The sequence below is a fragment of the Astyanax mexicanus genome, chromosome 7, assembly GCF_023375975.1.
Source record: "Astyanax mexicanus isolate ESR-SI-001 chromosome 7, AstMex3_surface, whole genome shotgun sequence".
In the NCBI taxonomy this organism is placed as follows: domain Eukaryota; kingdom Metazoa; phylum Chordata; class Actinopteri; order Characiformes; family Acestrorhamphidae; genus Astyanax; species Astyanax mexicanus.
This window is the reverse complement of record NC_064414.1, coordinates 57,185,001-57,410,000: the sequence shown is the minus strand read 5'-3', so window position 1 is coordinate 57,410,000 and position 225,000 is coordinate 57,185,001. Positions and strand designations below refer to the sequence as shown.

At 41.7% G+C, this 225,000-nt stretch overlaps 6 protein-coding genes and 1 long non-coding RNA gene across 9 annotated transcripts; 1 reads left to right on the top strand and 6 right to left on the bottom strand.

Annotated features, from left to right (window-relative positions):
* Positions 1–1,171: 1,171 nt before the first annotated feature.
* On the top strand, positions 1,172–5,333 carry LOC103044399 (zinc finger and SCAN domain-containing protein 2). Of its 2 annotated transcripts, none has more exons than XM_022664342.2 (6): positions 1,172–1,484; positions 2,128–2,231; positions 2,379–2,469; positions 2,660–2,739; positions 3,077–3,149; positions 3,227–5,333. In XM_022664342.2, exons 1-6 carry the CDS (start codon positions 1,271–1,273, stop codon positions 3,898–3,900), a joined length of 1,236 nt encoding a protein of 411 aa, XP_022520063.1. In that variant the 5' UTR covers positions 1,172–1,270; the 3' UTR covers positions 3,901–5,333. The 2 variants fall into 2 exon arrangements, with proteins under 2 accessions (XP_022520063.1, XP_022520062.1); XM_022664341.2 differs by having other exon boundaries at positions 1,173–1,484; positions 2,125–2,231.
* Positions 5,334–16,919: 11,586 nt separating this feature from the next.
* si:dkey-56e3.3 (zinc finger and SCAN domain-containing protein 21) lies at positions 16,920–24,962 on the bottom strand. Of its 2 annotated transcripts, none has more exons than XM_049481618.1 (6): positions 24,648–24,962; positions 24,301–24,404; positions 23,863–24,010; positions 23,173–23,251; positions 19,887–19,978; positions 16,920–18,178 (listed from the first exon to the last, which is right to left on the bottom strand). In XM_049481618.1, exons 1-6 carry the CDS (start codon positions 24,862–24,864, stop codon positions 17,388–17,390), a joined length of 1,431 nt encoding a protein of 476 aa, XP_049337575.1. In that variant the 5' UTR covers positions 24,865–24,962; the 3' UTR covers positions 16,920–17,387. The 2 variants fall into 2 exon arrangements, with proteins under 2 accessions (XP_049337575.1, XP_049337576.1); XM_049481619.1 differs by having other exon boundaries at positions 23,863–24,001.
* A 7,398-nt stretch (positions 24,963–32,360) lies between these two features.
* Positions 32,361–146,150, bottom strand: LOC111196798 (serine-rich adhesin for platelets). Its single transcript, XM_049481703.1, has 27 exons — positions 145,441–146,150; positions 140,359–140,419; positions 137,266–137,420; positions 134,193–134,314; positions 102,113–102,174; positions 99,019–99,119; positions 98,841–98,913; positions 95,713–95,867; positions 94,041–94,162; positions 93,449–93,510; positions 90,355–90,455; positions 90,177–90,249; positions 43,329–43,483; positions 43,101–43,222; positions 42,509–42,570; positions 42,303–42,403; positions 42,125–42,197; positions 40,441–40,595; positions 40,213–40,334; positions 38,177–38,238; positions 37,971–38,071; positions 34,860–34,977; positions 34,517–34,695; positions 34,286–34,407; positions 34,013–34,074; positions 33,712–33,907; positions 32,361–33,589 (listed from the first exon to the last, which is right to left on the bottom strand). The coding sequence occupies exons 1-27, from the start codon at positions 145,700–145,702 to the stop codon at positions 33,494–33,496; spliced, it is 3,075 nt and encodes a 1,024-aa protein (XP_049337660.1). The 5' UTR covers positions 145,703–146,150; the 3' UTR covers positions 32,361–33,493.
* LOC125803009 (uncharacterized) lies at positions 43,953–44,861 on the bottom strand. The gene is made up of 3 exons (XR_007440063.1): positions 44,773–44,861; positions 44,545–44,666; positions 43,953–44,014 (listed from the first exon to the last, which is right to left on the bottom strand). It is a non-coding gene; the product is annotated as an uncharacterized LOC125803009 (long non-coding RNA).
* LOC125803008 (zinc finger protein 853-like) lies at positions 107,449–118,767 on the bottom strand. Its single transcript, XM_049481704.1, has 4 exons — positions 118,661–118,767; positions 117,852–117,898; positions 116,620–116,659; positions 107,449–116,459 (listed from the first exon to the last, which is right to left on the bottom strand). The coding sequence occupies exon 4, from the start codon at positions 110,698–110,700 to the stop codon at positions 109,426–109,428; it is 1,275 nt and encodes a 424-aa protein (XP_049337661.1). The 5' UTR covers positions 110,701–116,459; positions 116,620–116,659; positions 117,852–117,898; positions 118,661–118,767; the 3' UTR covers positions 107,449–109,425.
* Positions 146,151–146,663: 513 nt separating the features above from the next.
* On the bottom strand, positions 146,664–147,979 carry LOC125802887 (mucin-22-like; the record flags this gene model as incomplete). Its single annotated transcript, XM_049480993.1, has 2 exons — positions 146,664–146,718; positions 147,009–147,979. Coding segments are annotated over 2 exons (1,026 nt in total), but the record flags the coding sequence as incomplete, so codon positions are not given.
* A 1,039-nt stretch (positions 147,980–149,018) lies between these two features.
* On the bottom strand, positions 149,019–166,195 carry LOC125802886 (mucin-22-like). The gene is made up of 5 exons (XM_049480992.1): positions 166,175–166,195; positions 165,401–165,405; positions 151,641–153,560; positions 149,364–150,431; positions 149,019–149,073 (listed from the first exon to the last, which is right to left on the bottom strand). The coding sequence occupies exons 1-5, from the start codon at positions 166,193–166,195 to the stop codon at positions 149,019–149,021; spliced, it is 3,069 nt and encodes a 1,022-aa protein (XP_049336949.1).
* Between the last annotated feature and the right edge of the window lie 58,805 nt (positions 166,196–225,000).

Genomic DNA, 225,000 nt, shown 5'->3' with positions numbered 1-225,000 from the left:
TACTCGAAAATTTCTTAATCTATATTTAGCATAATCCGTATATTACATAACCGTAGGTAAACTCCATAGGTGTGCGTGTACCTTGGACCTTGGCTCAAGGCTGTTTTAATGTGAAATCAGTATGTTCTGAACATGTAATCAGTGCTGGATGGAGGGGGGGCAGGATGGAGAAGGGGGGGGCAGGATGGAGAGGGGGGGGCAGGATGGAGGGGGGGCAGGATGGAGAAGGGGGGGCAGGATGGAGGGGAGGGGGCAGGATGGAGGGGAGGGGGCAGGATGGAGGGGGGGCAGGATGGAGAAGGGGGGGCAGGATGGAGGGGAGGGGGCAGGATGGAGGGGGGGCAGGATGGAGGGGGGGCAGGATGGGGAGGGGAGGGGGCAGGATGGAGAAGGGGGGGCAGGATGGAGGGGAGGGGGCAGGATGGAGGGGGGGCAGGATGGAGGGGGGGCAGGATGGAGAAGGGGGGGCAGGATGGAGGGGGGGGCAGGATGGAGAAGGGGGGGCAGGATGGAGAGGGGGGGCAGGATGGAGGGGGGGGCAGGATGGAGAAGGGGGGGCAGGATGGAGAAGGGGGGGCAGGATGGAGAGGGGGGGCAGGATGGAGAAGGGGGGGCAGGATGGAGGGGGGGGGGCAGGATGGAGGGGAGGGGGCAGGATGGAGGGGAGGGGAGGGGGCAGGATGGAGAAGGGGGGGCAGGATGGAGAAGGGGGGGCAGGATGGAGAGGGGGGGCAGGATGGAGAAGGGGGGGCAGGGAAGAGTGGTTTCTCATATAAAAATATTGTGACGATCGTCGCGGGGTGTTTATGTGCGTCAGCCTATATTGTGCCTGTAGGGGTGGGGTTATGCTAATCTGGGGCCAGCAGGGCATTATGGGGGTGTTGTGGGTGTGTTAGGGGTTTACAGGTTTTTGGTTTCTGTAAGCGAGCGGTACTCTGTTCAATAAAAGAGCTTTTGCTGAGATCATGCTGCCTGTTGATTCATCTCCCTGCCGGTCGTTACAATATAATGTTTGTGTAATTTTAGCAAAAATACAGTTAGCTTATATATTTTACTGTGTATAATGTTTTTTTTTTTCATTTTTCTGTTTTTATTTTTTCAATAATAATCAAAATATTAACATTTGATTGAAACATTATTTTTCCATAGAAAAAAAACTCCAGGGGACTTTTATTTTGATGTGCTGAGTCCGAGCCGGCCATGTTTGAGTGTAGAGTGTGATCAGGTCGGAGCTCGCGCTGATTTACTGTGATTATATAAAACAGCAGGAATGTCCGGGATCGATTTCCACTCGCAGATCTCCGCGATCATGCAGGCGCTCGCGGGCGCGGCGGTGGCGGAAATCTGCAAACTGATAGAGGAGAGCGGCGCGGCGCTGCGGCTGGAGATCAAACACAGCCGACAGGAGAACGAGTTCCTGAGAAACAGAGTGAGAGTGATGGAGAGAGCCTTACTGAACACGGAGAGAGAGAGAGACCCCCCAGGTACTCCCCTCTCACACTGTTACACCATTACACAGTTACACTATGCCATCATTACGTCATTACACTGTTACACTATTACATCATTACACTGTTACACTATGAGATAATTACGTCATTACACTGTTACATCATTACACTGTTACACTATGACATAATTACGTCATTACACTGTTACATCATTACACTGTTACCCAATTACAGATCCTTCCATTTCACAAATGCTAATGTTTTGACAAATTATGAGAAATAATAAAGCAATATTGTTCTCTTTTAAAGTGAAAATTTTAGAAACAGATTTAGAAAAGAGATCGGCTGCTTACACTTAGATGTGTACAAAAACACACAAAAGATTTGAAAGGTGTAACGTAACAAAACCTGTTTTGGGACTGTCACATGGCTCTTTTTGTTTTAATACTGTTTTCCAATCAGTTTATTGAAACACTAATTCAAATGAATCGATTCAGATTAATTTCGAGTTTAACATCACTACTGAACATGGAGATTACTCACCTCTCACACTGTTACACTGTTACAACATACTAACAGTTTACCACTGGTCCACTGTAACACTTACACACTGTAGTAGTGTAACAGTGCTAAACTGTTTGGGTTTCTGTAGATATCTGTGTTTTTTTCTCAGTAGGTTTTTCCCAGTTAAAGAGATCAGCAGTTTCCAGCAGAACTGAGCACAACTCTACAGACCAGCACACAGAACTGCCCGGACAAGCAAACAGCATCAAAAACGAGGTAATAAAACACCAACAGAATACAAATATAAGTCTATAGTGTCAGTACTAAACTGCTTCTTAATGGGCTGTATGTGTAGTTTTAGTTAAACTGTGTAAATTTGCTGTATATTCAAATAAAATGAGAATAATCACAGATCATTTGAAGCCTGTAGACCTGGAGAAGGAGCCAGACGTGCTGATCGTGAAAGAAGAAACTGTACAGCCAGCGTTCGGCGGCTCCTCCTGTGCAGTGCAGTGTGAGTTTTTATTCTTATGGATCCGATGCCTAAAATTAATAAATAGAGAAATCAAGTATTTGTTCGCAGAACTAAAAGACCGCATTCTGTTTCGAGATAAATATATGAAAGAGTCAGTCGTGCAGTAAACTATTAGTTTTGTTACCATTTAATTAACATAATAGAGCTTTTGGGTGGTTGTTTTTGACAGTGTCATTCAGAGCTAACCTGTGCCACACGAAGAGAATTTACACTTCTCAGGAACCAAACTCTGGAACTGGCTCTAAAGAGGTGAGAGAAATCCCCAGAGCAAATGAAAAATAATAAGAATAAGGAAGGAAGTAATGCATCCAAAGGTTGAATACCAAACATGTTTTATCAGTGTTGTATAAATGAAGTAAATAAAAACTTTATTTTGTTCTGCTTTTAAAGATAAAACTGTTCCAATCTAAAATCAGAAATCATCCCAGCAGAGAAAAACTGTTTTATCACAATATCAGATATAAAATTATTATGCTGTAAATCTCCTATGGGATTGTTGGTTTTAGTATAGATTGGTAAATGGTGCTCAGTCTTCTCCTATTCTTCTTTAATGTTTTATTCTGGTGTATTTGGTGTTGTTTTACAGGGTAAAATGGTGCTGAGTGTGGAGTCTGCAGTGCAGCAGGTTGCGTTTGTTGCTGTGGATACGACTGAAACCGGTATGATATTCTAAATTTGCGTCAAACACCAGCAGCTTTTAGTTCTTTATTATGTAACATCCTGTTTTGAACCGTAGGTGTTCAGAGCGAGGCCAGCGTCGGCACGGACCTGAAAATGCCGATCGCAGAAGCCGAAACAACAGGAAGCGACTTCGATCAACAACATTTAGAAAACCTGTCGGCTCAGCAGTCGACTTCCACGACTGAGGTGAAGTCCGATTTCCTGGCGGTCGAAGAGGAACCGGACGGACTGGCAGCAGTTCTGCAGGGAGGCTCGGACCAATCGTTCCTGCAGGAAAATGGAGCTTCTGAACAGCAGAACTTGGGTTTTGTTGACTCCTTCACTGGTGTGAGTTTAGACCACGTATCTTGGATTTGTGACCGTCAGGTTCATTCTAACCAAACTCCCAGCGGCCCGTCGGACTGCGCCGTGTGCGGTAAGAGCTTCAGCCACACATGGCAGCTGAAGCACCACGAGCGAGTCCACGCCGAGGAGAGGGTGTACCGCTGCGGACGCTGCGGACGCCAGTTCCCCCAGCTGTGCAGACTGAAGCGCCACGAGAGGGTCCACACCGGCGAAAAGCCCTTCCGCTGCTCCAAGTGCGGCAAACACTTCTCTCAGGCCAACAACCTCAAGGTCCACCAGAGCGTCCACACCGGCGAGCGCCGCTTCAGCTGCGCCCAGTGCGGCAAGAACTTCTCCTTCCTCAGCAACCTCATACGCCATAAAGCCCTGCACTCCGGCAAATAACCCCGCCCCCTCAGCCCATCCTCACTAAACACCACGCGCCACCTTAAAAAAGAACAGCTTTCCTCATAATTAAATACTCAGAGTGCCTGATACACCGGATTACCGAGTTCTGAGAAGATTTTCCATCTAAAACCTTTTTACTATTTTGTAATTGCATATCATTAAAACTGTGGAGGGATACATCCTGCAGGATGTAGTGCAGCAAAAAAAAAGTACCTAAAGAAAAGTAGTTCCAGATGTTCCACTATTTTACCTAAAATGATCTAAATAAACTCTGGTGTAGATCAGCGCTGGGTTTGGACAGTAAATGAAACACTGGCTATATTTGTGTTTAGTCATGTGACCCACTTTTGCCTCCAATCACCATCTCTGTAAAGAAATTAAACATTTCACACCAGAGCCCACACACACATCTCCTACATCTTCTGTTTATGTAACGTTCTTAAAAAGTGGAATTCCTCAAAAACTGTTGTATAGCAGCAGAACTGTAACAGAGTAATAAAATACTTCTTAATTATTAATAAGGAATGTTTTACATTAACTGCGGATATAATTTACTTATTAAATTAGTTGTAACAAAAAGTTAAAGAACGTGTACTGATTTAAAACTGCTATCAAAACTGATTTTTTTTTAAAATATGTAAAGATCAGTAAATCTGTGGGTTTTTGTTTGTTTTTATAAATAAATGTTTTTCTGTGAGGTTTACACTGATATGAGTTCTACAGGAAGTAGAAATAAATTTTCCACACTGACTCAACATCATCCAGTAATCAACCAGCAAATATATCTAATATAAACATTTCCTCTGTGCCGCTAGGAGGCGCTGTAACATCACTGCACATGCTGGGGTTTAATCACTGACTTATAATTGCACATTTTAGACAATTTAGACATTTTAGAAAATTGTTAATTTTCTCTATTTTTACATTTTATCAAAATTCTAAATGTGTGGAAATGAGTTTGTGTATAGAATTTATTTCACATTAAAAGCTAATCTGACTGGTGATGCATGAGAATATCAAGATATAAGAACTGGTCTTTGACAGTCTGACAGCCTCCCTCATATTTAAGTCATTTATTTTTAATTCAGTGTTATGAATGTTGTTCCTGATGATCCATTAATTAATGTTTTTATTTTTAAAATCAACATGATGTTCCATGTGAGTTTTCTGTTGGTATTAGCGTTTAGCACAGTGTTAACTGTCTGGTGTTTTCTGTGTTTTTTGGATCAGTCTAATTACTGGATCAGGTAATGGAGCAGGTGAAAAACAGAAACACCATTCTCTCATTGGTGCAGAAAAAGATTAAGTCCTTTAAGCTCCTCCTTGTGGGAAGTCTGGTTCACTTCTTCAGAAACACAATTTAATGAAACGTTTTACTTTGAGCACATAAATTTATAAAATGTTTTATTATTAAATTTTAACTGTGTGAAGACTCCTCCTCCAACAGTTTATCTAATTTGTGCACTGATCATCCATAACATTAAAACCACCAGTGGCAACATTTCGAAAAATTGGACAATCCATTAAAAAAGGCATTCACATCGATTTTAGACTCAGTTGGTATTATTCAAAATATAACAGGACCTACTCATTACTGTAATCATACTCTGGATTTAGTTTTGACCCTGGGTGTGAGCATAGATAACCTGAAATTGTGGAGGTTTGAGAACGAATATTCTCCTGTAGACTCAGTAGAACTAGACAAACTAACCGAAGGTTTAGAAAATACCTTTCGCTCCACTTTAGATGTTGTAGCACCCCTTAAACACAAAATAGAGAGACAGAAAAAGCTCGCACCGTGGTACAATGATCAAACTCGTACCTTAAAGCAGTTAGTACGAAATTTAGAGCGTAAATATCGATCAACTAAACTGGAAGTGTTTCACTCTGCGTGGAAAGACAGTCTTGTAAAATATAGAAAAGAACTTAATAAAGCCCGCTCAGCGTATCTGGCCTCACAGATCGAGATAAATAAAAATAATCCTAGAGTTCTCTTTAGTGTTATTTCCAAATTAACTAAAAACCAGGCAGGTACTGAACCTCAGATTCCAGCCATTTACACCAGCAACGATTTTATGGACTTCTTCAATAGTAAAATTGAAAACATTCGGGATAAAATTAAACAGATAAATATTACATCCTCTCTGTCATCTGCTCTGGCTGATCTAGAACAAAACCCTGTTACTGAAGTTAGGTTGGAAGTCTTTAACCCACTTCCACAGCTAGAACTAGAGAAAATTATCTCCTCTTCAAACAGCACAACCTGCACACTTGATGCAGTTCCCACAAAATTATTAAAACAGGTACTGCCAGATATAATTAAACCTCTGTTAATGATAGTAAACTCATCGCTCACCCTGGGCCATGTACCCAAAGCCTTTAAAACAGCTGTAATTAAACCTCTGATCAAGAAACCAAATCTTGATCCTAGTGTACTGTCTAACTATAGACCTATTTCAAACTTACCCTTTATTTCTAAGATTTTAGAAAAAGCTGTAGCCCAACAACTTTGCTCTTACCTGCAAAGAAACCAGATCTATGAACAATTTCAATCTGGATTTAGGCCCCATCATATAGATAGACTGAGATCATAGAAAATGGAGGATTGTGTAGAAGATGTAAAATCATGGATGTCACACAACTTCCTCCTATTAAATAGTGATAAAACAGAAGTTCTCCTATTAGGCCCCAAAGCTGCTAGAAATAAATTATCAGACTTAATGCTAAATCTGGCTGACTTCTCCGTCACCCCTGGTTCAGCAGCTAAAAACCTTGGAGTTATTATAGATTCAGATCTAGCATTCGATAAACACATATCTAATGTTACTAGAACAGCTTTTCTACACCTCCGTAATATTGCCAAGCTAAGAAATGCCCTATCACTGCATGACGCAGAAAAATTAGTACATGCCTTTATTCAATAAAACTAGAAAACATACTAAAACTAGAACATTCACTAAAACTAGATGTTACGTTCCCCTCTGATGTAACTAGGGGTAAAGAGGAGTAACATTGGGTGTGTGATGGTGGATGGAAGGGAAAGACCAGGACAACAAGAATTGATTGAACAATGAACATTTTATGCTTTTAAAGGCACAAATAGTATAAAACAGTAACATTTACAGGGATTAAAGTACAAACATACATTAAACTATTAGAATTAGATTGATTTAGAATGGGTAGATATAATCTGTATTAATGTGCTCCCGCCAGGCGAAGGTGGACAAAGGACGGTGCCAAAGAAATGAAAAGAAAATAACAGCTTACCTACCTAGCCAGGTCTAACCTAACCATAAAGGAGAAAAAAACAAGCAGTGGCACTCGCCCCTTACCTAGTGTGTCTAACAGAGATTTACCTACGTGTTGTGTACAGGCGCGCCCAGTCTAACCTGTCCACACATCGCTGAGAACCAAAAGAGAGAGAGAGAGAACTAATTAGGTGGGGAAGCAGACAGGGCGAGAAAACCCAGAGGCTACATATACAAAATAACGCCAAAGCGCTAGAACCTCACAGCCAAACAAACTACAAGCTTCCCCCACACCGACACTCTCACAGGTGAATCCATTTATGTGCCAAGGACCGCCCCCTAGCAACCAGCAGCAATCTCAGTTGGACGGCAGACACGGCCATGCAGCGTTCAACACAACCTGCAGAGAAAATAGGATAGAGAAGAGGGCAAAAGAAAAACACAAAAAAAACATACGTGCCCTACTGACACGTAACACTAGAACATTCACTAAAACTAGAACATTTACTAAAACTAGAACATTCACTAAAACTAGAACATTCACTAAAACTAGAACATTTACTAAAACTAGAACATTTACTAAAACTAGAACATTCACTAAAACTAGAACATTCACTAAAACTAGAACATTTACTAAAACTAGAACATTCACTAAAACTAGAACATTCACTAAAACTAGAACATTTACTAAAACTAGAACATTTACTAAAACTAGAATTCACTAAAACTAGAACATTCACTAAAACTAGAACATTCACTAAAACTAGAAAACTTACTAAAACAAGAACATTTACTAAAACTAGAACATTTACTAAAACTAGAACATTCAATAAAACTAGAACATTTACTGAAACTAGAACATTTACTAAAACTAGAACATTCACTAAAACTAGAACATTCAATAAAACTAGAAAACTTACTAAAACAAGAACATTTACTAAAACTAGAACATTTACTAAAACTAGAACATTTACTAAAACTAGAACATTCACTAAAACTAGAACATTCACTAAAACTAGAACATTCACTAAAACTAGAACATTCACTAAAACTAGAAAACTTACTAAAACAAGAACATTTACTAAAACTAGAACATTCACTAAAACTAGAACATTCACTAAAACTAGAACATTCACTAAAACAAGAACATTTACTAAAACTAGAACATTCACTAAAACTAGAACATTCACTAAAACTAGAACATTCACTAAAACTAGAACATTCACTAAAACTAGAAAACTTACTAAAACAAGAACATTTACTAAAACAAGAACATTTACTAAAACTAGAACATTTACTAAAACAAGAACATTTACTAAAACTAGAACATTCAATAAAACTAGAACATTCACTAAAACTAGAACATTTACTAAAACTAGAACATTTACTAAAACTAGAACATTTACTAAAACTAGAACATTCACTAAAACTAGAACATTTACTAAAACTAGAACATTCACTAAAACTAGAAAACTTACTAAAACAAGAACATTCACTAAAACTAGACATTCAATAAAACTAGAACATTTACTAAAACTAGAATTCACTAAAACTAGAACATTCACTAAAACTAGAACATTCACTAAAACTAGAACATTTACTAAAACTAGAATTCACTAAAACTAGAACATTCACTAAAACTAGAACATTCACTAAAACTAGAAAACTTACTAAAACAAGAACATTTACTAAAACTAGAACATTTACTAAAACTAGAACATTCAATAAAACTAGAACATTTACTGAAACTAGAACATTTACTAAAACTAGAACATTCACTAAAACTAGAACATTTACTAAAACTAGAACATTTACTAAAACTAGAACATTTACTAAAACTAGAACATTCACTAAAACTAGAACATTCACTAAAACTAGAACATTCACTAAAACTAGAACATTCACTAAAACTAGAACATTTACTAAAACTAGAACATTTACTAAAACAAGAACATTTACTAAAACAAGAACATTTACTAAAACTAGAACATTCAATAAAACTAGAACATTCACTAAAACTAGAACATTTACTAAAACTAGAACATTTACTAAAACTAGAACATTTACTAAAACAAGAACATTTACTAAAACAAGAACATTTACTAAAACTAGAACATTTACTAAAACTAGAACATTCACTAAAACAAGAACATTTACTAAAACAAGAACATTTACTAAAACTAGAACATTTACTAAAACAAGAACATTTACTAAAACTAGAACATTCAATAAAACTAGAACATTCACTAAAACTAGAACATTTACTAAAACTAGAACATTTACTAAAACTAGAACATTCACTAAAACTAGAACATTCACTAAAACTAGAACATTTACTAAAACTAGAACATTCACTAAACCTAGAACATTTACTAAAACAAGAACATTCACTAAAACTAGAAAACTTACTAAAACAAGAACATTCACTAAAACTAGACATTCAATAAAACTAGAACATTCAATAAAACTAGAACATTCAATAAAACTAGTGTAGCTGGCTCAGTGGTTTAATACCTGGTGCTAATTGAGATGTTGAAATATTTTTAATTGGGCGCAAGTTATTAAATTAATTTAATTAGATTAATTAATTAATTAATCAAATTAATTAATAACACAAGACATCTCAGGGTGTGGTTTCTACAGGTGACAGAAATTTTCATAACCAAGTTATCCAGAAAACACTGAAATTACAGGTTTTGTAAAATAAAAGTATTTTATTAAATCACACAGATATGAGTAAATAATTCATTAAAGTCATAAATGTAGCCATTAGATATCAAATCATAGTGTAGAATGATAAATGAGAAATAAAACAACAAACACGTTATAATGCTGATATGAAAGGAATAAAGATTAATAGAACTATTAAGTGAATATTTCTAAATAAGGGTCTAAGGCATTTTAAGTCTACGAAACCAGTTCTTATTCCCAACCAAGCAACTCAGAATGAGTCATCTATACTAAATTAAAGACCCGACCCAGACCATGACCAACAGAACACCATCTGCCGAAAGATTAAACCCAGCTCTGCCTTACTCTGAGTTGTTGAAGTGGGCCTTGGTGACGTCCGTCTGGGTTGGTCGTCTGATGCTTCACCCCGAAAAAGGATCACGTGAGCCTGTCTGCAGGATGGTTTGACTTCCTGTGTCAGCACGGAGCCCCATTAGAACCCACGGGAAGATCCCTTCACTCTCAGCTGGCTTGCTGGTGGCCTCCGGACCGCAGGTTTCTGGGTTGGATCTGGCGGATCTCTTTTTCAGCTGTACTTTAGCTAAACTTAGATGGAATAATGCTTGGCTTCGTAGATTGTAAAAAAACCTTAGATATTTTAACTAGGATAGATAATATTAATATACTTGAAGAAGATTAAATGCACTAGTCTAAGAAAACTAAACTAAGATGACTAAACTAACAGTCTATCCTTTCTTCATCTCTGGGCTTCCTAACCTCTGTACTCTAACTTCTCCCTGAACCTCTCCTCCACTTCTCTCTTCAACTGCTTCCCTCAACTCATCTTTTCCAACTGCTTCCCCTCAACTGAACTGAACTGAACTATTAGTCTCTGTGGCCTGTTTGGCCCTTGAGCTACGATTGGCCCTGTGGCCCAAATGTCTGTGTTTTGATTGGTCTAGGAGCAATTTCAAACTTTGGCGGGGAAGATGATCTTATTCACAAAGGGCCATAAACCCCCCCCCCCCCCCCCCCCATGGTCACCATGCTTCAGCTAGTGGTCTATTTTTCTAATAGACCAAACCAAAAGAAAACTCAATTAAACAGTGGATCAAAATACATTCTTCAGCATATCAGTTTGTGAGGATAAATTCAGGAAACAATCTTACAATTGAATCACAATAAATGTAATATATATATTTTGCCCACAAACAGTTTTGTAATACTCAAGATAATCTTAGAAATACATCAATGGATGGTACCCTGTCAGAAAGAGATCAAGAGTCATGTTATTATTTAAACCCAATTAAATCACTTAAAAGATAATACGTGGTTAAACCACTGATAACCAAATAAAGCTAGTTAAACCTTGTTGATTCAAAATTGAATGTGTAGGAAAATTTAATCAGGACACATCCAAACACATATACCATATACCATTATTTAGTAAACATTCTGTAAAACACTTTTTTTTATATAGTCAATATATATGTATTTTAAGCAAAATCTTCTTAGTGAGAAATTCCTCCCCTCTGCTGAGTGTTTAGATAAGGCTGCGGGTCCTTGCCTGTCGGAATTTACGACGGTGGGGGAAGAGAGTTCCTCCAGAATTTGAGCATTTAGGGCTCTTGAGCAAGGCTGAGTGAAGAAATAGTCAGGAAATGTCATTTTGAAATTTAAGGCTGTTAGAAAAAGATTACTCCAAGGCTTCTAGAGTGTTCTGGGGGTGATTGTAAAGTTAGAATATTCCTTTTAGACCATAAGATGGGGGTAGTGTGTGTGTGTGTCCAAGCAATGAAGAAATCCTCTGTTTAATCCACTACACTAGAACATTTACTAAAACTAGAACACTCACTAAAACTAGAAAATTTGAGCATATTAGTCCAGTCCTGTCAGCACTGCACTGCTTCCAGTCAAATTCCACTATAAAATTCTCCTGTTAGTGTGTAAAGCCCTACACGGCTCATCACCTGAGTATTCACGAGACCTCATCTCCTATTATGAACCACCGCGATTACTTAGATCTCAGGGTGCTGGTTTCCTATTAGTTCCTAAAATTCAGAGGAGCTCTGCAGGAGGAAGAGCTTTCTCTTATAAAGCTCCTCAACTCTGGAATAATCTCCCCCAATATGTTCGGGACTCAGACACAGTCTCAATCTTTAAGTCTAGACTGAAAACTTACTTGTTTAGTTTAACTTTTAGTAATTAATATTTAGATAAGGCTGCAGATCCAGGGGTTCATGGACAGAGGGAATTGTGGGTAAACTGAGATGCTGGTGCTGTTGATCGCCCACTGCACACGGTCACTCAGGTTTGTGGAGGGTGGAGTGGGTGGATGCTGGTGGTGTTTGGTCACTCAGGTTTGTGGAGGGTGGAGTGGGTGGATGCTGGTGTTGTTTGGTCACTCAGGTTGGTGGAGGGTGGAGTGGGTGGATGCTGGTGTTGTTTGGTCACTCAGGTTTGTGGAGGGTGGAGTGGGTGGATGCTGGTGTTGTTTGGTCACTCAGGTTTGTGGAGGGTGGAGTGGGTGGATGCTGGTGTTGTTTGGTCACTCAGGTTTGTGGAGGGTGGAGTGGGTGGATGCTGGTGTTGTTTGGTCACTCAGGTTGGTGGAGGGTGGAGTGGGTGGATGCTGGTGTTGTTTGGTCACTCGGGTTTGTGGAGGGTGGAGTGGGTGGATGCTGGTGTTGTTTGGTCACTCGGGTTTGTGAAGGGTGGAGTGGGTGGATGCTGGTGTTGTGGAGGGTGGAGTGGGTGGATGCTGGTGTTGTGGAGGATAAAGTGGGTGGATGCTGGTGTTGTGGAGGGTGGAGTGGGTGGATGATGGTGTCGTGGAGGGTGGAGTGGGTGGATGCTGGTGTTGTTTAGTGACTCAGGTTGGTGGAGGGTGGAGTGGGTGGATGCTGGTGTTGTGGAGGATAAAGTGGGTGGATGCTGGTGTTGTGGAGGGTGGAGTGGGTGGATGATGGTGTTGTGGAGGGTGGAGTGGATGGATGCTGGTGTTGTGGAGGGTGGATGCTGGTGTTGTGGAGGATAAAGTGGGTGGATGCTGGTGTTGTGGAGGGTGGAGTGGGTGGATGATGGTGTTGTGGAGGGTGGAGTGGATGGATGCTGGTGTTGTGGAGGATAAAGTGGGTGGATGCTGGTGTTGTGGAGGGTGGAGTGGGTGGATGATGGTGTTGTGGAGGGTTGAATGGGTGGATGCTGGTGTTGTGGAGGATAAAGTGGGTGGATGCTGGTGTTGTGGAGGGTGGAGTGGGTGGATGCTGGTGTTGTGGAGGGTGGAGTGGGTGGATGCTGGTGTTGTGGAGGGTGGAGTGGGTGGATGCTGGTGTTGTGGAGGGTGGAGTGGGTGGATGATGGTGTTGTGGAGGGTTGAGTGGGTGGATGCTGGTGTTGTGGAGGGTGGAGTGGGTGGATGATGGTGTTGTGGAGGGTTGAGTGGGTGGATGCTGGTGTTGTGGAGGGTGGAGTGGGTGGATGCTGGTGTTGTGGAGGATAAAGTGGGTGGATGCTGGTGTTGTGGAGGGTGGAGTGGGTGGATGCTGGTGTTGTGGAGGGTGGAGTGGGTGGATGCTGGTGTTGTGGAGGGTGGAGTGGGTGGATGCTGGTGTTGTGGAGGGTTGAGTGGGTGGATGCTGGTGTTGTGGAGGGTTGAGTGGGTGGATGCTGGTGTTGTGGAGGGTTGAGTGGGTGGATGCTGGTGTTGTGGAGGGTTGAGTGGGTGGATGCTGGTGTTGTGGAGGGTGGAGTGGGTGGATGCTGGTGTTGTGGAGGGTGGAGTGGGTGGATGCTGGTGTTGTGGAGGGTAGGGCTGAACGATTTTGGAAAATAATCTAATTGCAATTTTTTATCTATAAATTGCGATTGCGATTTAAAATGCGATTTTTTTTTGTCTTCTCAAGTATTTTTCAACAACAGAAGCAATAAATCAATCTGTTTAATAATAAACAATGTCAGATTTATTTAAAGCACAGATAACAATAAAGCAAAAAAATCTATGCTTTTCCTTTTCATCATTTGTTTTTTTTATAGAAAAATAAATAAATAAATAGCTTTTCCTTTTCACCTTTTTTTTTAATTAGGAAAAACAATAGATTGTTAACTTACTTTAACTTACTGCTCTCCAGCTAGTAACATCATGAAAAATTAAAGTGCAAAAAACAAAGAGAATCTGCTTTAACCAACTCGTTATTTTCTGTATTTGAAGATGCAGCACTGGCCGTTGGCATTTTAGCCTTGCAAATACCACACGAGGCTTTGTGATGTTTTTTTAAATGCTGAAAAAGGTTTGTAGTGTTACCTCGCGTCGTAGCAACAGTAGCAAGGCACGTTTAGCACAGTACCTGACGTTGAGCAGCATCTTCTTTTTTAAAGCCAAAGTAATTCTACACAACTGATGTGTTCTGTCGAGCCTGAAGCCATTGTGCAACAAGGGCGTGTTCACACCTGTAGTTCGTTTCTAATGAGTTTGTTTACTTGGGGCGTTTTCTCGCTCTGTTCGGTCTGGTTTCCCACAGGCATAAATGTAAACGCACCAAAATGCGCATCAATAAACCACGTGAGCAGCCCGTGTCCTCTGATTGGTCAAAGCTGTCTGACACGGGAGTACATTAAATATAAAAATACGAAAAAAGTAAATACAGCGAGAAGATTTTGTGTTCCAGCGCAAATATCTGTGCTTTTACACTGAACGCTGAAACACTGCACTTTCAAACACAGTGTTTTATACATAATAAACAGTCACGCGGCTGTGAGCAGTGAATGCAGATTTATACATAATAAACAGATTTATACATAATAAACAGAGCAGTGAATGCAGCGTGTGCATGGACACAGTGTTGATGTTCACAGCTGTGGTAATTATCGTTATCTGGCTAATATATTAGTTTAAACTATGCTTGCTTTATCAGCAGTTTAGCTCAAATAAATGGCTTATATTTAATAGGTGGATCCGATCGAGATTGGATCATGTTCTCACCACAAGTGAACCGCTCCAGAGTTCGTTTGGTACCTAGAGGAGGTTGTCTCGGTCCGGTTCTTTTGATCCGCACCGAGTGCGATTACTGTTTTTACACCTGCTCAATCGAACCGCACTAAAGTTACAAACGGACCAGAGTTCGTTTTAACCGGACCAAATAGTGCTGGTGTGAAAACGCCCTACAGTGCGCTGTGTTGGCTTCACTTCTCCACCTCCCTGCCTTCTGCTCGAGTATGCTCCGCTCGTCCTCGGCTTGGCTCGCTCCCAAGTCACGTGACCAGTCAAATCGCAGCCAGTGCGGTTAGAGAATCGCGTTTTAAAATATCGCGAGATTATCGCAAATGCAATTAATCGTTCAGCCCTAGTGGAGGGTGGAGTGGGTGGATGATGGTGTTGTGGAGGGTGGAGTGGGTGGATGATGGTGTTGTGGAGGGTGGAGTGGGTGGATGATGGTGTTGTGGAAGGTGGAGTGGGTGGATGATGGTGTTGTGGAAGGTGGAGTGGGTGGATGATGGTGTTGTGGAGGGTGGAGTGGGTGGATGATGGTGTTGTGGAGGGTGGAGTGGGTGGATGATGGTGTTGTGGAAGGTGGAGTGGGTGGATGATGGTGTTGTGGAGGGTGGAGTGGGTGGATGATGGTGTTGTGGAGGGTGGAGTGGGTGGATGATGGTGTTGTGGAAGGTGGAGTGGGTGGATGATGGTGTTGTGGAGGGTGGAGTGGGTGGATGATGGTGTTGTGGAGGGTGGAGTGGGTGGATGATGGTGTTGTGGAAGGTGGAGTGGGTGGATGATGGTGTTGTGGAGGGTGGAGTGGGTGGATGATGGTGTTGTGGAGGGTGGAGTGGGTGGATGATGGTGTTGTGGAAGGTGGAGTGGGTGGATGATGGTGTTGTGGAGGGTGGAGTGGGTGGATGATGGTGTTGTGGAGGGTGGAGTGGGTGGATGCTGGTGGTGTGGAGGGTGGAGTGGGTGGATGTTATCTTCTGGTTCTCTCTCTTTAGTTGGGCTGTTTTATTCAGATCTGCTGGAGTCATTAGATAATCACACTGATAATATTTTATATTGTCTGTTTTATATAAATCCAGTATAAATTAATTCCATCTGCCCACCTGTCTGACCCGATACCGATGGATGTTGGACCCTCAGGCTCTCGCGTCTCCTGTCCCCCAGACTGATGGAGTTTCTGAAGTCAGCTCTTCTCCATCCACCACCACAGATCAGCTGCTCATCGACCATCTTACTCTCCACTACAGTTTACACCCAAGCCATTAGTAGCTGTTTGATCAGTGGTAGGATGTTCCCCTTAAATGTGAGTCTTGGTCCTCCCAGTGTTTCTTCCTCCTCCTGCAGCTCTGAGGGAGTTTTTCACTGGGGGTTCTGTATTCTGTATTTTCTATGTTTAATGTTTTATCTGATTCTTTGTCCTGTAATCATGTTTCTGTAAAGCTGCTTTGTGACACCAGTTGTAAAAAGCGCTATACAAATAAATTTGATTTGATTAATACTGGAAAAAGAACAAGAATTATAATAATAAAGGGTCATCACCTGAGTTTAAATAAGCCAATAGGTAAGAGCCTCCTATTGGATAATAATTACTGCATGGGTGATTAATATGTTTTAGCAGCAACAAGTTATTTATCCCCAACTGATGCAGGGAGTAGCTTCTCATCTGTTAAACAGCCCTGTGGAAAGACTGTTCATCTGTTTAAGAAGAGTCAAATTATCATCATGCATCAAACTGAGAAAACATCTAAGGAGAAGCTGAAACAAACTTAAAGTTTGGTGAAATCAAATGGAAGAAAAACAACAAATCTTCAATAAGAGTTGGAGATTGGTAAGCTTGGGATGCTAGCCTAATGATTTAAGGGTAGAAACATACTTGCTGTGTGCTCGCGCGTTCACGTAGACAACCGGCTGCGTTGTGAGCGTGACTGAGAACATACTGGTCTATGTGCTCTCGCGCCGGGTCTCGCTCTGTGAGCGTGAAATGAGCTGGTTCTCATTAAACACGTGGACAGCTGAGTTTCCATATCCGGACTGTAGAACTGGGGGAGGGAACTTGTGCTGATCGTTAGCCGGTGATAATGAGCCCTGTTACCATAACAACAAATTCAATATTAAATATTACCTGTACTCTTTATTTCTCCTTACAAACATCCTAACATCCTCACAACAACAACAACAATGTAAGAACCCTAAATAACACTGCGTTTTCCCCTTCCTCCAACACTGTTTTCAGAACGTACTGAAAAAGTGACGTAAAAAACACTTTTAAAGAGCAAAATATTCAGATTAGCTAATCTCTTCTCATCATCGTCATTTTTATTCCTGAAAGACAAAAGTGGATTCGCATAGTAAATAAAATGGCCATATTAGACCACGTTCATTTCAAACGCTGAACTTCATCCTTATTGGATAATATTTTATGTCCCACATAAGTCAATCGATTACATTTTACAATTCAAACTATTTTGTTTAGTTTATTTTATTAAATAAAACTTAGTACATGATAAAACTGGTTTCTTATTAGTAAATCAGATTCAGGCGGTTCTGCGGCCGGAAGAAGGAGATCCGGACGAACCCGGCTAATGATCCAGAGCGTAGAACTGTCCCGCCGGGCTCTGCCGGGACACACAATGTCTCTGCTGGTGTTTTAATAAGCTGTTCTTGTAGGCGAATATCTGGCCGCAGAGTTCGCAGCTGAAGGGCTTCTCGCGGGTGTGGATCTTCATGTGCGTTTTGAGGTTGGACGACTGGTTGAAGGTTTTGCCGCACTGGCTGCAGCCGTAGGGTTTTTCTCCTGTGTGGACGTTCACGTGCTTCCTCAGGTTGCTCTGGTCCGAGAACTGCTTTCCACAGTGGATGCACCTGAAGGGTTTCTCTCCCAGGTGAATGCTGAAGTGTTTCTTCAGGCTGGCCGACTGACTGAACCTCTTCCCGCAGAGCGTGCAGTAGTACGGCTTCTCGCCGGTGTGAACTCTCTGGTGTAAAACCAGAGCGCTGGTGTTGGGAAAGGCCTTCCCACAGAACTTACACACCAACCTCTCCTTCATCAGCTGAGGAGGAAAGCCTGGTTTGTGGGGAGGAAGGTCGCAGTGGGGGAGCACGAGGTCGACGCCCGGCAGCTCGTTTGCGTCGGGAAGAGCCGAACTGTTCAGGTTGATCTGAGTCCCGAAGCGCAGCGTCTCGCCCGTGGCTCCGTGGATGTAGTACTCGCCGGCGGAGGTCCCGGCGCCGCAGTCCGGGTCGGGGTACGCCAGACTGTGACCGGCTGCCTCGAACTTCCCGCCATCCCAGGAGGCGTGAGCGACGGGATGCAGGTCTGTGCCGGGTCCTGTGCCAGGTCCCGCAGCAGAACCGCTGTCCTGAGGATTCCCTGATCAACAGAGACAAACATTAAACCACGCAAATAACCGATATTTACCGGCTCCCTGCTGATTTTAATAGACGTTTATTATAGGTCGATCTTTTTCTCCATCACACCAAGTTACATAAAAAAAAATACCCTTTAAATTCCATTCAATTTTTTCACTAGACCAGTTCGTTATATCTGCACCCTTATTTACTAGAACATTAAAAACTATTAAAGAAAACGCTCACTCAGGCCAGAGGTTCATTTCAGGAGATTCTACACAACTCAAATAAGAGTAGCTTAACTCAACACATTTTTACATCTGAAATATGCTGCTCTGTAACAATAAAATAAATCAGCCCTGCCAAAAATGATAAAACAGTGAGATGCAAATTCAGACATTTCACTGTATTTGGTTAAAAGTTCACTTTATAAAGTCCAAATAACAAAAAATCAATGTCCTTAATTACATTAGTCAATACAGTAATCCTTTTAATTATATTTCCTGCTATAAAGTTTTTATTATGAAATAAAAAATGGTGGATTATCCTATCAGCCTAATGGCAATGCTAACAGCTAAGTAGCGACTCTAACAGTTTTTCAAGCTGAATTAATGGCTGATGTTTAATAACAGATGGATTCTCTGTGCTGGATTTACAATAATTCTGTAAATAAAGTGGAGCAGAATTTCTCCACAGAGACTCAGTACACTTTACTGTAAACGCTGAATTAAAGAGAAACAGTTATATTAGGGGGTAGAGCTGGGTGATTAATCGATTTTAGCGATTAATTCGAATTTACGGTTAAGGACGATGTGTTTTTATGAAAATCGATTTTCTCTGAGTTTTAGTTTTCACCACCGACGCTCCCCTGTGGGCTCCTGTACCTCACACTACAGGCTTAGCCCCGCCCCTCTCTCTCCCTCCCTCCAGCGCGCAAAAGAAAAGTGCTTCTCCCAGCAGAATGAACTGTCCCTAAACCGTGTACCAGGTTCTGTACGCACTACAGTTTAGGATTTTTTTGCATATTCATCTTATTTTATAGAACACTGGCACTTATTTAAAAGCTCAAGCCCAATGAGAAAAAGTCTTTACTTAATATCATATTAAATTGTACTTGTTTTCTAATTTGTAAGTTTCATCAGAAAAGGGCCCATTTTATTTCTTTCTATTTGTTTTTTCAGGGTGGGTTTATTTATTTATTGATTAAGTTTGAGGGTGGGTTTATTTATTTATTGATTAAGTTTGAGGGTGGGTTTATTTATTTATTGATTAAGTTTGAGGGTGGGTTTATTTATTTATTGATTAAGTTTGAGGGTGGGTTTATTTATTTATTGATTAAGTTTGAGGGTGGGTTTATTTATTGTGTCGGTACCTAAAGTATGTTGGAGAAAGCTTTCGAAAAGTTACTAGTTTTTTTGCTTGTTTCTGGTTGCACTTTAACCACAAAGGGGACATTTAAGTGAAAACTAAATAAATAAAAACTAGTTTTGAAGCATTTCTTTATCATCTTTAATTAGATTTTTAGTAGGGTTTTTTTTTTTTAATCGAAGATTTTTTTGGGGCATATCGCGCAGCTCTGTCAGGGGGAAACAGTTTTATACAGGATCAGGTATGTTTGATTTTTTTTCTCCCTTAATAATAAAAACCTTCATTTAAAAGCTGCAGTTTGTGTTACTTTTGTTATTTTTGAGTAATATTTAAATGAGTTTGATGTGGAATCAGATAATTACCGTGGATCAGCTGCTCATCTCCATTATCTTCTGCTACTCGCTGCTCCAGATTCTCTTCTTTAAGGAAGTCCCGCCCCTCTCGCTCACACTGCAACAGCAGAGCATCATCAAATACAGATCCCATCTGCTGTGTGTGTAGTGTATAGTGTGTGTGTAGTGTTTAGTGTGTGTATAGTGTATAGTGTATAGTGTAGTGTGTGTAGCGTATAGTGTGTGTGTGTGTAGTGTGTGTATAGTGTGTAGTGTGTGTGTATAGTGTGTGTGTGTGTGTGTATAGTGTATAGTGTATGTGTGTATAGTGTATAGTGTATGTGTGTGTATAGTGTGTGTGTGTGTGTAGTGTGTGTATAGTGTGTAGTGTGTGTGTATAGTGTGTGTGTGTGTGTGTATAGTGTATAGTGTATGTGTGTATAGTGTATAGTGTATGTGTGTGTATAGTGTGTGTGTGTGTGTGTAGTGTGTGTATAGTGTGTAGTGTGTGTGTATAGTGTGTGTGTGTGTAGTGTGTGTATAGTGTGTAGTGTGTGTGTGTGTATAGTGTGTGTGTATAGTGTATAGTGTGTGTGTAGTGTGTGTGTGTGTGTAGTGTATAGTGTGTGTGTAGTGTGTGTGTATAGTGTGTGTGTGTATAGTGTATGTGTGTATAGTGTATAGTGTGTGTGTAGTGTGTGTGTGTGTAGTGTATAGTGTGTGTGTAGTGTATAGTGTGTGTGTGTATAGTGTATGTGTGTATAGTGTATAGTGTATGTGTGTGTATAGTGTATGTGTGTATAGTGTATGTGTGTATAGTGTATAGTGTGTGTGTAGTGTGTGTGTGTGTAGTGTATAGTGTGTGTGTATAGTGTGTGTGTGTGTAGTGTGTAGTGTATAGTGTGTAGTGTGTAGTGTATAGTGTGTAGTGTATAGTGTGTGTGTAGTGTATAGTGTGTGTAGTGTATAGTGTGTGTGTATAGTGTGTGTGTATAGTGTGTGTGTGTAGTGTGTGTGTGTGTAGTGTATAGTGTGTGTGTAGTGTATAGTGTGTGTGTGTGTAGTGTATAGTGTGTGTAGTGTATAGTGTGTGTGTAGTGTATAGTGTATAGTGTGTGTGTAGTGTATAGTGTGTGTGTGTAGTGTGAGTGTATAGTGTATGTGTGTATAGTGTGTGTGTATAGTGTGTGTGTGTGTAGTGTATAGTGTATAGTGTGTGTGTAGTGTATAGTGTGTGTGTGTGTATAGTGTAGTGTGTGTGTATAGTGTATAGTGTGTGTGTGTAGTGTGTGTGTATAGTGTATAGTGTGTGTGTAGTGTGAGTGTATAGTGTATAGCGTGTGTGTGTATGTGTGTATAGTGTGTGTGTAGTGTGTGTGTGTATAGTGTGTGTGTAGTGTATAGTGTGTGTGTGTATAGTGTATGTGTGTATAGTGTATAGTGTATGTGTGTGTATAGTGTATGTGTGTATAGTGTATGTGTGTATAGTGTATAGTGTGTGTGTAGTGTGTGTGTGTGTAGTGTATAGTGTGTGTGTATAGTGTGTGTGTGTGTAGTGTGTAGTGTATAGTGTGTAGTGTGTAGTGTATAGTGTGTAGTGTATAGTGTGTGTGTAGTGTATAGTGTGTGTAGTGTATAGTGTGTGTGTATAGTGTGTGTGTGTGTAGTGTATAGTGTGTGTGTAGTGTATAGTGTGTGTGTGTGTAGTGTATAGTGTGTGTAGTGTATAGTGTGTGTGTAGTGTATAGTGTATAGTGTGTGTGTAGTGTATAGTGTGTGTGTGTAGTGTGAGTGTATAGTGTATGTGTGTATAGTGTGTGTATAGTGTGTGTGTGTAGTGTATAGTGTATAGTGTGTGTGTAGTGTATAGTGTGTGTGTGTGTATAGTGTAGTGTGTGTGTATAGTGTATAGTGTGTGTGTGTAGTGTGTGTGTATAGTGTATAGTGTGTGTGTAGTGTGAGTGTATAGTGTATAGCGTGTGTGTGTATGTGTGTATAGTGTGTGTATAGTGTGAGTGTACAGTGTGTATAGTGTGTGTGTAGTGTGAGTGTATAGTGTATGTGTGTATAGTGTGTGTGTAGTGTGTGTGTGTATAGTGTGTGTGTAGTGTATAGTGTGTGTGTAGTGTGTGTGTATAGTGTATAGTGTGTGTATAGTGTGAGTGTACAGTGTGTATAGTGTGTGTGTAGTGTGAGTGTATAGTGTATGTGTGTATAGTGTATAGTGTGTGTGTAGTGTGTGTGTATAGTGTATAGTGTGTGTGTGTATAGTGTATAGTGTGTGTGTAGTGTGTGTGTATAGTGTATAGTGTGTGTGTGTGTGTAGTGTGTGTGTATAGTGTATAGTGTGTGTGTGTGTGTATAGTGTATAGTGTGTGTGTGTATAGTGTGTGTGTATAGTGTATAGTGTGTGTGTGTGTGTGTAGTGTATAGTGTGTGTGTGTATAGTGTGTGTATAGTGTATAGTGTGTGTGTGTGTATAGTGTATAGTGTGTGTGTGTATAGTGTGTGTGTATAGTGTATAGTGTGTGTGTGTGTGTGTAGTGTATAGTGTGTGTGTGTGTTTGTATAGTGTATAGTGTGTGTGTAGTGTGTGTGTATAGTGTATAGTGTGTGTGTGTGTTTGTATAGTGTATAGTGTGTGTGTGTGTGTGTGTAGTGTATAGTGTGTGTGTGTGTGTGTATAGTGTATAGTGTGTGTATAGTGTGTGTGTAGTGTATAGTGTGTGTGTGTGTTTGTATAGTGTATAGTGTGTGTGTAGTGTGTGTGTATAGTGTATAGTGTGTGTATAGTGTGTGTGTAGTGTATAGTGTGTGTGTGTGTTTGTATAGTGTATAGTGTGTGTGTGTGTGTGTGTAGTGTATAGTGTGTGTGTGTGTGTGTATAGTGTATAGTGTGTGTATAGTGTGTGTGTAGTGTATAGTGTGTGTGTGTGTTTGTATAGTGTATAGTGTGTGTGTAGTGTGTGTGTATAGTGTATAGTGTGTGTGTGTGTGTGTATAGTGTATAGTGTGTGTATAGTGTGTGTGTAGTGTATAGTGTGTGTGTGTGTTTGTATAGTGTATAGTGTGTGTGTGTGTGTGTGTAGTGTATAGTGTGTGTGTGTGTGTGTATAGTGTATAGTGTGTGTATAGTGTGTGTGTAGTGTATAGTGTGTGTGTGTGTTTGTATAGTGTATAGTGTGTGTGTAGTGTGTGTGTATAGTGTATAGTGTGTGTGTATAGTGTATAGTGTGTGTGTGTGTGTGTGTAGTGTATAGTGTGTGTGTAGTGTGTGTGTATAGTGTATAGTGTGTGTGTGTGTAGTAAAGTGACCTGCTGCTGCTGTGAGATCCTCTCGCTGTTCTGATCCAGGAAATCCTGTTGGTTCTCAGATCCGCTGAACTGGTTCTGTTCTTCATTTACATAAAAAAAAACAGAACAGAGAAGCTGTTTAACCCTCAGATCCCGAAACCAGCGGTTCTGTTCAGACTCATCAGTAAATGAAGGTTTTGAATATGTTTGAAAACTATTTTATTCAAAGCGATTTTTTATTTTTTACAGCAGTCCTTCCCTGAAATCCGCTGTGATCTTTAGTACAGATCATCTCAGTGGAGAGCATCAAGTCTATTTCTATATACACAGTATATAATTAATCACATTTAATATCTTATTATATCTTTTTATGGGAAACGCTGATACAGTGTAGTCAGTGTTCAGCTTTTATAACAGTGCACATTTTCTGTTCCCTCAAAATAACTCATCTCTCAGAATTGTTGCTCTACATCAAGAGAGTCTAGACTTTAAGAAGATTAAAAACACCCTAAAACTGAATACAGGACGATGACCAAGACCATATAGCAGGACGGGTTTCTCTCAGAGCGTTCCTCCTCAGGGTCCTCCATAGATCATCAGATACATAAAACGAGGGGTGTTACTGTATAAACAGCGGCTGTACAACACTGGTCTTTTTCTTTCTTTAAATAATTTATCATAAAAACAGCACATAGTAAAAAACCAAACCCACGGTTCTCCCTCAGGTTCTGCTGCAGGTCCGGTTCTCTCAGGTTCTGCAGGTCCGGTTCTTTACTGCGGGTGGTGTCCACCCTCTCCTCCTTAATGATGAGCACATCCGGATCTTCATCCTCCACACACTGCAGAACCGACTGAACAGCCTCACACACACACACACACACACACACACACACACACACACACAAACACACACATACATACACATACATACACACACACACACACACACACACACACACAAACACACACACACAAACACACACATACATACACATACATACACATACATACACACACACATACACACACACACACACACACACAAACAAACAGCCACACAGTGTTAAAGATAGACAGTGTAAACCAGTCTATGAAGAATCTGGCTGGTTCTGGCTGATATTAGCCGGATCAGAACCCGGTCAGAACTCACCTCCGGACCGGACGCTGAGATTAAGTTCTCTGGAGCTCTCGGGGTCCCCACACCGTCAGACAAGCGCTGATCCACAGACCTAATCCTTACCCGGACCATCCGGCCTACACACACACACACATACACACACACATACACACACACATACACACACACATACACACACACATACACACACACATACACACACACACACACACACACACAGAGAGATAAATAATGTATGAAAGCTGGTTCTGGAGGATCGTTTGCTGAATGTTGAGTTAATTAATGTGATAATGATGGTTATTAAATGTGATTAATGTGATGTTAATAATTAATATGAGTAATAATAAAGCTGGAGGTACCGGAAGCCCTGTACTCTGTGGTTCTGGTTCTGGAGGATCGTTTGCTGAATGTTTCTCGGATCTCCAGGATCCTGATTTTCCTCCGGAGGCCGCGGTTCTCCTCCTGCAGCTGAGAGAAGCTCCTCTCCAGCAGCGCGCAGATCTCCTCCACCGCCGCGTTCGCGAACACCTCCATTACCCCGGCTACCTGCGCCTGGAACCCCGCCCCCGCCGCCATCGCGCCCCGCCGCTGCCCGGACGCAGGTAAACAGGTAAACAGGTAAACAAGCCGCGCGCTCCGACACTACGGCACAAAGAGCGAACCTGCAAACAGGAAACAACGCTACCCCACTTCCGCCTGAACCCTTTTCAAAATAAAAGTTCCTTTGAAAATTAGGGCAGGTCGCGTACCACATGCGCACACCGCCATCTAGAGGATTTCTAAGTTCATTTCAATCAATCAATCTAACAATCAATCAATCAATCAATCAATCAATCAATCAATCAATCAATCAATCAATCAATCAATCTAACAATCAATCAATCAATCAATCAATCAATCAATCAATCAATCTAACAATCAATCAATCAATCAATCAACCCTTATGTAAACTCGGAACAGCCTAAGAGTCCAAGCATTAAACAGGATTTATGATTTTTTTTGCAGTAATAAAACAGGATATTAAAACAAAACCATAAATGTAATCATGAACAAATAAAGCTGAAACAGCGAGACAACGATTAAGTAAATCTAATTAAATTAAATAAATATAAAACTGTAACCAGGAAAAATAATAATTAGGAGTAAATAAAATAAACACAAACAGAGTGAAAAAGGCTCACATTAAGAACAAAACAGTAAATAATAAAATTATGATAAATAAAATCTAAATCTAAAATAGATTATAAAAGTGCAGCTAAGAACCGAACCACAAACACTTTATACTCTCAGACAGTAGAACACCTGGAGCCCCCCCCCCCCAATACTTTCAGGATACATATATACATATATATAAACATACCATAAACAATAAACAATATGTAGTATTTACATATAGATGTTATTGTGCAGTCATACAGAGATGTAAATAATATTCAATGGTTATTTGTTATAACATTTCTGTATCTGTCTTTAGTTTGTTATTTCTTTATACTCTTGTATTTGCTGCTTTTTTTCCTGCTGTAATGCTGTGATTTTCCTCAATGCAGTTAAAGAATTAATAAACTGCTATTTATGTGCCGTAAATCAGCATCGTCTCTTAGAATCCTGATCCATTTCCCCATTAATCCTTTCAATAGAGACAGACAGACAATATCCTCCAAACCGCGACTCCAAGCTCTGTATTCATCAAAGGACAAACAATCAGAACCCGTAACCAGCTGAGCAAACGGCCGCCGCCTTCCACAAACACACCTGACCATCAGCCTGACTCACTCAGCCGGGCTCAGGTACACAGGTATACTCAGGTACACAGGTTTACTCAGGTACACAGGTTTGCTCAGGTACACAGGTACACATATATTTTCCAGTGTAACTGAATGTATAATTGTATTATTCTGTATGTTTATCATCAGTAAGGCTGAAATATATCAGTGATTCACTGTAGGACTGAAGTTTTACAACAGTAAACTAACTGATCCTCCCTGTAGAATCAGCTGGATATTAAACAGCCAGTAAAGTCTTGTTTACAACTAAACCACAACTAAATCAAAACTAGACCACAATTAAACCCAAACTAAACCGCAACTAAACCCCAACTAAACAACAACAAAAAAAAAAAAACTGGAAATAATCCCTAACTAAACCACTATTAACCTTAATTAAACCCTAAATAATCCCCAACTAAACTCCAATTTATCCCCAACTAAACCCTAAACTAAACCACAAGCAGAGATGGTATAGTTACTTTGAAAGAGTAATCAGATTACTGACTACTCTTTTTAAAAGTTACTTAGTTACCTTACAGATTTCTTGATTTTAAAAGTAATTAATTTTGATTGCGAATTACTATATTAGTTATTGACAACAACAAGAAAGTTAGTTTTATCACCATAACTGTTATTATTGTAATTATTGTTATAAAAGGGGAAATGCACACCTAAATTTATAGATATTTATATTAATAAATATTAAATATTAAATAGGCCAGATATGTTTGAAAAATGAATATTGAATGATAATGTAATATATAATTGATATATGATATAATTTTATCTCATATAAATAATACACAGTGCTTATAATTGATCATTTCTCCTAATAGTAAACCGGTTATCCACAGCTGTTATTGTAGTTCATATTCCTGCAGTTTAATTTTATAATATCAGTAAAGTCAGATCTGCTTCACTTCTGATATTTACCCTGAATATATCAGACTGATATGGATATAAAATTACTTCTAACATTCATAAATCATTCAATAATCTCACCGAAGGATGATGGGTCCCCCTTAATATTAGCTTTGATATTGATAGTGTATGTAATAGTGCATGTGATATACATGTGATAGTGTATGTAATAGTGCATGTGATATACATGTGATAGCGTATGTGATATACATGTGATAGTGCATGTGATATACATGTGATAGTGTATGTGATAGTGTATGTGATAGTGTATGTGATAGTGTATGTGATATACATGTGATAGTGTATGTGATAGTGTATGTGATATACATGTGATAGTGTATGTGATAGTGTATGTGATAGTGTATGTGATAGTGTATGTGATATACATGTGATAGTGTATGTGATAGTGTATGTGATATACATGTGATAGTGTATGTGATAGTGTATGTGATAGTGTATGTGATATACATGTGATAGTGTATGTGATAGTGCATATGATAGTGTATGTGATATACATGTGATAGTGTATGTGATAGTGTATGTGATATACATGTGATAGTGTATGTGATAGTGTATGTGATATACATGTGATAGTGTATGTGATATACATGTGATAGTGCATGTGATAGTGTATGTGATAGTGTATGTGATATACATGTGATAGTGTATGTGATAGTGCATGTGATAGTGTATGTGATAGTGTATGTGATATACATGTGATAGTGTATGTGATAGTGTATGTGATAGTGTATGTGATATACATGTGATAGTGTATGTGATATACATGTGATAGTGTATGTGATATACATGTGATAGTGTATGTGATATACATGTGATAGTGTATGTGATAGTGTATGTGATATACATGTGATAGTGTATGTGATAGTGTATGTGATATACATGTGATAGTGCATGTGATAGTGTATGTGATAGTGTATGTGATATACATGTGATAGTGTATGTGATATACATGTGATAGTGTATGTGATATACATGTGATAGTGTATGTGATAGTGTATGTGATATACATGTGATAGTGTATGTGATAGTGTATGTGATATACATGTGATAGTGCATGTGATAGTGTATGTGATAGTGTATGTGATATACATGTGATAGTGTATGTGATATACATGTGATAGTGTATGTGATAGTGTATGTGATATACATGTGATAGTGTATGTGATATACATGTGATAGTGTATGTGATATACATGTGATAGTGTATGTGATAGTGTATGTGATATACATGTGATAGTGTATGTGATAGTGTATGTGATATACATGTGATAGTGCATGTGATAGTGTATGTGATAGTGTATGTGATATACATGTGATAGTGTATGTGATAGTGCATGTGATAGTGTATGTGATAGTGTATGTGATATACATGTGATAGTGTATGTGATAGTGTATGTGATAGTGTATGTGATATACATGTGATAGTGTATGTGATAGTGCATGTGATAGTGTATGTGATAGTGTATGTGATATACATGTGATAGTGTATGTGATATACATGTGATAGTGTATGTGATATACATGTGATAGCGCATGTGATATACATGTGATAGTGTATGTGATAGTGCATGTGATATACATGTGATAGTGTATGTGATATACATGTGACAGTGTATGTGATAGTGCATGTGATATACATGTGATAGTGTATGTGATATACATGTGATAGTGTATGTGATAGTGTATGTGATATAAATATGATAGTGTATGTGATATAAATATGATAGTGTATGTGATAGTGCATGTGATTTTGTTCAGTGTTTTTGGTGGATTCTCTGTTTTACAGTGTAACGGGTGATGAGACGGGAGGCGGACGTTTAAACGGGTAAGACATGACTTTTAATAAATAACAAATAAACAAATAAACAAACAAGGGAATAACGAATAAATATATGTACATAAACAAACAGGGAAAACAAACAAAGAGCTAAACTAAACAGACAAGTACAAAACAGGGCTAGGGATATATATACAGGGAATAATACGTAAATATATACAAGATACACAAAGGAAACAAACAGGAACCAAACGTGACTAGAATATAAACAAGAGCGAGAAACTACAAAAAAACAAAGAACGAGAACTAGAGCAATAACGTAAACGTGGCGAGACAGACAACAGGGGAAGGTGCAAAGACCGACAGCAAACATAGATTAACAAGTACTATTTATACTAAACATGAAACACAGAACACCTGGGAAGGGGCGGAGTTACAAATTAGACACACGTAATGGAAAAGTACAAGAGAAACACACTAGGAAACGGGGAAGACACCAGAAAACATAGCGAGGGCGTAACAGAAGCCCCTCCCTAAACGCGCAGCTCCCGAGGCGCGTAAAAACGAACCCCGGGGGCCGGCGGCGGGGAGAGGCCGGGAAACACAAGAGACGAGACCTGAGACTTAACATGGGGCAGAACTGGAGACTGAACTGAAGACTGGACAGGAGACTGGACAAAGAAAGGAGACTGAACCGGGGACGTGACTGGAGACTGGACATTGGGCGAGACACGAGACTGGACGGGGAACTGGACAGGGGACGATGACTGGACGTGAGACATGACAGGTGACTGGACAGGACTAGACATGGGAACGGGAACCAAAACATTGACAGGAACAGACACGAAGACGGTGACAGGAACAGGTACACAGAAACCAGACAAGACAGGAACAGGAACATAGACCGACACAGGAACCATAACGGGGAGCGACATGGGGACCAGAAAGACCTGGGGATGCCCAGGACTGGCTAAAGTCATAGGGGTAGTTCGTGGAGCCAGCCTGGGCAAAGTTCTTGGGCTGGGGTCCGGGGGCCTTGGGGCAGACCTGGGCACACGAGGCTTGGGGCAAAACTTAGTCCTGGGCGCCGGGACTGGCATGGGTGTGGTGACGGGCCTCGCTGGCGACGCGACGGCTTGGGCAGCAGAAGCTGGAGGCGCGGCGACTCGGGCAGCAGGAGCTGGTGGCGGTGCGGCGTCTCTGGCAGCAGGAGCTGGCGGTGCGGCGACTCGGGCAGCAGGAGCTGGCGGTGCGGCATCTTGGGCAGCAGGAGCTGACGGCGCGGTGACTTGAGCAGCTGGGGCTGGCGGCGTGGTCGGCGCTGGAGCGGTAGGCACCGCTGGCACAGGGTCATGGACGGTGGGCACTGCTGGCTTCGGCACATGGGCAGTGGACACCGCTGGCACAGGAACATGGACGGTGGGCACTGCTGGCTTTGGCACATGGGCAGTGGACACCGCTGGCACAGGAACATGGACGGTGGGCACCGCTGGCATCGGCACATGGGCGGTGGGCACCGCTGGCACAGGAACATGGACGGTGTCTGGCACCGCTGATATCGTAGCATGGACGGTGGGCACCGCTGGTACAGGAACATAGGCGGTGGGCACCGCTGGCATCGTAGCAGGAGCGGTGGACACCGCTGGCATCGTAGCATGGGCGGTGGGCACCGCTGGCACAGGAACATTGGCGGTGGGCACCGCTGGCATCGTAGCATGGGCAGTGGGCACCGCTGGCACAGGAACATTGGCGGTGGGCACCGCTGGCACAGGAACATTGGCGGTGGCGGGCACCGCTGGCACAGGAACATTGGCGGTGGCGGGCACCGCTGGCACAGGAACATTGGCGGTGGCGGGCACCGCTGGCACAGGAACATTGGCGGTGGCGGGCACCGCTGGCACAGGAACATTGGCGGTGGCGGGCACCGCTGGCACAGGAACATTGGCGGTGGCGGGCACCGCTGGCACAGGAACATTGGCGGTGGCGGGCACCGCTGACACAGGAACACTCACATGAACAGACTTGGACCCTTGGGCTGTAGGTGTCTGTGTGACGACTCGGGCTGCTGAAGACTGCACTGAGACTTGACCTAATTTCACCGCAGCGTATTCAGGTTCCGGGGTGGCAGTGGCAGTACAGTGTAGCGCCGTTGTCATGGGAACCCCGGAGCGAAGATCTGCTGCCGCTACGGGTGACTGGAAGCGCTGCTCGGCGGTCGCCGTGGAAGCTGGGTCTGCAGCCGTAGAAGATGCGAGCACCGAAGCAGCCAGAGAAACTTGACCCGTGGAATCAGGAGATGCTAACTGCGTTAGCCGCGTAGCCGTGGGAATGCCTGGAGCTGCAGCCGCTGGAGATGCTAACTGCGTTAGCCGCGTAGCCGTGGAGAAGCCTCGAGCTGCAGCCGCCGGAGGAGCTAGCTGGTTAGCCTCAGAAGCTAGCTGCGGAGCCGACGAGGTGGAGCGCGCCCTGGGAGGCGGGTGGAGGATAGCCTCCGCAAGCGGCGGCAAGCGGGCTCTCGTCGGAGGGTAGAACTCGTCCTCCGAACTGGACGCGGCTGCGAGGAGGTCCACGTAATCCCAGAAATAGTCCTCACAGTCCACGTTTCTGCCCGCCTTGCCTACCTCGCGGTTCGGAGCGAGGCCGATGGCCCCAACCGTTAGCCCCCCCCCAAGAAAATCCTCCGATTTTTGGGACCTCTTAGAACGCCCAGCCCGAGGCCTTCTCCGGCCTCGAGGCCTCGGATTTTCCTGCGCCGAGGTCCCAAAGGGGGCATGACGGATGGCCAGCCCGGATCCAACCCAAGGGTTTCCCGAATAAACGTCCATGGCGGTCGGTCTTTCTGTAACGGGTGATGAGACGGGAGGCGGACGTTTAAACGGGTAAGACATGACTTTTAATAAATAACAAATAAACAAATAAACAAACAAGGGAATAACGAATAAATATATGTACATAAACAAACAGGGAAAACAAACAAAGAGCTAAACTAAACAGACAAGTACAAAACAGGGCTAGGGATATATATACAGGGAATAATACGTAAATATATACAAGATACACAAAGGAAACAAACAGGAACCAAACGTGACTAGAATATAAACAAGAGCGAGAAACTACAAAAAACCAAAGAACGAGAACTAGAGCAATAACGTAAACGTGGCGAGACAGACAACAGGGGAAGGTGCAAAGACCGACAGCAAACATAGATTAACAAGTACTATTTATACTAAACATGAAACACAGAACACCTGGGAAGGGGCGGAGTTACAAATTAGACACACGTAATGGAAAAGTACAAGAGAAACACACTAGGAAACGGGGAAGACACCAGAAAACATAGCGAGGGCGTAACATACAGCATCAGTTGTAAGAAGTGCTTTATTAATAAACCTGATTGAATCACAACACAAAAACAAGATGGTTGTGAAGCACCATATAAATTATATCCACTACCTTCCTGTGATAAGGTGCCCCTCACAAATATCAAAAAGATATCTAAAAAAAAAAAAAACACCCTATGGGTAGTGTTTGGGTGAATGATCTTGGGCACCAGGTAAACGTAGAAAAAATGTGTGAAGGCAAGGAAATCCTTTGAGTTTGGAATTTATTTTTTCACCAGCAGTGGAGATATTTACAAGCGCGCATTTAAAAATAAATAAATAAATAAACAAATAAACAAACAATCGAAAACAAAAAGCCTCTCATCAGAGGTTTAGCTTAAGCATGACTACAAAGTCATAAAAATCAATATATTCCCACACAAGGTAAAGCTAGGCGTCAGCCACCTTCTAGGGCTAGAGCAAAATACCTTTCCCACCTGAACTCCCCAACATCTGTTTCAGAAAGTTTATATACTCTTAGCCCCTCCCCTGAATCTACCATGTCTGATAACAGGTAAGTTACAATTGGAATATACACACAAAAAAGGATACTCAAAAATAAACATGGGCAAAGGTAAAACCAAACAACTTCTAAATGTTCTAGAAATCCACATTAGAACATCACCTGTACAAACACAATTAATAATGCACATAATATCTTTCTTTTAGGTTCTTAACACCCCTCCTCTTCTACAGAGGATGAACTCGCCCATGTTGTACTGTGTAAAAGTTGAGTGTTTTTTAAAAAAAATATGCAATGGAAAAATGGAAAAACGCTACAAATACTGATAAAATAATAGTTTTAATAATATAAACAGAAGTGTTTTGGGGGTATATTTTATTGACAACAGAAAAATCAGAACATTGAGTATATGTGTAATTATAGTAGCTTGTTATCATATATAAGGTGCACATATTAATAAATAAAAAAGTGTTCTAAATATAACATTAACATACAACATTTCTCTTTTTCAGAAATGAAGTGTGTGGTACAATTCTGATTAAATACTGTATAATAAATTACCATGAAATACTGATTCAGGAAAATAACTTAACTAATAAAATAAATTAGAAATAATGATTGTCTATATTAATCACATTCTATTCTTCTTCCAAAAAAGTGTCCTATATACTCTGTATAAATCCAGCTATACAGACATAATACTTACTATAGTAAATATAGAGATTATAAAAGAGATTAAAGAGATATTCTGCAGGAACACATTTTTAACCATATTTACCATATTACACCGGAGAGTTTAGATTAGACATGTTCAGATAGGTGGAGCTGTGTTCAGTCTGATAACAGGATTAAGAGAGGTGTAATCGGATGTTATTGATTAGAAGAGGCCGTTGCTAACTGTGTACTGAACGTTGTACGACCGTCGTCTTCGCCAGCGTCTTCTAACAGCCCCACAACAACCACTCAGCAAAATCTGCAGAAATACATTCAGAATATTAATAATTCTGTATTTATAATATTTCATATAAAAGAGAAGCATAAGAGCAAGTATCAATTCTATTCTAAATTTTTATTTTACTGCTTTTTTAAACTTACACAGAGTAGAATCCAGCAGGGGACGAGGATGATGGCGATCCCGCAGGGGATGATGATGGCCAGCGCCCATCCTGGGAACGCTCCTGAACCTAAGCCGCTAACTTTCAGTATTTCAGTCAGAAACTTGCTTGGTGTTTTGATGTCTCCCTCCACAAAGACGTATTCTGCATCAGCCTGAATCACTGTATCATTAAGCCTGAAGAGAAAATGAACACATTAAATTTTTATCATTTTACAATACCAGTAAAAATCTCACAGGTTCCATTTGCTGATGGATTGAATTTAAGAAACGATAACTTACGTGAAGTTTGCTCGTTGAAAGACAAATGGAGGAGCGCTTGGGTCATTCAGAATTGTGTTCAGCTAAAAAAAGTATAAAGATATTGTTTTAATTGAGGAAACAGTCGTAAAAGTAAGGTACACTGCAACTTTATATATTCAGGCCCGTGCTGTTTCTCCTCATTAAACTCCTTGCTGAGTTGTAGTGGGAGTTATTGCACAGAGAATCCAACATCATGAGCAGAGCTGTGCCAAGACCAGCGCTCTAACCACTATCAGACTGTTTCACACTCACCAGGCCGTTAATAGTGCTTTGGATCACATCGTATGTTCCACTCTGCAGCTGAATGTCCTTATAGATGCTCACGTTGCTGATTTTAAATCCAAAGCTAATTCTGTAGGAGTTGATGCTCGTTTCTGAAAACAATTGCAGAATTAATTCCAACTGGAATGTTATCTTACAGCTCCTAGACCAGGCTGTAACGTCCTCATATAACATCTGAAAATTAAAAGAAACCCTACTCACTCTGAAAGGTGACGTTCTGGATGCTCACTGGTTCGGCCAGTTTTACGGCTCGGGTTACTCGGTTCAGTCGTACGCTGGAGTTCAGGAGGGAATTGGCAGCGTTAAGGATGTCCGCCTCGTTGGGAAGAATGGTCACGTTTTTGAAGACCAGTCTAATATAAATCAATATGCTGCCCATTCTGAAACATGACAAAAAGTGAGATAAAAGTTTAACACTATATGCAAAAGAGACATTTGGACATTTATGCAATGTCCTACAATTTTCAAACTATAAAGGAATAAGCTAAATTAAAATACAAGATACAAAATATGCTTAAAATCCCAGTCTAATTGATGCACTTACACAGATGGAGCTGATGTGCTCTGTGTAGTTGTAGATGTAGTTGTAGTTGTGCTCTGTGTAGTTGTAGATGTAGTTGTAGTTGTGCTCTGTGTAGTTGGAAGAACCGTTGTTGTTGAAGCTACAAAATAACAGAATTAGAGAAACAGATTATATTAAACCTGATCAAAATCTGAACCAATAGTAAGAGGACAGCTGAAATACAGCATATTGTGTCTTTAATTACCAATCTGTGTCTTGAGCTCATTGAAGAAGCTGATGGGTACTTTGGTGTCTCCATCTTGGAAGAAGTACTCCATGTTGCCTTCAATCTGATTTGTTGAGCTTCTGTTTAGAGAAATTAGGGGATTATAATTGTAATTCTATTTACAGAACAATGACATCTAAAGAATAAATAACGTAGGTCAAAGGTCAGATGTATGGAGAACTTACGTGAAGACTGAGCTCTGGGGTTCAAAAAGATCTGAACCAGGTTGATTTAGCAGTGTGTTCAGCTGGAAACAGAAACAACGATATTTAGGTTTAGTAATTTAAGTAATTTTAGGACTAATTTCATTTACTCAGGTAATGTTGTGAGTTTATTTCCTGTCTGCCCTGAGCAAACTCCACCAGTGGAGACGTCATGTGACAGCAGCAATACTGGGCTGTCGCAATAAATGAACCTTCCTTTCATGTGTCCTGGAGCTCCGCCCACCTTAAACAAACTGATGGACATCATCGTGCAGCCTCATCATGAATAGACCACTGTGTATCTGGATGATGTCCTCATTTATTCAGTGATCTGGAGTGAACATGTCTACCAATTGGACTATAACAGGACTATAAGGGAGGTGGGCTCACTGCCGTCCCTCTGAAGTTCCACATGGGGCTTATGGAGACTCAATATCGTGGTTAGAGCATTGGAGAGGATCTTCTCCACCCCAAGAAAAGAAAGTCATCCCCATCTTGAACTGACCTGTTTCTACCCACAACTCGTACAGAAGTTGTTCTGATTGGAAGAATCCGTTGATTAATGTAGACTCACCGCTGTGTTGATGGAGTTCTGCACTTGGGTGTAGGTGCTGTTCCTGAGGTCAGCGCTCTCTGGCATGCTAATATTACTGAGGCTGAATGTGAAGATGACTGCATAGGAGGAGTCTGAAATTTCTGAGGAACAAATCAAACATCATTTAGTGATCAAATAACAGATTCAATCTGGAATTTCTCATCGACTCTGATCAGAACATTCCCAGTAGCTGAGAGGTAAACGTACTCTGATAGCTGATGTTCAGCACGTTAGTAGAATGGTTGAGGTTTGAGAGTCGAGAGTTGAGCAGAGTTGTGGTAGCATTGAGGACCGAACTCTCACTGGGGACGGTAGAGGAGGAATTGAACACCAGCCTGGCAGAAACCACTGCAGCACCAGATCTGGAGGAACAATAAAACATATTAATGGTTTCTGAAGAATGAAGAATAAACAGATATAAATATCAATATTAGAAATTAAACATACATTGTGGAAGGCGTCGCTGTGGAAGTCACCATCAGACTGGTTGTAGTAATTGGAGAAACCGTTGTTGTTGAAGCTACAAAATAACAGAATTAGAGAAACAGATTATATTAAACCTGTTCAAAATCAGAACCAATAGTAAGAGGACAGCTGAAATACAGCATATTGTGTCTTTAATTACCAATCTGTGTCTTGAGCTCATTGAAGAAGCTGATGGGTACTTTGGTGTCTCCATCTTGGAAGAGGTACTCCATGTTGCCTTCAATCTGATTGGCTGAGCTTCTGTTTAGAAAAATTAGGGGACTATAATTGTAATTCTATTTACAGAACAATGACATCTAAAGAAAAAATAACGTAGGTCAAAGGTCAGATGTTTGGAGAACTTACGTGAAGACTGAGCTCTGGGCTTCAAAAAGATCTGCACCAGGTTGATTTAGCAGTGTGTTCAGCTGGAAACAGAAACAACGATATTAAGGTTTAGTAATTTAAGTAATTTTAGTACTAATTACATTTACTCAGGTAATGTTGTGAGTTTATTTCCTGTCTGCCCTGAGCAAACTCCACCAGTGGAGACGTCATGTGACAGCAGCAATACTGGGTTGTAGCAATGAACGACCCTTCCTTTCATGTGTCCTGGAGCTCCGCCCACCTTTAACAAACTGATGGACATCATCCTGCAGCCTCATCATGAATAGAACACTGCGTATCTAGATGATGTCCTCATTTATTCAGTGATCTGGAGTGAACATGTCTACCAATTGGACTATAACAGGACTATAAGGGAGGTGGGCTCACTGCCGTCCCTCTGAAGTTCCACATGGGGCTTATGGAGACTCAATATCATGGTTAGAGCATTGGAGAGGATCTTCTCCACCCCAAGAAAAGAAAGTCATCACCATCTTGAACTGACCTGTTTCTACCCACAACTCGTACAGAAGTTGTTCTGATTGGAAGAATCCATTGATTAATGTAGACTCACCGCTGTGTTGATGGAGTTCTGCACTTGGGTGTAGGTGCTGTTCCTGAGGTCAGCGCTCTCTGGCATGCTGATATTACTGAGGCTGAATGTGAAGATGACTGCATAGGAGGAGTCTGAAATTTCTGAGGAACAAATCAAACATCATTTAGTGATCAAATAACAGATTCAATCTGGAATTTCTCATCGACTCTGATCAGAACATTCCCAGTAGCTGAGAGGTAAACGTACTCTGATAGCTGATGTTCAGCACGTTAGTAGAATGGTTGAGGTTTGAGAGTCGAGAGTTGAGCAGAGTTGTGGTAGCATTGAGGACCGAACTCTCACTGGGGACGGTAGAGGAGGAATTGAACACCAGTCTGGCATAAACCACTGCAGCACCAGATCTGGAGGAAAAATAAAACATATTAATGGTTTCTGAAGAATGAAGAATAAACAGATATAAATGTCAATATTAGAAACTAAACATACATTGTGGAAGGCGTCGCTGTGGAAGTCACCATCAGACTGTTTGTAGTCGTTGGAGAAACCGTTGTTGTTGAAGCTACAAAATAACAGAATTAGAGAAACAGATTATATTAAACCTGTTCAAAATCAGAACCAATAGTAAGAGGACAGCTGAAATACAGCATATTGTGTCTTTAATTACCAATCTGTGTCTTGAGCTCATTGAAGAAGCTGATGGGTACTTTGGTGTCTCCATCTTGGAAGAGGTACTCCATGTTGCCTTCAATCTGATTTGCTGAGCTTCTGTTTAGAGAAATTAGGGGATTATAATTGTAATTCTATTTACAGAACAATGACCTCTAAAGAAAAAATAACATAGGTCAAAGGTCAGATGTTTGGAGAACTTACGTGAAGACTGAGCTCTGGGATTCAAAAAGATCTGCATCAGGTTGATTTAGCAGAGTGTTCAGCTGGAAACAGAAATAACGATATTAAGGTTTAGTAATTTAAGTAATTTTAGTACTAATTACATTTACTCAGGTAATGTTGTGAGTTTATTTCCTGTCTGCCCTGACCAAACTCCACCAGTGGAGACGTCATGTGGCAGCAGCAATACTGGGTTGTAGCAATGAATGACCCTTCCTTTCATGTGTCCTGGATCTCCGCCCACCTTTAACAAACTAATGGACATCATCCTGCAGCCTCATCATGAATAGAACACTGCGCATCTGGATGATGTCCTCATTTTTTCAGTGATCTGGAGTGAACATGTCTACCAATTGGACTATAACAGGACTATAAGGGAGGTGGGCTCACTGCCGTCCCTCTGAAGTTCCACATGGGGCTTATGGAGACTCAATATCATGGGTATAGCATTGGAGAGGATCTTCTCCACCCCAAGAAAAGAAAGTCATCCCCATCTTGAACTGACCTGTTTCTACCCACAACTCGTACATAAGTTTTTCTGATTGGAAGAATCCGTTGATTGATGTAGACTCACCGCTGTGTTGATGGAGTTCTGCACTTGGGTGTAGGTGCTGTTCCTGAGGTCAGCGCTCTCTGGCATGCTGATATTACTGAGGCTGAATGTGAAGATGACTGCATAGGAGGAGTCTGAAATTTCTGAGGAACAAATCAAACATCATTTAGTGATCAAATAACAGATTCAATCTGGAATTTCTCATCGACTCTGATCAGAATATTCCCAGTAGCTGAGAGGTAAACGTACTCTGATAGCTGATGTTCAGCACGTTAGTAGAATGGTTGAGGTTTGAGAGTCGAGAGTTGAGCAGAGTTGTGGTAGCATTGAGGACCAAACTCTCACTGGGGACGGTAGAGGAGGAATTGAACACCAGCCTGGCAGAAACCACTGCAGCACCAGATCTGGAGGAACAATAAAACATATTAATGGTTTCTGAAGAACGAAAAATAAACAGATATAAATATCAATATTAGAAATTAAACATACATTGTGGAAGGCGTCGCTGTGGAAGTCACCATCAGACTGTTTGTAGTCGTTGGAGAAACCGTTGTTGTTGAAGCTACAAAATAACAGAATTAGAGAAACAGATTATATTAAACCTGATCAAAATCAGAACCAATAGTAAGAGGACAGCTGAAATACAGCATATTGTGTCTTTAATTACCAATCTGTGTCTTGAGCTCATTGAAGAAGCTGATGGGTACTTTGGTGTCTCCATCTTGGAAGAGGTACTCCATGTTGCCTTCAATCTGATTGGCTGAGCTTCTGTTTAGAGAAATTAGGGGACTATAATTGTAATTCTATTTACAGAACAATGACATCTAAAGAAAAAATAGTGTAGGTCAAAGGTCAGATGTTTGGAGAACTTACGTGAAGACTGAGCTCTGGGGTTCAAAAAGATCTGCACCAGGTTGATTTAGCAGTGTGTTCAGCTGGAAACAGAAACAACGATATTAAGGTTTAGTAATTTAAGTAGTTTTAGTACTAATTACATTTACTCAGGTAATGTTGTGAGTTTATTTCCTGTCTGCCCTGAGCAAACTCCACCAGTGGAGACGTCATGTGACAGCAGCAATACTGGGTTGTAGCAATGAATGACCCTTCCTTTCATGTGTCCTGGATCTCCGCCCACCTTTAACAAACTGATGGACATCATCCTGCAACCTCATCATGAATAGAACACTGTGTATCTGGATGATGTCCTCATTTATTCAGTGATCTGGAGTGAACATGTCTACCAATTGGACTATAACAGGACTATAAGGGAGGTGGGCTCACTGCCGTCCCTCTGAAGTTCCACATGGGGCTTATGGAGACTCAATATCGTGATTAGAGCATTGGAGAGGATCTTCTCCACCCCAAGAAAAGAAAGTCATCACCATCTTGAACTGACCTGTTTCTACCCACAACTCGTACAGAAGTTGTTCTGATTGGAAGAATCCGTTGATTAATGTAGACTCACCGCTGTGTTGATGGAGTTCTGCACTTGGGTGTAGGTGCTGTTCCTGAGGTCAGCGCTCTCTGGCATGCTGATTTTACTGAGGCTGAATGTGAAGATGACTGCATAGGAGGTGTCTGAAATTTCTGAGAAACAAATCAAACATCATTTAGTGATCAAATAACAGATTCAATCTGGAATTTCTCATCGACTCTGATCAGAACATTCCCAGTAGCTGAGAGGTAAACGTACTCTGATAGCTGATGTTCAGCACGTTAGTAGAATGGTTGAGGTTTGAGAGTCGAGAGTTGAGCAGAGTTGTGGTAGCATTGAGGACCGAACTCTCACTGGGGACGGTAGAGGAGGAATTGAACACCAGCCTGGCAGAAACCACTGCAGCACCAGATCTGGAGGAACAATAAAACATATTAATGGTTTCTGAAGAATGAAGAATAAACAGATATAAATATCAATATTAGAAATTAAACATACATTGTGGAAGGCGTCGCTGTGGAAGTCACCATCAGACTGTTTGTAGTCGTTGGAGAAACCGTTGTTGTTGAAGCTACAAAATAACAGAATTAGAGAAACAGATTATATTAAACCTGATCAAAATCAGAACCAATAGTAAGAGGACAGCTGAAATACAGCATATTGTGTCTTTAATTACCAATCTGTGTCTTGAGCTCATTGAAGAAGCTGATGGGTACTTTGGTGTCTCCATCTTGGAAGAGGTACTCCATGTTGCCTTCAATCTGATTGGCTGAGCTTCTGTTGAGAAAAATTAGGGGACTATAATTGTAATTCTATTTACAGAACAATGACATCTAAAGAAAAAATAACATAGGTCAAAGGTCAGATGTTTGGAGAACTTACGTGAAGACTGAGCTCTGGGGTTCAAAAAGATCTGCACCAGGTTGATTTAGCAGTGTGTTCAGCTGGAAACAGAAACAACGATATTAAGGTTTAGTAATTTAAGTAATTTTAGTACTAATTACATTTGCTCAGGTAATGTTGTGAGTTTATTTCCTGTCTGCCCTGAGCAAACTCCACCAGTGGAGACGTCATGTGACAGCAGCAATACTGGGTTGTAGCAATGAACGACCCTTCCTTTCATGTGTCCTGGAGCTCCGCCCACCTTTAACAAACTGATGGACATCATCCTGCAGCCTCATCATGAATAGAACACTGCGTATCTAGATGATGTCCTCATTTATTCAGTGATCTGGAGTGAACATGTCTACCAATTGGACTATAACAGGACTATAAGGGAGGTGGGCTCACTGCCGTCCCTCTGAAGTTCCACATGGGGCTTATGGAGACTCAAGATCGTGGTTAGAGCATTGGAGAGGATCTTCTCCACCCCAAGAAAAGAAAGTCATCACCATCTTGAACTGACCTGTTTCTACCCACAACTCGTACAGAAGTTGTTCTGATTGGAAGAATCCGTTGATTAATGTAGACTCACCGCTGTGTTGATGAAGTTCGGCACTTGGGTGTAGGTGATGTTCCTGAGGTCAGCGCTCTCTGGCATGCTGATATTACTGAGGCTGAATGTGAAGATGACTGCATAGGAGGTGTCTGAAATTTCTGAGAAACAAATCAAACATCATTTAGTGATCAAATAACAGATTCAATCTGGAATTTCTCATTGACTCTGATCAGAACATTCCCAGTAGCTGAGAGGTAAACGTACTCTGATAGCTGATGTTCAGCACGTTAGTAGAATGGTTGAGGTTTGAGAGTCGAGAGTTGAGCAGAGTTGTGGTAGCATTGAGGACCGAACTCTCACTGGGGACGTTAGAGGAGGAATTGAACACCAGCCTGGCAGAAACCACTGCAGCACCAGATCTGGAGGAACAATAAAACATATTAATGGTTTCTGAAGAATGAAGAATAAACAGATATAAATGTCAATATTAGAAACTAAACATACATTGTGGAAGGCGTCGCTGTGGAAGTCACCATCAGACTGGTTGTAGTAATTGGAGAAACCGTTGTTGTTGAAGCTACAAAATAACAGAATTAGAGAAACAGATTATATTAAACCTGATCAAAATCAGAACCAATAGTAAGAGGACAGCTGAAATACAGCATATTGTGTCTTTAATTACCAATCTGTGTCTTGAGCTCATTGAAGAAGCTGATGGGTACTTTGGTGTCTCCATCTTGGAAGAGGTACTCCATGTTGCCTTCAATCTGATTGGCTGAGCTTCTGTTGAGAAAAATTAGGGGACTATAATTGTAATTCTATTTACAGAACAATGACATCTAAAGAAAAAATAACATAGGTCAAAGGTCAGATGTTTGGAGAACTTACGTGAAGACTGAGCTCTGGGGTTCAAAAAGATCTGCACCAGGTTGATTTAGCAGTGTGTTCAACTGGAAACAGAAACAATGATATTAAGGTTTAGTAATTTAAGTAAGTTTAGTACTAATTACAGTTACTCAGGTAATGTTGTGAGTTTATTTCCTGTCTGCCCTGAGCAAACTCCACCAGTGGAGACGTCATGTGACAGCAGCAATACTGGGTTGTAGCAATGAACGACCCTTCCTTTCATGTGTCCTGGAGCTCTGCCCACCTTTAACAAACTGATGGACATCATCCTGTGGCCTCATCATGAATAGAACACTGCGTATCTAGATGATGTCCTCATTTATTCAGTGATCTGGAGTGAACATGTCTATCAATTGGACTATAACAGGACTATAAGGGAGGTGGGCTCACTGCCGTCCCTCTGAAGTTCCACATGGGGCTTATGGAGACTCAATATCGTGGTTAGAGCATTGGAGAGGATCTTCTCCACCCCAAGAAAAGAAAGTCATCACCATCTTGAACTGACCTGTTTCTACCCACAACTCGTACAGAAGTTGTTCTGATTGGAAGAATCTGTTGATTAATGTAGACTCACCGCTGTGTTGATGGAGTTCTGCACTTGGGTGTAGGTGCTGTTCCTGAGGTCAGCGCTCTCTGGCATGCTGATATTACTGAAGCTGAATGTGAAGATGACTGCATAGGACGTGTCTGAAATTTCTGAGAAACAAATCAAACATCATTTAGTGATCAAATAACAGATTCAATCTGGAATTTCTCATCGACTCTGATCAGAACATTCCCAGTAGCTGAGAGGTAAACATACTCTGATAGCTGATGTTCAGCACGTTAGTAGAATGGTTGAGGTTTGAGAGTCGAGAGTTGAGCAGAGTTGTGGTAGCATTGAGGACCGAACTCTCACTGGGGACGGTAGAGGAGGAATTGAACACCAGCCTGGCAGAAACCACTGCAGCACCAGATCTGGAGGAACAATAAAACATATTAATGGTTTCTGAAGAATGAAGAATAAACAGATATAAATGTCAATATTAGAACCTAAACATACATTGTGGAAGGCGTCGCTGTGGAAGTCACCATCAGACTGGTTGTAGTAATTGGAGAAACCGTTGTTGTTGAAGCTACAAAATAACAGAATTAGAGAAACAGATTATATTAAACCTGATCAAAATCAGAACCAATAGTAAGAGGACAGCTGAAATACAGCATATTGTGTCTTTAATTACCAATCTGTGTCTTGAGCTCATTGAAGAAGCTGATGGGTACTTTGGTGTCTCCATCTTGGAAGAGGTACTCCATGTTGCCTTCAATCTGATTGGCTGAGCTTCTGTTTAGAGAAATTAGGGGACTATAATTGTAATTCTATTTACAGAACAATGACATCTAAAGAAAAAATAACGTAGGTCAAAGGTCAGATGTTTGGAGAACTTACCTGAAGACTGAGCTCTGGGGTTCAAAAGGATCTGCACCAGGTTGATTTAGCAGTGTGTTCAACTGGAAACAGAAACAACGATATTAAGATTTAGTAATTTAAGTAATTTTAGTACTAATTACATTTACTCAGGTAATGTTGTGAGTTTATTTCCTGTCTGCCCTGAGCAAACTCCACCAGTGGAGACGTCATGTGGCAGCAGCAATACTGGGTTGTAGCAATAAATGAACCTTCCTTTAATGTGTCCTGGAGCTCCGCCCACCTTTAACAAACTGATGGACATCATCGTGCAGCCTCATCATGAATAGAACACTGCGTATCTGGATGATGTCCTCATTTATTCAGTGATCTGGAGTGAACATGTCTACCAATTGGACTATAACAGGACTATAAGGGAGGTGGGCTCACTGCCGTCCCTCTGAAGTTCCACATGGGGCTTATGGAGACTCAAGATCGTGGTTAGAGCATTGGAGAGGATCTTCTCCACCCCAAGAAAAGAAAGTCATCCCCATCTTGAACTGACCTGTTTCTACCCACAACTCGTACAGAAGTTGTTCTGATTGGAAGAATCCGTTGATTAATGTAGACTCACCGCTGTGTTGATGGAGTTCTGCACTTGGGTGTAGGTGCTGTTCCTGAGGTCAGCGCTCTCTGGCATGCTGATATTACTGAGGCTGAATGTGAAGATGACTGCATAGGAGGTGTCTGAAATTTCTGAGAAACAAATCAAACATCATTTCGTGATCAAATAACAGATTCAATCTGGAATTTCTCATCGACTCTGATCAGAATATTCCCAGTAGCTGAGAGGTAAACGTACTCTGATAGCTGATGTTCAGCACGTTAGTAGAATGGTTGAGGTTTGAGAGTCGAGAGTTGAGCAGAGTTGTGGTAGCATTGAGGACCGAACTCTCACTGGGGACGTTAGAGGAGGAATTGAACACCAGCCTGGCAGAAACCACTGCAGCACCAGATCTGGAGGAACAATAAAACATATTAATGGTTTCTGAAGAATGAAGAATAAACAGATATAAATATCAATGTTAGAAATTAAACATACATTGTGGAAGGCGTCGCTGTGGAAGTTGAAACTGTTGTTGAATCTGTAGTTTGTTCAATTGTAGGTGCAGTATTTGCTGCTTCTGTAGTTGTTTTAGCTGTTGTTGTATCTGTAGTTTGTTCAGTTGTAGATGCAGTAGTTGTTGGCTCTGTAGTTGTTGAAACTGTTGTTGAATCTGTAGTTTGTTCAGTTGTAGAGGCAGTAGTTGTTGGCTCTGTAATTGTTGAAATGGTTGATGAATCTGTAGTTTGTTCAGTTGTAGAGGCAGTAGTTGTTGCTTCAGTAGTTGTGGTTGCTGCTTCTGTAGTCGTTTGAGCTGTAGTTGTATCTGTAGTTTGTTCAGCTGTAGTTGCAGTAGTTGTTGCTCCAGTAGTTGTGGATGCTGCTTCTGTAGTTGTTAGAGCTGTAGTTGTATCTGTAGTTTGTTCAGTTGTAGATGCAGTAGTTGTTGCTTCAGTAGTTGTGGTTGCTGCTTCTGTAGTCGTTTGAGCTGTAGTTGTATCTGTAGTTTGTTCAGCTGTAGTTGCAGTAGTTGTTGCTTCAGTAGTTGTGGTTGCTGCTTCTGTAGTCGTTTGAGCTGTAGTTGTATCTGTAGTTTGTTCAGTTGTAGATGCAGTAGTTGGTGTTTCAGTAGTAGTGGTTAATGTTTCTGTTGTTGGTTGAGCTGTAGTTGTATCTGCAGTTTGTTTAGTTGTTGATGCAGTAGTTGTTTCTTCAGTAGTAGTTTCAGCTTCTGTAGTAGTTTGAGCAGTTGTTGTATTTGTAGTTTGTGCAGTTGTAGTTGCAGTAGTTGTTGCTTTAGTAGTTGTCGTTGGAGATTCTGTAGTTGTTTGAGCCGTTGTTGTATCTGTAGTTTGTTCAGTTGTAGATGCAGTAGTTGTTGGCTCTGTAGTTGTTGAAACTGTTGTTGTATCTGTAGTTTGTTCAGTTGTACAGGCAGTAGTTGTTGGCTCTGTAGTTGTTGAAATGGTTGATGAATCTGTAGTTTGTTCAGTTGTAGAGGCAGTAGTTGTTGCTCCAGTAGTTGTGGTTGCTGCTTCTGTAGTTGTTAGAGCTGTAGTTGTATCTGTAGTTTGTTCAGTTGTAGATGGAGTAGTTGTTGGCTCTGTAGTTGTTGAAACTGTTGTTGTATCTGTAGTTTGTTCAGTTGTAGATGCAGTAGTTGTTTGCTCTGTAGTTGTTGAAACTGTTGTTGAATCTGTAGTTTGTTCAGCTGTAGTTGCAGTAGTTGTTGCTTCAGTAGTTGTGGTTGCTGCTTCTGTAGTCGTTTGAGCTGTAGTTGTATCTGTAGTTTGTTCAGTTGTAAATGCAGAAGTTGGTGTTTCAGTAGTAGTGGTTGATGTTTCTGTGGGTGTTTGAGCTGTAGTTGTATCTGTAGTTTGTTTAGTTGTATATGCAGTAGTTGGTGTTTCAGTAGTAGTGGTTAATGTTTCTGTTGTTGTTTGAGCTGTAGTTGTATCTGCAGTTTGTTTAGTTGTAGATGCAGTAGTTGTTGGTTCTGTAGTTGTTGAAATGGTTGAGGAATTTGTAGTTTGTTCAGTTGTAGATGAAGTAGTTTTTGCTTCAGTAGTAGTGGTTGCTGCTTCTGTAGTTGTTTGAGCTGTTGTTGTATCTGAAGTTTGTTCAGTTGTAGATGCAGTAGTTGTTGGCTCTGTAGTTGTTGAAACTGTTGTTGAATCTGTAGTTTGTTCAGTTGTAGAGGCAGTAGTTGTTGGCTCTGTAGTTGTTGAAACTGTTGTTGAATCTGTACTTTGTTCAGTTGTAGATCCAGTAGTTTTTGCTTCAGTAGTAGTGGTTGCTGCTTCTGTAGTTGTTTGAGCTGTTGTTGTATCTGTAGTTTGTTCAGTTGTAGATGCAGTAGTTGTTGGCTCTGTAGTTGTTGAAACTGTTGTTGAATCTGTAGTTTGTTCAGTTGTATAGGCAGTAGTTGTTGGTTCTGTAGTTGTTGAAACTGTTGTTGTTTCTGTAGTTTGTTCAGTTGTAGATGCAGTAGTTTTTGCTTCAGTAGTAGTGGTTGCTGCTTCTGTAGTTGTTTGAGCTGTTGTTGTATCTGTAGTTTGTTCAGTTGTAGATGCAGTAGTTGTTGGCTCTGTAGTTGTTGAAACTATTGTTGAATCTGTAGTGTGTTCAGTTGTAGAGGCAGTAGTTGTTGGTTCTGTAGTTGTTGAAACTGTTGTTGAATCTGTAGTTTGTTCAGTTGTAGATGCAGTAGTTGTTGCTTCAGTAGTAGTGGTTGCTGCTTCTGTAGTTGTTTGAGCTGTTGTTGTATCTGTAGTTTGTTCAGTTGTAGATGCAGTAGTTGTTGGCTCTGTAGTTGTTGAAACTGTTGTTGTATCTGTAGTTTGTTCAGTTGTAGATGCAGTAGTTGTTGGCTCTGTAGTTGTTGAAACTGTTGTTGAATCTGTAGTTTGTTCAGTTGTAGATGCAGTAGTTGTTGAAACTGTTGTTGAATCTGTAGTTTGTTCAGTTGTAGAGGCAGTAGTTGTTGGCTCTGTAGTTGTTGAAACTGTTGTTGAATCTGTAGTTTGTTCAGTTGTAGAGGCAGTAGTTGTTGGCTCTGTAGTTGTTGAAACTGTTGTTGTATCTGTAGTTTGTTCAGTTGTAGAGGCAGTAGTTGTTGGCTCTGTAGTTGTTGAAACTGTTGTTGAATCTGTAGTTTGTTCAGTTGTATAGGCAGTAGTTGTTGGTTCTGTAGTTGTTGAAACTGTTGTTGTTTCTGTAGTTTGTTCAGTTGTAGATGCAGTAGTTTTTGCTTCAGTAGTAGTGGTTGCTGCTTCTGTAGTTGTTTGAGCTGTTGTTGTATCTGCAGTTTGTTTAGTTGTTGATGCAGTAGTTGTTTCTTCAGTAGTAGTTTCAGCTTCTGTAGTAGTTTGAGCAGTTGTTGTATTTGTAGTTTGTGCAGTTGTAGTTGCAGTAGTTGTTGCTTTAGTAGTTGTCGTTGGAGATTCTGTAGTTGTTTGAGCCGTTGTTGTATCTGTAGTTTGTTCAGTTGTAGATGCAGTAGTTGTTGGCTCTGTAGTTGTTGAAACTGTTGTTGTATCTGTAGTTTGTTCAGTTGTACAGGCAGTAGTTGTTGGGTCTGTAGTTGTTGAAATGGTTGATGAATCTGTAGTTTGTTCAGTTGTAGAGGCAGTAGTTGTTGCTCCAGTAGTTATGTTTGCTGCTTCTGTAGTTGTTAGAGCTGTAGTTGTATCTGTAGTTTGTTCAGTTGTAGATGGAGTAGTTGTTGGCTCTGTAGTTGTTGAAACTGTTGTTGTATCTGTAGTTTGTTCAGTTGTAGATGCAGTAGTTGTTTGCTCTGTAGTTGTTGAAACTGTTGTTGAATCTGTAGTTTGTTCAGCTGTAGTTGCAGTAGTTGTTGCTTCAGTAGTTGTGGTTGCTGCTTCTGTAGTCGTTTGAGCTGTAGTTGTATCTGTAGTTTGTTCAGTTGTAAATGCAGAAGTTGGTGTTTCAGTAGTAGTGGTTGATGTTTCTGTGGGTGTTTGAGCTGTAGTTGTATCTGTAGTTTGTTTAGTTGTATATGCAGTAGTTGGTGTTTCAGTAGTAGTGGTTAATGTTTCTGTTGTTGTTTGAGCTGTAGTTGTATCTGCAGTTTGTTTAGTTGTAGATGCAGTAGTTGTTGGTTCTGTAGTTGTTGAAATGGTTGAGGAATTTGTAGTTTGTTCAGTTGTAGATGAAGTAGTTTTTGCTTCAGAAGTAGTGGTTGCTGCTTCTGTAGTTGTTTGAGCTGTTGTTGTATCTGAAGTTTGTTCAGTTGTAGATGCAGTAGTTGTTGGCTCTGTAGTTGTTGAAACTGTTGTTGAATCTGTAGTTTGTTCAGTTGTAGAGGCAGTAGTTGTTGGCTCTGTAGTTGTTGAAACTGTTGTTGAATCTGTACTTTGTTCAGTTGTAGATCCAGTAGTTTTTGCTTCAGTAGTAGTGGTTGCTGCTTCTGTAGTTGTTTGAGCTGTTGTTGTATCTGTAGTTTGTTCAGTTGTAGATGCAGTAGTTGTTGGCTCTGTAGTTGTTGAAACTGTTGTTGAATCTGTAGTTTGTTCAGTTGTATAGGCAGTAGTTGTTGGTTCTGTAGTTGTTGAAACTGTTGTTGTTTCTGTAGTTTGTTCAGTTGTAGATGCAGTAGTTTTTGCTTCAGTAGTAGTGGTTGCTGCTTCTGTAGTTGTTTGAGCTGTTGTTGTATCTGTAGTTTGTTCAGTTGTAGATGCAGTAGTTGTTGGCTCTGTAGTTGTTGAAACTATTGTTGAATCTGTAGTGTGTTCAGTTGTAGAGGCAGTAGTTGTTGGTTCTGTAGTTGTTGAAACTGTTGTTGAATCTGTAGTTTGTTCAGTTGTAGATGCAGTAGTTGTTGCTTCAGTAGTAGTGGTTGCTGCTTCTGTAGTTGTTTGAGCTGTTGTTGTATCTGTAGTTTGTTCAGTTGTAGATGCAGTAGTTGTTGGCTCTGTAGTTGTTGAAACTGTTGTTGTATCTGTAGTTTGTTCAGTTGTAGATGCAGTAGTTGTTGGCTCTGTAGTTGTTGAAACTGTTGTTGAATCTGTAGTTTGTTCAGTTGTAGATGCAGTAGTTGTTGAAACTGTTGTTGAATCTGTAGTTTGTTCAGTTGTAGAGGCAGTAGTTGTTGGCTCTGTAGTTGTTGAAACTGTTGTTGAATCTGTAGTTTGTTCAGTTGTAGAGGCAGTAGTTGTTGGCTCTGTAGTTGTTGAAACTGTTGTTGTATCTGTAGTTTGTTCAGTTGTAGAGGCAGTAGTTGTTGGCTCTGTAGTTGTTGAAACTGTTGTTGAATCTGTAGTTTGTTCAGTTGTATAGGCAGTAGTTGTTGGTTCTGTAGTTGTTGAAACTGTTGTTGTTTCTGTAGTTTGTTCAGTTGTAGATGCAGTAGTTTTTGCTTCAGTAGTAGTGGTTGCTGCTTCTGTAGTTGTTTGAGCTGTTGTTGTATCTGTAGTTTGTTCAGTTGTAGATGCAGTAGTTGTTGCTTCTGTAGTTGTTGAAACTGTTGTTGTATCTGTAGTTTTTGCTTCAGTAGTAGTGGTTGCTGCTTCTGTAGTTGTTAGAGCTGTTGTTGTATCTGTAGTTTGTTCAGTTGTAGATGCAGTAGTTTTTGCTTCAGTAGTAGTGGTTGCTTCTTCTGTAGTTGTTTGAGCTGTTGTTGTATCTGTAGTTTGTTCAGTTGTAGATGCAGTAGTTGTTGGCTCTGTAGTTGTTGAAACTGTTGTTGAATCTGTAGTCTGTTCAGTTGTAGAGGCAGTAGTTGTTGGCTCTGTAGTTGTTGAAACTGTTGTTGAATCTGTAGTTTGTTCAGTTGTAGATGCAGTAGTTTTTGCTTCAGTAATAGTGGTTGCTGCTTCTGTAGTTGTTTGAGCTGTTGTTGTATCTGTAGTTTGTTCAGTTGTAGATGCAGTAGTTGTTGGCTCTGTAGTTGTTGAAACTGTTGTTGAATCTGTAGTTTGTTCAGTTGTAGATGCAGTAGTTGTTGCTTCAGTAGTAGTGGTTGCTGCTTCTGTAGTTGTTAGAGCTGTTGTTGTATCTGTAGTTTGTTCAGTTGTAGATGCAGTAGTTGTTGGCTCTGTAGTTGTTGAAACTGTTGTTGAATCTGTAGTTTGTTCAGTTGTAGAGGCAGTAGTTGTTGGCTCTGTAGTTGTTGAAACTGTTGTTGAATCTGTAGTTTGTTCAGTTGTAGATGCAGTAGTTTTTGCTTCAGTAGTAGTGGTTGCTGCTTCTGTAGTTGTTTGAGCTGTTGTTGTATCTGTAGTTTGTTCAGTTGTAGATGCAGTAGTTGTTGGCTCTGTAGTTGTTGAAACTGTTGTTGAATCTGTAGTTTGTTCAGTTGTATAGGCAGTAGTTGTTGGTTCTGTAGTTGTTGAAACTGTTGTTGTTTCTGTAGTTTGTTCAGTTGTAGATGCAGTAGTTTTTGCTTCAGTAGTAGTGGTTGCTGCTTCTGTAGTTGTTTGAGCTGTTGTTGTATCTGTAGTTTGTTCAGTTGTAGATGCAGTAGTTGTTGGCTCTGTAGTTGTTGAAACTATTGTTGAATCTGTAGTGTGTTCAGTTGTAGAGGCAGTAGTTGTTGGTTCTGTAGTTGTTGAAACTGTTGTTGAATCTGTAGTTTGTTCAGTTGTAGATGCAGTAGTTGTTGCTTCAGTAGTAGTGGTTGCTGCTTCTGTAGTTGTTTGAGCTGTTGTTGTATCTGTAGTTTGTTCAGTTGTAGATGCAGTAGTTGTTGGCTCTGTAGTTGTTGAAACTGTTGTTGTATCTGTAGTTTGTTCAGTTGTAGATGCAGTAGTTGTTGGCTCTGTAGTTGTTGAAACTGTTGTTGAATCTGTAGTTTGTTCAGTTGTAGATGCAGTAGTTGTTGAAACTGTTGTTGAATCTGTAGTTTGTTCAGTTGTAGAGGCAGTAGTTGTTGGCTCTGTAGTTGTTGAAACTGTTGTTGAATCTGTAGTTTGTTCAGTTGTAGATGCAGTAGTTGTTGGCTCTGTAGTTGTTGAAACTGTTGTTGAATCTGTAGTTTGTTCAGTTGTAGATGCAGTAATTGTTGGCTCTGTAGTTGTTGAAACTGTTGTTGAATCTGTAGTTTGTTCAGTTGTAGAGGCAGTAGTTGTTGGCTCTGTAGTTGTTGAAACTGTTGTTGAATCTGTAGTTTGTTCAGTTGTAGATGCAGTAGTTTTTGCTTCAGTAGTAGTGGTTGCTGCTTCTGTAGTTGTTTGAGCTGTTGTTGTATCTGTAGTTTGTTCAGTTGTAGATGCAGTAGTTGTTGCTTCAGTAGTAGTGGTTGCTGCTTTTGTAGTTGTTAGAGCTGTTGTTGTATCCGTAGTTTGTTCAGTTGTAGATGCAGTAGTTTTTGCTTCAGTAGTAGTGGTTGCTGCTTCTGTAGTTGTTTGAGCTGTTGTTGTATCTGTAGTTTGTTCAGTTGTAGATGCAGTAGTTGTTGGCTCTGTAGTTGTTGAAACTGTTGTTGTATCTGTAATTTTTGCTTCAGTAGTAGTGGTTGCTGCTTCTGTAGTTGTTAGAGCTGTTGTTGTATCTGTAGTTTGTTCAGTTGTAGATGCAGTAGTTTTTGCTTCAGTAGTAGTGGTTGCTGCTTCTGTAGTTGTTTGAGCTGTTGTTGTATCTGTAGTTTGTTCAGTTGTAGATGCAGTAGTTGTTGGTTCTGTAGTTGTTGAAACTGTTGATGTATCTGTAGTTTGTTCAGTTGTAGATGCAGTAGTTGTTGGCTCTGTAGTTGTTGAAACTGTTGTTGTATCTGTAGTTTGTTCAGTTGTAGATGCAGTAGTTGTTGGCTCTGTAGTTGTTGAAACTGTTGTTGAATCTGTAGTTTGTTCAGTTGTAGAGGCAGTAGTTGTTGGCTCTGTAGTTGTTGAAACTGTTGTTGAATCTGTAGTTTGTTCAGTTGTAGATGCAGTAGTTTTTGCTTCAGTAGTAGTGGTTGCTGCTTCTGTAGTTGTTTGAGCTGTTGTTGTATCTGTAGTTTGTTCAGTTGTAGATGCAGTAGTTGTTGGCTCTGTAGTTGTTGAAACTGTTGTTGAATCTGTAGTTTGTTCAGTTGTAGAGGCAGTAGTTGTTGGCTCTGTAGTTGTTGAAACTGTTGTTGAATCTGTAGTTTGTTCAGTTGTAGATGCAGTAGTTTTTGCTTCAGTAGTAGTGGTTGCTGCTTCTGTAGTTGTTTGAGCTGTTGTTGTATCTGTAGTTTGTTCAGTTGTAGATGCAGTAGTTGTTGGCTCTGTAGTTGTTGAAACTGTTGTTGAATCTGTAGTTTGTTCAGTTGTAGATGCAGTAGTTGTTGCTTCAGTAGTAGTGGTTGCTGCTTCTGTAGTTGTTTGAGCTGTTGTTGTATCTGTAGTTTGTTCAGTTGTAGATGCAGTAGTTGTTGGCTCTGTAGTTGTTGAAACTGTTGTTGTATCTGTAGTTTGTTCAGTTGTAGAGGCAGTAGTTGTTGGCTCTGTAGTTGTTGAAACTGTTGTTGAATCTGTAGTTTGTTCAGTTGTATAGGCAGTAGTTGTTGGTTCTGTAGTTGTTGAAACTGTTGTTGTATTTGTAGTTTGTTCAGTTGTAGATGCAGTAGTTTTTGCTTCAGTAGTAGTGGTTGCTGCTTCTGTAGTTGTTTGAGCTGTTGTTGTATCTGTAGTTTGTTCAGTTGTAGATGCAGTAGTTGTTGGTTCTGTAGTTGTTGAAACTGTTGTTGTATCTGTAGTTTTTGCTTCAGTAGTAGTGGTTGCTGCTTCTGTAGTTGTTAGAGCTGTTGTTGTATCTGTAGTTTGTTCAGTTGTAGATGCAGTAGTTTTTGCTTCAGTAGTAGTGGTTGCTTCTTCTGTAGTTGTTTGAGCTGTTGTTGTATCTGTAGTTTGTTCAGTTGTAGATGCAGTAGTTGTTGGCTCTGTAGTTGTTGAAAATGTTGTTGAATCTGTAGTTTGTTCAGTTGTAGAGGCAGTAGTTGTTGGCTCTGTAGTTGTTGAAACTGTTGTTGAATCTGTAGTTTGTTCAGTTGTAGATGCAGTAGTTTTTGCTTCAGTAGTAGTGGTTGCTGCTTCTGTAGTTGTTTGAGCTGTTGTTGTATCTGTAGTTTGTTCAGTTGTAGATGCAGTAGTTGTTGGCTCTGTAGTTGTTGAAACTGTTGTTGAATCTGTAGTTTGTTCAGTTGTAGATGCAGTAGTTGTTGCTTCAGTAGTAGTGGTTGCTGCTTCTGTAGTTGTTAGAGCTGTTGTTGTATCTGTAGTTTGTTCAGTTGTAGATGCAGTAGTTGTTGGCTCTGTAGTTGTAGAAACTGTTGTTGAATCTGTAGTTTGTTCAGTTGTAGAGGCAGTAGTTGTTGGCTCTGTAGTTGTTGAAACTGTTGTTGAATCTGTAGTTTGTTCAGTTGTAGAGGCAGTAGTTGTTGGCTCTGTAGTTGTTGAAACTGTTGTTGTATCTGTAGTTTGTTCAGTTGTAGAGGCAGTAGTTGTTGGCTCTGTAGTTGTTGAAACTGTTGTTGAATCTGTAGTTTGTTCAGTTGTATAGGCAGTAGTTGTTGGTTCTGTAGTTGTTGAAACTGTTGTTGTTTCTGTAGTTTGTTCAGTTGTAGATGCAGTAGTTTTTGCTTCAGTAGTAGTGGTTGCTGCTTCTGTAGTTGTTTGAGCTGTTGTTGTATCTGTAGTTTGTTCAGTTGTAGATGCAGTAGTTGTTGGTTCTGTAGTTGTTGAAACTGTTGTTGTATCTGTAGTTTTTGCTTCAGTAGTAGTGGTTGCTGCTTCTGTAGTTGTTAGAGCTGTTGTTGTATCTGTAGTTTGTTCAGTTGTAGATGAAGTAGTTTTTGCTTCAGTAGTAGTGGTTGCTTCTTCTGTAGTTGTTTGAGCTGTTGTTGTATCTGTAGTTTGTTCAGTTGTAGATGCAGTAGTTGTTGGCTCTGTAGTTGTTGAAACTGTTGTTGAATCTGTAGTTTGTTCAGTTGTAGAGGCAGTAGTTGTTGGCTCTGTAGTTGTTGAAACTGTTGTTGAATCTGTAGTTTGTTCAGTTGTAGATGCAGTAGTTTTTGCTTCAGTAGTAGTGGTTGCTGCTTCTGTAGTTGTTTGAGCTGTTGTTGTATCTGTAGTTTGTTCAGTTGTAGATGCAGTAGTTGTTGGCTCTGTAGTTGTTGAAACTGTTGTTGAATCTGTAGTTTGTTCAGTTGTAGATGCAGTAGTTGTTGCTTCAGTAGTAGTGGTTGCTGCTTCTGTAGTTGTTAGAGCTGTTGTTGTATCTGTAGTTTGTTCAGTTGTAGATGCAGTAGTTGTTGGCTCTGTAGTTGTTGAAATTGTTGTTGAATCTGTAGTTTGTTCAGTTGTAGAGGCAGTAGTTGTTGGCTCTGTAGTTGTTGAAACTGTTGTTGAATCTGTAGTTTGTTCAGTTGTAGAGGCAGTAGTTGTTGGCTCTGTAGTTGTTGAAACTGTTGTTGAATCTGTAGTTTGTTCAGTTGTAGATGCAGTAGTTTTTGCTTCAGTAGTAGTGGTTGCTGCTTCTGTAGTTGTTTGAGCTGTTGTTGTATCTGTTGTTTGTTCAGTTGTAGATGCAGTAGTTGTTGGCTCTGTAGTTGTTGAAACTGTTGTTGAATCTGTAGTTTGTTGAGTTGTAGATGCAGTAGTTGTTGCTTCAGTAGTAGTGGTTGCTGCTTCTGTAGTTGTTAGAGCTGTTGTTGTATCTGTAGGTTGTTCAGTTGTAGATGCAGAAGTTTTTGCTTCAGTAGTAGTGGTTGCTGCTTCTGTAGTTGTTTGAGCTGTTGTTGTATCTGTAGTTTGTTCTGTTGTAGATGCAGTAGTTGTTGGCTCTGTAGTTGTTGAAACTGTTGTTGTATCTGTAGTTTTTGCTTCAGTAGTAGTGGTTGCTGCTTCTGTAGTTGTTAGAGCTGTTGTTGTATCTGTAGTTTGTTCAGTTGTAGATGCAGTAGTTTTTGCTTCAGTAGTAGTGGTTGCTGCTTCTGTAGTTGTTTGAGCTGTTGTTGTATCTGTAGTTTGTACAGTTGTAGATGCAGTAGTTGTTGGCTCTGTAGTTGTTGAAACTGTTGTTGAATCTGTAGTTTGTTCAGTTGTAGATGCAGTAGTTGTTGCTTCAGTAGTAGTGGTTGCTGCTTCTGTAGTTGTTAGAGCTGTTGTTGTATCTGTAGTTTGTTCAGTTGTAGATGCAGTAGTTTTTGCTTCAGTAGTAGTGGTTGCTGCTTCTGTAGTTGTTTGAGCTGTTGTTGTATCTGTAGTTTGTTCAGTTGTAGATGCAGTAGTTGTTGGCTTTGTAGTTGTTGAAATTGTTGTTGTATCTGTAGTTTTTGCTTCAGTAGTAGTGGTTGCTGCTTCTGTAGTTGTTAGAGCTGTTGTTGTATCTGTAGTTTGTTCAGTTGTAGATGCAGTAGTTTTTGCTTCAGTAGTAGTGGTTGCTGCTTCTGTAGTTGTTTGAGCTGTTGTTGTATCTGTAGTTTGTTCAGTTGTAGATGCAGTAGTTGTTGGCTCTGTAGTTGTTGAAACTGTTGTTGTATCTGTAATTTTTGCTTCAGTAGTAGTGGTTGCTGCTTCTGTAGTTGTTAGAGCTGTTGTTGTATCTGTAGTTTGTTCAGTTGTAGATGCAGTAGTTTTTGCTTCAGTAGTAGTGGTTGCTGCTTCTGTAGTTGTTTGAGCTGTTGTTGTATCTGTAGTTTGTTCAGTTGTAGATGCAGTAGTTGTTGGTTCTGTAGTTGTTGAAACTGTTGATGTATCTGTAGTTTGTTCAGTTGTAGATGCAGTAGTTGTTGGCTCTGTAGTTGTTGAAACTGTTGTTGTATCTGTAGTTTGTTCAGTTGTAGATGCAGTAGTTGTTGGCTCTGTAGTTGTTGAAACTGTTGTTGAATCTGTAGTTTGTTCAGTTGTAGAGGCAGTAGTTGTTGGCTCTGTAGTTGTTGAAACTGTTGTTGAATCTGTAGTTTGTTCAGTTGTAGATGCAGTAGTTTTTGCTTCAGTAGTAGTGGTTGCTGCTTCTGTAGTTGTTTGAGCTGTTGTTGTATCTGTAGTTTGTTCAGTTGTAGATGCAGTAGTTGTTGGCTCTGTAGTTGTTGAAACTGTTGTTGAATCTGTAGTTTGTTCAGTTGTAGAGGCAGTAGTTGTTGGCTCTGTAGTTGTTGAAACTGTTGTTGAATCTGTAGTTTGTTCAGTTGTAGATGCAGTAGTTTTTGCTTCAGTAGTAGTGGTTGCTGCTCCTGTAGTTGTTTGAGCTGTTGTTGTATCTGTAGTTTGTTCAGTTGTAGATGCAGTAGTTGTTGGCTCTGTAGTTGTTGAAACTGTTGTTGAATCTGTAGTTTGTTCAGTTGTAGATGCAGTAGTTGTTGCTTCAGTAGTAGTGGTTGCTGCTTCTGTAGTTGTTTGAGCTGTTGTTGTATCTGTAGTTTGTTCAGTTGTAGATGCAGTAGTTGTTGGCTCTGTAGTTGTTGAAACTGTTGTTGTATCTGTAGTTTGTTCAGTTGTAGAGGCAGTAGTTGTTGGCTCTGTAGTTGTTGAAACTGTTGTTGAATCTGTAGTTTGTTCAGTTGTATAGGCAGTAGTTGTTGGTTCTGTAGTTGTTGAAACTGTTGTTGTATTTGTAGTTTGTTCAGTTGTAGATGCAGTAGTTTTTGCTTCAGTAGTAGTGGTTGCTGCTTCTGTAGTTGTTTGAGCTGTTGTTGTATCTGTAGTTTGTTCAGTTGTAGATGCAGTAGTTGTTGGTTCTGTAGTTGTTGAAACTGTTGTTGTATCTGTAGTTTTTGCTTCAGTAGTAGTGGTTGCTGCTTCTGTAGTTGTTAGAGCTGTTGTTGTATCTGTAGTTTGTTCAGTTGTAGATGCAGTAGTTTTTGCTTCAGTAGTAGTGGTTGCTTCTTCTGTAGTTGTTTGAGCTGTTGTTGTATCTGTAGTTTGTTCAGTTGTAGATGCAGTAGTTGTTGGCTCTGTAGTTGTTGAAACTGTTGTTGAATCTGTAGTTTGTTCAGTTGTAGAGGCAGTAGTTGTTGGCTCTGTAGTTGTTGAAACTGTTGTTGAATCTGTAGTTTGTTCAGTTGTAGATGCAGTAGTTTTTGCTTCAGTAGTAGTGGTTGCTGCTTCTGTAGTTGTTTGAGCTGTTGTTGTATCTGTAGTTTGTTCAGTTGTAGATGCAGTAGTTGTTGGCTCTGTAGTTGTTGAAACTGTTGTTGAATCTGTAGTTTGTTCAGTTGTAGATGCAGTAGTTGTTGCTTCAGTAGTAGTGGTTGCTGCTTCTGTAGTTGTTAGAGCTGTTGTTGTATCTGTAGTTTGTTCAGTTGTAGATGCAGTAGTTGTTGGCTCTGTAGTTGTAGAAACTGTTGTTGAATCTGTAGTTTGTTCAGTTGTAGAGGCAGTAGTTGTTGGCTCTGTAGTTGTTGAAACTGTTGTTGAATCTGTAGTTTGTTCAGTTGTAGAGGCAGTAGTTGTTGGCTCTGTAGTTGTTGAAACTGTTGTTGTATCTGTAGTTTGTTCAGTTGTAGAGGCAGTAGTTGTTGGCTCTGTAGTTGTTGAAACTGTTGTTGAATCTGTAGTTTGTTCAGTTGTATAGGCAGTAGTTGTTGGTTCTGTAGTTGTTGAAACTGTTGTTGTTTCTGTAGTTTGTTCAGTTGTAGATGCAGTAGTTGTTGCTTCAGTAGTAGTGGTTGCTGCTTCTGTAGTTGTTTGAGCTGTTGTTGTATCTGTAGTTTGTTCAGTTGTAGATGCAGTAGTTGTTGGTTCTGTAGTTGTTGAAACTGTTGTTGTATCTGTAGTTTTTGCTTCAGTAGTAGTGGTTGCTGCTTCTGTAGTTGTTAGAGCTGTTGTTGTATCTGTAGTTTGTTCAGTTGTAGATGAAGTAGTTTTTGCTTCAGTAGTAGTGGTTGCTTCTTCTGTAGTTGTTTGAGCTGTTGTTGTATCTGTAGTTTGTTCAGTTGTAGATGCAGTAGTTGTTGGCTCTGTAGTTGTTGAAACTGTTGTTGAATCTGTAGTTTGTTCAGTTGTAGAGGCAGTAGTTGTTGGCTCTGTAGTTGTTGAAACTGTTGTTGAATCTGTAGTTTGTTCAGTTGTAGATGCAGTAGTTTTTGCTTCAGTAGTAGTGGTTGCTGCTTCTGTAGTTGTTTGAGCTGTTGTTGTATCTGTAGTTTGTTCAGTTGTAGATGCAGTAGTTGTTGGCTCTGTAGTTGTTGAAACTGTTGTTGAATCTGTAGTTTGTTCAGTTGTAGATGCAGTAGTTGTTGCTTCAGTAGTAGTGGTTGCTGCTTCTGTAGTTGTTAGAGCTGTTGTTGTATCTGTAGTTTGTTCAGTTGTAGATGCAGTAGTTGTTGGCTCTGTAGTTGTTGAAATTGTTGTTGAATCTGTAGTTTGTTCAGTTGTAGAGGCAGTAGTTGTTGGCTCTGTAGTTGTTGAAACTGTTGTTGAATCTGTAGTTTGTTCAGTTGTAGAGGCAGTAGTTGTTGGCTCTGTAGTTGTTGAAACTGTTGTTGAATCTGTAGTTTGTTCAGTTGTAGATGCAGTAGTTTTTGCTTCAGTAGTAGTGGTTGCTGCTTCTGTAGTTGTTTGAGCTGTTGTTGTATCTGTTGTTTGTTCAGTTGTAGATGCAGTAGTTGTTGGCTCTGTAGTTGTTGAAACTGTTGTTGAATCTGTAGTTTGTTGAGTTGTAGATGCAGTAGTTGTTGCTTCAGTAGTAGTGGTTGCTGCTTCTGTAGTTGTTAGAGCTGTTGTTGTATCTGTAGGTTGTTCAGTTGTAGATGCAGAAGTTTTTGCTTCAGTAGTAGTGGTTGCTGCTTCTGTAGTTGTTTGAGCTGTTGTTGTATCTGTAGTTTGTTCTGTTGTAGATGCAGTAGTTGTTGGCTCTGTAGTTGTTGAAACTGTTGTTGTATCTGTAGTTTTTGCTTCAGTAGTAGTGATTGCTGCTTCTGTAGTTGTTAGAGCTGTTGTTGTATCTGTAGTTTGTTCAGTTGTAGATGCAGTAGTTTTTGCTTCAGTAGTAGTGGTTGCTGCTTCTGTAGTTGTTTGAGCTGTTGTTGTATCTGTAGTTTGTACAGTTGTAGATGCAGTAGTTGTTGGCTCTGTAGTTGTTGAAACTGTTGTTGAATCTGTAGTTTGTTCAGTTGTAGATGCAGTAGTTGTTGCTTCAGTAGTAGTGGTTGCTGCTTCTGTAGTTGTTAGAGCTGTTGTTGTATCTGTAGTTTGTTCAGTTGTAGATGCAGTAGTTTTTGCTTCAGTAGTAGTGGTTGCTGCTTCTGTAGTTGTTTGAGCTGTTGTTGTATCTGTAGTTTGTTCAGTTGTAGATGCAGTAGTTGTTGGCTCTGTAGTTGTTGAAACTGTTGTTGAATCTGTAGTTTGTTCAGTTGTAGATGCAGTAGTTGTTGCTTCAGTAGTAGTGGTTGCTGCTTCTGTAGTTGTTAGAGCTGTTGTTGTATCTGTAGTTTGTTCAGTTGTAGATGCAGTAGTTGTTGGCTCTGTAGTTGTAGAAACTGTTGTTGAATCTGTAGTTTGTTCAGTTGTAGAGGCAGTAGTTGTTGGCTCTGTAGTTGTTGAAACTGTTGTTGAATCTGTAGTTTGTTCAGTTGTAGAGGCAGTAGTTGTTGGCTCTGTAGTTGTTGAAACTGTTGTTGTATCTGTAGTTTGTTCAGTTGTAGAGGCAGTAGTTGTTGGCTCTGTAGTTGTTGAAACTGTTGTTGAATCTGTAGTTTGTTCAGTTGTATAGGCAGTAGTTGTTGGTTCTGTAGTTGTTGAAACTGTTGTTGTTTCTGTAGTTTGTTCAGTTGTAGATGCAGTAGTTTTTGCTTCAGTAGTAGTGGTTGCTGCTTCTGTAGTTGTTTGAGCTGTTGTTGTATCTGTAGTTTGTTCAGTTGTAGATGCAGTAGTTGTTGGTTCTGTAGTTGTTGAAACTGTTGTTGTATCTGTAGTTTTTGCTTCAGTAGTAGTGGTTGCTGCTTCTGTAGTTGTTAGAGCTGTTGTTGTATCTGTAGTTTGTTCAGTTGTAGATGAAGTAGTTTTTGCTTCAGTAGTAGTGGTTGCTTCTTCTGTAGTTGTTTGAGCTGTTGTTGTATCTGTAGTTTGTTCAGTTGTAGATGCAGTAGTTGTTGGCTCTGTAGTTGTTGAAACTGTTGTTGAATCTGTAGTTTGTTCAGTTGTAGAGGCAGTAGTTGTTGGCTCTGTAGTTGTTGAAACTGTTGTTGAATCTGTAGTTTGTTCAGTTGTAGATGCAGTAGTTTTTGCTTCAGTAGTAGTGGTTGCTGCTTCTGTAGTTGTTTGAGCTGTTGTTGTATCTGTAGTTTGTTCAGTTGTAGATGCAGTAGTTGTTGGCTCTGTAGTTGTTGAAACTGTTGTTGAATCTGTAGTTTGTTCAGTTGTAGATGCAGTAGTTGTTGCTTCAGTAGTAGTGGTTGCTGCTTCTGTAGTTGTTAGAGCTGTTGTTGTATCTGTAGTTTGTTCAGTTGTAGATGCAGTAGTTGTTGGCTCTGTAGTTGTTGAAATTGTTGTTGAATCTGTAGTTTGTTCAGTTGTAGAGGCAGTAGTTGTTGGCTCTGTAGTTGTTGAAACTGTTGTTGAATCTGTAGTTTGTTCAGTTGTAGAGGCAGTAGTTGTTGGCTCTGTAGTTGTTGAAACTGTTGTTGAATCTGTAGTTTGTTCAGTTGTAGATGCAGTAGTTTTTGCTTCAGTAGTAGTGGTTGCTGCTTCTGTAGTTGTTTGAGCTGTTGTTGTATCTGTTGTTTGTTCAGTTGTAGATGCAGTAGTTGTTGGCTCTGTAGTTGTTGAAACTGTTGTTGAATCTGTAGTTTGTTGAGTTGTAGATGCAGTAGTTGTTGCTTCAGTAGTAGTGGTTGCTGCTTCTGTAGTTGTTAGAGCTGTTGTTGTATCTGTAGGTTGTTCAGTTGTAGATGCAGAAGTTTTTGCTTCAGTAGTAGTGGTTGCTGCTTCTGTAGTTGTTTGAGCTGTTGTTGTATCTGTAGTTTGTTCTGTTGTAGATGCAGTAGTTGTTGGCTCTGTAGTTGTTGAAACTGTTGTTGTATCTGTAGTTTTTGCTTCAGTAGTAGTGGTTGCTGCTTCTGTAGTTGTTAGAGCTGTTGTTGTATCTGTAGTTTGTTCAGTTGTAGATGCAGTAGTTTTTGCTTCAGTAGTAGTGGTTGCTGCTTCTGTAGTTGTTTGAGCTGTTGTTGTATCTGTAGTTTGTACAGTTGTAGATGCAGTAGTTGTTGGCTCTGTAGTTGTTGAAACTGTTGTTGAATCTGTAGTTTGTTCAGTTGTAGATGCAGTAGTTGTTGCTTCAGTAGTAGTGGTTGCTGCTTCTGTAGTTGTTAGAGCTGTTGTTGTATCTGTAGTTTGTTCAGTTGTAGATGCAGTAGTTTTTGCTTCAGTAGTAGTGGTTGCTGCTTCTGTAGTTGTTTGAGCTGTTGTTGTATCTGTAGTTTGTTCAGTTGTAGATGCAGTAGTTGTTGGCTTTGTAGTTGTTGAAATTGTTGTTGTATCTGTAGTTTTTGCTTCAGTAGTAGTGGTTGCTGCTTCTGTAGTTGTTAGAGCTGTTGTTGTATCTGTAGTTTGTTCAGTTGTAGATGCAGTAGTTTTTGCTTCAGTAGTAGTGGTTGCTGCTTCTGTAGTTGTTTGAGCTGTTGTTGTATCTGTAGTTTGTTCAGTTGTAGATGCAATAGTTGTTGGCTCTGTAGTTGTTGAAACTGTTGTTGAATCTGTAGTTTGTTCAGTTGTAGATGCAGTAGTTGTTGCTTCAGTAGTAGTGGTTGCTGCTCCTGTAGTTGTTTGAGCTGTTGTTGTATCTGTAGTTTGTTCAGTTGTAGATGCAGTAGTTGTTGGCTCTGTAGTTGTTGAAACTGTTGTTGAATCTGTAGTTTGTTCAGTTGTAGATGCAGTAGTTGTTGCTTCAGTAGTAGTGGTTGCTGCTTCTGTAGTTGTTTGAGCTGTTGTTGTATCTGTAGTTTGTTCAGTTGTAGATGCAGTAGTTGTTGGCTCTGTAGTTGTTGAAACTGTTGTTGTATCTGTAGTTTGTTCAGTTGTAGAGGCAGTAGTTGTTGGCTCTGTAGTTGTTGAAACTGTTGTTGAATCTGTAGTTTGTTCAGTTGTATAGGCAGTAGTTGTTGGTTCTGTAGTTGTTGAAACTGTTGTTGTATTTGTAGTTTGTTCAGTTGTAGATGCAGTAGTTTTTGCTTCAGTAGTAGTGGTTGCTGCTTCTGTAGTTGTTTGAGCTGTTGTTGTATCTGTAGTTTGTTCAGTTGTAGATGCAGTAGTTGTTGGCTTTGTAGTTGTTGAAATTGTTGTTGTATCTGTAGTTTTTGCTTCAGTAGTAGTGGTTGCTTCTTCTGTAGTTGTTAGAGCTGTTGTTGTATCTGTAGTTTGTTCAGTTGTAGATGCAGTAGTTTTTGCTTCAGTAGTAGTGGTTGCTGCTTCTGTAGTTGTTTGAGCTGTTGTTGTATCTGTAGTTTGTTCAGTTGTAGATGCAATAGTTGTTGGCTCTGTAGTTGTTGAAACTGTTGTTGAATCTGTAGTTTGTTCAGTTGTAGATGCAGTAGTTGTTGCTTCAGTAGTAGTGGTTGCTGCTTCTGTAGTTGTTTGAGCTGTTGTTGTATCTGTAGTTTGTTCAGTTGTAGATGCAGTAGTTGTTGGCTCTGTAGTTGTTGAAACTGTTGTTGTATCTGTAGTTTTTGCTTCAGTAGTAGTGGTTGCTTCTTCTGTAGTTGTTAGAGCTGTTGTTGTATCTGTAGTTTGTTCAGTTGTAGATGCAGTAGTTTTTGCTTCAGTAGTAGTGGTTGCTGCTTCTGTAGTTGTTTGAGCTGTTGTTGTATCTGTAGTTTGTTCAGTTGTAGATGCAGTAGTTGTTTGCTCTGTAGTTGTTGAAACTGTTGTTGAATCTGTAGTTTGTTCAGTTGTAGATGCAGTAGTTGTTGCTTCAGTAGTAGTGGTTGCTGCTTCTGTAGTTGTTTGAGCTGTTGTTGTATCTGTAGTTTGTTCAGTTGTAGATGCAGTAGTTGTTGGCTCTGTAGTTGTTGAAACTGTTGTTGTATCTGTAGTTTGTTCAGTTGTAGAGGCAGTAGTTGTTGGCTCTGTAGTTGTTGAAACTGTTGTTGAATCTGTAGTTTGTTCAGTTGTATAGGCAGTAGTTGTTGGTTCTGTAGTTGTTGAAACTGTTGTTGTATCTGTAGTTTGTTCAGTTGTAGATGCAGTAGTTGTTGGCTCTGTAGTTGTTGAAATTGTTGTTGTATCTGTAGTTTGTTCAGTTGTAGATGCAGTAGTTGTTGGCTCTGTAGTTGTTGAAACTGTTGTTGAATCTGTAGTTTGTTCAGTTGTAGAGGCAGTAGTTGTTGGCTCTGTAGTTGTTGAAACTGTTGTTGAATCTGTAGTTTGTTCAGTTGTAGAGGCAGTCGTTGTTGGCTCTGTAGTTGTTGAAACTGTTGTTGAATCTGTAGTTTGTTCAGTTGTAGATGCAGTAGTTTTTGCTTCAGTAGTAGTGGTTGCTGCTTCTGTAGTTGTTTGAGCTGTTGTTGTATCTGTAGTTTGTACAGTTGTAGATGCAGTAGTTGTTGGCTCTGTAGTTGTTGAAACTGTTGTTGAATCTGTAGTTTGTTCAGTTGTAGATGCAGTAGTTGTTGCTTCAGTAGTAGTGGTTGCTGCTTCTGTAGTTGTTAGAGCTGTTGTTGTATCTGTAGTTTGTTCAGTTTTAGATGCAGTAGTTGTTGGCTCTGTAGTTGTTGAAACTGTTGTTGAATCTGTAGTTTGTTCAGTTGTAGATGCTGTAGTTTTTGCTTCAGTAGTAGTGGTTGCTACTTCTGTACTTGTTTGAGCTGTTGTTGAATCTGTAGTTTGTTCAGTTGTAGATGCAGTAGTTGTTGGCTCTGTAGTTGTTGAAACTGTTGTTGAATCTGTAGTTTGTTCAGTTGTAGATGCAGTAGTTGTTGCTTCAGTAGTAGTGGTTGCTGCTTCTGTAGTTGTTAGAGCTGTTGTTGTATCTGTAGTTTGTTCAGTTGTAGACGAAGTAATTTTTGTTTCAGTAGTAGTGGTTGCTGCTTCTGTAGTTGTTTGAGCTGTTGTTGTATCTGTAGTTTGTTCAGTTGTAGATGCAGTAGTTGTTGGCTCTGTAGTTGTTGAAACTGTTGTTGAATCTGTAGTTTGTTCAGTTGTAGATGCAGTAGTTGTTGCTTCAGTAGTAGTGGTTGCTGCTTCTGTAGTTGTTAGAGCTGTTGTTGTATCTGTAGTTTGTTCAGTTTTAGATGCAGTAGTTCTTGGCTCTGTAGTTGTTGAAACTGTTGTTGAATCTGTAGTTTGTTCAGTTATAGATGCAGTAGTTTTTGCTTCAGTAGTAGTGGTTGCTACTTCTGTAGTTGTTTGAGCTGTTGTTGAATCTGTAGTTTGTTCAGTTGTAGATGCAGTAGTTGTTGGCTCTGTAGTTGTTGAAACTGTTGTTGAATCTGTAGTTTGTTCAGTTGTAGATGCAGTAGTTGTTGCTTCAGTAGTAGTGGTTGCTGCTTCTGTAGTTGTTAGAGCTGTTGTTGTATCTGTAGTTTGTTCAGTTTTAGATGCAGTAGTTGTTGGCTCTGTAGTTGTTGAAACTGTTGTTGAATCTGTAGTTTGTTCATTTGTAGATGCAGTAGTTTTTGCTTCAGTAGTAGTGGTTGCTAATTCTGTACTTGTTTGAGCTGTTGTTGAATCTGTAGTTTGTTCAGTTGTAGATGCAGTAGTTGTTGGCTCTGTAGTTGTTGAAACTGTTGTTGAATCTGTAGTTTGTTCAGTTGTAGATGCAGTAGTTGTTGCTTCAGTAGTAGTGGTTGCTGCTTCTGTAGTTGTTAGAGCTGTTGTTGTATCTGTAGTTTGTTCAGTTGTAGACGAAGTAGTTTTTGCTTCAGTAGTAGTGGTTGCTGCTTCTGTAGTTGTTTGAGCTGTTGTTGTATCTGTAGTTTGTTCAGTTGTAGATGCAGTAGTTGTTGGCTCTGTAGTTGTTGAAACTGTTGTTGTATCTGTAGTTGTTGCTTCAGTAGTAGTGGTTGCTGCTTCTGTAGTTGTTAGAGCTGTTGTTGTATCTGTAGTTTGTTCAGTTGTAGATGCAGTAGTTTTTGCTTCAGTAGTAGTGGTTGCTGCTTCTGTAGTTGTTTGAGCTGTTGTTGTATCTGTAGTTTGTTCAGTTGTAGATGCAATAGTTGTTGGCTCTGTAGTTGTTGAAACTGTTGTTGAATCTGTAGTTTGTTCAGTTGTAGATGCAGTAGTTGTTGCTTCAGTAGTAGTGGTTGCTGCTTCTGTAGTTGTTTGAGCTGTTGTTGTATCTGTAGTTTGTTCAGTTGTAGATGCAGTAGTTGTTGGCTCTGTAGTTGTTGAAACTGTTGTTGTATCTGTAGTTTTTGCTTCAGTAGTAGTGGTTGCTGCTTCTGTAGTTGTTAGAGCTGTTGTTGTATCTGTAGTTTGTTCAGTTGTAGATGCAGTAGTTTTTGCTTCAGTAGTAGTGGTTGCTGCTTCTGTAGTTATTTGAGCTGTTGTTGTATCTGTAGTTTGTTCAGTTGTAGATGCAGTAGTTGTTTGCTCTGTAGTTGTTGAAACTGTTGTTGAATCTGTAGTTTGTTCAGTTGTAGATGCAGTAGTTGTTGCTTCAGTAGTAGTGGTTGCTGCTTCTGTAGTTGTTTGAGCTGTTGTTGTATCTGTAGTTTGTTCAGTTGTAGATGCAGTAGTTGTTTGCTCTGTAGTTGTTGAAACTGTTGTTGAATCTGTAGTTTGTTCAGTTGTAGAGGCAGTAGTTGTTGGCTCTGTAGTTGTTGAAACTGTTGTTGAATCTGTAGTTTGTTCAGTTGTAGATGCAGTAGTTTTTGCTTCAGTAGTAGTGGTTGCTGCTTCTGTAGTTGTTTGAGCTGTTGTTGTATCTGTAGTTTGTTCAGTTGTAGATGCAGTAGTTGTTGGCTCTGTAGTTGTTGAAACTGTTGTTGTATATGTAGTTTTTGCTTCAGTAGTAGTGGTTGCTGCTTCTGTAGTTGTTAGATCTGTTGTTGTATCTGTAGTTTGTTCAGTTGTAGATGCAGTAGTTTTTGCTTCAGTAGTAGTGGTTGCTGCTTCTGTAGTTGTTTGAGCTGTTGTTGTATCTGTAGTTTGTTCAGCTGTAGATGCAGTAGTTGTTGGCTCTGTAGTTGTTGAAACTGTTGTTGAATCTGTAGTTTGTTCAGTTGTAGATGCAGTAGTTGTTGCTTCAGTAGTAGTGGTTGCTGCTTCTGTAGTTGTTTGAGCTGTTGTTGTATCTGTAGTTTGTTCAGTTGTAGATGCAGTAGTTGTTGGCTCTGTAGTTGTTGAAACTGTTGTTGTATCTGTAGTTTGTTCAGTTGTAAATGCAGTAGTTGTTGGCTCTGTAGTTGTTGAAACTGTTGTTGAATCTGTAGTTTGTTCAGTTGTAGAGGCAGTAGTTGTTGGCTCTGTAGTTGTTGAAACTGTTTTTGAATTTGTAGTTTGTTCAGTTGTAGAGGCAGTAGTTGTTGGCTCTGCAGTTGTTGAAACTGTTGTTGAATCTGTAGTTTGTTCAGTTGTAGATGCAGTAGTTTTTGCTTCAGTAGTAGTGGTTGCTGCTTCTGTAGTTGTTTGAGCTGTTGTTGTATCTGTAGTTTGTTCAGTTGTAGATGCAGTAGTTGTTGGCTCTGTAGTTGTTGAAACTGTTGTTGAATCTGTAGTTTGTTCAGTTGTAGATGCAGTAGTTGGTGTTTCAGTAGTTGTGGTTTGTGATTCTGTAGTTGATGAAGTGGTAGTTATGTCAGTTGAAGTTGTTGGGTCCGGTTGTGTTGTTACGCTGGTTGTAGTTGTAGTTTCCTCGGTTGTCAGGTTTATTATACTGGTAGTAATTTCTGTGGTAGATGTGTCCATTGTTCTAAAATGAGTAAATTATATTTTGTGATTATTTTGTAATGTTTTCTTTTGTTTTTTGCACTAAAGGTATTTTAATTTCTCAGCATGAATAGTTTTAATCACATATAAAAATATATTTTCATTGTTCTGTATTTTAACAGAGCTGAATTAAGTTTACTTACGTTTGGGCTGCAGTCCCAGTAAACACCCACCACAGACAGACTGGTATTAAATAAAGAACATTATCATTAGAATTCAGTAACTGCTGGGATTTTTCTCTGATATGTTTTTTAATAAAAGTATATGGTATAATTGTATTTACTACAGTCTTGTTTAAGGAACGTTCAAACTAAAAGTATAGTTGATACTGTAAACGAAAATAATATTCCTTATATTATATATTGTATTACATTTGTAGTACACATTCACGTTTTAATTCTGAATTCAATATAAAATAGTAAATATCATTTAAAAAATGGAATATTTAATTTCCAATGTGTTAAATTATTAATTAAATTGAAATTCTGTTAAAGTATGTTTCGTTTTGGGTTTAAATTTACTTATACATTTTTATTTTACTTTTTTAAAATTAAACTTTTATAAAACTCTTTTCAGATATTAAATAATTTAATAAAAATAAGAAAAACTTTAAACTTTCTCTTTTACAAAATATTTTTATTCCTATAGTTCATTTTCACAACCCTGTCAGTTCCCCTAATGTTCTACTGGAGATTAATCATTACTTTAAACACTTTAAACTGAGTTAATTTTATTGTTACATGAAAGTGAATAAATAATTCTCATTTTTAAAAATATTTCAGATGAGTTATTTATTTAATGAGTTATAAGAAGAGTTTGATCTCTTTAATCATTATTTGATTAATATATTTGTTAAATGCATTATTTAAGAACTGAATCTGTTCATTTGTAAACATTTAATATAAAAGCTCCAGTAAAATTTAAAATATAAACACAAAATTACTAATAGCAGCAACAAGAAATAAATATTTAAAAGCACAAATAAATACTCTACTTTAAAATATAGTTCCTGTATTCCTATTTAATAACAAGATTAATAAAAACATTTAGCTGTTCTTTATTTTATTTAATTTCTCTATCTAACATGTATTTATCTTTACAGAAAGAAAAATGAATAAACTGTTATTGTTAAAATATGAAGCTCTTTTTCCTTCCCTCTGCCTTTAGGAACAGGTTTATTATTCACAGGAGAAGATCTGAGCAAAACCCCCCGAACAGGTCCAAAAACATCTGATCTATTATTTCACAATCTGTTATTCTAGAAGTGATTAAATTAAATCAGTTCTAATTATTTCAGCTTTATTTCCACTCTACTGACGGCAGCTTTAGAGAGTTCGAGTCAGAATCAGTAGCAGGTATATTTACTGGTACTTACATATGGTGAGGAAAGTGTGTTTTCTGTCATTTTTCCAGAGAGCAAATCTACAGATCAGAAATCAGGTTTAGTTTCACTGAATGTTCAGAATTTTTTGGTAATTCAGTTAAAAAATGTTTAGTTTAATCAATCAATCAATCAATCAACCTTTATATAAAGTGGGAAAACACTGCTGCTTCCCCTCATTTACAGTGTAGCTCAGCATCATACAGGATATACATTTAAGATTCAGAAATTTAGCAGGATAATTAATAACACATATTTTATCCTAAAAATTCATAAAAAACAATCAAACTATAAAACTTTGAGAGAGATAAAAAGAAAAAGTAATAAAAATGTATGATCATAAAATAATAAGGTAGGTTTAATACAAATTAAGAAGTTATTTATATTAAGTAAAGGTTCAGGCTGATTGGCTCCAGAAAAAATACATAAAATAATTAAACTTAATGTAAATTAATTAAATAATTAGAAGCTTTAGAAATATTGTAGCTTCATCTACAGATTCTTATCTCTGATTTTCTACTGTGAACAGCTTCTGATCTTAATCTGCTTCTTCTGCTGGTCAGTGAAGATCATCTTCATCATTATAATCATCACCATCATCATCATCATCATCACCATCATCATCATCATTATAATTATTATAATCATCATCACCAAATCCATCATCAAATCCAGCAAATAAAGATTAAAGCGTAGAAATGAAGCTTCAGCTCCAATAAAACCTGAAAAAAACACTTTAAATCTAAAGAAATAAAAGAATCATATAAAAAAATGCATTCAAAAATGTAAAGTACTTCTAAAATGACTTTACCTTTTTTTATTCTCCAAAGTCATAACCCTCCGATGTGCAGCGTAATCCCTGCGGTTCTGGTTCTGGTTCTGGTTCTGTGTTCTGAGAGCTGCTGGTTGAGGGATGTTATTTATTAGAGAGGCTGATTGACGTTGTAAGGAGTGGCTGCAGGTTCAGCCTCTCCCTCTTTTACTCATAAACAATAACGGCTACGTCCTCAAGCTGCTGATTATCACCTACTGAATTCCAGCTATTCCATTATTCCTCTCTATACTGGAATATTCAGCTCCACCCGCTCGGATCCGTCAGTCAGAAACAGCCTGGCTTTAAAAGACGTGGGTTTAAATGTTTAACTGGGAATCAGTGTAGAGAAATCAGAATAAATCTGAATTAATTAATCACGTTAATTTATTAATAATAATAATAATAATAATAATACATCCAAAAATCCTGACCATCAATTAATACATTATCATTTTGTTGACTGGACATATTGAAGCTTCTTTATGAAGAGACTGGAACTCTGTACTGGAACTGTGTACTGGGAGTGTGTACTGGGAGTGTGTACTGGGAGTGTGTACTGGGAGTGTGTACTGGAACTGAGTACTGGAACTGAGTACTGGAACTGTGTACTGGGGCTGAGTACTGGGGCTGAGTACTGGAACTGTGTACTGGGAGTGTGTACTGGAACTGAGTACTGGAACTGAGTACTGGAACTGAGTACTGGGGCTGAGTACTGGGGCTGAGTACTGGGGCTGAGTACTGGAACTGTGTACTGGGGCCGAGTACTGGCACAGAGTACTGGAACTGAGTACTGAGAGTGTGTACTGGAACTGAGTACTGGAACTGTGTACTGGGAGTGTGTACTGGAACTGAGTACTGGGACTGTGTACTGGGAGGGGTAGATTGATGGGGGATTTAAGAGGTTATAGAGGTTATATTTATACATTAAACATATAACTGTATGCTTTAATTAAGAATTTGTCAAAAAATGTAATAATAATAATAATAATAATAATAATAATGATAATAATAAATATTTTTTTGTAAATGTAAATACTTTATTCTGTAATTTTTACAATTAAATGTAAAATAATTTAAATAAAATGTTCTATAAAATAATAATTAGAATGTCTTAAAATGAATTAGTATTTGTTAAATTTCTTGATGTTTTGTAAATGTTTAGATGAAGAATATTAGTGTAAATCAGGCGAGTTGTGATTCATTATCCTAAAGTAGCTTCAGATTAAGCGATTAAACTGGATTAAAAGATTTGTTTCTTTTCACTTTGAACACTTTAAAAATAATTATTGTACAATTATTGTTTTAGTTTCCTCAAATTTCTTATTATTAATAGTTTTTAATGAAGTGCTGATGTGATGCTGTAGAGTATCATGGATAGTTTTTATTTTTTATTATCAATAATGCATATTGTTACTGTAATTGATTACTGTAATTTAATACTGTAATGCATTCTTCTTAAAGCTATAAATGTGCTCGTTATTTTCTCCAAGTCTGCAGAATTCTATACGGAAGAGCTTTGTATATAAACCTTTTATATATTACCCACAATAAATCACAATAAAGTAAAATTAAACCCAGTAATTAAAATAACTCAATTACAATTACAGAATTACTGATACAGCCTATTCTCTCTCGCTCTCACTCTTTCTCGTGGTGGAGAGTGGTTGTGATGGATGGTAGTGCATGGGAGATTGTGGAAGTTTGAGTTGGAGACGCCGTTGGAGTCGCAGTTGGAGACGCCGTTGGAGTCGCCGTTGGAGCCACTGTTGGAGACGGCGTTGGAGTCGCCTTTGGAGATGCAGTTGGAGACGCCGTTGGAGTCGCCGTTGGAGACGGCGTTGGATTCGCCTTTGGAGACGGCGTTGGAGACGGCGTTGGACATGCCTTTGGAGACGCCGTTGGAGATGCCGTTGGAGACGCTGTTGGAGACGCAGTTAAAGACGCTGTTGGAGACGCCGTTAAAGATGCGGTTGGAGACGCCTTTGGAGACGCAGTTAAAGACGCTGTTGGAGACGCTGTTGGAGACCTCTGTCCAGGTTCCTCAGCGGTTCCTGACTGGGCTGAAGGAGACGAGATGTTTCGGGGCTGTTGGACCTGAGCTCTTCTCCATGAGGCTGCTGGAGGTCCTGTATAAAACCCCTGCAGAGAAGCTGATCTACAGCGGCGTGTGGTGCAGACAGACAGCTGGAGTTTATAAGAGGAAGCACCGGATTGGCTGATCTGTTCCTGGTGTTTAGAGATGCAGGTACAAAGCATCTCTCTCTCTCATGAGATCATTATAACCTTTTCTCTTTAATGTTTTTGTAATGTGTCATTTCAGAGACTCCACCTTGATTCTTCTGTAAGCCGATATAAAAAGGATTAAAGTTCTGCAGACGTGAAAAAGAAACCCCACCCGAACACGTTCCTCTTGAACAAAACCGGTTCTTCACCATCTGAGAAACAGAAGAACGGGACGAGATCAGATTACAGCAGATTATCATCAGAGTTCTGATTAAACTACAGATCAGATTCAGTTTTTCAGTATTGGAATGTCAGATTGTTCCGGCAGCCTCACCTGTAATAAACACACCTGGAATTAACCGCTGTTTAAAGTCTGATATTATTCAGACACTTTTTTTAATATTGTTAAATTTTATTTAGGGTCAGAAACATTGTGTTGTTGTTGTATAAAAGTAGCACTTTATAAAAAGGTCTACGCTAAGGGTCTAAGGGTTTATAAACGGTATATTAATTAAGGTAAAAATTATTTATAAATCCTTAATGACCAGTTAAAACAAGAAAATATCGATTCCTGTTATAATCCTGAAGATGCAGCAAACTGAAAAGGTCGAGGTAAATATTATAAATGTAAATATAGTAATTTAATATGTGAATATAAACATCATCAAAATGACTGATTAAATCCATAACCTGAGTATCTTTACTTCTAAAATCAAGGAGCGAATTTTACAATAACAACTAGTGAGGAGGAGTTTCTCTTCAGGGTGTAGAGAGAAACCTGTCCAACCAGACATCCTTTCTATTTCACCTCCTCCTCACCTCCTCCTAACTCCACATTCTCCTCCACATCTCCTCCTACCTCCACACTCTCCTGCACATCTCCTCCTAACTCCACACTCTCCTCCACATCTCCTCCTACCTCCACACTCTCCTGCACATCTCCTCCTACCTCCACACTCTCCTGCACATCTCCTCCTAACTCCACACTCTCCTCCACATCTCCTCCTAACTCCACATTCTCCTCCACATCTCCTCCTACCTCCACACTCTCCTGCACATCTCCTCCTAACTCCACACTCTCCTCCTCACCTCCTCTTACCTCCACACTCTCCTCCTCACCTCCTCCTACCTCCACACTCTCCTCCACACCTTCTGCTAACTCCACACTCTCCTCCACATCTCCTCCACACCTCCACTCTCCTCCGTACCTCCTCCTATCTCCACACTCTCCTCCACACCTCCTCCCAACTCCACACTCTCTTCCACATCTCCTCGTAACTCCAGACTCTCCTCCTCACCTCCTCCCAACTCCACACTCCCCTCCACATCTCCACACTCTCTTCAACACTCTCTTCTACACCTCCTTGTCACCTCCTCATTCCTCCACACTCTCTTCCACACCTCCTTCTCACCTCCTCTTATCTCCACACTCAACTCTACACTCTCTTCTTACCTCCACACTCTCTTCTTACCTCCACACACCACAGCTCCTCCTCACCTCCACACCTCCTCCACACCTTCTACCTCCACACACTCCTTCACACCTCCTACTACCTCCACACACTCCTCCTCACCCCTACTTATCTCCTCCTACCTCCTCACTCTCTTCTTACCTCCACACTCTCTTCTTACCTCCACACTCTCTTCCACAGCTCCTCCTAACTCCACACTCTCCTCCTCACCTCCTCCTTACTCCACACTCTCCTCCACATCTCCTCCTACCTCCACACTCTTCTCCTCACCTCCTCCTAAGTCCACACTCTCCTCCAAACCTCCTCCTAACTCCACACTCCACTCCACACCTCCTCCTAACTCCACACTCCCCTCCTCACCTCCTCCCAAATCCACACTCTCCTCCACATATCCTCCTTATTCCACACTCTCCTCTACATCTACTCCTAACTCCACACTCTCCTTCTCACCTCCTCCCAAATCCACACTCTGCTCCACATCTCCTCCTAACTCCACACTCTCCTCCACATCTCCTCCTAACTCCACACTCTCCTCCACATATCCTCCTAACTCCACACTCTCCTTCTCACCTCCTCCGACCTCCACACTCTCCTCCAAACCTGCACCTACCTCCACACTCTCTTCCACACCTCCTTCTACCTCCACACTCCCACCACATCTCCTCCTACCTCCAAAATCTCCTCTACACCTCCCCCACCTCCACACACTCCTCCACACCTCCTCGTACCTCCACACTCTCTTCCACAACTCCACACTCTCTTCCACACTCTCCTCCACACCTCCTCCTACCTCCACACTCTCTTCCACACCTCCTCACCTCCTCCTACCTCCTACCTCCACACGCTTCTCCACATCTCCTCCTACCTCCTCACTCCTCCACACCTCAATCTACCTCCACACTCTCCTCCTACCTCCACACTCTCCTTCACATTCTCCTCCACATCTTCTACTACCTCCACACTCTCCTCCACATCTCTACACTCTCCTCCACACCTCATCCCCACCCCCTCCTACCTCCACACACTCTTCCACACCTCCTTCTTACCTCCTCCTTCCTCCACACTCTCCTCCTCACCTCCTTCTACCCTTCTACCTCCACGCTCTCCACCACACCTCCTTCTCACCTCCTCCTTCATCTCCACACACTCCTCCTCACCCCTTCTCATCTCCTCCTACCTCCTCACCTCCTCCTTCCTCCACACTCTCCTCCACACCTCTGCCAACCTCCACACACTCCTCCTCACCCCTACTCATCTCCTCCTACCTCCTCACCATCTCCTACCTCCACGCTCTCCTCCACACCTCCACTCTCCTCCGTACCTCCTCCTATCTCCACACTCTCCTCCACACCTCCTCCCAACTCCACACTCTCTTCCACATCTCCTCGTAACTCCAGACTCTCCTCCTCACCTCCTCCCAACTCCACACTCCCCTCCACATCTCCACACTCTCTTCAACACTCTCTTCTACACCTCCTCCTCACCCCCTATCTCCACACTCTCTTCCACACCTCCTTGTCACCTCCTCATTCCTCCACACTCTCTTCCACACCTCCTTCTCACCCAATTATCTCCACACTCAACTCTACACTCTCTTCTTACCTCCACACACCACAGCTCCTCCTCACCTCCACACCTCCTCCACACCTTCTACCTCCACACACTCCTTCACACCTCCTACTACCTCCACACACTCCTCCTCACCCCTACTTATCTCCTCCTACCTCCTCACCTCCTCCTACGTCCACGCTCTCCTCCACACCTTCTACTACCTCCACACTCTCTTCCACACCTTCTCCACACCTCCTCACCTCCTGCTACCTCCACACTCTCCTCCATACCTCCTCCTCATCTCCACACTCTCCTCCACACCTTCTACCTCCACACACTGCTCCTCACCCCCTACTCATCTCCTCCTAACTTCTCACCTCTTTTTACCACCACACTCTCTTCCACACCTTCTCCACACCTCGTCCTACCTCCACACCTCCTCCTCACGTCCTCCTTTCTCCACACTCTCCTCCACACCTTCTCCTACCTCCACACCTCCTACTCATCTCCTCCTCACCTCCTCCTACCTCCACACTCTCATCCTACCTCCACACTCTTTTCCACACCTTCTCCACACCTCCTTCTAACTCCACACTCTCTGCCACAACTCCTCCTCACCTCCTCCTACCTCCACACTCTCCTCCTACCTCCACACTCTCTTCCACACCTACTTCTACCTCCACACTCTCCTCCTCACCTCCTCCTACCTCCACACTCTCCTCCACACTCTCATCCTGCCTCCACACTCTCTTCCACACCTCCTCCTCACCTCCTGCTACCTCCACATTCTCCTCCATACCTCCTCCTATCTCCACACTCTCCTCTACACTCTCTTCTTACCTCCACACTCTCTTCCACAGCTCCTCCTCACCTCCACACTCTCTTTCACACCTTCTCCACTCCTCCTCCTACCTACACACCTCCTCCTACCTCCACAACTCCTCCTCACCTCCTCCTACCCTTCTACCTCCACACTCTCCACTGCACCTCCTTCTCACCTCCTTCCTCAACACTCTCCTTCACACCTCCTACTACCTCCACACTCTCCTCTTCACCTCTACTTTTCTTCTCCTACCTACTCACCTACTCCTACCTCCACACTCTCCTCCACACCTTCTCCTACCTCCACACTCTCCTCCATACCTCCTCCTATCTCCACACTCTCCTCTACCTTCTCTTCTTACCTCCACACTCTCTTCCACAGCTCCTCCTCACCTCCACACTCTCCTCCACACCTTCTACCTCCACACACTCCTCCTCACTCCCTATTCATCTCCTCCTAACTCCTCACCTCCTCCTACCTCCACACTCTCTTCCCACACCATCTCCACACCTCATCCTACCTCCACACCTCCTCCTCACCTCCACAACTCCTCCTCACCTCCACACTCTCTTCCACACCTACTCCACACCTTCTCCACAGCTCCTCCTACCTCCACACTCTCCTCCACACCTCCTCCTACCTCCACACTTCCTACTCATCTCCTCCTCACCACCTCCTACCTCCACACTCACATCTTACCTCCACCCTCTCTTCCACACCTTCTCCACACCTCCTTCTAACTCCACACTCTCTGCTACAACTCCTCCTCACCTCCTCCTACCTACACACCTACTACATCCACACCTCCTACTAATCTCCTTCTACCTCCTCCTATCTCCACACTCTCTTCCACACCTCCCTCTACCTCCACACTCTCCTCCTCATCTCCTCCTACCTCCACACTCTCCTCCACACTCTCATCCTGCCTCCACACTCTCTTCTACACCTTCTCCACACCTCCTCCTCACTTCCTGCTACCTCCACACTCTCCTCCATACCTCCTCCTATCTCCACACTCTCCTTTACACTCTCTTCTTACCTCCACACTCTCCTCCACACCTCCTACCTCCACACACTCCTCCTCACACCCTACTCATCTCCTCCTAACTCCTCACCTCCTCCTACCTCCACACTCTCTTTCACACCTTCTCCACACCTCCTCCTACCTACATACCTCTTCCTACCTCCACAACTCCTCCTCACCTCCAGCTACCTCTGCACTCTCCTCCTACCGCCACACTCTCTTCAAAACCTCCTCCTCACCTCCTCCTACCCTTCTACCTCAACGCTCTCCACCACACCTCCTTCTCACCTCCTCCTTCCTCCACACTCTCCTTCACACCTTCTCCTACTTCCACTCTCTTCCACACCTTCTCCACACCTCCTGCTACCTCCACACTCTCCTCCATACTTCCTCCTCACCTCCACACTCTCCTCCACACCTTCTACCTCCACACTCTCCTCCTCACCCCCTACTCATCTCCTCCTAACTCCTCACCTCCTCCTACCTCCACACTCTCTTTCACACCTTCTCCACACCTCCTCCTACCTACACACCTCCTCCTACCTCCACAACTTCTCCTGCTACCTCCGCACTCTACTCCTACGTCCACACTCTCCTCCACACCTCCTCCTACCTCCACAGTCTCTTCCACACCTCCTCCTCACCTCCTACCCTTCTACCTCCATGCTCTCCACCACACCTCCTTCTCACCTCCTCCTTCCTCCACACTCTCCTTCACACTTCCTACTACCTCCACACTCTCCTTCAAACTTCCTACTACCTCCACACACTCCTCCTCACCCCTACTTATCTCCTCCTACCTCCTCACCTCCTCCTACCTCCACACTCTCCTCCACACCTTCTCCTACCTCCACACTCTCTTCCACACCTTCTCCATACCTTCTCACCTCCTGCTATCTCCACACTCTCCTCTACCTTCTCTTCTTACCTCCACACTCTCTTCCACAGCTCCTCCTCACCTCCACACTCTCCTCCACACCTTCTACCTCCACACACTCCTCCTCACCCCCTACTCATCTCCTCCTAACTCCTCACCTCTTTTTACCTCCACACTCTCTTCCACACCTTCTCCACACCTCGTCCTATCTCCACACCTCCTCCTACCTCCACAACTCCTCCTCATCTCCTCCTACCTCTGCACTCTCCTCCTACCTCCACACTCTCCTCCACACCTCCTACTCATCTCCTCCTCACCCCCCTCCTACCTCCACACATTCCTCCACACTCTCATCCTACCTCCACACTCTCTTCCACACCTTCTCCACACCTTCTCCACACCTCCTCATACATCTACACCCTCCTCCACACTCTCATCCTACCTCCACACTCTCTTCCACACCTTCTCCACACCTCCTTCTAACTCCATACTCTCTGCCACAACTCCTCCTCACCTCCTCCTACCTCCACACCTACTACATCAACACCTCCTACTCATCTCCTTCTACCTCCTTCTACCTCCACACTCTCTTCCACACCTCCTTCTACCTCCACACTCTCCTCCATACCTCCTCCTATCTCCACACTCTCCTCTACACTCTCTTCTTTCCTCCACACTCACTTCCACAGCTCCTCCTCAACTCCACACTCTTCTCCACACCTCCTTCCAACTCCAAACTCTCCTCCTCACCTCCTCCTAACTCCACACTCTCTTCCACATCTCCTCGTAACTCCACACTCTCCTCCACACCTCCTCCCAACTCCACACTCTCCTCCACACCTCCACACAATCCTCCTCACCCCCTACTCATCTCCTCCTAACTCCTCACCTCCTCCTACCTCCACACTCTCTTCAACACCTTCTCCACACCTCGTCCTATCTCCACACCTCCTCCTACCTCCACAACTCCTCCTCACCTCCTCCTACCTCCGCACTCTCCTCCTACCTCCACATACTCCTCCACACCTCCTCCTACCTCCACACCTCCTACTCATCTCCTCCTCACCCCCTCCTACCTCCACACTTTCCTCCACACTCTCATCCTACCTCCACACTCTCTTCCACACCTTCTCCACACCTCCTCATACATCTACACCCTCCTCCATACTCTCATCCTACCTCCACACTCTCTTCCACACCTTCTCCACACCTCCTTCTAACTCCACACTCTCTGCCACAACTCCTCCTCACCTCCTCCTACCTCCACACCTACTACATCAACACCTCCTACTCATCTCCTTCTACCTCCACACTCTCTTCCACACCTCCTTCTACCTCCACACTCTCCTCCTCACCTCCTTCTACCTCCACACTCTCCTCCACACTCTCATCCTGCCTCCACACTCTCTTCCACACCTTCTCCACACCTCCTCCTCACCTCCTGCTACCTCCACACTCTCCTCCATACTTCCTCCTGTCTCCACACTCTCCTCTACACTCTCTTCTTACCTTCACACACTCTTCCACAGCTCCTCCTCACCTCCACACTCTCCTCCACACCTTCTACCTCCACACACTCCTCCTCACCTCCTCCTACCTCCACACTCTCCTCCACACCTCCTACTCATCTCCTCCTTACCCCCTCCTACCTCCACACTTTCCTCCACACTCTCATCCTACCTCCACACTCTCTTCCACACCTTCTCCACACCTCCTCATACATCTACACCCTCCTCCACACTCTCATCCTACCTCCACACTCTCTTCCACACTTTCTCCACACCTCCTTCTAACTCCACACTCTCTGCCACAACTCCTCCTCACTTCCTCCTACCTCCACACCTACTACATCAACACCTCCTACTCATCTCCTTCTACCTCCTTCTACCTCCACACTCTCTTCCATACCTCCTCCTATCTCCACACTCTCCTCTACACTCTCTTCTTTCCTCCACACTCACTTCCACAGCTCCTCCTCAACTCCACACTCTCCTCCACACCTCCTTCCAACTCCACACTCTCCTCCTCACCTCCTCCTAACTCCACACTCTCTTCCACATCTCCTCGTAACTCCACACTCTCCTCCACACCTCCTCCCAACTCCACACTCTCCTCCACACCTCCACACAATCCTCCTCACCCCCTACTCATCTCCTCCTAACTCCTCACCTCCTCCTACCTCCACACTCTCTTCAACACCTTCTCCACACCTCGTCCTATCTCCACACCTCCTCCTACCTCCACAACTCCTCCTCACCTCCTCCTACCTCCGAACTCTCCTCCTACCTCCACACCTCCTACTCATCTCCTCCTCACCCCTCCTACCTCCACACTTTCCTCCACACTCTCATCCTACCTCCACACTCTCTTCCACACCTTCTCTACACCTCCTCATACATCTACACCCTCCTCCACACTCTCATCCTACCTCCACACTCTCTTCCACACCTTCTCCACACCTCCTTCTAACTCCACACTCTCTGCCACAACTCCTCCTCACCTCCTCCTACCTCCACACCTACTACATCAACACCTCCTACTCATCTCCTTCTACCTCCTTCTACCTCCACACTCTCTTCCACACCTCCTTCTACCTCCACACTCTCCTCCTCACCTCCTTCTACCTCCACACTCTCCTCCACACTCTCATCCTGCCTCCACACTCTCTTCCACACCTTCTCCACACCTCCTCCTCACCTCCTGCTACCTCCACACTCTCCTCCATACTTCCTCCTGTCTCCACACTCTCCTCTACACTCTCTTCTTACCTCCACACACTCTTCCACAGCTCCTCCTCACCTCCTCCTACCTCCACACTCTCCTCCACACCTCCTACTCATCTCCTCCTTACCCCCTCCTACCTCCACACTTTCCTCCACACTCTCATCCTACCTCCACACTCTCTTCCACACCTTCTCCACACCTCCTCATACATCTACACCCTCCTCCACACTCTCATCCTACCTCCACACTCTCTTCCACACTTTCTCCACACCTCCTTCTAACTCCACACTCTCTGCCACAACTCCTCCTCACTTCCTCCTACCTCCACACCTACTACATCAACACCTCCTACTCATCTCCTTCTACCTCCTTCTACCTCCACACTCTCCTCCATACCTCCTCCTATCTCCACACTCTCCTCTACACTCTCTTCTTTCCTCCACACTCACTTCCACAGCTCCTCCTCAACTCCACACTCTCCTCCACACCACCTTCCAACTCCACACTCTCCTCCTCACCTCCTCCTAACTCCACACTCTCTTCCACATCTCCTCGTAACTCCACACTCTCCTCCACACCTCCTCCCAACTCCACACTCTCCTCCACACCTCCACACAATCCTCCTCACCCCCTACTCATCTCCTTCTAACTCCTCACCTCCTCCTACCTCCACACTCTCTTCAACACCTTCTCCACACCTCGTCCTATATCCACACCTCCTCCTACCTCCACAACTCCTCCTCACCTCCTCCTACCTCCGAACTCTCCTCCTACCTCCACATACTCCTCCACACCTCCTACTCATCTCCTCCTCACCCCTCCTACCTCCACACTTTCCTCTACACTCTCATCCTACCTCCACACTCTCTTCCACACCTTCTCTACACCTCCTCATACATCTACACCCTCCTCCACACTCTCATCCTACCTCCACACTCTCTTCCACACCTTCTCCACACCTCCTTCTAACTCCACACTCTCTGCCACAACTCCTCCTCACCTCCTCCTACCTCCACACCTACTACATCAACACCTCCTACTCATCTCCTTCTACCTCCTTCTACCTCCACACTCTCTTCCACACCTCCTTCTACCTCCACACTCTCCTCCATACCTCCTTCTACCTCCACACTCTCATCCTGCCTCCACACTCTCTTCCACACCTTCTCCACACATCCTCCTCACCTCCTGCTACCTCCACACTCTCCTCCATACTTCCTCCTATCTCCACACTCTCCTCTACACTCTCTTCTTACCGCCACACACTCTTCCACAGCTCCTCCTCACCTCCACACTCTCCTCCACACCTCCTACCTCCACACACTCTACCTCCCTCCTCCACCCCCTACTCATCTCCTCCTAACTCCTCACCTCCTCCTACCTCCACAATCTCTTCCACACCTTCTCCACACCTCCTCCTATCACAACTCCTCCTCACCTCCTGCTACCTCCACACTCTCCTCCACACCTCCTCCTACCTGCATACTCCCGTTTACACCTCCTCCTACCTCCACACCTACTACTCATCTCCTTCTCACCCCCTCCTACCTCCACACTCTCTTCCACACCTTCACAACTCCTCATACCTCCACACTCTCCTCCACACTCTCCTCCTAACTCCACACTCTCTTCCACACCTTCTCCACACCTCCTCCTACCTCCACACCTCCTACTACCTCCACACTCTCCTCCACACCTCCTCCTACCTCTACACTCTCTTCCACACCTTCTCCTACCTTCCCACTCTACTCCACACCTCCTCCTACCTCCACACACTTCTCTACACCTCCTACTCATCTCCTAATCACTCTACTCATACCTCCACACTCTCTTCCACACCTCCTAGCTCCAGACTCTCCACCACACCTCCTCCTATTTCCACACTCTCCTCCACACCTCCTCCTCACCTTCTCCTACCTCCACACTCTCCTCCCTCCACACTCTCCTCCACACCTCCTGCTACCTATGCACTCTCCTCCATACTTCCTCCTACCTCCAAATCTCCTCCATACCTCCACACTCTCCTCCGCACTCTTCTGCACACCTACTTTTATCTCCACACTCTCCTACACACCTGCTCCAAACCTCCTCCACACCTCCACACTCTCCTCGACACCTCCACCTCACCTTCTCCTACCTCCACACTCTCTATCACATTCTCCTCCATACCTCCTCCTACCTCCACACCTCCTACTACCTCCACACACTCCTCCACACCTCCTACTCATCTCCTCCTCACCTCCTCCTACCTCCACACTCTCCTCCACACTCTCCTCCTAATTTCACACTCTCTTCCACACCTTCTCCACACCTCCTCCTACCTCCACACCTCCTACTACCTCCACACTCTCCTCCACACCTTCTCCTACCTCTACACTCTCTTCCACACCTTCTCCTACCTTTCCACTCTACTCCTACCTCCACACACTTCTCTACACCTCCTACTCATCTTCTACCTCCTCCTAACCTCCTCATACCTCCACACTCTCTTCCACACCTCCTAGCTCCAATCTCTCCTCCACACCTCCTTCTACCTCCACACTCTCCTCCACACCTCCTCCTCACCTTCTCCTACCTCCACACTCTCCTCCACACCTCCTGCTACCTATGCACTCTCCTCCATACTTCCACACTCTCCTCCGCACTCTTCTGCACACCTACTTTTACCTCCACACTCTCCTACACACCTGCTCCAAACCTCCACACTCTCCTCCACACCTCCTCCTCACCTTCTCCTACCTCCACACTCTCCTCCACACCTCCTGCTACCTCCACATTCTCCTCCATACCTCCTGCTACCTCCACACCCTCCTCTTACCTCCGCATCTCCTCCATTCCTCCACACTATCCTCCACACTCTCCTACCTCCACACTCTCCTCGACACTTCCTCCTCACCTACTCCTACCTCCACACTTTCTTCCACACCTCCTTCTCCACACTCTCCTCCTACCTCCACACTCTCCTCCACACTCTTCTAACTCCACACTCTCCTCCACACCTCCTGCTACCTATACACTCTCCTCCATACCTCCTCCTACCTCCAAATCTCCTCCATACCTCCACACTCTCCTCCACACTCTCCTCCTAATTTCACACTCTCTTCCACACCTTCTCCACACCTCCTCCTACCTCCACACCTCCTACTACCTCCACACTCTCCTCCACACCTTCTCCTACCTCTACACTCTCTTCCACACCTTCTCCTACCTTTCCACTCTACTCCTACCTCCACACACTTCTCTACACCTCCTACTCATCTTCTACCTCCTCCTAACCTCCTCATACCTCCACACTCTCTTCCACACCTCCTAGCTCCAGACTCTCCTCCACACCTCCTTCTACCTCCACACTCTCCTCCACACCTCCTCCTCACCTTCTCCTACCTCCACACTCTCCTCCACACCTCCTGCTACCTATGCACTCTCCTCCATACTTCCACACTCTCCTCCGCACTCTTCTGCACACCTACTTTTACCTCCACACTCTCCTACACACCTGCTCCAAACCTCCACACTCTCCTCCACACCTCCTCCTCACCTTCTCCTACCTCCACACTCTCCTCCACACCTCCTGCTACCTCCACATTCTCCTCCATACCTCCTGCTACCTCCACACCCTCCTCTTACCTCCGCATCTCCTCCATTCCTCCACACTATCCTCCACACTCTCCTACCTCCACACTCTCCTCGACACTTCCTCCTCACCTACTCCTACCTCCACACTTTCTTCCACACCTCCTTCTCCACACTCTCCTCCTACCTCCACACTCTTCTCCACACTCTTCTAACTCCACACTCTCCTCCACACCTCCTGCTACCTATACACTCTCCTCCATACCTCCTCCTACCTCCAAATCTCCTCCCTACCTCCACACTCTCCTCCACACTCTTCTCCACACCTACTTTTACCTCCACACTGTCCTCCACACGTGCTTCAAACCTCCTCCACACCTCCACACTCTCCTCCACACCCCTTCTACCTCCAAACTGTCTTACATACCTCCTCCTACCTCCACACTCTCTTCCACACCCCGTTCTCACCTCCTCCTTCCTCCACACTCTCCTACCTCCACACTCTTCTGCACACCTACTTCTACCTCCACACTTTCCTCCACACCTCCTTCTCACCTCCTCCTTCCTCCACACTCTCCTACCTCCACACTCTTCTGCACACCTACTTCTACCTCCACACTTTCCTCCACACCTCCTTCTCACCTCCTCCTTCCTCCACACTCTCCTACCTCCACACTCTCCTCCACACCTCCTGCTACCTCCACACTCTCCTCCACACCTGCTCCAAACCTCCTCCACACCTCCACACCTCTACACTCTCCTCTCTACCTCCTTCTCCGTCTACCTCCTACTTACCTACTTGCACAGGTTTCCTCTATAAATGTAATATAACCCAGTTTAAGAAAGCCGTGAACCTCTTGAACCAGCAGTTTCAGTACCAGTCAAAAATTTGGACAGAACGTCTCATTCCGTGAAAAAAAATCACCAGTTCTCTTTCCTTGAAATTTTTTTGGTGGGTTTTATCCACTTCGCACCATAAACACCCCACGACACCTGCTGATCTTCTGCTGATCTTCTGCTGATCTTCTGTCGATGTTCTGACAGTAATTGTCTAAAAGATCACAGTTTGGTTCTAATCAAAGTGTTTTAGATTCTTTTCTGTTTTTTTCTATTTCAACATCAACTTCATGAACTGACTGTTCACTCGCTGCCTAAAACACACAACCCCGCTACCCGAGGCACTGCAACCAAAGCATCAGTTTTATTCACCTCATGTGACAGAATGTTAAACTTATGGCCGATTTTATATTGAATGAGATGCAGATTATCAATTTGACACTGATTCCCCTGAAAAAGAATTACAATTTAAACATTAAACATCATTTAAACATTATTTTTTGAATAATACAGACAGTTATCCTGTAGGTTTCTCAATAATTAAATATTTAATATTTAATCACCATGTCTTTTCATTCTCCTCTATAAATAAGACTTTATTTTTATGTACCGTATTTTTCGGACTATAAGGCGCACCGTATTATAAGGCGCACGATGAGTGAACGGTCTATTTTTAGTGTTAGTCCATACACAAGGCGCACTGGATTATAAGGCGCACTAAATGAAACTTTATTTATATCAGTAACAATAACTCTGAGCAATAAATCCTTCACAATATCTGTGAAAAATAACAACATCTCTGAGCAATAAATCAACAAGCACAGCAAGTACGTATTACTCCGCGACACTCCTGACAACGGTAGCCGCAACGCTCCGACAGACCATAATATTATGTTGAAGCACAGCAAGTACGTATTACTCCGCGACGCTCCTGACAACGGTAGCCGCAACGCTCCGACAGACCATAATATTATGTTGAAGCACAGCAAGTACGTATTACTCCGCGAGGCTCCTGACAACGGTAGCCGCAACGCTCCGACAGACCATAATATTATGTTGAAGCACAGCAAGTACGCATTACTCCGCGAGGCTTCTGACTATAATAGCGTGTTGTGCCGAATTCGGTGAATAAAACGGTTTTAAAACAGAGATAAAGATTGGATAAGTTTCATTTCTGGATGAAGTGATTTCCAGCGCTGTTTGGATATAACTGTGGATTACAGGAGACTGGATTGATGGATTCTCTTTAGTCTGGACGCGTTTTGAAGGTAGGACCTGTGGCTGAGCGCGGGTGTGTGTTCGGGGGGTGGCGGCAGTGACCGGAGGTTACCCCAGGACAAAAGGAGAGCCTTTTATTACTGGAAACATGCGCTCTGACGCAGCTCTAATTCATGAAACATACATCCTACAGTAAAAGCACAGTTCTGGAATCCGGAGAGCCAGACGGTTCGAATGGTGTATGACATGACCGCATTCGATGAAATATGGACGAACGATAAACGCAAATATGAGAGTTATGAATTATTAAAATCATAACCAAGGCATATTTCGCCCTAAATGTTTATTTTCTGAAAGGATATTCCGCTAAATAGGCTAAATAGCTCAAAAGCAGAGATTCTAAGCTTTAAAATGGTATATTGGATGTCTATATTGAACCTGTAACTGTTCATAACTATTCAGAAACACAGCCAGTTATGAAATATTAAATATTTCTGGCCCGCCGGTGGGCCAGCGCGTGTTAAGAGGTTAACTTTACTTAGAAGTGGGCGCTAAAAAGAAACAGTTTGTGCTATTACCCCAGAACGGGTGGAAAGGAAAGTTTACCGGCACCTTGTTCTGGCCACGGAGCTACAGTGGAAACTAGCTACCCTGAGCCACAGCCGAGAGGCAGTACGGCAGTCAAAGGTAACCGCGCGCTAGCCCAAGAGGGGGATCTTTTTCTGGCGTGGGTGAGGAATTCTGCACAACAGAGCGCCGTGTACCACATAAAAATCGAGGTCAGTAAACACAAGCAAAATCCATACACAAGGCGCACTGCATTATAAGGCGCAATGACGATTTTTGGGAAAAAATAAGTATTTTAAGTGCGCCTTATAGCCCGAAAAATAAGATATATGGCTGAAAGGATATTCTGTATTAAAATACATTTTTAATTACTAAAATAATTAACAAAGTGTTGTTGATTAACTTGTCAAAAAAGCTAGAAAATGACAAAACACCACAATTAATGATGAAATAATACTTTTAATAAAATAAAATCCTTATAGAGGATATTAGTTTTGACAGTAGAAAATCGGCAGGTTGGGTAAATGTTACAATGTGGATAAAGTGCACAAATATAATTAATAAATAAATTGAAATCAGACATAACATTTCTCTCCTTTTGAAAATAAATGTTTAATTTAAATATAATAAATTACCATTAAATAATGACACTAAAACATAAATAAATTATAATAAATTATTCTGTCTATATTAATCACATTCTATTCTTCTTCCAAAAAAGTGTCCTATATACTCTGTATAAATCCAGCTATACAGACATAATACTTACTATAGTAAATATAGAGATTATAAAAGAGATTAAAGAGATATTCTGCAGGAACACATTTTTAACCATATTTACCATATTACACCGGAGAGTTTAGATTAGACATGTTCAGATAGGTGGAGCTGTGTTCAGTCTGATAACAGGATTAAGAGAGGTGTAATCGGATGTTATTGATTAGAAGAGGCCGTTGCTAACTGTGTACTGAACGTTGTACGACCGTCGTCTTCGCCAGCGTCTTCTAACAGCCCCACAACAACCACTCAGCAAAATCTGCAGAAATACATTCAGAATATTAAAAATTCTGTATTTATAATATTTCATATAAAAGAGAAGCATAAGAGCAAGTATCAATTCTATTCTAAATTTTTATTTTACTGCTTTTTTAAACTTACACAGAGTAGAATCCAGCAGGGGACGAGGATGATGGCGATCCCGCAGGGGATGATGATGGCCAGCGCCCATCCTGGGAACGCTCCTGAACCTAAGCCGCTAACTTTCAGTATTTCAGTCAGAAACTTGCTTGGTGTTTTGATGTCTCCCTCCACAAAGACGTATTCTGCATCAGCCTGAATCACTGTATCATTAAGCCTGAAGAGAAAATGAACACATTAAATTTTTATCATTTTACAATACCAGTAAAAATCTCACAGGTTCCATTTGCTGATGGATTGAATTTAAGAAACGATAACTTACGTGAAGTTTGCTCGTTGAAAGACAAATGGAGGAGCGCTTGGGTCATTCAGAATTGTGTTCAGCTAAAAAAAGTATAAAGATATTGTTTTAATTGAGGAAACAGTCGTAAAAGTAAGGTACACTGCAACTTTATATATTCAGGCCCGTGCTGTTTCTCCTCATTAAACTCCTTGCTGAGTTGTAGTGGGAGTTATTGCACAGAGAATCCAACATCATGAGCAGAGCTGTGCCAAGACCAGCGCTCTAACCACTATCAGACTGTTTCACACTCACCAGGCCGTTAATAGTGCTTTGGATCACATCGTATGTTCCACTCTGCAGCTGAATGTCCTTATAGATGCTCACGTTGCTGATTTTAAATCCAAAGCTAATTCTGTAGGAGTTGATGCTCGTTTCTGAAAAAAATTGCAGAATTAATTCCAACTGGAATGTTATCTTACAGCTCCTAGACCAGGCTGTAACGTCCTCATATAACATCTGAAAATTAAAAGAAACCCTACTCACTCTGAAAGGTGACGTTCTGGATGCTCACTGGTTCGGCCAGTTTTACGGCTCGGGTTACTCGGTTCAGTCGTACGCTGGAGTTCAGGAGGGAATTGGCAGCGTTAAGGATGTCCGCCTCGGTGGGAAGAATGGTCACGTTTTTGAAGACCAGTCTAATATAAATCAATATGCTGCCCATTCTGAAACATGACAAAAAGTGAGATAAAAGTTTAACACTATATGCAAAAGAGACATTTGGACATTTATGCAATGTCCTACAATTTTCAAACTATAAAGGAATAAGCTAAATTAAAATACAAGATACAAAATATGCTTAAAATCCCAGTCTAATTGATGCACTTACACAGATGGAGCTGATGTGCTCTGTGTAGTTGTAGATGTAGTTGTAGTTGTGCTCTGTGTAGTTGTAGATGTAGTTGTAGATGTGCTCTGTGTAGTTGGAAGAACCGTTGTTGTTGAAGCTACAAAATAACAGAATTAGAGAAACAGATTATATTAAACCTGATCAAAATCTGAACCAATAGTAAGAGGACAGCTGAAATACAGTATATTGTGTTTTTAATTACCAATCTGTGTCTTGAGCTCATTGAAGAAGCTGATGGGTACTTTGGTGTCTCCATCTTGGAAGAGGTACTCCATGTTGCCTTCAATCTGATTGGCTGAGCTTCTGTTTAGAGACATTAAGGGATTATAATTGTAATTCTATTTACAGAACAATGACCTCTAAAGAAAAAATAATGTAGGTCAAAGGTCAGATCTATGGAGAACTTACGTGAAGACTGAGCTCTGGGGTTCAAAAAGATCTGCACCAGGTTGATTTAGCAGTGTGTTCAGCTGGAAACAGAAACAACGATATTAAAGTTTAGTAATTTAAGTAATTTTAGTACTAATTACATTTACTCAGGTAATGTTGTGAGTTTATTTCCTGTCGCCCTGAGCAAACTGCACCAGTGGAGACGTCATGTGACAGCAGCAATACTGGGTTGTAGCAATGAACGACCCTTCCTTTCATGTGTCCTGGAGCTCCGCCCACCTTTAACAAACTGATGGACATCATCCTGCAGCCTCATCATGAATAGAACACTGTGTATCTGGATGATGTCCTCATTTATTCAGTGATCTGGAGTGAACATGTCTACCAATTGGACTATAACAGGACTATAAGGGAGGTGGGCTCACTGCCGTCCCTCTGAAGTTCCACATGGGGCTTATGGAGACTCAATATCGTGGTTAGAGCATTGGAGAGGATCTTCTCCACCCCAAGAAAAGAAAGTCATCCCCATCTTGAACTGACCTGTTTCTACCCACAACTCGTACAGAAGTTGTTCTGATTGGAAGAATCCGTTGATTAATGTAGACTCACCGCTGTGTTGATGGAGTTCTGCACTTGGGTGTAGGTGCTGTTCCTGAGGTCAGCGCTCTCTGGCATGCTGATATTACTGAGGCTGAATGTGAAGATGACTGCATAGGAGGAGTCTGAAATTTCTGAGGAACAAATCAAACATCATTTAGTGATCAAATAACAGATTCAATCTGGAATTTCTCATCGACTCTGATCAGAATATTCCCAGTAGCTGAGAGGTAAACATACTCTGATAGCTGATGTTCAGCACGTTAGTAGAATGGTTGAGGTTTGAGAGTCGAGAGTTGAGCAGAGTTGTGGTAGCATTGAGGACCGAACTCTCACTGGGGACGGTAGAGGAGGAATTGAACACCAGCCTGGCAGAAACCACTGCAGCACCAGATCTGGAGGAACAATAAAACATATTAATGGTTTCTGAAGAATGAAGAATAAACAGATATAAATGTCAATGTTAGAAATTAAACATACATTGTGGAAGGCGTCGCTGTGGAAGTCAACATCAGACTGGTTGTAGTAATTGGAGAAACCGTTGTTGTTGAAGCTACAAAATAACAGAATTAGAGAAACAGATCATATTAAACCTGATCAAAATCAGAACCAATAGTAAGAGGACAGCTGAAATACAGCATATTGTGTCTTTAATTACCAATCTGTGTCTTGAGCTCATTGAAGAAGCTGATGGGTACTTTGGTGTCTCCATCTTGGAAGAAGTACTCCATGTTGCCTTCAATCTGATTTGCTGAGCTTCTGTTTAGAGAAATTAGGGGATTATAATTGTAATTCTATTTACAGAACAATGACATCTAAAGAATAAATAACGTAGGTCAAAGGTCAGATGTTTGGAGAACTTACGTGAAGACTGAGCTCTGGGGTTCAAAAAGATCTGCACCAGGTTGATTTAGCAGTGTGTTCAGCTGGAAACAGAAATAACGATATTTAGGTTTAGTAATTTAAGTAATTTTAGGACTAATTACATTTACTCAGGTAATGTTGTGAGTTTATTTCTTGTCTGCCCTGAGCAAACTCCACCAGTGGAGACGTCATGTGACAGCAGCAATACTGGGCTGTCGCAATAAATGAACCTTCCTTTAATGTGTCCTGGAGCTCCGCCCACCTTTAACAAACTGATGGACATCATCCTGCAGCCTCATCATGAATAGAACACTGTGTATCTGGATGATGTCCTCATTTATTCAGTGATCTGGAGTGAACATGTCTACCAATTGGACTATAACAGGACTATAAGGGAGGTGGGCTCACTGCCGTCCCTCTGAAGTTCCACATGGGGCTTATGGAGACTCAAGATCGTGGTTAGAGCATTGGAGAGGATCTTCTCCACCCCAAGAAAAGAAAGTCATCACCATCTTGAACTGACCGGTTTCTACCCACAACTCGTACAGAAGTTGTTCTGATTGGAAGAATCCGTTGATTAATGTAGACTCACCGCTGTGTTGATGGAGTTCTGCACTTGGGTGTAGGTGCTGTTCCTGAGGTCAGCGCTCTCTGGCATGCTGATATTACTGAGGCTGAATGTGAAGATGACTGCATAGGAGGAGTCTGAAATTTCTGAGGAACAAATCAAACATCATTTAGTGATCAAATAACAGATTCAATCTGGAATTTCTCATCGACTCTGATCAGAACACTCCCAGTAGCTGAGAGGTAAACATACTCTGATAGCCGATGTTCAGCACGTTAGTAGAATGGTTGAGGTTTGAGAGTCGAGAGTTGAGCAGAGTTGTGGTAGCATTGAGGACCGAACTCTCACTGGGGACGGTAGAGGAGGAATTGAACACCAGCCTGGCAGAAACCACTGCAGCACCAGATCTGGAGGAACAATAAAACATATTAATGGTTTCTGAAGAATGAAGAATAAACAGATATAAATATCAATGTTAGAAACTAAACATACATTGTGGAAGGCGTCGCTGTGGAAGTCACCATCAGACTGGTTGTAGTCGTTGGAGAAACCGTTGTTGTTGAAGCTACAAAATAACAGAATTAGAGAAACAGATCATATTAAACCTGATCAAAATCAGAACCAATAGTAAGAGGACAGCTGAAATACAGCATATTGTGTCTTTAATTACCAATCTGTGTCTTGAGCTCATTGAAGAAGCTGATGGGTACTTTGGTGTCTCCATCTTGGAAGAAGTACTCCATGTTGCCTTCAATCTGATTGGCTGAGCTTCTGTTTAGAGAAATTAGGGGATTATAATTGTAATTCTATTTACAGAACAATGACATCTAAAGAATAAATAACGTAGGTCAAAGGTCAGATGTATGGAGAACTTACGTGAAGACTGAGCTCTGGGGTTCAAAAACATCTGCACCAGGTTGATTTAGCAGTGTGTTCAGCTGGAAACAGAAATAACGATATTAAGGTTTAGTAATTTAAGTAATTTTAGGACTAATTACATTTACTCAGGTAATGTTGTGAGTTTATTTCTTGTCTGCCCTGAGCAAACTCCACCAGTGGAGACATCATGTGACAGCAGCAATACTGGGCTGTCGCAATAAATGAACCTTCCTTTAATGTGTCCTGGAGCTCCGCCCACCTTAAACAAACTGATGGACATCATCCTGCAGCCTCATCATGAATAGACCACTGTGTATCTGGATGATGTCCTCATTTATTCAGTGATCTGGAGTGAACATGTCTACCAATTGGACTATAACAGGACTATAAGGGAGGTGGGCTCACTGCCGTCCCTCTGAAGTTCCACATGGGGCTTATGGAGACTCAATATCATGGGTACAGCATTGGAGAGGATCTTCTCCACCCCAAGAAAAGAAAGTCATCCCCATCTTGAACTGACCGGTTTCTACCCACAACTCGTACAGAAGTTGTTCTGATTGGAAGAATCTGTTGATTAATGTAGACTCACCGCTGTGTTGATGGAGTTCTGCACTTGGGTGTAGGTGCTGTTCCTGAGGTCAGCGCTCTCTGGCATGCTGATATTACTGAAGCTGAATGTGAAGATGACTGCATAGGAGGAGTCTGAAATTTCTGAGAAACAAATCAAACATCATTTAGTGATCAAATAACAGATTCAATCTGGAATTTCTCATCGACTCTGATCAGAACACTCCCAGTAGCTGAGAGGTAAACATACTCTGATAGCTGATGTTCAGTACGTTAGTAGAATGGTTGAGGTTTGAGAGTCGAGAGTTGAGCAGAGTTGTGGTAGCATTGAGGACCGAACTCTCACTGGGGACGGTAGAGGAGGAATTGAACACCAGCTTGGCAGAAACCACTGCAGCACCAGATCTGGAGGAACAATAAAACATATTAATGGTTTCTGAAGAATGAAAAATAAACAGATATAAATATCAATGTTAGAAACTAAACATACATTGTGGAAGGCGTCGCTGTGGAAGTCACCATCAGACTGGTTGTAGTCGTTGGAGAAACCGTTGTTGTTGAAGCTACAAAATAACAGAATTAGAGAAACAGATTATATTAAACCTGATCAAAATCTGAACCAATAGTAAGAGGACAGCTGAAATACAGTATATTGTGTTTTTAATTACCAATCTGTGTCTTGAGCTCATTGAAGAAGCTGATGGGTACTTTGGTGTCTCCATCTTGGAAGAGGTACTCCATGTTGCCTTCAATCTGATTGGCTGAGCTTCTGTTTAGAGACATTAGGGGATTATAATTGCAATTCTATTTACAGAACAATGACATCTAAAGATAAAATAACGTAGGTCAAAGGTCAGATCTATGGAGAACTTACGTGAAGACTGAGCTCTGGGGTTCAAAAAGATCTGCACCAGGTTGATTTAGCAGTGTGTTCAGCTGGAAACAGAAACAATGATATTAAGGTTTAGTAATTTAAGTAATTTTAGTACTAATTACATTTACTCAGGTAATGTTGTGAGTTTATTTCCTGTCTGCCCTGAGCAAACTCCACCAGTGGAGACGTCATGTGGCAGCAGCAATACTGGATTGTAGCAATAAATGAACCTTCCTATCATGTGTCCTGGAGCTCCGCCCACCTTTAACAAACTGATGGACATCATCCTGCAGCCTCATCATGAATAGAACACTGTGTATCTGGATGATGTCCTCATTTATTCAGTGATCTGGAGTGAACATGTCTACCAATTGGACTATAACAGGACTATAAGGGAGGTGGGCTCACTGCCGTCCCTCTGAAGTTCCACATGGGGCTTATGGAGACTCAATATCGTGGTTAGAGCGTTGGAGAGGATCTTCTCCACCCCAAGAAAAGAAAGTCATCACCATCTTGAACTGACCTGTTTCTACCCACAACTCGTACATAAGTTTTTCTGATTGGAAGAATCCGTTGATTAATGTAGACTCACCGCTGTGTTGATGGAGTTCTGCACTTGGGTGTAGGTGCTGTTCCTGAGGTCAGCACTCTCTGGCATGCTGATATTACTGAGGCTGAATGTGAAGATGACTGCATAGGAGGAGTCTGAAATTTCTGAGGAACAAATCAAACATCATTTAGTGATCAAATAACAGATTCAATCTGGAATTTCTCATCGACTCTGATCAGAACACTCCCAGTAGCTGAGAGGTAAACATACTCTGATAGCCGATGTTCAGCACGTTAGTAGAATGGTTGAGGTTTGAGAGTCGAGAGTTGAGCAGAGTTGTGGTAGCATTGAGGACCGAACTCTCACTGGGGACGGTAGAGGAGGAATTGAACACCAGCCTGGCAGAAACCACTGCAGCACCAGATCTGGAGGAACAATAAAACATATTAATGGTTTCTGAAGAATGAAGAATAAACAGATATAAATATCAATGTTAGAAACTAAACATACATTGTGGAAGGCGTCGCTGTGGAAGTCACCATCAGACTGGTTGTAGTCGTTGGAGAAACCGTTGTTGTTGAAGCTACAAAATAACAGAATTAGAGAAACAGATCATATTAAACCTGATCAAAATCAGAACCAATAGTAAGAGGACAGCTGAAATACAGCATTTTGTGTCTTTAATTACCAATCTGTGTCTTGAGCTCATTGAAGAAGCTGATGGGTACTTTGGTGTCTCCATCTTGGAAGAAGTACTCCATGTTGCCTTCAATCTGATTGGCTGAGCTTCTGTTTAGAGAAATTAGGGGATTATAATTGTAATTCTATTTACAGAACAATGACATCTAAAGAATAAATAACGTAGGTCAAAGGTCAGATGTATGGAGAACTTACGTGAAGACTGAGCTCTGGGGTTCAAAAACATCTGCACCAGGTTGATTTAGCAGTGTGTTCAGCTGGAAACAGAAATAACGATATTTAGGTTTAGTAATTTAAGTAATTTTAGGACTAATTACATTTACTCAGGTAATGTTGTGAGTTTATTTCTTGTCTGCCCTGAGCAAACTCCACCAGTGGAGACGTCATGTGACGGCAGCAATACTGGGCTGTCGCAATAAATGAACCTTCCTTTAATGTGTCCTGGAGCTCCGCCCACCTTAAACAAACTGATGGACATCATCCTGCAGCCTCATCATGAATAGACCACTGTGTATCTGGATGATGTCCTCATTTATTCAGTGATCTGGAGTGAACATGTCTACCAATTGGACTATAACAGGACTATAAGGGAGGTGGGCTCACTGCCGTCCCTCTGAAGTTCCACATGGGGCTTATGGAGACTCAATATCATGGGTACAGCATTGGAGAGGATCTTCTCCACCCCAAGAAAAGAAAGTCATCCCCATCTTGAACTGACCTGTTTCTACCCACAACTCGTACAGAAGTTGTTCTGATTGGAAGAATCTGTTGATTAATGTAGACTCACCGCTGTGTTGATGGAGTTCTGCACTTGGGTGTAGGTGCTGTTCCTGAGGTCAGCGCTCTCTGGCATGCTGATATTACTGAGGCTGAATGTGAAGATGACTGCATAGGAGGAGTCTGAAATTTCTGAGGAACAAATCAAACATCATTTAGTGATCAAATAACAGATTCAATCTGGAATTTCTCATCGACTCTGATCAGAACACTCCCAGTAGCTGAGAGGTAAACGTACTCTGATAGCTGATGTTCAGCACGTTAGTAGAATGGTTGAGGTTTGAGAGTCGAGAGTTGAGCAGAGTTGTGGTAGCATTGAGGACCGAACTCTCACTGGGGACGGTAGAGGAGGAATTGAACACCAGCTTGGCAGAAACCACTGCAGCACCAGATCTGGAGGAACAATAAAACATATTAATGGTTTCTGAAGAATGAAAAATAAACAGATATAAATATCAATGTTAGAAACTAAACATACATTGTGGAAGGCGTCGCTGTGGAAGTCACCATCAGACTGGTTGTAGTCGTTGGAGAAACCGTTGTTGTTGAAGCTACAAAATAACAGAATTAGAGAAACAGATTATATTAAACCTGATCAAAATCTGAACCAATAGTAAGAGGACAGCTGAAATACAGTATATTGTGTTTTTAATTACCAATCTGTGTCTTGAGCTCATTGAAGAAGCTGATGGGTACTTTGGTGTCTCCATCTTGGAAGAGGTACTCCATGTTGCCTTCAATCTGATTGGCTGAGCTTCTGTTTAGAGACATTAGGGGATTATAATTGCAATTCTATTTACAGAACAATGACATCTAAAGATAAAATAACGTAGGTCAAAGGTCAGATCTATGGAGAACTTACGTGAAGACTGAGCTCTGGGGTTCAAAAAGATCTGCACCAGGTTGATTTAGCAGTGTGTTCAGCTGGAAACAGAAACAATGATATTAAGGTTTAGTAATTTAAGTAATTTTAGTACTAATTACATTTACTCAGGTAATGTTGTGAGTTTATTTCCTGTCTGCCCTGAGCAAACTCCACCAGTGGAGACGTCATGTGGCAGCAGCAATACTGGATTGTAGCAATAAATGAACCTTCCTATCATGTGTCCTGGAGCTCCGCCCACCTTTAACAAACTGATGGACATCATCCTGCAGCCTCATCATGAATAGAACACTGTGTATCTGGATGATGTCCTCATTTATTCAGTGATCTGGAGTGAACATGTCTACCAATTGGACTATAACAGGACTATAAGGGAGGTGGGCTCACTGCCGTCCCTCTGAAGTTCCACATGGGGCTTATGGAGACTCAAGATCGTGGTTAGAGCATTGGAGAGGATCTTCTCCACCCCACGAAAAGAAAGTCATCACCATCTTGAACTGACAGGTTTCTACCCACAACTCGTACAGAAGTTGTTCTGATTGGAAGAATCCGTTGATTAATGTAGACTCACCGCTGTGTTGATGGAGTTCTGCACTTGGGTGTAGGTGCTGTTCCTGAGGTCAGCACTCTCTGGCATGCTGATATTACTGAGGCTGAATGTGAAGATGACTGCATAGGAGGAGTCTGAAATTTCTGAGGAACAAATCAAACATCATTTAGTGATCAAATAACAGATTCAATCTGGAATTTCTCATCGACTCTGATCAGAACACTCCCAGTAGCTGAGAGGTAAACATACTCTGATAGCCGATGTTCAGCACGTTAGTAGAATGGTTGAGGTTTGAGAGTCGAGAGTTGAGCAGAGTTGTGGTAGCATTGAGGACCGAACTCTCACTGGGGACGGTAGAGGAGGAATTGAACACCAGCCTGGCAGAAACCACTGCAGCACCAGATCTGGAGGAACAATAAAACATATTAATGGTTTCTGAAGAATGAAGAATAAACAGATATAAATATCAATGTTAGAAACTAAACATACATTGTGGAAGGCGTCGCTGTGGAAGTCACCATCAGACTGGTTGTAGTCGTTGGAGAAACCGTTGTTGTTGAAGCTACAAAATAACAGAATTAGAGAAACAGATCATATTAAACCTGATCAAAATCAGAACCAATAGTAAGAGGACAGCTGAAATACAGCATATTGTGTCTTTAATTACCAATCTGTGTCTTGAGCTCATTGAAGAAGCTGATGGGTACTTTGGTGTCTCCATCTTGGAAGAAGTACTCCATGTTGCCTTCAATCTGATTGGCTGAGCTTCTGTTTAGAGAAATTAGGGGATTATAATTGTAATTCTATTTACAGAACAATGACATCTAAAGAATAAATAACGTAGGTCAAAGGTCAGATGTATGGAGAACTTACGTGAAGACTGAGCTCTGGGGTTCAAAAACATCTGCACCAGGTTGATTTAGCAGTGTGTTCAGCTGGAAACAGAAATAACGATATTTAGGTTTAGTAATTTAAGTAATTTTAGGACTAATTACATTTACTCAGGTAATGTTGTGAGTTTATTTCTTGTCTGCCCTGAGCAAACTCCACCAGTGGAGACGTCATGTGACGGCAGCAATACTGGGCTGTCGCAATAAATGAACCTTCCTTTAATGTGTCCTGGAGCTCCGCCCACCTTAAACAAACTGATGGACATCATCCTGCAGCCTCATCATGAATAGACCACTGTGTATCTGGATGATGTCCTCATTTATTCAGTGATCTGGAGTGAACATGTCTACCAATTGGACTATAACAGGACTATAAGGGAGGTGGGCTCACTGCCGTCCCTCTGAAGTTCCACATGGGGCTTATGGAGACTCAATATCATGGGTACAGCATTGGAGAGGATCTTCTCCACCCCAAGAAAAGAAAGTCATCCCCATCTTGAACTGACCTGTTTCTACCCACAACTCGTACAGAAGTTGTTCTGATTGGAAGAATCTGTTGATTAATGTAGACTCACCGCTGTGTTGATGGAGTTCTGCACTTGGGTGTAGGTGCTGTTCCTGAGGTCAGCGCTCTCTGGCATGCTGATATTACTGAGGCTGAATGTGAAGATGACTGCATAGGAGGAGTCTGAAATTTCTGAGGAACAAATCAAACATCATTTAGTGATCAAATAACAGATTCAATCTGGAATTTCTCATCGACTCTGATCAGAATATTCCCAGTAGCTGAGAGGTAAACGTACTCTGATAGCTGATGTTCAGCACGTTAGTAGAATGGTTGAGGTTTGAGAGTCGAGAGTTGAGCAGAGTTGTGGTAGCATTGAGGACCGAACTCTCACTGGGGACGGTAGAGGAGGAATTGAACACCAGCCTGGCAGAAACCACTGCAGCACCAGATCTGGAGGAACAATAAAACATATTAATGGTTTCTGAAGAATGAAAAATAAACAGATATAAATATCAATGTTAGAAACTAAACATACATTGTGGAAGGCGTCGCTGTGGAAGTCACCATCAGACTGGTTGTAGTCATTGGAGAAACCGTTGTTGTTGAAGCTACAAAATAACAGAATTAGAGAAACAGATTATATTAAACCTGATCAAAATCAGAACCAATAGTAAGAGGACAGCTGAAATACAGCATATTGTGTTTTTAATTACCAATCTGTGTCTTGAGCTCATTGAAGAAGCTGATGGGTACTTTGGTGTCTCCATCTTGGAAGAGGTACTCCATGTTGCCTTCAATCTGATTGGCTGAGCTTCTGTTTAGAGACATTAGGGGATTATAATTGCAATTCTATTTACAGAACAATGACATCTAAAGATAAAATAACATAGGTCAAAGGTCAGATCTATGGAGAACTTACGTGAAGACTGAGCTCTGGGGTTCAAAAAGATCTGCACCAGGTTGATTTAGCAGTGTGTTCAGCTGGAAACAGAAACAATGATATTAAGGTTTAGTAATTTAAGTAATTTTAGTACTAATTACATTTACTCAGGTAATGTTGTGAGTTTATTTCCTGTCTGCCCTGAGCAAACTCCACCAGTGGAGACGTCATGTGGCAGCAGCAATACTGGATTGTAGCAATAAATGAACCTTCCTATCATGTGTCCTGGAGCTCCGCCCACCTTTAACAAACTGATGGACATCATCCTGCAGCCTCATCATGAATAGAACACTGTGTATCTGGATGATGTCCTCATTTATTCAGTGATCTGGAGTGAACATGTCTACCAATTGGACTATAACAGGACTATAAGGGAGGTGGGCTCACTGCCGTCCCTCTGAAGTTCCACATGGGGCTTATGGAGACTCAAGATCGTGGTTAGAGCATTGGAGAGGATCTTCTCCACCCCAAGAAAAGAAAGTCATCACCATCTTGAACTGACCGGTTTCTACCCACAACTCGTACATAAGTTGTTTTGATTGGAAGAATCTGTTGATTAATGTAGACTCACCGCTGTGTTGATGGAGTTCTGCACTTGGGTGTAGGTGCTGTTCCTGAGGTCAGCGCTCTCTGGCATGCTGATATTACTGAGGCTGAATGTGAAGATGACTGCATAGGAGGAGTCTGAAATTTCTGAGGAACAAATCAAACATCATTTAGTGATCAAATAACAGATTCAATCTGGAATTTCTCATCGACTCTGATCAGAACACTCCCAGTAGCTGAGAGGTAAACATACTCTGATAGCCGATGTTCAGCACGTTAGTAGAATGGTTGAGGTTTGAGAGTCGAGAGTTGAGCAGAGTTGTGGTAGCATTGAGGACCGAACTCTCACTGGGGACGGTAGAGGAGGAATTGAACACCAGCCTGGCAGAAACCACTGCAGCACCAGATCTGGAGGAACAATAAAACATATTAATGGTTTCTGAAGAATGAAAAATAAACAGATATAAATATCAATGTTAGAAACTAAACATACATTGTGGAAGGCGTCGCTGTGGAAGTCACCATCAGACTGGTTGTAGTCATTGGAGAAACCGTTGTTGTTGAAGCTACAAAATAACAGAATTAGAGAAACAGATTATATTAAACCTGATCAAAATCTGAACAAATAGTAAGAGGACAGCTGAAATACAGCATATTGTGTTTTTAATTACCAATCTGTGTCTTGAGCTCATTGAAGAAGCTGATGGGTACTTTGGTGTCTCCATCTTGGAAGAGGTACTCCATGTTGCCTTCAATCTGATTGGCTGAGCTTCTGTTTAGAGACATTAGGGGATTATAATTGCAATTCTATTTACAGAACAATGACATCTAAAGATAAAATAACGTAGGTCAAAGGTCAGATCTATGGAGAACTTACGTGAAGACTGAGCTCTGGGGTTCAAAAAGATCTGCACCAGGTTGATTTAGCAGTGTGTTCAGCTGGAAACAGAAACAATGATATTAAGGTTTAGTAATTTAAGTAATTTTAGTACTAATTACATTTACTCAGGTAATGTTGTGAGTTTATTTCCTGTCTGCCCTGAGCAAACTCCACCAGTGGAGACGTCATGTGGCAGCAGCAATACTGGATTGTAGCAATAAATGAACCTTCCTATCATGTGTCCTGGAGCTCCGCCCACCTTAAACAAACTGATGGACATCATCCTGCAGCCTCATCATGAATAGAACACTGCGTGTCTGGATGATGTCCTCATTTATTCAGTGATCTGGAGTGAACATGTCTACCAATTGGACTATAACAGGACTATAAGGGAGGTGGGCTCACTGCCGTCCCTCTGAAGTTCCACATGGGGCTTATGGAGACTCAATATCGTGGTTAGAGCATTGGAGAGGATCTTCTCCACCCCAAGAAAAGAAAGTCATCACCATCTTGAACTGACCTGTTTCTACCCACAACTCGTACAGAAGTTGTTCTGATTGGAAGAATCCGTTGATTAATGTAGACTCACCGCTGTGTTGATGGAGTTCTGCACTTGGGTGTAGGTGCTGTTCCTGAGGTCAGCACTCTCTGGAATGCTGATATTACTGAGGCTTAATGTGAAGATGACTGCATAGGAGGTGTCTGAAATTTCTGAGGAACAAATCAAACATCATTTAGTGATCAAATAACAGATTCAATCTGGAATTTCTCATCGACTCTGATCAGAACATTCCCAGTAGCTGAGAGTTAAACGTACTCTGATAGCTGATGTTCAGCACGTTAGTAGAATGGTTGAGGTTTGAGAGTCGAGAGTTGAGCAGAGTTGTGGTAGCATTGAGGACCGAACTCTCACTGGGGATGGTAGAGGAGGAATTGAACACCAGCCTGGCAGAAACCACTGCAGCACCAGATCTGGAGGAACAATAAAACATATTAATGGTTTCTGAAGAATGAAGAATAAACAGATATAAATATCAATGTTAGAAATTAAACATACATTGTGGAAGGCGTCGCTGTGGAAGTCACCATCAGACTGTTTGTAGTCGTTGGAGAAACCGTTGTTGTTGAAGCTACAAAATAACAGAATTAGAGAAACAGATTATATTAAACCTGATCAAAATCTGAACCAATAGTAAGAGGACAGCTGAAATACAGCATATTGTGTCTTTAATTACCAATCTGTGTCTTGAGCTCATTGAAGAAGCTGATGGGTACTTTGGTGTCTCCATCTTGGAAGAGGTACTCCATGTTGCCTTCAATCTGATTGGCTGAGCTTCTGTTTAGAGACATTAGGGGATTATAATTGCAATTCTATTTACAGAACAATGACATCTAAAGATAAAATAACTTAGGTCAAAGGTCAGATGTTTGGAGAACTTACGTGAAGACTGAGCTCTGGGATTCAAAAAGATCTGCACCAGGTTGATTTAGCAGTGTGTTCAGCTGGAAACAGAAATAAAGATATTAAGGTTTAGTAATTTAAGTAATTTTAGTACTAATTACATTTACTCAGGTAATGTTGTGAGTTTATTTCCTGTCTGCCCTGAGCAAACTCCACCAGTGGAGACGTCATGTGACAGCAGCAATACTGGGCTGTCGCAATAAATGAACCTTGCTTTAATGTGTCCTGGAGCTCCGCCCACCTTAAACAAACTGATGGACATCATCCTGCAGCCTCATCATGAATAGAACACTGTGTATCTGGATGATGTCCTCATTTATTCAGTGATCTGGAGTGAACATGTCTACCAATTGGACTATAACAGGACTATAAGGGAGGTGGGCTCACTGCCGTCCCTCTGAAGTTCCACATGGGGCTTATGGAGACTCAATATCGTGGTTAGAGCGTTGGAATGGATCTTCTCCACCCCAAGAAAAGAAAGTCATCACCATCTTGAACTGACCTGTTTCTACCCACAACTCGTACAGAAGTTGTTCTGATTGGAAGAATCCGTTGATTAATGTAGACTCACCGCTGTGTTGATGGAGTTCTGCACTTGGGTGTAGGTGCTGTTCCTGAGGTCAGCGCTCTCTGGCATGCTGATATTACTGAGGCTGAATGTGAAGATGACTGCATAGGAGGAGTCTGAAATTTCTGAGGAACAAATCAAACATCATTTAGTGATCAAATAACAGATTCAATCTGGAATTTCTCATCGACTCTGATCAGAACACTCCCAGTAGCTGAGAGGTAAACGTACTCTGATAGCCGATGTTCAGCACGTTAGTAGAATGGTTGAGGTTTGAGAGTCGAGAGTTGAGCAGAGTTGTGGTAGCATTGAGGACCGAACTCTCACTGGGGACGGTAGAGGAGGAATTGAACACCAGCTTGGCAGAAACCACTGCAGCACCAGATCTGGAGGAACAATAAAACATATTAATGGTTTCTGAAGAATGAAGAATAAACAGATATAAATATCAATGTTAGAAACTAAACATACATTGTGGAAGGCGTCGCTGTGGAAGTCACCATCAGACTGTTTGTAGTCGTTGGAGAAACCGTTGTTGTTGAAGCTACAAAATAACAGAATTAGAGAAACAGATTATATTAAACCTGATCAAAATCTGAACCAATAGTAAGAGGACAGCTGAAATACAGCATATTGTGTCTTTAATTACCAATCTGTGTCTTGAGCTCATTAAAGAAGCTGATGGGTACTTTGGTATCTCCATCTTGGAAGAGGTACTCCATGTTGCCTTCAATCTGATTGGCTGAGCTTCTAATTAGAGACATTAGGGGATTATAATTGCAATTCTATTTACAGAACAATGACATCTAAAGATAAAATAACGTAGGTCAAAGGTCAGATCTATGGAGAACTTACGTGAAGACTGAGCTCTGGGGTTCAAAAAGATCTGCACCAGGTTGATTTAGCAGTGTGTTCAGCTGGAAACAGAAATAAAGATATTAAGGTTTAGTAATTTAAGTAATTTAAGTACTAATTACATTTACTCAGGTAATGTTGTGAGTTTATTTCCTGTCGCCCTGAGCAAACTCCACCAATGAACGACCCTTCCTTTCCTGGGTTCTGGAGCTCCGCCCACCTTAAACAAACTGATGGACATCATCCTGCAGCCTCATCATGAATAGAACACTGTGTATCTGGATGATGTCCTCATTTATTCAGTGATCTGGAGTGAACATGTCTACCAATTGGACTATAACAGGACTATAAGGGAGGTGGGCTCACTGCCGTCCCTCTGAAGTTCCACATGGGGCTTATGGAGACTCAATATCGTGGTTAGAGCATTGGAGAGGATCTTCTCCACCCCAAGAAAAGAAAGTCATCACCATCTTGAACTGACCTGTTTCTACCCACAACTTGTACAGAAGTTGTTCTGATTGGAAGAATCCGTTGATTAATGTAGACTCACCGCTGTGTTGATGGAGTTCTGCACTTGGGTGTAGGTGCTGTTCCTGAGGTCAGCGCTCTCTGGCATGCTGATATTACTGAGGCTGAATGTGAAGATGACTGCATAGGAGGAGTCTGAAATTTCTGAGGAACAAATCAAACATCATTTAGTGATCAAATAACAGATTCAATCTGGAATTTCTCATCGACTCTGATCAGAACATTCCCAGTAGCTGAGAGGTAAACGTACTCTGATAGCCGATGTTCAGCACGTTAGTAGAATGGTTGAGGTTTGAGAGTCGAGAGTTGAGCAGAGTTGTGGTAGCATTGAGGACCGAACTCTCACTGGGGACGGTAGAGGAGGAATTGAACACCAGCTTGGCAGAAACCACTGCAGCACCAGATCTGGAGGAACAATAAAACATATTAATGGTTTCTGAAGAATGAAGAATAAACAGATATAAATATCAATTTTAGAAACTAAACATACATTGTGGAAGGCGTCGCTGTGGAAGTCACCATCAGACTGTTTGTAGTCGTTGGAGAAACCGTTGTTGTTGAAGCTACAAAATAACAGAATTAGAGAAACAGATCATATTAAACCTGATCAAAATCTGAACCAATAGTAAGAGGACAGCTGAAATACAGCATATTGTGTCTTTAATTACCAATCTGTGTCTTGAGCTCATTAAAGAAGCTGATGGGTACTTTGGTGTCTCCATCTTGGAAGAGGTACTCCATGTTGCCTTCAATCTGATTGGTTGAGCTTCTGTTTAGAGAAATTAGGGGATTATAATTGCAATTCTATTTACAGAACAATGACATCTAAAGATAAAATAATGTAGGTCAAAGGTCAGATGTTTGGAGAACTTACGTGAAGACTGAGCTCTGGGGTTCAAAAAGATCTGCACCAGGTTGATTTAGCAGTGTGTTCAGCTGGAAACAGAAATAAAGATATTAAGGTTTAGTAATTTAAGTAATTTTAGTACTAATTACATTTACTCAGGTAATGTTGTGAGTTTATTTCTTGTCTGCCCTGAGCAAACTCCACCAGTGGAGACGTCATGTGACCAATTGGACTATAACAGGACTATAAGGGAGGTGGGCTCACTGCCGTCCTTCTGAAGTTCCACATGGGGCTTATGGAGACTCAATATCGTGGTTTAAGCATTGGAGAGGATCTTCTCCACCCCAAGAAAAGAAAGTCATCACCATCTTGAACTGACCTGTTTCTACCCACAACTCGTACAGAAGTTGTTCTGATTGGAAGAATCTGTTGATTAATGTAGACTCACCGCTGTGTTGATGGAGTTCTGCACTTGGGTGTAGGTGCTGTTCCTGAGGTCAGCACTCTCTGGCATGTTGATATTACTGAGGCTGAATGTGAAGATGACTGCATAGGAGGAGTCTGAAATTTCTGAGAAACAAATCAAACATCATTTAGTGATCAAATAACAGATTCAATCTGGAATTTCTCATCGACTCTGATCAGAACATTCCCAGTAGCTGAGAGGTAAACGTACTCTGATAGCTGATGTTCAGCACGTTAGTAGAATGGTTGAGGTTTGAGAGTCGAGAGTTGAGCAGAGTTGTGGTAGCATTGAGGACCGAACTCTCACTAGGGACGGTAGAGGAGGAATTGAAAACCAGCTTGGCAGAAACCACTGCAGCACCAGATCTGGAGGAACAATAAAACATATTAATGGTTTCTGAAGAATGAAGAATAAACAGATATAAATATCAATATTAGAAACTAAACATACATTGTGGAAGGCGTCGCTGTGGAAGTCACCATCAGACTGTTTGTAGTCGTTGGAGAAACCGTTGTTGTTGAAGCTACAAAACATCAGAATTATAGAAACAGATTATATTAAACCTGATCAAAATCAGAACCAATAGTAAGAAGACAGCTGAAATACAGCATATTGTGTCTTTAATTACCAATCTGTGTCTTGAGTTCATTGAAGAAGCTGATGGGTACTTTGGTGTCTCCATCTTGGAAGAGGTACTCCATGTTGCCTTCAATCTGATTGGCTGAGCTTCTGTTTAGGGAAATTAGGGCATTATAATTATAATACTATTTACAGAACAATGACCTCTAAAAAAATAGTGTAGGTCAAAGGTCAGATCTTTGGAGAACTTACGTGAAGACTGAGCTCTGGGGTTCAAAAAGATCTGCACCAGGTTGATTTAGCAGTGTGTTCAGCTGGAAACAGAAACAACGATATTAAGGTTTAGTAATTTAAGTAATTTTAGTACTAATTACATTTACTCAGGTAATGTTGTGAGTTTATTTCCTGTCTGCCCTGAGCAAACTCCACCAGTGGAGACGTCATGTGGCAGCAGCAATACTGGGTTGTAGCAATGAATGACCCTTCCTTTCATGTGTCCTGGATCTCCGCCCACCTTAAACAAACTGATGGACATCATCCTGCAGCCTCATCATGAATAGAACACTGTGTATCTGGATGATGTCCTCATTTATTCAGTGATCTGGAGTGAACATGTCTACCAATTGGACTATAACAGGACTATAAGGGAGGTGGGCTCACTGCCGTCCCTCTGAAGTTCCACATGGGGCTTATGGAGACTCAATATCGTGGTTAGAGCATTGGAGAGGATCTTCTCCACCCCAAGAAAAGAAAGTCATCACCATCTTGAACTGACCTGTTTCTACCCACAACTCGTACAGAAGTTGTTCTGATTGGAAGAATCCGTTGATTAATGTAGACTCACCGCTGTGTTGATGGAGTTCTGCACTTGGGTGTAGGTGCTGTTCCTGAGGTCAGCGCTCTCTGGCATGCTGATATTACTGAGGCTGAATGTGAAGATGACTGCATAGGAGGAGTCTGAAATTTCTGAGGAACAAATCAAACATCATTTAGTGATCAAATAACAGATTCAATCTGGAATTTCTCATCGACTCTGATCAGAATATTCCCAGTAGCTGAGAGGTAAACGTACTCTGATAGCTGATGTTCAGCACGTTAGTAGAATGGTTGAGGTTTGAGAGTCGAGAGTTGAGCAGAGTTGTGGTAGCATTGAGGACCGAACTCTCACTGGGGACGATAGAGGAGGAATTGAACACCAGCCTGGCAGAAACCACTGCAGCACCAGATCTGGAGGAACAATAAAACATATTAATGGTTTCTGAAGAATGAAGAATAAACAGATATAAATATCAATGTTAGAAACTAAACATACATTGTGGAAGGCATCGCTGTGGAAGTTGAAACTGTTGTTGAATCTGTAGTTTGTTCAGTTGTGGATGCAGTAGTTTTTGCTTCAGTAGTAGTGGTTGCTGCTTCTGTAGTTGTTTGAGCTGTTGTTGTATCTGTAGTTTGTTCAGTTGTAGTTGCAGTAGTTGTTGCTTCAGTAGTTGTGGTTGCTGCTTCTGTAGTTGTTTGAGCTGTAGTTGTATCTGTAGTTTGTTCAATTGTAGGTGCAGTAGTTGTTGGCTCTGTAGTTGGTGGAGCTGTAGTTGTATCTGTAGTTTGTTCAGTTGTAGTTGCAGTAGTTGTTGCTTCAGTAGTAGTGGTTGCTGCGTCTGTAGTTGTTTGAGCTGTAGTTGTATCTTTAGTTTGTTCAGTTGTAAATGCAGTATTTGCTGCTTCTATAGTTGTTTGAGCTGTTGTTGAAAGTGTAGTTTGTTCAGTTGTAGATGCAATAGTTGGTGTTTCAGTAGTTGTGGTTGCTGCTTCTGTAGTTGTTTGAGCTGTTGTTGTGTCTGTAGTTTGTTCATTTGTAGAGGCAGTAGTTGCTGTTTCTGTAGTTGTTTGAGCTGTTGTTGAAAGTGTAGTTTGTTCAGTTGTAGATGCAGTAGTTGGTGTTTCAGTAGTTGTGGTTGCTGCTTCTGTAGTTGTTTTAGCTGTTGTTGAATCTGTAGTTTGTTCAGTTGTAGATGCAGTAGTTGGTGTTTCAGTAGTAGTGGTTGATGCTTCTGTAGTTGTTTGAGCTGTAGTTGTATCTGTAGTTTGTTCAGTTGTAGGTGCAGTAGTTGTTTGCTCTGTAGTTGTTGAAGCTATTGTTGAATCTGTAGTTTGTTCAGTTGTAGTTGCAGTAGTTGTTAATTCAGTAGTTGTGGTTGCTGCTTCTGTAGTCGTTTGAGCTGTAGTTGTATCTGTAGTTTGTTCAGTTGTAGATGCAGAAGTTGGTGTTTCATTAGTAGTGGTTAATGTTTCTGTTGTTGTTTGAGCTGTAGTTGTATCTGCAGTTTGTTTAGTTGTTGATGCAGTAGTTGTTTCTTCAGTAGTAGTTTCAGCTTCTGTAGTAGTTTGAGCAGTTGTTGTATCTGTAGTTTGTGCAGTTGTAGTCGCAGTAGTTGTTGCTTCAGTAGTTGTCGTTGGAGATACTGTAGTTGTTTGAGCTGTTGTATCTGTAGTTTGTTCAGTTGTAGATGCAGTAGTTGTTGGCTCTGTAGTTGTTGAAACTGTTGTTGTATCTGTAGTTTGTTCAGTTGTAGAGGCAGTAGTTGTTGGCTCTGTAGTTGTTGAAATGGTTGATGAATCTGTAGTTTGTTCAGTTGTAGAGGCAGTAGTTGTTGCTCCAGTAGTTGTGGTTGCTGCTTCTGTAGTTGTTAAAGCTGTAGTTGTATCTGTAGTTTGTTCAGTTGTAGATGCAGTAGTTGTTGGCTCTGTAGTAGTGGTTGATGCTTCTGTGGTTGTTTGAGCTGTAGTTTTATCTGTAGTTTGTTCAGTTGTAGATGCAATATTTGGTGTTTCAGTAGTAGTGGTTAATGTTTCTGTTGTTGTTTGAGCTGTAGTTGTATCTGCAGTTTGTTTAGTTGTTGATGCAGTAGTTGTTTCTTCAGTAGTAGTTTCAGCTTCTGTAGCAGTTTGAGCAGTTGTTGTATTTGTAGTTTGTGCGTTTGTAGTTGCAGTAGTTGTTGTTTCAGTAGTTGTCGTTGGAGATTCTGTAGTTGTTTGAGCTGTTCTTGTATCTGTAGTTTGTTCAGTTGTAGATGCAGTAGTTGTTGGCTCTGTAGTTGTTGAAACTGTTGTTGTATCTGTAGTTTGTTCAGTTGTAGAGGCAGTAGTTGTTGGCTCTGTAGTTGTTGAAATGGTTGATGAATCTGTAGTTTGTTCAGTTGTAGAGGCAGTAGTTGTTGCTCCAGTAGTTGTGGTTGCTGCTTCTGTAGTTGTTAGAGCTGTAGTTGTATCTGTAGTTTGTTCAGTTGTGGATGCAGTAGTTGTTGGCTCTGTAGTTGTTGAAACTGTTGTTGTATCTGTAGTTTGTTCAGTTGTAGATGCAGTAGTTGTTTGCTCTGTAGTTATTGAAACTGTTGTTGAATCTGTAGTTTGTTCAGCTGTAGTTGCAGTAGTTGTTGCTTCAGTAGTTGTGGTTAGTGCTTCTGTAGTCGTTTGAGCTGTAGTTGTATATGTAGTTTGTTCAGTTGTAAATGCAGAAGTTGGTGTTTCAGTAGTAGTGGTGGATGCTTCTGTGGTTGTTTGAGTTGTAGTTGTATCTGTAGTTTGTTCAGTTGTAGATGCAGTAGTTGTTGGCTCTGTAGTTGTTGAAACTGTTGTTGAATCTGTAGTTTGTTCAGTTGTAGAGGCAGTAGTTGTTGGCTCTGTAGTTGTTGAAACTGTTGTTGAATCTGTAGTTTGTTCAGTTGTAGATGCAGTAGTTGTTGCTTCAGTAGTAGTGGTTGCTGCTTCTGTAGTTGTTTGAGCTGTTGTTGTATCTGTAGTTTGTTCAGTTGTAGATGCAGTAGTTGTTGGATCTGTAGTTGTTGAAACTGTTGTTGTATCTGTAGTTTGTTCAGTTGTAGATGCAGTAGTTGTTGGCTCTGTAGTTGTTGGAACTGTTGTTGAATCTGTAGTTTGTTCAGTTGTAGAGGCAGTAGTTGTTGGCTCTGTAGTTGTTGAAACTGTTGTTGAATCTGTAGTTTGTTCAGTTGTAGAGGTAGTAGTTGTTGGCTCTGTAGTTGTTGAAACTGTTGTTGAATCTGTAGTTTGTTCAGTTGTAGATGCAGTAGTTGTTGCTTCAGTAGTAGTGGTTGCTGCTTCTGTAGTTGTTTGAGCTGATGTTGTATCTGTAGTTTGTTCAGTTGTAGATGCAGTAGTTGTTGGATCTGTAGTTGTTGAAACTGTTGTTGTATCTGTAGTTTGTTCAGTTGTAGATGCAGTAGTTGTTGGCTCTGTAGTTGTTGAAACGGTTGTTGAATCTGTAGTTTGTTCAGTTGTAGAGGCAGTAGTTGTTGGCTCTGTAGTTGTTGAAACTGTTGTTGAATCTGTAGTTTGTTCAGTTGTAGATGCAGTAGTTTTTGCTTCAGTAGTAGTGGTTGCTGCTTCTGTAGTTGTATCTGTAGTTTGTTCAGTTGTAGATGCAGTAGTTGTTGGCTCTGTAGTTGTAGAAACTGTTGTTGAATCCGTAGTTTGTTCAGTTGTAGAGGCAGTAGTTGTTGGCTCTGTAGTTGTTGAAACTGTTGTTGAATCTGTAGTTTGTTCAGTTGTAGATGCAGTAGTTTTTGCTTCAGTAGTAGTGGTTGCTGCTTCTGTAGTTGTTTGAGCTGTTGTTGTATCTGTAGTTTGTTCAGTTGTAGATGCAGTAGTTGTTGGCTCTGTAGTTGTTGAAACTGTTGTTGAATCTGTAGTTTGTTTAGTTGTAGATGCATTAGTTGTTGCTTCAGTAGTAGTGGTTGCTGCTTCTGTAGTTGTTTGAGCTGTTGTTGTATCTGTAGTTTGTTCAGTTGTAGATGCAGTAGTTGTTGGCTCTGTAGTTGTTGAAACTGTTGTTGTATCTGTAGTTTGATCAGTTGTAGATGCAGTAGTTGTTGGCTCTGTAGTTGTTGAAACTGTTGTTGAATCTGTAGTTTGTTCAGTTGTAGAGGCAGTAGTTGTTGGCTCTGTAGTTTTTGAAACTGTTGTTGAATCTGTAGTTTGTTCAATTGTAGATGCACTAGTTTTTGCTTCAGTAGTAGTGGTTGCTGCTTCTGTAGTTGTTTGAGCTGTCGTTGTATCCGTAGTTTGTTCAGTTGTAGATGCAGTATTTGTTGGCTCTGTAGTTGTTGAAACTGTTGTTGAATCTGTAGTTTGTTCAGTTGTAGATGCAGTACTTGTTGCTTCAGTAGTAGTGGTTGCTGCTTCTGTAGTTGTTAGAGCTGTAGTTGTATCTGTAGTTTGTTCAGTTGTAGGTGCAGTAGTTGTTGGCTCTGTAGTTGTTGAAACTGTTGTTGTATCTGTAGTTTGTTCAGTTGTAAATGCAGTAGTTGTTGGCTCTGTAGTTGTTGAAACGGTTGATGAATCTGTAGTTTGTTCAGTTGTAGAGGCAGTAGTTGTTGGCTCTGTAGTTGTTTGAGCTGAAGTTGTATCTGTAATTTGTTCAGCTGTAAATGCAGTAGTTGTTGGCTCTGTAGTTGTTGAAACTGTTGTTGTATCTGTAGTTTGTTCAGTTGTAGATGCAGTAGTTGTTGGCTCTGTAGTTGTTGAAACTGTTGTTGAATCTGTAGTTTGTTCAGTTGTAGAGGCAGTAGTTGTTGGTTCTGTAGTTGTTGAAACTGTTGTTGAATCTGTAGATTGTTCCGTTGTAGATGCAGTAGTTGTTGCTTCAGTAGTAGTGGTTGCTGCTTCTGTAGTTGTTTGAGCTGTTGTTGTATCTGTAGTTTGTTCAGTTGTAGATGCAGTAGTTGTTGGCTCTGTAGTTGTTGAAACTGTTGTTGTATCTGTAGTTTGTTCAGTTGTAGATGCAGTAGTTGTTGGCTCTGTTGTTGTTGAAACTGTTGTTGAATCTGTAGTTTGTTCAGTTGTAGAGGCAGTAGTTGTTGGCTCTGTAGTTGTTGAAACTGTTGTTGAATCTGTAGTTTGTTCAGTTGTAGATGCAGTAGTTTTTGCTTCAGTAGTAGTGGTTGCTGCTTCTGTAGTTGTTTGAGCTGTTGTTGTATCTGTAGTTTGTTCAGTTACAGATGCAGTAGTTGTTGGCTCTGTAGTTGTTGAAACTGTTGTTGAATCTGTAGTTTGTTCAGTTGTAGATGCAGTAGTTTTTGCTTCAGTAGTAGTGGTTGCTGCTTCTGTGGTTGTTTGAGCTGTTGTTGTATCTGTAGTTTGTTCAGTTGTAGATGCAGTAGTTGTTGGCTCTGTAGTTGTTGAAACTGTTGTTGTATCTGTAGTTTGTTCAGTTGTAGATGCAGTAGTTGTTGGCTCTGTAGCTGTTGAAACTGTTGTTGAATCTGTAGTTTGTTCAGTTGTAGAGGCAGTAGTTGTTGGCTCTGTAGTTGTTGAAACTGTTGTTGAATCTGTAGTTTGTTCAGTTGTAGATGCAGTAGTTTTTGCTTCAGTAGTAGTGGTTGCTGCTTCTGTAGTTGTTTGAGCTGTTGTTGTATCTGTAGTTTGTTCAGTTGTAGAGGCAGTAGTTGTTGGCTCTGTAGTTGTTGAAACTGTCGTTGAATCTGTAGTTTGTTCAGTTGTAGAGGCAGTAGTTGTTGGCTCTGTAGTTGTTGAAACTGTTGTTGTATCTGTAGTTTGTTCAGTTGTAGATGCAGTAGTTGTTGGCTCTGTTGTTGTTGAAACTGTTGTTGAATCTGTAGTTTGTTCAGTTGTAGAGGCAGTAGTTGTTGGCTCTGTAGTTGTTGAAACTGTTGTTGAATCTGTAGTTTGTTCAGTTGTAGATGCAGTAGTTTTTGCTTCAGTAGTAGTGGTTGCTGCTTCTGTAGTTGTTTGAGCTGTTGTTGTATCTGTAGTTTGTTCAGTTACAGATGCAGTAGTTGTTGGCTCTGTAGTTGTTGAAACTGTTGTTGAATCTGTAGTTTGTTCAGTTGTAGATGCAGTAGTTTTTGCTTCAGTAGTAGTGGTTGCTGCTTCTGTGGTTGTTTGAGCTGTTGTTGTATCTGTAGTTTGTTCAGTTGTAGATGCAGTAGTTGTTGGCTCTGTAGTTGTTGAAACTGTTGTTGTATCTGTAGTTTGTTCAGTTGTAGATGCAGTAGTTGTTGGCTCTGTAGCTGTTGAAACTGTTGTTGAATCTGTAGTTTGTTCAGTTGTAGAGGCAGTAGTTGTTGGCTCTGTAGTTGTTGAAACTGTTGTTGAATCTGTAGTTTGTTCAGTTGTAGATGCAGTAGTTTTTGCTTCAGTAGTAGTGGTTGCTGCTTCTGTAGTTGTTTGAGCTGTTGTTGTATCTGTAGTTTGTTCAGTTGTAGAGGCAGTAGTTGTTGGCTCTGTAGTTGTTGAAACTGTCGTTGAATCTGTAGTTTGTTCAGTTGTAGAGGCAGTAGTTGTTGGCTCTGTAGTTGTTGAAACTGTTGTTGAATCTGTAGTTTGTTCAGTTGTAGATGCAGTAGTTTTTGCTTCAGTAGTAGTGGTTGCTGCTTCTGTAGTTGTTTGAGCTGTTGTTGTATCTGTAGTTTGTTCAGTTGTAGATGCAGTAGTTGTTGGCTCTGTAGTTGTTGAAACTGTTGTTGAATCTGTAGTTTGTTCAGTTGTAGATGGAGTAGTTGTTGCTTCAGTAGTAGTGGTTTCTGCTTCTGTGGTTGTTTGAGCTGTTGTTGTATCTGTAGTTTGTTCAGTTGTAGATGCAGTAGTTGTTGGCTCTGTAGTTGTTGAAACTGTTGTTGTATCTGTAGTTTGTTCAGTTGTAGATGCAGTAGTTGTTGGCTCTGTAGTTGTTGAAACTGTTGTTGAATCTGTAGTTTGTTCAGTTGTAGAGGCAGTAGTTGTTGGCTCTGTAGTTGTTGAAACTGTTGTTGAATCTGTAGTTTGTTCAGTTGTAGAGGCAGTAGTTGTTGGCTCTGTAGTTGTTGAAACTGTTGTTGAATCTGTAGTTTGTTCCGTTGTAGATGCAGTAGTTGTTGCTTCAGTAGTAGTGGTTGCTGCTTCTGTAGTTGTTTGAGCTGTTGTTGTATCTGTAGTTTGTTCAGTTGTAGATGCAGTAGTTGTTGGCTCTGTAGTTGTTGAAACTGTTGTTGTATCTGTAGTTTGTTCAGTTGTAGATGCAGTAGTTGTTGGCTCTGTTGTTGTTGAAACTGTTGTTGAATCTGTAGTTTGTTCAGTTGTAGAGGCAGTAGTTGTTGGCTCTGTAGTTGTTGAAACTGTTGTTGAATCTGTAGTTTGTTCAGTTGTAGATGCAGTAGTTTTTGCTTCAGTAGTAGTGGTTGCTGCTTCTGTAGTTGTTTGAGCTGTTGTTGTATCTGTAGTTTGTTCAGTTACAGATGCAGTAGTTGTTGGCTCTGTAGTTGTTGAAACTGTTGTTGAATCTGTAGTTTGTTCAGTTGTAGATGCAGTAGTTTTTGCTTCAGTAGTAGTGGTTGCTGCTTCTGTGGTTGTTTGAGCTGTTGTTGTATCTGTAGTTTGTTCAGTTGTAGATGCAGTAGTTGTTGGCTCTGTAGTTGTTGAAACTGTTGTTGTATCTGTAGTTTGTTCAGTTGTAGATGCAGTAGTTGTTGGCTCTGTAGCTGTTGAAACTGTTGTTGAATCTGTAGTTTGTTCAGTTGTAGAGGCAGTAGTTGTTGGCTCTGTAGTTGTTGAAACTGTTGTTGAATCTGTAGTTTGTTCAGTTGTAGATGCAGTAGTTTTTGCTTCAGTAGTAGTGGTTGCTGCTTCTGTAGTTGTTTGAGCTGTTGTTGTATCTGTAGTTTGTTCAGTTGTAGATGCAGTAGTTGTTTGCTCTGTAGTTGTTGAAACTGTTGTTGAATCTGTAGTTTGTTCAGTTGTAGATGCAGTAGTTTTTGCTTCAGTAGTAGTGGTTGCTGCTTCTGTAGTTGTTTGAGCTGTTGTTGTATCTGTAGTTTGTTCAGTTGTAGAGGCAGTAGTTGTTGGCTCTGTAGTTGTTGAAACTGTCGTTGAATCTGTAGTTTGTTCAGTTGTAGAGGCAGTAGTTGTTGGCTCTGTAGTTGTTGAAACTGTTGTTGAATCTGTAGTTTGTTCAGTTGTAGATGCAGTAGTTTTTGCTTCAGTAGTAGTGTTTGCTGCTTCTGTAGTTGTTTGAGCTGTTGTTGTATCTGTAGTTTGTTCAGTTGTAGATGCAGTAGTTGTTGGCTCTGTAGTTGTTGAAACTGTTGTTGAATCTGTAGTTTGTTCAGTTGTAGATGGAGTAGTTGTTTTTTCAGTAGTAGTGGTTTCTGCTTCTGTGGTTGTTTGAGCTGTTGTTGTATCTGTAGTTTGTTCAGTTGTAGATGCAGTAGTTGTTGGCTCTGTAGTTGTTGAAACTGTTGTTGTATCTGTAGTTTGTTCAGTTGTAGATGCAGTAGTTGTTGGCTCTGTAGTTGTTGAAACTGTTGTTGAATCTGTAGTTTGTTCAGTTGTAGAGGCAGTAGTTGTTGGCTCTGTAGTTGTTGAAACTGTTGTTGAATCTGTAGTTTGTTCAGTTGTAGAGGCAGTAGTTGTTGGCTCTGTAGTTGTTGAAACTGTTGTTGAATCTGTAGTTTGTTCAGTTGTAGATGCAGTAGTTTTTGCTTCAGTAGTAGTGGTTGCTGCTTCTGTAGTTGTTTGAGCTGTTGTTGTATCTGTAGTTTGTTCAGTTGTAGAGGCAGTAGTTGTTGGCTCTGTAGTTGTTGAAACTGTTGTTGAATCTGTAGTTTGTTCAGTTGTATATTCAGTAGTTGTTGGCTCTGTAGTTGTTGAAACTGTTGTTGAATCTGTAGTTTGTTCAGTTGTAGATGCAGTAGTTTTTGCTTCAGTAGTAGTGGTTGCTGCTTCTGTAGTTGTTAGAGCTGTTGTTGTATCTGTAGTTTGTTCAGTTGTAGATGCAGTAGTTGTTGGCTCTGTAGTTGTTGAAACTGTTGTTGAATCTGTAGTTTGTTCAGTTGTAGATGAAGTAGTTTTTGCTTCAGTAGTAGTGGTTGCTGCTTCTGTAGTTGTTTGAGCTGTTGTTGTATCTGTAGTTTGTTCAGTTGTAGATGCAGTAGTTGTTGGCTCTGTAGTTGTTGAAACTGTTGTTGAATCTGTAGTTTGTTCAGTTGTAGATGCAGTAGTTGTTGCTTCAGTAGTAGTGGTTGCTGCTTCTGTAGTTGTTTGAGCTGTTGTTGTATCTGTAGTTTGTTCAGTTGTAGATGCAGTAGTTGTTGGCTCTGTAGTTGTTGAAACTGTTGTTGAATCTGTAGTTTGTTCAGTTGTAGATGCAGTAGTTGTTGGTTCTGTAGTAGTGGTTGCTGCTTCTGTAGTTGTTGAAACTGTTGTTGAATCTGTAGTTTGTTCAGTTGTAGATGCAGTAGTTGTTGGCTCTGTAGTTGTTGAAACTGTTGTTGAATCTGTAGTTTGTTCAGTTGTAGATGCAGTAGTTGGTGTTTCAGTAGTTGTGGTTTGTGATTCTGTAGTTGATGAAGTGGTAGTTATGTCAGTTGAAGTTGTTGGGTCCGGTTGTGTTGTTACGCTGGTTGTAGTTGTAGTTTCCTCGGTTGTCAGGTTTATTATACTGGTAGTAATTTCTGTGGTAGATGTGTCCATTGTTCTAAAATGAGTAAATTATATTTTGTGATTATTTTGTAATGTTTTCTTTTGTTTTTTGCACTAAAGGTATTTTAATTTCTCAGCATGAATAGTTTTAATCACATATAAAAATATATTTTCATTGTTCTGTATTTTAACAGAGCTGAATTAAGTTTACTTACGTTTGGGCTGCAGTCCCAGTAAACACCCACCACAGACAGACTGGTATTAAATAAAGAACATTATCATTAGAATTCAGTAACTGCTGGGATTTTTCTCTGATATGTTTTTTAATAAAAGTATATGGTATAATTGTATTTACTACAGTCTTGTTTAAGGAACGTTCAAACTAAAAGTATAGTTGATACTGTAAACGAAAATAATATTCCTTATATTATATATTGTATTACATTTGTAGTACACATTCACGTTTTAATTCTGAATTTAATATAAAATAGTAAATATCATTTAAAAAATGGAATATTTAATTTCCAATGTGTTAAATTATTAATTAAATTGAAATTCTGTTAAAGTATGTTTCGTTTTGGGTTTAAATTTACTTATACATTTTTATTTTACTTTTTTAAAATTAAACTTTTATAAAACTCTTTTCAGATATTAAATAATTTAATAAAAATAAGAAAAACTTTAAACTTTCTCTTTTACAAAATATTTTTATTCCTATAGTTCATTTTCACAACCCTGTCAGTTCCCCTAATGTTCTACTGGAGATTAATCATTACTTTAAACACTTTAAACTGAGTTAATTTTATTGTTACATGAAAGTGAATAAATAATTCTCATTTTTAAAAATATTTCAGATGAGTTATTTATTTAATGAGTTATAAGAAGAGTTTGATCTCTTTAATCATTATTTGATTAATATATTTGTTAAATGCATTATTTAAGAACTGAATCTGTTCATTTGTAAACATTTAATATAAAAGCTCCAGTAAAATTTAAAATATAAACACAAAATTACTAATAGCAGCAACAAGAAATAAATATTTAAAAGCACAAATAAATACTCTACTTTAAAATATAGTTCCTGTATTCCTATTTAATAACAAGATTAATAAAAACATTTAGCTGTTCTTTATTTTATTTAATTTCTCTATCTAACATGTATTTATCTTTACAGAAAGAAAAATGAATAAACTGTTATTGTTAAAATATGAAGCTCTTTTTCCTTCCCTCTGCCTTTAGGAACAGGTTTATTATTCACAGGAGAAGATCTGAGCAAAACCCCCCGAACAGGTCCAAAAACATCTGATCTATTATTTCACAATCTGTTATTCTAGAAGTGATTAAATTAAATCAGTTCTAATTATTTCAGCTTTATTTCCACTCTACTGACGGCAGCTTTAGAGAGTTCGAGTCAGAATCAGTAGCAGGTATATTTACTGGTACTTACATATGGTGAGGAAAGTGTGTTTTCTGTCATTTTTCCAGAGAGCAAATCTACAGATCAGAAATCAGGTTTAGTTTCACTGAATGTTCAGAATTTTTTGGTAATTCACTTAAAAAATGTTTAGTTTAATCAACCAATCAATCAACCTTTATATAAAGTGGGAAAACACTGCTGCTTCCCCTCATTTACAGTGTAGCTCAGCATCATACAGGATATACATTTAAGATTCAGAAATTTAGCAGGATAATTAATAACACATATTTTATCCTAAAAATTCATAAAAAACAATCAAACTATAAAACTTTGAGAGAGATAAAAAGAAAAAGTAATAAAAATGTATGATCATAAAATAATAAGGTAGGTTTAATACAAATTAAGAAGTTATTTATATTAAGTAAAGGTTCAGGCTGATTGGCTCCAGAAAAAATACATAAAATAATTAAACTTAATGTAAATTAATTAAATAATTAGAAGCTTTAGAAATATTGTAGCTTCATCTACAGATTCTTATCTCTGATTTTCTACTGTGAACAGCTTCTGATCTTAATCTGCTTCTTCTGCTGGTCAGTGAAGATCATCTTCATCATTATAATCATCACCATCATCATCATCATCACCATCATCATCATCATTATAATTATTATAATCATCATCACCAAATCCATCATCAAATCCAGCAAATAAAGATTAAAGCGTAGAAATGAAGCTTCAGCTCCAATAAAACCTGAAAAAACACTTTAAATCTAAAGAAATAAAAGAATCATATAAAAAAATGCATTCAAAAATGTAAAGTACTTCTAAAATGACTTTACCTTTTTTTATTCTCCAAAGTCATAACCCTCCGATGTGCAGCGTAATCCCTGCGGTTCTGGTTCTGGTTCTGGTTCTGTGTTCTGAGAGCTGCTGGTTGAGGGATGTTATTTATTAGAGAGGCTGATTGACGTTGTAAGGAGTGGCTGCAGGTTCAGCCTCTCCCTCTTTTACTCATAAACAATAACGGCTACGTCCTCAAGCTGCTGATTATCACCTACTGAATTCCAGCTATTCCATTATTCCTCTCTATACTGGAATATTCAGCTCCACCCTTATTGTTCTCTATGATTACAGAACAGTCTGAGCTCAGATCTGATCGACGCATCACTGGGCGGAGTTTGGTTGGTATGTGATTTAAACGTAAAACAGAAACAAAAAAAAAAAAACAGCACTTCATAATTTTTGTTACATCAAAACGTAAAATTATAAAAATATGATATAAACACAGTTTAGATTAAAGATTTTAGAGTATAATGATAATCTATTTTCCTGCCCAAAATTCTGAATTTATTTTTCAGTCAAGGCTAAGTAATTCTTAAGTATTTAGTTATTTGTTATTTCAATACTGATTTAGAAAATCTAATTTCATTTGTGTAGAAATGTATAAAAATGATTAAACGTATTAACTGAACCAAATATAAACACTTCATTCTGTAATTTTCATAATTAAATGTAAAATAATTTAAATAAAATGTTCTATAAAATAATAATTAGAATGTCTTAAAATGAATTAGTATTTGTTAAATTTCTTGATGTTTTGTAAATGTTTAGATGAAGAATATTAGTGTAAATCAGGCGGGTTGTGATGGTGAATAAGTGTGAAAAGGTGTTGAAATAAGAGTGAGGAATGCGGCCACGCCGTTTTCCCACCGGCAGATTCATTATCCTAAAGTAGCTTCAGAATAAGGGATTAAACTGGATTAAAATATTTGTTTCTTTTCATTAAATCACTTTGAACACTTTAAAAATAATTATTGTACAATTATTGTTTTTGTTTCCTCAAATCCCATGTAAATAACACATTATACATTTATTAATGTAACAAACATCTAAAACATACAACCAATGTCACACAGGGGTGATAATGTCTAATAATAATAATAATAATAATAATAATAATAATAATAATAATAATAATAATATATATATATATACATTTTTAATTGTTGTAAATAAAAGATTCCGTTCTGTTTGTTCTGAAATTAAATTATAGATGTTTATTGACATTATTAAACCTTACAAAATAATTAAAGTGAATAGGTCATTTAATATTTTAGAAATAAAATGTAAATAATGGTAACATAATATTGATTCCTTTTAAAAAAGTCTAAGTTTTTTTTTTTACAACGTAAATAAAAGATTTTTTTATGCTCTGATCAGATCAGATTAATAAAGGATATTTTTGGAGTGATGAACGTGTGAGGTGTGTAAAAAAGTTCATAAATAGATTTAAGAACAGTGTAATAAAGTGCAATAAGGTGTAATAAGGTGTTGACGTGATGGAAACGGAAAGCAGCGCTCCACCCGAACAAAACCGGTTCTACACCAACCGTCAGTCCGGAGCTGAGAAACAGCCGAGATCAGATTAAAGCAGATTATCATCTCAGTCCTGATTTAACCACAACAGATAGAGGATTTCAGTACAGAATCAGTACAGTCTGTTATTAATGCAGTGATTTCAGTACAGAATCTGAATAGTTTTTGGTGAATATCTGCTAATCTTTGTATCTGAGAGACTCCTACTCTCTAAAAAGCTATTTTTATCTCCGGCTATTAGAGTGAATTAAAGCTCTTATTGCAGCCGTTTTTATATTAGAAGTTCTTATTATTACAGACTTTCTGAGATGTGTTGCTGGAGTTCTAAATGAGATAATGCTTTTAATGAAATTTTGAAATTATTCAGTGTCCTGAGTTCTAATGTGAATCAGATATGTGAGATTTATAGATTACATTCTGTTTTTATGCACGTTTTATAAATGAATTGAAGTGTAATTAACAGTGATAATAAACGATTGACTGATTGGTTGTAAAAGTGAAAGTGTGTAGAAGCCGTTAGTTCTGATCTCAGCGCAGATCTGTTTGTTTTACAGATTTAGACAAACCTTACCTCACACATACCTGTCACTCATGCTTACACACACACACACACACACACACACACACACACACACACACATAGTATAAAGCCGTGTTATTATGACGGAGTGTGAGAGTACAGGTGGGTGTGGTCCTTCAGGTGGAGTTTCAGCTCTACTTTTCTTTATTAATAAATTCTTGATTAAAACTAACTTCAGGTATAAAACTGCAGCTTATGATCTGAGGTTGTTTAGTTTTGATCGTTATCGTTTTCTTCTGATCGTCTGTAAAATTTCCTCTCCTAATTTCACATTTCTGTAAAGCTACATTTCATCAGTTGTAAAAAGAACAAAATAAATAAATAAAATAAATCTGATTTGACTTTAACACTGCAGGTTAGAAACAAGAAGTTTATGGCTGATTTGTGTAACGGGAGGTGTTTGGATGTCCAGGGGCTCTGAATGAACCTGAGGACATTGTGAGGACGGTGAAAATGAACCTCCTTGTCTTCACTATTCTCTTTTTTATAATACTATAAGCTTCTATTTATTGTTTTTAAGAGAAATCTCTACTGTTTTCCACAGTTTTGCTCCTGATTCTGAAATTGAAAAATACGAGATTGTTGTTTTTTGCCGTTTCTGTGTGTTTGGGTGGTTCAGGCGTTGTCTTGGGCAGCAGATGATGGTGTTCCTCCTGGTGAACGGTTGTGTAATGTGTGATCAGGAAGCTGGAATGAGAACCTGCTGCCACACCAGACCAGAACAGACATTCCTTTTTAGAACAAACCAGTTTTGTGGAATTTCTGCCTTATTATTCTAAAGTTATTATTTATGAATCAGAACATACTGCACATTTACGCAGTTCATGTTGTAGGAGATGCATGTCTGGAAAAACATTCATAATTACTCAATTTATTATTAAACAATCAGACTAAACTTAATTATAGTTTCCATTAAACATCATCAGTACTTTAATATTCTGACCAGCAGCACTGCTGAACATGTGTTAATGGGATCTTTTATTAAATTAATTAGGGATTTCTCAGTTCCTCTTGTCTTAAATTCACAGTAGAAATACATTAAATTAAGTAGTATTTTCTGGTTCTTTGTTTTTTTACAATGTATAATGACTTATATTTTAGTTTTTGTTCCATTGTACTAAATTATATGAATTTCCCATTGTTTGTTTTGTTAATTTGCTATTAAACGAGCCTTTATATGAATCATTGTTTTATTGTTTAAGATTAAGATTGATGAAAAACAGTAGAATTACATGGGACCATATAAAGTCAGTGTTAGGTTGTTACATTACATTAATTAGAAATAAATGAAACAGTTGTGATTTTACTGAGTAAAGATCAAAAGCAAAATAAATTCACAATGTACAGTAAAAGTAAAACATGGTTTAAAATAAATGTTCAATATTTTACATTTATACTTAATACCTTAAAATAAATTAAAGCTATATATATATATATATATATATATATATATATATATATATTGGTCATTTCAGTTTAGAAAAATAAATCTTTTATACTGTTTTAGCTTTAAAAAGGTAAACACTAAAGACCTGAGAAACATTTACTAATTCTATAATAATGAAGAATAATTGCAAAATAATGCATGAGTTTTTCTCAGCATGTTTAAAAGAGTCCATTCCGGGTTGTGTACTGAACGTTATAGGATCTTCTTCTGCTGTAGCGCCTCCTAATGGCAGCACAGCAACCACACAGCATGCACTGAGAGAGAGAGAGAGAGAGAGAGAGAGAGAGAGAGAGAGATTGATTAATGATAATACTCTGTGTGATTCACTATTATTCTCCAGCACTGCTTTAATTCTCTTGGGTATGAAGTTCATCAGAGCTTCACAGGTTCACACTGGATCCTCCTCCACTCCTCCATGATGATCACAGAGCTGGAGGTGTAAATCCACTGCTTTCAAAAAATAAAAAGTTTGCAAAAAAGCACCTGGATTAAATATAAAATAAATAAATACTCCTTCTGGAGAGTCCTGACCTCCTGAACCCAACTGAGACGCTGCAGCATCATGAGCTCAAGAGAGAGATTCACACCAGATATCCCATAATATTATAGCTGAACTGAAACAGTTTAAGGGTTAAGGTTTAGGGGTTAAGGTTTAGGGGTTAAGGTTTAAGGGTTAAGGTTTAAGGGTTAAGGTTTAGGGGTTAAGGTTTAGGGGTTAAGGTTTAGGGGTTAAGGTTTAGGGGTTAAGGTTTAAGGGTTAAGGTTTAGGGGTTAAGGTTTAAGGGTTAAGGTTTAAGGGTTAAGGTTTAGGGGTTAAGGTTTAAGGGTTAAGGTTTAGGGGTTAAGGTTTAAGGGTTAAGGTTTAGGGGTTAAGGTTTAGGGGTTAAGGTTTAAGGGTTAAGGTTTAGGGGTTAAGGTTTAGGGGTTAAGGTTTAAGGGTTAAGGTTTAGGGGTTAAGGTTTAGGGGTTAAGGGTTAAGGTTTAGGGGTTAAGGTTTAAGGGTTAAGGTTTAGGGGTTAAGGTTTAGGGGTTAAGGTTTAAGGGTTAAGGGTTAAGGTTTAGGGGTTAAGGGTTAAGGTTTAGGGGTTAAGGTTTAAGGGTTAAGGTTTAGGGGTTAAGGTTTAAGGGTTAAGGTTTAAGGGTTAAGGTTTAAGGGTTAAGGTTTAGGGGTTAATGTTTAGGGGTTAAGGTTTAGGGGTTAAGGGTTAAGGTTTAGGGGTTAAGGTTTAGGGGTTAAGGTTTAGGGGTTAAGGTTTAGGGGTTAAGGTTTAGGGGTTAAGGTTTAAGGGTTAAGGTTTAGGGGTTAAGGTTTAGGGGTTAAGGGTTAAGGTTTAGGGGTTAAGGTTTAAGGGTTAAGGTTTAGGGGTTAAGGTTTAAGGGTTAAGGGTTAAGGTTTAGGGGTTAAGGTTTAGGGGTTAAGGGTTAAGGTTTAGGGGTTAAGGTTTAAGGGTTAAGGTTTAGGGGTTAAGGTTTAGGGGTTAAGGTTTAAGGGTTAAGGTTTAAGGGTTAAGGTTTAGGGGTTAAGGTTTAGGGGTTAAGGTTTAGGGGTTAAGGTTTAAGGGTTAAGGTTTAGGGGTTAAGGTTTAAGGGTTAAGGTTTAAGGGTTAAGGTTTAGGGGTTAAGGTTTAGGGGTTAAGGTTTAAGGGTTAAGGTTTAAGGGTTAAGGGTTAAGGTTTAGGGGTTAAGGTTTAGGGGTTAAGGTTTAAGGGTTAAGGTTTAGGGGTTAAGGTTTAAGGGTTAAGGGTTAAGGTTTAGGGGTTAAGGTTTAGGGGTTTAGGGGTTAAGGTTTAGGGGTTAAGGTTTAGGGGTTAAGGTTTAGGGGTTAAGGTTTAAGGGTTAAGGTTTAAGGGTTAAGGTTTAGGGGTTAAGGTTTAGGGGTTAAGGTTTAAGGGTTAAGGTTTAGGGGTTAAGGTTTAAGGGTTAAGGTTTAGGGGTTAAGGTTTAAGGGTTAAGGCTTAAGGGTTAAGGTTTAGGGGTTAAGGTTTAGGGGTTAAGGTTTAAGGGTTAAGGTTTAAGGGTTAAGGTTTAAGGGTTAAGGTTTAGGGGTTAAGGTTTAAGGGTTAAGGTTTAGGGGTTAAGGTTTAAGGGTTAAGGTTTAAGGGTTAAGGTTTAAGGGTTAAGGTTTAAGGGTTACGGTTTAGGGGTTACGGTTTAGGGGTTAAGGTTTAAGGGTTAAGGTTTATGGGTTAAGGTTTAGGGGTTAAGGTTTAAGGGTTAAGGGTTAAGGTTTAGGGGTTAAGGGTTAAGGTTTAAGGGTAAGGTTTAGGGGTTAAGGTTTAGGGGTTAAGGTTTAGGGGTTAAGGGTTAAGGTTTAGAGGTTAAGGTTTAAGGGTTAAGGTTTAGGGGTTAAGGGTTAAGGTTTAGGGGTTAAGGTTTAAGGGTTAAGGTTTAAGGGTTAAGGTTTAGGGGTTGAGGTTTAAGGGTTAAGGTTTAGGGGTTAAGGTTTAGGGGTTAAGGTTTAGGGGTTAAGGTTTAAGGGTTAAGGTTTAGGGGTTAAGGTTTAAGGGTTAAGGTTTAAGGGTTAAGGTTTAGGGTTTAAGGTTTAAGGGTTAAGGTTTAGAAGTTAAGGTTTAGGGGTTAAGGTTTAAGGGTTAAGGGTTAAGGTTTAAGGGTTAATGTTTAGGGGTTACGGTTTAAGGGTTAAGGGTTAAGGTTTAGGGGTTAAGGTTTAGGGGTTAAGGTTTAAGGGTTAAGGTTTAAGGGTTAAGGTTTAAGGGTTAAGGTTTAGGGGTTAAGGTTTAAGGGTTAAGGTTTAGGGTTTAAGGTTTAGGGGTTAAGGGTTAAGGGTTAAGGTTTAGGGGTTAAGGTTTAGGGGTTAAGGGTTAAGGTTTAGGGGTTAAGGGTTAAGGTTTAGGGGTTAAGGTTTAGGGGTTAAGGTTTAAGGGTTAAGGTTTAGGGGTTAAGGTTTAGGGGTTAAGGGTTAAGGTTTAGGGGTTAATGTTTAAGGGTTAAGGTTTAAGGGTTAAGGTTTAGGGGTTAAGGTTTAAGGGTTAAGGTTTAGGGGTTAAGCTTTAAGGTTTAGGGGTTAAGGGTTAAGGTTTAGGGGTTAAGGTTTAAGGGTTAAGGTTTAGGGGTTAAGGTTTAAGGGTTAAGGTTTAAGGGTTAAGGTTTAAGGGTTACGGTTTAGGGGTTAAGGTTTAAGGGTTAAGGTTTATGGGTTAAGGTTTAGGGGTTAAGGTTTAAGGGTTAAGGTTTAAGGTTTAGGGGTTAAGGGTTAAGGTTTAAGGGTTAAGGTTTAGGGGTTAAGGTTTAGGGGTTAAGGTTTAGGGGTTAAGGGTTAAGGTTTAGGGGTTAATGTTTAAGGGTTAAGGTTTAAGGGTTAAGGTTTAGGGGTTAAGGTTTAAGGGTTAAGGTTTAGGGGTTAAGCTTTAAGGTTTAGGGGTTAAGGGTTAAGGTTTAGGGGTTAAGGTTTAAGGGTTAAGGTTTAGGGGTTAAGGTTTAACATCTTAAGACCCAAACTCATGCATAACGTGTTTTTTATTTCTATTTGGGCTAATTGGCACCTGATTTGTGCAAAAAAAAAAACTACCTTTTTTACATAATGTAGTTTCTGAGAAAGATTATGTCCACGTATGAGGACTTTAGTTTTATATTTATCATTTATTTTGTGCCTGAAAACATCAGCATTTTTTTGACTGAGTGCAAGACGAAAGTAGAAACAACAATGGTGCAGTTTTTTTGCAATATGGCTCATTTAAAGAGCTGCTTCAACATGAACATAAGATAACAAAGTAAAAAAAAAAAAACATTTACTGTATTTACTGTTCATTGTTTTTTTTTTTTTTATAACAAAATCGGAACTGTAACATGTTAAACTCTATAACTCTATAATGACCTCAAAAGACGACACCAGGCCCTTGTAGAGCAAAATGTAGTGTTGTGGTCTAGACAACCCAAAATGTGATGTCCACACATGTGGACGCCAGGTCCTAGGAGGTTAAGGGTTAAGGTTTAAGGGTTAAGGTTTAGGGGTTACGGTTTAAGGGTTAAGGTTTAAGGGTTAAGGTTTAGGGGTTAAGGTTTAAGGGTTAAGGGTTAAGGTTTAGGGGTTAAGGGTTAAGGTTTAGGGGTTAAGGTTTAGGGGTTAAGGGTTAAGGTTTAGGGGTTAAGGTTTAGGGGTTAAGGTTTAAGGGTTAAGGTTTAAGGGATAAGGTTTAGGGGTTAAGGGTTAAGGTTTAGGGGTTAAGGTTTAGGGGTTAAGGTTTAAGGGTTAAGGTTTAGGGGTTAAGGATTAGGGGTTAAGGGTTAAGGTTTAGGGGTTAAGGTTTAGGGGTTAAGGTTTAAGGATTAGGGGTTAAGGGTTAAGGTTTAGGGGTTAAGGTTTAGGGGTTAAGGTTTAAGGGTTAAGGTTTAGGGGTTAAGGTTTAAGGGTTAAGGTTTAGGGGTTAAGGTTTAGGGGTTAAGGTTTAAGGGTTAAGGTTTAGGGGTTAAGGTTTAAGGGTTAAGGTTTAAGGGTTAAGGTTTAGGGGTTAAGGTTTGGGGGTTAAGGGTTAAGGGTTAAGGTTTAAGGTTTAGGGGTTAAGGTTTAAGGGTTAAGGTTAATTGGGTACAGGTTTGAATATTTAATTGTTAAGGTTTTAGGGTTAAAAGTTTAAAGTGTGTTAGTGTTACTTACACAGATAATGATCCACAGCGGGACGAGGATGATGGCGATGCTGCAGGGGATGATGATGGCCAATGCCCATCCTGGAAACGCCCCTCCGCCACTGGTGGTGCTGGTGAGGGGCATGGTGGTGGTGGGCTGGATGGTGGTCTGAGGACTGGTGGAAACCAAACCACTAACTTTAAGAATTTCCTCCAGAAATCCACTCGGAGTTTTAATCTCCCCCTCCACAAATACGTACTCCGAATCCGCCTGGATCACAGTCACATTACCGCTGCAGGAACACAGTCAGAAACACAGAAATGAACACAGTCAGGAAAAAATAGACAGGAACACATACAGAAACACAGTCAGAAGCACAGTCCTGAACACAGACAGGAACACAGACAGAAACACAGTCAGGAACACAGACAGGAACACAGTCAGGAACACAGACAGGAAAACAAACAGAAACACAGACAGAAACACACACAGAAACACAGACAGAAACACAGTCAGGAACACAGACAGGAACACAGACAGGAACACAGTCAGGAACACAGACAGGAACAGAGACAGGAACAGAGACAGGAACACAGACAAGAACACAGACAGGAACACAGACAGAAACACAGTCAGGAACACAGACAGAAACACAGACAGGAAGACAGTCAAGAACACAGACAGGAAAACAAACAGAAACACAGTCAGGAACAGAAAAGGAACAAAGTCAGGAACACAGTCAGAAGCACAGTCATGAACACAGACAGGAACACAGACAGAAACACAGTCAGGAACACAGACAGGAAGACAGTCAGGAACACAGACAGGAAAACAAACAGAAACACAGTCAGGAACAGAAAAGGAACAAAGTCAGGAACACAGTCAGAAGCACAGTCATGAACACAGACAGGAACACAGTCAGGAACACAGACAGGAACACAGACAGGAACACAGTCAGGAACACAGACAGGAACATAGACAGTAACACAGACAGAAACACAGTCAGGAACACAGACAGGAACACAGACAGGAAGACAGTCAGGAACACAGACAGGAAAACAAACAGAAACACAGTCAGGAACAGAAAAGGAACAAAGTCAGGAACACAGTCAGAAGCACAGTCATGAACACAGACAGGAACACAGACAGGAACACAGTCAGGAACACAGACAGGAAGACAGTCAGGAACACAGACAGGAAAACAAACAGAAACACAGTCAGGAACAGTAAAGGAACAAAGTCAGGAACACAGTCAGAAGCACAGTCATGAACACAGACAGGAACACAGTCAGGAACAGAAAAGGAACAAAGTCATGAACACAGACAGGAACACAGACAGGAACACAGTTAGGAACACAGACAGGAACATAGACAGTAACACAGTCAGGAACACAGACAGGAACACAGACAGGAACACAGACAGGAACAGAAAAGGAACAAAGTCATGAACACAGACAGGAACACAGTCAGGAACACAGACAGGAACACAGACAGAAACACAGTCAGGAACACAGTCAGGAACACAGACAGGAACACAGTCAGGAACACAGACAGGAACACAGACAGGAACACAGACAGGAACACAGTCATGAACACAGACAGGAACACAGACAGGAACACAGACAGAAACACAGTCAGGAACACAGACAGGAACACAGACAGAAACACAGTCAGGAACACAGTCAGGAACACAGACAGGAACACAGACAGGAACACAGTCAGGAACACAGTCAGGAACACAGACAGTGGGGATGTTACTCACGAGTAGTTTGCTTTTGGGAAAATGAACGTTGTGGCATTTTTAGAATTTAATATTTTATTCAGCTGAAAGAGAAAAACATTAAATATAAATCTGTGACGATTAAAATGATATTAAATAATGAAACTTTAATTTAAGTGATTCAGAAGTTTCTGCTCACCAGGCCGTTAACTGTGTTCTGAATGGCAGTATACGTTTCATTCCTCATCTCAGGATTTGGTGAAATGTTTACATTACTGATCTTAAACCCGAAGCTGATACTGTAGGAGTTCTTACCCATTTCTGAAAGAAAAGGATGGAAATGCTGAAATAGGAAAAACTCTTAAAATACAGAAATTATTGGGATTAATTAGGATTATTATTTACCCAGAAATGTATTATTATTTAGATTTAAGAGCCGTTCATTTCTCTGACTGGACTGATAATGAATTTACAGAGCAGAGTTAACTGTGTTTAACAGAGTTAAAAAATTAACAGTGAGAACCAGTTAATTTTCATACTCAAGATATCTTAAAAGAAAGATCACACATTTCCAGATGTTTGATGTTGAGTTCCTCAGCTCTCGTAAGGTTCTGGATGTTGTGCAGATGCAGTATTATCCATAAAAAAAATGTTATCCTGGTGCAGCTATTGCACTAAAAATAAAATTAAGCAATTAAACAAATTTTATTTGGTTGTATGTATGTGTTTTTGGAATACTACAACTAATAATAATAAACAAAAAAGTAAATAATAATAATAATAATAATAATAATAATAATAATAATAATAATGGTTTGGAAACAGAAGCAATTCTGGGAAATCCACATTATTATTTTAACTATAACATTATCCTGATGGGGGAAGACTCACTCTGATAGGTGATGTTCTGGATGCTCACTGGGTTGTTGAGTTTCAGCATTTGGACGTTTCTCCTCATTCGGACGCTGGAGTCCAGCAGGTAATTGGCAGCAGTAAGGATGTCTGCCTCGCTGGGAACAGTGGTCACGTTCTTAAAGACCAGCCGAATATAAATCAGCACAGTTCCCAGCCTGAAACAGGACAGATCAGACCTTTAAACCACATCATTAAACATAAAAAACTCTAAATTAACAACTTTAAACTTCTAGAGAAGTCAATACATTTCCTTTGGGATCTGATTGTCAATATCAGAGACATTTTGCATTTCTATTGGTTAATTAATCTTAATTAATTCTAATACAATATAAAAAATCAGAAAGAATAAATGAAAACTCAAAAATACATAACCCTACAAAAGCCACAATATAGGAGCCAATGCACTTTATTTTACATAATTCTATATAATTCTGTCAAAAAAATGCTGCACTTACAGACTCTGAGCTGTAGTAGTGTTCTGTAGAGTGGTGGTTGCTGTGGTGGCCACTGTGAGGGTTGCTGTGGTGGTTGCTGTGGGGGGCGCTGCGGTAGTTGCTGTGGGGGGCGCTGTGGTGGTTGCTGTGGGGGGCGCTGTGGTGGTTGCTGTGGTGGCCCCTGTGGTGGTTGCTGTGAGGGGCGCTGTGGTGGTTTCTGTGGGGGGCGCTGTGGTGGTTTCTGTGGGGGGCGCTGTGGTGGTTGCTGTGGTGGCCCCTGTGGTGGTTGCTGTGAGGGGCGCTGTGGTGGCCCCTGTGGTGGTTGCTGTGGGGGGCGCTGTGGTGGTTGCTGTGAGGGGTGCTGTGGTGGTTGCTGTGGTGGCCCCTGTGGTGGTTGCTGTGAGGGGCGCTGTGGTGGTTTCTGTGGGGGGCGCTGTGGTGGTTGCTGTGGTGGCCCCTGTGGTGGTTGCTGTGAGGGGCGCTGTGGTGACCCCTGTGGTGGTTGCTGTGGGGGGCGCTGTGGTGGTTGCTGTGAGGGGCGCTGTGGTGGTTGCTGTGGTGGCCCCTGTGGTGGTTGCTGTGAGGGGTGCTGTGGTGGTTTCTGTGGGGGGCGCTGTGGTGGCCCCTGTGGTGGTTGCTGTGGGGGGCGCTGTGGTGGTTGCTGTGGTAATTGTAGTTGTTAATGTTGATCAAAACATGCTATACAAATGAAAAAACATTGTCATAAACATAAGAACAAAAATAATACCTATAGAAATAAACCTACCGTGTGAAAATGCAATCAAACGCAGGAAGCTGGCTGGTTTATTAAGATCTGTCTCCTGGAAATGGTAAACTATGCCTCCAAGAATCTGATTGGCCATGCTCCTGAAAAAAAAATGTGCAGGTCAAATTTCAATTTACTGAATATTTCAACTTATGAGTCCAGAAAATTTTCGTTAGATACGTACGTGAATCTCACTCCCTGAGGACTGAAGAGTTCAGCCCCAGGATCATTCAGGACCAAATTCAGCTAAAATAAAAACAAAAAAAACAACATGAGGGAAATAAACCCACATTAAAGTTAAGGGCCCTATCGTACACCCCGCGCAAGGCGTGTAGCGGCGCGTTGCCATCGTACACCCGGTCAACAGTCTATTTTTACGCCTTGCACACAAGTCTTTAAAATAGCAATGAACTTCTGGAATATATTAAGGCCGATGGGCGTGGTGGTCTGGAAATGACGTGTGTTCACGTAAATGTCTGGCGTGTTTCTATCTTGGCAGCGGAAAAACGCGTTGCACGATTGATCCTGTGAAAGGACGTCGAAATTCAGCTGTCACTGGAACACCAAAAACTGAATCAAGATCACCCTGCGCTCCAAAAAAACCCATACCATCACTTCTTTACCACAGTAAAAAATAAAAACTTACCCAGAGCCTTCAGCAATCAACTATAAAAATAATATACTTAAAAATCTGCATGACAGTTATGGGGAGTTATATTTATGTTTAGTACGCAGACTTAATAACTGTAACTTAATCACAGCAGACACAGGCATTCTGCTGTTTGAGAATTTTAACAGATGCTTATTCTCACTCAAATGCTGGAGTTTTAGAAATAAAAAATAAACATAATGGACAAATCGACTAAACATTTTTTTTATTATTTCACTTCGCTATTATTTAACTAAAAATTCACTTTTATTATAATTTTTTTATATATCTGAAAATAAAGCACATTGTCACCCTGGCCTCTGGGGCTGTCCGCCAATTATAGAAAACTTAAAACTTTTAAAATACACAGAAATATAAAGCTATATGTTAGCGTTCGTTACTTATCACCAGGGCAAATTTATACAAATATTAAATATATTAATTAACGAAAATCTCTCTCTCTCTCTCTCTCTCTCTCTCTCTCTCTCTCTCTCTCTCTCTCTTTTGCAGCGTGGAGCTGAATTCAGCGCGAATAATTAAATCTCAGTTCAGGTAAATAAAAATAAGTAAGGACCTGTGAGTTAATCATATATTTTCAAATATAAAGGATAGGTTAATTAAAACTGAAACTGAAACTTTTATTACTCTGCGCACTATCAGAAAGCCTGTGATTGTTTTAAATTCGTTTTTTAATGAGTTTATATTTTATATTATTATTTTTTTTATTCCTTGTAATTATTTTAATTATTTTATTAATCAAATTATTAAATATATATATAATTTTTTCCCATGAGTCCCATGTTCTTAGTTTATTGGTATAAATTTGATAATTTCTTATCATTATACTTTAATTTCACGGCTATTATTACTTTATTCATAAGATATAAATTCTTTACTTTTTATGTCAATTTTATGATCTTTTTAAAATGTCCTATTTTTCCTTTTTATGTATAGATTTTATTCGTCTATAGTAAATGTCAGTTTTTATTTCTATTTGTTTATATTTTTAATCCCTTTTAAACTGTAAATGAGGGTCTCCCTCCAGTGTAAATAATTGATTGCTTCATTAATATTCAGTGTTAAAAACCCAGTTTTTACATAAACAGTAAACAGAATAAAGAATAAAATAACTTTACTCTTCTCTAAGCTGCTGGTGTATCTTCACAGCGTGAGGCGCAGTTTCCTATGTGCTCTTAAAATAGGAATGAACAGAAGTCAGCGCACATCTGCCTCTTAAAGGGGATGACTACAGACACACTGATAGGTTTATTTCACGTTACGCCCAAAACACACCCATGAATAATTAAGGGAATTAAAACACACCCTTTGCACCGTTGGAGCTGCGCAAGGCGTATTTTTCGCACCCTCAAGATACCAAAGACAGAGTACACGCCCCTAAATCCAACTGCGCAAAGCGCAATTACCTAGTGCGCTGTAGATCGTTAAAATAGGGCCCCAAATATAAAGACAAACATTTATATGTGTTACTGGACTCACCGCTGTGTTGATGGAGTTCTGCACTTGGGTGTAGGTGCTGTTCCTGAGCTCAGCGCTCTCTGGCATGCTGATATTACTGAGGCTGAATGTGAAGATGACTGCATAGGAGGAGTCTGAAATTTCTGAGGAACAAATCAAACATCATTTAGTGATCAAATAACAGATTCAATCTGGAATTTCTCATCGACTCTGATCAGAACACTCCCAGTAGCTGAGAGGTAAACGTACTCTGATAGCTGATGTTCAGCACGTTAGTAGAATGGTTGAGGTGTGAGAGTCGAGAGTTGAGCAGAGTTGTGGTAGCATTGAGGACCGAACTCTCACTGGGGACGGTAGAGGAGGAATTGAACACCAGCCTGGCAGAAACCACTGCAGCACCAGATCTGGAGGAACAATAAAACATATTAATGGTTTCTGAAGAATGAAGAATAAACCGATATAAATATCAATGTTAGAAACTAAACATACATTGTGGAAGGCGTCGCTGTGGAAGTCACCATCAGACTGTTTGTAGTCGTTGGAGAAACCGTTGTTGTTGAAGCTACAAAATAACAGAATTAGAGAAACAGATTATATTAAACCTGATCAAAATCAGAAACAATAGTAAGAGGACAGCTGAAATACAGCATATTGTGTCTTTAATTACCAATCTGTGTCTTGAGCTCATTGAAGAAGCTGATGGGTACTTTGGTGTCTCCATCTTGGAAGAGGTACTCCATGTTGCCTTCAATCTGATTGGCTGAGCTTCTGTTTAGAGACATTAAGGGATTATAATTGTAATTCTATTTACAGAACAATGACCTCTAAAGAAAAAATAACGTAGGTCAAAGGTCAGATCTATGGAGAACTTACATGAAGACTGAGCTCTGGGGTTCAAAAAGATCTGCACCAGGTTGATTTAGCAGTGTGTTCAGCTGGAAACAGAAACAACGATATTAAGGTTTAGTAATTTAAGTAATTTAAGTACTAATTACATTTACTCAGGTAATGTTGTGAGTTTATTTCCTGTCGCCCTGAGCAAACTCCACCAATGAACGACCCTTCCTTTCCTGGGTTCTGGAGCTCCGCCCACCTTTAACAAACTGATGGACATCATCCTGCAGCCTCATCATGAATAGAACACTGCGTATCTAGATGATGTCCTCATTTATTCAGTGATCTGGAGTGAACATGTCTACCAATTGGACTATAACAGGACTATAAGGGAGGTGGGCTCACTGCCGTCCCTCTGAAGTTCCACATGGGGCTTATGGAGACTCAATATCGTGGTTTAAGCATTGGAGAGGATCTTCTCCACCCCAAGAAAAGAAAATCATCACCATCTTGAACTGACCTGTTTCTACCCACAACTCGTACAGAAGTTGTTCTGATTGGAAGAATCCGTTGATTAATGTAGACTCACCGCTGTGTTGATGGAGTTCTGCACTTGGGTGTAGGTGCTGTTCCTGAGGTCAGCGCTCTCTGGCATGCTGATATTACTGAGGCTGAATGTGAAGATGACTGCATAGGAGGAGTCTGAAATTTCTGAGGAACAAATCAAACATCATTTAGTGATCAAATAACAGATTCAATCTGGAATTTCTCATCGACTCTGATCAGAACATTCCCAGTAGCTGAGAGGTAAACGTACTCTGATAGCTGATGTTCAGCACGTTAGTAGAATGGTTGAGGTTTGAGAGTCGAGAGTTGAGCAGAGTTGTGGTAGCATTGAGGACCGAACTCTCACTGGGGACGGTAGAGGAGGAACTGAACACCAGTCTGGCATAAACCACTGCAGCACCAGATCTGGAGGAACAATAAAACATATTAATGGTATCTGAATAATGAAGAATAAACAGATATAAATATCAATGTTAGAAATTAAACATACATTGTGGAAGGCGTCGCTGTGGAAGTCACCATCAGACTGTTTGTAGTCGTTGGAGAAACCGTTGTTGTTGAAGCTACAAAATAACAGAATTAGAGAAACAGATTATATTAAACCTGATCAAAATCTGAACCAATAGTAAGAGGACAGCTGAAATACAGCATATTGTGTCTTTAATTACCAATCTGTGTCTTGAGCTCATTGAAGAAGCTGATGGGTACTTTGGTGTCTCCATCTTGGAAGAGGTACTCCATGTTGCCTTCAATCTGATTGGCTGAGCTTCTGTTTAGAGACATTAAGGGATTATAATTGTAATTCTATTTACAGAACAATGACCTCTAAAGAAAAAATAACGTAGGTCAAAGGTCAGATCTATGGAGAACTTACATGAAGACTGAGCTCTGGGGTTCAAAAAGATCTGCACCAGGTTGATTTAGCAGTGTGTTCAGCTGGAAACAGAAACAACGATATTAAGGTTTAGTAATTTAAGTAATTTAAGTACTAATTACATTTACTCAGGTAATGTTGTGAGTTTATTTCCTGTCGCCCTGAGCAAACTCCACCAATGAACGACCCTTCCTTTCCTGGGTTCTGGAGCTCCGCCCACCTTTAACAAACTGATGGACATCATCCTGCAGCCTCATCATGAATAGAACACTGCGTATCTAGATGATGTCCTCATTTATTCAGTGATCTGGAGTGAACATGTCTACCAATTGGACTATAACAGGACTATAAGGGAGGTGGGCTCACTGCCGTCCCTCTGAAGTTCCACATGGGGCTTATGGAGACTCAATATCGTGGTTTAAGCATTGGAGAGGATCTTCTCCACCCCAAGAAAAGAAAATCATCACCATCTTGAACTGACCTGTTTCTACCCACAACTCGTACAGAAGTTGTTCTGATTGGAAGAATCCGTTGATTAATGTAGACTCACCGCTGTGTTGATGGAGTTCTGCACTTGGGTGTAGGTGCTGTTCCTGAGGTCAGCGCTCTCTGGCATGCTGATATTACTGAGGCTGAATGTGAAGATGACTGCATAGGAGGAGTCTGAAATTTCTGAGGAACAAATCAAACATCATTTAGTGATCAAATAACAGATTCAATCTGGAATTTCTCATCGACTCTGATCAGAACATTCCCAGTAGCTGAGAGGTAAACGTACTCTGATAGCTGATGTTCAGCACGTTAGTAGAATGGTTGAGGTTTGAGAGTCGAGAGTTGAGCAGAGTTGTGGTAGCATTGAGGACCGAACTCTCACTGGGGACGGTAGAGGAGGAACTGAACACCAGTCTGGCATAAACCACTGCAGCACCAGATCTGGAGGAACAATAAAACATATTAATGGTATCTGAATAATGAAGAATAAACAGATATAAATATCAATGTTAGAAATTAAACATACATTGTGGAAGGCGTCGCTGTGGAAGTCACCATCAGACTGTTTGTAGTCGTTGGAGAAACCGTTGTTGTTGAAGCTACAAAATAACAGAATTAGAGAAACAGATTATATTAAACCTGATCAAAATCTGAACCAATAGTAAGAGGACAGCTGAAATACAGCATATTGTGTCTTTAATTACCAATCTGTGTCTTGAGCTCATTGAAGAAGCTGATGGGTACTTTGGTGTCTCCATCTTGGAAGAGGTACTCCATGTTGCCTTCAATCTGATTGGCTGAGCTTCTGTTTAGAGACATTAAGGGATTATAATTGTAATTCTATTTACAGAACAATGACCTCTAAAGAAAAAATAACGTAGGTCAAAGGTCAGATCTATGGAGAACTTACGTGAAGACTGAGCTCTGGGGTTCAAAAAGATCTGCACCAGGTTGATTTAGCAGTGTGTTCAGCTGGAAACAGAAACAACGATATTAAAGTTTAGTAATTTAAGTAATTTTAGTACTAATTACATTTACTCAGGTAATGTTGTGAGTTTATTTCCTGTCGCCCTGAGCAAACTCCACCAGTGGAGACGTCATGTGACAGCAGCAATACTGGGTTGTAGCAATGAACGACCCTTCCTTTCCTGGGTTCTGGAGCTCCGCCCACCTTTAACAAACTGATGGACATCATCCTGCAGCCTCATCATGAATAGAACACTGCGTATCTGGATGATGTCCTCATTTATTCAGTGATCTGGAGTGAACATGTCTACCAATTGGACTATAACAGGACTATAAGGGAGGTGGGCTCACTGCCGTCCCTCTGAAGTTCCACATGGGGCTTATGGAGACTCAATATCGTGGTTAGAGCATTGGAGAGGATCTTCTCCACCCCAAGAAAAGAAAGTCATCACCATCTTGAACTGACCTGTTTCTACCCACAACTCGTACAGAAGTTGTTCTGATTGGAAGAATCCGTTGATTAATGTAGACTCACCGCTGTGTTGATGGAGTTCTGCACTTGGGTGTAGGTGCTGTTCCTGAGGTCAGCGCTCTCTGGCATGCTGATATTACTGAGGCTGAATGTGAAGATGACTGCATAGGAAGAGTCTGAAGTTTCTGAGGAACAAATCAAACATCATTTAGTGATCAAATAACAGATTCAATCTGGAATTTCTCATCGACTCTGATCAGAACATTCCCAGTAGCTGAGAGGTAAACGTACTCTGATAGCTGATGTTCAGCACGTTAGTAGAATGGTTGAGGTTTGAGAGTCGAGAGTTGAGCAGAGTTGTGGTAGCATTGAGGACCGAACTCTCACTGGGGACGGTAGAGGAGGAATTGAACACCAGCCTGGCAGAAACCACTGCAGCACCAGATCTGGAGGAACAATAAAACATATTAATGGTTTCTGAAGAATGGAGAATAAACAGATATAAATATCAATGTTAGAAACTAAACATACATTGTGGAAGGCGTCGCTGTGGAAGTCACCATCAGACTGTTTGTAGTCGTTGGAGAAACCGTTGTTGTTGAAGCTACAAAACATCAGAATTATAGAAACAGATTATATTAAACCTGATCAAAATCAGAAACAATAGTAAGAGGACAGCTGAAATACAGCATATTGTGTCTTTAATTACCAATCTGTGTCTTGAGCTCATTGAAGAAGCTGATGGGTACTTTGGTGTCTCCATCTTGGAAGAGGTACTCCATGTTGCCTTCAATCTGATTGGCTGAGCTTCTGTTTAGAGACATTAAGGGATTATAATTGTAATTCTATTTACAGAACAATGACCTCTAAAGAAAAACTAACGTAGGTCAAAGGTCAGATGTTTGGAGAACTTACGTGAAGACTGAGCTCTGGGGTTCAAAAAGATTTGCACCAGGTTGATTTAGCAGTGTGTTCAGCTGGAAACAGAAACAACGATATTAAGGTTTAGTAATTTAAGTAATTTAAGTACTAATTACATTTACTCAGGTAATGTTGTGAGTTTATTTCCTGTCGCCCTGAGCAAACTCCACCAATGAACGACCCTTCCTTTCCTGGGTTCTGGAGCTCCGCCCACCTTTAACAAACTGATGGACATCATCCTGCAGCCTCATCATGAATAGAACACTGCGTATCTAGATGATGTCCTCATTTATTCAGTGATCTGGAGTGAACATGTCTACCAATTGGACTATAACAGGACTGTAAGGGAGGTGGGCTCACTGCCGTCCCTCTGAAGCTCCACATGGGGCTTATGGAGACTCAATATCGTGGTTAGAGCATTGGAATGGATCTTCTCCACCCCAAGAAAAGAAAGTCATCCCCATCTTGAACTGACCTGTTTCTACCCACAACTCGTACAGAAGTTGTTCTGATTGGAAGAATCCGTTGATTAATGTAGACTCACCGCTGTGTTGATGGAGTTCTGCACTTGGGTGTAGGTGCTGTTCCTGAGGTCAGCGCTCTCTGGCATGCTGATATTACTGAGGCTGAATGTGAAGATGACTGCATAGGAGGAGTCTGAAGTTTCTGAGGAACAAATCAAACATCATTTAGTGATCAAATAACAGATTCAATCTGGAATTTCTCATCGACTCTGATCAGAACATTCCCAGTAGCTGAGAGGTAAACGTACTCTGATAGCTGATGTTCAGCACGTTAGTAGAATGGTTGAGGTTTGAGAGTCGAGAGTTGAGCAGAGTTGTGGTAGCATTGAGGACCGAACTCTCACTGGGGACGGTAGAGGAGGAATTGAACACCAGTCTGGCAGAAACCACTGCAGCACCAGATCTGGAGGAACAATAAAACATATTAATAGTTTCTGAAGAATGAAGAATAAACAGATATAAATGTCAATATTAGAAATTAAACATACATTGTGGAAGGCGTCGCTGTGGAAGTCACCATCAGACTGGTTGTAGTCGTTGGAGAAACTGTTGTTGTTGAAGCTACAAAATAACAGAATTAGAGAAACAGATTATATTAAACCTGATCAAAATCAGAACCAATAGTAAGAAGACAGCTGAAATACAGTATATTGTGTCTTTAATCACCAATCTGTGTCTTGAGCTCATTGAAGAAGCTGATGGGTACTTTGGTGTCTCCATCTTGGAAGAGGTACTCCATGTTGCCTTCAATCTGATTTGCTGAGCTTCTGTTTAGAGAAATTAGGGGATTACAATTATAATACTATTTACAGAAAAATGACCTCTAAAAGAAAAAAAAAACGTAGGTCAAAGGTCAGATCTATGGAGAACTTACGTGAAGACTGAGCTCTGGGGTTCAAAAAGATCTGCACCAGGTTGATTTAGCAGTGTGTTCAGCTGGAAACAGAAACAACGATATTAAGGTTTAGTAATTTAAGTAATTTTAGTACTAATTACATTTGCTCAGGTAATGTTGTGAGTTTATTTCCTGTCGCCCTGAGCAAACTCCACCAGTGGAGACGTCATGTGGCAGCAGCAATACTGGGTTGTAGCAATGAATGACCCTTCCTTTCATGTGTCCTGGATCTCCGCCCACCTTTAACAAACTGATGGACATCATCCTGCAGCCTCATCATGAATAGAACACTGCGTATCTAGATGATGTCCTCATTTATTCAGTGATCTGGAGTGAACATGTCTACCAATTGGACTATAACAGGACTATAAGGGAGGTGGGCTCACTGCCGTCCCTCTGAAGTTCCACATGGGGCTTATGGAGACTCAATATCGTGGTTAGAGCATTGGAGAGGATCTTCTCCACCCCAAGAAAAGAAAGTCATCCCCATCTTGAACTGACCTGTTTCTACCCACAACTCGTACATAAGTTGTTCTGATTGGAAGAATCTGTTGATTAATGTAGACTCACCGCTGTGTTGATGGAGTTCTGCACTTGGGTGTAGGTGCTGTTCCTGAGGTCAGCGCTCTCTGGCATGCTGATATTACTGAGGCTGAATGTGAAGATGACTGCATAGGAGGAGTCTGAAGTTTCTGAGGAACAAATCAAACATCATTTAGTGATCAAATAACAGATTCAATCTGGAATTTTTCATCGACTCTGATCAGAACATTCCCAGTAGCTGAGAGGTAAACGTACTCTGATAGCCGATGTTCAGCACGTTAGTAGAATGGTTGAGGTTTGAGAGTCGAGAGTTGAGCAGAGTTGTGGTAGCATTGAGGACTGAACTCTCACTGGGGACGGTAGAGGAGGAACTGAACACCAGTCTGGCATAAACCACTGCAGCACCAGATCTGGAGGAACAATAAAACATTGTAGATTCATTTCAGTAAAGTGTATTTATACCTGAATATCTGTTTCATGAAACTTATAATCACTACATACACTGTGGTGAAAGCTGTTAGAGAGGTCTCCAGGACTCTGGTTGTAGAAACTGTTGTAGATGCTGTAAGAGATAAAAAAGATGTGGTCAATAGAGTTCAGAGAACTGGGTTTTGTTCTACACCAGCTTTATCGAAACAGTCACTGACAGGACATTTACTTTTAAAAACAGTAAAAAGTATTTCTGATAAAAATACATTCAAATATACAGGCAGTCCTCCACCCAATCCAAACATTCCCTCTGAGTTTTTCAACTTTTTTAAAGTGATGATGGAAGTGGTAATGTCCCAGTGTTGCTGGTTAAATAAGGAGTTGTAGTCATCATTATTAATATTAATAAAGTTTTTAAGGTGTGTACCTGCTGAGTGGGAAATGCTGTGGTTAGTTTAATTGTTACTGATGCTGGATTTTGACCAGGTGTTGAAAATGTAGCTCTAAGGTTAACTGTGGACTTGGCAGTGAATTGTGTTTCTGGATTTGTTGTTTTTAAATCAGCCGTGGGTGTAACTGTTCCTGTTGGTGCACCTTTTGATGAAGAAGATAAAATGTTTAAAATATTTATTGAACTGGGAAAGGTTGAGCGAGGAATTGTTGTCAGAGTTGATGTTTTCTCAGGCAAAGTTAATCATGTTAAAGTTTCTAAAGTGAACACCTGCCCAGAGCTTATTCCTTATTCTGTTGGAGATTCTGTGGAAAATTTGCTTGCAGTTATTGGTGTAATTTCTTCAGCAGGCTTCATTGACACTGATAAGGAAGCGTGGACTGGGCAGCGGTCTGTGATTCTAAATTTGTTGCCATCAAAAAAACCTTAGAGGAAACTGTTCCTCTTTTGGCTCCTTCTGTGGTCGATAATGTGCTGTAGTATCAGACGTTGTAGTTGATGAAGGTTCTGTTACAGGAAAGATAATGGGTCTGTCCCAAAACCTAGGGAGCTCTCTACATAGACAGCATCTTACGTCATTGGATGCGCGTTCCCGAGAAGTAGGCTGTCCCAATTCTTAGATACCTTAAAATGCTGTCTACTAAGATACCTTATTCTGACCCTGTAATAAGAGAGCATTAGACCCTTCCTCAGCCGGTAAGGCAATCCCATGATGCAGCGCGGGGCAGCACAGCGTAGCTCAACTTCTTCCATAATAGCGGACGGAAGTGGATCGGCCAGCGCCGAAGTCATTTTCAAATGTAAGTTATTTAAGTTTTTATTGCGTAAGTGTGGTGTTTCACGAGTTTTCTTGGCATAAAATAACATAAATTAGCGTTTTATTTGTAGTTTTGGTTAGTTGGTGGCCGTTTTCCAGTTTTTATATATCGAGGTGTTAGCATTTATGCTAGCGGGTTTTGAAGCGCCAGTGCATTGTTTTAGATGGGCTGATGCTAACTAGCCTGTTAGCTCAATAGCTAAGTAGCCTGACTGGCGATATTCAGCGCTTTTTTATCAGTCGCCGTAAAATTTTATAAGTTAACTCAGTTAACCCTTTCTTTATAGTTAGTTAGACCTGTCGGGTTTATACGATCTGTATGTGGGCTGTTTAACGTGATAGCCAGTGTTCAGATATACAAATTACTTCCACTCTTTTAGGGAGCAGCTCAGCAATAGAAGCCTTTATAAAGGCTCGCATAGAGAAAGCGAGGCTCTTCACTGGGGAGAAAAACTCAGCTCTCTCAGCATGGAATTAAGAGCTTATTTAAGCTAAACTAGTTAGTTATTTAACGATAATATATTTTTATTCTATTCCATCTTAAATGATGCAGCTTTTACACTTTGATACATTAATCCAACCAGCTAGCTAACTGCTTATGATTACAATAATAAAACAATAGGTTTGTGGCAAATAAGTTGATAGAAAACCCGCTTTAGAAAACTAGTTAATACGTAACTAATGCATTGCCAGTTACAGCATATCTAAGCTAATATTAAGCTAATAATTGCTTAAGTTATACATTCATGCATTTAGGCATCTTTCTAAACTAATTAAAAAATGTAGGTAGATTTTGCAAAATGTTTGATTACACTTAAATCGAATCCTTTGTGTAGATCACTGAAGTTAAAATGGTGTTATTTTCCTCAACTATAAAGCATCTTAATGCCATTATTTGTTTTTGTTTGTTCTTTGACAGGACTGTTGTTCTGGAATTGGGGCTTGCGGACAAAGTAAAAGAAATGGGAAAACTTAAAAAATAAATACAATGTAAGTTCAAAGATGAATCTGAAATTGTGTAGAATAATTTATGTATTTTATTGATTTGTATGTATTGATTTGAGGGTAGTATAGATATGTAAATTATTGTTAAAGTATAATTGAGGGGGAGAGAGAAGAGAGCAGAGCAGGAGCGGTCAGAGCGCTTGTATAACCTCCTAGAAAAAGATTAAATTAAATTAAATTAAATTAAACTAGAAAAGAGATTAAATTATGCATGTTTTACAATAAAGTTGGCTTTTTTTTTTTTTAAGTTGAGAACCGGCATTTGTGTGTTTTTAAAGCAGTCATGGAAAACTAATGCATGCCTTGTAGGTATTCTATACTGATATAAACTTACTTAATAGGTTGTTTAAAACTGAAATTCATATTTCAATTGAATTGTTTGTATTGTTTATTCTAACCACACTTACAGAACAAGACTAATATTAACAGTGAGTGGAACACGTGAACTGGTTTAAAGTAGCACAAAATAAGACAATGAAAAAGACATTTTAAACTAGAACATTAAACAAACATGAATGATGCGTGTACAATATTTACACAATATTGGCAGTGCAAATTTAACATTTAATGAAAACCAAACTGATCTATTTGTTTCCAGTTTGATAAAATCACTGGACACCAGCAATGTTGACATAAAGTTGCTCCCGTAATTGGTGGCCACTGACAGCTGTGATGTCTTCTTCCTGCACATCAGCTTCCTCATCTTCATCTGCTTCCTCCTCAGGCTGAACATCTCCTGCTCCCATGCAGATGTTGTGCAGAGTGACACAGGCAGCGATCACCTCTGGCACAAACCTTGGGTTCACTTCTTGAGCATGCAGGAAAATTGATCTCCATCTGGTCTTCAGCATCCCAAAACCACGTTTAATTGTAGAACGTGCCCTTGCATGATGCCTATTGAAGGCCACCCTCTCTTCTCCTCTGACAGGCTTCTTGAATGGAGTGATGAGGGCTATGGGCTGAGAGATGCATGGGTACCCACCATCACCAAGGATCATGTAGCCTCTGGGTGGGAAAGTGGCCTGCCGATACAGAGTGCATCATGTACTGAGCCAGGAAAGCAAATAAAAACATCAAGAAACTTTGCCTGGTGGTCACAGACAGCCTGAAATTGCACAGAGGGGTAGAGCTTCCGGTTTCTGTAGCAGTGTGCATCAGGTTCTCCAGGGGCTTTGATTCGCACATGGCACCCATCTATGGCACCCACTACAGAGTGGAAAGCTGCATGGATTCCCAGCCTCACGAAGCCATCAGAGATGCTCTGCAGTTCTCCGGGTTTTGGGTGCCGGATAACTTTCGGAAGGATTCACCGCATTGGCCACTCTGTGAATCACACGGTGCACTATAGAACGGGGCATAGAAAAAGCACGGGACACAACACGGTATGATGTGCCACAGGCCAACCAAAAAAGAAAAACCAAGACTTCAATGGTCCCTCCCCAACCATGGGTGCTCTCGTGCTGAATAAGTTTAAAAAGCACTTTCAGGGATTCACGGTTCAGGCGAAAGTCAGGCTTGGTGTCTTGGGTGTCGTCCGGGAATATTCTCAGAAGTGCTACACTTGAATTCAGAGCACAGTATCTTGTAGGTCTTTCTCCCTGCAAGAAATGAAAAATTACTTTTATATATGCTATTTATTTATTTATTTATTTAGTGTGTGTGGACAGTTCTTTTGCAAAACAGAAAAGTGATTTGTTCCTTTGTGTTTAAAGAATATCATTTATCTGTTTTGTAAATTAACTGTTCGCACAGGTTCTATTTATGTATTTATTTATTGATTGATTGATTAATTGTTAATAAATGAATTGTCTGCATGTGTATAGTTGTATCACTTTGAAGTTAGCATAAAATAAAATGCATATTTGCAAAAACAGATGAGTGCTATTCTTTAAACAAACCTTTCATGCTTAAAAGACAGCATTTGTCTGTCTGCATATAAACTTTTTTCCCCCCACAATTTTCAATTAATTGTATCAGCTTGATTATTAGCAACTACTTAATCAATATAAATGTATTAAATAAACTATGTAGGTGTTCTGTACATGTTGTTATAATAATTATTTATTGTTATTATTATTATTATTATTATTATTAATAGCTTAATTAATTCATTGTTGTTAAAATACCATAGTTTTTACAATGATCTAATATGGGGGGGTGTTAATAGTGGAATTTTTACCACAGAGTATAAGAGGAAATGTTTTTTTCTGAGCCGATCTTACCTGTTCAAGGGCAGAAATAAGCGCTCTTCTTCTTAAATTTCGGACTCTGGCTGCAGCATGTCGACGCTCTTCCTCCAGCGCAAAAACGATTAAAATTGTAATAAAAACAGCAAGAGGTGCGTCCATAATGCTGGTAGGGTGATGAGGTGGTTCCCGCGGCTGAGGTAAGTAAACAGTGGGCGCGTGCTGTGGGCGGGGCCAACTCGTGACGCAGTCGCTGCCTAACTAGAGAGTCCCAATAATGTGTCTTATAAGGCTGGATGGCGGTTAGAACGCTGTCTAGTTAAACAGCTGTCTACGTAGTCAGTGCCTACATAGAGAGCTCACTAGGTTTTGGGACAGACCCAGAGTGTTATTTTCAGTAGTTGTTGACAATGCTGTTATTGGGCTCACTGAAGACGGGGCAGCGGTCTGTGATTCTACATTTGTTGACGGTTTGATTGGATTTGATTGCAGAGCCTTCAGCAGTTTTTAATGACAACACAGTTACTGGACTTGATTTGGGGGCATGGCAGTTGAATCTGATTTTGCAATTGTAGTGAGGGAATATGTTTCTTTTGTGTTCAAATTTGAGGCTGGAGATAAAGTTACTAATATCCTACTAGTGCTGATTGGAATAGTAGTTATAGAAGCATATCTAACTAAAGGAGACACTGTACCTGTTATGACCCCTTCTGTGGCCAGTGGTGAATTTGTTGATGTCACAGTAGTACGGACTGAAGTAGGAGATATTGAAGAAGGGGTTGTCTCTGAAGAAGTTGTTGTAGCTACTTGCACTGTAGTTTCAGACCCTGTGTCTCCGTGTGCAGGAGATGCTGTGGTAAGTACCATTGTGGTAAGCTGAGTAGGTGTTGATGTAAAATTTGATATTGAAGCAGTTTTTGGGACAACGGTACCTGTTGTGGGACCATTTGTAAACATGAATGGAAGTGTTGTTGTTGGTGTAGTACTGACTAAATAAGGACTTGTCTCTGAAGATGCTGTAGCTACTTGTGATTTAGTTACAGCAGCAGATGTTGAAGCAGAGGTTGTCTCTGAAGATACTGTAGTTACTTGAGCTGTAGTTTCAGCAGCAGATGTTGAAGCAGGGGTTGTCTCTGGAGATACTGTAGTTACTTGAGCTGTAGTTTCAGCAGCAGATGTTGAAGCAGGGGTTGTCTCTGGAGATACTGTAGTTACTTGTACTGTAGTTTCAGCAGTAGATGTTAAAACAGAGGTTGTCTCTGAAGATGCTGTAGTTACTTGTGCCGTAGTTACAGTGGCAGAAGCTGGAGCATGTGTTGTTTCTGAAGATGCTGTAGTTACTTGTGCTGTAGTTTCAGAGGCAGATGTTGAAGCAGGGGTTGTTTCGGAAGATGCTGTAGTTACTTGTGCTGTAGTTTCAGCAATAGATGTTGAAGCAGAGGTTGTCTCTAAAGATGCTGTAGTTACTTGTGCTGTAGTTACAGTGGCAGAAGCTGGAGCATGTGTTGTCTCTGAAGATGCTGTAGTTACTTGTGCTGTAGTTTCAGAGGCAGATGTTGAAGCAGGGGTTGTTTCGGAAGATGCTGTAGTTACTTGTGCTGTAGTTACAGCAGCAGATGTTGAAGCAGATGTTGTCTCTGAAGATGCTGTAGTTACTTGTGCTGTAGTTTCAGCAGCAGATGTTGAAGCAGGGGATGTCTCTAAAGATGCTGTAGTTACTTGTGCTGTAGCTTCAGCAGTAGATGTTGAAACAGAGGTTGTTTCTGAAGATGCTGTAGTTACTTGTGCTGTAGTTTCAGCAGATGTTGAAGCAGGGGTTGTCTCTAAAGATACTGTAGTTACTTGTGCTGTAGTTACAGCAGCAGATGTTGAAGCAGGGGTTGTCGGTGAAGATAATGTAGTTACTTTTTCTGTAGTTTCAGCAGGAGATGTTGAAGCAGAAGTTGTCCCTGAAGATGCTATAGTTACTTTTGCTGTATTTTCAGCAGCAGATGTTGAAGCAGGGGTTGTCTCTGAAGCTGCTGTAGTTACTTGTGCTGTAGTTTCAGCAGCAGATGTTGAAGCAGAGGTTGTCTCTGAATATACTGTAGTTACTTGTGCTGTAGTTTCAGCAGCAGATGTTGAAGCAGAGGTTGTCTCTGAAGCTGCTGTAGTTACTTGTGCCGTAGTTTCAGAAGCAGAAGCTGGTGCAGGGGATGTCTCTGAAGATGCTGTAGTTACTTGTGCTGTAGTTTCAGCAGCAGATGTTGAAGCAGAGGTTGTCTCTGAAGATGCTGTAGTTACTTGTGCTGTAGTTTCAGCAGCAGATGTTGAAGCAGGGGTTGTCTCTGAAGATGCTGTAGTTACTTGTGCTGTAGTTTCAGCAGCAGATGTTGAAGCAGAGGCTGTCTCTGAAGATGCTGTAGTTACTTGTGCTGTCGTTACAGCAGCAGATGTTGATGGAGGGGTTGTCTCTGAAGATGCTGTAGTTACTTGTGCTGTAGTTTCAGCAGCAGATGTTGAAGCAAGGGTTGTCTCTGAAGATACTGTAGTTACTTGTGCTGTAGTTTCAGCAGCAGATGTTGAAACAGAGGTTGTCTCTGAAGATGCCGTAGTTCCTTGTGTTGTAGTTACAGCAGCAGATGTTGAAGCAGGGGTTGAAGCAGAGGTTGTCTCTGAGGATGCTGTAGTTACTTGTCCTGTAGTTTCAGCAGCAGATGTTGAAGCAGGCGTTGTCTCTGAAGATGGTGTAGTTACTTGTGCTGAAATTTCTGCAGCAGATGTTGAAGCAGGGGTTGTCTCTGAAGATGGTGTTGTTACTTGTGCTGTAGTTTCAGCAGCAGATGTTGAAGCAGATGTTGTCTCTGAAGATACCATAGTTCCTTGTGTTGTAGTTTCAGCAGCAGATGTTGAAGCAGATGTTGTCTCTGAGGATGCTGTAGTTACTTGTCCTGTAGTTTCAGCAGCAGATGTTGAAGCAGGCGTTGTCTCTGAAGATGGTGTAGTTACTTGTCCTGTAGTTTCAGCAGCAGATGTTGAAGCAGGGTTTGTCTCTGAAGATGCTGTAGTTACATGTCCTGTAGTTTCAGCAGCAGATGTTGAAGCAGAGGTTGTTTCTGGAGATGCTGTAGTTACTTGTACTGTAGTTAAAGCAGCAGATGTTGAAGCAGATATTGTCTCTGAAGATGCCGTAGTTCCTTGTGTTGTAGTTTCAGCAGCAGATGTTGAAGAAGGTGTTGTATCTGAAGATGCTGTAGATACTTGTGCTGTAGTTTCAGAAGCAGAAGCTGGTGCAGGGGATGTCTCTGAAGATGCTGTAGTTACTTTTGCTGTATTTTCAGCAGCAGATGTTGAAGCAGGGGTTGTCTCTGAAGATACTGTAGTTACTTGTGCTGTATTTTCAGCAGCAGATGTTGAAGCAGGGGTTGTCGCTGAAGATACTGTAGTTACTTTTTCTGTAGTTTCAGCAGCAGATGTTGAAGCAGGGGTTGTCTCTGTAGATGCTGTAGTTACTTGTGCTGTAGTTTCAGCAGCAGATGTTGAAGCAGAGGTTGTCTCTGAAGATGCTGTAGTTACTTGAGCTGTAGTTTCAGCAGCAGATGTTGAAGCAGAGGTTGTCTCTGAAGATGCTGTAGTTACTTGAGCTGTAGTTACAGCAGCAGATGTTGAAGCAGGGGTTGTCTCTGAAGATGCTGTAGTTACTTGTCCTGTAGTTTCAGCAGCAGATGTTGAAGCAGGCGTTGTCTCTGAAGATGGTGTAGTTACTTGTCCTGTAGTTTCAGCAGCAGATGTTGAAGCAGAGGTTGAAGCAGAGGTTGTCTCTGAAGATGCCGTACTTCCTTGTTTTGTAGTTTCAGCAGCAGATGTTGAAGCAGACGTTGTCTCTGAAGATAGCATAGTTCCTTGTGTTGTAGTTTCAGCAGCAGATGTTGAAGCAGAGGTTGTCTCTGAGGATGCTGTAGTTACTTGTCCTGTAGTTTCAGCAGCAGATGTTGAAGCAGGCGTTGTCTCTGAAGATGGTGTAGTTACGTGTCCTGTAGTTTCAGCAGCAGATGTTGAAGCAGGGTTTGTCTCTGAAGATGCTGTAATTACATGTCCTGTAGTTTCAGCAGCAGATGTTGAAGTAGGGGTTGTCTCTGAAGATGCTGTAGTTACATGTCCTGTAGTTTCAGCAGCAGATGTTGAAGCAGAGGTTGTTTCTTGAGATGCTGTAGTTACTTGTACTGTAGTTAAAGCAGCAGATGTTGAAGCAGATATTGTCTCTGAAGATGCCGTAGTTTCTTGTGTTGTAGTTTCAGCAGCAGATGTTGAAGAAGGTGTTGTATCTGAAGATGCTGTAGTTAAATGTGCTGTAGTTATAGCAGCAGATATTGAAGCAGAATTTGTCGCTGAAGATGCTATAGTTACTTTTGCTGTATTTTCAGCAGCAGATGTTGAAGCAGGGGTTGTCTCTGAAGATACTATAGTTACTTGTGCTGTATTTTCAGCAGAAGATGTTGAAGCAGGGGTTGTCTCTGAAGATGCTGTAGTTACTTGTGCTGTAGTTTCAGCAGCAGATGTTGAAGCAGAGGTTGTCTCTGAAGATGCTGTAGTTACTTGTGCTGTAGTTTCAGCAGCAGATGTTGAAGCAGAGGTTGTCTCTGAAGATGCTGTAGTTACTTGTGCAGTATTTAAAGCAGCAGATGTTGAAACAGGGGTTGTCTCTGAAGATGCTGTAGTTACTTGTGCTGTCGTTACAGCAGCAGATGTTGAAGCAGGGGTTATCTCTGAAGCTGCTGTAGTTACTTGTGCTGTAGTTTCAGAAGCAGAAGCTGGCGCAGGGGATGTCTCTGAAGATGCTGTAGTTACTTGAGCTGTAGTTACAGCAGCAGATGTTGAAGCAGAGGTTGTCTCTGAAGATACTGTAGTTACTTTTTCTGTAGTTTCAGCAGCAGATGTTGAAGCAGGGGTTATCTCTGAAGCTGCTGTAGTTACTTGTGCTGTAGTTTCAGAAGCAGAAGCTGGCACAGGGGATGTCTCTGAAGATGCTGTAGTTACTTGAGCTGTAGTTACAGCAGCAGATGTTGAAGCAGAGGTTGTCTCTGAAGATGCTGTAGTTACTTGAGCTGTAGTTTCAGCAGCAGATGTTGAAGCATAGGTTGTCTCTGAAGATGCTGTAGTTACTTGATCTGTAGTTACAGCAGCAGATGTTGAAGCAGATGTTGTCTCTGAAGATGCTGTAGTTAGTTGTGCTGTAGCTTCAGCAGCAGATGTTGAAGCAGGGGTTGTCTTTGAAGATGCTGTAGTTACTTTTGCTGTAGTTACAACAGGAGATGTTGAAGCAGAGGTTGTCTCTGAAGATGCTGTAGTTACTTGTGCTGAAGTTACAGCAGCAGATGTTGAAGCAGATGTTATCTCTGAAGATACTGTAGTTACTTGTGCTGTAGTTTCAGCAGCAGATGTTGAAGCAGGGGTTATCTCTGAAGCTGCTGTAGTTACTTGTGCCGTAGTTTCAGAAGCAGAAGCTGGCGCAGGGGATGTCTCTGAAGATGCTGTAGTTACTTGTGCTGTAGTCACAGCAGGAGATGTTGAAGCAGATGTTGTCTCTGAAGATACTGTAGTTACTTGTGCTGTAGCTTCAGCAGTAGATGTTGAAGCAGGGGTTGTCTCTGAAGTTGCTGTAGTCACTTGTGCTGTCGTTACAGCAGCAGATGTTGAAGCAGGGGTTGTCGGTGAAGATGCTGTAGTTACTTGAGCTGTAGTTATAGCAGCAGATGTTGAAGCAGGGGTTGTCTCTGAAGATGCTGTAGTTACTTGTGCTGTAGTTTCAGCAGCAGATGTTGAAGAAGGTGTTGTCTCTGAAGATGCTGTAGTTACTTGAGCTGTAGTTATAGCAGCAGATGTTGAAGAAGGTGTTGTCTCTGAAGATGCTGTAGTTACTTGAGCTGTAGTTACAGCAGCAGATGTTGAAGCAGGGGTTGTCGCTGAAGATACTGTAGTTACTTTTTCTGCAGTTTCAGCAGCAGATGTTGAAGCAGGGGTTGTCTCTGAAGATGATGTAGTTACTTGTGCTGTAGCTTCAGCAGTAGATGTTGAAGCAGAGGTTGTCTCTGAAGACGTTGTATTTACTTGTGCTGAAGTTTCAGCAGCAGATGTTGAAACAGATGTTGTCTCTGAAGATGCTGTAGTTACTTGAGCTGTATTTTCAGCGGCAGAAGCTGGAGCAGGTGTTGTCTCTGAAGATGCTGTAGTTACTTGTGCTGTAGTTTCAGCAGCAGATGTTGAAGCAGGGGTTGTCTCTGCAGATGGTGTAGTTACTTGTGCTGTAGTTTCAGCAGCAGATGTTGAAGCAGGGGTTGTCTCTGAAGATGCTGTAGTTACTTTTGATGTAGTTTCAGCAGCAGAGGTTGAAGCAGAGGTTGTCTCTGAAGATGGTGTAGTTACTTGTGCTGTAGTTTCAGCAGCAGATGTTGAAGCAGGGGTTGTCTCTGAAGATGCTGTAGTTACTTTTACTGTAGTTTCAGCAGCAGATGTTGAACCAGAGGTTGAAGCAGAGGTTGTCTCTGAAGATGGTGTAGTTACTTGTGCTGTATTTTCTGCAGCAGATGTTGAAGAAGGGGTTGTCTCTGAAGATGGTGTAGTTACTTGTGCTGTATTTTCTGCAGCAGATGTTGAAGCAGGGGTTGTCTCTGAAGATGGTGTAGTTAATTGTGCTGTAGTTTCAGCAGCAGATGTTGAAGCAGGGGTTGTCTCTGAAGATGCTGTAGTTACTTGTGCTGTAGTTTCAGCAGATGTTGAAGCAGAGGTTGTCTCTGAAGACGGTGTAGTTACTTGTACTGTAGTTTTAGCAGCAGATGTTGAAGCAGAGGTTGTCTCTGAAGATGCCGTAGTTCCTTGTGCTGTAGTTTCAGCAGCAGATGTTGAAGCAGAGGTTGTCTCTGTAGATGCTGTAGTTATTTGTGCTGTAGTTTCAGCAGCAGATGTTGAAGCAGGGGTTGTCTCTGAAGACGGTGTAGTTACTTGTACTGTAGTTTTAGCAGCAGATGTTGAAGCAGAGGTTGTCTCTGAAGATGGTGTAGTTACTTGTGCTGTAGTTTCTGCAGCAGATGTTGAAGCAGAGGTTGTCTCTGTAGATGCTGTAGTTATTTGTGCTGTAGTTTCAGCAGCAGATGTTGAAGCAGGGGTTGTCTCTGAAGACGGTGTAGTTACTTGTACTGTAGTTTTAGCAGCAGATGTTGAAGCAGAGGTTGTCTCTGAAGATGCTGTAGTTACTTGTGCTGTAGTTTCAGCAGCAGATGTTGAAGCAGAGGTTGTCTCTGAAGACGGTGTAGTTACTTGTACTGTAGTTTTAGCAGCAGATGTTGAAGCAGAGGTTGTCTCTGAAGATGCTGTAGTTACTTGTGCTGTAGTTTCAGCAGTAGATGTTGAAACAGGGGTTGTCTCTAAAGATACTGTAGTTACTTGTGCTGTAGTTTCAGCAGCAGATGTTGAAGCAGGGGTTGTCTCTGAAGATGCTGTAGTTACTTGTGCTGTAGTTTCTGCAGCAGATGTTGAAGCAGAGGTTGTCTCTGAAGATGGTGTAGTTACTTGTGCTGTAGTTTCAGCAGCAGATGTTGAAGCAGAGGTTGAAGCAGAGGTTGTCTCTGAAGATGGTGTAGTTACTTGTGCTGTAGTTGTAGCAGCAGATTTTGAAGCAGAGGTTGAAGCAGAGGTTGTCTCTGAAGATGCTGTAGTTACTTGTACTGTAGTTACAGCAGCAGGTGTTGAAGCAGATATTGTCTCTGAAGATGCTGTAGTTCCTTGTGTTGTACTTTCAGCAGCAGATGTTGAAGCAGATGTTGAAGCAGGCGTTGTCTCTGAAGATGGTGTAGTTACATGTCCTGTAGTTTCAGCAGCAGATGTTGAAGCAGATATTGTATCTGAAGATGCCGTAGTTCCTTGTGTTGTAGTTTCAGCAGCAGATGTTAAAGCAGGGGTTGTCTCTGAAGATACTGTAGTTACTTGTGCTGTAGTTTCAGCAGCAGATGTTGAAGCAGAGGTTGTCCCTGAAGATGCTGTAGTTTCTTGAACTGTAGTTTCAGCAGCAGATGTTGAAGCAGAGGTTGTCTCTGAAGATGCTGTAGTTACTTGACCTGTGGTTTCAGCAGCAGATGTTGAAGCAGAGGTTGTCTCTGAAGATGCTGTAGTTACTTGTCCTGTAGTTTCAGCAGCAGATGTTGAAGCAGGCGTTGTCTCTGAAGATGCCGTAGTTTCTTGTGTTGTAGTTTTAGCAGCAGAGGTTGAAGCCGAGGTTGTCTCTGAAGATGGTGTAGTTACTTGTGCTGTAGTTTCAGCAGCAGATGTTGAAGCAGAGGTTATCCCTGAAGATGCTGTAGATATTTGTGCTGTAGATTCAGCGGCAGATGTTGAAGCAGAGGTTGTCTCTGAAGATGCTGTAGTTTCTTGTGCTGTAGTTTCAGCAGCAGATGTTGAAGCAGAGGTTGTCTCTGAAGATGGTGTAGTTACTTGTACTGTAGTTTTAGCAGCAGATGTTGAAGCAGAGGTTGTCTCTGAAGATGCCGTAGTTCCTTGTGTTGTAGTTTCAGCAGTAGATGTTGAAACAGGGGTTATCCCTGAAGATGCTGTAGTTACTTGTGCTGTAGTTACAGCAGCAGATGTTGAAGCAGATTTTGTCTCTGAAGATGCTGTAGTTACTTGTGCTGCAGTTACAACAGCAGATGTTGAAGAAGGTGTTGTCTCTGAAGATGTTGTAGTTACTTGAGCTGTAGTTTCAGCAGCAGATGTTGAAGCAGGGGTTGTCTCTGAAGATGCTGTAATTACTTGTGCTGTAGTTTCAGCAGCAGATGTTGAAGCAGGGGTTGTCTCTGAATATCCTGTAGTTACTTGTGCTGTAGTTTCAGCAGCAGATGTTGAAGCAGAGGTTGTCTCTGAAGATGTTGTAGTTACTTGAGCTGTAGTTTCAGCAGCAGAAGTTGAAGCAGGGGTGGTCTCTGAAGATACTGTAGTTACTTGTGCTGTAGTTTCAGCAGCAGATGTTGAAGCAGAGGTTGACTCTGAAGATGCTGTAGTAACTTGTGCTGTAGTTTCAGCCGCAGATGTTGAAACAGGGGTTGTCTCTGAAGATGCCGTAGTTCCTTGTGTTGTAGTTTCAGCAGCAGATGTTGAAGCAGGGGTTGTCAGTGAAGATACTGTATTTACTTTTTCTGTAGTTTCAGCAGGAGATGTTGAAGCAGAAGTTGTCCCTGAAGATGCTGTAGTTACTTGTGCTGTAGTTTCAGCAGCAGATGTTGAAGCAGGGGTTGTCTCTGAAGATACTGTAGTTACTTGTGTTGAAGTTTCAGCAGCAGATGTTGAAGCAGGGGTTGTCTCTAAAGATACTGTAGTTACTTGTGCTGTAGTTTTAGCAGATGCTGTCTCTGAAGATACTGTAGTTACTACTGCTGTAGTTTCAGCAGCAGATGTTAAAGCAGGGGTTGTCTCTGAAGATGCTGTAGTTACTTGTGTTGAAGTTTCAGCAGCAGATGTTGAAGCAGGGGTTGTCTCTAAAGATACTGTAGTTACTTGTGCTGTAGTTTCAGCAGCAGATGTTGAAGCAGAGGTTGTCTCTGTAGATGCTGTAGTTACTTGTGCTGTAGTTTCAGCAGCAGATGTTGAAGCAGAGGTTGTCTCTGAAGATGCTGTAGTTACTTGTGCTGTAGTTTCAGCAGATGCTGTCTCTGAAGATACTGTAGTTACTTGTGCTGTACTTTCAGCAGCAGACGTTGAAGCAGGAGTTGTCTCTGAAGATGCTGTAAATACTTGTGCTGTAGTTTCAGCAGCAGATGTTGAAGAAGAGGTTGTCTCTGAAGATGCTGTAGTTAGTTGTGCTGTAGTTTCAGCAGAAGATGTTAAAGCAGAGGTTGTCTCTGAAGATACTGTAGTTACTTTTGCTGTAGTTTTAGCAGATGTTGTCTCTGAAGATACTGTAGTTACTTGCGCTGTAGTTTCAGCAGCAGATGTTAAAGCAGGGGGTTTCTCTGAATATACTGTAGTTACTTGTGCTGTAGTTTCAGCAGCAGATGTTGAAGCAGGGGTTGTCTCTGAAGATGCTGTAGTTACTTGTGCTGTAGTTTTAGCAGATGTCTCTGAAGATACTGTAGTTACTTGTGCTGTAGTTTCAGCAGAAGATGTTAAAGCAGAGGTTGTCTCTGAAGATACTGTAGTTACTTGTGCTGTAGTTTCAGCAGAAGATGTTAAAGCAGATGTTGTCCCTGAATATCCTGTAGTTACTTGTGCTGTAGTTTCAGCAGAAGATGTTAAAGCAGAGCTTGTCTCTGAAGATACTGTAGTTACTTTTGCTGTAGTTTTAGCAGATGTCTCTGAAGATACTGTAGTTACTTGTGCTGTAGTTTCAGCAGAAGATGTTAAAGCAGAGGTTGTCTCTGAAGATACTGTAGTTACTTTTGCTGTAGTTTTAGCAGATGTTGTCCCTGAATATCCTGTAGTTACTTGTGCTGTAGTTTCAGCAGAAGATGTTAAAGCAGAGCTTGTCTCTGTAGATGCTGTAGTTACTTGTGCTGTAGTTTCAGCAGCAGATGTTGAAGCAGAGGTTGTCCCTGAAGATGCTGTAGTTTCTTGTGCTGTAGTTTCAGCAGCAGATGTTGAATCAGAGGTTGTCTCTGAAGATGCTGTAGATATTTGTGCTGTAGTTTCAGCAGCAGATGTTGAAGCAGAGGTTGTCTCTGAAGACGGTGTAGTTACTTGTCCTGTAGTTTCAGCAGCAGATGTTGAAGCAGAGGTTGTCTCTGAAGATGCTGTAGTTACTTGTGCTGTAGTTTCAGCAGAAGATGTTAAAGCAGAGGTTGTCTCTGAAGATACTGTAGTTATTTTTGCTGTAGTTTTAGCAGATGTTGTCCCTGAAGATCCTGTAGTTACTTGTGCTGTAGTTTCAGCAGAAGATGTTAAAGCAGAGGTTGTCTCTGAAGATACTGTAGTTACTTGTGCTGTAGTTTCAGCAGCAGATGTTGAAGCAGAGGTTGTCCCTGAAGATGCTGTAGTTTCTTGTGCTGTAGTTTCAGCAGCAGATGTTGAATCAGAGGTTGTCTCTGAAGATGCTGTAGATATTTGTGCTGTAGTTTCAGCAGCAGATGTTGAAGCAGAGGTTGTCTCTGAAGACGGTGTAGTTACTTGTCCTGTAGTTTTAGCAGCAGATGTTGAAGCAGAGGTTGTCTCTGAAGATGCCGTAGTTCCTTGTGCTGTAGTTTCAGCAGCAGATGTTGAAGCAGGGGTTGTCTCTGAAGATGCTGTAGTTACTTGTGCTGTAGTTTCAGCAGAAGATGTTGAAGCAGGGGTTGTCTCTGAAGATACTGTAGTTACTTGTGCTGTAGTTTCAGCAGCAGATGTTGAAGCAGGGGTTGTCTCTGAAGATGCTGTAGTTACTTGTGCTGTAGTTTCAGCAGATGTTGTCTCTGAAGATATTGTAGTTACTTGTGCTGTAGTTTCAGCAGATGTTGTCTCTGAAGATACTGTAGTTACTTGTGCTGTAGTTTCAACAGCAGTTGTTGAAGCAGGGGTTGTCTCTGAAGATACTGTAGTTACTTGTGCTGTAGTTTCAGCAGCAGATGTTAAAGCAGGGGTTGTCTCTAAAGATACTGTAGTTACTTGTGCTGTAGTTTCAGCAGCAGATGTTGAAGCAGGGGATGTCTCTGAAGATACTGTAGTTAGTTGTGCTGTAGTTTCAGCTGCAGATGTTAAAGCAGGGGTTGTCTCTGAAGATGCTGTAGTTACTTGTGCTGTAGTTTCAGCAGCAGATGTTAAAGCAGGGGTTGTCTCTAAAGATACTGTAGTTACTTGTGCTGTAGTTTCAGCAGCAGATGTTGAAGCAGAGGTTGTCCCTGAAGATGCTGTAGTTACTTGTGCTGTAGTTTCAGCAGCAGATGTTAAAGCAGGGGTTGTCTCTAAAGATACTGTAGTTACTTGTGCTGTAGTTTCAGCAGCAGATGTTGAAGCAGAGGTTGTCCCTGAAGATGCTGTAGTTACTTGTACTGTAGTTACAGTGGCAGATGTTGACGCAGGGGTTGTCTCTAAAGATACTTTAGTTACTTCTGCTGTAGTTTCAGCAGCAGATGTTGAAGCAGGGGTTGTCTCTGAAGATGCTGTAGTTACTTGTGCTGTAGTTTCAGCAGCAGATGTTGAAGCAGGGGTTGTCTCTGAAGATACAGTAGTTACTTGTGCTGTAGTTTCAGCAGCAGATGTTGAAGCAGGGGTTGTCTCTGAAGATGCTGTAGTTACTTGTGCTGTAGTTTCAGCAGAAGATGTCAAAGCAGGGGTTGTCTCTAAAGATACTGTAGTTACTTGTGCTGTAGTTTCAGCAGCAGATGTTGAAGCAGAGGTTGTCTCTGAAGACGTTGTAGTTACTTGTGCTGTAGTTTCAGCAGCAGATGTTGAAGCAGATGTTGTCTCTGAAGATGCTGTAGTTACTTGTGCTGTAGTTTCAGCTGCAGATGTTGAAGCAGTGGTTGGCTCTGAAGATGCTGTAGTTACTTGTGCTGTAGTTTCAGCAGCAGATGTTGAAGCAGGGGTTGCCTCTGAAGATGCGGTTGTAACTTGTGCTGTAGTTTCAGCAGAAGATGTTGAAGGAGGTGTTGTCTCTGAAGATACTGTAGTTACTTGTGCTGTATTTTCAGCAGAAGATGTTGAAGGAGGGGTTGTCTCTGAAGATGCTGTAGTTACTTGAGCTGTAGTTTCAGCAGCAGTTGATGAAGGAGGGGTTGTCTCTAAAGATGCTGTAGTTACTTCAGCTGTAGTTTCAGCAGCAGTTGATGAAGCAGGGGTTGTCTCTAAAGATGCTGTAGTTACTTGTGCTGTAGTTTCAGCAGCAGATGTTGAAACAGGGGTTGTCCCTGAAGATGCTGTAGTTACTTGTACTGTAGTTACAGTGGCAGATGTTGATGCAGAGGTTGTCTCTGAAGATACTGTAGTTACTTGAGCTGTAGTTTTAGCAGCAGATGTTGAAGCAGGGGTTGTCTCTGAAGATGCTGTAGTTACTTGAGCTGTAGTTTCAGCATCTGATGTTGAAGCAGGGGTTGTCTCTGAAGATGCTGTAGTTACTTGTGCTGTAGTTTCAGCAGCAGATGTTGAAGCAGAGGTTGTCTCTGAAGATGCTGTAGTTACTTGTGCTGTATTTTCAGCAGCAGATGTTGAAGCAGGGGTTGTCTCTGAAGATGCTGTATTTACTTGTGCTGTAGTTTCAGCAGAAGATGTCAAAGAATGGGTTGTCTCTAAAGATACTGTAGTTACTTGTGCTGTAGTTTCAGCAGGAGATGTTGAAGCAGGGGTTGTCTCTGTACATGCTGTAGTTACTTGTGCTGTAGTTTCAGCAGCAGATGTTGAAGCAGAGGGTGTCTCTGAAGATGCTGTAGTTACTTGAGCTGTAGTTTCAGCAGCAGATGTTGAAGCAGGGATTGTCTCTGAAGATGCTGTAGTTACTTGTGCTGTAGTTACAGCAGCAGATGTTGAAGCAGGGGTTGTCTCTGAAGATACTGTAGTTACTTGTGCTGTAGTTTCAGCAGCAGATGTTGAAGCAGGGGTTGTCTCTGAAGATACTGTAGTTACTTGTGCTGTAGTTTCAGCAGCAGATGTTGAAGCAGGGGTTGTCTCTGAAGATACTGTAGTTACTTGTGCTGTAGTTACAGCAGCAGATGTTAAAGCAGGGGTTGTCTCTGAAGATGTTGTAGTTACTTGTGCTGTAGTTTCAGCAGCAGATGTTGAAGCAGGGGTTGTCTCTGAAGATGCTGTAGTTACTTGTGCTGTAGTTTCAGCAGCAGATGTCAAAGAAGGGGGTGTTTCTAAAGATACTGTAGTTACTTGAGCTGTAGTTTCTTGAGCTGTAGTTTTAGCAGCAGATGTTGAAGCAGGGGTTGTCTCTGAAGATTCTGTAGTTACTTGAGCTGTAGTTTCAGCATCTGATGTTGAAGCAGGGGTTGTCTCTGAAGATGCTGTAGTTACTTGTGCTGTAGTTTCAGCAGCAGATGTTGAAGCAGGGGTTGTCTCTGAAGATGCTGTAGTTACTTGTGCTGTAGTTTCAGCAGAAGATGTCAAAGAAGGGGGTGTTTCTAAAGATACTGTAGTTACTTGAGCTGTAGTTTCTTGAGCTGTAGTTTTAGCAGCAGATGTTGAAGCAGGGGTTGTCTCTGAAGATTCTGTAGTTACTTGAGCTGTAGTTTCAGCATCTGATGTTGAAGCAGGGGTTGTCTCTGAAGATGCTGTAGTTACTTGTGCTGTAGTTTCAGCAGCAGATGTTGAAGCAGGGGTTGACTCTAAAGATACTGTAGTTACTTGTGCTGTAGTTTCAGCAGGAGATGTTGAAGCAGGGGTTGTCTCTGTAGATGCTGTAGTTACTTGTGCTGTAGTTTCAGCAGCAGATGTTGAAGCAGGGGTTGTCTCTGTAGATACTGTATTTACTTGTGCTGTAGTTTTAGCAGCAGATGTTGAAGCAGGGGTTGTCTCTGAAGATTCTGTAGTTACTTGAGCTGTAGTTTCAGCATCTGATGTTGAAGCAGGGGTTGTCTCTGAAGATACTGTAGTTACTTGTGCTGTAGTTTCAGCAGCAGATGTTGAAGCAGGGGTTGACTCTGAAGATACTGTAGTTACTTGTGCTGTAGTTTCAGCAGCAGTTGATGAAGCAGGGGTTGTCTCCGTAGATGCTGTAGTTACTTGAGCTGTAGTTTCAGCAGCAGATGTTGAAGCAGGGGTTGTCTCTGTAGATGCTGTAGTTACTTGTGCTGTAGTTTCAGCAGCAGATGTTGAAGCAGGGGTTGTCTCTGAAGATACTGTAGTTACTTGTGCTGTAGTTTCAGCAGCAGATGTTGAAGAAGGGGTTGTCTCTGTAGATACTGTATTTACTTGTGCTGTAGTTTCAGCAGCAGATGTTGAAGCAGAGGTTGTCTCTGAAGATGCTGTAGTTACTTGTGCTGTAGTTTCAGCAGCAGATGTTGAAGCAGGGGTTGTCTCTGAAGATGCTGTAGTTACTTGTGCTGTAGTTACAGCAGCAGATGTTAAAGCAGGGGTTGTCTCTGAAGATGCTGTAGTTACTTTTGCTGTAGTTTCAGCAGATGTTGTCTCTGAAGATGCTGTAGTTACTTGTGCTGTAGTTACAGCAGCAGATGTTAAAGCAGGGGTTGTCTCTGAAGATGCTGTAGTTACTTTTGCTGTAGTTTCAGCAGATGTTGTCTCTGAAGATGCTGTAGTTACTTGTGCTGTAGTTTCAGCAGCAGATGTTGAAGCAGGGGTTGTCTCTGAAGATACTGTAGTTACTTTTGCTGTAGTTTCAGCAATAGATGTTGAAGCAGAGGTTGTCTCTGAAGGTGCTGTAGTTAGTTGTGCTGTATTTTCAGCCACAGATGTTGAAGCAGGGGTTGTCTCTGAAGATGCTGTAGTTACTTGAGCTGTAGTTTCAGCAGCAGTTGATGATGCAGGGGTTGTCTCTAAAGATGCTGTAGTTACTTGAGCTGTAGTTTCAGCAGCAGTTGATGAAGCAGGGGTTGTCTCTGAAGTTGCTGTAGTTACTTGAGCTGTAGTTTCAGCAGATGTTGTCTCTGAAGATGATGTAGTTACTTGTGCTGTAGTTACAGCAGCAGATGCTAAAGCAGGGGTTGTCTCTGAAGATGTTGTAGTTACTTGTGCTGTAGTTTCAGCAGCAGTTGATGAAGCAGGGGTTGTCTCTGAAGATGCTGTAGTTACTTGTGCTGTAGTTTCAGCAGCAGATGTTGAAGCAGAGGTTGTCTCTAAAGATGCTGTAGTTACTTGTGCTGTAGTTTCAGCAGCAGATGTTGAAGCAGGGGATGTCTCTAAAGATGCTGTAGTTACTTGAGCTGTAGTTCCAGCAGCAGATGTTGAACCAGAGGTTGTCTCTGAAGATACTGTAGTTACTTGAGCTGTAGTTTTAGCAGCAGATGTTGAAGCAGGGGTTCTCTCTGAAGATTCTGTAGTTACTTGAGCTGTAGTTTCAGCATCTGATGTTGAAGCAGGGGTTGTCTCTGAAGATGCTGTAGTTACTTGTGCTGTAGTTTCAGCAGCAGATGTTGAAGCAGGGGTTGGCTCTGAAGATGCTGTAGTTACTTGTGCTGTAGTTTCAGCAGATGTTGTCTCTGAAGATGCTGTAGTTACTTGTGCTGTAGTTTCAGCAGCAGATGTTGAAGCAGGGGTTGTCTCTGAAGATGCTGTAATTACTTGTGCTGTAGTTTCAGCAGAAGATGTCAAAGCAGGGGTTGTCTCTAAAGATACTGTAGTTACTTGTGCTGTAGTTTCAGCAGCAGATGTTGAAGCAGAGGTTGTCTCTGTAGATACTGTAGTTACTTGAGCTGTAGTTTCAGCAGCAGATGTTGAAGCAGGGGTTGTCTCTGAAGATGCTGTAGTTACTTGTGCTGTAGTTTCAGCAGAAGATGTCAAAGAAGGGGGTGTCTCTAAAGATACTGTAGTTACTTGTGCTGTAGTTTCAGCAGGAGATGTTGAAGCAGGGGTTGTCTCTGAAGATGCTGTAGTTACTTGTGCTGTAGTTTCAGCAGATGTTGTCTCTGAAGATGCTGTAGTTACTTGTGCTGTAGTTACAGCAGCAGATGTTAAAGCAGGGGTTGTCTCTGAAGATGTTGTAGTTACTTGTGCTGTAGTTTCAGCAGCAGATGTTAAAGCAGGGGTTGTCTCTGAAGATACTGTAGTTACTTGTGCTGTAGTTTCAGCAGCAGATGTTGAAGCAGGGGTTGTCTCTGAAGATGCTGTAGTTACTTGTGCTGTAGTTTCAGCAGCAGATGTTGAAGCAGGGGTTGTCTCTGAAGATGCTGTAGTTACTTGTGCTGTAGTTTCAGCAGCAGATGTTAAAGCAGGGGTTGTCTCTGAAGATGCTGTAGTTACTTGTGCTGTAGTTTCAGCAGCAGATGTTGAAGCAGGGGTTGTCTCTGAAGATACTGTAGTTACTTGTGCTGTAGTTTCAGCAGCAGATGTTGAAGCAGGGGTTGTCTCTGAAGATGCTGTAGTTACTTGTGCTGTAGTTTCAGAAGCAGATGTTGAAGCAGGGGTTGTCTCTGAAGATGCTGTAGTTACTTGTGCTGTAGTTTCAGCAGCAGATGTTAAAGCAGGGGTTGTCTCTGAAGATGCTGTAGTTACTTGTGCTGTAGTTTCAGCAGCAGATGTTGAAGCAGAGGTTGTCTCTGTAGATGCTGTAGTTACTTGTGCTGTAGTTTCAGCAGCAGATGTTAAAGCAGGGGTTGTCTCTGAAGATGCTGTAGTTACTTGTGCTGTAGTTTCAGCAGCAGATGTTGAAGCAGGGGTTGTCTCTGAAGATGCTGTAGTTACTTGTGCTGTAGTTTCAGCAGAAGATGTCAAAGAAGGGGGTGTCTCTGAAGATACTGTAGTTACTTGTGCTGTAGTTTCAGCAGGAGATGTTGAAGCAGGGGTTGTCTCTGAAGATGCTGTAGTTACTTGTGCTGTAGTTTCAGCAGCAGATGTTGAAGCAGGGGTTGTCTCTGAAGATACTGTAGTTACTTGTGCTGTAGTTTCAGCAGCAGATGTTGAAGCAGAGGGTGTCTCTGAAGATGCTGTAGTTACTTGAGCTGTAGTTTCAGCAGCAGATGTTGAAGCAGGGGTTGTCTCTGTAGATACTGTAGTTACTTGTGCTGTAGTTTCAGCAGCAGATGTTGAAGCAGGGGTTGTCTCTGTAGATACTGTATTTACTTGTGCTGTAGTTTCAGCAGCAGATGTTGAAGCAGGGGTTGTCTCTGAAGATACTGTAGTTACTTGTGCTGTAGTTTCAGCAGCAGATGTTGAAGCAGGGGTTGTCTCTGTAGATACTGTATTTACTTGTGCTGTAGTTTCAGCAGCAGATGTTGAAGCAGAGGGTGTCTCTGAAGATACTGTAGTTACTTGTGCTGTAGTTTCAGCAGCAGATGTTGAAGCAGGGGTTGTCTCTGAAGATACTGTAGTTACTTGTGCTGTAGTTTCAGCAGCATATGTTGAAGCAGGGGTTGTCTCTGTAGATACTGTATTTACTTGTGCTGTAGTTTCAGCAGCAGATGTTGAAGCAGAGGGTGTCTCTGAAGATGCTGTAGTTACTTGAGCTGTAGTTTCAGCAGCAGATGTTGAATCAGGGGTTGTCTCTGAAGATGCTGTAGTTACTTGTGCTGTAGTTTCAGCAGCAGATGTTGAAGCAGGGGTTGTCTCTGAAGATGCTGTAGTTACTTGTGCTGTAGTTTCAGCAGCAGATGTTGAAGCAGGGGTTGTCTCTGAAGATGCTGTAGTTACTTGTGCTGTAGTTTCAGCAGCAGATGTTAAAGCAGGGGTTGTCTCTGAAGATGCTGTAGTTACTTGTGCTGTAGTTTCAGCAGCAGATGTTGAAGCAGGGGTTGTCTCTGAAGATACTGTAGTTACTTGTGCTGTAGTTTCAGCAGCAGATGTTGAAGCAGGGGTTGTCTCTGAAGATGCTGTAGTTACTTGTGCTGTAGTTTCAGAAGCAGATGTTGAAGCAGGGGTTGTCTCTGAAGATGCTGTAGTTACTTGTGCTGTAGTTTCAGCAGCAGATGTTAAAGCAGGGGTTGTCTCTGAAGATGCTGTAGTTACTTGTGCTGTAGTTTCAGCAGCAGATGTTGAAGCAGAGGTTGTCTCTGTAGATGCTGTAGTTACTTGTGCTGTAGTTTCAGCAGCAGATGTTAAAGCAGGGGTTGTCTCTGAAGATGCTGTAGTTACTTGTGCTGTAGTTTCAGCAGCAGATGTTGAAGCAGGGGTTGTCTCTGAAGATGCTGTAGTTACTTGTGCTGTAGTTTCAGCAGAAGATGTCAAAGAAGGGGGTGTCTCTGAAGATACTGTAGTTACTTGTGCTGTAGTTTCAGCAGGAGATGTTGAAGCAGGGGTTGTCTCTGAAGATACTGTAGTTACTTGTGCTGTAGTTTCAGCAGCAGATGTTGAAGCAGAGGGTGTCTCTGAAGATGCTGTAGTTACTTGTGCTGTAGTTTCAGCAGCAGATGTTGAAGCAGGGGTTGTCTCTGAAGATACTGTAGTTACTTGTGCTGTAGTTTCAGCAGCAGATGTTGAAGCAGGGGTTGTCTCTGTAGATACTGTATTTACTTGTGCTGTAGTTTCAGCAGCAGATGTTGAAGCAGAGGGTGTCTCTGAAGATGCTGTAGTTACTTGAGCTGTAGTTTCAGCAGCAGATGTTGAATCAGGGGTTGTCTCTGAAGATGCTGTAGTTACTTGTGCTGTAGTTTCAGCAGCAGATGTTGAAGCAGGGGTTGTCTCTGAAGATGCTGTAGTTACTTGTGCTGTAGTTACAGCAGCAGATGTTAAAGCAGGGGTTGTCTCTGAAGATGCTGTAGTTACTTGTGCTGTAGTTTCAGCAGCAGATGTTGAAGCAGGGGTTGTCTCTGAAGATACTGTAGTTACTTTTGCTGTAGTTTCAGCAGATGTCTCTGAAGATGCTGTAGTTACTTGTGCTGTAGTTTCAGCAGCAGATGTTAAAGCAGGGGTTGTCTCTGAAGATGCTGTAGTTACTTGTGCTGTAGTTTCAGCAGCAGATGTTGAAGCAGGGGTTGTCTCTGAAGATACAGTAATTACTTGTGCTGTAGTTTCAGCAGCAGATGTTGAAGCAGGGGTTGTCTCTGAAGATGCTGTAGTTACTTGTGCTGTAGTTACGGCAGCAGATGTTGAAGCAGAGGTTGCCTCTGAAGATGCGGTTGTAACTTGTGCTGTAGTTTCAGCTGCAGATGTTGAAGCAGGGGTTGATTCTGAAGATACTGAAGTTACTTGAGCTGTAGTTTCAGCAATAGATGTTGAAGCAGAGGTTGTCTCTGAAGGTGCTGTAGTTAGTTGTGCTGTATTTTCAGCCACAGATGTTGAAGCAGGGGTTGTCTCTGAAGATGCTGTAGTTACTTGAGCTGTAGTTTCAGCAGCAGTTGATGATGCAGGGGTTGTCTCTAAAGATGCTGTAGTTACTTGAGCTGTAGTTTCAGCAGCAGTTGATGAAGCAGGGGTTGTCTCTGAAGTTGCTGTAGTTACTTGAGCTGTAGTTTCAGCAGCAGTTGATGAAGCAGGGGTTGTCTCTGAAGATGCTGTAGTTACTTGTGCTGTAGTTTCAGCAGCAGATGTTGAAGCAGAGGTTGTCTCTAAAGATGCTGTAGTTACTTGTGCTGTAGTTTCAGCAGCAGATGTTGAAGCAGGGGATGTCTCTAAAGATGCTTTAGTTACTTGAGCTGTAGTTCCAGCAGCAGATGTTGAACCAGAGGTTGTCTCTGAAGATACTGTAGTTACTTGAGCTGTAGTTTTAGCAGCAGATGTTGAAGCAGGGGTTCTCTCTGAAGATTCTGTAGTTACTTGAGCTGTAGTTTCAGCATCTGATGTTGAAGCAGGGGTTGTCTCTGAAGATGCTGTAGTTACTTGTGCTGTAGTTTCAGCAGATGTTGTCTCTGAAGATGCTGTAGTTACTTGTGCTGTAGTTTCAGCAGCAGATGTTGAAGCAGGGGTTGTCTCTGAAGATGCTGTAATTACTTGTGCTGTAGTTTCAGCAGAAGATGTCAAAGCAGGGGTTGTCTCTAAAGATACTGTAGTTACTTGTGCTGTAGTTTCAGCAGCAGATGTTGAAGCAGAGGTTGTCTCTGTAGATACTGTAGTTACTTGAGCTGTAGTTTCAGCAGCAGATGTTGAAGCAGGGGTTGTCTCTGAAGATGCTGTAGTTACTTGTGCTGTAGTTTCAGCAGAAGATGTCAAAGAAGGGGGTGTCTCTAAAGATACTGTAGTTACTTGTGCTGTAGTTTCAGCAGGAGATGTTGAAGCAGGGGTTGTCTCTGAAGATGCTGTAGTTACTTGTGCTGTAGTTTCAGCAGATGTTGTCTCTGAAGATGCTGTAGTTACTTGTGCTGTAGTTACAGCAGCAGATGTTAAAGCAGGGGTTGTCTCTGAAGATGTTGTAGTTACTTGTGCTGTAGTTTCAGCAGCAGATGTTAAAGCAGGGGTTGTCTCTGAAGATGCTGTAGTTACTTGTGCTGTAGTTTCAGCAGCAGATGTTGAAGCAGGGGTTGTCTCTGAATATGCTGTAGTTATTTGAGCTGTAGTTTCAGCAGCAGATGTTGAAGCAGAGGTTGTCTCTAAAGATACTGTAGTTACTTGAGCTGTAGTTTCAGCAGCAGATGTTAAAGCAGGGGTTGTCTCTGAAGATACTGTAGTTACTTGTGCTGTAGTTTCAGCAGCAGATGTTGAAGCAGGGGTTGTCTCTGAAGATACTGTAGTTACTTGTGCTGTAGTTTCAGCAGCAGATGTTGAAGCAGAGGGTGTCTCTGAAGATGCTGTAGTTACTTGAGCTGTAGTTTCAGCAGCAGATGTTGAAGCAGGGGTTGTCTCTGAAGATGCTGTAGTTACTTGTGCTGTAGTTTCAGCAGCAGATGTTAAAGCAGGGGTTGTCTCTGAAGATGCTGTAGTTACTTGTGCTGTAGTTTCAGCAGCAGATGTTGAAGCAGGGGTTGTCTCCGAAGCCATTGTAGTTACTTGTGCTGTAGTTACTGCAGCAGATGTTGAAGCAGAGGTTGCCTCTGAAGATACTGTAGTTACTTGTGCTGTAGTTACAGTAGCAGATGTTGAAGCAGCGGTTGTCTCTGAAGATGCCGTAGTTACTTGTGCTGTAGTTTCAGCAGATGTTGTCTCTGAAGATGCTGTAGTTACTTGAGCTGTAGTTTCAGCAGCAGATGTTGAAGCAGGGGTTGTCTCTGAAGATACTGTAGTTACTTGTGCTGTAGTTTCAGCAGCAGATGTTGAAGCAGAGGTTGTCTCTGAAGATGATGTAGTTACTTGTGCTGTAGTTTCAGCAGATGTTGTCTCTGAAGATGATGTAGTTACTTGTGCTGTAGTTACAGCAGCAGATGCTAAAGCAGGGGTTGTCTCTGAAGATGTTGTAGTTACTTGTGCTGTAGTTTCAGCAGCAGATGTTAAAGCAGGGGTTGTCTCTGAAGATGCTGTAGTTACTTGTGCTGTAGTTTCAGCAATAGATGTTGAAGCAGAGGTTGTCTCTGAAGATGCTGTAGTTAGTTTTGCTGTAGTTTCAGCCACAGATGTTGAAGCAGGGGTTGTCTCTGAAGATGCTGTAGTTACTTGAGCTGTAGTTTCAGCAGCAGTTGATGAAGCAGGGGTTGTCTCTAAAGATACTGTAGTTACTTGAGCTGTAGTTTCAGCAGCAGATGTTGAAGCAGAGGTTGTCTCTAAAGATGCTGTAGTTACTTGTGCTGTAGTTTCAGCAGCAGATGTTGAAGCAGGGGTTGTCTCTAAAGATGCTGTAGTTACTTGTGCTGTAGTTTCAGCAGCAGATGTTGAAGCAGGGGTTGTCTCTGAAGATGCTGTAGTTACTTGTGCTGTAGTTCCAGCAGCAGATGTTGAACCAGAGGTTGTCTCTGAAGATGCTGTAGTTACTTGTGCTGTAGTTTCAGCAGCAGATGTTAAAGGAGGGGTTGTCTCTGAAGATGGTGTAGTTACTTGTCCTGTAGTTTCAGCAGCAGATGTTGAAGCAGGGGTTCTCTCTGAAGATTCTGTAGTTACTTGAGCTGTAGTTTCAGCATCTGATGTTGAAGCAGGGGTTGTCTCTGAAGATGCTGTAGTTACTTGTGCTGTAGTTTCAGCAGCAGATGTTGAAGCAGGGGTTGGCTCTGAAGATGCTGTAGTTACTTGTGCTGTAGTTTCAGCAGATGTTGTCTCTGAAGATGCTGTAGTTACTTGTGCTGTAGTTTCAGCAGCAGATGTTGAAGCAGGGGTTGTCTCTGAAGATGCTGTAGTTACTTGTGCTGTAGTTTCAGCAGAAGATGTCAAAGCAGGGGTTGTCTCTAAAGATACTGTAGTTACTTGTGCTGTAGTTTCAGCAGCAGATGCTGAAGCAGGGGTTGTCTCTGTAGATGCTGTAGTTACTTGTGCTGTAGTTTCAGCAGCAGATGTTGAAGCAGAGGTTGTCTCTGTAGATACTGTAGTTACTTGAGCTGTAGTTTCAGCAGCAGATGTTGAAGCAGAGGTTGTCTCTGAAGATGCTGTAGTTACTTGTGCTGTAGTTTCAGCAGCAGATGTTGAAGTAGGGGTTGTCTCTGAAGATGCTGTAGTTACTTGTGCTGTAGTTTCAGCAGATGTTGTCTCTGAAGATGCTGTAGTTACTTGTGCTGTAGTTTCAGCAGCAGATGTTGAAGCAGGGGTTGTCTCTGAAGATGCTGTAGTTACTTGTGCTGTAGTTTCAGCAGCAGATGTTGAAGCAGGGGTTGTCTCTGAAGATACTGTAGTTACTTGTGCTGTAGTTTCAGCAGCAGATGTTGAAGCAGAGGTTGTCTCTGAAGATGCTGTAGTTACTTGTGCTGTAGTTTCAGCAGCAGATGTTGAAGCAGGGGTTGTCTCTGAAGATGCTGTAGTTACTTGTGCTGTAGTTTCAGCAGCAGATGTTGAAGCAGGGGTTGTCTCTGAAGATACTGTAGTTACTTGTGCTGTAGTTTCAGCAGCAGATGTTGAAGCAGAGGTTGTCTCTAAAGATACTGTAGTTACTTGTGCTGTAGTTTCAGCAGCAGATGTTGAAGCAGAGGTTGTCTCTGAAGATGCTGTAGTTACTTGTGCTGTAGTTTCAGCAGCAGATGTTGAAGCAGGGGTTGTCTCTGTAGATGCTGTAGTTACTTGTGCTGTAGTTTCAGCAGCAGATGTTGAAGCAGAGGTTGTCTCTGTAGATACTGTAGTTACTTGTGCTGTAGTTTCAGCAGCAGATGTTGAAGCAGTGGTTGTCTCTGAAGACGTTGTAGGTACTTGTGCTGTAGTTTCAGCAGCAGATGTTGAGGCAGAGGTTGTCTCTGAAGACGTTGTAGTTACTTGTGCTGTAGTTACAGCAGCAGATGTTGAAGCAGGGGTTGTCTCTGAAGATGCTGTAGTTACTTGTGCTGTAGTTTCAGCAGCAGATGTTGAAGCAGCGGTTGTCTCTGAAGATGCTGTAGTTACTTGTGCTGTAGTTTCAGCAGCAGATGTTGAAGCAGGGGTTTGCTCTGAAGATGCTGCAGTTACTTGTGCTGTAGTTTCAGCAGATGTTGTCTCTGAAGATGCTGTAGTTACTTGTGCTGTAGTTTCAGCAGAAGATGTCAAAGCAGGGGTTGTCTCTAAAGATACTGTAGTTACTTGCTCTGTAGTTTCAGCAGCAGATGTTGAAGCAGAGGTTGTCTCTGAAGATGCTGTAGTTACTTGTGCTGTAGTTTCAGCAGCAGATGTTGAAGCAGGGGTTGTCTCTGTAGATGCTGTAGTTACTTGTGCTGTAGTTTCAGCAGCAGATGTTGAAGCAGAGGTTGTCTCTGTAGATACTGTAGTTACTTGTGCTGTAGTTTCAGCAGCAGATGTTGAAGCAGTGGTTGTCTCTGAAGATGTTGTAGGTACTTGTGCTGTAGTTTCAGCAGATGTTGTCTCTGAAGATGCTGTAGTTACTTGTGCTGTAGTTTCAGCAGCAGATGTTGAAGCAGGGGTTTGCTCTGAAGATGCTGCAGTTACTTGTGCTGTAGTTTCAGCAGATGTTGTCTCTGAAGATGCTGTAGTTACTTGTGCTGTAGTTTCAGCAGCAGATGTTGAAGCAGGGGTTGTCTCTGAAGATGCTGTAGTTACTTGTGCTGTAGTTTCAGCAGATGTTGTCTCTGAAGATGCTGTAGTTACTTGTGCTGTAGTTTCAGCAGAAGATGTCAAAGCAGGGGTTGTCTCTAAAGATACTGTAGTTACTTGTGCTGTAGTTTCAGCAGCAGATGTTGAAGCAGGGGTTGTCTCTGAAGATACTGTAGTTACTTGTTCTGTAGTTTCAGCAGCAGATGTTGAAGCAGAGGTTGTCTCTGAAGATGCTGTAGTTACTTGTGCTGTAGTTTCAGCAGCAGATGTTGAGGCAGAGGTTGTCTCTGAAGACGTTGTAGTTACTTGTGCTGTAGTTACAGCAGCAGATGTTGAAGCAGGGGTTGTCTCTGAAGATGCTGTAGTTACTTGTGCTGTAGTTTCAGCAGCAGATGTTGAAGCAGTGGTTGTCTCTGAAGACGTTGTAGGTACTTGTGCTGTAGTTTCAGCAGCAGATGTTGAGGCAGAGGTTGTCTCTGAAGACGTTGTAGTTACTTGTGCTGTAGTTACAGCAGCAGATGTTGAAGCAGGGGTTGTCTCTGAAGATGCTGTAGTTACTTGTGCTGTAGTTTCAGCAGCAGATGTTGAAGCAGCGGTTGTCTCTGAAGATGCTGTAGTTACTTGTGCTGTAGTTTCAGCAGCAGATGTTGAAGCAGGGGTTTGCTCTGAAGATGCTGCAGTTACTTGTGCTGTAGTTTCAGCAGATGTTGTCTCTGAAGATGCTGTAGTTACTTGTGCTGTAGTTTCAGCAGATGTTGTCTCTGAAGATGCTGTAGTTACTTGTGCTGTAGTTTCAGCAGATGTTGTCTCTGAAGATGCTGTAGTTACTTGTGCTGTAGTTTCAGCAGCAGATGTTGAAGCAGGGGTTGTCTCTGAAGATGCTGTAGTTACTTGTGCTGTAGTTTCAGCAGCAGATGTTGAAGCAGGGGTTTGCTCTGAAGATGCTGCAGTTACTTGTGCTGTAGTTTCAGCAGATGTTGTCTCTGAAGATGCTGTAGTTACTTGTGCTGTAGTTTCAGCAGAAGATGTCAAAGCAGGGGTTGTCTCTAAAGATACTGTAGTTACTTGTTCTGTAGTTTCAGCAGCAGATGTTGAAGCAGAGGTTGTCTCTGAAGATGCTGTAGTTACTTGTGCTGTAGGTTCAGCAGCAGATGTTGAAGCAGTGGTTGTCTCTGAAGACGTTGTAGGTACTTGTGCTGTAGTTTCAGCAGCAGATGTTGAGGCAGAGGTTGTCTCTGAAGACGATGTAGTTACTTGTGCTGTAGTTTCAGCAGCAGATGTTGAAGCAGTGGTTGTCTCTGAAGACGTTGTAGGTACTTGTGCTGTAGTTTCAGCAGCAGATGTTGAAGCAGAGGTTGTCTCTGTAGATACTGTAGTTACTTGTGCTGTAGTTTCAGCAGCAGATGTTGAAGCAGAGGTTGTCTCTGAAGAGGCTGTAGTTACTTGTGCTGTAGTTTCAGCAGCAGATGTTGAAGCAGATGTTGTCTCTGTAGATACTGTAGTTACTTGTGCTGTAGTTTCAGCAGCAGATGTTGAAGCAGAGGTTGTCTCTGAAGATCCTGTAGTTAGTTGTGCTGTAGTTTCAGCAACAGATGTTGAAGCAGGGGTTGTCTCTGAAGATGCTGTAGTTACTTGAGCTGTAGTTTCAGCAATAGATGTTGAAGCAGAGGTTGTCTCTGAAGATCCTGTAGTTAGTTGTGCTGTAGTTTCAGCAACAGATGTTGAAGCAGGGGTTGTCTCTGAAGATGCTGTAGTTACTTGAGCTGTAGTTTCAGCAGCAGTTGATGAAGCAGGGGTTGTCTCTGAAGATGCTGTAGTTACTTGAGCTGTAGTTTCAGCAGCAGTTGATGAAGCAGGAGCTGTCTCTAAAGATGCTGTAGTTACTTGTGCTGTAGTTTCAGCAGCAGATGTTGAAGCAGAGGTTGTCTCTGAAGATGCTGTAGTTACTTGTGCTGTAGTTTCAGCAGCAGATGTTGAAGCAGGGGTTGTCTCTGAAGATACAGTAGTTACTTGTGCTGTAGTTTCAGCAGCAGATGTTGAAGCAGGGGTTGTCTCTGAAGATGCTGTAGTTACTTGTGCTGTAGTTTCAGCAGCAGATGTTGAAGCAGAGGTTGTCTCTGTAGATACTGTAGTTACTTGAGCTGTAGTTTCAGCAGCAGATGTTGAAGCAGAGGTTGTCTCTGAAGATGCTGTAGTTACTTGTGCTGTAGTTTCAGCAGCAGATGTTGAAGTAGGGGTTGTCTCTGAAGATGCTGTAGTTACTTGTGCTGTAGTTTCAGCAGATGTTGTCTCTGAAGATGCTGTAGTTACTTGTGCTGTAGTTTCAGCAGCAGATGTTGAAGCAGGGGTTGTCTCTGAAGATGCTGTAGTTACTTGTGCTGTAGTTTCAGCAGCAGATGTTGAAGCAGGGGTTGTCTCTGAAGATACTGTAGTTACTTGTGCTGTAGTTTCAGCAGCAGATGTTGAAGCAGAGGTTGTCTCTGAAGATGCTGTAGTTACTTGTGCTGTAGTTTCAGCAGCAGATGTTGAAGCAGGGGTTGTCTCTGAAGATGCTGTAGTTACTTGTGCTGTAGTTTCAGCAGCAGATGTTGAAGCAGGGGTTGTCTCTGAAGATACTGTAGTTACTTGTGCTGTAGTTTCAGCAGCAGATGTTGAAGCAGAGGTTGTCTCTAAAGATACTGTAGTTACTTGTGCTGTAGTTTCAGCAGCAGATGTTGAAGCAGAGGTTGTCTCTGAAGATGCTGTAGTTACTTGTGCTGTAGTTTCAGCAGCAGATGTTGAAGCAGGGGTTGTCTCTGTAGATGCTGTAGTTACTTGTGCTGTAGTTTCAGCAGCAGATGTTGAAGCAGAGGTTGTCTCTGTAGATACTGTAGTTACTTGTGCTGTAGTTTCAGCAGCAGATGTTGAAGCAGTGGTTGTCTCTGAAGACGTTGTAGGTACTTGTGCTGTAGTTTCAGCAGCAGATGTTGAGGCAGAGGTTGTCTCTGAAGACGTTGTAGTTACTTGTGCTGTAGTTACAGCAGCAGATGTTGAAGCAGGGGTTGTCTCTGAAGATGCTGTAGTTACTTGTGCTGTAGTTTCAGCAGCAGATGTTGAAGCAGCGGTTGTCTCTGAAGATGCTGTAGTTACTTGTGCTGTAGTTTCAGCAGCAGATGTTGAAGCAGGGGTTTGCTCTGAAGATGCTGCAGTTACTTGTGCTGTAGTTTCAGCAGATGTTGTCTCTGAAGATGCTGTAGTTACTTGTGCTGTAGTTTCAGCAGAAGATGTCAAAGCAGGGGTTGTCTCTAAAGATACTGTAGTTACTTGCTCTGTAGTTTCAGCAGCAGATGTTGAAGCAGAGGTTGTCTCTGAAGATGCTGTAGTTACTTGTGCTGTAGTTTCAGCAGCAGATGTTGAAGCAGGGGTTGTCTCTGTAGATGCTGTAGTTACTTGTGCTGTAGTTTCAGCAGCAGATGTTGAAGCAGAGGTTGTCTCTGTAGATACTGTAGTTACTTGTGCTGTAGTTTCAGCAGCAGATGTTGAAGCAGTGGTTGTCTCTGAAGATGTTGTAGGTACTTGTGCTGTAGTTTCAGCAGATGTTGTCTCTGAAGATGCTGTAGTTACTTGTGCTGTAGTTTCAGCAGCAGATGTTGAAGCAGGGGTTTGCTCTGAAGATGCTGCAGTTACTTGTGCTGTAGTTTCAGCAGATGTTGTCTCTGAAGATGCTGTAGTTACTTGTGCTGTAGTTTCAGCAGCAGATGTTGAAGCAGGGGTTGTCTCTGAAGATGCTGTAGTTACTTGTGCTGTAGTTTCAGCAGATGTTGTCTCTGAAGATGCTGTAGTTACTTGTGCTGTAGTTTCAGCAGAAGATGTCAAAGCAGGGGTTGTCTCTAAAGATACTGTAGTTACTTGTGCTGTAGTTTCAGCAGCAGATGTTGAAGCAGGGGTTGTCTCTGAAGATACTGTAGTTACTTGTTCTGTAGTTTCAGCAGCAGATGTTGAAGCAGAGGTTGTCTCTGAAGATGCTGTAGTTACTTGTGCTGTAGTTTCAGCAGCAGATGTTGAGGCAGAGGTTGTCTCTGAAGACGTTGTAGTTACTTGTGCTGTAGTTACAGCAGCAGATGTTGAAGCAGGGGTTGTCTCTGAAGATGCTGTAGTTACTTGTGCTGTAGTTTCAGCAGCAGATGTTGAAGCAGTGGTTGTCTCTGAAGACGTTGTAGGTACTTGTGCTGTAGTTTCAGCAGCAGATGTTGAGGCAGAGGTTGTCTCTGAAGACGTTGTAGTTACTTGTGCTGTAGTTACAGCAGCAGATGTTGAAGCAGGGGTTGTCTCTGAAGATGCTGTAGTTACTTGTGCTGTAGTTTCAGCAGCAGATGTTGAAGCAGCGGTTGTCTCTGAAGATGCTGTAGTTACTTGTGCTGTAGTTTCAGCAGCAGATGTTGAAGCAGGGGTTTGCTCTGAAGATGCTGCAGTTACTTGTGCTGTAGTTTCAGCAGATGTTGTCTCTGAAGATGCTGTAGTTACTTGTGCTGTAGTTTCAGCAGATGTTGTCTCTGAAGATGCTGTAGTTACTTGTGCTGTAGTTTCAGCAGATGTTGTCTCTGAAGATGCTGTAGTTACTTGTGCTGTAGTTTCAGCAGCAGATGTTGAAGCAGGGGTTGTCTCTGAAGATGCTGTAGTTACTTGTGCTGTAGTTTCAGCAGCAGATGTTGAAGCAGGGGTTTGCTCTGAAGATGCTGCAGTTACTTGTGCTGTAGTTTCAGCAGATGTTGTCTCTGAAGATGCTGTAGTTACTTGTGCTGTAGTTTCAGCAGAAGATGTCAAAGCAGGGGTTGTCTCTAAAGATACTGTAGTTACTTGTTCTGTAGTTTCAGCAGCAGATGTTGAAGCAGAGGTTGTCTCTGAAGATGCTGTAGTTACTTGTGCTGTAGGTTCAGCAGCAGATGTTGAAGCAGTGGTTGTCTCTGAAGACGTTGTAGGTACTTGTGCTGTAGTTTCAGCAGCAGATGTTGAGGCAGAGGTTGTCTCTGAAGACGATGTAGTTACTTGTGCTGTAGTTTCAGCAGCAGATGTTGAAGCAGTGGTTGTCTCTGAAGACGTTGTAGGTACTTGTGCTGTAGTTTCAGCAGCAGATGTTGAAGCAGAGGTTGTCTCTGTAGATACTGTAGTTACTTGTGCTGTAGTTTCAGCAGCAGATGTTGAAGCAGAGGTTGTCTCTGAAGAGGCTGTAGTTACTTGTGCTGTAGTTTCAGCAGCAGATGTTGAAGCAGATGTTGTCTCTGTAGATACTGTAGTTACTTGTGCTGTAGTTTCAGCAGCAGATGTTGAAGCAGAGGTTGTCTCTGAAGATCCTGTAGTTAGTTGTGCTGTAGTTTCAGCAACAGATGTTGAAGCAGGGGTTGTCTCTGAAGATGCTGTAGTTACTTGAGCTGTAGTTTCAGCAATAGATGTTGAAGCAGAGGTTGTCTCTGAAGATCCTGTAGTTAGTTGTGCTGTAGTTTCAGCAACAGATGTTGAAGCAGGGGTTGTCTCTGAAGATGCTGTAGTTACTTGAGCTGTAGTTTCAGCAGCAGTTGATGAAGCAGGGGTTGTCTCTGAAGATGCTGTAGTTACTTGAGCTGTAGTTTCAGCAGCAGTTGATGAAGCAGGAGCTGTCTCTAAAGATGCTGTAGTTACTTGTGCTGTAGTTTCAGCAGCAGATGTTGAAGCAGAGGTTGTCTCTAAAGATGCTGTAGTTACTTGTGCTGTAGTTTCAGCAGCAGATGTTGAACCAGAGGTTGTCTCTGAAGATACTGTAGTTACTTGAGCTGTAGTTTTAGCAGCAGATGTTGAAGCAGGGGTTGTCTCTGAAGATTCTGTAGTTACTTGAGCTGTAGTTTCAGCAGCAGATGTTGAAGTAGGGGTTGTCTCTGTAGATGCTGTAGTTACTTCAGCTGTAGTTTCAGCAGCAGATGTTGAAGCAGAGGTTGTCTCTGAAGATGCTGTAGTTACTTGAGCTGTAGTTTCAGCAGCAGATGTTGAAGCAGGGGTTGTCTCTGAAGATGCTGTAGTTACTTGAGCTGTAGTTTCAGTAGATGTTGTCTCTGAATGTGCTGTAGTTACTTGTGCTGTAGTTTCATCAGCAGATGTTAAAGCAGGGGTTGTCTCTGAAGATGCTGTAGTTACTTTTGCTGTAGTGTCAGCAGATGTTGAAGCAGAGGTTGTCTCTGTAGATGCTGTAGTTACTTGTGCTGTAGTTTCAGCAGCAGATGTTAAAGCAGGGGTTGTCTCTGTAGATGCTGTAGTTACTTGTGCTGTAGTTTCAGCAGCAGATGTTAAAGCAGGGGTTGTCTCTGAAGATACAGTAGTTACTTGTGCTGTAGTTTCAGCAGCAGATGTTGAAGCAGGGGTTGTCTCTGAAGATACAGTAGTTACTTGTGCTGTAGTTTCAGCAGCAAATGTTGAAGCAGAGGTTGTCTCTGTAGATACTGTAGTTACTTCAGCTGTAGTTTCAGCAGCAGATGTTGAAGCAGGGGTTGTCTCTGAAGATACTGAAGTTACTTGAGCTGTAGTTTCAGCAATAGATGTTGAAGCAGAGGTTGTCTCTGAAGATGCTGTAGTTAGTTGTGCTGTAGTTTCAGCCACAGATGTTGAAGCAGGGGTTGTCTCTGAAGATGCTGTAGTTACTTGAGCTGTAGTTTCAGCAGCAGTTGATGAAGCAGGGGTTGTCTCTGAAGATGCTGTAGTTACTTGAGCTGTAGTTTCAGCAGCAGTTGATGAAGCAGGGGTTGTCTCTAAAGATGCTGTAGTTACTTGAGCTGTAGTTTCAGCAGCAGATGTTGAAGCAGAGGTTGTCTCTAAAGATGCTGTAGTTACTTGTGCTGTAGTTTCAGCAGCAGATGTTGAACCAGAAGTTGTCTCTGAAGATACTGTAGTTACTTGAGCTGTAGTTTTAGCAGCAGATGTTGAAGCAGGGGTTGTCTCTGAAGATTCTGTAGTTACTTGAGCTGTAGTTTCAGCATCTGATGTTGAAGCAGGGGTTGTCTCTGAAGATGCTGTAGTTACTTGTGCTGTAGTTTCAGCAGGAGATGTTGAAGCAGGGGTTGGCTCTGAAGATGCTGTAGTTACTTGAGCTGTAGTTTCAGCAGCAGATGTTGAAGCAGGGGCTGTCTCTGCACATGCTGTAGTTACTTCAGCTGTAGTTTCAGCAGCAGATGTTGAAGCAGAGGTTGTCTCTGAAGATGCCGTAGTTACTTGAGCTGTAGTTTCAGCAGCAGATGTTGAAGCAGGGGTTGTCTCTGAAGATGCTGTAGTTACTTGTGCTGTAGTTTCAGCAGCAGATGTTGAAGCAGGGGTTGTCTCTGAAGATGCTGTAGTTACTTGTGCTGTAGTTTCAGCAGCAGTTGATGAAGCAGGGGTTGTCTCTGAAGATGCTGTAGTTACTTGAGCTGTAGTTTCAGCAGCAGTTGATGAAGCAGGGGTTGTCTCTAAAGATGCTGTAGTTACTTGAGCTGTAGTTTCAGCAGCAGATGTTAAAGCAGGGGTTGTCTCTGAAGATGCTGTAGTTACTTGAGCTGTAGTTTCAGCAGCAGATGTTGAAGCAGGGGTTGTCTCTAAAGATACTGTAGTTACTTGAGCTGTAGTTTCAGCAGCAGATGTTGAAGCAGGGGTTGTCTCTGAAGATGCTGTAGTTACTTGTGCTGTAGTTTCAGCAGCAGATGTTGAAGCAGGGGTTGTCTCTGTAGATGCTGTAGTTACTTGTGCTGTAGTTTCAGCAGCAGATGTTAAAGCAGGGGTTGTCTCTGAAGATACAGTAGTTACTTGTGCTGTAGTTTCAGCAGCAGATGTTGAAGCAGAGGTTTTCTCTGAAGATGCTGTAGTTACTTGTGCTGTAGTTTCAGCAGCAGATGTTGAAGCAGGGGTTGTCTCTGAAGATGCTGTAGTTACTTGTGCTGTAGTTTCAACAGCAGATGTTGAAGCAGAGATTGTCTCTGAAGATACTGTAGTAACTTGTGCTGTAGTTACAGCAGGAGATGTTGAAGCAGGGGTTGTCTCTGAAGATGCTGTAGTTACTTGTGCTGTAGTTTCAGCAGCAGATGTTGAAGCAGGGGTTGGCTCTGAAGATGCTGTAATTACTTGTGCTGTAGTTTCAGCAGCAGATGTTAAAGCAGGTGTTGTCTCTGAAGATGCTGTAGTTACTTGTGCTGTAGTTTCAGCAGATGTTGAAGCAGAGGTTGTCTCTGAAGATGCTGTAGTTTCTTGTGCTGTAGTTTCAGCAGCAGATGTTAAAGCAGGGGTTGTCTCTGAAGATACAGTAATTACTTGTGCTGTAGTTGCAGCAGCAAATGTTGAAGCAGAGGTTGTCTCTGTAGATACTGTAGTTACTTGTGCTGTAGTTTCAGCAGCAAATGTTGAAGCAGAGGTTGTCTCTCTAGATACTGTAGTTACTTGTGCTGTAGTTTCAGCAGCAGATGTTGAAGCAGGGGTTGTCTCTGTAGATACTGTAGTTACTTGTGCTGTAGTTTCAGCAGCAGATGTTGAAGCAGGGGTTGTCTCTGTAGATACTGTAGTTACTTGTGCTGTAGTTTCAGCAGCAGATGTTGAAGCAGGGGTTGTCTCTGTAGATACTGTAGTTACTTGTGCTGTAGTTTCAGCAGCAGATGTTGAAGCAGGGGTTGTCTCTGAAGATGCTGTAGTTACTTGTGATGTAGCTTCAGCAGCAAATGTTGAAGCAGAGGTTGTCTCTGTAGATACTGTAGTTACTTGTGCTGTAGTTTCAGCAGCAGATGTTGAAGCAGGGGTTGTCTCTGAAGATGCTGTAGTTACTTGTGATGTAGCTTCAGCAGCAAATGTTGAAGCAGAGGTTGTCTCTGTAGATACTGTAGTTACTTGTGAAGTAGTTTCAGCAGCAGATGTTAAAGCAGGGGTTGTCTCTGAAGATACAGTAATTACTTGTGCTGTAGTTTCAGCAGCAAATGTTGAAGCAGGGGTTGTCTCTGTAGATACTGTAGTTACTTGTGCTGTAGTTTCAGCAGCAGATGTTGAAGCAGGGGTTGTCTCTGTAGATACTGTAGTTACTTGTGCTGTAGTTTCAGCAGCAGATGTTGAAGCAGGGGTTGTCTCTGTAGATACTGTAGTTACTTGTGCTGTAGTTTCAGCAGCAGATGTTGAAGCAGGGGTTGTCTCTGTAGATACTGTAGTTACTTGTGCTGTAGTTTCAGCAGCAGATGTTGAAGCAGGGGTTGTCTCTGAAGATGCTGTAGTTACTTGTGCTGTAGCTTCAGCAGCAAATGTTGAAGCAGAGGTTGTCTCTGTAGATACTGTAGTTACTTGTGCTGTAGTTTCAGCAGCAGATGTTGAAGCAGGGGTTGTCTCTGTAGATACTGTAGTTACTTGTGCTGTAGTTTCAGCAGCAGATGTTGAAGCAGGGGTTGTCTCTGTAGATACTGTAGTTACTTGTGCTGTAGTTTCAGCAGCAGATGTTGAAGCAGGGGTTGTCTCTGTAGATACTGTAGTTACTTGTGCTGTAGTTTCAGCAGCAGATGTTGAAGCAGGGGTTGTGTCTGAAGATGCTGTAGTTACTTGTGCTGTAGCTTCAGCAGCAAATGTTGAAGCAGAGGTTGTCTCTGTAGATACTGTAGTTACTTGTGCTGTAGTTTCAGCAGCAGATGTTGAAGCAGGGGTTGACTCTGTAGATGGTGTAGTTACTTGTGCTGTAGTTTCAACAGCAGATGTTGAAGCAGTGATTGTCTCTGAAGATAATGTAGTAACTTGTGCTGTAGTTACAGCAGGAGATGTTGAAGCAGGGGTTGTCTCTGAAGTTGATGTAGTTACTTGTGCTGTAGTTTCAGCAGCAGATGTTGAAGCAGCGATTGTCTCTGAAGATACTGTATTAACTTGTGCTGTAGTTACAGCATTAGATGTTGAAGCAGGGGTTGTCTCTGAAGATACAGTAGTTACTTGTGCTGTAGTTTCAGCAGCAGATGTTGAAGCAGGGGTTGTCTCTGAAGCCGTTGTAGTTAATTGTGCTGTAGTTACGGCAGCAGATGTTGAAGCAGAGGTTGCCTCTGAAGATGCGGTTGTAACTTGTGCTGTAGTTTCTGCTGCAGATGTTGAAGCAGGGGTTGATTCTGAAGACACTGTAGTTAGTTGTGCTGTAGTTTCAGCAGAAGATGTTGAAGGAGCTGTCGTCTCTGAAGATACTGTAGTTACTTGTGCTGTAGTTTCAGCAGCAGATGTTGAAGCAGGGGTTGGCTCTGAAGATGCTGTAGTTACTTGTGCTGTAGTTTCAGCAGATGTTGTCTCTGAAGATGCTGTAGTTACTTGTGCTGTAGTTTCAGCAGAAGATGTCAAAGCAGGGGTTGTCTCTAAAGATACTGTAGTTACTTGTGCTGTAGTTTCAGCAGCAGATGTTGAAGCAGAGGTTGTATCTGAAGATGCTGTAGTTACTTGTGCTGTAGTTTCAGCAGCAGATGTTGAAGCAGGGGTTGGCTCGGAAGATGCTGTAGTTACTTGTGCTGTAGTTTCAGCAGATGTTGTCTCTGAAGATGCTGTAGTTACTTGTGCTGTAGTTTCAGCAGAAGATGTCAAAGCAGGGGTTGTCTCTAAAGATACTGTAGTTACTTGTGCTGTAGTTTCAGCAGCAGATGTTGAAGCAGAGGTTGTCTCTGTAGATGCTGTAGTTACTTGTTCTGTAGTTTCAGCAGCAGATGTTGAAGCAGCGGTTGTCTCTGAAGATGCTGTAGTTACTTGTGCTGTAGTTTCAGCAGCAGATGTTGAAGCAGCGGTTGTCTCTGAAGACGTTGTAGTTACTTTTGCTGTAGTTTCGGCTGCAGATGTTGAAGCAGGGCTTGTCTCTGAAGATACAGTAGTTACTTGTGCTGTAGTTTCAGCAGCAGATGTTGAAGCAGGGGTTGTCTCTGAAGCCGTTGTAGTTAATTGTGCTGTAGTTTCAGCAGATGTTGTCTCTGAAGATGCTGTAGTTACTTGTGCTGTAGTTTCAGCAGCAGATGTTGAAGCAGGGGTTGTCTCTGAAGATGCTGTAGTTACTTGTGCTGTAGTTTCAGCAGCAGATGTTGAAGCAGAGGTTGTCTCTGAAGACGTTGTAGTTACTTTTGCTGTAGTTTCGGCTGCAGATGTTGAAGCAGGGCTTGTCTCTGAAGATACAGTAGTTACTTGTGCTGTAGTTTCAGCAGCAGATGTTGAAGCAGGGGTTGTCTCTGAAGCCGTTGTAGTTAATTGTGCTGTAGTTTCAGCAGATGTTGTCTCTGAAGATGCTGTAGTTACTTGTGCTGTAGTTTCAGCAGCAGATGTTGAAGCAGGGGTTGTCTCTGAAGATGCTGTAGTTACTTGTGCTGTAGTTTCAGCAGCAGATGTTGAAGCAGAGGTTGTCTCTGAAGATGCTGTAGTTACTTGAGCTGTAGTTTCAGCAGCAGATGTTGAAGCAGGGGTTGTCTCTGAAGATGCTGTAGTTACTTGTGCAGTAGTTTCAGCAGCAGATGTTGAAGCAGGGGTTGTCTCTGAAGATGCTGTAGTTATTTGTGCTGTAGTTTCAGCCACAGATGTTGAAGCAGGGGTTGTCTCTGAAGATGCTGTAGTTTTTTGAGCTGTAGTTTCAGCAGCAGATGTTGAAGCAGTGATTGTCTCTGAAGATGCTGTAGTTACTTGAGCTGTAGTTTCTGCAGCAGATGTTGAAGCAGGGGTTGTCTCTGAAGATGCTGTAGTTACTTGTGCTGTAGTTTCAGCAGCAGATGTTGAAGCAGGGGTTGTCTCTGAAGATGCTGTAGTTAGTTGTGCTGTAGTTTCAGCCACAGATGTTGAAGCAGGGGTTGTCTCTGAAGATGCTGTAGTTATTTGTGCTGTAGTTTCAGCCACAGATGTTGAAGCAGGGGTTGTCTCTGAAGATGCTGTAGTTTTTTGAGCTGTAGTTTCAGCAGCAGATGTTGAAGCAGAGGTTGTCTCTAAAGATACCGTAGTTACTTGTGCTGTAGTTTCAACAGCAGATGTTGAAGCAGTGATTGTCTCTGAAGATACTGTAGTAACTTGTGCTGTAGTTACAGCAGGAGATGTTGAAGCAGGGGTTGTCTCTGAAGTTGATGTAGTTACTTGTGCTGTAGTTTCAGCAGCAGATGTTGAAGCAGCGATTGTCTCTGAAGATACTGTAGTAACTTGTGCTGTAGTTACAGCATTAGATGTTGAAGCAGGGGTTGTCTCTGAAGATACAGTAGTTACTTGTGCTGTAGTTTCAGCAGCAGATGTTGAAGCAGGGGTTGTCTCTGAAGACGTTGTAGTTACTTGTGCTGTAGTTACAGCAGCAGATGTTGAAACAGGGGTTGATTCTGAAGATGCTGTAGTTACTTGTGCTGTAGTTTCAGCAGATGTTGTCTCTGAAGATGCTGTAGTTACTTGTGCTGTAGTTTCAGCAGAAGATGTTGAAGGAGTTGTTGTCTCTGAAGATACTGTAGTTACTTGTGCTGTAGTTTCAGCAGCAGATGTTGAAGCAGGGGTTGGCTCTGAAGATGCTGTAGTTACTTGTGCTGTAGTTTCAGCAGATGTTGTCTCTAAAGATACTGTAGTTACTTGTGCTGTAGTTTCAGCAGAAGATGTTGAAGCAGGGGTTGTCTCTGTAGATGCTGTAGTTACTTGTGCTGTAGTTTCAGCAGCAGATGTTGAAGCAGCGGTTGTCTCTGAAGATGCTGTAGTTACTTGTGCTGTAGTTTTAGCAGCAGATGTTGAAGCAGCGGTTGTCTCTGAAGATGCTGTAGTTACTTGTGCTGTAGTTTCAGCAGCAGATGTTGAAGCAGTGGTTGTCTCTGAAGACGTTGTAGGTACTTGTGCTGTAGTTTCAGCAGCAGATGTTGAAGCAGGGGTTGTCTCTGAAGCCGTTGTAGTTACTTGTGCTGTAGTCACGGCAGCAGATGTTGAAGCAGAGGTTGCCTCTGAAGATTCTGTAGTTACTTGTGCTGTAGTTTCAGCAGCAGATGTTGAAGCAGGGGTTGTCTCTGAAGATGCTGTAGTTACTTGTGCTGTAGTTTCAGCAGCAGATGTTAAAGCAGGGGTTGTCTCTGAAGATACAGTAGTTACTTGTGCTGTAGTTTCAGCTGCAGATGTTGAAACAGGGGTTGATTCTGAAGATACTGTAGTTAGTTGTGCTGTACTTTCAGCAGAAGATGTTGAAGGAGGGGTTGTCTCTAAAGATGCTGTAGTTACTTGTGCTGTAGTTTTAGCAGCAGATGTTGAAGCAGGGGTTGTCGCTAAAGATGCTGTAGTTACTTGTGCTGTAGTTTTAGCAGCAGATGTTAAAGCAGGGGTTGACTCTGTAGATGCTGTAGTTACTTGTGCTGTAGTTTCAGCAGCAGATGTTGAAGCAGGGGATGTCGCTAAAGATGCTGTAGTTACTTGTGCTGTAGTTTTAGCAGCAGATGTTGAAGCAGGGGTTGTCTCTGAAGATTCTGTAGTTACTTGAGCTGTAGTTTCAGCATCTGATGTTGAAGCAGGGGTTGTCTCTGAAGATGCTGTAGTTACTTGTGCTGTAGTTTCAGTAGAAGATGTCAAAGCAGGGGTTGTCTCTAAAGATACTGTAGTTACTTGTGCTGTAGTTTCAGCAGCAGATGTTAAAGCAGGGGTTGGCTCTGAAGATGCTGTAGTTACTTGTGCTGTAGTTTCAGCAGATGTTGTCTCTGAAGATACTGTAGTTACTTGTACTGTAGTTTCAGCAGCAGATGTTGAAGCAGGGGTTGTTTCTGTAGATGCTGTAGTTACTTGAGCTGTAGTTTCAGCAGCAGATGTTGAAGCAGAGGTTGGCTCTGAAGATGCTGTAGTTACTTGTGCTGTAGTTTCGGCAGATGTTGTCTCTGAAGATGCTGTAGTTATTTGTGCTGTAGTTTCAGCAGAAGATGTCAAAGCAGGGGTTGTCTCTAAAGATATTGTAGTTACTTGTGCTGTAGTTTCAGCAGCAGATGTTGAAGCAGAGGTTGTCTCTGAAGATGCTGTAGTTACTTGTGCTGTAGTTTCAGCAGCAGATGTTGAAGCAGGGGTTGTCTCTGTAGATACTGTAGTTACTTGTGCTGTAGTTTCAGCAGCAGATGTTGAAGCAGAGGTTGTCTCTGTAGATACTGTAGTTACTTGTGCTGTAGTTTCAGCAGCAGATGTTGAAGCAGGGGTTGTCTCTGAAGACGTTGTAGTTACTTGTGCTGTAGTTTCAGCTGCAGATGTTGAAGCAGGGGTTGGCTCTGAAGATGCTGTAGTTACTTGTGCTGTAGTTTCAGCAGATGTTGTCTCTGAAGATGCTGTAGTTACTTGTGCTGTAGTTTCAGCAGCAGATGTTGAAGCAGGGGTTGTCTCTGAAGATGCTGTAGTTACTTGTGCTGTAGTTTCAGCAGGAGATGTCAAAGCAGGGGTTGTCTCTAAAGATACTTTAGTTACTTGTGCTGTAGTTTCAGCAGCAGGTGTTGAAGCAGGGGTTGTCTCTGAAGATGCTGTAGTTAGTTGCGCTGTAGTTTCAGCCACAGATGTTGAAGCAGGGGTTGTCTCTGAAGATGCTGTAGTTATTTGTGCTGTAGTTTCAGCCACAGATGTTGAAGCAGGGGTTGTCTCTGAAGATGCTGTAGTTACTTGAGCTGTAGTTTTAGCAGCAGATGTTGAAGCAGAGGTTGTTTCTGAAGATGCTGTAGTTACTTGTGCTGTAGTTTCAGCAGAAGATGTCAAAGCAGGGGTTGTCTCTGAAGATGCTGTAGTTACTTGTGCTGTAGTTTCAGCAGAAGATGTTGAAGCAGGGGTTGTCTCTGAAGATGCTGTAGTTACTTGTGCTGTAGTTTCAGCAGCAGATGTTGAAGCAGAGGTTGTCTCTGTAGATGCTGTAGTTACTTGTGCTGTAGTTTCAGCAGCAGATGTTGAGGCAGAGGTTGTCTCTGTAGATACTGTAGATACTTGTGCTGTAGTTTCAAGAGCAGATGTTGAAGCAGGGGTTGTCTCTGAAGATACTGTAGTTACTTGAGCTGTAGTTTCAGTAACAGATGTTGAAGCAGAGGTTGTCTCTGAAGATGCTGTAGTTAGTTGTGCTGTAGTTTCAGCCACAGATGTTGAAGCAGGGGATGTCTCTAAAGATGCTGTAGTTACTTGTGCTGTAGTTTCAGCAGCAGATGTTGAAGCAGGGGATGTCTCCAAAGATGCTGTAGTTACTTGTACTGTAGTTTTAGCAGCAGATGTTGAAGCAGGGGTTGTCTCTGAAGATTCCGTAGTTACTTGTGCTGTAGTTTCAGCAGCAGATGTTGAAGCAGGGGTTGGCTCTGAAGATGCTGTAGTTACTTGTGCTGTAGTTTCAGCATCTGATGTTGAAGCAGGGGTTGTCTCTGAAGATGCTGTAATTACTTGTGCTGTAGTTTCAGCAGAAGATGTCAAAGCAGGGGTTGTCTCCGTAGATGCTGTAGTTACTTGTGCTGTAGTTTCAGCAGCAGATGTTGAGGCAGAGGTTGTCTCTGTAGATACTGTAGTTACTTGTGCTGTAGTTTCAACAGCAGATGTTGAAGCAGAGGTTGTCTCTGAAGATACTGAAGTTACTTGAGCTGTAGTTTCAGTAATAGAAGTTGGCGCAGGGGATGTCTCTGAAGATGGTGTAGTTCCTTGTGCTGTAGTTTCAGCCACAGATGTTGAAGCAGGGGTTGTCTCTGAAGATGCTGTAGTTATTTGAGCTGTAGTTTCAGCAGCAGATGTTGAAGCAGGGGTTGTCTCTGAAGATGCTGTAGTTACTTGAGCTGTAGTTTCAGCAGCAGATGTTGAAGCAGGGGTTGTCCCTGAAGATGCTGTAGTTACTTGAGCTGTAGTTTCAGCAGCAGTTGATGAAGCAGGGGTTGTCTCTAAAGATGCTGTAGTTACTTGTGCTGTAGTTTCAGTAGCAGATGTTGAAACAGAGGTTGTCTCTAAAGATGCTGTAGTTACTTGTGCTGTAGTTTCAGCAGCAGATGTTGAAGCAGGGGATGTCTCTAAAGATGCTGTAGTTACTTGTGCTGTAGTTTCAGCAGCAGATGTTGAAGCAGAGGTTGTCTCTGAAGATGCTGTAGTTACTTGTGCTGTAGTTTCAGTAGAAGATGTCAAAGCAGGGGTTGTCTCTAAAGATACTGTAGTTACTTGAGCTGTAGTTTCAGCAGCAGTTGATGAAGCAGGGGTTGTCTCTAAAGATGCTGTAGTTACTTGTGCTGTAGTTTCAGTAGCAGATGTTGAAACAGAGGTTGTCTCTAAAGATGCTGTAGTTACTTGTGCTGTAGTTTCAGCAGCAGATGTTGAAGCAGGGGATGTCTCTAAAGATGCTGTAGTTACTTGTGCTGTAGTTTCAGCAGCAGATGTTGAAGCAGAGGTTGTCTCTGAAAATGCTGTAGTTACTTGTGCTGTAGTTTCAGCAGCAGATGTTGAAGCAGGGGTTGTCTCTGTAGATGCTGTAGTTACTTGTGCTGTAGTTTCAGCAGCAGATGTTGAAGCAGAGGTTGTCTCTGAAGATACTGTAGTTACTTGTGCTGTAGTTTCAGCAGCAGATGTTGAAGCAGGGGTTGGCTCTGAAGATGCTGTAGTTACTTGTGCTGTAGTTTCGGCAGATGTTGTCTCTGAAGATGCTGTAGTTATTTGTGCTGTAGTTTCAGCAGAAGATGTCAAAGCAGGGGTTGTCTCTAAAGATATTGTAGTTACTTGTGCTGTAGTTTCAGCAGCAGATGTTGAAGCAGAGGTTGTCTCTGAAGATGCTGTAGTTACTTGTGCTGTAGTTTCAGCAGCAGATGTTGAAGCAGGGGTTGTCTCTGTAGATACTGTAGTTACTTGTGCTGTAGTTTCAGCAGCAGATGTTGAAGCAGAGGTTGTCTCTGTAGATACTGTAGTTACTTGTGCTGTAGTTTCAGCAGCAGATGTTGAAGCAGAGGTTGTCTCTGAAGACGTTGTAGTTACTTGTGCTGTAGTTTCAGCTGCAGATGTTGAAGCAGGGGTTGGCTCTGAAGATGCTGTAGTTACTTGTGCTGTAGTTTCAGCAGAAGATGTCAAAGCAGGGGTTGTCTCTAAAGATACTTTAGTTACTTGTGCTGTAGTTTCAGCAGCAGGTGTTGAAGCAGGGGTTGTCTCTGAAGATGCTGTAGTTAGTTGCGCTGTAGTTTCAGCCACAGATGTTGAAGCAGGGGTTGTCTCTGAAGATGCTGTAGTTATTTGTGCTGTAGTTTCAGCCACAGATGTTGAAGCAGGGGTTGTCTCTGAAGATGCTGTAGTTACTTGAGCTGTAGTTTTAGCAGCAGATGTTGAAGCAGAGGTTGTTTCTGAAGATGCTGTAGTTACTTGTGCTGTAGTTTCAGCAGAAGATGTCAAAGCAGGGGTTGTCTCTGAAGATGCTGTAGTTACTTGTGCTGTAGTTTCAGCAGAAGATGTTGAAGCAGGGGTTGTCTCTGAAGATTCTGTAGTTACTTGTGCTGTAGTTTCAGCAGCAGATGTTGAAGCAGAGGTTGTCTCTGTAGATGCTGTAGTTACTTGTGCTGTAGTTTCAGCAGCAGATGTTGAGGCAGAGGTTGTCTCTGTAGATACTGTAGATACTTGTGCTGTAGTTTCAACAGCAGATGTTGAAGCAGGGGTTGTCTCTGAAGATACTGTAGTTACTTGAGCTGTAGTTTCAGTAACAGATGTTGAAGCAGAGGTTGTCTCTGAAGATGATGTAGTTAGTTGTGCTGTAGTTTCAGCCACAGATGTTGAAGCAGGGGTTGTCTCTAAAGATGCTGTAGTTACTTGTGCTGTAGTTTCAGCATCAGATGTTGAAGCAGGGGATGTCTCTAAAGATGCTGTAGTTACTTGTGCTGTAGTTTCAGCAGCAGATGTTGAAGCAGGGGATGTCTCCAAAGATGCTGTAGTTACTTGTGCTGTAGTTTTAGCAGCAGATGTTGAAGCAGGGGTTGTCTCTGAAGATTCCGTAGTTACTTGTGCTGTAGATTCAGCAGCAGATGTTGAAGCAGGGGTTGGCTCTGAAGATGCTGTAGTTACTTGTGCTGTAGTTTCAGCATCTGATGTTGAAGCAGGGGTTGTCTCTGAAGATGCTGTAATTACTTGTGCTGTAGTTTCAGCAGAAGATGTCAAAGCAGGGGTTGTCTCTGTAGATACTGTAGTTACTTGTTCTGTAGTTTCAACAGCAGATGTTGAAGCAGAGGTTGTCTCTGAAGATACTGAAGTTACTTGAGCTGTAGTTTCAGTAATAGAAGTTGGCGCAGGGGATGTCTCTGAAGATGGTGTAGTTCCTTGTGCTGTAGTTTCAGCCACAGATGTTGAAGCAGGGGTTGTCCCTGAAGATGCTGTAGTTACTTGAGCTGTAGTTTCAGCAGCAGTTGATGAAGCAGGGGTTGTCTCTAAAGATGCTGTAGTTACTTGTGCTGTAGTTTCAGTAGCAGATATTGAAACAGAGGTTGTCTCTAAAGATGCTGTAGTTACTTGTGCTGTAGTTTCAGCAGCAGATGTTGAAGCAGGGGATGTCTCTAAAGATGCTGTAGTTACTTGTGCTGTAGTTTCAGCAGCAGATGTTGAAGCAGGGGATGTCTCTAAAGATGCTGTAGTTACTTGTGCTGTAGTTTCAGCAGCAGATGTTGAAGCAGAGGTTGTCTCTGAAGATGCTGTAGTTACTTGTGCTGTAGTTTCAGTAGAAGATGTCAAAGCAGGGGTTGTCTCTAAAGATACTGTAGTTACTTGTGCTGTAGTTTCAGCAGCAGATGTTGTAGGAGAGGTTGTCTCTGAAAATGCTGTAGTTACTTGTGCTGTAGTTTCAGCAGCAGATGTTGAAGCAGGGGTTGTCTCTGTAGATGCTGTAGTTACTTGTGCTGTAGTTTCAGCAGCAGATGTTGAAGCAGAGGTTGTCTCTGAAGATACTGTAGTTACTTGTGCTGTAGTTTCAGCAGCAGATGTTGAAGCAGGGGTTGGCTCTGAAGATGCTGTAGTTACTTGTGCTGTAGTTTCGGCAGATGTTGTCTCTGAAGATGCTGTAGTTATTTGTGCTGTAGTTTCAGCAGAAGATGTCAAAGCAGGGGTTGTCTCTAAAGATATTGTAGTTACTTGTGCTGTAGTTTCAGCAGCAGATGTTGAAGCAGAGGTTGTCTCTGAAGATGCTGTAGTTACTTGTGCTGTAGTTTCAGCAGCAGATGTTGAAGCAGGGGTTGTCTCTGTAGATACTGTAGTTACTTGTGCTGTAGTTTCAGCAGCAGATGTTGAAGCAGAGGTTGTCTCTGTAGATACTGTAGTTACTTGTGCTGTAGTTTCAGCAGCAGATGTTGAAGCAGAGGTTGTCTCTGAAGACGTTGTAGTTACTTGTGCTGTAGTTTCAGCTGCAGATGTTGAAGCAGGGGTTGGCTCTGAAGATGCTGTAGTTACTTGTGCTGTAGTTTCAGCAGATGTTGTCTCTGAAGATGCTGTAGTTACTTGAGCTGAAGTTTTAGCAGCAGATGTTGAAGCAGAGGTTGTTTCTGAAGATGCTGTAGTTACTTGTGCTGTAGTTTCAGCAGAAGATGTCAAAGCAGGGGTTGTCTCTGAAGATGCTGTAGTTACTTGTGCTGTAGTTTCAGCAGAAGATGTTGAAGCAGGGGTTGTCTCTGAAGATTCTGTAGTTACTTGTGCTGTAGTTTCAGCAGCAGATGTTGAAGCAGAGGTTGTCTCTGTAGATGCTGTAGTTACTTGTGCTGTAGTTTCAGCAGCAGATGTTGAGGCAGAGGTTGTCTCTGTAGATACTGTAGATACTTGTGCTGTAGTTTCAACAGCAGATGTTGAAGCAGGGGTTGTCTCTGAAGATACTGTAGTTACTTGAGCTGTAGTTTCAGTAACAGATGTTGAAGCAGAGGTTGTCTCTGAAGATGATGTAGTTAGTTGTGCTGTAGTTTCAGCCACAGATGTTGAAGCAGGGGTTGTCTCTAAAGATGCTGTAGTTACTTGTGCTGTAGTTTCAGCATCAGATGTTGAAGCAGGGGATGTCTCTAAAGATGCTGTAGTTACTTGTGCTGTAGTTTCAGCAGCAGATGTTGAAGCAGGGGATGTCTCCAAAGATGCTGTAGTTACTTGTGCTGTAGTTTTAGCAGCAGATGTTGAAGCAGGGGTTGTCTCTGAAGATTCCGTAGTTACTTGTGCTGTAGTTTCAGCAGCAGATGTTGAAGCAGGGGTTGGCTCTGAAGATGCTGTAGTTACCTGTGCTGTAGTTTCAGCATCTGATGTTGAAGCAGGGGTTGTCTCTGAAGATGCTGTGATTACTTGTGCTGTAGTTTCAGCAGAAGATGTCAAAGCAGGGGTTGTCTCTGAAGATGCTGTAGTTACTTGTGCTGTAGTTTCAGCAGCAGATGTTGAGGCAGAGGTTGTCTCTGTAGATACTGTAGTTACTTGTGCTGTAGTTTCAACAGCAGATGTTGAAGCAGAGGTTGTCTCTGAAGATACTGAAGTTACTTGAGCTGTAGTTTCAGTAATAGAAGTTGGCGCAGGGGATGTCTCTGAAGATGGTGTAGTTCCTTGTGCTGTAGTTTCAGCCACAGATGTTGAAGCAGGGGTTGTCTCTGAAGATGCTGTAGTTACTTGAGCTGTAGTTTCAGCAGCAGATGTTGAAGCAGGGGTTGTCCCTGAAGATGCTGTAGTTACTTGAGCTGTATTTTCAGCAGCAGTTGATGAAGCAGGGGTTGTCTCTAAAGATGCTGTAGTTACTTGTGCTGTAGTTTCAGTAGCAGATGTTGAAACAGAGGTTGTCTCTAAAGATGCTGTAGTTACTTGTGCTGTAGTTTCAGCAGCAGATGTTGAAGCAGGGGATGTCTCTAAAGATGCTGTAGTTACTTGTGCTGTAGTTTCAGCAGCAGATGTTGAAGCAGGGGATGTCTCTAAAGATGCTGTAGTTACTTGTGCTGTAGTTTCAGCAGCAGATGTTGAAGCAGAGGTTGTCTCTGAAGATGCTGTAGTTACTTGTGCTGTAGTTTCAGTAGAAGATGTCAAAGCAGGGGTTGTCTCTAAAGATACTGTAGTTACTTGTGCTGTAGTTTCAGCAGCAGATGTTGAAGCAGAGGTTGTCTCTGAAAATGCTGTAGTTACTTGTGCTGTAGTTTCAGCAGCAGATGTTGAAGCAGGGGTTGTCTCTGAAGATGCTGTAATTACTTGTGCTGTAGTTTCAGCAGCAGATGTTGAAGCAGAGGTTGTCTCTGAAGATACTGTAGTTACTTGTGCTGTAGTTTCAGCAGCAGATGTTGAAGCAGGGGTTGTCTCTGAAGATGCTGTAATTACTTGTGCTGTAGTTTCAGCAGCAGATGTTAAAGCAGGGGTTGTCTCTGAAGATACAGTAGTTAGTTGTGCTGTAGTTTCAGCTGCAGATGTTGAAACAGGGGTTGATTCTGAAGATACTGTAGTTAGTTGTGCTGTAGTTTCAGCAGCAGATGTTGAAGCAGGGGTTGGCTCTGAAGATGCTGTAGTTACTTGTGCTGTAGTTTCAGCAGCAGATGTTGAAGCAGGGGTTGTCTCTGAAGATACTATAGTTACTTGTGCTGTAGTTTCAGCAGCAGATGTCAAAGCAGGGGTTGTCTCTAAAGATACTGTAGTTACTTGTGCTGTAGTTTCAGCAGCAGATGTTGAGGCAGAGGTTCTCTCTGTAGATTCTGTAGTTACTTGTGCTGTAGTTTCAACAGCAAATGTTGAAGCAGAGGTTGTCTCTGAAGATACTGTAGTTACTTGAGCTGTAGTTTCAGTAATAGATGTTGAAGCAGAGGTTGTCTCTGAAGATGCTGTAGTTAGTTGTGCTGTAGTTTCAGCCACAGATGTTGAAGCAGGGGTTGTCTCTGAAGATGCTGTAGTTACTTGAGCTGTAGTTTCAGCAGCAGATGTTGAACCAGGGGTTGTCTCTGAAGATGCTGTAGTTACTTGTGCTGTAGCTTCAGCAGCAGATGTTGAAGCAGGGGTTGTCTCTGAAGATGCTGTAGTTACTTGTGCTGTAGTTTCAGCAGCAGATGTTGAAGCAGGGGTTCGCTCTGAAGATGCTGTAGTTACTTGTGCTGTAGTTTCAGCAGATGTTGAAGCAGAGGTTGTCTCTGAAGATGCTGTAGTTACTTGTGCTGTAGTTTCAGCAGCAGATGTTGAAGCAGGGGTTGTCTCTGAAGATGCTGTAGTTACTTGTGCTGTAGTTTCATCAGATGTTGTCTCTGAAGATGCTGTAGTTACTTGTGCTGTAGTTTCAGCAGCAGATGTTGAGGCAGAGGTTGTCTCTGAAGATGCTGTAGTTACTTGTGCTGTAGTTTCAGCAGCAGATGTTGAAGCAGGGGTTGATTCTGAAGATACTGTAGTTACTTGTGCTGTAGTTTCAGCAGCAGATGTTGAAGCAGAGGTTGTCTCTGAAGATGCTGTAGTTACTTGTGCTGTAGTTTCAGCAGCAGATGTTGAAGCAGGGGTTGTCTCTGTAGATGCTGTAGTTATTTGTGCTGTAATTTCAGCAGCAGATGTTGAAGCAGAGGTTGTCTCTGAAGATGCTGTAGTTACTTGTGCTGTAGTTTCAGCAGCAGATGTTGAAGCAGAGGTTGTCTCTGAAGATGCTGTAGTTACTTGTGCTGTAGTTTCAGCAGCAGATGTTGAAGCAGGGGTTGTCTCTGAAGATGCTGTAGTTAGTTGTGCTGTAGTTTCAGCAGCAGATGTTGAAGCAGAGGTTGTCTCTGAAGATGCTCTAGTTACTTGTGCTGTAGTTTCAGCAGCAGATGTTGAGGCAGAGGTTGTCTCTGAAGATGCTGTAGTTACTTGTGCTGTATTTTCAGCAGCAGATGTTGAAGCAGGGGTTGTCTCTGAAGATGCTGTAGTTACTTGTGCTGTAGTTTCAGCAGCAGATGTTGAAGCAGGGGTTGTCTCTGAAGATACAGTAGTTACTTGTGCTGTAGTTTCAGCTGCAGATGTTGAAACAGGGGTTGATTCTGAAGATACTGTAGTTAGTTGTGCTGTAGTTTCAGCAGAAGATGTTGAAGGAGGGGTTGTCTCTGAAGATACTGTAGTTACTTGTGCTGTAGTTTCAGCAGCAGATGTTGAAGCAGGGGTTGGCTCTGAAGATGCTGTAGTTAGTTGTGCTGCAGTTTCAGCCACAGATGTTGAAGCAGGGGTTGTCTCTGAAGATGCTGTAGTTAGTTGTGCTGTAGTTTCAGCAGCAGATGTTGAAGCAGAGGTTGTCTCTGAAGATGCTGTAGTTACTTGTGCTGTAGTTTCAGCAGCAGATGTTGAGGCAGAGGTTGTCTCTGAAGATGCTGTAGTTACTTGTGCTGTATATTCAGCAGCAGATGTTGAAGCAGGGGTTGTCTCTGAAGATGCTGTAGTTACTTGTGCTGTAGTTTCAGCAGCAGATGTTGAAGCAGGGGTTGTCTCTGAAGATGCTGTAGTTACTTGTGCTGTAGTTTCAGCAGCAGATGTTGAGGCAGAGGTTGTCTCTGAAGATGCTGTAGTTACTTGTGCTGTAGTTTCAGCAGCAGATGTTGAAGCAGGGGTTGATTCTGAAGATACTGTAGTTACTTGTGCTGTAGTTTCAGCAGCAGATGTTGAAGCAGAGGTTGTCTCTGAAGATGCTGTAATTACTTGTGCTGTAGTTTCAGCAGCAGATGTTGAAGCAGAGGTTGTCTCTGAAGATGCTGTAGTTACTTGTGCTGTAGTTTCAGCAGCAGATGTTGAAGCAGGGGTTGATTCTGAAGATACTGTAGTTACTTGTGCTGTAGTTTCAGCAGCAGATGTTGAAGCAGAGGTTGTCCCTGAAGATGCTGTAATTACTTGTGCTGTAGTTTCAGCAGCAGATGTTGAAGCAGAGGTTGTCTCTGAAGATGCTGTAGTTACTTGTGCTGTAGTTTCAGCAGCAGATGTTGAAGCAGGGGTTGTCTCTGAAGACTCTGTAGTTACTTGTGCTGTAGTTTCAGCAGCAGATGTTGAAGCAGAGGTTGTCTCTGAAGATGCTGTAATTACTTGTGCTGTAGTTTCAGCAGCAGATGTTAAAGCAGGGGTTGTCTCTGAAGATACAGTAGCTACTTGTGCTGTAGTTTCAGCTGCAGATGTTGAAACAGGGGTTGTCTCTGAAGATGCTGTAGTTACTTGAGCTGTAGTTTCAGCAGCAGATGTTGAAGCAGGGGTTGTCTCTGAAGATGCTGTAGTTACTTGTGCTGTAGTTTCAGCAGCAGATGTTAAAACAGGGGTTGTCTCTAAAGATATTGTAGTTACTTGTGCTGTAGTTTCAGCAGCAGATGTTGAAGCAGAGGTTGTCTCTGAAGATGCTGTAGTTACTTGAGCTGTAGTTTCAGCAGCAGATGTTGAAGCAGGGGTTGTCTCTGAAGATGCTGTAGTTACTTGTGCTGTAGTTTCAGCAGATGTTGTCTCTGAAGGTGCTGTAGTTATTTGAGCTGTAGTTTCAGCAGCAGATGTTGAAGCAGAGGTTGTCTCTAAAGATACTGTAGTTACTTGAGCTGTAGTTTCAGCAGCAGATGTTGAAGCAGAGGTTGTCTCTAAAGATACTGTAGTTACTTGAGCTGTAGTTTCAGCAGCAGATGTTGAAGCAGAGGTTGTCTCTAAAGATACTGTAGTTACTTGAGCTGTAGTTTCAGCAGCAGATGTTGAAGCAGAGGTTGTCTCTAAAGATACTGTAGTTACTTGAGCTGTAGTTTCAGCAGCAGATTTTGAAGCAGAGGTTGTCTCTGAAGATGCTGTAGTTACTTGAGCTGTAGTTACAGCAGCAGATGTTGAAGCAGAGGTTGTCTCTGAAGATGCTGTAGTTACTTGTGCTGTAGTTTCAGCAGCAGATGTTGAAGCAGATGTTGTCTCTGAAGATGCTGTAGTTACTTGTGCTGTAGATTCAGCAGAAGATGTCAAAGCAGGGGTTGTCTCTAAAGATACTGTAGTTACTTGTGCTGTAGTTTCAGCAGCAGATGTTGAAGCAGAGGTTGTCCCTGAAGATGCTGTAATTACTTGTGCTGTAGTTTCAGCAGCAGATGTTGAAGCAGGGGTTGTCTCCGTAGATGCTATAGTTATTTGTGCTGTAGTTTCAGCAGCAGATGTTGAAGCAGAGGTTGTCTCTGTAGATACTGTAGTTACTTGTGCTGTAGTTTCAGCAGCAGTTGTTGAAGCAGGGGTTGGCTCTGAAGATGCTGTAGTTACTTGTGCTGTAGTTCCAGCAGATGTTGTCTCTGAAGATACTGTAGTTACTTGTGCTGTAGTTTCAGCAGCAGATGTTGAAGCAGGGGTTGTCTCTGAAGATACTGTAGTTACTTGTGCTGTAGTTTCAGCAGCAGTTGTTGAAGCAGGGGTTGTCTCTGAAGATGCTGTAGTTACTTGTGCTGTAGTTTCAGCAGAAGATGTCAAAGCAGGGGTTGTCTCTGAAGATGCTGTAGTTACTTGAGCTGTAGTTTCAGCAGCAGATGTTGAAGCAGAGGTTGTCTCTGAAGATGCTGTAGTTACTTGTGCTGTAGTTTCAGCAGCAGATGTTGAAGCAGGGGTTGTCTCTGAAGATTCTGTAGTTACTTGTGCTGTAGTTTCAGCAGCAGATGTTGAAGCAGGGGTTGTCTCTGAAGATGCTGTAATTACTTGTGCTGTAGTTTCAGCAGCAGATGTTAAAGCAGGGGTTGTCTCTGAAGATACAGTAGTTACTTGTGCTGTAGTTTCAACAGCAAATGTTGAAGCAGAGGTTGTCTCTGAAGATACTGTAGTTAGTTGTGCTGTAGTTTCAGCAGAAGATGTTGAAGCAGAGGTTGTCTCTGAAGATGCTGTAGTTAGTTGTGCTGCAGTTTCAGCCACAGATGTTGAAGCAGGGGTTGTCTCTGAAGATGCTGTAGTTAGTTGTGCTGTAGTTTCAGCAGCAGATGTTGAGGCAGAGGTTGTCTCTGTAGATACTGTAGTTACTTGTGCTGTAGTTTCAACAGCAAATGTTGAAGCAGAGGTTGTCTCTGAAGATACTGAAGTTACTTGAGCTGTAGTTTCAGTAATAGATGTTGAAGCAGAGGTTGTCTCTGAAGATGCTGTAGTTACTTGTGCTGTAGTTTCAGCAGATGTTGTCTCTGACGATGCTGTAGTTACTTGTGCTGTAGTTTCAGCAGCAGATGTTAAAGCAGGGGTTGTCTCTAAAGATACTGTAGTTACTTGTGCTGTAGTTTCAGCAGCAGATGTTAAAGCAGAGGTTGTCTCTGTAGATGCTGTAGTTACTTGTGCTGTAGTTTCAGCAGCAGATGTTGAGGCAGAGGTTGTCTCTGTAGATACTGTAGTTACTTGTGCTGTAGTTTCAACAGCAGATGTTGAAGCAGAGGTTGTCTCTGAAGATACTGAAGTTACTTGAGCTGTAGTTTCAGTAATAGATGTTGAAGCAGAGGTTGTCTCTGAAGATGCTGTAGTTAGTTGTGCTGTAGTTTCAGCCACAGATGTTGAAGCAGGGGTTGTCTCTGAAGATGCTATAGTTACTTGAGCTGTAGTTTCAGCAGCAGATCTTGAAGCAGGGGTTGTCCCTGAAGATGCTGTAGTTACTTGAGCTGTAGTTTCAGCAGCAGTTGATGAAGCAGGGGTTGTCTCTAAAGATGCTGTAGTTACTTGTGCTGTAGTTTCAGCAGCAGATGTTGAAGCAGAGGTTGTCTCTAAAGATGCTGTAGTTACTTGTGCTGTAGTTTCAGCAGCAGATGTTGAAGCAGGGGATGTCTCTAAAGATGCTGTAGTTACTTGTGCTGTAGTTTCAGCAGCAGATGTTGAAGCAGGGGATGTCTCTAAAGATGCTGTAGTTACTTGTGCTGTAGTTTCAGCAGCAGATGTTGAAGCAGGGGATGTCTCTAAAGATGCTGTAGTTACTTGAGCTGTAGTTTCAGCATCTGATGCTGAAGCAGGGGTTGTCTCTGAAGATGCTGTAGTTACTTGTGCTGTAGTTTCAGCAGCAGATGTTGAAGCAGGGGTTGGCTCTGAAGATGCTGTAGTTACTTGTGCTGTAGTTTCAGCAGATGTTGTCTCTGAAGATGCTGTAGTTACTTGTGCTGTAGTTTCAGCAGCAGATGTTGAAGCAGGGGTTGGCTCTGAAGATGCTGTAGTTACTTGTGCTGTAGTTTCAGCAGCAGATGTTGAAGCAGGGGTTGGCTCTGAAGATGCTGTAGTTACTTGTGCTGTAGTTTCAGCAGATGTTGTCTCTGAAGATGCTGTAGTTACTTGTGCTGTAGTTTCAGCAGCAGATGTTGAAGCAGGGGTTGGCTCTGAAGATGCTGTAGTTACTTGTGCTGTAGTTTCAGTAGATGTTGTCTCTGAAGATACTGTAGTTACTTGTGCTGTAGTTTCAGCAGCAGATGTTGAAGCAGGGGTTGTCTCTGAAGATGCTGTAGTTACTTGAGCTGTAGTTTCAGCAGCAGATGTTGAAGCAGAGGTTGTCTCTGAAGATGCTGTAGTTACTTGTGCTGTAGTTTCAGCAGCAGATGTTGAAGCAGGGGTTGTCTCTGAAGATGCTGTAGTTACTTGTGCTGTAGTTTCAGCAGCAGATGTTGAAGCAGAGGTTGTCTCTAAAGATACTGTAGTTACTTGAGCTGTAGTTTTAGCAGCAGATGTTGAAGCAGGGGTTGTCTCTGAAGATGCTGTAGTTACTTGAGCTGTAGTTTCAGCAGCAGATGTTAAAACAGGGGTTGTCTCTGAAGATACTGTAGTTACTTGAGCTGTAGTTTCAGCAGCAGATGTTGAGGCAGGGGTTGTCTCTGAAGATGCTGTAGTTACTTGAGCTGTAGTTTCAGCAGCAGATGTTGAAGCAGGGGTTGTCTCTGAAGATGCTGTAGTTACTTGTGCTGTAGTTTCAGCAGCAGATGTTGAAGCAGAGGTTGTCTCTGAAGATGCTGTAGTTACTTGTGCTGTAGTTTCAGCAGCAGATGTTGAGGCAGAGGTTGTCTCTGTAGATACTGTAGTTACTTGTGCTGTAGTTTCAGTAATAGATGTTGAAGCAGAGGTTGTCTCTGAAGATGCTGTAGTTAGTTGTGCTGTAGTTTCAGCCACAGATGTTGAAGCAGGGGTTGTCTCTGAAGATGCTGTAGTTACTTGAGCTGTAGTTTCAGCAGCAGATCTTGAAGCAGGGGTTGTCCCTGAAGATGCTGTAGTTACTTGAGCTGTAGTTTCAGCAGCAGTTGATGAAGCAGGGGTTGTCTCTAAAGATGCTGTAGTTACTTGTGCTGTAGTTTCAGCAGCAGATGTTGAAGCAGGGGATGTCTCTAAAGATGCTGTAGTTACTTGTGCTGTAGTTTCAGCAGCAGATGTTGAAGCAGGGGATGTCTCTAAAGATGCTGTAGTTACTTGTGCTGTAGTTTCAGCAGATGTTGTCTCTGAAGATGCTGTAGTTACTTGTGCTGTAGTTTCAGCAGCAGATGTTGAAGCAGGGGTTGGCTCTGAAGATGCTGTAGTTACTTGTGCTGTAGTTTCAGCAGCAGATGTTGAAGCAGGGGTTGGCTCTGAAGATGCTGTAGTTACTTGTGCTGTAGTTTCAGCAGATGTTGTCTCTGAAGATGCTGTAGTTACTTGTGCTGTAGTTTCAGCAGCAGATGTTGAAGCAGGGGTTGGCTCTGAAGATGCTGTAGTTACTTGTGCTGTAGTTTCAGCAGATGTTGTCTCTGAAGATACTGTAGTTACTTGTGCTGTAGTTTCAGCAGCAGATGTTGAAGCAGGGGTTGTCTCTGAAGATGCTGTAGTTACTTGTGCTGTAGTTTCAGCAGAAGATGTCAAAGCAGGGGTTGTCTCTGAAGATGCTGTAGTTACTTGTGCTGTAGTTTCAGCAGCAGATGTTGAAGCAGGGGTTGTCTCTGAAGATGCTGTAGTTACTTGTGCTGTAGTTTCAGCAGCAGATGTTGAAGCAGGGGTTGTCTCTGAAGATGCTGTAGTTACTTGAGCTGTAGTTTCAGCAGCAGATGTTGAAGCAGAGGTTGTCTCTGAAGATGCTGTAGTTACTTGTGCTGTAGTTTCAGCAGCAAATGTTGAAGCAGAGGTTGTCTCTGTAGATACTGTAGTTACTTGTGCTGTAGTTTCAGCCACAGATGTTGAAGCAGGGGTTGTCTCTGAAGATGCTGTAGTTATTTGAGCTGTAGTTTTAGCAGCAGATGTTAAAACAGGGGTTGTCTCTGAAGGTGCTGTAGTTACTTGTGCTGTAGTTTCAGCAGCAGATGTTGAAGCAGAGGTTGTCTCTGTAGATACTGTAGTTACTTGTGCTGTAGTTTCAGCCACAGATGTTGAAGCAGGGGTTGTCTCTGAAGATGCTGTAGTTATTTGAGCTGTAGTTTCAGCAGCAGATGTTGAAGCAGAGGTTGTCTCTAAAGATACTGTAGTTACTTGAGCTGTAGTTTCAGCAGCAGATGTTGAAGCAGAGGTTGTCTCTAAAGATACTGTAGTTACTTGAGCTGTAGTTTCAGCAGAAGATGTCAAAGCAGGGGTTGTCTCTGAAGATGCTGTAGTTACTTGAGCTGTAGTTTCAGCAGCAGATGTTGAAGCAGGGGTTGTCTCTGAAGATGCTGTAGTTACTTGTGCTGTAGTTTCAGCAGCAGATGTTGAAGCAGAGGTTGTCTCTGAAGATGCTGTAGTTACTTGTGCTGTAGTTTCAGCAGCAGATGTTAAAACAGAGGTTGTCTCTGTAGATGCTGTAGTTACTTGTGCTGTAGTTTCAGCAGCAGATGTTGAGGCAGAGGTTGTCTCTGTAGATACTGTAGTTACTTGTGCTGTAGTTTCAACAGCAGATGTTGAAGCAGAGGTTGTCTCTGAAGATCCTGAAGTTACTTGAGCTGTAGTTTCAGTAATAGATGTTGAAGCAGAGGTTGTCTCTGAAGATGCTGTAGTTAGTTGTGCTGTAGTTTCAGCCACAGATGTTGAAGCAGGGGTTGTCCCTGAAGATGCTGTAGTTACTTGAGCTGTAGTTTCAGCAGCAGTTGATGAAGCAGGGGTTGTCTCTAAAGATGCTGTAGTTACTTGTGCTGTAGTTTCAGCAGCAGATGTTGAAGCAGAGGTTGTCTCTAAAGATGCTGTAGTTACTTGTGCTGTAGTTTCAGCAGCAGATGTTGAAGCAGGGGATGTCTCTGAAAATGCTGTAGTTACTTGTGCTGTAGTTTCAGCAGCAGATGTTGAAGCAGGGGTTGGCTCTGAAGATGCTGTAGTTACTTGTGCTGTAGTTTCAGCATTAGATGTTGAAGCAGGGGATGTCTCTGAAAATGCTGTAGTTACTTGTGCTGTAGTTTCAGCAGCAGATGTTGAAGCAGATGTTGTCTCTGAAGATGCTGTAGTTACTTGTGCTGTAGTTTCAGCATTAGATGTTGAAGCAGGGGTTGTCTCTGAAGATGCTGTAGTTACTTGTGCTGTAGTTTCAGCAGCAGATGTTGAAGCAGAGGTTGTCTCTGAAGATACAGTAGTTACTTGTGCTGTAGTTTCAGCAGCAGATGTTGAAGCAGGGGTTGTCTCTGAAGATGCTGTAATTACTTGTGCTGTAGTTTCAGCAGCAGATGTTAAAGCAGGGGTTGTCTCTGAAGATGCTGTAGTTACTTGTGCTGTAGTTTCAGCTGCAGATGTTGAAGCAAGGGTTGTCTCTGAAGCTGCTGTAGTTACTTGTGCTGTAGTTTCAGCATTAGATGTTGAAGCAGATGTTGTCTCTGAAGATGCTGTAGTTACTTGTGCTGTAGTTTCAGCATTAGATGTTGAAGCAGGGGTTGTCTCTGAAGATGCTGTAGTTACTTGTGCTGTAGTTTCAGCAGCAGATGTTGAAGCAGGGGTTGTCTCTGAAGATGCTGTAGTTACTTGTGCTGTAGTTTCAGCAGCAGATGTTGAAGCAGGGGTTGTCTCTGAAGATGCTGTAGTTACTTGTGCTGTAGTTTTAGCAGCAGATGTTGAAGCAGGGGTTGTCTCTGAAGATGCTGTAGTTACTTGAGCTGTAGTTTCAGCAGCAGATGTTGAAGCAGGGGTTGTCTCTGAAGATGCTGTAGTTACTTGTGCTGTAGTTTTAGCAGCAGATGTTGAAGCAGGGGTTGTCTCTGAAGATGCTGTAGTTACTTGTGCTGTAGTTTCAGCAGCAGATGTTAAAACAGGGGTTGTCTCTGAAGATGCTGTAGTTACTTGTGCTGTAGTTTCAGCAGCAGATGTTGAAGCAGAGGTTGTCTCTGAAGATGCTGTAGTTATTTGAGCTGTAGTTTCAGCAGCAGATGTTAAAACAGGGGTTGTCTCTGAAGATGCTGTAGTTACTTGTGCTGTAGTTTCAGCAGCAGATGTTGAAGCAGAGGTTGTCTCTGAAGATGCTGTAGTTATTTGAGCTGTAGTTTCAGCAGCAGATGTTGAAGCAGAGGTTGTCTCTGAAGATGCTGTAGTTACTTGTGCTGTAGTTTCAGCAGCAGATGTTGAAGCAGAGGTTGTCTCTGAAGATGCTGTAGTTACTTGAGCTGTAGTTTCAGCAGCAGATGTTGAAGCAGAGGTTGTCTCTGAAGATGCTGTAGTTACTTGTGCTGTAGTTTCAGCAGCAGATGTTGAAGCAGGGGTTGTCTCTGAAGATGCTGTAGTTACTTGTGCTGTAGTTTCAGCAGCAGATGTTGAAGCAGAGGTTGTCTCTGAAGATGCTGTAGTTACTTGTGCTGTAGTTTCAGCAGATGTTGTCTCTGACGATGCTGTAGTTACTTGTGCTGTAGTTTCAGCAGCAGATGTTAAAGCAGGGGTTGTCTCTAAAGATACTGTAGTTACTTGTGCTGTAGTTTTAGCAGCAGATGTTAAAGCAGAGGTTGTCTCTGAAGATGCTGTAGTTAGTTGTGCTGTAGTTTCAGCCACAGATGTTGAAGCAGGGGTTGTCTCTGAAGATGCTGTAGTTACTTGAGCTGTAGTTTCAGCAGCAGATCTTGAAGCAGGGGTTGTCCCTGAAGATGCTGTAGTTACTTGAGCTGTAGTTTCAGCAGCAGTTGATGAAGCAGGGGTTGTCTCTAAAGATGCTGTAGTTACTTGTGCTGTAGTTTCAGCAGCAGATGTTGAAGCAGGGGATGTCTCTAAAGATGCTGTAGTTACTTGTGCTGTAGTTTCAGCAGCAGATGTTGAAGCAGGGGATGTCTCTAAAGATGCTGTAGTTACTTGTGCTGTAGTTTCAGCAGCAGATGTTGAAGCAGAGGTTGTCTCTAAAGATGCTGTAGTTACTTGTGCTGTAGTTTCAGCAGCAGATGTTGAAGCAGAGGTTGTCTCTAAAGATGCTGTAGTTACTTGTGCTGTAGTTTCAGCAGCAGATGTTGAAGCAGGGGATGTCTCTAAAGATGCTGTAGTTACTTGTGCTGTAGTTTCAGCAGCAGATGTTGAAGCAGGGGATGTCTCTAAAGATGCTGTAGTTACTTGTGCTGTAGTTTCAGCAGCAGATGTTGAAGCAGGGGATGTCTCTAAAGATGCTGTAGTTACTTGTGCTGTAGTTTCAGCAGCAGATGTTGAAGCAGGGGATGTCTCTAAAGATGCTGTAGTTACTTGAGCTGTAGTTTCAGCATCTGATGTTGAAGCAGGGGTTGTCTCTGAAGATGCTGTAGTTACTTGTGCTGTAGTTTCAGCAGCAGATGTTGAAGCAGGGGTTGGCTCTGAAGATGCTGTAGTTACTTGTGCTGTAGTTTCAGCAGATGTTGTCTCTGAAGATGCTGTAGTTACTTTTGCTGTAGTTTCAGCAGCAGATGTTGAAGCAGGGGTTGTCTCTGAAGATGCTGTAGTTACTTGTGCTGTAGTTTCAGCAGCAGATGTTGAAGCAGGGGTTGTCTCTGAAGATGCTGTAGTTACTTGTGCTGTAGTTTCAGCAGCAGATGTTGAAGCAGAGGTTGTCTCTGAAGATGCTGTAGTTACTTGAGCTGTAGTTTCAGCAGCAGATGTTGAAGCAGGGGTTGTCTCTGAAGATGCTGTAGTTACTTGTGCTGTAGTTTCAGCAGCAGATGTTAAAGCAGGGGTTGTCTCTGAAGATGCTGTAGTTACTTGTGCTGTAGTTTCAGCAGCAGATGTTGAAGCAGAGGTTGTCTCTGAAGATGCTGTAGTTACTTGAGCTGTAGTTTCAGCAGCAGATGTTGAAGCAGGGGTTGTCTCTGAAGATGCTGTAGTTACTTGTGCTATAGTTTCAGCAGATGTTGTCTCTGAAGGTGCTGTAGTTACTTGTGCTGTAGTTTCAGCAGCAGATGTTGAAGCAGGGGTTGTCTCTGAAGATGCTGTAGTTACTTGTGCTGTAGTTACAGCAGCAGATGTTGAAGCAGGGGTTGTCTCTAAAGATTCTGTAGTTACTTGAGCTGTAGTTTCAGCAGCAGATGTTGAAGCAGAGGTTGTCTCTGAAGATGCTGTAGTTACTTGAGCTGTAGTTTCAGCAGCAGATGTTGAAGCAGGGGTTGTCTCTGAAGATGCTGTAGTTACTTGAGCTGTAGTTTCAGCAGCAGATGTTGAAGCAGGGGTTGTCTCTGAAGATGCTGTAGTTACTTGAGCTGTAGTTTCAGCAGCAGATGTTGAAGCAGGGGTTGTCTCTGAAGATGCTGTAGTTTCTTGTGCTGTAGTTTCAGCAGCAGATGTTGAAGCAGAGGTTGTCTCTGAAGATGCTGTAGTTTCTTGTGCTGTAGTTTCAGCAGCAGATGTTGAAGCAGAGGTTGTCTCTGTAGATGCTGTAGTTATTTGTGCTGTAGTTTCAGCAGAAGATGTCAAAGCAGGGGTTGTCCCTGAAGATGCTGTAATTACTTGTGCTGTAGTTTCAGCAGCAGATGTTGAAGCAGGGGTTGTCTCTGTAGATACTGAAGTTACTTGAGCTGTCGTTTCAGCAGCAGATGTTGAAGCAGGGGTTGGCTCTGAAGATGCTGTAGTTAGTTGTGCTGTAGTTTCAGCAGCAGATGTTGAAGCAGGGGTTGTCTCTGAAGATGCTGTATTTACTTGTGCTGTAGTTTCAGCAGAAGATGTCAAAGCAGGGGTTGTCTCTGAAGATGCTGTAGTTACTTGAGCTGTAGTTTCAGCAGCAGATGTTGAAGCAGAGGTTGTCTCTGAAGATTCTGTAGTTACTTGTGCTGTAGTTTCAGCAGCAGATGTTGAAGCAGGGGTTGTCTCTGAAGATGCTGTAGTTACTTGTGCTGTAGTTTCAGCAGCAGATGTTGAAGCAGAGGTTGTCTCTAAAGATACTGTAGTTACTTGAGCTGTAGTTTTAGCAGCAGATGTTGAAGCAGGGGTTGTCTCTGAAGATGCTGTAGTTACTTGTGCTGTAGTTTCAGCAGCAAATGTTGAAGCAGAGGTTGTCTCTGAAGATGCTGTAGTTACTTGAGCTGTAGTTTCAGCAGCAGATGTTAAAACAGGGGTTGTCTCTGAAGATGCTGTAGTTAGATGTGCTGTAGTTTCAGCAGCAGATGTTGAAGCAGGGGTTGTCTCTGAAGATACTGTAGTTATTTGAGCTGTAGTTTCAGCAGCAGATGTTGAAGCAGAGGTTGTCTCTGTAGATGCTGTAGTTACTTGTGCTGTAGTTTCAGCAGCAGATGTTAAAGCAGGGGTTGTCTCTGAAGATGCTGTAGTTACTTGTGCTGTAGTTTCAGCAGCAGATGTTGAAGCAGGGGTTGTCTCTGAAGATGCTGTAGTTACTTGTGCTGTAGTTTCAGCAGAAGATGTCAAAGAAGGGGGTGTCTCTGAAGATACTGTAGTTACTTGTGCTGTAGTTTCAGCAGGAGATGTTGAAGCAGGGGTTGTCTCTGAAGATACTGTAGTTACTTGTGCTGTAGTTTCAGCAGCAGATGTTGAAGCAGAGGGTGTCTCTGAAGATGCTGTAGTTACTTGTGCTGTAGTTTCAGCAGCAGATGTTGAAGCAGGGGTTGTCTCTGAAGATACTGTAGTTACTTGTGCTGTAGTTTCAGCAGCAGATGTTGAAGCAGGGGTTGTCTCTGTAGATACTGTATTTACTTGTGCTGTAGTTTCAGCAGCAGATGTTGAAGCAGAGGGTGTCTCTGAAGATGCTGTAGTTACTTGAGCTGTAGTTTCAGCAGCAGATGTTGAATCAGGGGTTGTCTCTGAAGATGCTGTAGTTACTTGTGCTGTAGTTTCAGCAGCAGATGTTGAAGCAGGGGTTGTCTCTGAAGATGCTGTAGTTACTTGTGCTGTAGTTACAGCAGCAGATGTTAAAGCAGAGGTTGTCTCTGAAGATGCTGTAGTTACTTGTGCTGTAGTTTCAGCAGCAAATGTTGAAGCAGAGGTTGTCTCTGTAGATACTGTAGTTACTTGTGCTGTAGTTTCAGCCACAGATGTTGAAGCAGGGGTTGTCTCTGAAGATGCTGTAGTTATTTGAGCTGTAGTTTTAGCAGCAGATGTTAAAACAGGGGTTGTCTCTGAAGGTGCTGTAGTTACTTGTGCTGTAGTTTCAGCAGCAGATGTTGAAGCAGAGGTTGTCTCTGTAGATACTGTAGTTACTTGTGCTGTAGTTTCAGCCACAGATGTTGAAGCAGGGGTTGTCTCTGAAGATGCTGTAGTTATTTGAGCTGTAGTTTCAGCAGCAGATGTTGAAGCAGAGGTTGTCTCTAAAGATACTGTAGTTACTTGAGCTGTAGTTTCAGCAGCAGATGTTGAAGCAGAGGTTGTCTCTAAAGATACTGTAGTTACTTGAGCTGTAGTTTCAGCAGAAGATGTCAAAGCAGGGGTTGTCTCTGAAGATGCTGTAGTTACTTGAGCTGTAGTTTCAGCAGCAGATGTTGAAGCAGGGGTTGTCTCTGAAGATGCTGTAGTTACTTGTGCTGTAGTTTCAGCAGCAGATGTTGAAGCAGAGGTTGTCTCTGAAGATGCTGTAGTTACTTGTGCTGTAGTTTCAGCAGCAGATGTTAAAACAGAGGTTGTCTCTGTAGATGCTGTAGTTACTTGTGCTGTAGTTTCAGCAGCAGATGTTGAGGCAGAGGTTGTCTCTGTAGATACTGTAGTTACTTGTGCTGTAGTTTCAACAGCAGATGTTGAAGCAGAGGTTGTCTCTGAAGATCCTGAAGTTACTTGAGCTGTAGTTTCAGTAATAGATGTTGAAGCAGAGGTTGTCTCTGAAGATGCTGTAGTTAGTTGTGCTGTAGTTTCAGCCACAGATGTTGAAGCAGGGGTTGTCCCTGAAGATGCTGTAGTTACTTGAGCTGTAGTTTCAGCAGCAGTTGATGAAGCAGGGGTTGTCTCTAAAGATGCTGTAGTTACTTGTGCTGTAGTTTCAGCAGCAGATGTTGAAGCAGAGGTTGTCTCTAAAGATGCTGTAGTTACTTGTGCTGTAGTTTCAGCAGCAGATGTTGAAGCAGGGGATGTCTCTGAAAATGCTGTAGTTACTTGTGCTGTAGTTTCAGCAGCAGATGTTGAAGCAGGGGTTGGCTCTGAAGATGCTGTAGTTACTTGTGCTGTAGTTTCAGCATTAGATGTTGAAGCAGGGGATGTCTCTGAAAATGCTGTAGTTACTTGTGCTGTAGTTTCAGCAGCAGATGTTGAAGCAGATGTTGTCTCTGAAGATGCTGTAGTTACTTGTGCTGTAGTTTCAGCATTAGATGTTGAAGCAGGGGTTGTCTCTGAAGATGCTGTAGTTACTTGTGCTGTAGTTTCAGCAGCAGATGTTGAAGCAGAGGTTGTCTCTGAAGATACAGTAGTTACTTGTGCTGTAGTTTCAGCAGCAGATGTTGAAGCAGGGGTTGTCTCTGAAGATGCTGTAATTACTTGTGCTGTAGTTTCAGCAGCAGATGTTAAAGCAGGGGTTGTCTCTGAAGATGCTGTAGTTACTTGTGCTGTAGTTTCAGCTGCAGATGTTGAAGCAAGGGTTGTCTCTGAAGCTGCTGTAGTTACTTGTGCTGTAGTTTCAGCATTAGATGTTGAAGCAGATGTTGTCTCTGAAGATGCTGTAGTTACTTGTGCTGTAGTTTCAGCATTAGATGTTGAAGCAGGGGTTGTCTCTGAAGATGCTGTAGTTACTTGTGCTGTAGTTTCAGCAGCAGATGTTGAAGCAGGGGTTGTCTCTGAAGATGCTGTAGTTACTTGTGCTGTAGTTTCAGCAGCAGATGTTGAAGCAGGGGTTGTCTCTGAAGATGCTGTAGTTACTTGTGCTGTAGTTTTAGCAGCAGATGTTGAAGCAGGGGTTGTCTCTGAAGATGCTGTAGTTACTTGAGCTGTAGTTTCAGCAGCAGATGTTGAAGCAGGGGTTGTCTCTGAAGATGCTGTAGTTACTTGTGCTGTAGTTTTAGCAGCAGATGTTGAAGCAGGGGTTGTCTCTGAAGATGCTGTAGTTACTTGTGCTGTAGTTTCAGCAGCAGATGTTAAAACAGGGGTTGTCTCTGAAGATGCTGTAGTTACTTGTGCTGTAGTTTCAGCAGCAGATGTTGAAGCAGAGGTTGTCTCTGAAGATGCTGTAGTTATTTGAGCTGTAGTTTCAGCAGCAGATGTTAAAACAGGGGTTGTCTCTGAAGATGCTGTAGTTACTTGTGCTGTAGTTTCAGCAGCAGATGTTGAAGCAGAGGTTGTCTCTGAAGATGCTGTAGTTATTTGAGCTGTAGTTTCAGCAGCAGATGTTGAAGCAGAGGTTGTCTCTGAAGATGCTGTAGTTACTTGTGCTGTAGTTTCAGCAGCAGATGTTGAAGCAGAGGTTGTCTCTGAAGATGCTGTAGTTACTTGAGCTGTAGTTTCAGCAGCAGATGTTGAAGCAGAGGTTGTCTCTGAAGATGCTGTAGTTACTTGTGCTGTAGTTTCAGCAGCAGATGTTGAAGCAGGGGTTGTCTCTGAAGATGCTGTAGTTACTTGTGCTGTAGTTTCAGCAGCAGATGTTGAAGCAGAGGTTGTCTCTGAAGATGCTGTAGTTACTTGTGCTGTAGTTTCAGCAGATGTTGTCTCTGACGATGCTGTAGTTACTTGTGCTGTAGTTTCAGCAGCAGATGTTAAAGCAGGGGTTGTCTCTAAAGATACTGTAGTTACTTGTGCTGTAGTTTTAGCAGCAGATGTTAAAGCAGAGGTTGTCTCTGAAGATGCTGTAGTTAGTTGTGCTGTAGTTTCAGCCACAGATGTTGAAGCAGGGGTTGTCTCTGAAGATGCTGTAGTTACTTGAGCTGTAGTTTCAGCAGCAGATCTTGAAGCAGGGGTTGTCCCTGAAGATGCTGTAGTTACTTGAGCTGTAGTTTCAGCAGCAGTTGATGAAGCAGGGGTTGTCTCTAAAGATGCTGTAGTTACTTGTGCTGTAGTTTCAGCAGCAGATGTTGAAGCAGGGGATGTCTCTAAAGATGCTGTAGTTACTTGTGCTGTAGTTTCAGCAGCAGATGTTGAAGCAGGGGATGTCTCTAAAGATGCTGTAGTTACTTGTGCTGTAGTTTCAGCAGCAGATGTTGAAGCAGAGGTTGTCTCTAAAGATGCTGTAGTTACTTGTGCTGTAGTTTCAGCAGCAGATGTTGAAGCAGAGGTTGTCTCTAAAGATGCTGTAGTTACTTGTGCTGTAGTTTCAGCAGCAGATGTTGAAGCAGGGGATGTCTCTAAAGATGCTGTAGTTACTTGTGCTGTAGTTTCAGCAGCAGATGTTGAAGCAGGGGATGTCTCTAAAGATGCTGTAGTTACTTGTGCTGTAGTTTCAGCAGCAGATGTTGAAGCAGGGGATGTCTCTAAAGATGCTGTAGTTACTTGTGCTGTAGTTTCAGCAGCAGATGTTGAAGCAGGGGATGTCTCTAAAGATGCTGTAGTTACTTGAGCTGTAGTTTCAGCATCTGATGTTGAAGCAGGGGTTGTCTCTGAAGATGCTGTAGTTACTTGTGCTGTAGTTTCAGCAGCAGATGTTGAAGCAGGGGTTGGCTCTGAAGATGCTGTAGTTACTTGTGCTGTAGTTTCAGCAGATGTTGTCTCTGAAGATGCTGTAGTTACTTTTGCTGTAGTTTCAGCAGCAGATGTTGAAGCAGGGGTTGTCTCTGAAGATGCTGTAGTTACTTGTGCTGTAGTTTCAGCAGCAGATGTTGAAGCAGGGGTTGTCTCTGAAGATGCTGTAGTTACTTGTGCTGTAGTTTCAGCAGCAGATGTTGAAGCAGAGGTTGTCTCTGAAGATGCTGTAGTTACTTGAGCTGTAGTTTCAGCAGCAGATGTTGAAGCAGGGGTTGTCTCTGAAGATGCTGTAGTTACTTGTGCTGTAGTTTCAGCAGCAGATGTTAAAGCAGGGGTTGTCTCTGAAGATGCTGTAGTTACTTGTGCTGTAGTTTCAGCAGCAGATGTTGAAGCAGAGGTTGTCTCTGAAGATGCTGTAGTTACTTGAGCTGTAGTTTCAGCAGCAGATGTTGAAGCAGGGGTTGTCTCTGAAGATGCTGTAGTTACTTGTGCTATAGTTTCAGCAGATGTTGTCTCTGAAGGTGCTGTAGTTACTTGTGCTGTAGTTTCAGCAGCAGATGTTGAAGCAGGGGTTGTCTCTGAAGATGCTGTAGTTACTTGTGCTGTAGTTACAGCAGCAGATGTTGAAGCAGGGGTTGTCTCTAAAGATTCTGTAGTTACTTGAGCTGTAGTTTCAGCAGCAGATGTTGAAGCAGAGGTTGTCTCTGAAGATGCTGTAGTTACTTGAGCTGTAGTTTCAGCAGCAGATGTTGAAGCAGGGGTTGTCTCTGAAGATGCTGTAGTTACTTGAGCTGTAGTTTCAGCAGCAGATGTTGAAGCAGGGGTTGTCTCTGAAGATGCTGTAGTTACTTGAGCTGTAGTTTCAGCAGCAGATGTTGAAGCAGGGGTTGTCTCTGAAGATGCTGTAGTTTCTTGTGCTGTAGTTTCAGCAGCAGATGTTGAAGCAGAGGTTGTCTCTGAAGATGCTGTAGTTTCTTGTGCTGTAGTTTCAGCAGCAGATGTTGAAGCAGAGGTTGTCTCTGTAGATGCTGTAGTTATTTGTGCTGTAGTTTCAGCAGAAGATGTCAAAGCAGGGGTTGTCCCTGAAGATGCTGTAATTACTTGTGCTGTAGTTTCAGCAGCAGATGTTGAAGCAGGGGTTGTCTCTGTAGATACTGAAGTTACTTGAGCTGTCGTTTCAGCAGCAGATGTTGAAGCAGGGGTTGGCTCTGAAGATGCTGTAGTTAGTTGTGCTGTAGTTTCAGCAGCAGATGTTGAAGCAGGGGTTGTCTCTGAAGATGCTGTATTTACTTGTGCTGTAGTTTCAGCAGAAGATGTCAAAGCAGGGGTTGTCTCTGAAGATGCTGTAGTTACTTGAGCTGTAGTTTCAGCAGCAGATGTTGAAGCAGAGGTTGTCTCTGAAGATTCTGTAGTTACTTGTGCTGTAGTTTCAGCAGCAGATGTTGAAGCAGGGGTTGTCTCTGAAGATGCTGTAGTTACTTGTGCTGTAGTTTCAGCAGCAGATGTTGAAGCAGAGGTTGTCTCTAAAGATACTGTAGTTACTTGAGCTGTAGTTTTAGCAGCAGATGTTGAAGCAGGGGTTGTCTCTGAAGATGCTGTAGTTACTTGTGCTGTAGTTTCAGCAGCAAATGTTGAAGCAGAGGTTGTCTCTGAAGATGCTGTAGTTACTTGAGCTGTAGTTTCAGCAGCAGATGTTAAAACAGGGGTTGTCTCTGAAGATGCTGTAGTTAGATGTGCTGTAGTTTCAGCAGCAGATGTTGAAGCAGGGGTTGTCTCTGAAGATACTGTAGTTATTTGAGCTGTAGTTTCAGCAGCAGATGTTGAAGCAGAGGTTATCTCTAAAGATACTGTAGTTACTTGAGCTGTAGTTTCAGTAGCAGATGTTGAAGCAGGGGTTGTCTCTGAAGATGCTGTAGTTACTTGTGCTGTAGTTTCAGCAGCAGATGTTAAAGCAGGGGTTGTCTCTGAAGATGCTGTAGTTACTTGTGCTGTAGTTTCAGCAGCAGATGTTGAAGCAGGGGTTGTCTCTGAAGATGCTGTAGTTACTTGTGCTGTAGTTTCAGCAGCAGATGTTGAAGCAGAGGTTGTCTCTGAAGATTCTGTAGTTACTTGTGCTGTAGTTTCAGCAGCAGATGTTGAAGCAGGGGTTGTCTCTGAAGATGCTGTAGTTACTTGTGCTGTAGTTTCAGCAGATGTTAAAGCAGAGGTTATCTCTAAAGATACTGTAGTTACTTGAGCTGTAGTTTCAGTAGCAGATGTTGAAGCAGGGGTTGTCTCTGAAGATGCTGTAGTTACTTGTGCTGTAGTTTCAGCAGCAGATGTTAAAGCAGGGGTTGTCTCTGAAGATGCTGTAGTTACTTGTGCTGTAGTTTCAGCAGCAGATGTTGAAGCAGGGGTTGTCTCTGAAGATGCTGTAGTTACTTGTGCTGTAGTTTCAGCAGATGTTAAAGCAGGGGTTGTCTCTGAAGATGCTGTAGTTACTTGTGCTGTAGTTTCAGCAGATGTTGTCTCTGAAGATGCTGTAGTTACTTGTGCTGTAGTTTCAGCAGATGTTAAAGCAGGGGTTGTCTCTGAAGATTCTGTAGTTACTTGTGCTGTAGTTTCAGCAGCAGATGTTGAAGCAGGGGTTGTCTCTGAAGATGCTGTAGTTACTTGTGCTGTAGTTTGAGCAGCAGATGTTGAAGCAGAGGTTGTCTCTGAAGATGCTGTTGTAGCGAGGTTTGCAGTAGATGTTGATGACATTTCTGTGTGAGTTTGAGTTACAGGCTGAGTAGAGGTCTCTGAAGCTACAGTTGTAGTAAACTCAGATATCAGAATCATCGCTTCTGTGGTGTTTTTCGTTGTGGTGAATGTGGTGTACAGTTCTCCAGCACTACTCACTGTAAGAGTTGTGGTGATTATTGAGGGAGTTGTAGAAATCACTGATGTTGTAGCTTCTGTTAATGTTAGTGCTGAAGGTTCTGTTTCTGTTGTGCAGTTTATTTGCACACTGAATTGACAGATGGTGAACGCTGTGTTTTTAAAAAGAATTAATGTTACTGAATGACTGATAGTTTAATATCATCAATAATTATTCGGTCAGGGGTTCTTAACCTGAAGCCAGTGACCGCAGAAGGGGTCGGGTTCTCTGACGGGCTGTAAAGGTTAGTTGGAGGGTTTTTATTCACTATACTATATACAGGACTGAAACTCTGGAAGCTCATCAGGATGCAATTTGTTCAAATGATGGTAGAAAAGTATAATATAAACTAAAACCACCATCTTCACTGAACTGAGCTTTTATTTTACTAAATGTAACTTTTTATGGATATATTTGACCAAAGTTTTTGCGCTTTAGGGACTGTAGGATAAATTCAGGATCAAATAAGTAATACATAAATGTATTACTTTCTTAAAATGTGCACTAAATATTTGTGTACATACCTTTGTATTCTACTATTTAATAGATTCATTAATTACTAACTCCTCCATTGGATTGGGGGTTGTGGGGGGGTGTGGGAGAGGATACAAAAGATTAAGAACCCCTGAATTTTTTAGGTACAGTACCTACACTATAAACACCAAATATTGGACTAAATAATAACTAAATAAAAAATGAGGATGAAATAATTGTTTTCTTACCCATCGTGTAAATTATTAATTTTGCGTTCCGTTGAGTATTTCTGTACAGAAACAGAGAGAGAGAGTTCTGTTATCACAGATTATTAAGTCCATCAGAATTTCTTTGTGATATTAATAATATTTTACATTTTTACACATATTTATATAAACAGGAGCTTTTAACAAGTGTTGTTACTGTTTTTTTAATTAAATAATAAAGATTAAAATGTGTTTGTTCACAATATTCTTGTTACACTTTTATTCAAACGGATCTGTAATAAACGACACAATAGAGGGTTACTGTGATCTTTTATCTTTATATTTTATTAGATTCTTTTGTTTTGTGCTTATTGTTCAGTTCATTTATTACTGTCAGTTCTGAAAGCTTTAACGACTGTGTGACAAATAAACTTTGAACTTCATACAATCGGCTTTTAGGGTTTGTTTGAACTGGTCTTTTACTGGGGCAGAATGAGTGACATCATAATTCTACAATAGAAACAAAAACAAGAATTTTTTTTTGTTGTTTTTTTTAAGATCCAGTCAGAGAAGTACGGAGGGAGAACCTCAGCTCCTGCGGTTCAGGCTGGACTTTAATGGTCAGAGTGGTAAAAGTTGATCATCCAGGTGAAAAGGAATCAGTTTATCTGTTGATTAACAGAAATGGTTCCGGTTCTTCTTTGTTTGGATCTTTTGGTGAAGAGAATAAAACAGAACCAACTCCACCTTTACGTTCACACAGCAGATCATGTGATTTAATGTGATCTGTATCCTACGGAGCCCCTAAGGTAACATTATATTAAAAAATAATGCGTGATCATGTCTTATTAAGGCGTGGGAACAAGATCCTAAGATGTGGGAACAAGATCCTAAGGTGTGGGAACAAACTCATTAAGGTGTGGGAATGAGATTATTAAGGCATGGGAACAAGATCATTAAGGAGTGGGAACGAGATACTAATGTGAGGGAATGAGATAATTAAGGCGTGGAAACAAGATAATTAATTTGTGGGATCAAGCTAATTAAGGCATGGGAACTAGATCATTAAGGTGTGGGAACAAGGTAATTAATTTGTGGGAACAAGATCATTAAGTTGTGGGAACGAGATAATTATGGCGTGGAAGCAAGATCATTAAGGCGTGGGGACGAGATACTAATGCCAGGGAATGAGATCATTAAGTTGTGGGAATGAGATCATTAAGGAATGGAAATAAGATAATTAAGGCATGGGAACAAGATCATTAAGGTGTGGGAACGAGATAACTAAGGCGTGGGAACAAGATCATTAAGGCATGGGAACAAGATCATTAAGGCGTGGGAACAAGATCATTAAGGTGTAGGAACGAGATCATTAATGCGTGGGAACGAGATCAGTAATGGGTGGGAACAAGATCATTAAGGCATGGGAACAAGATAATTAAGGAGTGTAAACGAGCTCATTAAGGCGAGGGAACGAGATCATAAAGGCGTGGGAACGAGCTCCTTAAATCATGGGAACGAGATCATTAAGGAATGGAAACAAGATAATTAAGACATGGGAACAAGATCATTAAGTCGTGGGAATGAGATCATTAAGGAATGGGAAAAGGATAATTAAGGCATGGGAACAAGATCATTAAGGCGTGGGAACAAGATAAATAAGGCGTGGGAACAAGATCATTAAGGTGTGGGAACAATATCATTAAGGCATAGGAACGAGATCATTAAGGCGTGGGAACAAGATCAGTAATGGGTGGGAACAAGCATATTAAGGCATGGGAACAATATCATTAAGGCGTGAGAACAAGCTCATTAAGACATGGGAACAAGATCAGTAATGCGTGGGAACAAGATCATTAAGGCGTGGGAACGAGATTATTAAGGTGTGGGAACGAGATCATTAAGGCATGGTAACGAGATCAGTAATGCGTGGAAACAAGCTCATTAAGGCATGGGAACAGGATCAGTTATGTGTGAGAACAAGCTAATTAAGGCGTGGGAACGAGCTCATTAAGGCGTGGGAACAAGATCAGTAATGCGTGAGAACAAGCTCATTAATGCGTGAGAACGAGATCATTAATGTGTGGGAACGAGATCATTAAGGCGTGGGAACGAGATTATTAAGGCGTGGGAACGAGATCATTAAGGTGTGGGAACAAGCTTATTGAGGTGTGGGAACGAGATAATTAAGGCGTTGGAACAAGATCAGTAATGCGTGGGAACAAGCTCATTAAGGCGTGGGAACGAGATCAGTAATACATGGGAACAAGCGCATTAAGGCGTGGGAACGAGATCAGTAATGCGTGGGAACAAGCTCATTAAGGCGTGGGAACGAGATCAGTAATGCATGGGAACAAGCGCATTAAGGCGTGGGAACGAGATCAGTAATGCGTGGCAACAAGCTCATTAAGGCGTGGGAATGAGATCATTAAGGCGTGGGAACAAGATCAGTAATGCGTGGGAACAAGCTCATTAAGGCGTGGGAACGAGATCATTAAGGTGTGGGAACAAGCTTATTGAGGTGTGGGAACGAGATAATTAAGGCGTTGGAACAAGATCAGTAATGCGTGGGAACAAGCCCATTAAGGCGTGGGAACGAGATCAGTAATGCATGGGAACAAGCGCATTAAGGCATGGGAACGAGATCAGTAATGCGTGGGAACAAGCTCATTAAGGCGTGGGAACGAGATCAGTAATGCATGGGAACAAGCGCATAAAGGCGTGGGAACGAGATCAGTAATGCGTGGCAACAAGCTCATTAAGGCCTGGGAATGAGATCATTAAGGCGTGGGAACAAGATCAGTAATGCGTGGGAACAAGCTCATTAAGGCATGGGAACGAGATCTTTAAGGTGTGAGAACAAGCTCATTAATGCGTGAGAACGAGATCATTAAGGAGTGAGAACGAGATCATTAATGTGTGGGAACGAGATCATTAAGGCGTGGGAACGAGATCAGTAATGCATGGGAACAAGCGCATTAAGGCGTGGGAACGAGATCAGTAATGCGTGGGAACAAGCTCATTAAGGCGTGGGAACGAGATCAGTAATGCGGGAGAACAAGCTCATTAAGGTGTGGGAACGAGATCAGTTATGTGTGAGAACAAGTTAATTAAGGCGTGGGAATGAGATCATTAAGGTGTGGGAACGAGATCAGTAATGTGTGGGAACAAGCTCATTAAGGCATGGGAGCGAGATCAGTAAGGCATGGGAACAAGCTCATTAATGCGTGAGAACGAGATCATTAAGGCGTGAGAACAAGCTAATTAATGTGTGGGAACGAGATCATTAAGGTGTGAGAAGGAGATCATTAAGGAGTGGGAACGAGATCATTAAGGCGTGGGAACGAGATCAGTAAGGCGTGGGAACAAGCTTATTGAGGCGTGGGAACGAGATAATTAAGGCGTTGGAACAAGATCAGTAATGCGTGGGAACAAGCTCATTAAGGCGTGGGAACATGATCAGTAACGCATGGGAACAAGCTCATTAAGGCGCGGGAACGAGATCAGTAATGCGTGGGAACAAACTCATTAAGGCGTGGGAACGAGATCAGTAATGCGTGGGAACAAGCTCATTAAGGCATGGGAGCGAGATCATTAAGGCATGGGAACAAGCTCATTAATGCGTGAGAACGAGATCATTAAGGCGTGAGAACAAGCTAATTAATGTGTGGGAACGAGATCATTAAGGTGTGAGAAGGAGATCATTAAGGAGTGGGAACGAGATCATTAAGGCGTGGTAACGAGATCAGTAAGGCGTGGGAACAAGCTTATTGAGGTGTGGGAACGAGATAATTAAGGCGTTGGAACAAGATCAGTAATGCGTGGGAACAAGCTCATTAAGGCGTGGGAATGAGATCAGTAATGCGGGAGAACAAGCTCATTAAGGTGTGGGAACGAGATCAGTTATGTGTGAGAACAAGTTTATTAAGGCGTGGGAAAGAGATCATTAAGGCGTGGGAACGAGATCATTAAGGCGTGGCCAGAAAGTCCTTTTGTTTCACAGTTAATAAAGAGAGCAGATGTCAGGTGTTGTGCGTAAGGAAGGTAAACGGGTCTGATTACTGACTGAGCCAATCAGCTTTCAGTATGAGAATTAAGAGTCTTTTACATAGAATTATAACATGTCACTGCAAGACACTCTACAATATCATCATTATTCATTCAGAGATTAAAATAAAAATAAACCAGTTTTCTCTCCATTTATTACTAAAGATTATCCTGGATTAAAGGAGTTTTTATGTAATTATTACATTTCTTCATGAAAATTAATTTACAGAAAAGCAAGCTTTATTATTCTCTAGCTAGATTTAATTCACTCGTTTCCATGCCTTAAACATTTAGTTCTCACGAATTAGTATCTCATTCCCACGCCTTAATTATCTTGTTCCCATGCCTTAATAAGGCGTGGCTACGTTTTTTGTTTTTTACATGATGTCCCCTTAGGGGTTCTGTAGTATCCGACCTCATGAAGTTCATGCACTAAAGAGCAGAGCTTCACATGAAGTTTCGCTTTTATCTTCTCCAGCATCACAGGAGCTTTTAAACATCCTGTAAGTGAGGATCCAGCTTACTGTAAAAAGCACAGGTTATTTAGCCATGTCCACTTTAAAGTTTGCATCTATAGTTTCTTTCAACTGTGTTTTAAAGTTTTTCCTGAGGTCACTTTCTGTATGATCCAGATAAACAACTTTTTTATTTTATTTTTATCCTGATCCTCCTCAAACCGGTGATCTGGGTTTCCCTAAAGATGTGATCAGAGGTGGGTAGTAACGCACTACATTCACTCTGTTACATTTACTTAAGTAATCTTATAACAAATTCTACTTTTAAGAGTTTTAAAAGACAGTACTTCTGCAATTTTACTTTAGTATATTTGCGATATCAATCATTTACATTTACTCCATTATATTCGTCTCTGGTCCTCCTTTTTTAATTTAATGCACATTTTATGTTGTGTAATTCATGCATCTTTCATAGTTTCCTCTACAAACTGAAAAAGGACCCTGTATGTTCAGCAGGGTCGTCCGCTGGTCTGGGCTGAAACCTGAACATAATGATTGTAGAAAAAGCCGTCATCCTTCTATCAGATTTAGTGCATCAACACATTATGAGGCATGCAGTTATTTTAGCTCTGAATCTCCCTCAGCGCTCCTCACAGCGTTTACAGACCCGCCCCGAGTCCCTGCACTGGTCCCTCAACAACACCCAGAACTACAGGCTGAGAGAAACCTGCGGGTCAGCTGCTTTAAATAAGCGCTGTTTCAGGGATCTGTCGATTGAGAAAAATAACCGTATTTATATTAATCGAGCTGCAGATTAATATTAAACTGTAATGGATTTATCTAATCTCCTCTCATTAACCAGCAAGCGATTCGTATTATTATCAAAAATATATTACTGATAAATCGTTTACAGGTTTACAGAACTCTCAGCAGAACTGTCTCTCTGTCTCTCTGTCTGTCTGTCTGTCTGTATGAAGGTTGAATGTTCACAGACGGCTGAAGCTTAAAGTAAACTGGAGGAGCTGAACCTGTCTGATGTTTTTATAAGAGAAGGTGAAAGTTTTATAGATTTAGGATTTTGTGAAATAACTCTACAATCGGCCAAACTGAAATCCCACAATATCTAATAGTATTATTTTTTTGTAATCACATCGAACATATGTAATAATATTATACAAACATTTTTATAGCTGTGTATAATCTATATGTTCTCAGTATTTAAATTTTCTGCTGTATTTCCACAGTTTTTAAAGTGTATTAATTGGGTATTCCCCTTTGGACCAATAATTATTTTATTTCTTTCAGTAATGTGTGATTAATAAAAGTAAACTATGACTCAGAAACTAGAAATTTAAATAAATATCATTGTTTTAAATAAAAATAAATAAATACTGTTGATCTAGAATCACTGCGGAAAACTCTAGAAGCTCCAATAGTGAAAACTAGTAATCAATGTTTTTACTGGACCGTCTGAAACCAGCCAGAGATAAATCAGTAAAAATACAGTGTTTAAATCACTATAATATTAGGATTAGGATATATTAGATATTAGTACAGTATATATAATGACAGTATATATTAGTGCAGTATATATTGGTAGAGTATATATTTGTACAGTATATATAAGTAGAGTATATATTAGTAGAGCATATACTAGTGCAGTATATATTTTCAGTATATATTAGCGCAGTATATATTGAAACAGTACCGTCTCTGTTGCGGGTGAAAGATCCCGCGAGGGTTCCAGCCCCCCGGGCGCGCGCCGCGGTCCCGCATCTCCGCACGGTTCTCTATAACTGAGCAGCTCCGGGGAAACAGCTGATCACTGCATTAATCCGGTCCGGTTCTGTAGCGCGCGCTGCTCCACCTGCCGCGCTACTGAAGACGTGACGTCAGTTAACGGGCGAGGACGCGCATTGAGAAATTAAACAAAACACGAAGCAATCAATCACCTGTCCAATCACCTGTCCTCCACACTGTGCAGCACCTCATCTCTGATCCGCATGGTTTATCCAGGTGAGAACAGGTGATTAAACCTGGATCTGGTTTATATTTAATTATTCGTTTTATATGTTTTACATGTATATATGCTATATATTGAGCAACAGGTGAAGCTGAAGGTTCTCGCTGATTGATCCGGTTGGACGGAGCTGGTCTCGCGCTGCAGGTTGATTGGTTGTGAGGATGGTTGAGGAGAATCCTGGACCGGTTTGGTCGCTGCGGCTCCAGAGTCGAGTTTCGTCCCGTTATTGTTCTGCTGTCAGGCTTCAGGTTCAGATCTATCACAGGGTCCGAGATCCTGAGTTAATCTTCTTCTGCTTCTACTGACCAATCAGCATCCATATCCAATACTAATCAAAATATTTAAACCGACACTCATTTATATAAACTGATATAAATCTATATATTCTTATAGAAATGAAATAAAAGAGTTCTATGAATCAATTTATAACATATGCTAACCAACCCAAACTGATATAAAATCAGAAATATACCTTCAGCTTCTGAGGATCTGGGATTGTTTTAGATTTTAAAGTGATTTGCTGTTTTATTCCTTTGATTGGCACATTATTTATATTTTAATATAATTATTCTATCATTTTCTACACATTCTATAATAAATGTGTGTATTTATTTAGGATGTATATTATATTATTATAGTTGTCTGTGTTATGAAATATGATCTGAATATTAAGAAAAACAGTAAATATTATGTTGATAAATAAAGCTTTTTTAACCACACCTGCTACCTGACTCTAACCTGGGCAGTGTAAGCCCCGCCCCTGGTGGGAAAGGTAACTGGTTGTGAAAGCAGAATCTGATGTGTAATTGCAGCAGTGACTCACTGCGGATTATTAATACAGATCCACCCAGTAAAAGAACTGTGGAATTTATAGCAGTTTTACTGCAGGAAACTCTCTGATTTTATATATTATTTATACTCAGGTTTAATCACATTTCTCTTTTATACCCTAAACCCTTCTTTTCGAGTGTAAATCCTCCCCCTTTAGAACAGAGTTAAAGAAGGAAGAGGTGAAATCCTCCCTCTGAGAAATGGGAAACCCTTCAATCCTTCACCCGATAAAGATATATAGCATTTAGCAGCAGAGCTTTCAGCAACCTAACTGCTGCAGATTAACTTGTGAACTTTAGAGTGTATTTTATCGTATGTCTTCTGAAATGTAGCTCTGCTTCCTTAATTCCTCTGTGATAAGAAGCTAAAATCATTTTTTTATTTTACTTTTCTGTTCCTTCCTGTACCTTAATTGTTTAAGGCTGTGCTGTTGGTTTTATGATTTAAGGTGGAATGGAAAAGTTACCTAGCTACTGAGCTGAACTACTAGTGATTTTGTTAGCACGCTGAGGTAACCCACCACTAGCATATGACCGCCAAGCTGGAAGATTAGTGTAGCATTAGCATGTTCGGGTAACCTACCTCTAGCATAAAACTACTAAGCTAAAGCTGTAGCTTTCTGTGTTTATATACAATTATAGAGGATATATAGAGTATCTAACCTGCTGTATCTTTCTGTGTTTATATACAGTTATAGAGGATATATAGAGTATCTAACCTGCTGTATCTTTCTGTGTTTATATACAGTTATAGAGGATAAATAGAGTATCTAACCAGCTGTATCTTTCTTTGTTTATATGCAGTTATAGAGGATATATAGATTATTCAACCCGCTGTATCTTTGTGTTTATATACAGTTATAGAGGATAAATAGAGTATCTAACCTGCTGTATCTTTCTTTGTTTATATACAGTTATGAAGGATATATAGATTATCTAACATGCTGTATCTTTCTGTGTTTATATACAGTTATAGAGGATAAATAGAGTATCTAACCTGCTGTATCTTTCTGTGTTTATATACAGTTATAGAGGTTTCTGGTTCTAAACTCTAAATTTCTCACTGAACTTTAGAACTGGTTCTGCCTGTTTGATCACACCCAATAACAGAAATCTGTTATAATAATACTAATAACCTCATTACTATAATTACATTAATATAACCTCATTACTTTAATTACATTAATATAATCACATTACAGTAATCACACAGTAATAATAAGAGCAGTAACTACAGCTTTAAAACTTTTAAATACTGTTATTTAGTTTACTAAGGTAAAATTAAAATTAAAATTCTTTTATAATTATAAACAACTACTGTTGTTACTACTGTAAATACTGAAGATACTGTAGATACGACTACTCTCACCACCATACTTATTATACTACACTACTGCACTACTACTATACCATTACCACTACTACTGTACCTTTACTACTATAACTACTACCACTATACCGCTACTAATACACTACTATTAATAAAACACTTCTACAGTTAATATTACTACTATAACTACAGTACTGCTACTAGGCATTCCAAACTGAATGGATTTTTTTATATTGTAAAAATTACAAAGTGGAAAAGTTGCATTGTAAAATTGGTTCCTACTGGTTGCAATTGTATTTCAGGTGCTTTGGTATTGCTAAGTGGTTGCTAAGTGAAAGCTGGTTGATTTGGTGTTTCTAGGTTGTTGCTATGGTGTGAATAAAGGGTTAGAAGTTGGTTTATAAGATGTTGCTGTATTGATACTGTGGGAACAGGTTGGTTGCTAAGGTTTTAAGGAGATAAAGAGAGTTAACGGGAGGTAAAGAAGGTGTTGATATTGTTGGAGGAGTTTGAGATGAACAGGTTTCAGTTTAGTTTTAGATAATCAGTGGGAACGACCCACAGGCAGAGTTCTGTTTTTATAAGGAGAGAAATTCAGAAGAACTGAAGCAGAAACAGAAACTCTCGCTTACAATAGAGAACAGACTGGATCTGACTGACAGGAGATCAGATTACAGAACAATCACCACAAACAAACACCGCCTTAATCTCACCTTTACTGAGCTAAATTTATCCCTCCAAACAAACCCAGCCGAGCAGAGTTACCTATATAAATAAATAAACCGATCAATCAATAAATTAATCAATACAAAAATCAATTAATAATCCTTATGTGTTTATATAACTGTTTGGGAGAGTTTTGGGATGAGTTTTGGGAGAGTTTGGGGGAGAGTTTGGGGGTGAGTTTTGGGGTGAGTTTTGGGGTGAGTTTGGGAGTGAGTTTGGGAGTGAGTTTGGGAGTGAGTTTGGGGAGAGTTGGGAGTGAGTTTGGGAGTGAGTTTGGGGAGAGTTTGGGGAGAGTTTGGGGGAGAGTTTGGGGAGAGTTTGGGGGTGAGTTTGGGGGGTGAGTTTAGGAGTGAGTTTGGGGGTGAGTTTGGGAGTGAGTTTGGGGGGTGAGTTTGGGAGTGAGCTTGGGGAGAGTTTGGGGGAGAGTTTGGGGGGTGAGTTTGGGAGTGAGCTTGGGGAGAGTTTGGGGGAGAGTTTGAGAGTGAGTTTGGGAGTGAGTTTGGGGGAGAGTTTGGGAGTGAGTTTGGGGAGAGTTTGGGGGTGAGTTTGGGGGAGAGTTTGAGAGTGAGTTTGGGGGGTGAGTTTAGGAGTGAGTTTGGGGAGAGTTTGGGGGAGAGTTTGAGAGTGAGTTTGGGAGTGAGTTTGGGGGAGAGTTTGGGAGTGAGTTTGGGGAGAGTTTGGGGGTGAGTTTGGGGGAGAGTTTGAGAGTGAGTTTGGGGGGTGAGTTTAGGAGTGAGTTTGGGAGTGAGTTTGGGAGAGAGTTTGGGGGAGAGTTTGGGAGTGAGTTTGGGGGGTGAGTTTGGGAGTGAGCTTGGGGAGAGTTTGGGGGAGAGTTTGAGAGTGAGTTTGGGAGTGAGTTTGGGGGAGAGTTTGGGAGTGAGTTTGGGGAGAGTTTGGGGGTGAGTTTGGGGGAGAGTTTGAGAGTGAGTTTGGGGGGTGAGTTTAGGAGTGAGTTTGGGAGTGAGTTTGGGAGAGAGTTTGGGGGAGAGTTTGGGAGTGAGTTTGGGAGTGAGTTTGGGAGTGAGTTTGGGGAGAGTTTGGGGGAGAGTTTGGGGGGTGAGTTTGGGGTGAGTTTGGGAGTGAGTTTGGGAGTCTGGGGTGAGTTTGGGAGTGAGTTTTGGGGTGAGTTTGGGGAGAGTTTTGGGGTGAGTTTTGGGGCGAGTCTTGGTGAGAGTTCGGGGGGAGAGTATGGGAGTGAGTTTGGGAGTGAGTGTGGGGGAGAGTTTGGGGGGTGAGTTTGGGGGGTGAGTTTTGGGGGAGAGTTTTGGGGGAGAGTTTGATGGGAGAGTTTGGGAGTGAGTTTGGGGGGTGAGTTTGGGAGGTGAGTTTTGGGGGAGAGTTTTGGCGGAGAGTTTGATGGGAGAGTTTGGGAGTGAGTTTGGGGGGAGAGTTTGGGAGTGACTTTGGGAGTGAGTTTGGGGGTGAGTTTGGGGAGAGAGTTTGGGGAAAGAGTTTTGGGGAGAGTTTGGGAGTGAGTTTGGGAGTCTGGGGGGTGTGTTTGGGACTGAGTTTGGGAGTCTGGGGGTGAGTTTGGGGGAGAGTTTGAGAGTGAGTTTGGGGGGTGAGTCTGGGAGTCTGGGGTGAGTTTGGAGAAAGTTTGGGGAGAGTTTGGGGAGAGTTTGGGGAGAGTTTGGGGAGAGTTTGGGGAGAGTTTGGGGAGAGTTTGGGGGGGGAGTTTAGGAGTGAGTTTGGGGGTGAGTTTGAGGGGTGAGTTTGGGAGTGAGTTTGGGAGTGAGTTTGGGAGTGAGTTTGGGGAGAGTTTGGGAGTGAGTTTGGGAGTGAGTTTGGGAGTGAGTTTGGGAGTGAGTTTGGGGAGAGTTTGGGAGTGAGTTTGGGGAGAGTTTGGGGAGAGTTTGGGGAGAGTTTGGGGGGTGAGTTTGGGGGGTGAGTTTGGGGGGTGAGTTTGGGGGGTGAGTTTAGGAGTGAGTTTGGGAGTGAGTTTGGGAGTGAGTTTGGGGGGAGAGTTTGGGGGGAGAGTTTGGGAGTGAGTTTGGGGGGTGAGTTTGGGGGTGAGTTTGGGGGGTGAGTTTGGGGGGTGAGTTTGGGGGGAGAGTTTGATGGGAGAGTTTGGGAGTGAGTTTGGGGGGAGAGTTTGGGAGTGACTTTGGGGGTGAGTTTGGGGAGAATTTGGAGGTGAGTTTGGGGAGAGAGTTTGGGAGTGAGTTTGGGGAGAGTTTGGGGAGAGTTTGGGGGGTGAGTTTGGGGGGTGAGTTTGGGGGGTGAGTTTGGGGGGTGAGTTTGGGGGGTGAGTTTAGGGGGTGAGTTTAGGGGGTGAGTTTGGGGGTGAGTTTGGGGGTGAGTTTGGGGGTGAGTTTGGGAGTGAGTTTGGGAGTGAGTTTGGGGGGAGAGTTTGGGGGGAGAGTTTGGGGGGAGAGTTTGGGAGTGAGTTTGGGGGGTGAGTTTGGGGGTGAGTTTGGGGGGTGAGTTTGGGGGGAGAGTTTGGGGGGTGAGTTTGGGGGGAGAGTTTGGGGGGAGAGTTTGATGGGAGAGTTTGGGAGTGAGTTTGGGGGGAGAGTTTGGGAGTGACTTTGGGGGTGAGTTTGGGGAGAGAGTTTGGGGAAAGAGTTTTGGGGAGAGTTTGGGAGTGAGTTTGGGAGTCTCGGGGTGTGTTTGGGACTGAGTTTGGGAGTCTGGGGGTGAGTTTGGGAATGAGTTTTGGGGTGATTTGGGGTGTGAGTTTGGGAGTGAGTTTTGGGGTGAGTCTTGGCGAGAGTTTGGGGAGAGTTTGGGAGTGAGTTTTGAGAGTGAGTTTTGGGGGAGAGTTTGGGAGTCTGCGGGGTGAGTTTGGGAGTGAGTTTTGGGGGAGAGTTTGGGAGTCTGGGGGGTGAGTTTGGGAGTGAGTTTTGGGGGTGATTTGGGGGGTGAGTTTGGGAGTGAGTTTTGGGAGTGAGTTTTGGGGTGATTTGGGGGGTGAGTTTGGGAGTGAGTTTTGAGAGTGAGTTTTGGGGGAGAGTTTGGGAGTGAGTTTAGGAGTCTGGGGGGTGAGTTTGGGAGTGAGTTTTGGGGTGATTTGGGGGGTGAGTTTGGGAGTGAGTTTTGGGGGAGAGTTTGGGAGTGAGTTTGGGAGTCTGGGGGGTGATTTGGGGGGTGAGTTTGGGAGTGAGTTTTGAGAGTGAGTTTTGGGGGAGAGTTTGGGAGTGAGTTTGGGAGTCTGGGGGGTGATTTGGGGGGTGAGTTTGGGAGTGAGTTTTGAGAGTAAGTTTTGGGGGAGAGTTTGGGAGTCTGGGGGTGAGTTTGGGAGTGAGTTTGGGAGTCTGGGGGGTGAGTTTGGGAGTCTGGGGAGTGAGTTTAGGAGTCTAGGGGGGTGAGTTTGGGAGTCTGGGGAGTGAGTTTGGGAGTCTGGGGGGTGAGTTTGGGAGTCTGGGGAGTGAGTTTGGGAGTCTGGGGGGTGAGTTTGGGAGTGAGTTTGGGAGTCTGGGGGGTGAGTTTGGGAGTCTGGGGGGTGAGTTTGGGAGTCTGGGGAGTGAGTTTGGGAGTCTGGGGAGTGAGTTTGGGAGTCTGGGGGGTGAGTTTTGTCATTGTCATTAAATGAGTGGGTTTTGGGTGAAGCTGAGGGAAGATGATTTAACTCCTTTGTGTTTTTTATAAACTTCAGTCTGACTCTTATTTTCTGCTTTTTGATTCAGGAGTTTTTTTAGCTTTATGTAATTTGAGCCTGTAGCAGTTTGATCAGTTTTTTCCTGCACTTCACCTCAGCTGCCGTTTCCATTCTTCTTGTAGATCACTACTGCGGCTTCTGACTGACACTCGAATAAATTGGTCAATCTTCAGACCTGAACACCATTAAAAAAAACAAACCATCAAACCACCAAACTGAACTGCTTGAATTTTTGCACCAGGAGTAAAGCAGCATCAAGTTATCCAAAAGCAGTGTGTAAGACTGGTGGAGGAGAACACGATGGCAAGATGCATGAAAAAAACTGTGATTAAAAATCAGGATTATTCCACCAAATATTGATTATTTCTGAACTCTTAAAACTTTATGAATATGAACTTGTTTTCTTTGC

Bases quoted from the DNA above. Each gene is read 5' to 3' on its own strand.
- LOC103044399 (XM_022664341.2), top strand. From the start codon at position 1,271: ATGTCCGGGATCGATTTCCACTCGCAGATCTCCGCGATCATGCAGGCG. The intron at 1,485-2,124 runs GTACTCCCCTCT...TTTTTTTCTCAG, and splicing joins GAGAGAGAGAGACCCCCCAG to TAGGTTTTTCCCAGTTAAAG. The intron at 2,740-3,076 runs GTGAGAGAAATC...GTTGTTTTACAG, and splicing joins CTGGAACTGGCTCTAAAGAG to GGTAAAATGGTGCTGAGTGT.
- si:dkey-56e3.3 (XM_049481618.1), bottom strand. From the start codon at position 24,864: ATGGCGGCGGGGGCGGGGTTCCAGGCGCAGGTAGCCGGGGTAATGGAG. The intron at 23,252-23,862 runs GTGGGTTTGGTT...ATGTAAATGAAG, and splicing joins GCAGAACCTGAGGGAGAACC to AACAGAACCAGTTCAGCGGA. The intron at 18,179-19,886 runs GTAATTATCTGA...TCTGTTGATCAG, and splicing joins AGATGAGCAGCTGATCCACG to GGAATCCTCAGGACAGCGGT.
- LOC125803008 (XM_049481704.1), bottom strand. From the start codon at position 110,700: ATGCATCTACAACTAAACAAACTACAGATTCAACAACAGTTTCAACAA.
- LOC111196798 (XM_049481703.1), bottom strand. From the start codon at position 145,702: ATGTTTACAAATGGTCCCACAACAGGTACCGTTGTCCCAAAAACTGCT. The intron at 134,315-137,265 runs GTACGTTTACCT...TTTGTTCCTCAG, and splicing joins GCTGAACATCAGCTATCAGA to AAATTTCAGACTCCTCCTAT. The intron at 40,596-42,124 runs GTATGTTTAGTT...TTGTTCCTCCAG, and splicing joins ACAGCGACGCCTTCCACAAT to ATCTGGTGCTGCAGTGGTTT.
- LOC125802886 (XM_049480992.1), bottom strand. From the start codon at position 166,195: ATGGCTTCGGAGACAACCCCT. The intron at 150,432-151,640 runs GACAACCTCTGC...ATCTTCACCGAC, and splicing joins ATAACTACAGCATCTACAGA to AACCCCTGCTTCAACATCTG. The intron at 149,074-149,363 runs GACAACCTCTGC...CTATAACTACAG, and splicing joins GTAACTACAGCATCTTCAGA to CACATTTAACTACAGCATCT.